The sequence below is a fragment of the Neofelis nebulosa genome, chromosome 9 (genome assembly GCF_028018385.1).
Source record: "Neofelis nebulosa isolate mNeoNeb1 chromosome 9, mNeoNeb1.pri, whole genome shotgun sequence".
Classification (NCBI taxonomy): Eukaryota; Metazoa; Chordata; class Mammalia; order Carnivora; family Felidae; genus Neofelis; species Neofelis nebulosa.
The window spans coordinates 111,022,422-111,278,669 of NC_080790.1; the positions used below are offsets into that span (position 1 = coordinate 111,022,422).

The 256,248-nt window shown below is 43.3% G+C and overlaps 4 protein-coding genes and 2 long non-coding RNA genes across 15 annotated transcripts; 1 reads left to right on the forward strand and 5 right to left on the reverse strand.

The window, feature by feature from the left end:
- Window positions 1-36,827: 36,827 nt before the first annotated feature.
- On the reverse strand, window positions 36,828-75,550 carry LOC131485473 (uncharacterized). 3 transcript variants are annotated; one of them, XR_009248866.1, is made up of 3 exons: window positions 75,433-75,550; window positions 37,795-38,129; window positions 36,828-37,196 (listed from the first exon to the last, which is right to left on the reverse strand). It is a non-coding gene; the product is annotated as an uncharacterized LOC131485473 (long non-coding RNA). The 3 variants fall into 3 exon arrangements; XR_009248865.1 differs by lacking the exon at window positions 75,433-75,550 and adding an exon at window positions 44,904-45,079; XR_009248867.1 differs by lacking the exon at window positions 75,433-75,550 and adding an exon at window positions 40,504-40,610.
- Window positions 60,725-62,670, reverse strand: LOC131485474 (uncharacterized). Its single transcript, XR_009248868.1, has 2 exons — window positions 62,369-62,670; window positions 60,725-60,938 (listed from the first exon to the last, which is right to left on the reverse strand). It is a non-coding gene; the product is annotated as an uncharacterized LOC131485474 (long non-coding RNA).
- Window positions 75,551-92,925: 17,375 nt separating the features above from the next.
- RNF24 (ring finger protein 24) lies at window positions 92,926-172,293 on the forward strand. Of its 5 annotated transcripts, XM_058684995.1 has the most exons (8): window positions 92,926-93,103; window positions 119,196-119,331; window positions 139,167-139,338; window positions 140,661-140,810; window positions 146,934-146,976; window positions 149,431-149,472; window positions 165,234-165,313; window positions 166,290-172,293. In XM_058684995.1, exons 4-8 carry the CDS (start codon window positions 140,668-140,670, stop codon window positions 166,426-166,428), a joined length of 447 nt encoding a protein of 148 aa, XP_058540978.1. In that variant the 5' UTR covers window positions 92,926-93,103; window positions 119,196-119,331; window positions 139,167-139,338; window positions 140,661-140,667; the 3' UTR covers window positions 166,429-172,293. The 5 variants fall into 5 exon arrangements, with proteins under 5 accessions (XP_058540978.1, XP_058540980.1, XP_058540977.1 ...); XM_058684997.1 differs by lacking the exon at window positions 119,196-119,331; XM_058684994.1 differs by lacking the exon at window positions 139,167-139,338 and having other exon boundaries at window positions 92,927-93,103.
- A 2,935-nt stretch (window positions 172,294-175,228) lies between these two features.
- Window positions 175,229-189,851, reverse strand: PANK2 (pantothenate kinase 2). The gene is made up of 5 exons (XM_058684992.1): window positions 189,595-189,851; window positions 183,615-183,791; window positions 181,438-181,561; window positions 179,472-179,597; window positions 175,229-175,794 (listed from the first exon to the last, which is right to left on the reverse strand). Exons 1-5 carry the CDS (start codon window positions 189,705-189,707, stop codon window positions 175,744-175,746), a joined length of 591 nt encoding a protein of 196 aa, XP_058540975.1. The 5' UTR covers window positions 189,708-189,851; the 3' UTR covers window positions 175,229-175,743.
- Window positions 189,852-201,304: 11,453 nt separating this feature from the next.
- On the reverse strand, window positions 201,305-206,725 carry LOC131485477 (pantothenate kinase 2, mitochondrial-like). Its single transcript, XM_058684999.1, has 2 exons — window positions 206,328-206,725; window positions 201,305-202,471 (listed from the first exon to the last, which is right to left on the reverse strand). The coding sequence occupies exons 1-2, from the start codon at window positions 206,593-206,595 to the stop codon at window positions 202,410-202,412; spliced, it is 330 nt and encodes a 109-aa protein (XP_058540982.1). The 5' UTR covers window positions 206,596-206,725; the 3' UTR covers window positions 201,305-202,409.
- A 25,821-nt stretch (window positions 206,726-232,546) lies between these two features.
- MAVS (mitochondrial antiviral signaling protein) lies at window positions 232,547-244,580 on the reverse strand. Of its 4 annotated transcripts, none has more exons than XM_058685000.1 (7): window positions 244,477-244,580; window positions 240,881-241,066; window positions 239,563-239,737; window positions 238,191-238,366; window positions 237,336-237,492; window positions 235,051-235,559; window positions 232,547-234,136 (listed from the first exon to the last, which is right to left on the reverse strand). In XM_058685000.1, exons 2-7 carry the CDS (start codon window positions 240,995-240,997, stop codon window positions 233,699-233,701), a joined length of 1,572 nt encoding a protein of 523 aa, XP_058540983.1. In that variant the 5' UTR covers window positions 240,998-241,066; window positions 244,477-244,580; the 3' UTR covers window positions 232,547-233,698. The 4 variants fall into 4 exon arrangements, with proteins under 4 accessions (XP_058540983.1, XP_058540986.1, XP_058540984.1 ...); XM_058685003.1 differs by having other exon boundaries at window positions 240,881-241,028; window positions 244,477-244,494; XM_058685001.1 differs by lacking the exon at window positions 244,477-244,580 and adding an exon at window positions 242,029-244,467 and having other exon boundaries at window positions 240,881-241,028.
- Window positions 244,581-256,248: the final 11,668 nt, after the last annotated feature.

A 256,248-nucleotide genomic window follows, 5' to 3' on the forward strand; every position in this document is an offset into this window, starting at 1 on the left:
ACATATCATTGTTTGGGCCTGAATCACATGCCCAGCCCTGGAGTCAGTCCCATCCTAACCACAGGGATGCGGAGTGAGGAAGGGTGATGTCAGGGCACTGTTTACAATTAGAAGGTGAATGGACCCAGAGCTGTGTGCCAGACACCCAGAGAGTTCACATTAAAAAAAAAAAAAAAAAATTGGCCATTGTTGGGAGCCTTCATCAAATTTCAGGGGTGGCCAGTACCTTTTGAACACCCTTCTGTGTTTAGGGAACTTTCCAGGAGCACGAACCCTGCCCCCCCTTCTCCAAAGCCAAAAATGCTCCTTCCCAGTCTTCTCTGCAGCTGGGGTGCTGGCACCAACCAGGCCCTGCAACCAGATGCACCACTGAAGATTTTTATGTGGAAGCGAGCATGTGGGAAGACAGGCGTCACCCAGAATCCGTTCAGAAAGATGGTAGTAAGGACGGCCCTGGAGGCATCTGGCTGTAAGGATGACTGTGACAGAGGTGCCAGAATACTTGCCTAAGGACATGTCAGTTGTCTCTCGCTGCATAACAAACCCCCCTCAAAACTCAGTGGCTCCAAACAACAATTTCTTATTTCTCACAACTCTTTGGGTGGACTGGGCTCAGCTAGACAGCTCTTCTGCCGCGTGCTTGACTGGGGCTGGAACAATCCAGACGGTTTCTCTCTCCATGGGACCTCTCCTGCAGAATAGCCTGGACTTCCTTACAACATGGCAGCCGGGCTTCTCTCTGGGGTGAAATGGAAGCTGCCAGGCATCTTGAGGCGTAGACCCAGAAGTGCCATTTCATTATTTCTACCACACCCTATTGGCTTAAGAAAGTCACCAAGCCAGCCCCTATTCAAGGGGAGGGTAAGCGGACTCCCCCTCTTGATAGGAAGAGTGCAGTGTGGTATTAGTTTGGAGGGCTGCTGCAGGAGAGTCCCACAAAGTAGATGGCTTAATCAACAGACATTCCTTGTCTCACAGTTTTTGGAGGCTGGAAGCCCAGGATCAAGGTGTCTACAGGTTCGCCTCCTTCTGCCAGGGAGAATCTGTTTCATTGCTGTCTCCGGGTTTCTGGTGCTTTGCTGGCAATCTTTGGTGTTCAGGGGCTTGTAGATCCATCACCCCAATCTCTGTCCTCATTCATCTTCTCACAAGTTCCCCCTGTGTGCATGCCCCTGTTCTGTGTCCAAATTCCCCTCCTTATAAGGACACCCGTGGATTAGGGCCCATCCTAATAATTTCACTTCTACCTGATTATCTCTGTAAAGACACTATCTCCAAATACGGTGATATTCTGAGGTACTGGGGATTAGAACTCCAACATATCCAATAAACGTATGGGGGAGACATAATTCAACCCATAGAAAATGAGCACGCAGGAGTGCAAGGAATCCTTGGTAGCCATCTTACAGATAATCTATTACAAAGCAGAAGCCTTAAGGAATACACACCTCTCTCTTATCTCCAAGAATGGATTTCTAGGGTACACAGTTTCAGATTAGGGCCTAGAACTTATTTTATTTTATCCTATCCTATCCTATCTTATCTTATTATTTCTTAGAGAAAGTAAGCCAGGGAGGGGCAGAGGGAGAGGAAAAGAGAATCTTTTTTTTTTTCAATATATGAAATTTATTGTCAAACTGGTTTCCATACAACACCCAGTGCTCATCCCAAAAGGTGCCCTCCTCAATACCCATCACCCACCCTCCCCTCCCTCTCACCCCCTATCAACCCTCAGTTTGTTCTCAGTTTTTAAGAGTCTCTTATGCTTTGGCTCTCTCCCACTCTAACCTCTTTTTTTTTTTTTTTTCCTTCCCTTCCCCCATGGGTTTCTGTTAAGTTTCTCAGGATTCACATAAGAGTGAAACCATATGGTATCTGTCTTTCTCTGTATGGTTTATTTCACTTAGCATCACACTCTCCAGTTCCATCCACGTTGCTACAAAAGGCCATATTTCATTCTTTCTCATTGCCACGTAGTAGTCCATTGTGTATATAAACCACAATTGGAAAAGAGAATCTTAAGCAGGCTCCATGCCCAGTGTGGAGCCCAACACGGGGCTCAATCCCACAACTGTGAGATCATGACCTGAGCTGAAATCAAGAGTCAGAAGCTTAACTGCTTAACTAGCTGAGCCGCCCAGACACCCCAGGGCCTGGAATTTTAAATACTTCTTACAAATCCTACCACCACCACCAGCTACCTTGGGTACAACCAATTTTTCTCTACCCACCCCCACCATGAGCCAAGCGGGTCTTTGGAGCCTGATTGGTGCAAAGTGGATTAGAGCTAAAATGGTTCCCTATTGCTTCCTCCTGGAACAATAGGTCAGGTTTAAGCACCTGACTAGCTGTGAGGCCTTGAGCAAGTTCGGCAAAAGCTCCCTTTTGTCGTTCTTAAAATGGGGGTGATGACAGGAGCCTGTGGCTCAGGGTTGTGACGAGGATTAAAAAGGAATAAGAGATATAAAAATCAATATCCAAGCCATCAGGCCCCCTCCAGATATCAGTAGTTATTAGCATCAGTCTCTGCCACATCCATACAACTGATTTAGATTCTGTTTTGTGTTGAAACATTAGTCAAGCACTGATCACAGTGAGACTTCACATGTGTGGAGCACTTTATAGTTTACAAAACACTTCCACACCCACCACCCCGGGGAGAGGTCAGAGTAACAAAGAAGGGCTTTAGGAAATTTACTAATTATAAGTAATGCTGGTTTCTGTAAGAAAGAGACCCAAGAACACAGTGGTTCAAACATAACAGAAATTCATATCTTACCTGGACAATAAAGAAGTATTCCTATTTCATAACAGCTTTCCTCCGCATGGTGATTCAGGGATCTGGGCTTATTCCAGCATGTGCCTCCAACAACCATCAAGGTCTTGTATTCATCAGCACAAAGCCAGCCGCAGAAGAAAACCTTAGCTTGAAATCTAACATTACTTCTACTCACATACCATTGATCAAAACCAGTCTCATGGTCATACCTAACTACAAGGGAGGCTGGGAGATATGTTCTAGCTGTGAATCCAGGAAGGGTAGAAAAGTGACTTTTGGTGACCAGCCAGCAGTCTCTGCTATGAGGAAGTTTTTAAAAGTTCTGGAAGGGATGGGACATGTAGCCCCAAGGAAGCATCATTCATTCCCAAGGAGGATATAGTCGGTTGACTTAATGGCCACAATTCTTCACTTCCCCGTGTAGTATTTTGCATCCATATTCTTGCCACAATTGAGACAGGTGGAGTGTATCTTCCCACCCACTGATGTTAGGCTTGAACGTGTGGCTTTCTCTAGCCAATGAAATGGAATAGAAGTGGTGGTGAGTCTGTTTTGAGCCTCAGATTTAAGAGTTCCTGCATGTTTCCATTTCCTTTTGTGCTTTCTCCACCTCCATTAGAAACGTTCCCCTGGATAGCTACTGCCTTTCAGCCTGAAGCTGCAGATGAACACACGAGGGGCAGACCAGAGCTCAGCCCAGAGCCAAGAGCCAAACTCACCCAGACCATATCTTGAAGCACCTATCTGATCCAAGCCTAGATCAGCTAACATGCAGCCAACCTGTAGATGCATGAGAGCAGCACAGCCAACCCAGCCAGCAAACATACACGTGAGAAATGAATACTGTTGTGTGTTTCGTGGTTGTTACACAGCACTGTTGTTGCCATAGCCAACTGATAAAGGCAAAGAGCAACCTCACTTACCCAGGCTTTTCATAAGTATGTCAATTCCATGTGACTGAAGAAAGAATTAGAAAACAAGAGACTATGTGGCTCAAAACCAGACCTGCATAGCCATACAGTACGTGAATATTGCATCTGATGTCAAGGCACACTGTATACTTCTGTCTGTCCTCTCCCCATATCCTGACTGGTGTCCTTAGGTTTCTCCACCAGGACAGGAGTACCTGATCTTCAGCCAACGTCTTTGGCTACTATATGGTTGTCCCAATGGAACGATGATGTATCAACGGAAAGACACTAACAGACCCAGGCAAAGAAGGCAAGTTCCATCATTGTGGGTAAGCCTACAACTTTGTACACCCAGGAGTGGGAGACAGTGCAGCAGGCTGTGATGGAGAGACTAGCACCCATGGCCTTCAGGTCCCCACTGAAGGAAACCAGCCGCTGCTGAGACCACCCCATCAAGATGAGGCTCCCAACAGGTCTGCTAAAGCAGGTCTTCTGAGACTGCAGACAAAGCAACTGTGAAAACACAAATTCTGATTCAGAAGGTCTGGGGTGAGGCCGGAGATTTAAGCTCCCAGTTGAATGCCACTGGTCCTCAGGCCAGACTTTGAGTAGCAAATCTCCACAGCGATGGTATCAGTCTCAACCTCACACTGGAATAACCTGGGGGGCTTTTAAAAGCACCGACACCTGGCTCCCATCCCCCCACAGGCAGGGGGCCTGTGGAGCACCTGGGAACTCTGGCTATTCCAATGTATAGCCACTGTTCTAAAAGCCCCCTTCACTGTTTTCAAGGGGTATGTGCCATCTTGCCCCCTCTCCACTTTTCTGGAGGCTCTGGCTCTCCGTTTGCCCACCCTTTTGCCAGGTAAGAGAATTCAATGTTTTTAACTAAAGTGATTCCCACGTTGTGGAAGAAGAAACAATTACAGGTGCCTGGGTGGTTCAGTCAGTTGAGTGTCTGACTCTTGATTTCTGTTCAGGTCATGATCTCACGGTTGTGAGATCAAGCCCCAAGTCAGGTCTGGCTCCGCACTGGCCGTGGAGCCTGCTTAAGATGCTTGCACATGCTCTCTTTGTCTCTCTCAACTCTGTGTGTGTGTGGAAGAAGAAGGAGGAGGAGGAGGAGGAGGAGGGGAAAAGAGGAGGAGGAGGAGGAGAAGAAGGGGAAGGGGAAGAGGAAGAGGAAGGAAGAGAAGGAGATGGAGAAGGAGGAGGAGGAGAAGAAGAAGAAGAAGAAGAAGAAGAAGAAGAAGAAGAAGAAGAAGAAGAAGAAGAAGAAGAAGAAGAAGAAGAAGAAGAAGAAGAAGAAGACATATACTGGGGTGGCCGGGTGGCTCAGTCGGTTAAGTGTCTGGTTCCGCCTCAGGTCATGATCTCATGGTTCGTGGGTTCAAGCCCTGTGTCAGGCTCTGTGCTGACAGCTCGGAGCCTGGAGCCTGCTTCAGATTCCGTGTCTCCCTCTTTCTCTGCCCCTCCCCTGCTCATGCTCTGTCTCTCTCTGTCTTTCAACGATACATAAATGTAAAAAAATAAAAAACACATATAAAAAGGCAAAATAGGAAGGCAAAAATGGAGTCCTTTAAATTGAACAAATGTGACCTTTTGAAAATCTCACTCTCCTGCCCTTCTTTTCCTCGTTCCCTCTTGCACAGCACAAACACCCCCAGGTCTCCCTTCCATCCACTGGAAAGCTGGCTAACAGGATGAGCAGGGCTTTAACTAATTCACAACCAAGGGAAAATGCACAGGAAATGTGTTGCTTTTTAACTAGGATAATTTAATAGCTGTTTTATATCAAAACAAGGATAGGAACGTGGAATTGAGCTTAAATTTTATGTGAATTTTTGAGGTGAAATCCCAGACTTCAGAATAATGCAGGGTTTGCCACTGACGGCCTCTGGATGGGGGGGTTAAGGGTGGGGGCCAACCTTTGGGGGGACTTAGAAGGGTTGCCAGATTTAACAAATTAAAATACAGGACACTCAGTTCAATCTGAACCTCAGACAAATAGACTGAGTGGCAGAGTTGGGCACCCCCAAGCCCAGGTCTGTCTGGCTCTTCATCATAACAGTAGATACACAGTCAGGCTATGAGGCAGACCCTGGTGAGCTCCAGATGACCTCAGGAATTCCGAGAATCCTCTCGAAGCATCAAGGGGCATCCGCCTAGACTCTTAGCTACTGTGGATTTTGTTTGTTCTTTGGTTTTTTTGTTTGGTAATCTTTGTGTGCTCGGGCCCTGGGCTCAGAGTTTAGTAGGAGTTGGGTCCCGGGTAAGCACCCTGAAAACAGCGTCATCTTCCTGGCCTTGGTGCCTCCATACCTCTGTTTAAATGCCCATCACAACCACCACCTGTCTCCCCACAGGTCGGGCCTGCCTCCTGCCCCTTTCCCCACTCATACCACTAACCCCGGGAAACATCCTTGATCAATCCTGAACAATGCCACTGCATAGGATGTGGGGAAATCAAGAAAAACAAACTAAAATGTGTGTCTCAAGTCCCATGAATTAGGAGGGAAGGGCCCAATCAGGAGAGGCAGAGCAGAGGGGATGCGGTGAAGAGTGATCCATGCCACAAGCCTTTTGCCTTCTCTGCTCCTATCTCCCTCGTGCAGAAATGGGCACGCTGAGCGAGCTGCCTTCTGACACTGTTATTCCCGGCACTGCCCTTCTTGCTTCTGAGACCTCCCCACTCCTGAGGAGTTGTGCACTGGGCACTCAGCTTCCGTGGGGAGATCTTGTCTGAGCCCTGTGTTTGTGCCAAGCACGCCAGGCCATGAACCCCAGCAGCAGAGGAGGTGACCTTGGCCCAGCTGATTGCCCCACAGCATCCCAGACATCAGACCATCAGACCAGGACCTCCTGGCACTGGTAAGGCAGACGGACCTGGTCATGGCTGAGTGTGTATGCCTGAGTGTGTCAGCACCCTGGTCCCCACCCCACCCTGGGGGGGCTGTGGACAACCTCACTGACCACAACGCACCATGTCAGCAATAAGTAAACAGGATGGATTGATTGCTGCCTCCATAAGCGGAGAGATGCCAGTCACCATCTAAACAGGAAAGAAAACAGCCTGTGGGGAGAGAAGCCTTCACTATTCTCTGTGATGTAGGAGAGAAGGGGGAGGAGACAAATAGAGAAAAACAGATGGACACAGGAGTGAAGGAGAAGAAACACTGACGGAGTCAGACCCAGGAAAACAGGCAGCACCAAATCCAAGGTTTGGGGGCTGCTGTGTTTATACCAGCTGCTCAGTGCCCTAAACCCCACCCTCCTCCCCGTGGAGGCCTCCCGGCTCCTCCTACAGGCCCTGCTCAGACTACAGCTTGTCCTAGAAATCCTCAAGGATAAACCACCCCCAGGGATCCCTCTCTTTTGCACAGAAAAGGTCCAAAGGGTGTCTCCAGCCAGACATATTCCCAGAGGCTCATCTCCTCTCCTTCTGGGTCACTGCTGAGTCTCATATTGTAGGATACACGATTTCTCCCATTTTCAAATAGAGACACTGAACCCTTTGTGGGTCCACCCAAGGCCACCCCCAAGTGAGGAACAAATTTAGCCGCCTGCATCTAGCCTTTCGACCCCCATCATCCTTCCTGGTCCCCTTATCGCTGACCTTTCTCGGCGTGCTCCACCCCCTGCCGTGTCTTGATGGGAGCACCCAGGGCGGGTGACTCAGGTAGGGGGTGGCTAGGGCTGCTCACTTCGTGGGAGGAGCCCTTACCCATGAAACAGACCATCCTCTGAGTCACTAGGAGATCCTGGAGGTTGGGAGAAGCTGACTCATCCTTGTCTCTATTTTGTCGGGGAAGGAAAAGGCCTCACACACGGGGGAATGGCCAGTTCATCGTTCTTTTCTCCCACATAATTGAAAACTGCAATGGAGCCATGTGGAAAGATGGAGCAGGCCCCAAAAAGTTCCTTGTGACAACTCTAGAAGACGTGACATGGGGAGAGAAAGGAGAGCCTGAGGTCCTTTTACACCACGGTGGGCAGGAAACTCAATACTCAAATTTAGATTTGAAAAAAAAAGCACCTTTGAAGGACATTGTTTGTCTTGCAAAATAATCATTCGTTGGAAAGCTCTGAGTGTCTTTAAACAGCATTCCATTCGGGGCAGTTCCCCTGGGGGGTTTTAGATCCATCAGGGAGCTCACAGCGCTAGGAACGGCCGCCCTTCTGACCTGCAGGTCACAGGTCGCCTCCAGCGCCCTCGGTTCCCCCACTCCAGTTCAGAGCTTCTCAGACTTCCAGAATCACCTGGTGAGCTTGTGAAAAACACAGGTGGGTGGGCCCCACCCTAGCGCTTCTGATTCAGTAGGTTTGGGGTGGCACCCCATCACCTGCATTTCAACAGGTTCCCAGGTGATTCTTGAGCAGCTGGTCCACAGAGCACACTTTGAGAATCACGACTGAGTGAGACCCACCTGCCTGTGCTCCCTGCCAGGAAAAGTCACCCGACCTCGTCACTGGTCTCCACCTGCTGTCAGGGCCGCAGGGCTCCACAGGGCACTCCACCTTGCCGCCCCAACGAACTTCCTGAGAAAGGGTGTGGTCTCTTCCCACCTCTGCCTGGATTTGTTCATACCTTCTCCCCTGTCCCCAAACTTCCCACGGCCCCTCGGCCCCTCGTGCGCCCAGCTCAGCCGGTGAGGAAGCAAAGGCCACTGCCTTCCCACCCCCAGATCTTCAGACCTGCCCGCCTGGGGCACACTCTCTCTCCCGTGCTCCTCAGAAATGGAGGACGTGCGGGCTCCCAACCTAAGGCCTCCCACACCACCCAGTGTCCCTCCTCCTTCGGTTCTCTCTTCGCTCCTACATCTTTCCTCACCCCCTCTCTTATGGGAAGAGTGGACCATTCCCATGAGCACACATTCCCCAGCATCTCTCATCTTTTGAAAAAAAAAAAAAAATGGGGGGGGGGGCGGTGGGGGGGGCAGGGCACTTGGGTGCCTCAGTTGGTTGAGCCTCGGACTCTTGGTTTCCACCAAGGTCATGATCTCACGGTTCTTGAGGTTTGTGAGATCGCACCCTGCATTGGGCTGCGTGCTGACAGGGCGGAGCCTGCTTGGGATACTCTCTCTCTCCCTCGGTCTCTGCCCCTCCCCTGCTCACGCTCAATCTCTCTTTTATAAAAATTTTTTTAAAAATGTTACTAAGTTTCCAAAAGGGGAGGGGGATGAGCTATCCTAGACCACGCCACACCCAGGTGTCCTCACCTCGGTCAGTCTCTCAGAAATATTCCAGACGGCTGACCCCTGCCTCCCGCTGGGAAGATCCTCTGCTCTGGGACCTGCCTTCCCCCCCCCCCTCCACCGCTTTCTCTCTCTCTCTCTCTCTGTCTCTCTCTCTCTCTCTCTCTCCCATGGCTTCAACATGGTGTCTGCTAAATCTGCATCTATAGCCCATGACCACTCTCCTGAGCTTGGATTTTATCCGACTGCCTATGAGCATCTCAAACACAGCATGCCCAAGACAAAACTCTTGATTTCCCCTGACCAGTTTGGAGGTAAAAAAAAATTTTTACCACTTTTTAAAGTTTATTTAGTTTTGAGAGAGAACGAGGGAGGGGCAGAGAAAGAGGGGGAGAGAGACTCCCAGCTCAGGCTTCTCACTGTCGGCACAGAGCCTGGCACGGGGCTCGATCCCACGAACTGTGAGATCATGACCTGAGCCAAAATCAAGGGTCAGACGCTTAAGTGACTGACTGAGCCACCCAGGCACCCCCCCAAATTTACCATTTTTAGGTTTGCAGTTTAGTGGCATTAAGGGCACTCGCGGTGTTGTGTAACCATCACAACACTGCCACCCACTACTCATTTCCAGAACTTTTCCATCATCCCTAACTGAAACTCTGTACCCATTAAATAATATTATTTAATATTGTTCCCCACCCTCAGCCCTTGGTAACCACCAAGGCTTCTGCTTTCTGTCTCTTTGAATTTGACTATGGTAGGTACCTCTTATGAGTGGAATCTTTATCTTTTTGTGTCTGCCTGCCTACTTTTTCCTCTCTCAATTTCTGCCATCCCCTAATTGCCCAAGAATACTCCCCAACAAATAAACTGGAGATTGGCCAGCTACTCTGAGAAGGTTCCTGAGGTATTCTTCAATTTTTTTTCAAGTATTTGTTTTGTTGTTTAAAACTTAAATACGTAAAATAAAACAGCTAAGAAAGACATAACACCATGCTCCTACTTCTCAAATTTATCATTGTTGACATTTTCTGTCAAACTGCTTTGTCAATTTTAAATACAAGAAATAAAGCGTTATGATTCAAATTGTAAACTCCTTTTAAGTCCCACCACCAGAGACAACAGTAGATAAATTAAATATACATTGTCTAGCCGATTTTTATAGTGCACACTGAACCTGTATTTCATCTAATCTGAGACACGTCAGTTGTAAGATGCACTATTATTTTAAGCCCCACTTAAAAAGAAAATCACCGCCCAGGTGCCTGGGTGGCTCAGTCAGTTAAGCGCTAGACTTCGGCTCAGGTCATGATCTCACCGCTCATGAGCTCAAGCCCCAGGTCAGGCTCTGTGCTGATGGTTCAGAGCCTGGAACCTGCTTCTGATTCTGTGTCTCTGTCTCTTTCTGTCCCTCCCCTGCTCGTTCTCTCTCTCTTTCTCTCTCTCTCTCTCTCTCTCTCTTTCAGAAATAAATAAACATTAAAAAGAAAAACACTATCAGTTTAACTATGGCATGACTTTCTAACCTTAGATTTTTATTTACTTATTAAAAGACCTCCTTTAGATCTATTTAGTCATATATTTTATCATACCATATTTCATCAAATCTAAAATGCCATCCATTTTAAGATGCAACCTGATTCAGGAACTTTTTTTAAGGCTTATCTGTTTTTGAGAGACGGAGTATGAGCAGGGGAGGACAGAAAGAGAGGGAGACACAGAATCTGAAGTAGCCTCCAGGCTCTGAGCTGTCCACATAGAGCCCAACGCGGGGCTCAAACTCACGAACTGTGAGATCATGACCTGAGCCAAAGTCAGACGCTCAACTGACTGAGCCACTCAGGCGCCCCCAGAGACTTTTTTTAAGTATCTTAGAGTCAGTGAATTATGGCTTATCACTCATGTGCATAATAAGAAGACATTTTGAAGAACATAAAATTGGTTAAGTATTCCTAAAACTTCACATCTAAAGTTCCACTCATCTGTGTCACTTTTAAAAAGGTTAGTAGACTTCTTTTAATGTTTATTTATTTTGGGGAGACAAGAGAGAGAGTGCAAGCAGGAGAAGGGCAGAGAGAGAGAGAGAGACAGAACCCAAAGCAGGCTCCAGGCTCCGAGCTGTCAGCACAGAGCCCGACACGAGGCTCGGATCCACGAAGCGCGGGATCATGACCTGGGCCAAAGTTGGACCCTCAACTGACCAAGCCACCCAGACACCCCAGGTTACTAGCCGTCTTAAGAGTTTTAGGTTCTTTGGTTTTTTAAGTTTCAATTCAAGTTAGTTAGCATACAGTGTAGTCTTGGCTTCAGGAGTAGAATCCAGTGATTCATCTCTTACTTACAACACCCAGTGCTCATCCCAAAAAGTGCCCTCCTTAACGCCCATCACCCATTTAGTCCATCCCCCCCACCCAAAACCCCTCCAGCAACCCTCAGTTTGTTCTCTGTATTTAAGGGTCTCTCATGGTTTGCCTCCCTCTCTGTTTTTATCTTATTTTTCCTTCCCTTCCCTTGTGTTCATCTGTTCTGTGTCTTAAAGTCCTCATATGAGTGAAGTCATATGATATTTGTCTTTCTCTGACTGACTTATTTCGTTTAGCATAATACCCTCTCGTTCCATCCATGTTGTTGCAAATGGCAAGATTCCATTCTTTTTCATCGCTGAGTAGTATTCCATTGTATGTCATGTACACACATATAATGGAATACTATTTGGTGATGAAAAAGAACGAAATATATATTATTAATATTAATATATGTTACACCTTATTTATTACATATTCATATATTTATGATATATATTAACATTAATATATATATTACATCTTCTTTATCCACTCATCAGTGTATGTGTGTATATATGTGTGTGTGTGTGTATACACACTACATCTTCTTTACCCATTCATCCATCAATGGACATTTGGGCTCTTTCCATACTTTGGCTATTGTCGATAGCGCTGTTATAAACATGGGGGTGCATGTGCCCCTTCGAATCAGCATATTTGTATCCTTTGGATAAATACCTAGTAGTGCAATTGCGGGGTCATAGGGTAGTTCTATTTTTAATTTTTTGAGGAACCTCCGCACCGTTTTCCAGAGTGACTGGATTTAAAGGAAAAATTGAGCAAAACATATAGAGTTTTCATGTACCCCCCTCACCCTCCCTCCCAATTTTCCCTATGTTGAACATCTTGTGTTATTGTGGTACATTTGTTTTCATTGATGAGCCGATTGTTTTTTTCTGATGATTCAATATTGATGTATTGCTATTAACTAAATCCAATCGTTTATATTGGATTATATAGGGTTCACTCTTGGTGTTGCACATTTTATGGTTTGGCAAATGTGTAAGGACATGTAGCCACCATTACAGTGTCATATAAAACAATGGTCTTACTGCCCTAAAAAATCCCCTGTGCTCCATCTTCACCTCTCTCTCCCCACCAAGCCCCTGGCAACCGCTTTTTACTGTCTCTATAGTTTTGCCTTCTCCAGAATATCATATAGTTGGAATCACACAGCATGTAGCCTTCAGATTGGCTTCTTTCACTTGACCTAAATGGTTAATTGGTCCTCAAACTGTCTGTAAACCTGGAGGGATGTCAGTGTGTGATCATAGTGCCAAATCACTATACCTTTTGGTGAGCTTATTCTACTCTTTAATAATTTGAAAATTACTTCCCATGCTAGAATAAAAATGCCCTGAGGTGTTTAGAGGTTATTTGTATCCTCATAGGAATAAGGACAGAACATTTGAGGAGGAGGAAAGTTCAGATGTATTCGTCGAATCCAATTCTTGGTAAAGTACGTGGAAAAGTCCTCTGCCAAAAGGAGAGAGAAGACTGGAAGGAACAGTTCTGGAAATTTGACATGACAACAACCAATGTTTTGGGTGTGTTGGGGACAGGGGGTTGAACACGCACACAAGCGTGTAATGAACAGCATTTACTTTCACGTCAAAGAAAGTGAGATTGTAAAATACCCTGAGGATTCCTTGACTTTTTTATTGTTGTTTTTTTTTTAAGGTATCAAGTACCTCCAGGAATGTTCACCCTTGTTAGTATCTGGTTCCATAAGTCTTGAAAAACATTTCCGTTGTGTTATCACCACCACAATTGATGTATAGAACAGTGCTATCACCCCAAAATAATCCCTCATGCCCCTTGGTTGTTAATCCCTCCCCCTTCTCCAGCCTCAGGAGACCATTGATCTGTTTTCTGTCCCTATCATTTTGCCTCTTCTGTAATAAATGGAATCATATGGTATGTAATCTTTTGTGTCTGGCTTCGTTCACTTAGCCTACTGCATTTGAAATTCATCAATGTTGTGTATATTAGTAGTTCATTCCTTTTCATTGCTGAATACTATCCCATTATATGGATATATACCAGATTTCATCTATTCACTAGTTGAAGGACATATGAGTTATTTCTTGTTGGGAGATTATGAATAAAACTGCTGTAAACATTTGCATCTAGATTTATGTGTGGACACTTGGATAAAAGCCTAGAAGTTGGATTGCCGGGTCATCTGGTAGGAGTGTAGTGACATCTCAATAGTAGTTTTAACTTACTTTTCCACAATGGCTAATGATGTTGAGCATCTTGTCATGTGTTTTTTTTGTCATTTGTATTTCTTTTGTAGAATGTCTGTTCAAATCCTTGCCTGTTTTTTATTGGCTTGCTTGTTTTATCATTGAATTGAGACTTCTTTTTATATTCCTGTTTTTAAATAGAAGAGCCTTGAAATGATTCTGTCATGTGTTTCCTTTAACCCATATTTTTCTCTCTGTGGTTTCCATCACATATTTCGAAATAAAGGTAGTCATAGTCTTTCTAATGCAGCAAATAGTCTGACCTCAAAATTACTTTTTCTCAACCTCCTAAAGCATTTCATAGCAGTGCTTTATTTTCCATTCAGTAGCTCCTGAGAATTGGGCAAGTGGCAAAGCCATGAAGAGGAAATGTGTCTGGTGCTGGGAAGTGAACAGAATGGAAAAATACACAGACACGTTTACATCTCTTTCTTTCTTTTTTTTTTTTTCTCTCTTCACCTATTTTTTTTGCTTCCTGGCCCTTTCATCTGAGTTCATTTTCCTTCTATCTAAAGCAGTTATTGAACAATCATTAGTAAAGTTCTGCTGGGGATAAACTCAGAATTTAGATTTTTACATTTTATGGAAATGCCTTTATTTCACCTTTCTTAAAAGATGTTTTAGCTGGGTATAGAATTATATGGATTTTTTTCCCCCCAATACAGTGAAAGTATCATTCCACTTTCTTCTCACTTCCACTGCCAGCTGACTAAATGTTATATCTTTTTTCTGCCCCCTCTGGCTGTTCTTAATATTTTTCTCTGTGTCCTTGGTCCTCTATATCTAGGTGCAGATTTTATTTTATGTAGACTGTCTGGAATTGAGCTTCTTGAATATGAGGGTTGGTATCTTTCAATAGTTTCAGAAAATTTTTCAGTTATTATCTCTTCAAATATTGCTTCTGTCCCTATCTCTCTTGCTTTTCAACTTCCGGAACTTGGATTAAATATATATTCAAACTTCTCACTGTGTGCTCTCAGTCTCTGGCCCTCTGTTTGTATTTTCCTTCTTTTTGTCTCTTGGGCTTATTATCTCACTGTTCAAATAAATGCCCACAACATGAATCAAGAGTAACGTATTGGGTAGACTGGTTGCCGATGGCTCCTGTACATCTATTCTAGATACCTGTTAGCTAATCCTCCATTGGCTCAGACAGCATCCATCCATTGTTTTATACAGCTGATATTAACATCTTTGGGGAAAGTACTATTCTCGGAAATTGCTTTATAATTTAAAATCAGGGTGACCCAGTTTGCTTGGGACAATCCCTGCTATCCTTACATAAGTATCCACACTTCTTCTTTCACTCTCATAAGTATTCTGTTTTGAGAATTAAACTATATGAACACCTTATTCACATAAAATACCCTGGCATCTTTGGGTTAGTGGCAACTACATATAGCATCACAGTGATTTGCTTATTTTGGAAATCTGTGCTTGTGATATTAATTTCTTTAGTGATTTTAGAATGGACGGTACAATTTTGAGGTTTTTTAAAGAATGCGTGATATTGTCATCATTCCCTGTTTGCCTAAAATAATAGTTCCATTTGTCTCTGACATCACTAGACATTAAACTGCTTCTGTTCAAAGTCAGCAAAAAGCTTCTGGGAAACTGATTTTCAAAGCTCCGACAATAGTCGCCACATGATACATCAGCCACACCCACCAGCCTCTAGTTGTCTTGAAATGTCTTTCGTGCAATTTGAGGGGGTTGGGAATTTCTCCTGCCTTGAGCCACCTTGCTTGGCAAGTGACAGGCAAGCTTTTTGGCCACAATGATGCTTTATCCACTCATGGAAATCTTTATTTTATTTCATAAAATCCCTGGTTGTTGTTTTATAAGAAAAAATAGAATTACATGGGGTACCTGGGTGGTTCAGTTGGTTGACTGTCCAACTTTGGCTCAGGTCATGATCTTATGGTTTGTGGGTTTGAGTCCCACATCAGGCTCTGTGCTGATAATGCAGAGCCTGCTTGGGATTCTGTCTTTCCCCCTCTCTGTGCCTCCCCCCGCTCACGTACTGTCTCTCAGAAAATAAATAAACTTAAAAAGTTTAAAAAAAAAAAGAGAGAGAGAGAAAAAAAATAGAATTTCAGAAATTCCTTCAACATCATATATAGGCATCCTTTGTCTTATTGCACTTCACAGACACAGGATTTTTTACAAATTGAAGGTTTGTGACAATCCTGCATCAGGCAAGTCTGTTGATGCCATTTTTCCAATAGCATTTGTTCATTTCATGTCTCTGTTACATTTTGGTAATTCCTGCAACATTTCAAACTTTCTTATTATTATATGTATAATGTAATATAATATGATATAATATGATCAGGGATCTTTGATGTTAACTATTGTAATTGTTTTGGAATGCCACAAACCATGTCCAGATAAGACAGCAAATTTAATAAATGTGAGTTCTGATTGCCCCACCCACCAGCCATTTCCCTATCTCCCTTCCTCTCCTCAGCCCCCCCTATTCCCTAAGACGCAACAGTATTGAAATTAGGCCAATTACTAACCCTACAGTGACCTCTAAGTGCTCAAGTGAAAGCAAGAATCACACATCTCTCACACATCAATCACTCCCAGAAATGATGAAGTTTAGTGAAGAAGGCATGCCCAGGGCCAAGATGGGCTGAAAGCTAGGCCTCTTGTGACCAAACAGTTAGCCAAGTTATGAGTACAAAGGAAAAGTTCTTGAAAAAAAACTGAAAGTGCTACTCCAGTGGACACACAAATGATACGAAAGTGAAACAGCCTTATTGTTGATATGGAGAAAGTTTGAGTGGTCTGGATAGAAGATCGGACTAGCCACAACATTCCCTTAAGCCAAAACCTAATCCAGAGCAAGGCCCTGATTCTCTTCAGTTCAATTCAATTCTGTGAAGGCTGAGAGAGGTGAGGAAGCTGCAGAAGAAAAGATGGACAACAGCGCAGGTTTGTGCATGAGGTTTAAGGAATGAAACAGCTCCATAAAACAAAAGCACAAGGTGATGTAGCAAATGCTGAAGTAGAAGCTGCAGCAAGCTATCCAGAAGACCTAGCTAAGAACGAAGGTGGCTACACTAAACACAAGATTTTCCATATAGATGAAACAGCCTTCTATTGGAAGAAGATGCCAGTCAGGGCTTACATAGCTAGAGAGGAGAAGTCAATGGCTGGCTTCAAAGCTTCAAAGGACAGGCTGACTCTCTCGTTAGGGGCTAATGCAGCTGGTGACTTGAAGTTGAAGCCAATGCTCATTACCATTCCAAAAATCCTAGGGCCCTGAAGAATTATGCTAAATCAACTCTGCTTGTGCTCTACAAAAGGGACATCAAAGCCTAGATGACAGCAAATCTGTTTATGACATGGTTTGCTGAATATTTTAAGCCCACTGTTGAGAACCACTGCTCAGAAAAAAAATTCCTTTCAAAATATAATTGGTCAGTTACAGTGCACTTGGTCACCTAAGAGCTCTGGTGGAGATATATGAGATCAGTGTAGTTTTCATGCCTGCTAACACAACATCCATTCTGCAGCCCATAGATCAGGGAGTAATTTTGACTTCTAAGTCTTATTACTTAAGAAATACATTTTGTAAGACTATAGCCACCATAGATAGTGATTCCTCTGAAGGATCTGGACAAAATAAATTGAAAATATTCTGGAAAGGATTTACCATTCTTGCTACCATTAAGAACATTCATGATTCAGGAAGAGGTCAAAATATCAACATCAATGGGAATTTGGAAGAAGTTGATTCCAACCCTTAAGGATGATTTTGAGGGATTCAATACTTCAATGGAGGAAGTTGCAAGACTAAAATTAGGAGTGGAGCCTGAAGATGTGACTGAATTGCTATAATCTCATGATAAGCCTTAAATGGATAAAGAGTTGTTTCTTCGGGATGAGTAAAGAAAGTGGTTCTTGAGTTGGAATCTACTCCTGGTGAAAATGCTGTGAAGATTGTTGAAATGACACCAAAGAACTTAGAATCTTACATACATTTAGTTGGTAATGCAGCAGCAGGATTTGAGAGGATTGACTCCAACTTTGAAAGCAGTTCTACTGTGTGCAAAGCTCTATCAAACAACATCACATGATGTTCATGAAAGGAGGAGTCAACGTAGCAAACTTCAATGTTTTATTTTATTTTATTTTATTTTTTTTTTTCAACGTTTATTTATTTTTTTTTGGGACAGAGAGAGACAGAGCATGAACGGGGGAGGGACAGAGAGAGAGGGAGACACAGAATCTGAAACAGGCTCCAGGCTCTGAGCCATCAGCCCAGAGCCTGACGCGGGGCTCGAACCCACGGACCGTGAGATCGTGACCTGGCTGAAGTCGGACGCCTAACCGACTGCACCACCCAGGCGCCCCTTCAATGTTTTATTTTAAGAAATTGCCTACACCTAACGTGGTGAGCATAGAGTAATGTATAAAATTGCCAAATCACTATGTTGTACACCTGAAATTAATACAACATTGTATATCAGCTATACTTCAATTTAAAAAAAGGAAAGAAATTGCCACACCCACCCCAACCTTCAGCAACCACCATTCTGATAAGCCAGCATCCATTAACATCAAAGCAAGACCCTCCACCAGCAAAGATTATAACTCACCAAAAGCTCAGATGATGGTTAGCATTTTTTAACAATAAAGTATTTTTTTAAATTAAGGTATGTACATTTTTTTAGACATAATGCTTTTTCACACTTAATAGTGAATTTGCCTGCCAGCAGCTCATGGCTACCCCTTCTACAGAGAATTGCCCTCAGTTGATGGGAGCCACCTGGAGATTTGGCCCCCTCCCCCAACTCTCAACAGCGGTCTGTAGTCAATGACTTTGGTGGGAGTACAAAACTTCAGCTCACTTGCCTCAAAGTGAGACAGTTCTGTGGCCATTTGTGTTCCAGAACTCCCCATGGATCGGGCTCAGATGGATTCCAGCTGAGATCACATCCTTGCTTAGCTCCTTCCTCTACCTTATCCAACTTCCCTCAGCATCCTTATTCTGAGAGCCCTGTCTCAATAAATCATGTACACAAGAGGGGCGCCTGGGTGGCTCAGTCGGTTAAGCGTCCGACTTCGGCTCAGGTCACGATCTCACAGTCTGTGAGTTCAAGCCCCGCGTCGGGCTCTGTGCTGACAGCTCAGAGCCTGGAGCCTGTTTCCGATTCTGTGTCTCCCTCTCTCTCTGCCCCTCCCCTATTCATGCTCTGTCTCTCTCTGTCTCAAAAATAAATAAACGTTAAAAAAAAAAATCATGTACACAAGAATCCCCAACCTAGGCTCTACTTCTAGGAAACATGACATATGATTGGCATATAACTATAAATGGTAATATTAGAAAACAAGAAAAGCAGAAAATTATTGTGCTTATCACCCAACATTAAACATGAGAGAAAAGACGTGGCTCCTGGGTGGTTCAGTGGGTTAAGCATCTGACTTCAGCTTAGATCATGATCTCACAGTTCATTAGTTTGAACCCCGCATCAGGCTCTGCACTGACAGCTCTTAGCCTGGAACCTGCTTCAGATTCTGTGTCTCCCTCTGTCTCTCTGCCCCTCCCCCATTCATTCTCTCTCTCTCTCTCTCTCTCTCTCTCTCTCAAAAATAAACATTATAGGAGTGCCTGGGTGGCTCAGTCAGTTGAGCGTCCGACTTCAGCTCAGGTCATGATCTCACGGTTCATGAGTTCGAGCCCCGCATTGGGCTCTGTGCTGACAGCTCAGAGCCTGGAGCCTGCTTCAGATTCTGTGTCTTGCTCTCTCTCTGCCCCTCCCCTGCTCATGCTCTGTCTCTGTCTCAAAAATAAATAAAACGTTAAAAAAAATTTTTTTTAAATAAACATTATAAAAAAAGTGAGAGAAAAGAATAATAAAATAAATCTGGAAAAAAGCAGATGGAATGAAATAATAAAATTTGGAAATTAAGTACATATATATTACATAATATATAAGAAGGCCCAACCCTAATAATACTAAAAATGAAAAAAGATGCATAATGGTAAAAAAAATACAGAAATTTAAACTATAAGCAACTATAAACTATGAACAGTTTTTGTCTACTAAACTTAAAAACTTAGATGAAATTCATATCTACTTAGAAAATATATCTATCCAAAGCTGACTCAAGAAGAAATAGAAAAGATAAGTACTTGCATTACCATTTGAGAAATTTAATCAAAAGTTTAAAAACCTATCCTTTAAAAGGGGGCTCTGGTGATTTTATAGGCAGTTTCTTAAAGCACTCAAGGAATAGATCATTCTAATCTCATGCAAACTGTTCCAGAAAATAAAAAAGAACATGTTCCAAATCATTTTATGAGGTTAGAAAAACCTTGATACCCAAACCAAACAAGAGCAAAGTAAAGAAATAACACAGACCCATATCACTTATAAGCATAGATATAAAAATTCAAAACAAAATTCTACAAACTGTCTGCTCTACTTTATTTAAAGCAACAACATATTATACCCTAGTTAATTTACTTCCAGAATACAGAAACAGTTCAACATTAAAATATATTATTCACCTCATTATTAAATTTTAAAAATACACATATTATTAAATTTTTTAAAAATTTAAAAAATCTCAAATGAAAAAACATTTTTTTCTTAAATATCACTCATTAAAAATTAAAATTCTTGGGGTACCTGGGTGGCTCAGTTGGTTAAGCATCCGACTTCAGCTCAGGTCATGATCTCATAGTTCATGAGTTTAAGCCCCGCATCAGGCTCTGTGCTGACAGCTCAGAGCCTGGAGCCTGCTTCAGATTCTGTGTCTCCCTCTCTCTGTGCCCTCCCCAATCATGCTCTGTTTCTCTCTCTCTCTCCCTCTCTCTCTCTCTCAAAAATAAATAAACATTATAAAAATTTGTTTTTACTTAAAATTCTTAAGTAACTAGAAAAGAATGGAACTTCTGAAACCTGGTAAATGATATCCACCAACATCCTTTTTAAAGAGACTCTTAAAAACTGAGAACAAACTGAGGGTTGATGGGGGTTGGAGGGAGGGGAAAGTGGGTAATGGGCATTGAGGAGGGCACCTGCTGGGATGAGCACTGGGTGTTGTATGGAAACCAATTTGACAATAATTTTCATATTTAAAAAAACAAATAAAAATTAAAAAAACAAAAAAATAAAAATAAAAAACATACTTAATAGAGAAACATTACATTTTTACTCTTAAAATTCTAGAATAAACAAAGAAACTCACTGTCATTGCTTCTATTTGCCTTGTATTGGAAGTCCTGGCCAGACTCCTTCCAAAACTTCAGGAAAACTAACTTCACATAGAAATAAGGAATAGAAAATTATCAAGGCCAAATCCTATATAATGTAATTATTTTTTAAAAAGGAGAATATGGGGCAAAATAACATCCCTACAGATAATGAACACGACTCAGAAAGATGTGCCCACAGTGTGCTGTTTCGAAGGGGCACATGCACCCCAATGTTTATAGCAGCACTATCAACAATAGCCAAAGTATGGAAAGAGCCCAAATGTCCATCGCTGGATGAATGGATAAAGAAGATGTGGTATAGGGGCGCCTGGGTGGCTCAGCCGGTTAAGCGTCCGGCTTCGGCTCAGGTCATGATCTCGCGGTCCGTGAGTTCGAGCCCCGCATCGGGCTCTGTGCTCAGAGCCTGGAGCCTGTTTCAGATTCTGTGTCTCCCTCTCTCTCTGACCCTCCCCTGTTCATGCTCTGTCTCTCTCTGTATCAAAAAATAAATAAACGTTAAAAAATAAAATAAAATAGGGGCGCCTGGGTGGCTCAGTTGGTTGAGCATCCGGCTTCGGCTCAGGTCATGATCTCTTAGTCTGTGAGTTCAAACCCCGCGTCCGGCTCTGTGCTGGCAGCTCAGAGCCTGGAGCCTGCTTCAGATTCTGTGTCCCCCTCTCTCTCTGCCCCTCCCCCACTCATGCTCTGTCTCTCTCTGTCTCAGAAATAAATAAACATAAAAAAATTAAAAATAAATAAATAAAAATGAAATAAAATAAATTTTAAAAAAAGATGTGGTATATACATATACAATGGAGTATTATTCGGCAATCAAAAAGAATGAAATCTTGCCATTTGCAACAACATGGATGGAACTGGAGGGTATTGTGCTGAGTGAAATGAGTCAGTCAGAGAAAGACAATAATCACATGACTTCACTCATATAAGGACTTTAAGAGACAAAACAGATGAGCATAAGGGAAGGGAAACAAAAATAATAGAAAAACAGGGAGGGGGACAAAAAAGAAGAGACTCTTAAATATGGAGAACAAACAGAGGGTTACTGGAGGGGTTGTGGGAGGGGGGATGGGCTAAATGGGTAAGGGGCATTAAGGAATATACTCCTGAAATTATTGATGCACTATATGTTAACTAATTTGGATGTAAATTTAAAAAAATAAAATTTAAAATAAATAAATAAATAAAATTTATTTATCAGCAAAAAACCCCCCAAAAAAATGATGTGCCCACAAAACAGATGTTAAAATGTAATCTTCTAGGGGCACCTGGGTAGCTCACTCAGTTGAGGTCCAACTTCGGCTCAGGTCATGATCTCACGGGTTCATGAGTTCAAGCCACACATAGAAAAAATTAAAAATAAGGTAGAGCACTCAGAGAATTTTGAGTAAAATAAAAAATCATCTCATAAATGAAGACTAAACTAGAATGAACACCAGGTAAGCTTCCTTTTAAGGTACAACCAGGGAATTGTATACATCACTTCCCACTCGCATTTCATAGACTTGGATACATAGCTATATCTAACTGCAGAGGAATCTGGGAAATGGGGTCCTACCTGGGCAACCGAATGCCTAGCAAAAACTCCCACTGCCATAGCATAAAGAGAAAATAGAATAGGGTACAATTTAGTACTATTTCTAACAGTCCACCACTTTTGCCATGCAAACCCTTCTACCCACACATAGAAAAACTCTTGCTCCTCTGCAAGGGAGATGACCCCCAAATCCTATCCAATGAATGACTCCAGCTCAAAAGTCAAGATCTATGTAAGATATCTTCATCAGGTCTGGATTAACTTCTCTGTGTTCAATGACCAATAAAATAAAAGATAAGTTTTCTGGCCCCTACCACATATGGGGATGTATATAATGCTGGAGTGCAAACAGGATAACAACAACGAAAGCTCTCATCTGAAAAATGGGAGGATGGGAAACCTGCCTAGCAGTCAATGATTCAAGCTATGATCAAGCCCCACCGGGAGGGCAGGAGTCATGGAACCCAATACCCTGACAATGGAGTGAGTTCCTTGGTTGGCCCATTTAGTTCTGCTTATTTCCTCTTTGGCCTTGACATTCCCCACCTGGATATTAATTCTTCTCAATTTAAAATGGACTTTGAAACATGGGCTCTTCGGGGTTCTGTAGAGCTTTCACAGCTGGCTTCTACTGGTTCAGGTCTGGGGTTGCTTTAAGGGTTTTAGACCAGGCTTGGAATTTCTTTAGCAATCCATCCCCTTCAAACCCCTGGAAGGCTTCAGGCGTATTTTATCCACACTCAATCTGATGTTTAAGTAATCTTACCCAAAGAACACCTTTTTGTTTTTCCTTTACCTTTTCTCATAACTTTTATTCATCGGCCTCTACACTATGACATCCTCCTGTACTCAGCTTAATGATAACTCCCTTAAGGGCATAAGAAATAATAGACTTAGATGTTCCAATGTACGTGTCTTTTCCAACACCACCAATTAATTCTCCAATTCTTAGAGGACACTGACCAGGTGTCCCACAATTCACCTCAATTCTGACACTGTCTACCTGGAGATACCATCAGCTCTCACATCTTCAGGACTCTGTCCTATCAGACTGACCCCCCATCCCACCGGCCACTTCAAATACCAATACCAACCAAAAGCCCAGGTTGTCCGCTGTACTTCTGACTGACCCATGGCTACAGATTGGAGGTTCCATGACCCCCTCCTTGAGTTTCATTAATCTGCTAGGGCAGCTCACAGAACTCAGAGAAACACTTTACTTACTAGATGACCAGTTTACGACAAAAGGAACAACCGGATGGAAGAGATGCGTAGGACAAGGTAGGGAGGAAAGGACATGGAGCTCCCAAGCCCTCTGTGAGCACGAATTTTCCCAACACCTCCATGTGTTCACCAACCCAGAAACTCTTCCATCCCTGTCCTTTTGGGTTTTTATAGAGGCTTTACTACACAGGCCTGATTGAATATTCATTGGCCATTGGTGATGAACTCAATCTCCAGCCCCTCTCCGCTCCCTGGAAGTATCAGGGGGCAGGAACTGACCATTTGAACCTTCTAATCTCATGGTTGGGTCCCTGGCAACCAGCTCCCGTCCTTGGGGCTTTCCAAAAGTCCCTCCTTAATATAAACTCAGGTGAGACTGAAAGGGATTTATTGTGAACCAAGATACCTTTATTGTTCTTATCACTTAAGAAATTCCAAGAATTTTAGGAGGTTTGTGCCAGAAACCAGGGACAAAGACCAAATATGTATTTCTTATGATAAATTACAATATCACAGTTGTAGTCTGTGAAAGTAACAGCTGGATTCTGATCTTGCTGTTGGACAGATGCCCACTGTACAGCCAAGAACCCTTCCTATAAATGCTTGAGAAAGCCTTGAGATCCCAGCCCATCTCCTGCTTAGGATATCTTTTAAAAGCCACTTCTTATAGATACCCAAGTATCTGGGATGGTTCACCTAGAAGGTCCTCATGCTGCGGTTGCCTCCTCATGCCAGGTAGCCCTTTGGGAAGGGATCTGAACAATCCTTTTGCTTCCTCTGTGTGTCCACATCCGGCACAAGAAGACTAGCCCCTTTGACTCACCGCCTCTGGGGCTATAGTTACTTCCCAGATGTGATCACATTTCCACTTAGATCCCAGACAGTCCGTTCTAGGCACAGTCCTTTGATAAATAAAATTTTTGGTTGGTTCCAAGGCCAGTCTCCTGTGCCCTGCAAGCTCCAGGGGCATATATTCAGCTTTGTGAGTGGTACCATTGAGGCACCTCTCATTTGACCCTAGTTAAGGGGGAAGCACCACTCTACCTCATCCCAAGGAAGACAGACCCCTGGCAAAAGTGCTTCCAAAGAAATTCAAATTTTCTACTCTCTCTGCCTCACCAACCTCTTTGATGGGCCAGCATTGGGAGGGTCATTTAAGGTTCCCAAAGTTGGTATTTGACACCTCTCCCCACATCCTGTATAGGTGGTCTAGCAGGACTTCCCTTGGTACTGAGGTTGGGATGGTGCCACTTATTCTCTCCACTGAAATCAAGACACAAAGAGCCCAATCCTGCCATATGCATTCACATCCTGCCATAATCAAGGGTGACAAACAACCCAGCAGAAATCTCCAAACCTCAGGGATATTTTTCAACTGGGAACATGAGGCTAAATTAAGCACTTCCTCTGTGGGAGGGAATGTTTGGGGGGGGTGGGGTTGTCATTTAATTCCAACTCTTTTTCATGAATGAAAAAATAAATAAATAAAAAGCATTCACCGGGAATATCCTCACAGCACGGAAATTCCACGGTCAACTCAGCTCCCAACACCACTTCCTGCTTCAGAAGGAAGATGGGTTCCGTTCCAGATATTCTGGGCCCAACCCTGGCTGGCTTCCCCGGATGGTGTGTTCATTTGGCAGTTGCCACATTCCTCCTCCACCCCCATGTCCCACCAGAGCTTGCCTCCACCCCCTAGCTGATTACTGAGGGACGGTGGAGAATGGGAGACCCTTTACAAAGGGCCCTGCCTCCTCCATCCCTCCGTCCCCCACTCTCAACTCCTCCCTCTTGCTCCAGGAGCATACCTTTATTGACCTCTCCCTGCCTTGTGTTCCCCTTAGCACTCCAGCCCCTGGAGCTCTTACTTCCACTCTTCTTGCTCCATGGAAACTGTTCTTCAATGATAACATCCTCAGAGCACCTTTATGCATCTTCATCTGACTTATCCTCTTGGGATCATTCCACTCGCTAGCCATTTCCTCCTTCCTTGGCAGCGTTCATGGTATCTTTGGCACTAGGTCCTGGCTTTCCTTTTTACCTTTCTGGCCACTCCTTTTCAGTCCCTTCTTCTAACTCTTAAATGGGGCAGTTCCTCTGCATTTGGCACTCAGCCTGCTTTTCACAAGACACACTCTCTTCCTGGGTGGGCTTCATTTGCCACGCATTTGCTAAAGCCCCACAGATCTGTACCTTCGGTCTAGACGAGTCCCCTGACCTTTCATATTAACTCCCAACTATCAGATGTCTCTGCCTGGATGAGCCTCAGGAACTTCAAACAAAACACACGCGAAGGGAAGCTCATTTCCCCTCCCACCCACCCATAAAATCCTATTTCTTTTTTTAAATTACCTGACTCATCGAACATACCATATCGGTCCAGCTGCTCAAGCCAGAAGTGGGGATGCTTTAACCAGTTTGACTTATCTCGCTGCTCATCCTCCCACATCCAGGCAAAGCCAAACCCTGCCGCACTTAACTCCCTAATGCCCTCACATCCATCTATTCAGGTTGACACTGTGATTATCCCCTGGATGACTGCAATACTCCCGGGTAGACCTGGCACCAGTTCTGTCCTTCTCCAACCCATTCTCCATTCTGTAGTTCATTCATTCAAACAACATTTTTGAATAGCTGGGCAGAGAAATTGCTCTAACATGAAAATCTAACCAGGGCGCCTTCCACCAATCCTGATGCCTCTGCCACTCTGAAATACCCTCCCTGACCACCCCCAGCCTCAGGGAGTCTCCCCTCCTCTACCACAGCCAGCACCAAGTCCTAGTGCCTCCCACAGCACCCACGGCCATCTGCCTAATTGTCTTGTTTCCTGACGAACACTTGGACTGCAGGCTTCCAGAGAACAGGACTGGGTCTTGGTCTGAGCTGTTCTACTCATGAAATGTTGAATGAAGAGTTGAGTAACAAAACAGGATATTATTTGATAATGTCAGGGAAGGCTTCGTGGAGGAGGTGGGGCTTGCAACAGACCCTGAATCTGCAGCTGATCTGGACAGGGGAAGCAATCCAGAGAAACATCCCGCGAAGGCAAATGACCTAGGGAGGGAGGGCTGACTGTCACTGAACCAGATTGTAGGGCATTCCACAAGAAAATGGCACCTGAAGTCTTTAGAATCTTTATACTTACATGATTTATTCAGATGTGTTTAGACGTGAAATGTATCACAATTTACGTTCAAATGCCTTGGGAAAAAACAAAAGTACATATGTATAGATTAAGCAAAGACAAAACAATATCACCACTTTTGAGCCTGGGTGGGGGGGTATGTTGTATAATGTATGGGTGTTTTTTGTACTGTTCTTTCCATTTCTTTCTGTGTGCTGAGAAGTTTTCATAATACAAAGTTGAGGAAATAAAAGCTTTCCTTTTATAATGGGGGTAGGAAAGGAAGCTGGCACTCAAGGAATAAACGCAGGGTGGGGGTTATAATTATTCTCATGGTTTCATTTTTCATTGTTGTATACATAATTCATGTTGGTTTTAGAAAGTTTCAAAAATGTAAATAAAAACAAAGACATAAATAGACATCACCCATAATCACAGATCCCAGGGAATAAAGATGCTGTAAATGTTTTACTATATTTCTGTCCGATCTTTTTATGTTTTTATTTACCTAGATTCCCCTTGTCCCTCATACCACGCCCCCCCCCCCCCATGCCTCTGGACAGACTTGGGGCCAAAATTACCAAGGTTTTGATGTCTTTGCTCCCAACCTAGAATTTTAAATCCCTGAAGTGCCAAAGCAAAGAGGTGGCTGGAGCTCAGACAGGTCGTCCCACTGTCCTGTCCAGCAACACCTGTTATGCTCCCAGTGGGCTCCAAAAAGGTAGCAGGTGAGAACCACATCAGGCCTGGGGCAGAAAGCTGACACTGAGGGAGAGACTGACACCTTCTGGGAGGGTGGTGGAGGGAGGGGTGATGGGGCCTCTGGCCTTGGTTACTATCTCTCTGTAATGGAACCCAAGCCCCAAGCTCACATATGTAAACATACCTCTAAGTCCACATATGCAAATAACATCCCCTGCACGCGCACGCGCGCACACACACACACACACACACACACACTTGCCATCTGCTCTGATACCTGCCAGGAACTACTGGGGAAATTAATTCATGCCTTGTCTTTGTTTTGCTTTTGTTTTTGTTTTCTTCTTTCGCTGAACGCAAGAAGCAGACACTTTTCTCTTTCCCCTCTCAGGAAGGGCAACTGGGAAGGAAAATAGTTGAAAGGTTTTTTTTTTCCCCCTGTGAAACATGTCCCTCTGTTGTCTTCACCAAGAATAGACAAGCTGATTCTTTGAGGCCAAGAAGAAAATGGCCCCACCACAGTGGTGGTCACCAGCACCTGAGATCCAGGGGCCTCCCCAGCATCTTGGGCTACAGAAGGCTCTCCTGGCTGACTTCAAACCAGCTTGCAGAGGACAGTCACAAAGCATGGTCATCTTGGTAGGCAGGGCCTCAGAGCCAGGTTTATTTTTATTTTCCCAAAGCAAGCCAAGTGGCATTTTCTTTTCACATCAGGGTGTTGTGCATTAATTCATACCTGTTGCACCAACAACTCTAGGCATTTGGGGTAAGCAGCATTTTGGAGCAGTTAAAGTCTAGCAGTTAAAGCCTTGACCTAATTCACAGGGGGGCTCTAGAGAGTAATTCACACGAGAATGTCCCACCTTGAGACAGGGGCCAGCCTGTTGCACCCCAACCATCAGTCATTGGCTGTGGCCTACTGGTGGGGGTGGGGGAGGCAGGTGTGCACCTAACCTCTCAGGCGTTTCTGGGCACACAGGTTCCGCAGAGGGCAATGCTGAAGAGAAGGGTCAGCTGGAGGCTGTTAGCAGCCAACACTCACTCACAGGAGCCAGGGCATTGGGGCATCTGAGGCTACAGGAGATCTAGGTGGGCGCCAGATCGTCCCCTTCTGCACCTTCTGTCCTAGCAACAGCCCCATGCTGTTCCCACAGCAGCTCCAAGTGGCTTTCACACTTGAGTGAGGATCCCCTGGGGGACCCCGGGGTCAGGCATGGGGCCCGAGAATGTGCATTTCTAACAAGTTCCCCGGCGACGCTCACATGGCTGGTCTGAAGTCTCTACTTTGAGAACCACAGCTCTAAACATTTGGGACAAGCAAGTCCCAGTGACTGAACGCTGAGTTATGACTGCAGATGGGCTTTCCTGATAAAACGGTCATTAACATCATGTGCTCGGCTCCCTGCACACCAATTTGGGGCAGGGTTTGGGGAAAGAACAAAGAGAAGGAGGGAGGAGCCAGAGCACAGAAGGCTTAGCCCCCACGCATGAGGCTGTTACCCTGGCTGGGAGCCTGAGCTTTCTGAATGAAGAATGGGGGCAGGAGAGCCCTGGCTCCCCTCCTGGAGGCCACAAGGACTTGGGCTCTGAGAGCCAGATTTGGGTCGGCTCTGCTCCCGGCCTTCACACCCAGCCAGCAGCTTCCGGGGAACGATGCTCACAATGGGTCAAACCCACTGGCAAAGCAGGGCAAGAAGGTCTCCCCGCAGCTCCCCGTGAGAAGCCAGGGCCCGAGAGCAGGAGGGACATGTCCACCGACCCAGATCACTAAAAACAAACCCAGGGTTGAACCCAGGCCTCCTGAGAGACTCTTACAAGCAGAGAGAGGCCTCCTGTGTGTACAACTCTGTCCCGATCCCCCTCCCACTCAATGGTAGGCCAGTGGAGGAGAGGCTCAGTGGCTCCTACCCCAGCCAGGACCCTTCCCTTCACAAGGTCTGGGAGACCCAGAACATTTCAGACACCAGAGGTGGGGGAGTCTTCCCACAGCCGTGCAATCCCATTTCTCCGGTGGCCACCGACCACCATACCGTTTAGCTCAGTTCCGACACTATCTACCCGAAAGTATCAGGCCCCACAGGTTAAAACTACCCCCAGCTTCGGAATGTAAAATCGTTGCAGCCAGTGTGGAAAACAGGATGAAGGCTCCCCCCAAAATTAAAAATGGAACTATCAATCGCTTCTCGGCCTTTTGGCTAAGATCAAGTGTAAAAATGGAACTATCATCTGATCTGGCAATCCCACTTCTGGAGATGTATGCAAAGGAAATGAAAATAGGATCTTGAGGAGATATCTGCACCCTGATTTCACTGCAGCATTATTCACAATAGCCAAGATAAGGAAACAGCAGAAGTGTCTTGTCAACAGATGAGTGGATAAAGAAGGTGTGGTGTGTGCGTAAAATGAAAGATTACTCAGCCATGAGAAAGATGGAAATTCTGCCATTTGCAGGGACTTGGATGAAACTTGAGGGCCTTCTGCTGAGTGACATAAGCCAGACAAAGAAAAGCAAATACTGTGTGATCTCACTTATGTTGCTGAGAAAGTAAATCTTAAATGTCCTCATCACAAAAAAAGAAAGAAATGATCATTACGTGGCAAGATGGAAGTGCTAGCCAACTGTGATAATAATCATTTTGCTACATGTAAGTATATCAGATCAACACCTCGTATGCCCCTTGAACTCGAACAATGTTATATGTCAATTACATCCCAATAAAGCTAGGGGAAATTAGACTGCTCCTCACTTCAAATGCCAATCCCAAGTCCAGACCACCCAGACTTCTCACTGACTGGCTGTAAAACCGGTTCCCACAACCCCCTCCTCGGCTCCAGTAATTGGTTGAATGGCTCACAAACTCGGGGAAATATTTACTCACACTTACATTACCAGGTTAATATAAAGGATACGGATTAGCAACCAGATGAAGAGGTTCATAGGAGTTGGGGAAGGGTCCCTCCCCCCTCCGACCAGAGGCTACATAGGGACGCCACCCTGAGTCACCTCATTGGCATTAACTCGCCTATGATCCAAAGGCCTTGTTAGGAATGACAAAAGACATTCCTATCACCTAAGAAATTGCAAGGGTTTTGAGGAGCTCTGGGCCAGAAACAGACAAAGACCAAATACACAGATTTCTTCCTATTGCACTCCACATAAACTGGCTTTAAGCAAAAAGGGAATTCAGTGGTTCACATAACTGAAAGGTTCCAGGGTAACTAGCTTCAGGAATGGCTTAATCAGGACTCAAACAATGTCTGCCTCTCAGCGCTGTCTTCTTCCTGGTTGGCCCCTCCAGACCTCTCGGCGGGTCCAACAAGAGAGAACCTCTTCCTGGTTAGAAGGTCCTGGGATCAGTTTGGTGAAGCCTGATTGGCTGATTGGTTTAGGTCAAAGGTAAACTAAGGGGCTGACAGGAGGAGAAGAGAGGCTCCCCAAAGGAAGGGAGAGTAGGGGCCGTAGAGCTGCAGACCCAGCAGCTAGACATTCAGCAGGTGTTGATGTCTACACGTCTGCACGCCTGGCTGTCCAGTCACCTGGTTGTCTAGTTATCTGAGTCTCTACTTGTCTGAGTACCTGGTCGCCTGATCAGAAGGGATCTCTCTGGGGGTAGGGTGCAATTGAGGGAACCAACTTGCCTCCATCAGGCCCTGAAACTGAAGAAGGAGAAGACACAACTTCTAGGTCCCTGGTTCCCAATTAGCTGAAGATGGGAGCTCTGGCGGACATCTTCGGGAAAACATGAGGGAAGGTTCCCACCTCTCCAAGAAGCCAGGGGGTAGACCCCGGCCTGAGTTCCTGGACATCCAGTCCCTGACCCCGCTATCCCTAGGGACTGGGAGCTACAAACATAGACTTGGGAGTGCAACAGAGAACAGAGATCCTTGTACCAGCCAGGGTCCCAGAAGGAAATGGATGCAAATTCAAATCACGGTAATTCTGGGAGAGTTTGATAAAGGGCCTATTTACAGAGGCTTGGGCAGGGTATCAGGACATCTCAGGGGAAAAAAATAGTAGTGACAACTCGACTCCATCACTGGCTGGGGCTGGCGAGCCAAGGGGAAGGAGCTGTTAGCCAGGAGAATCAGACCCTAGAGACAGGGAGGGCAATATGGAGGAAGCTGCCTGACAGGAGCTGTGACCTGGCACAGGGACCCAGACAGGGGGTGGGAGTTTCCAGGTGGGGGAAGCTGGTGGAATAAATGCCCCCCCCCCCGCCCATTCCTCGCTCCCTCCAGTTTCTGCCTCCTGCTCCCATTGGTGACACTCAACCAGAAGCAGTGTGCAGGCAGCCCACCGGGGCAGCCACCCAGCCCAGCCCCCTGGGACACAGAGCTGGGTGGACGAGCTGGGAGGGATGGGCCTAGGGAGAGCCTAGAGCACCCTGTGCACCAGGAATATGTCTGGGGGCTCCCCAGGGGCTGCTCAGACCTAAATCCAAAGGTCTGATGATTAGCCGCAGAAAAGGAAAGGGGCCTCAAGGGATCCACCCCACACCCCAGAGCAGACACAGCGAACACGGCAAGTCAGAGGCAGCAAAGGCCCCACAGGCTGCCATGACCCCAGGAACCTGGGGGCCAGCTAGCGAGAAAGGCCAGCTGCGCAGAGAACACCGGCTCGAAGCATCTCTGAGATGACAGATGTCCTAAGCTGGGGAAGGGGCCCATTTCGACCCTGTGCCCTTGCATCCTTCCCGAGCGCTCCAGGGTGCAAGGAAAGTTCTGACAAACTCAGTCACACTGAGAGATAAGGGTCGCAGTCAGAGCCGGCTTCAGGCGCCTGCCCCCTGTGCCGTCACGCAGCCCCCCCTCTCCCCCCACTTGGCTTACTGCTCTGTTGTCCCTGTCTGGAAACTCTTCCTGATTTTTGAACAGGAAAAACTGCATTTTCATGTTGCACAGGGCTCTGTAAATTGTGTAGCTGGTCCTGACTATAGTTTGCTAACTTTTGCAAAGCGTACCTCGAGGCGGCAATGCTCTGCCCCTGACTTCCTGCACACACAGTGCGACAGCGACAGCCACAAGGGGGGAGAGACTCGTGCTGGGGGCTGGGGAGTGTGCTTGTGGAGGCCCTTACACCAAGTCCTGTTGATGAAAGCCTCCACTTCCAGGGGCAGGACTAGCCCCACACAGAAAGTGAAGGCCAAGCACAAACCACCCCCAGGAGGCAGCCACAGAAACCAGGGGGGTCCTGGTGACGAGACCATTGGATAAGGCCTAGGTCCCTGGCCCCGACAGGCTGCAGGCTGAGGGGCTGTGTCACCTCCAGGTCCCCAGCCTAAGAAGGTCCAGGTTCAGAGAGCCCACACAGCACCAGCTGCCCCTGCCAAGGTGCCAGGGTTATCTGGCAGTGTCCGGCGTCCGGTGTCCTCTTACATCCTATGACACCAATTGGGGCATCTTAGGTATCTGCGAGGGGGGTGAGCCCCAGCCAGCCTGTGTGGCCCAAGGGCGGGAGGTCAGAAGCGGTAGAGCAGGGAGCCATCAGTGAGCCAGGCCCCTGCAGGTATCCCCCAACCTTTGTCCACTGCCCGATATTCTGATATTGCCACTCCTGGGCGGGGGGTGGGGGGGATGTCACAGAGACGGGCAAGAGAAGGGCAAGGGCGAGGTCACCCCAACAGCAACAGTCTGAGGACCTATTCTAAGGGGCACTAACCAGGCCCTTCAAGCAGTGCCATGAGATAGGTACTATTTATCCCCACTGTGCAGAGCTCTAGGCAGAGTGGATACCAGCAGCCCGAGGAAGCCCCCGGGGAAAGAGATGCGGGTACCAGCAGCTGGAAGTGAAAACATTGGGCAGGGGGGCTCCACAGCGTGCATGCGTATGGCATCAATGTGGGCCTGTGCACCCTGACTGCGTGTCCTGCTTGGCAATGCAGAAGGGGAAACGGGTTGCTGCGTACCAAGTACCCACTGTCTGCAAGACCCTAGGCTAAAATCCCTTTATCAACAAGCACTCTCTCCTAACACCCCAGGAGTCTTATTAATTGCCCCCATTTCACAGATGAGGAAGCAGAGCCTCAGAATGATGTTTTTTGCCCAAGTCACACCCCGACGGTAAATGCCAGAGCTGAAATTCAAATCCAGGTCAGTCTGACCCCAGGGAAGGTACAAACAGAAATTTGCAAACCCGAAAGATGCGGGAGAAAGGAGATACTGCTGGAGATGGCCTTTCTTGCCGCTGAAGATTCCTGAGCCAGTAACACAACGGAGTATGGGGTCTCAAGAGGTCCCTCAAGCTGTGGGGGGAGAACAGAGGGGTTTGGGGCCAGACTGGAGGCAGAAAGGGCCCTGAAAGTCTTTTGCATTTGTGGATGCTTTGCATAGCCCGTGCTTACCAGTGGTCCTGTGCTGTCCCCATGTGGTAGTCCAGCAGAATTGATTCCTTTGCCCTCCTAGCAAGTTCCAGGTGAGGTTGACGGTCTGGAGACCACAGTTTGAGAACCACAGCCTTAGTTGTTTCCAAGCGATCACCTGATCAAGCTTTCCTCCGGAGAGAAGGGGGCTAAAGAGGATCCTGACCTTTAACAGCCATGACCTCAGATGGAAGAGACCAGAAGCTGGTGGGAGGGCTTCTGAGGGTGCTGGGCTCAGAGAACAGTTAGGACTACTTCTGGAGGAGGCAGTAGCTTTGGGGCCCCTGTGAAATGGCTGCCTCCTTTCCCTGTGTGATATTTAATAACAGAAAAACATTTTGGTCACTGCTGTAAGTACTTTACATGCCCTAATTCACTTAATTTTCACAAATCCTCTCAGCCTCCTGTATGGGCTGACTTGTAGCCAAAAAATTCATATATGATGTCCTAACTGCCAGTACCTGAGAATGTGGCTGCATTTGGAGATATGTCTTTAAAGACATAATTAAGTTAAAATGAGGCCATTTGGGTAGGTCCTGATCCAATATGACTGGTGTTCTTAGAAGAGGAGGAAATTTGAACACAGTCGCATACGGAGGGAAAACCTTCTACAAGCCAAGCAGAGGCCTGGGAAGAAACCAAGCCCAGCAAAACCTTGATCCCAGACCCAGACCTGTGGGAAAGTAAATTTCTGTTGTTTAAGCCAACCAGCTTATGATACTTTGTTATGGAAGTTCTTGCAGACGAAATGCACTTTCATTTTACAGGTGAGGAAACCGAGGCACATGGAGGTTAATTGATGTGCCAACAATTACCTGAGTTCAAGTTATCTGGCTCCAAACCATGTTCTTTTTTTTCCTTGTCCTCATCCCCTCCCCCTCCCCGCCCAACCACAGATTGAGAATTTTTGCAACTCTCATTGGACTATTAAAATGGTCACCTAGGGCCGCCTGCGTGGCTCAGTCGGTTGAGCATCCGACTCTTTTGGTTTTGGATCAGATCGTGATCCCGGGGTCCGGGGATCGAGCCCCGTGTTGGGATCCACGCAGAGCATGGAGCCTGCTTAGGGTTCTCTCTCTCTCTCTCTCTCTCTCTCTCTCTCCCTCTGACCCTCTCTCCCCACTTGCATACATTCTCTTCCTCTCTCTAAAACATAACAAATTAGGGGCGCCTGGGTGGCGCAGTCGGTTAAGCGTCCGACTTCAGCCAGGTCACGATCTCGCGGTCCGTGAGTTCGAGCCCCGCGTCAGGCTCTGGGCTGATGGCTCGGAGCCTGGAGCCTGTTTCCGATTCTGTGTCTCCCTCTCTCTCTGCCCCTCCCCCGTTCATGCTCTGTCTCTCTCTGTCCCAAAAATAAATAAAAAACGTTGGAAAAAAAAATTTTTTTTTAAAAAAATAATAAAACATAACAAATTAAAAGAAAAAAAAAAAAAAGATGGTCACCTAAGACTCATCACCTTGACACGCTCCTCCCACTTCCGTCCTTTCCTCCCCACTGCAGTATATCCCAGTGATTTTTCTCTGGCTCAAATCAATGTTGTCCCGCCTCTGCCTAAAGCTCTCAATGGCTCCCCACTACCTTCGGGATGAAGTTTTTCAAAGCCAGTTGCACACATCATGACACACCATCCCGCAATACTTCAACATGTGTTGTCACCAACAACTGGCATACCAAGTGGGTCTAGATAATGACCACAACCACTGGCGGTCTGTCTTCTCTTGCTTTAGCTTATTAACTGGTTCTGCTCCCTCCTCGTGTTTTGAGCTTTGCTGCTTTGTGCTGCATTTGCTGAGTCCTACTGAGCTTCAATAATAGATTTTTCCAGCCAAAGTTAGAATTTTCAATAGTTGACATTTAGGAACAGGAGTATGGGATTGGAGCCCTCCTTAACGTGGCCTTGGGTCATGAACCTATCTTTGTGTCTCATGGCGTCATGTTTCAGCATAAGGCATGACTGGCGCTAGGCTCAGAGGAATGACTCTTTCTCCGTGACCGTTGGGTGTGTGACTGATGCCCTCATGTGGACGAGAGCAGTCATCATGCGGCCTGCTGAGGTTCCCACTTCCAAAAGCAGATGGCTCAGCTAAACCCTCTGAGGCGTCAAGGGAAAAGATACCATGGCCCTTCCATGACACAGACCGAAAGCTATTCCTTCAAAACACTTTACCTCCTTCTCCACCTAACATGGCTGTACCACCTCGGAACCCACCTAAAATGCCCTTCTTAATATGACTTCTTTCACTCACCATAATTATTTTGCAATTCATCTATATTGTTACAGGTGTCAATAATTTATTTTTATTCCTGAAGTGTTCCTTTGTATCCCATTCATCTGCTGATGGACGTTTGGTTTGTTTACAATTTTTATTATTTACAAATAATAAAATAATTTTATGTGTCCACTTGACTGGGCCATGGGGTACCCAGATATTCGGTCAAACATTATTATCTGTGGTAATATTATCTTTGGTCAAATGTTATCTATGAACATTCACATATAGATCTTTGTAGGAACATTATATTTCTGTTGGGTGAATGCAAATGGCTTGGTCATGTGATAGGTGTGTGTTTAGCTTTTTAAGGAATGCCAAACTCTTTTTCAAAATGGTTTTACCATTTCCATGCCCAACGGCACTGTGTGAGAGTTCCAGTTGACCTTTGCCCTCAACAACACTCGTTATGGTCTTTCTCTTTATTTCAGTTATTCTGGTAGGTGTATAGTAAGATTTCATTGTGGTTTAATTTACATTTCCTTAATGACGAGCTAGGTTGAATGAATGAGTGCAACTTTTTGTTCATTTATTTGCTATTTGTATCTCTTCTTTGATGAAGTATCAGTTCAAATCTTTGCCCATATTTTGTTGAGCTGTTGGTTTTCTTATCATTGAGTTTTAAGAGTTCCTTATATATTCTGCATATGAGTAATGTGCCTTGATGGTCTAAACCTACACGGGCCAGTATGGTAGACCCTAGCCACATGCAGCTATTGGGTACTTGAAATGTGGCTGGTCTGAATGGAGATTTGTTATAAGTATAAAATGCACCACAGATTTCAAAGATTTAGTGGCCCAACTTGTAAAATACCTCATTATTCGTCTGTATGTTGATTTCATGTCACGGTGATAAATGTTTTGAATAGCTTGGGTTAAATATATTATTACAAGTGATTTCACCTCTTCGTGTTTTTAATGTGGCTACTAGAAGACTTTGAATTACACAAATGACTCACATTATATTTGTGTTGTACAGCACTTTGAACCAATCATAACAATATCATTCTGTATCAGTCAGGGTTCTCCATAGAAACAGAACCAATAAGTTTGAGCAATTGATTGCAAGGAATTGGCTCATGTGATTATGGAAGAAGGTAAGTCCCAAGATCTGCAGTGAGTTGGCAAGCTGGAGACCCAGGAGAGCCGATGATTTTGTTCCAGTCCAAGTCCAAAGGCCTGATAACCAGGATTGCTGACAGTGTGGTTTCCATCCAAAAGCTGGCAGCCTCCAGACCCAACAAGAGCCGATGTTTCAGTTCAAACCTGAAAGCAAGAAAAAAGTCAATGTCCCAGTTTGAAAGCAGTCATCTAGGAAGAACTTTCTTTTATTTGGGCAAGAGTCAGCCTCTCTGTTCCATTCAGATCTTCAACTTATTGAGTGAAGCCTACATTAGGGAGGGCAATGTGCTCTGTTGAGTCAACATTTGGGATGAAATGTTAATCTCATCCCTAAAAAACCTCACAGAAGCACCTAGAATGTTTGACCAAATATCTGGGCACCCCATGGCCCAGTCAAGTGGGTACATAAAATTAACCATCATATGTTTCCTGTTTTTCTAGCTTCGAGGGAAGCTAGACCCAGTTATGGGTAAAGAGATGTGAAGGGAAATCTGCTCAGGGAGTCCCAGGAAAGCTTTTGCTTACACAAAAGGAGACATGATTAGTACTTATCCTTCTTTGTGTCTCCCTAGCTTACTTGTGGATGTGATGCCTGCATCTGGAGTAGCCATCTTGTGACCATGAGGTAATAAATGAGGGGAGAAACATCAATGTGCTAAGGATAATGAAGCAGAAATATGGGAAGAGCCTGGGTGCCTAACGGTATTTGGGGTCACTGGAACAATACCAGCAATTGGCTTACCTTTGGATTTCTTCTTAGGTGGCTAAAATTTGTTAAGTTCATGGTTTGTTGTTGTTGTTACTTGCAGCCAAATATATTCCTAACTGATGTTAGAAGAACAGTAGGTACTATTTTAGACATTGGGAATTAATAACGCCCTTGAGGTAGAAAGACACATTTAGGGGCGCCTGTGTGGTTTAGTTGGTTGAGCGTCTGACTTTGGCTCAGGTCATGATCTTGTGGTCCGTGAGTTCGAGCCCCGTGTTGGGCTCTGTGCTGACAGCTCGGAGCCTGGGGCCTGCTTCAGATTCTGTCTCCCTCTCTCTCTGCCCCTTCCCCACTCATGCTCTGTCTCTCTGTCAAAAATAAACATTAAAAAAATTTTTTATAAAAAGAAAGAAAGACACATTTTAAAGGGGGGGGGGAGAGTTAATACATAAACAAGATAATGTAAGACTGTGGTAATTACTATGAAAACAAATTAACAAATAAAGGGAAACTGGGTATAGCCAGGGAAGGCTCCTTTTGTGATATGATAGTTAAACTGAGCTATAAGGAACTAAAAAGGAGCTGACCACACACAGAAAGAAAGATACAGGCCACCTGGGTGGCTCAGGCAGTTAGTGAAGCAGCTGACTTTGGCTCAGGTCATGATCTCATGTTTTGTGAGTTCGAGCCCCACATCAGGCTCACTGCTGTCAGCACAGAGCTTGCTTTGGATCTTCTGTACCCTCCTCTCTGCTCCTCCTCTGCTCATGCTCTATCTCTCTCTCAAAAGTGAACATTTTAAAAAATTAAAGAAAGAAAGAAAAAAAGAAAAGGACTTTCCAGGCAGAGGGAATAGCAGGTGAAAACACCCTGAGATGGAAAAGAGCTTGGCTGGTGAAAGAACTGAAGGAAGACATGGAACCAGAGAAAGCAAAGAAGAGAGTATAAGGGTGAGGCTGGAGAAATAGATGAGCTCCAGGGCACACAGGGTTGGGGCGGGGGGAGCACAGAACACAGATGGGACTTGAGGTGCAATGAGAAAGTCTTGAAGGCTTTTTAGTGTCATAGCCAAATGGTGTTGAGTAAGAGAATTCTAGTTGCCATTTGCAATGTGGAAGCTTGAAGACCAGTAGGAAGAGGTTGAAGAAATAAAATAGCCACAAGATGAGAGTTAAGATGGCAGAGAAGCAGAGGGACCTGAATTTTCCTTGTCCCTCAAATACAGCTGTATTGAGGTCAGATCACTTAGAACACCCAGGAAATAGATCTGTGGAGCAGCAGAAGGATCTCCATAGTTGGAGGGAGACGGCTTGGCAGGATCAAGGTGCATGTATGTGAGTTGGGGGAGATAAAATGGTGGAGGTACGGAGGAGAGGGAACCCTTTCTGTGGGGAGACAAAAGGGAAAGAAAGAGAGAGGAATCGTGCAAGTGCAGCATTGAGTTAGCACAAGAGGAAAACCTCTCTGGACCACCGAGTGGAGAACGAGAAGTACTGAGTATCCCGGCTCATTTTTTGCAAACAACCTTTGAAGCTAAAACTCCCAGGTTTTGGAAGTGCATGACCTTCTCCAGAGTGGAGCCATGGTGTGCACTCCTGGGGAGGAGCGAGCTGTCCCCGAATTGCATAGTGTGGTGTAGCAGATCTCAGGGCAGCCCTGGTAGAGAACAGTCCCCATCCTAGAGTAGTTTAGGAAGAGGATGTATTGCCTCCTCAAGGACAAAAGACCCTGCGTGACAGCCAAAGGCCTTTCGTTAGCAGGGTGGAAAGGCTCCACCCTGGAGCAGGGGAGCAGAGTCATGCTATGCTGGGTCCTTTAAGACTTGGGGCTTTGAATCCCAGCCCAGCGCCAAGGGGAAGACTCAGAAGAACAGTGGCACAGGTCAAGCTGACTTCCCACACTATTCTGTGAGGGCTGCCTGAACAGCCTGGGCTGAGATCTCTGGTCCAGGGAGAAGGGATTGGAGTGACACCATTTTCCCCCCCAACACCAACATGGTGGGACTTCAGAGAGCAGCACAGTGGCCCCCAGTGGAGGCAGGACATGCTTACACCAAAACCCGCCCCTCTGTGCCTGGCAACTGATTATTTACTGGAGCAAGACTGACTGACCCAATGTAGCCTGCCTCTCCTCCAGACCAGCACAGCCACCACCCCAGGCACCAACAGACAACTCTTTTTCTTTTCTTTCCTTTTCTTTCTCTTTCTATTTTTCTTTCTTTATCTTTCTTTCTCTTTCTTTCTTTTTCTATTTTTCTTTCTTTATCTTTCTTTCTCTCTTTCTTTCTTTTTCTTTCTTTCTTTTTTCCACCCTCACTTTCTTTCTTCTGGAATCAGGCTCATAGTGCCTGATTTGTTTTTTTGTGTTTTTTTGTCATTTCTTATTATATATTCTTTTTATTTTTTGATCAGGCTTTTTTATTCTTTTTCCTTCTTTCCTCTTTTCTTCTGCTTTTTTTTTTCTTTCTTTTCCTTTCTCTTTTCTTGGAATCAGCCTTATAGTTTTTTGTTTCTCTATTTGGTTTTCTTTTCTCCCCTTTCCTTTTTTTCTCTTTATGGGATCAGGTTCCCCCCACCCACCCACCCACTGCTTTTTTCCCCCCAGGGTTACTTCAACAAACAAATCAAAGCACACCTAATTAAAGCTCCAAACACTCCACACTGCAAGTAAGGAGGAGCTCTGCAGAGGACTGACTAGTGGTTAGAGCAGCCAAAATGCAACAGCAGAGTGCACACATCATACAAGAAACACTTCCTGGAGTGCCAGGCCCCGGACGGTGTATGACTCCTTTTTAATACAGTAGTACTCTCAGGTGCAGGACACATAACACACTCTTAAAATATTTAAAAGACACAAACTTAGCCGAAATTACAAGATGGAGGAATTCTCTGCAAATGAAAGATCAAGAAGAAATCACAGCCAGAGACTTGCCCAAAACAGATAGAAACAATACATCTGAACAAGAATTTAGAACAACAGTCATAAGACTAATAGCTGGGCTTGAAAAAAGCATAGAAGACACCACAGAAACCCTTGCTGCAGAGATCAAAGACCTCAGAATTCTTCAAGATGAATTTCAAAAATGCTATAGCTGAGATGTAAAATAAACTAGATACAGTGACAGCAAGGATTGAAGAAGCAGAGGAGAGAATAGGTGAAATAGAAGATAAAATTATAGAAAATAAATGAAGCTGAAAAAAGGGGAAGAAAATTACTAGATCATGGGGGGAGAATTAGAGAACTAAGTGATTCCATGAAATGAAACAATATCCATATCATAGGAGTCCCAGATGAGGAGGAGCAAGAAAAAGGGGCAGAAGGTTACTTTGAACAAATTATTGCTGAAAACTTCCTTAACCTGGGAAAGGAAACAGACATCCAAGTTCAAGAGGCACAGAGAACTCCCTTCAAAATCAACAAAAACAGGTCAACACCATGACGTATCATAATGAAACTTGCAAAATACAAAGACAGAGAATTCTAAAAGCAGCTAGGGGCAAAAAGGTCCTTAACCTCCAAGGGTAGACACATAAAGGTAGTAGTAGACCTGTCCACTGAAACTTGGCAGGCCCGAAGGGAGTGGCAGGAAATATTTAATGTGCTGTATACGAAAAATATGCAGCCAAGAATCCTTCATCCAGCAAGGTTGTCATTCAGAACAGAAGGAGAGATAAAGACTTTCCAAGACAAACAAACAAACAAAAAAAAGGAGTTTGTGACCACTAAACCACCTACAAGAAATTCCAAGGGGGACTTTTTGAGTGGAAAGCAGCAAAGACTAAAAAGGACCAAAGAACATCACCATAAACATAGACTCTATAGATAACACGAAGACATTAAATTCATATCTTTCAATAATCACTCTGAATGCAAATGGACTAAATGCCCTAATCAAAAGACATGGAGTATCAGAATGACTAAAAAAACAAGATCCATCTATATGCTGCCTACAAGAGACTCATTTTAGGCCCAAGGACACCTGCAGATTGAAAGTGAGGGGATGGAGACCATTTATCATGCTAATGGCCACCAAAAGAAAGCCAGAGTAGCCATATTTATATCAGACAATCTAGATTTTAAAATAAAGTCTGTAAGAAGAGATGAAGAAGGTCATTATATCATAATTAAGGGTCTATCTACCAAGAAGATCTAACATTTATAAACATTTATGCCCTGAAAGTGAAAGAACCCGAATATATAAATCAATTAATCACAAACATAAAGAAACTCATTGATAATAATACCATAATAGTAGGGGACTTCAACATCCCACTTACAACAATGGACAGATCATCTAAGCAGGAAACCAACAAGGAAACAAAGGCTCTGAATGAAACATTGGACCACATAGACTTAACAGATATATTCAGAACATTCCATCCTAAAACAGCAAAATACACATTCTTCTCGAGTATACATAGAACATTCTCCTGAATAGATCATATATTGAGTCAGAAATCAGCTTTCAACAGGTACAAAAAGATTGAGATCATACCATGAATATTTTCAGGTCACAATGCTATGAAACTTGAAATCAACTGCAAGAAAAAATTTGGAAAATACGTGGAGGTTAAAGAACACCCTACTAAAGAATGAATGCCCTAACCATGAAATTAAAGAAGAAATTAAAAAATACATGGAAGCAAATGAAAATGAAAACACAACAGTCTAAACACTCTGGAAAACAACAAAGGCAGTCTTAAGAGGAAAATATACTGCAATTCAGGCCTATCTCAAGAAACAAGAAACGTCCCAAATCCACAACCTAACTTTACACCTTAAGGAGCTAGAAAAGGAAAAGCAAATAAAGCCCAAAGCCAGCAGAAGGAAAATAATAAGATTAGAGCAGATATAAATGATACAGAATAAAAAAAAATAGTAGAATGGATCAATGAAACTAAGAGCTGGTTTTTGAAAGAATAAACAAAATTGATAAACCCCTAGCCAGACTTCTCGAAAAGAAGAGAGAGGACCCAAATAGATAAAATCACAAATGAAAGAAGAGAGATCATGACCAACATCACAGAGATACAAACAATTATAAAAGAATACTATGAAAAATTATATGCCAACAAACTGGACAATATGGAAGAAATGGACAAATTCCTAGACCCTCACATAGTAGCAAAACTCAAACAGGAAGAAATAGAACATTTGAACAGGCCCATAACCAGAAAAGAAATTGGATATCAAAAATCTTCCAACAGGGGTGCCTGGGTGGCTCAGTCAGTTAAGCATCTGACTCTTCACGTTGGTTCAGGGCGTGATCTTGCAATCATGAGATCAAGCCCCACGTCAGGCTCTGTGCTGAGCATGAAGCCTGCTTGAGATTCTCTCTCTCCTCTCTCTGTCAAAATAGATAAATAAATGTTTAAAAAAAACCTTCCAACAAATAAGAGTCCTGGGCCAGATGACTTCCCAGGGGAATTCTACCAGACATTTAAAGAAGAGTTAATACCTATTCTCCTCAAACTGTTCCAAAAAATACCAATGGAAGGAAAACTTCCAAACTCATTCTGTGAAGCCAGAATTACTTTGATTCCAAAACCAGACAAAGACCCCACTAAAAAGGAGAATCACAGGCCAATATCCCTGATGAATTTGGATGTAAAAATTCTCAACAAGATTCTAGCAAATCAAATTCAACGGTATATCGAAAGAATTATACACCATGATCAAGTGGGATTTATTCCTGGGCTGTAGGGCTGGTTCAATATTAGCAAATCAATCAATGTGATACATCACATTAATAAAAGAAAGTATAAGAACCATATGATCCTTTCAACACATGCAGAAAAAGCATTTGACAAAATACAGCATCCTTTCTTGATAAGAAACCCTCAAGAAAATAGGGATAGAAGGAAGATACCTTGACATCATAAAAGCCATATATGAAAGACTCACCACTAATATCATCCTCGATGGGGAAAAACTGAGAGCTTTCCCCCTAAGACCAGGAACACGACAGGGATGTCCACTCTCACCACTGTTGTTCAATTTAGTGCTGGAAGTCCTAGCCTCAGCAATCAGACAACCAAAAGAAATAAAAAGCATCCAAATCGGCAAGGAAGAAGTCAAACTCTCACTCTTTGCAGATGACATGACACTCTACAGGGAAAACCCAAAAGGCTCCACAGAAAAACTGCTAGAGCTGATACATAAATTCAGCAAAGTCACTGGATATAAAATCAATGCACAGAAATCAGGTGCATTTCTATAGACCAATGATGAAGCAGCAGAAAGATATATCAAGGAATTGATCCCATTTACAATTGCACCAAAAACCATAAAATACCTAGGAATAAATCTAACCAAAGAGGTGAAAAATCTATATACTGAAAACCATAGAAATCTTATGAAAGAAATTGAATAAGACACAAAGAAATGGAAAAACATTCTATGCTCATGGATTGGAAGAACAAATATAGTTAAAATGTCAATACTACCCAAAGCAGTCTACACATTCAATGCAATCCCTATCAAAATAACACCATCATTCTTCACAGAGCTAAAACAAACAATCCTAAAATTTGTATGGAACCACAAAAGACCCTGAATAGCAAAGTAATGTTGAGAAAGCAAACCAAGGCTGGAGGGTATCGCAATCTCGGACTTTCACCTGTATTACAAAGCTGTAACCATCGATCAAGACAGTATGGTATTGGCACAAAAACAGACACATAGATCAATGGAATAGAATAGAGAACCATGAAATAGACCCACAAATATACGGCCAACTAATCTTTGACAAAGCAGGAAAGAGCATCCAATGGAAAAAAGTCTCTTTAGCAAATGGTGCTGGGAGAACTGGACAGCAACATGCAGAAAAGTGAATCTGGACCACTTTCTTGCACCGTACACAAAAATAAATTAAAAATAGATCAAAGGCCTAGATGTGAGACAGGAAACCATCAAAATCCTACAGGACAAAACAGACAGAAACTTCTTTGACCTCAGCCACGACAACTTCTTATTTGACGTGTCTCCAGAGGCAACAGAAATAAAAGCAAAAATGAACCATTGGGACCTCAAGATAAAAAGCTTCTGCACAGTGAAGAAAACAGTCAACAAACCTAAAATATGTCATTTGCAAATGACATATCAGATAAAGGGTTAGTATCCAAAATCTATAAAGAACTTACCAAACTCAACACCCAAAAAACAAATAACCCAGTGGCTGGCTGGGTGGCTCTGTTGGCTAAGAGTCCAACTGCAGCTCATGATCTCATGGTTCATGAGTTTGACCCCCACATTGGACTCTCTGTTGCCAGCATGAAGCCTGCTTCAGATCCTCTGTCTTCCTTTCTCTGCCTCTCCCCCACTTGTGCTCTCACTCTTCCTCCGTCTCTCTCTCTCTCTCTCTCTCTCTGTCTCTCTAAAAAAAAAAGATTCTCAATATCACTCATCATCAGGGAAATACAAATCAAAACCACAGTGATATACGACCTCACACCTGTCAGAATGGCTAAAATTAACAACTTAGGAAACGACAGGTGTTGGCAAGAATGTGGAGCAAGGGGAATCCTTTTGCACTGATGGTGTGAATGCAAACTGGTGCAGCCAGTCTGGAAACCAGTATGAGGTTCCTCAAAAAATTAAAAATAGAACTACTCTATGATCCAGCAATTGCACTACCAAGTATTTATCCAAAGGATACAGGTGTGCTGATTCGTAGGGGCACACGCACCCCAATATTTGTAGCAGTCCTATCAACAACGGCCAAATTATGGAAAGAGCCCAAATGCCCATCAACTTATGAATGGATAAAGAAGATGTGGTATATGCACACAATGGAATACTACTTGGTAATGAAAAAGAATGAAATCTTGCCATTTGCAACGACGTGGTTGGAACTAGAGTGTATTATGCTAAGCAAAACAAGTCAGTAGAGAAAGATATCATATGATTTCACTCATGTAGAATTTGAGAAACTCAATAGATGCACATAGAGGAAGGGAAGGAAAAATAAGGCAAAAACAGAGAGGGAGGCAAACCATAAGAGACTCTTAAATACAGACAACAAACTGAGGACGGTTGGAGGGGAGGTTGGTGGGGGGATGGGTTAAATGGATGATGGGCATTAAGGAGGGCACTTTTTGGGATGAGCACTGGGTGTCAAATGTAACAGATGAATCACTGGGTTCTACTCTTGAAGCCAGGACTACACTGTATGTTAACTAACTTGGATTTAAAAATTTTAATGTAATTAAAAAATAGTCACATACAAAGTCGCATAGTTAAGTCCGTATGTCAAGATGGACATATGATGGAAATTCATAGGCAAGAGATCCACATGGCTTGAGACAGCAAAGCTCTCTCAGATCTGTAATCACTCGAAATCCACCAGTGACCTCAGCTGACGGGAGCCGGTCGGTTCTCCCTACTTGACAGAAGAGGAATCTGTGATCCAAAGAGGTGTTACGTGGTCACAGAAGTCACTCACGGAATTAACCAGCGCTTTCGCCCAGTTTCCATGCCCGGCCCTCATGAATCCCAACGTTTTCTGAGTCGAATTACCATGCATTCCCCCATTAATCCCACCAACCCCTTTGCTTGTAAAACTACCCTCAATTATGCCAACTACAAGTGTTTACCCTGACCCCTCCCCCGCTCTCCACAGTCCCAGTGTTCCACTTCTGGAACCACAAATAAGCTGGGGGGAAAAAAACGATTCGGGAGTCACCAAAGTTCTCACCAGATCCACGAGGGGGCAAAAGAGAGCTAACGGGCGTGCTGCCATCCATTCTCTGGCTCCCAGCCCCGGGAGGAGGAAATGGAACGCGGAGCAGAGAGGAGGCCGCCTCTGAGCTGGGATGGGTAGGCAGGGGCCAAGGGAAGGGGGTGGGGACCGGGAGTTTGTCAACTGCCCCCCTCCTCTCCCCCTCTCCCCCCCGCCCACCCTCATATCCACGGTGGGAAGGGCCTCTGTCACCGCCACTGCTACAGGCAGTGTGTGGTTCCGGCTGGAGTGAAGCCTCAGCTGCAAGACTCACCTGGAGGCAGAGGGCGGGGCTGTTACGTGGCAGTCAGCCATTGGCTGCGGGCCGCCGGGGGTGGGGACACAGAGCCTAGTAAGCACTAGAAGAAGTCAGTGGTGACCCAGCAGCTGGCAACGTGCACTACAGCTGCGGGTGGCGCACTAGCCTGTAAAGGGACCTGGGGGAGGCACCAACAAGTGACTCCTTAAGTCCCCTGTCCAGTTTACTCCTGTCCCCTTCCAGCCTCTCTCGCTCTTTCCAGGGTAGGAATGGGGAGCCTATCCTGCAGACACAGACCCTGGGAGTTTTCATAACAGCTTGACAAAGTTCGTGAGAGTCTAATGGGTCCTGAGGCCCGGCCTCCTGCACTGGATCCTCTAGCCGGCTCCTCCTGGCCGAGCCCAGGGGAATCTCTTGCACAACATTTGCCTGTCTCCTATTTCTTGCCTGACTACAGAGGGATTAGGTCATACTTTTAGCTTTTGACCTATTTCTTTTTCTCCAGAGGACGAGGCTAACTTTTTCCTCTTTATGGCTTTGCAAAAAACCAAGGTCCCATCCTCACCACTTTATCACTTAAACTAAAAGGGACTTGTGACTTTTAACTAAAAGGACGCTTATTAAAGCAGGAACACTGCATACCAGCTAAGATACCCACCCAGCTCCTGGTGGCTTTGGGAGCACACTAAGCACCATGAAGTTTGAGAAAAATGAATGTCCAACATCTGAACCTCCTGCCTGTGACAAGCAATCCCCGCTGACTGAATCAGCACAGAAATTTAAATGAGATTTTTTTTCACTCCCATCTCCACAACCAGGGGCTTAGCCAATGCGACATTTCCACACAGGTCTTAAAGTCTGTAGCAAGTGATGCGAGGAAAGGGGAACTGTGGAGTCTTCCAGCAACATCTAGGGGCTAGGGATAGTGGGGGCCACGGTGTCCCACACCCACCCCCAGATGCTCTAACAGTGTGGTTTTGATGGTGGTGCTGGCTATCCAGTCACCGTTCCTTGTGCCTGTGTGATCTCTGGGTCCAGCTGCCCGGGTGTCCTGTGAGCTGATCAATACCCTTTCATTAGATTCCTCTGCTGCTCTAGTCATAGCCTGTTTCTGCTGCTTACAACTGTGACCTGACTGATGCAGGGTCTCTGAAGGGTTGGGCAAGGAAAGGTGATATGATCTTGATTTGATCTGCCTTGCACTTTGAAGAAATCCAAGCACAGCGAAGACAAATGGGAGTAAACCAGTTAGACACTTAGGGCTCCTCGGGCATGGGTGGTGCCAGTGGGAGAAGTTGGATGGAACTTTAGAGGCAAAATCACATTGACTTGGTGATGTAGTGGATGGCAGAGAAGTAGAAAGGAGGCATCGTGATGTCACCCAGGTTTCTGTCTTTTGTAAATGGGTGGTGTGGGAGATTGATCGCAAAAATGGCCCCGTTTCCCTCCCCTACCATCAATGTGACTTTGTAGTGCCTCCCATCAAGGGGCAAAGCCTATTTCCGAACACTTTCAAGAAAGGCTTAGCCTTGAGGCTTGTTTGGCCAGGAGGCCGGGGTGGAAGTGACAGTGTATCAGTTCCAAATCACAACTTCATGAGGACTTGTATGTTTTCACTTGCTTTCCTGGACCCCTGCAATTGTTATGTGAACAAGCCTGGACTGGCCTACTGGAGGGCCATGCCACACCAGCCAGCTCCCAGTCAACCCAGCAACTGCTCACTCATGCCCAGCTAAGATTAGCTGAGCCCAGCCAACCTATAGACCCATGAGAAATAATAAATAGTTAATGCTTTAAGCCACTAAGTTTTGGGATGGCTTGTTATGCAGCAAGAAATAACTGATTAGATAGATAGATAGATAGATAGATAGATAGATAGATAGATACTAGAGAGGGAGAGAGAGAGATCCATCCTGACTCAAGCCCATCACCCTCTGGCCTTTCAAGTATCTCTGGTTACCTGATCTTGGTGGTGATCTCCTCTACCCACAAGTTTGGACTTTCCTGTCCCAAGTCTGCCTTTACTATATTTGAATTTGCTCTGCTTTTTTATTTATTTTTTTTTTAATTTTTTTTTCAACGTTTTTAATTTATTTTTGGGACAGAGAGAAACAGAGCATGAACGGGGGAGGGGCAGAGAGAGAGGGAGACACAGAATTGGAAACAGGCTCCAGGCTCCGAGCCATTAGCCCAGAGCCTGACGCGGGGCTCAAACTCACGGACCGCAAGATCGTGACCTGGCTGAAGTCGGACGCTTAACCGACTGTGCCACCCAGGCGCCCCTGCTCTGCTTTTTTAATGTTCTTTCTTGGGCATCCCAGCCGCAGCTCAGGCCAGCCCCTGGGCTTCCTATGCCTCAGAAGTCTGCCTATATCCCAGAATCCCTGCACCCAGCATCAGTCCCTGTTGCTGGCCTTTGAGATTTGCTTTGCTTGAGTCCTCCAAGTAGGTAAGGGCTGGTCACAAAATGCTCTATGAGCCTGGGTTCTCAATCTCAGAAGAGATTCAAACCCTTAAGGAGACACTAGGCCCCAGCACAGAGCAGCTGGGGGACCCCATGCTCCTTTGTTCCTATTTTCAAGGCCTCATCTGTGCCCTTCTAGAGCTTCTGTGACTCGCTGATCCTTCCATGACCTCTTTGACAGGCTGCCCTCTGCTCCTCTCCACCCGGTACTCAATACTGGGCCCCCAGGGAGTGCCAGGCTCTGTGTAAGTCTCAGCCTGTGTGGGTCCCCAGAAACGACCTCGTCCCACCAAACTCAAAGGCCCCCAGGCAGCTGGTGGAGATGGGGAGCTGGGAACTGACCTAGGACCTCTGTTTTGCCTCCTGTGAGTAAAGATTTCCCAGAACACAGTAGAAAGGACAACTTATTGAGTAAAACCCCATCAACTGACATAATTTTCACATCTTCACTTTACATCTTTCCTTGGCAGACAAGAGGCATCTAGGCCTGGTGGAGACACAATTTTCTCTTTCTATCATGAACTTCTGCCATGTGAGGAGAGAGAGGAGGAAGTGAAGACTCTTCCCAAGACCTAGGGAGAACCTGCTTCACATCTTCTTTCCTGGGCACTAGGGAGAGGCTGTAGATAAAGCAGACGGGCCTGAAAGCGTGAAGAACACATACTTCAGCCTAGTTATCTGGGATGCCTGTCCTTCCGGGCAGAGAAACAGCTGTCGCCCTGCCCACATCCACCTCACCTACCCCAGATGCCCCCCACCATGGAGGCTGCTCATCCTGGGCTCTCTGTCAAACAATGTCAGAGCATGTTGGGGGATAAATCCATCAGTGATCCAGAATATGGGGGCCTGTGGCCTCTCTGTCTACTACAGCTGCCGGTGGGTGTGGGTTAGCAATGGCTACAGCCCCTGGGAGAGGATGTCCAAAGGGCTGTTCTGGGGAAGGCTTGCTGAGGGGCACAGAGCCTTGGGGAAAGAGGGGGCAGCAATGGCGGACTTTCCCCAGCCCCCTGCCTGTTCCAAGTGTGTGCTCATCTGACTCTCATAAGGCCCTGTGCCTGCAGTTCCAGGCAGGCACCTGCAGAAGCAGGGGGGGCCTCTGGGGCTCCCTCATCGATAGAATCTACAGTCTGGCAAAGAACATGCGGAGAGGAGGAGGCAAAAGAGTGAGGGTCACGCCAGACTCCGGGGGAGCTGAGGGAGGTCATTCCATGACTTGATACTCTTGGAATCTGTCCTGATCATACGAAAGTGGCCTTGGAGAGCAGCGAGGGCTAGGGAGCTGGCGGTCTCTTCGTGGATGCCCAAGCCCTTCCCTGAGGTCTTCCCTGATGAACATGCAGCAGAAAGGAGGGCAGAGCGGGAGAGCTGGTGAGCCTTCTTTCCTGTTCCTTCACCTGAGAACTCGTGGGACCCGTCCTCAGGATGTGCGGTTGCAGCCTGAGACTAGGAGGACACCAAGTCAGAGCTGGAGGGGGCTGAGGCTGGCCGCCAGGGGGCAGTGGTGAGCCCCACAGCCTTGCCAATCGGCACAGCAGCTCCTCCCAGAAAGCAAGCCAGCCATGGGGCGCCTGGGTGGCGTAGTCGGTTAAGCCTCCGACTTCAGCCAGGTCATGATTTCGCGGTCCGTGAGTTCGAGCCCCGCGTCAGGCTCTGGGCTGATGGCTCGGAGCCTGGAGCCTGTTTCCGATTCTGTGTCTCCCTCTCTCTCTGCCCCCCTCTCTCTCTGCCCCCCTCTCTCTCTGCCCCTCCCCCGTTCATGCTTTGTCTCTCTCTGTCCCAAAAATAAATAAAAAACGTTGAAAAAAAAAAAAATTTAAAGAAAGCAAGCCAGCCTCTGACTAGCTGACTAGCTGAGATGGTGCTTTAAAAATCCCAGCCAGGAGCGCCTGGGTGACTCAGTCAGTGAAGCCAACAGACTCTTGGTTTCGCTCAGGTCGTGATCTCACAGTTTGTGAGTTCAAGCCTCTCATGGGGCTCTGCTTGGGATTCTCTGTCCCTCTCTCTCTGCCCCTCCCCCACTCACATTCTCTCTCTCTCTCTCTCTCTCTCTCTCTCTCTCTCTCTCTCTCTCAAAATAAATAACCTAAAAAAATAAAAAATAAAATAAACAACCGGTGGCTGCTCCACTGACACCATGAGGGGTCCTCAAGCTGGGAGGGGTGAGATGCCCTCGGAGAAACCTTTGCCCCAATAAGCAGACCCCTAACCAATCAGGTTTCAGCGCCAAAAATGGGAGCTTATGCTGTAACAACCTAGCCTAATAACCTAGTGGGACCTCTAATCCTGGTCTCAGACTGCCCCCCACTGGTGAAGACGGTGCCAAAGCGAAGAAGGAAGTCCTTGCCCCTCCCAAAGCTGAAACCAAAGCAAAGGGTTTGAAGGCCCGAGAATGCAGCACTGTAAGGCATCCACAGGCACAAAAGATAATAAGATCTACATGTCACCCACCTTCCAAAAGCGCAAGACACCGTGTTGCCAAAGGCAGCTCAAACATGCTCGAAAAAACACCCCCAGGAGAAACGAACTTGACCAACATGCCATCATCAAGTTCCCCCTGACGACCGATGTGGACTTGTGTCCACACTTGTGTTCATTGTGGACATCAAGGCCAACAAACACCAGGTTAAACAGGCTGGGAAGAAGCTCTATGACATTGATATGGCCAAGGTCACTACCCTGATCAGGCCCAATGGAGAGAAGAAGGTGTATGTTCAACTGGCTCCTGACTATAATGCTTTGGATATTGCCAACAGAATTGGGATCATCTCAACTGAGTCCAGCTGGCTAAATTTAGAAGTCTAAATTTTTTTCACCATAAAAAAATAAATAAATAAATAAAAATAAAATCACACAAAGGTGTGTTCTTTGACCAGCAACAATGACAGGGAATTTGTAGTACCAAATACCTACATTAGAAAAGAGAAACAAGAAAAAGAAGAAGAAAAAAAAATCCAGCATAAAGAAGGAAATCATAAAGATAAAAGCAGATATCACTAAATCAGAACACAAGACAATGATAGATAAAAACAATAAAACAAAAAGTTGTTTCCTTGAAAAGATTGATAAGATAGATAAGCCTCTAACAAAACAGACAAAAGAAGGAAGAGGGAAAACACAAAATACCAATATTAGGAAAGAAACAAGGGCTGTCATTACAGACTCTGCAGACATTGAAAGGATAATAAGAAAACACCATGAAGACCACACACACAAATTTGACAACAGATGAAATGGGCAAAGTCCTTGAAAACCACAAACTACCACAATTCCCTCCCCCCATACAAAATGGATAATTTAAGCAGAACTTTAGCTAGTAAGGGCATTGGATTCATAATCTTAAAACTCCCAAGAAAGAAATATCCAGATGATTTCACAGGAGGAGTCTATCCAGTGTGTAAAGAAGAATTAACATCAGTTCTAGACAATCTCTTTCAGAAAATAGAAGTGGAAGGAACATTTCCCGATTCATTTTCTGGATCCAGTATTATCCTGATATCAAAAACAGACAAAGACAAGACAAAAAAAAAAGAAAACTATAGACCAATACCCTTCATGAATATAGATGCTATTGTCCTTAACCAAATATTAACAAATAGAATTCAACGATATCTTTTAAAAGGCATGTATATGTATATCATCACCAATTGTGGCTTAATCCATGTAGGAAAGCCTGATTTGGTATTTGAAAATCAATGTAATCCACCATATTAACAAGGAGGAAATCATATCAATTGATGTAGAAAGGCATTTGACAAAACCCAACATCTGTTCATGATTAAAAAAAACCTCTCAGAAAATTGGAAATAGAGAGAAATGTCCCCAACTTGATAAAGCACTTGATAAAGTTTTCTCTACAGAAAACTACAACATCATCTTTAATGGTGAAAGAGTGAATGCTTTTCCATTCTCACCAGTGCCATTCGACATAGCACTGGAAGATCTAACCCACACAAAAAGGCAAGGCAAGGAGATAAATATCACGCATGCAGATTCAAAAGAAAGAAAGAAAACTCCTCTGCAAATTACATGATTGCCTACCTAGAAAATTCCAAGGGATTTATAAAAAACAAAAACAGAAAACAAACAAACAAAAACTTCTGAAACTAATAAATAAGTTCAGCAAGGTTGCAGCATACAAGATCAACATAAAAAAATCAACTGTAGTTTTTTTCTATCTCATGCACTCAGAGAATGTATTTGAAAAAAACAAAACACTAGCAGGGGTCTGGTGGGAGTCCCCATGATAGAATCTATAGGCTGGCAAAGAACATGCAGAGGGGAAGAGGTAAAAGAGTGAGGGTTAATCCAGACCAAGGGAGCCTAAGGGAAATCATTCCATGACCTGATACTCTTGGAACCTGTCCTGAACATACAAAAGTGGCCTTAGAGAGCAGGGCAGCTGGAAAGCTGGGGGTTTTTGGGTCTGACACCAAAAACACAGGCAACAAAAGCAAAAATAAACAAGTGGGACTACATAAAACTAAAAAGCGTCTGCACAGCGAAGGAAACAATCAACAGCATGAAAATGCAACCTATAAAATGGGAGAAAATATTTGCAGACAGTGTATCTGATAAGAGGTTAATACCCCAAATATATAAAGAACTCATGCAACTCAATAGCAAAAACAAAAACAAATAATTTAATTTTAAAAATAGGCAAAAGACCTGAAGGGGCGCCTGGATGGCTCAGTCAGTTAGGTGTTCGACCCTTGATTTTGGCCCAGGTCATGATCTCATGGTTCACGGGATCGAGCCCCACACCGGGCTCTGTGTTGACAGCACGGAGCCTGCTTGGGATTCTCTCTCCCTCTCTCTCTCTGCTCCTTCCCCCCCCCCCCTTCAAAATAAATAAACAATTTTTTTTAATAGATAACGGGTGACTGGGTGGCTCAGTCAGTTAAGCATTAGACTCTGGGTTTTGGCTCGGGTCATGATCCCACAGTTTCATGAATTTGAGCCCCATGTCAGGCTCTGTATGCTGACCGCATAGAGCCTGCTTGGGATTCTCTGTCTTCTTCTCTCTCTGCCCCTCCTCTGTTCACGCTCTCTCTGTCTCCCTCAAAATAAAAACAGAAAACAAAAAAGAAAATAGCTTGGCAATTTCTTTTAAAAGCTAAGCATACACTTACCATACAACCCAGCAATTGTACTCCCGGACATTTATCCCAGAGAAATAGAATTATTTCCACACAAAAGCCTGTCAAGAGTTGCTCACTGCAGCTTTAAATAAAGTAGCAAAAACAGGAAACAATCAAAATGTCCTGCAAATGGATGGTTAAACAAACAGGTACATTCACACTATGCATTACTAGGCAAAAATGGAAACAAACAATTGGTATATGTGACAACCTGGATGGTTCTCTGGAACATGGTGTGGGGGGGGGGGAATATAAAAGGTCATATGCTACATGCTTCTACTTGTGTAACATTTCTCAGAATGACAAAAATATGGAGATAGAGGACACATCAGTGATTGCCAGGGATTAGGGACGGTAAGGAGAGGGGCAAATATGACTACAGAGGATTAGAGAGAGGGAGATCTTTGTGGTGATGAAATAGCTCTGTATCTTGACATGGGTGATGCTTACACAAATCCATACAAGTAACAAAATAACATAGAACTATACATACATTGTATCAATGCCAATTTTCCAGTTTCGATAATGTACTGTAGTTAGGTTAGATGTAACCATTGGGGGAAGCCAGATGAGGGGTACAGGGTACATGAGACCTTTTCGTACTATCTTTGTAACTCTCTGTGAATTTATAACAAATTCAAATTAAAGCTTTTTTTTTTTTTTAATCAATATATGCTAGTTCCCAGTGATGACAGCCTGGGTTAGACCGTGTTGGCTTTGAAGTTCTGGAATGGGAGAGAAACAAGCACATATTTTTGGTATGTGGGAGAGAGGGAGAGGAACCAGAATAGACAAATGAATTTCAGCTGTGTCTTACACTTCTTTCATCCTGGTGGCAGAAAGTGGCAGGCAGACTGTAAGACCTGGAAAGTGAAGGCTCCAAGGACTGCTTGCACTGTAGTTTCCTAAACCCTAGGGTTCCTTCCCCTCACTATGGAGTTACTCTCTACCCAGAAAGCAGCCAGCCTCTCAGAGCATGGCACCCCAGAAACTGATCTGTGCTGGTCCTTGGCAATCCTCCAGACCAACTTCTCCTTTGACCAATGAGGAGCTAAGGCTCAGAGAAGGGCAGCAGCCTTCCGAGTATCACACAGATAGATTATAGCATCACAGAGGGGACATGAATAACCCTGACATCTGAGTGAAGATTGGAGGAGTTGGGGATAGAATGGTACAAGAGTAGTAAGAGCTGGTGATGCGAGACCAGTTAAGAGCCATTGAAATAGTAAAGGAATAGTAAGAGCCAATGAAATAGAAGAGGACTTAGGACTTAGAGATAGATTGCATGGGGCAGGGTGGGAGAGCGGAGAGGCAGGAGAGTAAGGGAGGTATCTAGTCTGACCTCAGCCTTCTGGCTTATACACTAGATGGATGGGGCTGCCAGTTTAATAAGACATGGAGTGGGGTGTGGAATACTCCCAAGAACTAGATTTGGAGGACTAAGAGTCCTATCTCAAATCCACTCAGCCTGAGGTCCCTGGAAGATATCCAGAGAGAGTTGTTTAGGAAACACTGTGCTACTTGAGTTCAGAGCTCCAGGAAGGGGTCTGCATTGGTCATTGGAATCAACTTAAAATGAGGCAAGTACACAAAAGGAATGTCAAATTCTTTGAATCCGGGTGGGAATCAGCTGAATCCGGGTGGGAAAGGAATATGAAGGGAGGACTGGTTTACAAAATTCCAAAATAGACTGTCAAGTTGGAAAGAGGTAGCCCAATAATTGGGTAGAGGAGTTATTGAAGTGACATTGATTCCTGCTACCACATTAACAGATTAGAGATAGGAAACTGAGAATCAAGCTGCCCTCTAATAAATGTACAATCATTAAAAAGTATGTGGCTCAGTTCAGTGGCTCTCCACAGCCTCCCGCCTTCCCAGCCAGATTGCAACCCCCACCCCAGTGCCTCCTTTATAGAAATTCTGGAGCTGTAGCACCTCTTCTCACATCCAGCAGGGAACCATGATTCAGGGCTGGGCACACTGGCACGAGAACCCTTTGGTTCATCCAAGTCCACTGCCCTGGGTCTCAAGTCTACTTTTGCAGACCATTTGCATGTTAATTTGCACTGCTTTGCAAACCCTGGGTTCCTCTTTAAAGGGCTACTGCTTCTCTGTTCCATTCCACTCTCATCTCTTTACCCATACCCCTAAATACTGTGGGCTTTGGTAATGAAATAGAAGCCGTCTTATTTGTGGGGTCCCTAAGTTTCTGTATTCATTCAAAATCCACCATTGGGGCCCCAAAATCCGTTATGGAAACATAGGCTGCCCTCAAGGACTGGAGGCTATATCTTGGCTCTCCTATCTCCATCCTCTAATATAGCCCGTATGATGGGGAGGGGGGCACAACTTCACCCCACCTCCCAGCTCCCAGACAGGAACCTGAGTTGGTGGGATCAGTGGAAAAGGATTGGGGTTTAAGGACCTATACACTCAGCCAAAGACTCAACTCCTGGAGAGGAGCCCAGCAGTCAGAACTCTCTGCAACTCAGTTGAAGTGACCTATTCATAAAGCACATGGCCAGATAATAAAGGTCCTTAATAGTTGGAGGGTGAGTCCTGCTTCCTGTCCTGGAAAGCAGGAGAGGTATCGTGGGACTACAATCTGGAAACGGGCACTATGCCTGAGTTTTGTGGCACGGAGACTCCTCACACACTCCCTGCCCTGCCAAAGAGACTCCAGGATGAGAAAGACAAGCCCTTGGGTTTGGAAATCCCTCATCCACTTTGCTTGAACTTCACACGCCCGTTGAGAGGCTGCCTTGGGTGTCCTGGACTCTGGTCTCAGGGTATATAAAAGTGGAGACCAAGTGACTCCTCTGTCCCCTCCCATTGGGCCTAATTAACCCACACCAAACCTCACTGCACACCATGGTTGGCTTTTGGAGCAAGCCTATGTTCACTCAAGAACCCATACCCTCCAGCCAAGCCATACGGCCCCTCTGCATAGCCTCTTGCTGAGCACTGCAATCTTCTGCTGCTGCTACTGCTGTTACAGCTCCACTGGAAATGGAGCCCCCACACAGATGCCCCCAGGGATACTCAGGACTCAATGCACTGGAATCTCAAGATACCAAAGGTTTGCATGTGGTGCTCTGTGCAGAACAAAGGAGTCAGGGCTGCATTAACCCCTGACGTCACCAGCCTCCAAAATGGCTCCCGATGACCCTCCCTTCCTCCTATTCATGACATCATGCAGAACCCTCCAACACTGGACAGAGCTACCAAGCCATTGGTAGGATATACAGAAATGTCGGTATGTGCCTTCAAAAGCTAGGTCATAGAAGGCATTGCAGCTTCTGTCTCACTTTCTTGGACCTCTTGTTCTGGGGGAAGCTAGCTGCCATGTCCTAAGGACACTCAAGCAGCCCTATAGGGAGGCCCATGTGGAGAAGAACTGAAGCCTCTCACCAACAGTCTGCACTAACTTGCCAGGTGTCTGAGTCAGTCGTCTTAGGAACAGACCTTCCAGCTCCATCCAACCCTCCTGTTGATGGCCACCAAACTATCGCTTTATGAAAGACCTCTAGCCAGAACCACCCAGCTGAGCTGCTCCTGGATTCCTGACCCACAGAAACTGTGAAGATGAGACGTGGGTTTTGTTCTTTTAAACTGCTAAGTTATGGGGCGCCTGGGTGGCTCAGTCAGTTGAGCGTCCGACTTCAGCTCAGGGCATGATCTCGCACCTCGTGAGTTTGAGCCCCACATGGGGCTCTGTGCTGACAGCTCAGAGCCTGGAGCCTGCTTCGGATTCTGTGTCTCCCTCTCTCTCTCTGCTCCTCCCCTGCTAGCATACTGTCTCTGTCTCTCTCTTTCAAAAATAAAATATTTATTTTTCATAAATAAAAAAATTTTTTTTTAATTTTAACTGCTAAGTTTGGGCATAATTTAATACACAGCAGCAGATAACTAATATGGTATGTTTTCCTTTCTCCTGGGTAACTACCTATGAGAAGAATTGCTAGGTCCTATGATATATGTTTAACTTCGTAAAAAGCTGCCAGTTTTCCAAAGCAGTTATCCCATTTTATGTTCCAGCCTATACCATGTGCCAGTCCACTTGCTTTTCTCTAAGACCCATCTCACCAAACAAAACTAACATCGCCTTTGATTACAGGACAAAGCAAGGTGCAGGACCCCAGTTCCACCAAACTGCTGTACAATCCTCCCTAGCTCCTCTGCCTTATGAACCAGCCAGTGGGCCATTGCCAGGATTGGAATGAATCTCTGGTCCTTCCACAGGGTTGGAAACTCTCTCCCATCTGATCACATGCACGGCCTTGGAAATCATCCTGTCCTTTAGAGTTAACAAAGCCCTTTCCCTCATGTGCCCAGAGTTCCTCCAGGCCTCACCACCCCATGGACACAAATGAGGTTGCATTAACAGGAAAAATACACATCTCATGCGCTTTTACCCTCATCTGAAGACCACGGGTGTCTCAGGGCCCCTTAACTTGCCCCAGTTATTTCTGAAAGCCCCCAGGCCCTTCCAGATGAACTTAGCACCGTGACTCCTCCTAGAAAGCCAAGTCCTTAGAAGGCACTGGGGAGCAACATCTCACCAGTACCCCCGCCAGAGTGCCCTAAAGATCAGCACTGTGGTCCCTCCTAAATTCCAACCGTTCATCCCCTCGCACTCCTCAAGCTGCCAACCCCATACCATGATAGATCTGAATATCATGCAGAAATGTGAAGAGAACCCTTATGGTATGTTCTGTTGGTACCCTGACCAGATCCCCCTTCCCAGGCCACTGTGCTCATCCACCAACTGCTACAAGGCTGCTCCCTTCTCCCAAGAATTGCCCTTGGCTGATGGGTGACTCTAGAAAGTTTTACTCCCCATCCTCCCAGCATCTGATTGACATTTAGAGAAAAAAGCCTGCCCTGCTGACCTCAGTGGGGGGACAACTCTCTGGTCCATTCACACCCTAGAGCCCCCTGTGGGATGAGGGTGAGGCTAGATGCCAACTTAGACCCCATCCTTGCTGAGCATCTTCCCCTGCCCTGTCCTGCTTCCCCTCCCTCCTGTTTATACTTCTCCGAAAGCATGCCCTCAAAAAATCACTTGCTCAAGAGTTTCCATTTCATCTTCTTTTTTTTTAAATTTTTTTTTAATGTTTATTTATTTTTGAGACAGAGAGGCAGAGGGTCAGAGAGAGGGAGACACAGAATCTGAAACAGGCTCCAGGCTCTGACCTGTCAGCACAGAGCCCGACGCAGGGCTCGAACTCACGGACCGTGAGATCATGACCTGAGCCGAAGTCAGACGCTTAACCGACCGAGCCACCCAGGCGCCCCTCCATTTCATCTTCTTATGCCAGAGAAGAAAAGACATGTCCCAACTTTGTGTCCAGAAACGTGCTATAATCTCACTTAGGCCCCAGGATTTCCCAAAGGCCCTCATGAAACGAGATCTGGTGTCCGCCATTATCCCCTCTCTGTAAGCCAGAGAGCTGGGTGGGAGTATAGATACCACACCATCCCTCTCACTCCACTCCTGCTCATCCCCACCCATCCCTACCCACCAGCGGCCACATGAACCATTTCCTCCATACAAAGATGCCTTCCTGCTAGATCCCACCCTCTAGGACACCCACTATAATATGAATACATGGTATATGTATATATGGTATATTCATCTGACCTTCAAAACAATCCTGTTCAATCACTATTATTAACTCTCCTATTTTACCAGTGAGGAAGCCAGAAGCGATTTACTGCAAAGCTAATGAAGCTTAAGCTCACTCGCATGAGCCCCTTCCTGCAATTTTGTGATCCTAGTCTGGTATTCTTCTGTTGAAGGAGGGCTCCCAGCTTACATCAGATTTGGGCCCCTCGAAACCTAACTCTGCCCTTGGAGAAACTGAGGCTCTGCATGGTGAGGCACCTTGCTCCAGGACAGACTTGTTGAGTCATAGAAGCAGAACTTGGCCCAGGTTTGCTTCCAAGACTTTTCCTGTGCTCTATCCAATGATGCATCCCTGAGGCTCCTCCAGACCTGCGGCACAGAGACCAGCCCTTGGTCTTCCTTGTCCCCCCAGCATGCACTTCCCTGGCTGCCAGCTGCCACACCTCCTTCTGCTCTGACACATTATTGTGGGAGCCTGCCAGGCCAGAGTGTGCTTGGGCAGGGCTATATTTAAATATCAGGGTGGAAGTATGTCTACATGCATGCCCCCAATGGATATAGACACCCAGAGAGCCTTATCATATGCATATGCCTGAAATGTACTGTTTGTACATTACAGTACAGACCTGAAATAGACCCTCTGTTTGCCTATGTCTTCTCCATCAGCCAAGATGGCAGGCTGATAGGGTACTACAGAAGCTGGACTGTGTATCAGCTAGTTTTTGCTGTATAACAAACCACTCCAAAAACCAAGTGGCAAAACAACAACTATTTATTTAACTCACAGTTCTGTGGGTCAGTAATTTGGCCTGGGCTCTGCTGGGCAATTTTATCTTGGCTGGGCTCCCTTGTATACGTGCAGTCAGCTGCCAAGTTGGATAGGACCTGATATCAGTTGACATGAATCATCTCTGTTCCATATGGTCTCTCATCCTCCAGTGGCCAGTCCAAGATTGTTCACATGGTGGCTGGGCAGGATTCCAAGAAAGTGAGTGGAATTAAGGAAGGCTTCTTGAGGCTTAGGTTCAGGACTCACATACCATCAATTACACCATACTCTGTGGCCCAAAGCAAGTGACAGGCCAACTGTGGTGGTTACTTTTAGATTAATTATCTAATTTTAGATAATTCTATCTAGATCTAGATAGATAGATAGATAGATAGATAGATAGATAGATAGATAGATCCTTTTGGTTCTGCTTCTCTAGAGAGCCTTGACTAATACACCAGCCCAGATTCAGATTCAAGGGATGAATAGATTCCTGATGGGAGAAGCTGCAAAGCCACATTGCAAAGGGTGAGGGCACACACAGAGAGTGAGAGGGTATAGCAATCTTTGCTAATGATCTGTCACAGGCTAGGTTTAGGAACAGGATGGGATTTCATGGGGGTTCTGCTGGGCCACTCAGGTGGAAATTCCAGTCACCCCCACCCCCTCTTGGGTATCAAAGACTTCAGGAACAAAATTATTTCTAAGCATCCCTGAGCAAGGAGCAACTCCACATTTGGATTTCAGTTTGTCTCACCCTCAGACTAGGGGCTCCCTGAGGGCTGTGTTGCCTTCCACCATCCAACTCAGGACTCAATGAAGAGTTCAAGTGGAAGAAAACTGACCTACCCACCTCCCTCCCCAAACAGGATGCAACAGGTTCTGAGAACAGCCAATAACCTGGTTCCTCCATGTTTCCTCCAAGGAGGTTGGCACAATGACTGGGATATACTGAGCCCCCATAAGTGATCTTTGAATGAACAGATGACTGAGTGGTTGGCTCATGTGCAATTCTGAACACACACAGACTTTAGTGCTAAAGCCTGCGACATCTGCTCCCTGTTATGCAAACCTGCCCAGCCCACTTCACAGTCCCCTTGGGAGTCCTCCACAACTGACTCCATCCCATTCTGTCTCTGCCTCTGCTCAGCACATCCTGCCCCCACAGCTTGACCAGTTGGCCACCTCCCAACTCCTGCCCCCCCTCTGTTTTCTGCTTACCCTCCTCCTCGGCTCTGTAAGCCCCATATAGACACTTGGTAAGGAAGCCAAGTCTTGCCACATGTACGTGTCCTGCCACTCCCCCTTTCCCCAGATAAGGCTCTGGGTAGACTAAGGAAGTGGGGAATATTCAGCGTAGAGAATGCTGAAGACAGGCAGGCGGGGCAACTAGATCAGCCTGTAAGACACTAAGGGCAGGGCCTTTCAGGTCCAGAACACCCCTGATGGCAGGGGCTGGGCCCACATGCTCTGAGCTCCAGCCTCCCCACCCCACGTCCCCGCCCATTTGTCACAAAGCTGCCTGTGATTTGGGCTGTCACTTTGCTTCTCCATTTCCCCATCTGTCAAAAACAGAGGATAATTATCAATAGCGTGACAGACATCCTGCTCATCTCCTTGGGGCCTTACCGCTTCAGAAAGCTCCAGCTATCTTCCTCCTTCATGTCTACACCTGAGAGCTTTCTTTCCTGAGCAGCAGAAAGCCAGGTAGCAGGCTGTACGTGCCAGGGAGTTAGCATGCCTTGGAGAGACCTCCAACCAGGAAGGACTTGATAGATAAATAACCCAGCTCCTCGCCCCTCAGACAGGCGAACTCTGGGGCACATGTTCTACTCTGAGTCCAGAGTCCTCCAGAAGAACTAAGTTCCAGCTGGCCACAGTTGGAACTGGCTCCGTAATGTGCCCGGTATGAGCTGCTTCCCTCCCCTCTCTCACTTTCCCACTCCCCCACAGTACATTGAATTACTTCCACTTGAATCTTTGTCTCTTCCTTCTGGGGAGCCCAAACTAAGACATCATTCCAGCCCTGTCTATACCACAATTAGCCTGTGATCAAGATCATGGTGGGGGCTACCAGCAGGTGTCTGGACCCACAGCTGGTTAAGGGGCTTCCCAGCCCTACTCTGGACCCAAAAGCCAGAGAGGTCTTGCCCATGGTCATTCTGGAATGGCCACCGAGTCCAGAAACTGAGAATCGCAAATACTCAGTACCAATATTCTAGAATGAGCAGTCAGTGAGTCACTATCCGCTGGGCAGCCCTGACCCCTGGCTCACTAAGAGGCAGCATGACCTGCTCCTCCACCATCACCCTAAAGAGAAGTCTGGGGAGGAGTTGGGGGATGGGGTAGGGAAGTACACTGCCAGGATGACAGGTGTCTCTTTAGCTCCCTGAAGCAAGGGAGCCAGGGGCTCCAAGCTACTCAGGGGAATATTCAAGGTGTCAGAAAACCCCTCCAGGCCCGGCCTAGAACTTCATTCTACGTCCTGTCCATTCCGAATCTCTACCTCATCCCTTCTCTCCTCCGTGATGACCCTGGTTGGGCGGCTACCATCTCCTGCCTGGTGTCTTCAGCCACCTCCTTTCCCACTTCTCTATCTGCTCTCAGCCTCCTATCCACCCCCAGCCTTCTAAAGTAGAACTTTCTAAAACAGGCCAGCAAACTGCCATGGGCCAAAAGCTGGCTGTGTTTCGGTGTGGCCTGTGAGCTAAGAATGGTTTTTACGTTTCTACATTTTGTTTTTAAACAAAACAAAGAAAACTATGTGACAAAGACGTTTGCCAACCCCTGTTCTAAAGCATAAATGTCATCCGGCTTAAGGGAGTGGCCTCCCTGCTGACCTCCTCCCACACACTCACCCCTACACACCCTACACCTGCTGTCTGTGCCCAAAACACCCATCCTTCCTCCATCACGTGCCTGGTCAACTACCTACACTCAAATCTCATTCTAAGTGTCCCTTTGACTGGGCCTTGGCCTGTTGGCCTCAAGTCATGTCTTGACTTCCCCTGCTTAGCTCTATATGATGGGGGCTGGTCCGTGCAGGCTCCCGCATAGGTCAGATCACAACTAGGTTTGGTTAATGGGTGGGAGATGGGAAGGCCCGAAAAAGGCAGATGCAAGGATACTCCCTCCCCGTGTCTCCAACCATGGCTGGACCTCCTCTATGATTCCTGTTCCCTGTGGGTATACCCACCATGGTTCCCATTCCCCCTGGGTAATCTGAGCCCCAGTAACACCACCTCTACGCTGCCTCTACCCCCCTCCTCTTCCCCAGGGTGTAGCAGCTTCCGGCTGTTGCTAATCTCTGGGCTGTTCCTGGATGACTGCTCAGCTCTTCATTACCTATGTAACCAATCCCCTGCATTTAATGACCTCTATTAAACCCTGGTTTCTGTTTTCCTGGTTGGACTCTGACTCATACGCCATTCCTCCAGCCACCGCTGACCCCTAGACAGGCTCAGCCCCCTGCTACCACTCCAACGGCACCCTTTCCTCCTCACTCCAACAAGCAGATATTTGGATGCCTATGGTGTTGTAGGGCAAGGGGCAGCAAACCAGGGCCTGCTGACCAAATCCAGCCCACTGCCTGTTTTGTAAATACGTTTTCCTTGGAACAAAGCCACACCCACTCATTTACCTATTGTCCGGGGCCACTTTCAAATACTGGGTTGAAGGACTGCAACAGAGCTCACAGTGGCCCACAAAGCTGAAAATATTTACTATCTGGTCCTTTACGGGAAAAGTTTGCAAACTTGTTTCAGGTGGGTCCTCCTTACTCGACACACAATCTGGGGACCAACAGCCCAGCTTCGCCTAGGAGCTTGTTGGAACTGCAGAACCCCGGACTCCACCCCAGCCCCCCGCCCCCTGCTGAGTGATAATTTGCATTTTAATGAGATCCTCAGGTTGATGCCATGAGCACGTTGAAGTTTGAGAAGTGCCGCCTGGAGAACTCACCCCCTTCTCCCAGCTCTTCATGCCCATTAGGAATTATTGACTGTTTGGGGCACCTGGGTGGTTACATGTCTGACTTTGGCTCAGGCCATGATTTGTGAGCTCGAGCGCCGCATCAGGCTCTGTGCTGACAGCTCAGAGCCTGGAGCCTGCTTCAGATTCTGTGTCTCCGTCTCTCTCTCTGCCCCTCCCCACTCACAAATCTGCCTGTCTCTCAAAAATAAATATTTTTTAAAAAGGAATGATTGACTGTTTAACTGTTCATCTTCTCTACTAGAGGAAAGCACAGGGATTAGTCGGAAGTCTTCTGCTGGATCCCCAGTACCCGACAGGGCAGCTGGCCCAGAGATGATGGATGCATCGACTCACTGATAAATAGTTGAAGAGCACCATAGACGCTAACGGGGGAGGGGGGAGTTTGCAAAAAAAGAGTTACCATTTTTTACATATCAAGTTGGCAAAGATCAGGAAGTTTTAGCCATGGCATTGGGAGAATAAGGGAAACAGGCCTTCTCTAACCTCTGTGGGGAAGTCGGTTTGACAATATTCATCAAAATTCCAAACGCACGTAGACTCTGACCCTGCATCTCCACTCGCAGGCCTCTGTCTTCCAGATAGACTGCACCTGCAGGAAGCGACAGGCTACCAAGGTGTTCACTGCACTGCCATCCACAAGGGCAAAAGACTGGACACAACCGAGCGTCCACCAGCAAGAGGTTTGCTCAGTAAGTTATGGCACATAATGAAGGTGTGCAACTTCAAAAGAGAGAGAAAGAACCGGAGCCCCCTCCCCGGCATGTCGTTAATGGAAAAAGCAAAATGCAAAGCAGCACCGTATCAGGTACCAGGGCAGGGAGAGGGAAGAGAAGGTATGTAGTTACTTGTATATTCATCAAATATCTTTGGGAGGGAGGTACATAAAACCCAACCGCACTGGTTGACCACGGGAAGGGATCCCTGTGTTGCTGGAGGCAGAGATAGGAGATTTGTTGCTGTCTACCCTGTGGCAATTTTTTAATAAAAAAAAAAAAAAAGAAAGAAAGAAATCTAGGAGAAAAAAATCTAGCAGAAAAAAAAGAGAGAGAGAGAAGTGTCGAAAAAGATAGACATGATTTAGATACCCAGTCCAGAGCCTTGCTGCTCAAAATGTGGTCCACAGACCAGCAAGCGTCAGAATCACCTGAGAGCTAGTTAGAAATAAAAGATCCCAGGCCTGGTCCCAGATGGACTGAGTCAGAATCTGCATTTGAACAAGAGCCCTAGGGAATTGGAGCACATGGTGCGCTTTGATACACGCTGGTCCAGGCAGGGAACTCGCTCCCAGCTGCGCCACCTGGTTTGCACAGGCTGCCACTAATAAAACAGCTGCCTTTCCCCCCCTAACTGGGGCTCCATCCTAGTGAGGCACAAGGGGCCAGGCTGTTCCCATTAAGGGGGAGGTTTTCAGCAGCTCCTCTCAGGCCTTGGCTGGCCCTGGGCCCAGAGCCCTGGCAGGTCCCCAGCCAAGGAGACAGCTCACTTCCTCCTCCTGGAGCCACTGGGACTGCTCAGAACGGAAATATTTGAGAGTTATCCACTCCCCCCATTATACGCTCTTTCCAACATGAATAAAGACGCAACTGTCTGGCACAGGTTCTTCGTAACTGGTATTTATTTATCCATCCACCCGTGCCTCTAGGTCCCTGGTACACTGACCCAGCGGTGAAAGGAAGGCAGGGGAGGGAGCGGACGGAGCAGGCCCCCTCGGAGAAGGAGGGAGAAGGAAAAGCCAGGGGCTTGGTGGCTGCCTCTGCATCTCTGATCTGCCTGACCTGCTCCAAGCCACATCTGGAGGCCACATCTGGAAGAAGTGACGCCACTGGACTTTTCAGAGCCGCAGGGAGGAGGGCCAAGAGAGGAGTGGGGAGTGGTGTTGACGTAGGTCCAGACCACCCAGGAGTCTGCAGTTGGAAGGCCAGGCGGGGAGACTAAGCTCTCCCACCACACTCCCCCCACTGACTCCCGACTCTGAGCCCAGCATTTGAGGGAGCGCGGGGCTGGCTGCCGTGAGTGAATCGCCCTCCACCGCGTTGTCCTGAGCCTTCCCCTCCCCAAAGTGGAGGGACTCCGGAAAGCCGAGCCCTCTCTCTTTCTGGATCCTCCCACCCCTCCCACCTCCTAGGCAACCCTCCCCCTCAAACAGAACCCCAAGTCCTCATTTTCTCCCGTCATGCCCCCTCCTAGGTCGTTCATAGGTCCCTCGTAGCCACCATCCCTGAGTGGCGAATGTCTCTCAAAGGAAAAACAAAACCAAGCCATAAAACCGCTCCGATGTGCACAGCCCCAAGAAGTTCACAAAATGCCTCCACATACCGTGCCTCAGTCTGTCAGCTAACAGCCCTGCAAAATTCGAATTCCTACACAGGGGAACAGCAAGCCCCGGAAATGTCAGAGGACTTGACAAGATCGCCCAGCCTGTAGGCAGCAGGGACCACGGGGCTCAGCTGAACATGCCCGCTGCCATCTCCCAAGGCCTCGTGTGCCTTCCAGTGCGGGGGTGCTGCAGATCAGAGAGGTCTTTCTCCAGCAGCCACCTGCCGACATCCCAGCTCTGTCAACGGTTATGCTGCAAGAGTTTGGCGATGGATTAGCAACACCTGCCATGGTTGTAAACAGCGCCGTGGGCCTGCAGGGGCACTCTCCCATCTTTTCCCTGTGTTCCTCTTTGAGGAACGAAGCAAGGAGATCCCTCTTTGAGGAGGCGTGTGTGTGTGTGTGTGTGTGTGTGTGTGTGTGTGTGTGTGTGTGTGTGTCTGTGTGTGTCTGTGTGTGTGTGTGTGTCTGCATGCGCGCACGTGCATGCATACACTTGTGAGCTCTAAGGCATATTTCACATCTTGGGTTTGGTCTCCTTTTCTGCTGAGGGCTCCCTGAGGCCCAGGCTCTGTTTCACCCCAGGAAACATTCCCCAGGCAGGGATGGGGGCCCCTCATGCCCTGAAAGCTGCGCCTGCCTAGTGCTCTGTCTAGACTGTAAGGATCCAGCTCTGTGGGCTCGGGTCAAGCCCCTAAGTCCAGTAAGACCGGTATGCTGCAGCATGTCCCTACAGAGCTAAAACTGGAATCCCTTGCTGGGCCGGCTTGCCCTGCAGCTGCCCTCAGCAGCTCTCCCCACCCTTCCAGGGGGGCTCTCCCTGCCCTCTGGCTTTCCCTCATGAATTGGGCTGGTCATGGGATAAGCTCCCTCTGGCTGTCTGATCACCAGGACTTGATGAACCAGAGTGACTTAGGACACCATCCAGGTCTCTCTGACTCACCCCTGGGCTCTTTCCACAGAGCGTTTTTACCAGGCAGGGCGCTTGGTCTCAAACCACAGCAATGGCTCTGGACGGCCTCAGCAGAAGAGGGATTTATTAGAAGATTACAGGGTGACTTATGGGATTGATCAGAAGAACTGACCATTGCAAGCATGTGGCCAGGCGCTGCCGCTCCTGGCACCCTCTGTCTCTGACTGTGGCCGTGTTCTCAGTGCTCTCTGCTCTCTGTGGCCTCATCCCAGACTCAGAGCTCTGGGAAGCACTCCAGGGAGGCCGAGCTTGGTTCTGGACTCCCACCTTTGTCACTGGAGAAAGCAAGCCCATAGTGCCAGGTACCTCCAAGTATAAGGGGAGGTTTAGATACTGGGCAACCAAAGGAGGTGATAAGGACCCCCACATCACTCCGTCCTTTTAGGATCTGTTTACAAGGAGCTGGGTGTTCCAAGCAGACCTCAACTTCAGAGGTCATTTTCTTTTCATCGTGTCATTTTTTTAAAAACATTGAAAATGTTTAATTTGCACACATCTTAAAATGCATACATCTTAAGGATTCTGCTCGATAAAAATTTTAAAACTTGCCTACATACTGTGAAACTACCACCCGGAACAAAATATAGGACATTTCCATCACCCCAGAAAGGTCCTGTGTGCCCCTCCTGGTCAATCCCACCCCCCTCCCCAGAGGAAATGACCATTCTGATTTTAGCTTAGTTTAGCCTGCTCTTGAACTTCATACAAAAAGAATCATACAGTGTGTGCTCTTTTAAGTGTAAAGTTTCTTTTGCTTAGCATAATGCATTTGAGATTCAGCCAGGTTGCATGTGTTTTTTGTTTTTGGCTTTGGTGTGTTTTTTATGCTGAGTATTATTCCACTGTATGTACAGGCCATAATTTGCTTATCCATTCTCTTGTTGATAGACATTTGGATCGTTTCTAGGGTTTGGTCTTTAATAAATAAACCTGTAAACATTCATATACAAGAAAAATATACAAGTTTTTCTGTAGTCAAACATCATTGCCTCCCAGGGTTTTGATTTGCTGTCCTGCCCTGCTGGATTACTTCTCTGCCAAGTTAGCCACAGACCTCAGCTAGAAAGACAGATGAATGGAGTTTCCCCATAAAATCACAGTCCATATTCAAGATGGAATTTCTCATGCATGGCCCTAAATCTGCTCCTTCCACACTCTTCCCCATGTTACTGTATTTCCAGACTAGTTGCTCAGGCCAGAAACCTTGACTCCTCTCTTTGTTCACCCCCTTCAACCAAACCATCAGCAATCCCATCATCTGTGCCTTCAAAACACCTGACTACATATCTCCTCCATGCTGCCAGCCTGTCTGGACCACCATCACCTGTCACCTGGCTCTCTGCAGTATCCCTCTCCTCTGCTTCCACCCTTGTTTCTCTCTCCCACCCCCACTCCTCCCCACTCCCAGGTGATTCTCACCAGACTAACCCCACAGAGGCTAAGAAAGACCATGTTCTGCCTCTGCTTGAGACCCTCCAGTGGCCCCCCACCCCACTCAAAGCAAAAGCCACAGTCCTTACAATGTCTGCAAAGCCCTATGTGATCTCTCCCTGCTACTTCTCTCCTATCATCCCCTTTCCCTTTCTCCTCTTCAGTCATACTGTGTTTGTTCCTTTAATATACTAAGGGTGCTCCTGCCTCTGGACTTTTGCACTGGCTGTTCCCCTGAATGCAAAGCTCTTCCTCTTTTATGGTCCACGTGACTCCCTCCTTTACCTTCCTTCGGCCAGATCAACTTTATCGGCTCTATTTTTCTCTAGAACATTTACCATCGTCTGACACAGTCTGTTTACTGGTTGACATGTTTGTTGTCTGTCTGTCTGTCTGTCTGTCTGTCATCAGCACGTCAGCTCCACGAGGGTAGGGCTTTTTTAGTTTGCACTTGTGTCTCCAGTGCCCAACAGCATTGGCCTTGTCATAGGCACCAAACAGGAGACACGTAGAGACACAGGGTGTACATTAAAATGAGAATCAAGTGTGGCATCTTCTACCTTGAGCTCATTATTTGGCTGTTGGATTCTGGAAGAGACTAAGAGCATCATTAGGGCTCTCCCTGCTCCCCACCCCAGAGATTTAGCTCACTTTGGCCTGAGCCCCCTGTTTCATAGCCTGTGCAAATCAAGAGTACACTCAGAGATTGGATGAGGCTTTGGGAAATGGTGAGGTGGAGCCCAGCCTGAGGCAGGTAGGTAGAGTCTGGGCGGGCAGAAAGGACAGCATGGGCTGGCATGGGGCAGTGCCACTCAGGTGAGATACGCATAGGGGATTAGGATTTCAACATATGAATTTTAGAGGAACACAACCATTCAGTCCATAACACTGTCTGTGTGAGCTTGAACAACCACTTAACCTCTCTGAACTTCAGAGATGATAATAATAGCACCTGTTTCATAGGGGTGTTGTGATCATTAAATGAGATCATTCTTAGAAAACAATTACCAAAGCACCTGATCCATGGTAAATGTAAAATAAATATTTACTATTTTAATCACTAGGGTTCTGGTCATTCGGTCCAGGGATTATGCGTTCTATGTCCCTAGGGGTTGAGCAGACTGGAGCAGGGTGAGGTTAGAATTTTAAGAGAAATACACACTGAAAAAGGTTAGGCTGATCTGATTTTCAATGAACAGACTCATGTGAGCTCCTTGGGATTTGGGGGCCACATGAATAGCAGATAACTCCTTTTGACTCTTACCACTTCTGGCTGCCAGGACCTGTGATTTTTTTTTTTTTTTCCTGAGAGCTTTCTCTGATTGCTTGGCCTCATCCTGTCTATCTGTAACCAGAGAGTTAACATCTTACCACAATAGCCCTCAGTTAATGACTGGTGGGAGGTGGCATATAAATACCCCAGCTCCCTCACCCCTCAGATGCCAGAACTCACATATGCGCTCTGCACTGTCTCCCAGCCTTCCTCAGCAGGATTAAGATCCAGTCACCTACAATGACAACCTAGTTCAAAATCCACCTTGCACTGGCTTCGTTTTCTTCCCGGTCTCACTTCCTGAATTTCCTGTGGGTGGTCCTGGGATTATTCTGCAAATAAGCTACTTGTATGACTTGTGTAATCCTTGTCTTGGGGTCTGCTCCTGGGGGGGGGGGGTGCAGCCTAAGAGTCCATCTTTGGTGAGTCCAGGTCTGCCAAGCTAGTAGTCTTCTGTAAGGTCCACACCAAGTCTGATCTCTGCCCAGTAACTCAAGCTGCCTGAAAATAATAGAGCCTTTGGGCTGCCCAATCAGACCCATCTCCATCCCCAGGCATTCAAGCTAGAAGACATCCTAAAGACAAATTTTCTCCATTTAAATTGCTTCTCACATACTCATGTAGAGATTCCTGTGTGATGGCTGTCAAGCCATCTTGACCTGAGGGCAAGGATGACAGACACACAGGTTCTAGCTCAAGTGCCACCTCTGATCAAACAATAGAAGCTATCTGGAAGCTCTATCCAGCATTACAGTTTGCAGATATAACTAGAGATATCTGCCTTGAGCACTGAAACGGGTAAGCAGTGACCTTATATACACCACCCTGGCTCTAGAAGTAAATTATTTCCTTCATGGTGAAGTTGGATGAATTTTTCTTTAGCCTTCCTAGTCCACCAAGACTATCTCTGCCTCTTTTTTTTTTTAAATTAATGTTTATTTGGGGGGGGGGAGTGGAAAGCATGAGTGGGGGAGAGGCAGAGAGCGAGAAGGGCACAGAGAATCCAGAGCAGGCTCTGCACTGTCAGCCCAAAGCCTAACACGGGGCTCAAACCCATGAACTGTGAGATCATGAGCTAAGCTGAAGTCAGATACTCAACCGACTGAGCCACCCAGGCACCCCTCTGCCTCTTTTTTCTTATAATTAAAACTTATTTATTATTTTGAGAGAGAGAGAGAGAGAGAGGGAGGGAGATGGTGCACACACGGGGGAGGGGCAGAGAGAAAGAGAGAGAGAGGGGGAGAGAGAGAATACCAAGCAGGCTCAACACTGTCAGTGCAGAGCCTGGCATGGGGCTCAATCTCACAAACCGTGACCTGAGCTGAAATCAAGAGTTGGATGCTTAACAGACTAAGCCATCCAGGCACCCCTATCTCTGCCTCTTGATGATCTACTTCCTTCATCTGACTTGCCCCATTCCAGACAATAAGCCTGTATACTGAACATGGCAACCCATTTACTGGATGAGGAAACTGAGACGCTGAAACATTAAGTGACTCTCCCAGAATCACAGAATTTAAGGATGGAACAGAGGTTTTTATTTAGGTCTACCTGATACCAAAGGCCCCACGCTATATTCTTTCATAGAGAAGGCAGTAATAAAGGTCTTTAACCAAAGAGAACAGTCCGACATGTCTCTTTTAGTTTAGAGAAGTCTTCAGCCAACGGGTACCCCATCCTTTGTTGTCTTCACCGGCCAGGTGGAGTAGGAGGTTCTTTGGGGGCCAGCGAGGAGCCCTTCCCCAACTCCACAGCCGCCCTCAGTAATCTCTCTGCCAGGCTCTGGCTCTACCTTCTTGGGTCCAGACTCTCTCATCTCCACCTGGGAGAGCTCGTTTCTCACTTATTTGCTATCCTTGAGCAGCTGACTCTCAGAGAGGGCTGGAAGCCTCCTGGGAAAGCTGGAGGCAAAATTCTAACTGGAACAGGCATGACTGGAGCACTTCCAAACCTCTAAGTTATGGAAAAATCCGGCTGAGACCTTCCCAGGGTGGTGACTCAGCACTCCCACAGGCAGGGGGCTGCGAATGGGGCCTCGGGCCGCAGCCTAGGCCCAGAGCCTGCTGACCAGGCAGCCTGCCCACCCGGGTCTGGCTCACACCCTCTCCCAAGCTGCAGCTCAGGACTTCAAGTACGGTCCTGTTACTGCACATCTGGCCTCCTCCTACTGAAAGCTGACTCCCTGCTCTCGGAAGACTTAGGCCTGAGACACACAGACCCATGGTCTCTTCACTCACAAGCTTGGCCTTCAACTTGCCCTTCCCTGCCCTTGTAGAGGTACCTACCTGGGCAGCTTGTTGCTGGTGTCGTGGTTTGTGGAATAAGACAGCAGCAAGGGGCGAGCAAGCAAGGGAGGGAGTGTGACAAAGTCACTAAGAACTTCCTAAACGCTAGGACTCTTCTCCACTCCTCAGCTGAGACCAGGGGCCCTCAAGGATCATTCACACCTGACAGCTTACCTCCTCCAACTCTGGACAATGCAGGGGTTCAGTGGGCCAACTTCGAAGTCAACTAGACCTAGCTCTAAATTCCTCATTAACAGGTATCTTAGATCTCATTGTCTAGAATCAGAACCCAAGATGCGAATTCTTGGGCACATGATTTACTGAGCAAATGATCTCAAGAGCAAGGGAGGGAGGAAAGCAGGACAAGGTAGAAGAAGATGCTCAGCAAGAATGGGGTCTCAGCTGGTGTCTAACCTCTGTCTGATCCCACGGGGAGCTCTAGGGAGTAAGTTGTCCAGCACTGTCTCCCCTTGAGGTAAGCAGGCCAAACTTTTGTACCCCTGGGTCAATCAGTCATTGTCCATCCCTGAAGGATGGGGCAGTGGCAGTGGAAGAGGAGGATGTAAATTCCCAGAAGGTTCTGGAAAAAAGCAATCCCATCGGTCACACGCAATCCTCCAGAGATGGTCTCAGATGTAAGCTTTTAGCCACCTCACTGGCAGCAGCTGGAGCAGGAGTCATTGGTTGGGAAAAGAGAGCAAGTGGGGCATCAACACTGGCTGTAACACCGGGCAAGATTCAGTTGACTCCTCTGGGAAAGGAATGTAAAATCTACCACACATGTGGTAAGTGCTGGGAAGTAAGCACAATGCCCCCAGTACAAGGTAAGTCCTCAGTGACTAAAAGCTACCATTCCTATTGCTTGGTGAAGTCATGTTAGTAAGGAGGTTAATTTTGTGTGTCAACCTGGCTTAAATGGGACATCCAGATATTTCTGGACATTTCTGGATATCTGGATACTTCTGTGAGGGTTCTTTTAGACGACATTAACATTCAACTCAGTGGCCTTTAAGTAAAGCAGATTGTCTTCCATAATGTAGGTGGGCCTCATCTAATCAGTTGAAGGCCTGAATAGAGAAAAGGCCTGACCTTCCCTGAACAAGAGGAAATTCTGCCATCAGATGTCCTTTGGATTGGAACTGTAACATCATCTCTTCCCAAGGTCTCCAGCCTGGTGGCACACCATTCAGATTTTGGCCTTATCAGCCTCCATAATCACATGAACCAACCTCTCCCTTCCCCTCCCCCCTTCATTCCCTCTCCCTATGTATTTTGGATTGGTCCACTTCTCTGAAGAACCTAGACTACTACACATAGAAAGGAGAGCAGGAAGTGGGCATCTCAGGGCTCAACATCATTGTCCAAGGGCATGGCCCTATGTACCACCAAACCATGCTTGTAGGAAGCCCATGACACTCCAAATTCCTACATGTCTGAGGTCAAATTCTTGGGAATCAAGACAGAGCACCTCTCTCCCAGCCTTCCGGGCATCCACTAAGCTGGATCCCCCAAACAGACTCTTCAGGTGGGCACTCCACTTCTGAGGTGCCTCCCACCAGCCCTGCCTCCAGTTTTTCTGCACCCCATCCCTCCTTAACCTAAGGTGGTAGAGACATGAGCAGAGGAGTGAATCCCCAGAATGGGGAGAGAGAGACCCAGAAGGGGCAGCACTTGGCAGAGTTCTCTGCTCCCATTCACTCCTGGTGTTCTCACCAGGATGCTGAGGACCCAGGCCATCTCTAGGGGACAAGACGGGATATGAGAATGCCCAAAATATCCTCCCTTAATAAGCTTAGGCTCTATAATGTTCCCACCTGTCTTCATGCAGTGAGGGCCCCCAACCCTTCCACATGTCATCAGGACTGACAAATGCATCATTTTGCCCTACCCTTGGCCTCCACAGAAAAGTTACCACCTTGGACAAGGGAGCGATGGTGACCACCCCCCTCCCTGACAGGAGGACACCCTAGAGCCTTGGAGAGAGATGGCCTTACTGACACCTTGATTTCAGACTTCTAGCTTCCAGAACTGTGAGAGAATAAATTTCTGTTGTTTCAAGCCACCCAGTTTGTGGCACTTCATTATAGTGGCCCTAGGAATCTGATACGGTGAGTCTAGCTGATACCGTCCACAGTCGCCAAAGTGCCAACCTCTAATTTTCTGAGGGAAGTCTGGGGATTAGAGTCCAGAAATTGGTGGCCACACCCAGGGACTGCCCTCCTGTCAGAGCGGCCGGCTGCACTTCCCCAGGCCAATCTTCTACCTCGAAACCACCATTGCCCTAATATGGAAATAAAAGCTCAGGGAGGGTTGGTTACTTGCCCATGGTCATACAGCTGGCAAGTGGTGAGGCTAAGACTTGAACTCAGACGCATTCTAAAGCCTAGGTTTTTGTGACATGAGCCCCAGAGAGTATCCCCACCTGACACCATGTGGGCAGCCTCGTCCTCAGAGCTCCATCCCTGCTGGCTCATCTCACGGATGTTTCCCGCCCTGAGTCAGAGCAGCTGGAGACTTTATGAGCCCTCTAATGGGCTAACTACCTGATAACTTGATTATGCAAAAAGCCACATGTGAAACTCCTGCCCTCATAACCACATCATTTATAAGGAAATGAGTCTACCTTCTCCTGAGGCCTTTGGCTGCCTGCCCTTCAGGAAGGCTCAGTGGAGCTTTTCAGGCTAAAAGGAGGAACAAAGAGGGGTCCCTGTCCACCTCCTGCTCTGCTCCCGGTCCCAGAGAGCCTCAACTGCCCCAGGCCTCCTTCCAGTCTGGGCCTTTTTGCCATAGGGACCCAAGGGGGCAGGAGGCTGAAGAGACGATGAGCTGGGGCTGGAGGTGGTCACTGGGGGTGGTCAAGGGAAGCAAAAGGGGAAAGGAAGAGAAGGAAGTGGCAGAATAAAGACATGGACAGACAGACAAGAGGGAATGGAGTCACAGCAATCTGGCTGCAAGTGCTGCTACTCTATATGGACTCTCACATTGAATATTGGGATTCCCAAGCATGTTTACACACACACACACACACACACACACACACACGTAAATGCTACATTATTCCGCATACTTTTAAGCTTTGTATAAATTGCAACATCATGCATATTGTTATGTAGCATGCTTTTTTCACTCCTGATGATATTTGTAATTCTTGTTCATTTTACCTGCTGCCTTCCACTGTGCGAATGTATCCAACTTAGATGAGCATTTTGTTTATTTCTAATTCTTGCTATTTCAGAGTACGCTGCAATAGTCTTCTGCTCATATTCTCCTGCTCATGCAAACATTTCTCTAGGTCAATGGCTGAGAGTGGAATTGCCGGGTCATAGGATACGTGAGCCTTCTACTCTATATTACCTTGCTCTCCAAAGTCCTATACCAATTTGCACTCCCTTGAGCAGGGTGTGAGATCATCCGCTGTTGTTGCCTCACACAGATCCCCTTTGCTGGCTGGGACACCCCTGGCCCAGCTGTTGTGCATGTTGGCTGCTAATGGCTCCCAGATGCCTCCTTGCTGGAGAATTGCCCTTGGCCATGGGAGTCTCCCATCTTGTATATTCCAAGGCCAGAGTAAACCTCTATTCATCTTTGTTTATTGAATTGGGTCCAAGGAATAGGAATTAAAGGTGGAGGCAAAAGAAGGAAGCCACAGTTACTGTCTCCTCCAGGCTTGGTCCTCCTAAGCTCTAGGAAAAGGAAGACATGGAGAGAGGAAGAAGAGCAAGAAAAGAGGGAAAGGCTCCAAGGAAGAGGAGAGCAGGGAACATGTGCCTCAAAGCTGCTTCCCACGTCAGGTGGGAAGGAGGATGGCCACTGGGCAAGCCTCCCTCCACATGTGACAAAGATACTGAAAATCACACTGCATCCCTTATTTGGCCTCTGTCACCCACTCCCCTCTCCCTCCTCCATACCCTTGTCTTTCTTTTTCTTTCACACTGATTCTCTGAATCTGTTCATTCACCTCATTTGCTCACTGTTTGTATCTCCAGTGCAGCAAATACTGCCCAGTGCCTGGCAGTAGCTCAATGTTTATTACATGAATTCACAGATGAATCTCATTTGAAATTTACAGGGAACTTTTAATAGGGGACAAAATGCTTGATAGAGGTTGCAAATTTATCACTTTTCCCCAACCAGTTAGTACATTTAATGCTCATCACGCCCGGAACTTCCAAATATAAAAACAACAGTCCTATTTCCCAGAACAAACCTAGTTTCTCTTTCTTTTTCCCCTTCCTGGTCTCAGAACCCTGCTTCCTCTCTCTCTCTCTCCCTCTCTCTCTCTCTCTCTCCCCGCCCCCACCCCCACCCCCAATCCCGGACTCATTGAGAAGGCTCCGCCCACCCTGTGCTCTGCCTGGAGCTCCGGACCACACTCCCTTCCTCTGTTTTTACCTCAGGGTCACTTCCTCAGAAATAGCCCCACCCTACCCGTCTCCTCCTTACGGTTCCTCTTGTTCCTTCCAGAGGCCCCTGACACTGTTAGAGTCATCTAGCTCCCTCCAGCTCCATGCCCCGCCCCCCCCCACCCATGATCGTGTGCACACACACACGCTCACATGCATGCACACACACTATAAATATATACTGTATATAAAGCCACTGAAATATCTTCTTTGTATTCTCCAATTTAGGTAATAGCCTCTTTGCCACCTTCCCCTTCCTCACAGTGCTGACTTCCTCTGGGCAGGTATTGCCAACTCACTGCCCCTTTATTCTAGACCCTTGACCGTGGCACTATGGTAGGCAGAATAATGGCCCTCCAAGATATTCCTGTCCTAATTCTCAGAACCTGTGAATATGGTGCTTTATATGGCATAAGGGTCTTTGTGGTGTGACTAAATCAAGGATTTTGAGATGAGGCGATTATCCTGGATTATCCAGTTTAGTCCAGACACGAGGATCGTCATAAAGTAAAGAGGGAAACAGGAGAGTCAGAGAGGGAGATGTGATGATAGAAGCAGAGGAGAGAAAGAGAAAGAAAATTTCAGCTATTACACTGCTGACTTTGAAGATGGAGGAGGGGGCCACAAGCCAAGGAATGCAGAAAGCCTCAAGGCGTCTTTGAAAAAGTCAAGGAAACAGATCCTTTCCTAGACAGAACCTCCAGAAGGAACCCAGAGCTGCCAAAAATCAAGAGCTGCCTTGATTTAGGTGCAGTGAAACCCATTTGGGACTTCTGACCTCCAGAAGTGCAAGATAACAAATGTGTACCATTTTAAGCTACTTTGCTACCGCAACAATAGGAAACTAGTGCAGGTACAGATTTGTACAGCTGCAGCAGTTGTACAGTGCACTGCCTAAATAGCTGTTCATGGTAGCCTAGTTTGGTGCTGCCCCTGCATAATGCCTTTGCTGGCCGCAGTCAGTGTGTGACTGAAGGATAATGGTGCCCTTTAGCAATTACCTTAATTTAGGTTCCCTCGGAAGCCGGAAGCCGACTCTCAGACAAAAAACTGGATGCAAGAAATTTGAGAGGTGATGTTAGGAAACATTGGTAGGGGAATGAGGAAGTAAGACAGGGAGGGGAAGACAGTCAGTAAAGGTACCTTATCAACAAGTTACCAGTACAGGCAACTACAGTTCAATCCCACGAGGAATTTTGGGAGCCAATGGAGAACATGCCGCAGTTTTACCTCTCCCAGACCCCAGGAGGGAAAGGGAGCTGGGATGTTTATACACCTGCTCTCATCAGTCACTGGTTGAGGGCTGTGGAAGGGGTGATGGGAGAGTGATTTCATCTCTGGGCGGCATACCCAAAACCACCTTCATGCTTTGAAGAAAGCACTCCAGCAAAGAGTCCCAAACAGGGAGATAGGTACCTGTCCAGCCAGCAGTGCATTGCCCCTCAAAAATGAGGGACACCCACATCCTTGGCTTCCATACCCTCCGGGACCAAAGTGGAAAGAATAGAGGCTCTGGTTTCTAATCCAGGCACCTCTGTGGGATTCTGTAGACTGTCTCTCACTTTGGGTTTGTCTGGTATTTTATTATGATTAGATCGAGGTAACAAGCAATACTGTGCCTTTCTCAGTGCATCATGTCAGGAGTATGCAATGTCAGTATGGCTATTACTAGTGATCTTAACCTTGATCCCTTGATTATAGTGGTGTCTGCAGGGTTTCCCCACTTTGATATTCTTATAATTAATAACTATAATAATTATAAGAAGTATGCTGAGGAGATACTTTGAGATTTTGTTGCCTGCTAAATTTTCACCTACTAATTTTAGCAACCATCACTGGATCTTGCCTGCAAATATTATTACTGTAGGGTTTACCTAATGGGGGTTTTCGATTTCCAGCATTCTTAGACCCAGTTTTAAATTCTTTTGCACCTCAGTCTCCTCATCTGTAAATGGGGATAATACTTTTTCCTGCTAGAGACAAAGAACAACATTACATAAAAATAAAAGGATCCATCCACTAGGAAAGCACAAGGATCCTAAATGTGTACATGCCGAAAAGAGTCTCCAAATATATGATACGAAAAACTGATAGAGTTGAAAGAAGAAATAGACAAATCCACAATTACAAGTGGAGACTTCAACCCCATTCTCAGCAAGTGATAAAACTATTAGAAAATCACTAAAGATAGAGAAAAACTCAACATCATCAACTAGGATACTGGCATCTGAAGAATACTGCACCCACCAATAGCAGAATACACATTTTTTTCAAGAATTCATAGGATACAAACCTCAACCAATTTAAAATAATTGAAACCGTATCGACAAAGTATGACCTCTGACCACAGTGGAAGCAGGGTAAAAAATCAATAATGGATGGACAACATGCAAAGCTCCAAAATTTAGAAGCTAAACACACATCTAAATAATCTATGGGTCAAAGAGGACTCAAGAGAAATATTTTTTTTAAAGGCTGAACTAAATTAAAATGAAATAACAACATATCAGAATGTGTGGGATGTGACTAAAGCCATGCTGCATGGGACATTTAAAGCACCAAATGGTGGGGTGCCTGGGTGGCTCTGCCAGTTAAGCATCTGACTCTTGGTTTCAGTTCAGGTCATGACTTCATGGTTTCATGAGTTAGAGCCCTGTGTTGGGCTCTGGGCAGCACTTCTCTCTCCCTCTCTTTGCCCCTCCCCCATTTGCACTGTCTGTCTCTCTCAAATTAAAAAAAAAAAAAATTTATAATAAAGCACTATAGGGTGCCTGGGTGGCTCAGTCAGTTAAGCGTCCGACTTCAGCTCAGGTCATGATCTCACAGCTCGAGGGTTCAAGCCCCAGGTCAGGCTCTGTGCTGACAACTCAGAGCCTGGAGCTGCTTCGGATTCTGTGTCTCCCCCTCTCTCTGCTCCTCCCCTGTTCTCTCTCTCTCTCTCTCTCTCTCTCAAAAATAAGTAAACAACTTTTTAAAAATTAAAAAAAATAAAGCACTAAATGCTTACATTAGAAAAGAGGAAAAGCCTCTAAACAATAATCTAAGTTCCTACCTCAAGAAACTAGGCAAAATGACAGCAAAATAAACCCAAATCAGTCTGAATAAATGAGGAACAAAAAAAATCAATGAAGCTAAAAATAGGATAATAGAGAAATTATTGAAACAAGAAGCTAGTTCTTTGAAAAATTTAATAAAGTTTATAAACTTTTAGCAAAACTGATGAAGATCAAAAAAAGAAGACAAATATTACCATATCAGAAATAAAATAGGATATCACTTCATTCCTGAAACTATTAGGAGGATAATAAGGGAATGCTATAAAAAAATTTTATGCTCATTTAAAAGAATTTTATGCAATTTAAAAGAAATAGACCAATCAACCTACCTAACTACCAAATTTCTACCAAGATGGAATAGATAATCTGGGTAATCCTATAACCATTAAATAAATTAAAATTTTTTAAAATGTTCATTTATTTTAGAGAGAGACAGACTGCAAGCAGGGAAGAGGCAGAGAGAGCATGAGAGACACAGAATCTGAAGCAGAGTCCAGGCTCCAAGCTGTCAGCACAGAGCCCAACACAGGGCTCAAACCCACAAACCGCAAGCAAGATTGTAACCTGAGCTGAAGTCAGACGCTTAACCGACTGAGCCACCCAGGTGCCCCACATTAAATAAAATTAATCCATAACTTAAAAACTCCTGCAAAAGAAATATCCAGGTCCCTATGGGAATTCTAACAAACATTTAAAGAAGAATTAACACCAATTTATACAATGACTTCTGGAAAAGACATTTCCAGAATTTTCCAGAATTCTAACAAACATTTAAAGAAGTAATACCAATTTATACAATGTCTTCTGGAAAAGACATTTTCCAACTCATTTTACGAGGCCAATGTTATTCTGATACCAAAACTGGACAAAGACTGGAAGAAGCAGCAGAAGGGGAAGCGGGAGAAGAGAAGGAGGAGAAAGTGAGAGTTATAAGATGAATAAGCTCTGGTGATCTAATGTACATCAGGGTGACTATAGTTAAAATACTGTATTATATATTTGGAAGCTGCTAAGAGAGTAGATTTTAAAAGTTCTCACCATACATACAAAATATAACTATATGAGGTTATGGAAGTGTTAATTAATCTCATTCAGGTAATCATTTCACAATATATACATATATAAAATCACTATGTTTTATACTTTAAACGTATACAATGTTATATGTCAATTACATCTCAAAGAACCTGGGGAAATTAATATAAAATTTATATGGAAAGGCACAGGACCTGGAACAGATAAAACAAATGTGTAAAAGAAGAAATATCAAGAGGAATTAGTATACCAAATTTAAAGAGTTATTATATAGCTATAGTAATTAAGATTTTATCAGGGTGCCTGGGTGGCTCCGTTGGTTAAGCATCTGACTCTTGATCTCAGGGTCTCGAGTTCAAGCCCTGAGTTGGGCTCCTGCTCTGTGTGAAGCCTACTTAAAAAAAAAAAAACAAAAAAACAAAAAAAACCCCACAAGTTTAATAACAAAAACAACAACAACAACAACAAAGACTTCGTGGTATTGGCATAGGGATAGATGTATAGGTCAGTGGAACAGAAGAGAGAACACAGAAGTAGAGTCACACAAATATGCCCAATTCCCCTTTTACAAAGATGCAAAACCAATTCAACAGAGGAAGGGTAGCCTTTTCAACAAATGGTGCTAGAACAATTTGACATCCAAAGGCAAACAACAATAACAAAAAAAGAAAGAAAGAAAGAAAGAAAGAGAAAAGAAAGGAAAAAAAGAAAAGAAAGGAAAAAAAACCCCTTTAACATAATATCATACCTTGTACAAAAATTAACTCAAAATGAATCATAGACTTAAATGTAAAATTTTAGAAAAAACCTTAGGAGAAAATTTTTAGGATCTAAGGCCAGATAAAGGGTTCATAATTTGACACCAAAAGTATAATCCATAAAAGGAATATTTGATAAATTGGGCTTCATCAAAATTAAAAACTCTGTGAAGGAACCTTTAAGGGGATGAAAATAAAAGCCACAGCCTGGGAGAAAATATTTTTAAGCTACATATCCAACAAAAGACTAGTGTCTAGAATATATAAAGAACTCTGAAAATTCAACAGTAAAAAATCAAAAACAAACAAACCCCCCACAAATAATCCAGTTAGAAAACGAGCAAAAGATTGGCCAAGCGGTTCACCAAAGAAGTTCTACAGATGGTTAATAAGCACATGAAAAAAATGTTCAACATCATTAGCCACTGGGGAAATGAAAAAAACATGTTCAACATCATTAGCCACAATGAGATATCACTACACACCTACCAGAATGGCTAAAATAAAAAGCTGTGGCACACAAAATGCAGGTAAGAATGCAGAGAATTTGGATTACTGATACATTGCTGGCGGGAATAGCAAATGGTACAGCCACTCTAGAAAACAATTTGACAGTTTCTTATAAAATTCCATATGACTCAGCAATGACACTCCTGGGCATTTATCCCAGAAAACTTATGTTCACACAAAAACCTGTACATAAAGGTTCATCACTATTGTATTGTTTTTACTATTCATAATAGCTCAAAATGGAACCAATTGAGAGTCTTTCAATCGGTGAATGGTTCCATAAACTGTGGAATACTAGTCAGCAATAAAAAGGCATGAACTACTGATACATACAACTTGGATGAATCTCCAGGGAATTATATGTAAATAAAGCCAATCCCCAAAGGTTACATGCTGTATAATTTCATTTATACAACATTCTTGAGATGACAAAATTATACAGATGGAGAATCTATTAGCAGTTTTCAGGATTTAGGGACAGCATGGGGTGGAGTAGGGTAGCAAGGATATGGGTATGATTATAAAAGGGCAGCATAAGGGATCCTTGTAGTGGCTAAACTGCTCTATAGCTCAACTATGGTGGTGATTACATGAATCTACGTTTGTGATAAATTTCATAAAATGGAATACACACATACACACACACATGCACATGTGCCTATAAAACTAGAGAAAATTGAGTAAGATTGGTATATTGTAGCAATGTCAATTTCTTGGCTCTGCTCTTGAGCTATAATTATGCGAGATTTTACCATTGGAGGAAACTGAATGAGGGGTACAATGATCTTTCTGATTACTTACAATTTCATGGGAATCTACAATTATCTCAAAATAAAAAGCTAATTTAAAAAACAGTCCACTAGAAAGAAACCTAGAGGAATATACGTATATGGTATAACATATTTAAGAAAATACAATGATTTGAAAGAAAGCACTCACCCATACCTACACTAGAATAAATCCCCAAACTGAGTGATACGGAGAATTACATGATGGTGGATACCTGAGAAAGTTAGCTCTACATCTTGCCTTTTTTCCTCAATGAAACCCATATAGGCTTAGAAAATCCAAGTGTAGAGATAACCCTGGATAGAGCTCAGGATGGCAATAAGACCTCCCAGAGGAGATAGTTGTGTGCATGCAGCAGGTTGAGTCAACCTTGTCAGGGCTTCCAAGAGTCCGGAAAGTGTGGAAAGAACAGGATGAGTTGTGTCTATCTGTGAATAGCCCAGAAAATCTGAAGAGTCCTGGATAATCCACCAAGTGCTCTTAGCCCATCACAAAACGTTAGAATACCCCATTAATCAAGAAGGGCACAGGAGTTGGCTGAGAGACAGCCAGCCCCCAAGGAGTCAAGCAGTCAAGAATGAGGGTTGGGCCAGCAAGGATTTGTGTGAACTGACCACCAAAGACAACATCAAGAGAGCACATCTCATGTGATACTGACGTGGACAGTGATGATGCAGACCGGAAGCCACCTGCTGACGCTTTGGATTTCTGAAAGCCTCCTGGAAACGGGCAACAACTGATTGATATTAAGGTGACACCAATACACAATGAAGTGCACAATAGAAACTGAGTTCAATTTAGGTTGTGAAAATTGAAAGGTATTTCTTACACGTCTGCATTTTTCTGCTGAGTTGCACATCCATTACACCAACAATTTGCTAAGAGAGCCAAGAGTTCTAATAATACAAGCCTGTTTTACCAACTGTCTAGAGAAAAAGCTCTACTGTTCACATCGGGGACTCTAATAGAGGAGGGGGAAGATGCATGGGTGTGATTCAGCAGTGGGGATGTAGCCCTGTTTTGGGGTGGTCTCCATCCATCCTAAGAGGGGGCAGTTTTACCTCTCAGAGTTCCCCTCCTACTCTCAAGGCAAAACAGTTCTCATCCTTAGAATTCATCCAGTGGGACCGGGGGGTTCGTTGTCCTGGCTGTCTTCTCACACCCTAATCACAGAAGTCCTCAATGCTCCTCTCTGAAGCTGGTTTCATTCTCTCACTGGTGGGGCAGGGCATAGCTGATGGTGTCAATGCCCCACACATCTCTTATGGCACTCACTACTGCACACCAAATGCTGCTTAATGTGAACACCTGTAACTTTCTGCCTGAGGGCTTTTTTTCTGGTGGCAAGAACATTCTTGATCCACATACCAGGAAAGCCAGAATGCTGGGGAGTTAAGGCCCCCAGAAGCAACCCTCAACCAATGGTGAAAGAAGAGTTGGTAGATAAATATCCTAGCTTCTTCACTCATTAGGCTGGACAGCTCTGGGTTGTGAGTTCTGCAATAGATCCCAGAGTCCCAAGAGAGTGGAGTTTTTGAAAAAAACAGTGATATTCTCCGTGAAAAAAACACACCCTATACTGGCTCCCTTCCCTTCCCTGTCTTCATTCCCCTAAGCAGCGCTTCCAGAGATCATCTCCTACATCAATTATTAACATTTGAATTCTTGTCTCTGAATCTGCTTCAGGGAACACTGAAAACAAGATTAGTGGTAATTGATGGCTAGTGTGTCAAACCATCTGCACTGTGTAAAATGAAAGGAGCCAGACTCAAAAGGCTTTATACTGTATGATTCCATTCATATGATAAATTATATGATACAACTATAAGGATGGAGAATAGATTGGTGGTTTCCAGGGGTTAAGGGGAGGAGAGATGGTTGACTACAAAAGAGTACCATGAGAGCATTTTTTTAGGGTGATGGAACTGTTTCTGTAGCATGACTGTGGACGTGGTTAAATGATCTATGCATTTTTCAAAACTCATAGAATGATATATCATGAATAAATTTCACAGAGGCACAAATAGCCTTAAAGACACATGGAATTCTTGCCCATTCAAGACATGCCCATTCTTGACATTTACAGAAGATGATCTAGAAGTCCAGGAAGGGAAAGAGACTTTCCCAGCACAGCCACTTCAAGCCAAAGCCAGGACTGGATACCAAGTCTCAACAGTATTAGGCTAGAAATCTTTCCAACAATAAGTGGGGTCTCTGTCATTTAGCCAATTTACCTCAGAAGTCTGTACCTCAAAGAAAAACTGGTTATAAAGTGCTATGGTGTCGATCTTAGTAATGACATCTTGGTAACGACAATCCTTAACATCTCTGTTTCTTGCATCTCTCTGCTCCAATCCTCCTAGGTTCATACTATATCGGCCTCACAGGGATTCCCCACAGTGTTGGATCTCCTTCTTCCTGTATTCTGTGTCATTCTCTATGGTGTAGTCTCATTTTGGTAAAGCACATACTTCAGTTACTTCCAACTAATGAAAGCATGAGATTGTGCATATCTGAAAGTCTTTATTCTACTTAGTTCTTGATTGATAGTTTCACGGGGTATAGAATTCTACATTGGAAACAAATTTCCTTTAGAATTATAAAGATATTACTTTAGTATTCTACCTGCCAGTGTTTCTGGAACAGTTCCAGTGAAGAGAAGTCTGAAGCCATTCTGATTCTTGAGACTTGGTATATGACTCGTTTTTTCTTTATTCAAGCTTGTGTAATTTTCTTTGTCCTCAGGGTTCTGAAGTTTCATAAGTATGTGTGTTGGTTGGGCCTATTTTATATGTTGATCTAGGCATGTGATGGGCCCTTTCAACCTGGAAATTTGTTTTTTTCAGTTTGAGAGATTTTTCTTGATTTATCTCATTATTAATTTCCTCTCCTCTCCTTCTAGAATACATGTTATTCAGATTTTAAACCTTCTGGACTATTCCTTCTGCATTCCTCTTTTCTTTCCTATTTTTCATTGTTTTGTCTTTTGGATCTATTTCTGGGAGATAACCCAGACTTTATTTCCTAAACCCTCTATCGAGTTTCATTTCTGCCATCAGGGTTGTTTGTTTGTTTTTAAAAGCTTATTTTTGTTTCCTGTCTTCTAAAATAGCATCTTATTCTTGTTTCGTGGATGTAATATCTCTTATCCTTGAGAATAAGTCTTGGTTTCTTCCAAGTTGTTTTTTTCTATTTCTTTTAGTTGTTAGTTTGCTTGCTTATTTTTATTTGTTTTTATTATTATTTGTTTCTTCTCTTGCATGTTAGCAGTTTTCCTCAGGTATCTAGTAATCTGTAGCAGATGTTATTGGTGGCCTACCCATACCCTCAGCTGCTGCGAGTGTTGGTTATTAATGGATCAGAGTTGCCCCTTTCTCTAGAGAACTGACCTCAGACAGGAGCTTCCTTGTTTGGGAGATTATGGCCTCCTCCCTGGCAGCCCACAATCAATGATTGATTAATGTGTGGGCACAAAACAGCCCTCTTGCTTCAAGGCAAAATCAATCCTGTCATGCAATTCACACTCCAGGGCTCCCTGTAGGATCAGACTGAGGCTAGACTCCAGCTGAGACCACATCCTTGCTCAGCTCCTTCCGGAGGAGGTGAGATATGAGGAGTAGAGAAGGTGTCTGCTGAGAGCTCACCCTCAATAAATCGTGTGCACCTGAATCTTCATTTAAGCCTCTTTTCTAGGGAATCTAAGGTGATCTTTTGCTGTCTGCTTTTGATTAAGAGCAAAGCCCTGAAAAACTTATTGAAAGTGTGGGAGTCAGACGTGTCAACTCAGAGATTCACTGTAGGGAGACATGGGTTGTCATTTATTGAAAATTCTAATGTCAGTATCTTTAGTTCTTTCCTTTTGGACTGGTCAGAATTCCAGAGACAAGGGATGGAGTGTGGCTGCCAGGGATTTGATAAGTGAGCAGAAAAGAAAGCTGAGGATCTGTCTGCAGTGAGTAAATATTCGTTTAATGGCCCTGCTCTTCACCTGAAACCTTTTGTTCTCAGCTGTTCCTGATGTACCCAATCCAGAAACCTTGTTTTACCCTCTCTGGAGACTACATTTCCAGCGCTCTGCCTGTTGGGAGAGGGGCTCTGCAGCATGGAGAGTGGTAGAAGAGAACTAGGATTTTAACTGTTTCCCAATCACCTTTCACCCGATTCTTCTGATATTGGCTTGCTCAGTTCCAGAGGTATCTAGGACTGCCAACTCCTTTATTTGTTTGCTTGGTTTTGGTTGTTTTTGTTCTGTTTTGTTTTAGGATTTTGCCATGAAAATAGGGCTGTTCTTTGCTTTTCCTGGGCTTTTAGCTTTTTGGGGGGAGGGGGGTGCTGCTAAGTCAGTTACCACTCATCCATCTGTTTTCCAGCTTACAAAATTGTTTTTGCCAGTCTCCCTTTCTATTTTCTCTGTCCTCTGAGTTTGCATCTTTTTATTTATTTATTTTTATTTTTTAAATGTTTATTCATTTTGGAGAGAGAAAGAGAGACACACAGAGCTTGAGCAGAGGAAGGGCAGAGAGAGGCAGGTAAAGAATCAGAAGCAGGCTTTGGTCTCTGAGCAGTCAGCACAGAGCCCAACGTGGGGTTCGGACCCACGAGCTGCAAGATCATGACCTGAGCTGAAGTTGGATGCTTAACCGTCTGAGCCACCCAGGTGCCCCAGGTTGTGTCTTTTTAAAAAATCCATTGAGGGGGCACTTGGGTGGCTCAGATAAGCATTCCGACTTCAGCTCAGGTCATGATCTCACAGTTCATGAGTTATGATCATGTGGGTTGGAAGGGCAGAAAGCCAAGATAAACTAGGGAAAGCTGCTTAGAGGAGGTGCTACAGTAGCAGGAGAAGCAAAACATAGGTTCATTTTTCTAGGGAGAGAGTGCATCCCTTCTAGCTCTGCTTCTATGACTCTGTGATGCCAGCAGTCCTTCCAGAAAGACTGCCTGTCTCTCTTTCCTGTCTCTTGCTTTGGGATGAGGTGATGATGGCAGAGAGCTATTTGGGTAGATCAGATAGTTTCAAATGGGGGAAGAACCACTACAGTTCCTTTTTCCTAGAACAGTTTGTGGGCAAAGATATCACCCCACTTCACTTCCTCTTTCAAGATCAGACCTAAGAACAAAGAGAAAAGGTAGTGACACAGTTGGGTGGGAAAACTGAAGAGGGGTGGGAATTGTGGTGATGGTGGTATTCTAATGTGATGGTAGTGGTAGAGGCAGGAGGAGCTGAGCTAGGTAGCATGCCTTGCTGCACAGTCGTAATTTGAATGTTCCATGGTGGTCATCTATAAGCAAAAGGGAGATGGATGTCAGTAGGTAAATACTCCAGTCTCATCAACATTTGGAAGGACAGTGTTGAGACTGTTCCACAAGGTTTCTCTGAGTTGCCAGCAGAATGGAGCCCAAGTCACCCAGAGCAGTAACTGGCTCATCAACACACCTTCGTATTGGCTTTTCTCCCTTCCCTATTCTGCTTTCCCATTTTCCCCCTTCTGTTTCCTGAGATTACCTCCTAAGTAAATTACCTGAATTCCAGTCCTTGTCTTGGGTCTATTTGGGGGAGAACCCACACTAAGACAGGTGTACTCCAATCCAGTAACTAGTCTGAGCAGGCTGCACCAGCCCTGAGGAATTGTGCCTCCACTTTCTCCATCTACAGCTGGTCTCAGCTAGCTCCCACATGGAATCCTGAGCACATTTATGTTTTGAGGGCTCTGAGTTCTATTTGGGTTATTGGGCCTGTGGGTGCCAGAAAGGCGGAATGGATTGCTGGTGGCTAAGGAAACAGAATCCCTGACTCCTGTTTCTGAGAGTGGACATGGCCTTACCCAAAGCTACCATGCACATGGAAGCCTACACTTCCTCCCCCACTTGCACTGTTTTCGTTGTATACATACATCCTTCGTCAAGAAGCAATTCAGGACGCTATGGGCAGGGTCACACCCCACCTAGAGGTCCACATGGGCTATCAGGAGGGTTCTTGTAGGAGGAAGCCCAGCAGGAGACTTTGGAATTCTCGAATGAAGGGACTCAGGGAACACAGAAGTATGCCTCAAGCTCTCACAGAAATGGTGGGGACTCCTCTGCTGACCTAGTCCAAAGGGTCAAAGCATTGAATGGTCAACCCTTGGAAGGGTTATTCAGAGCTCTAGATAATTAAGCAGCCAAATCATTGGCCAATATGAGGAATGTGTTTCTGGAATAGTGCCCACCACTCAAGAGATGGATAGGCCTCACCAGGAGGAGAGGATGGGTAGAGGGGCTGGGCTGAGAACAACCCACATGATCTCTTCGATTTCTAGCTTCTCTTTGAAAGACTGATTTTGCCTTTATTGATCACACAGTCATTCAACAAACTTGTATTGAGCACCAGATCCAAGATGACTGGTAGCCCTTGCTCCCACAACAGTTATCATTCAGAAAGTTACTGTTCCAAAATTGGTTACTAACATTTGACTTAAAATTAGATGCCATTTATTTTCCAGAAGATAGAGGAGTCTTGAAGGACTTTTGACCATGTGGGTAAGGGCAATTTCCTGAGTAATGGGTTGGGTGGGGGTGAGGAAAATGCTTTAAAAGAAGTATAAGGTAGGAAGAGGACTGGGGGGAGGGGGAAGAGAACATAGAAGGAGGGACATCCTCTGAAGCCCTAAACAGTGAAGCCTTCCCCACCCCTCCATCAAGGAACAAAGGACCGTGTTAGCTGAGAAAGCTACTACTTCAAGTCCTGGATGCCTGCTGTTTTGGGGTATGCACCTAAACTGCCCAGGCCTCTCTTAATGTACCCACAGTCACCCCCACATGCATTTTGTCTAGGTGGGGGTGGCTGGGTATAGTGAGAGGGAAGTACAACCCTCTGTATCAGTAGGCAGATAGGATCATGGATCAGCTTGTGAATCTCCAGCTGGAGACACAAGGAGATCAAAAAAATCTGACTTCTCCAAGAGAAACAAGGAACAATCTATTATACTCTCTCTCTCCTGAGTTTCACAAGGACAAAGGACATGAAGCTAACGCCACTCCACCCTCAACCCTATAGCCTTCTTGGACTGGAGAATTTCTAACCAAGCTTTTTAAACAAACAAATAAGACAGGTTTTCAAACACATATCAGTGGCAGCAGGGAAAGGAAGCCACAAGAAGGGAGGAGAAAGAAAAGAGAGCTTAGCTCTTCTCACACCTGTGGAACCTTCCTGGCCTACCAGGGAACATCACCTGCCCCAACAACCATTGTTGGTGATTGTTTGCCAATCACCTGCTAAGTCTTGAGAAGACATTGTTCCCATCATTAAAGGGTTCACATTCTGGTTGGGGAGGAAAATACTAGCAAATGAGTATGAATCCTAAGTGTGCCTGGGGCTGGGATGGACTTGGGTACAGGACCCAGAAAGTTTCCAAAAGAAAGTCTGTCAACAAGGTAGGGATAGGAAGACTTCATTAAAAAGTAACTATGGGGCACCTGGGTGGCTCAGTCAGTTGAGCATCCAACTCTTGATTTCGGCTCAATCATGATCTCACGGTTCGTGAGTTCGAGCCCCATGTTGGGCTCTGTGCTGACAGCACTGAGTCTGCTTGGGATTCTTTCTCTCCCCCTCTTTCTGTCCCTCCCCCGCTCATGCATGCGCTCACTCTCTCTCTCTCACTCTCAAAATAAACTTAAAAATACATATTTTAAAAAGCAACTCTTAAGCGTTCCTAGATAAGCTTGCTTTCCTAGCAGAGAACAGCAAGAATACAGGCACTGAGGGTGCTGCTCTGGAAATGCCTGGAAAATAAGGATCAAAGTACTAAGTGGGATACTTTAGAAAAAGAGCAATATGGACAGATTTGCATATAATGAGAATTGATTTACATGGGAATCAATAGGCCAGGAGAGAGATGAGGAGGCCCAGTTTAATCAGTGACAGGTATCAGGGCACCTGGGTGGCTCAGTTGGTTGAGCCACGGACTTCAACTCAGGTCCTGATCTCACAGTTCATGGGTTCGAGCGCCACATCGGGCTCTGTGCTGACAGCTCAGAGTCTGGAGCCTGCTTCAGATTCTGTGTCTCCCTCTCTCTGCCCCTCCCCAGCTCGCACTCTATCTCTGTATCTCTCTCTCTCTCAAAGATAAGTAAACAGTAAAAATATAAAAATTTAAATTTAAAAAGTGACAGGTATCAGCAAACCACAGTTGAGAAGGCCATCCTGGTAACAGCTTTCATTGAGATCTAGAAGGGAAGGTAGAAGGAAAAGCCCCCTGAGGTTCTTTCAGGGCAGGGAGGGATAAGTGTTGACAGGCAGCTTTAGAGGAAGAATGGGTCTCCCACATCCTTCCTTTTTCTACACTCTATGCAGCACATGCCTCCAACCATCTCTCACCTTGGAGGCCTGTAACTACTGAGTAACTTCTTGACATGTTCACTGATGTTTTTGTCTTTACTTCCCCCTTGCCGGAGGCTTATGGTTTGCCAAAGCAGAAGGAACTTGTCTACAGGCACTTTCCACGATGACTTTTTGCTTCCCCAAATTAAGCCACTGAGTTGTTTATGGCTTAATTGAGGAAAACCTGGAAGGTAAGAGAAGGAGAGCCTCAGAAGGGGACAGGGGGACTGAGCTGTACCCTCACACTCAGCTGAGGAACCTCAGAGGGGAAGGGTGTGAGGCCTCCCGCAGGCTCCCAGCATCGACAAAGATTTCTGTGGCCCAGGAGTGGCAAAGCTAAAGGGCTAAGAACAGAAGGGTGTCTCCACAAAATATACTGCCTACGAAAGATGAGAGGCCTGCACAGATCCGTGGAGCTGCAAAACTTGAAGCTTTGATATTACAGAAAAGGCTGAGCCCACTCCAAAACCAAGGTCAATTTCTTGACTGCCCTGTGGAATGACAGCTGGGGGCTGAGGGGACCCCAAACAAACAATGTAATGCACTCTTTCTTGCACACAGTTCACTCTGTTCAGATTCTGGGTCTCATCTCCCACTGTGGTTCCAGCATTCAGCTGACAGGACCTGCTGCAAGAGAAACGGAGGGTGGGGGCGGTGTGCGCTGTCTTTCCATCAAACTAATGGGCATTCCTGTGCCCCCGGAGACTGGCAGACTGGATGGTAGGCAGGAGGTAGCGTTCCAAGCCCTCTCTTGAAAAAAATGTTTATAGAACATGCAAAAATACTAAACAGATGAGAGAGTAGATAGATCTGTCCGCGACAAACCGGCCCGTGGAGTATCCGCCCCCACCCTCCAGTGGGCGGGGCGGGACCAGGCCAGGCCACCAAGCGTTGCGCGTGCGCACTGCAGACTCTGAAGCCACAGCGCCCTCAGTGAGGTGGGCGGGAGCTGCCCGGGCATCCGGGTCCCTCACCCCGCCCCCGCTGCATGAATGAGAGGCGCGGTGCCCGCCCCTCCCCCGCCGGGCCCGCCCCTCGTCGGGGGCCGCCGAGCGCAGTCTACCGCCGCCACCTCAGCCGCGCTCTGTCCGGACGGACGCTCGCAGCCAGCAGTCTGCCGCCCGTCGCCCGCCTCCCGGCGCTGACCGTTCCGCACATCCGCCGCCGCAGCCGGCGCACCCGAGTAAGTGAGGGAGCGAGGGCGGAGCGCCGGGGGCCGTCGCCCCCGGGCCGGGGCTTAGGGGACCGGGCGGCTCCGGGTTCGGGATGCTGAGGAGACCGCGGGCCCGCGCCAGCCTCCCCCGTTCACTCTCCGGGCGTTTCGACGAGGAGCGGTGGCACAGCGGCCCAGGCCGGGAGGGACGCGGAGGGGGTCCACCGGGGCCGGGGGTGCGTCCCGCACAAAGGGCGGCGCGAGGCTGTCTGTCACCCGGAGGTCACAGAGGGAAGGTTCGCGGCTCCCCGCACGCCCCGCTAGCCCTTGCCCGGCGTCGGTCCCCGGGCTTGGGTGGCGGCTTGGATAAGCGGGGAGGCGAGGACGAGGATGGTGAGGACGGCTGTCTCTGCTCTGGCTATGGGAACGCGCTTTAGGGGGCGCGGCGTGGCAGTGTTTTCCTGGTCCCCACCTGCCCCTCCCCTTTCTTTGTGGCGTTGGTCTCGTGCCCGTTTGTCACTGTGCGTATGGCTGTGGGCTGGGGTGAGACCTCTTGCCTCAGCTTACCCATTAATTAAAGTCAGGTGGTGGCCCCCTGTCTGTGGGTGGGGGCGTGTGTGCTTCCATAGGCCGGAGACCCTCCTTTGTTTCTGGAGACCTAATTGTGTGTGTGTGTGTGTGTGTGTGTCCCTCCTCCGTGTCCCCTATGAAATGAGAGAATCAAAGATCATTAAAAAGGGTCTGAAGAAAAAGAGACACTACTTTATCAAACCTCCACCCAATTCTGCCTCTGGTGTTCTTTAAACAATATTGTATGTTTCTTACTGCAAAACCAGCGTGTTTTAATTGAAAGTGAATGTTTTTATATGTTGGTTGGAAATTAATATTCTCCTCTCTGTATACCTACAACACTTTGCTTTTTGGGTTTAATGGAAATATGCTCATATATGTGTGTATGGGAATACTCCAGGACGTATAGGACACCGCCTTTGGGGTTTCGTTCATTGGTAATGTCAAGGTACTCACTCCTATACACGTCCACAGAAATACTTCGGTATATCTAGGACACTGTTTTCTCAGCTCCTCAGTACAAGCAGATTTTGTTTCTCCCTGCCTCCCTGTGTTAAGAAGATGGTCTCTTCACCTCCTTGCTGCCCTTTTTTTTTTTTTTTCCCTAAATGCTTTGGCAAAGGGTTTTATTGCATATTCTCCTGGCATGCGCCCTTGCTTTGATCTGAATTTTCCTGTGTTCTGTTGTCTGGTTGTGTGGCCCAGCTCAATGGCTCCTCTTACAGGACTAGGGGAAAACAGAACACCTTTTATCCTTGTCCTCATCCCCAGAGAGAGAGGGAAGCTCTGCGGTTCTCACAGACTTGGGTTCCGTGGGCCGGACCGCCTCACTTTGTTGTCTTGGTGGAGTTAGGAAGAGTTACAGTTGATGCAGACCGATGAAAAGGAGGCATTAAGAGTACCAGTTATTCCTTGTGGTTTCGGTTGGACCTTTTTCTCTTTTTAAACCAGATCTTGTAAGTTTTAGAAGATTGTTGGTTGCATTTTCAGTTTCTTTTTTACTCTTACAATTTTGCAGAGTGATAGGAAATTAGCTACACTTGTTGATAAGAAATATATTTCCAAAATATATTTTTATGATGATCTTTTGATTGAACATAGTGGTGGTAAAAAAAAAAATAAGAGGATCTTATTGGGTGATGTGAATAATTGAATTGGTTCAGTTTTAAGGTTCTCTTTAAGCTTATTTTTTAATCACGTGTATTTTAATTCCTGGTGTTTTTCAGTGCAAAATGAAATCCAAACTTAAGCAGTCTTCCATAGCATGTGTTTGTTTATGAATATTTCCTCTATTAAAAACATTTGCTTTTAATTTGAAGGGGAAATTTTCCATTGGTTGGATAAGGATATTTTATTCTTGGTAAAAGTCTATGTTAGCATAGTCAAATTCTTTTTTTGTAGAAGTTAAAGTTAGTAAAGGTTGGCTTTTCAGTTTGGAGAAGTTTTGATTTTATGGTAGAATTTAAATAAAATTTCAATGTCATTGAACTTAAAAGAAGTTAACTTACAAATAAAGGCTTCATTAATTTCATAAACTAGTGTCACTAATATTGAAGCAACCCCGATAATTTATAACTGCCGGCATGAAATTTTTTTTTTAGGAATTCCCTTAAAACAAACCACAAGGGGAAGACTTAGATAAACAGAGTAGTATAACCGGAATTATCACTGAAATAGGCTTGCATAGTACCGCAGTATTGTGGAACTTTAATTTTGCAAGAGTGACTTAGCTATTATTTGTATCAAGAAAGGAACTGAAAAACATCTTGGCCATTTTATTCAGCCATGTTGTTAATCAAAGTCTTTACCGACCCATAGATTAGCATTTGTGTAGTATGATGTTTGAAGGAAAATTCTAAAGTAATGTCTTTGTCATGAAAATAGATTAAATTATGTTAAATGTTGTTTTACTAGTAAATGTATTCTTTGTTAGCAATACTAATATTGTTATGTCAGTGATGGTAATAGCATGTATGGTGATACTTTTTTACTCCAAACTGGGATATGTTGTCCCCCCAACAATGTCTGATAACAGAAAGTAGAATTTTGTTTTCTTTTGAGCATTTTCTATCAATAATTGTTTTGTTTCAAATGGTAGCTCATTTAAAAATCAGTAATAAAGTTATGTTATTATAATGTATTAGTTCAAACTATATGAAATTGCCATTTTTTAGATTAGGGAGTAGTGAAAAACCAGCAATTTCAGAATGTTGAACCACCTTCAACTCTCAACACTTCCTTCGGATATTTACCTTTGTATTTGATTTTTAATGTTTAAACTTCTTGATTATCTGTCATTGGACATTATCTGCGGAGTTCTATTTTGGAAGTTGAGGACTTGGTTGTCCTACATAACCATCCTTCCATCCCCCCACTCCTACCTATACTTCCCAGTCAAGTCAGTATTCAGTATTTATATGACTGACAGTGTACCTGTTATTCACAGATGAGCCCTGTAGGGTACTAACAATTACATTTGCTGTCTTGTATGACTTTGTTTCTCTAAATTAAATAATTGCCTCTTTTGTTTGTTTTTCATTTGCTTAGTTTTCTTTGTCCCAGTCACTGACTCATTCTCAAATTCTGACAAAACTAATAATCTTTCAGTATTTCCAGGTAATCTGTTGTATTTCTTTTTCCTAGCTGTCACCTAGGACTTCCGTTTGTCATCACTTTGGGAATTCCTTTTGCCCTCCTACTGTGTTGGATCCTTTATTTCCTGGATCCTATCTCTTCCTTATTCTTTAGCACCTTCCTGAGAAAGGGGACATACAAACTGAATTTCTTCCTGAATTCAGAAGATGCGTATCTGGAAATGTCTTCATTTTACCCCCACACTTGAATAGTGGTTTAGCTGAATATTGAATTCTACATAGCCACCCTCTTCTGAAGGCATTGTTCTGTTGGCTTCTGGTATTTCTGTTAAGAAGTCCAACCCAAGTCTAATCCCCATTCTCTTTTTTCTCCCACTTTGGAAGATTTTAGGATGTTTCTGTTTTAGGATCTCAGTTAACACAGAGGAAGTTTCTTCAAGCCATGAAATGGAATCACCTCTGGAATCTACAATAAGACTATCCAGTTCATTTTTTTAAATCCACCTTAGGAAGTGACAGAACCATTCATGACCAAAAAGAAACAATCTTTAACCTTCATAATTAAATATGTCATGACTAAATACAACAAATATATTACTTACAAGAATTTCTATTCTGAGAAGATGGAGACAAATGGAGCTACGTAGATAGACAACAGTTTAATTGGACATTGTCAGTGACTCTGATATAGCTCATGGATACATATTTTTTATTTTATTTTTTAGCCTTGAATTGTTTTCTTTTTACAGTTGCCTTATCCCTCATCTAGCTTTTCCTTGAGTACACATTAAGTAGTTGAATATTAGAGAACTTCAGATTCATGACCAGAAAACTGAAGTATGCTCTCAGCCCAGGAAGGCTATCAGATTCCTAATGTTTTTGCCTCTAACCATTTAATCATTTCTTCCCACTCTTTAACTCATGAGCAGCCCACCCTTCCTCATGCAGATAAGCAGGCTTCATATTTCATTGAGGTTTAGAAGTTATAAGACAGATACCACTCAGCTTCCCTTCACTGAATCTAGAAATCCACCTTCTTTAGGGCCCATGTTTTCTTCCTATCAGAGGCTAACTTCCCTCCCTTCTGTATTCCCCCTCATACCTACTCAAGGACTTCACTTCTGAATATATGCCTGTCTTTTGCATCATCAGCAACTCTCCACGGCCACTATCCATGTCAGCATGCACACATGCTCTGACATTGCCCATCTTTAAAAGTAATTTTAAAATTACAACAGAATTAAAAACTTCCCTCTGACCTCCCATCCATCCTCTTCATTTACCGTCATGGTTAAATGTCTCAAAAGAGAACTGTACATTTCCTCCCTACCTCTTTGTAAAATGTGTCACTCTCTGAAATTCTGTTGTTAACTGGTGTGTGTGTGTGTGTGTGTGTGTGTGTGTGTGTGTGTGTGTCTTACCCCCTTGGAACATCAGGTCCAAGAAGGCAATGACTTCCATCTGCCCTGTTTACCACCATGTCCCTTAGAATAGCAACTGGCACAAGTACCTACTCAATGTATGGGCAAAAAAGGGTAAAACTGACATTTTTAACCTGGTAGACTAGCTCTTGCTTTTAAAAAAATTTTTTCTGACAAAAAAATCAGTGTTTATTTTTTTAATTACCACCTTATGCTACACTTAGAGTTGAAAACATTACAAAGACTATATTAATTGAATTTTTCTCTATATTACATTTCATTCTTTCATAAGTATAACTTAATACTGTCATTTTTTGCACCCAGATGCTTGGAGTTGAATTCCAGCTCTTTCAGTTTAGCCATGTGATCTTGGACAGGTTTCCTGATGACTGTGTTTCCTCACCTGCAAGATGGAAATAATAATAGTACCCACCTCATAGGTTTGTTGTGTGGGTCAAATGAAATAATATGTAAAATGCTAAAGTCAGTACTTGGCATGGGGGTAAACACAGTGAAAATTACAATTGCAGTTATTTGTATAGCCTTCTTCAGTTTCTAATATTTGATCTAATATTTTTGTTCAGAGTACTTACATCACATAAGGTATATTGGCTATAAATGTGACTCACCTGTTTTTGTCCTTTTTCTGATTGCTTGCATCTCTATTCCTCATATTACCCCATGTGATAGATTAGTAAAATGATCTACAATTGATAGGTGAACACCCTATAGCAAGTTCTGCACTTCCCAACAGTTGGTCACTTAATAAATCATTTTGAACACTTGATAAAATATTTTTTTTATTTCAAGCCAAATCCTGTTCTTTGGCTTGCCTGGAAGTGAGGCCCTTTCTTCATGTTATTCCACATTAAGTTTTCTAATATTTCTAGAAATGGAACTTTTAAAACACCCAATACATCATTAACAGATATTTTTTCAGAAGTAGCTGTAAGACACTGTTGTTTTCACTTAACTTGGTGGCTGGGAAGATAAGTATATGTAGCAATACAAAGTCCACTTTTAGGGACTTTGAAGGATACAGACAGGCTCTGTAGAAGTTCAGAGTAGAGTGAGTCAGGTCCTGCAAGCCTTAAGGGATTTTTACAACTTTTCTGCATGTTAAATTGTCTGTTTAGCCTATTTCCTTATTATTTGACTTGATCTTTACTTTGAAAGTTTACCTGATAATCATGGGAATAGTTTAGATTTTAAGGTAGATAATGTACAAGCTAAAATTGAAAGCAACTTCTAACTTGAGAAATTATTTCTTGAAGTAATTGATTTAGCAGTTATTCTGCCTCTTTCTTTTCTTATCTAGGTAGGCAGTGGGGATTCCTCCAATTATCTGAGCATTTCGGAGAGCAGAGTGTAGTGCTTGGTAAATTTAGGGTTCAAAAAGAATGCCAGATGGTTTGAAAGGAATTGTGAGCACTCCAACTAGTGCCGTCCATTGAAAGCCAGCTGGCTGAGTTTCCCCTGCTCTGGAGGTAGGAACCAGACACTTTGTTCCATGCCAGCTGGCCCAGGAGTAGCTGGCCAGCGGCCTTACTTTTGGTTGGTCATTCCTGGGAAAACCAGCCTGGGCCTTCCATCTGCCCTAAGGACGGTCTGACACCAGAGAGTTGCTCTCTGCCTCCATGGTACTCCAGAGAGTTGGAGCAAGCCTGTGTGGCAAGGAAAGAAAGCCACTTTTTAGATGCCATTACAAGTGAATCTCACATTAAATTGTGAATTTGCTCTGAAAAAGTGTAATGCAACTTGAATTTTTATGCATTTAGTGCTATTAGGTGTATTAGAGTTGCTTACTACTAAAGTAACCATAATGAATGTTTTTACATTGTAAATAACTTCCAGTTTACCTACCTACTTTCCAAGTTCCTTTTTTTATTTATTGTCTTTTTTTTTTTAAGTTTATTTATTTTGTGAGAGCATGCACCCAGGAAGGGCAGAGAGAGGGAGAGGGAGAGAGAGAGAGAGAGGGAGAGAGAATCCCAAGTGGGTTCTGCACTGACAGCCCCTGCTGAGGGGCTCGAACTCACGAACCTGATTAAGAGTCAGACACTTAACTGACTGAACCACGCAGGCACCCCATTTATTGACTTTTCTTAAAGTGAGGTTTTCCTGTTCTTAATCTTCTAAAGTTTTGGTCATTCAGATTAGTAAATTTTCACCTTGTCAAAGAACTTGCCCCTATATAAACCATAGGTTTCTGTAGAAGGTTAATTATGTGTGTTGCCTGAAAATCTGTGTCTCATTTTGTCTGTTATTTATGTTTTCACAACTAGGCAGGTGTTTATATCAGATACAGTTCTTCCATTAGCAAACTTAATGTCAGAATAATTTAGGTGTTCCCTTCGGCAGCGCATATACTAAAATTGGAATGTCAGAATAATTTGAGAACAAAAGAAGTACAAATATGGCATTACAAGTATGAGCATTCAGTTCATTTGATGACAGTGTTTATTGAATTCTAAAAATTAATAATTTTGCCACAGTCTATCAGTATGCTTTATGTTACCTTTAAAAAATTTTTTTTTTTAATTTGGAGATTGAATGGTGCTGCGTCATCTATATTTGTTAAGTTCATCTAGGCAAACCAAAAAGTTATGAACTATTTGTATCTCTTTATTATTTTCTCCCAACTCTGAGCATGAAAAATTATGCTCAATGATATAAACTTCAAATAGAATGTAGGTGTCCTATCCAAATAGGCTCTTCATCTTGAACTGAAAGAAAAAGTTTGGCAGATAATGAAACACCAAAGTATGAGCTAATGTAGTTTATAGGAAGTGGGTGGGAAGGAAAATCAGAGGTGTAGGCTTTCATTCTTTTCCTTTAGCAGGAAAGAAATTGCAAAACTTCTTTGGAAATATGCTGGAAAGTCTCATGCTTGGCTATAATTAAAGTTTTTACTTAAAGTTATTAATTGTCCTTGAAAACAGGCCAGGATGAACTATTATGGCAGTAAGAGTGATTTTTTTTTAATCATAGAACAGTAGATTAATAGCCAGGGGCAATATTATACCCAGAAAATCATCCTTCACATTAGCTAACCTTTACTAAATACCTTTTTTGTCAGTAGCTTTACATGTATTGCTTATTTTCTCCTCACAGCAACCCTCAAAGGATTTTTCATAGATGATAAGAGGTCTAAGAAGTAACCTGTTCAGGTTCACAAGGTCAGAAGCCAAGTTTAGAACCCAGGTTTTCGTCCTCCAACCCACCACATGTCACAGTTGATAATGTCAACTTTCACAAGAATACAGCTCTTTCCTATTCAGATGCTATCCTGCACTGGTACTTTGAGAAGATTGTTGATAAAGGGAATTCAGAGACTGTTGCAGAAAATAGCAAGCAAATAAGGAGAGATTTGAAGAGCCTGTACATTTTTTTAAAATCTCTTCTGATGCTCTTGAAGTAATTAACCATTGCAGAACTACACAGTAAACAAAAAATGAAGCAAATAAAAATAACTAGAAAGGACTATATAGTTTCCTAGTGTTGTCATAACAAATTATGACAAAGTGGATGGCTTCCAGGTTTCTCCAGTTCTGGAGATCAGAAGTCTGAAATCAAAATGTCAGCAAGGCTGCCTGCCACACTCCTTCCAAAGACTCTAGGAAAGAAACCTTCCTTGCTTTTTCCAGCTTTTGGTGGTTCCACCCATTCCTTGATTTGTGATTACATAATTCTAATCTCTGCTTCTCTCTTCATATGGCCTTCTCTTCTTTCTATTCTAAAGACGTGGTCCTTGGGCTTGGGGCCACCCGGACAATCCAAAATGATCTTATCTCCAGATTCTTAATTATATCTGCAAAGACCCTTTTTGCAAATATGGTCATATTCCTCAGGTAAAGATGTGGACATATCTTTTGGGAGGCCACCATTCAACCTGTTGTAGGGGTAAGAACTTCTTTAGTGATAATTTTCATTTTTCACTGCTGTGTTACTCAGAATCCCAGATTAGATAAGTATTTGGTAAACCATGATACAAAATGGGGAAAAGTCTTGAAAGTATAGGATAGAAGACAAGTTCAGAGGGAGGTTTAGGGAATCGGAAGGTTTCATGGAGGTTGTATTGCTTATGACAGACCATGAAGAATAAATGGTCGAGATAACCTGAAATGTGCAGATGGTGGAAATATCCAGAACAAAGATAGGGAGGCATATTCAGGGAACCATAACTAATGCATTTGACTAAAGTGTGGTACTTAGAGAAATAGTGGTGAATGGGGTTGAAAAGTCTGAGCCAATTCATGGGAGGCCTTTAGTGTTGAGTTGATGAATTTGTACTTTGTTTAGAGTTGCATATCCATGAGAACACTGTATTACAAAGGTTTCTAACAGGAGCCTTCAGAGCTATGATAAAATCTTTGGAAAAAAATCTACATTTTTTTCTATAAAAAGATTTTCAGAGGGATTCATAACCCTAAAAAAAATGTTAAGGACCACTGCTCCATTAGAAATGAAATGTTTTATGCTTTGAAGATGTTGCTGGAAGATTATTGATTTTTCTGTTTGGTTTACTTTGAACTACTTGGAAGATAAGAAAATGGAGCTCCAAGGAGCCTTAGTCAGCACTCTGTGTGGAATACACTATGAACATTGCATACTAAAAAGTTAAAATACTATTTCAGGAGGGATGTGAAGTAGGTGCAGGGTTCTTAGAAAAGCGATCAAATGATTACATAAAAAGAAAAAAATTCATAGCATTCAGTTCAAAATGCAGCTGTGATTTCTGTTTTCTGTGTCTCAATTTTTGTTATTTCAGTTCACTACCACCACCCATTTAGAACTCCAGAATTATATAAAAGCATGACACAATTCTGAGGAGAGAAAGCCAACAGCTGTGTTCTTAAAAGTTGGTTTTTTTAATGTAGTCTGTGAAACTGCTTGTTCTCTGCTGTGGATTTTCAGTGGAATAACCTACTTCAGGAATAAAATGATATATTCCGTAGCTGTTTGAATGTCTTTGTTTATTTGGGCTGCTATAACAAAATACCCTAGCCTGGGTGTCTTATAAATAACAGAAATTTCTCACAGTCCTGAAGGCTGGAAAGTCCAAGATCAAGGCGCCTACAGATTTGGTGTCTAGTGAGAACCCACTTCCTAGTGCATAGATTGTACATTTTGCTTTTTTGCTGTGTCATCATGTGGTGGATAAGGGCAAGGGAGCTATCTGGTCTGGGCCTCTTATAAGGGCACTAATCCCAGGGTGTCTGGGTGGCTCAGTGTACAACTCAGATCTTGATCTCACAGTTTGTGAGTTTGAGCCCCACATAGGCTTCAGATCCTCTATCCCCCTCTCCCTGTGCTCCTCCTCTGCCTGCACAGGAACACGCTCTCTTGAGAGAGAGAGAGAGAGAGAGAGAGAGAGAGAGAGAGAGAGAGAGAGGCAGAGTGTGAGTGGGGGAGGGGCAGAGAGAGAGAGACACAGAATCTGAAGCAGGCTCCAGGCTCTGAGCTGTCAGCACAGCTGACATGATGTGGGGCTTGAACCCACAAACCAGGAGATCATGACCTGAGCTGAAGTTGGACGCTTAACCTACTGAGCCACCCAGGCACCCCAATAAATAAACATTAAAAAAAAATAAGGGCACTAATGCCATTCATGAGGGCTTCACCCTCATAATGTAATCACCTTCAGATACCAGTCGCATTGTGGATTAGGTTTCAATATATGAATTGAGGGTTGGGGGATACAAACATTCAGTCTGTAGCACTGACCATATGGTACAGAGAGAAAATTGATGTTTCTCCTTATAACTCGATTTCTAAATAATCAACTGCCATTGATTTTTTTTTATTGATCCGTTTATTTTCTACCCAAGATTAATATGACTTAAAAGATTTACCTGTACTGTTTTTCTTTTTTTTTTTTTCAATGTATGAAGTTTATTGTCAAATTGGTTTCCATACAACACCCACCTGTACTGTTTTTCATACTTCTCTGGTAGTGAGGTTCTTCTTTTTCATTTTTTTATTATAAAAAAATTGTAAGTATATTCAAAAGTAAATAGTACAACATACCTCCATATGTCCATCACAAGATGTTCAGCTGTTACCAGCGTTTTGCCACATTTGTTTCATTTATCCTTTTTTCTTTCACCTTCATTTGCTGAGGTATTTTTTTTTAATTTTTAATATTTAATTTTTTTATTTTAGAAGAGAGAATGTGAGCAAGGGAGAGGGGCAGAGGGAGAGAGAGAGAGAGAGAGAGAGAGAGAGAGAGAGAATGAGAATCTTAAGCAGACTCCATGCTCAGCACAGAGCCCAGTGCGGGCTCAGTCCCAAAACCCTGGGATCATGACCTGAGCCAAAATCAAGAGTCAGACATTCAACCAACTGAGCCACCCAGGCGCCCCTGTTTGCTGAGGTATTTTAAAGCAAATCTCCAGCATTTCAGTGTATGTACCCTGACATATTTCTAAATGTATTTCTAAAAAAAAGTAGACATTGTCTTATAGACCCCAAATGCCATTCTCACACCTAATAAAATTAACATTTACTTCTTGGTGTCATCTATTAGATAGACCCTATTCAGGTTTGCCTGATTATCTCAAGAATATGTTTTTTAGAGATGTCTTGTTCATACCAGGATTCAAAGTCCCTGGACCACTTTTGGTCATTTTGTCTCTCGTGTCTAATTTGATCTAGGGCACATCCTCTTCCCACCCTCTCTCCCCACCTTTTTTGTTATGTCATGGACTAGTTAGTTGCAGGAACCAGGTCATTTGTCCTGTGGAATATCTCACATTTGGGATTTGTCTGTTGGCTTCTTCATGGTGTGAGTTTATTAATCTATTCCTAGTATTTCCTACAAATGGAAGTTAGCTCTAGAGGCTTGACTAAAATCAGACTTCAGTGCTTTGGCAAGAATGCTTAGGAGGTGCTTAATATTATACCACATCCAGAGGCCTGCTGTTGTGCCTGGCTACCCTGCTTGTAGTAATGATAAAAGACTCCACTGATGGTCATGTCAGTATCATATTTCATCCATTGCAGCAGAATGGTGATTTTCTTATTCTGTTATCTGATCCACATTTAGTAACAGGAATTCTGTAAAGAAGACTATCTCATCAAGTAGGGCTATTTAGGGTTACCCTGAAATATGCTTTGTATAAGAGGCTGTCAAGTATATTTTTTAATATTTTTTTAATGTTTATTTTTGAGACAGAGAGACAGAGCATGACCCGGGGGAGGGGTAGAGAGTGAGAGGGAGACACAGAATCCAAAGCAGGCTCCAGGCTCAGTTAGCACAGAGCCCGATGCGGGACTCAACCCACGAGCTGTGAGATCATGACCTGAGCTGAAGTCGGACGCTTAACCGGCTGAACCACCCAGACGCCCCTGTCAAGTATTTTTATAGTAATTGTGTTCTTGATAAAAGATAATGAGTTTGAATCAGAATAAAAAGAATTGAGTTAATCTTTTGTTTTAATGAGTGTCACAGTGAAATTCTGAGTACTATAGCAAAATGTGAACGATTGCTTTTCTTTTACAATTGAGAATGTGGACTCCAGTTGCTCTGAAAGTTCAAGGTGTATATATGAAAGCCTGTTATAGACTAGAATCAAGCAGTGAAGAGGAAAGAGTACTAGATTAGGATTAAAAAATCAGGGGATTTCCAGAGTCAATTTGGCCCAGCCCCTGAATATCTATCCATTCATTCTTCCCGGGCTGAGCATTTTGTGTGTGTGTCCTTAAAATATTGTCAGTGTTTTTGTGAAATTGTGTGTAAAGAAATCAGAGTTGTATGTTGTAGAACTAATGTTTGAATATCTTTAAAGACAGGGAGAATTCTTTATTGGATATCATTCTTTTTATTTAAATTGTACTTTATGTGTCTCTTGATCACCATTTCTCCTAATACTTCTTGTTTAACTTCATGTCTTCATATTCTTATCCAGTAAAACTACTAAATAAAGTCATGCTGAAAAAAAAACCCTTACTTATTTGTCATGCTTCATTTACCTTAATCCAGATTGTTTTTATTCATCTTTTGAATTTGTGTGTTGTGGGAAAAGTAACCTTGATACCAAATGGAAATTAAAGAGGCCAGTGTTCTTAGCTTAGTGACCATCTCTAGAGAGTCTGTAATGTTACTTGAGAAAGCCGTTAAAAGTTTGTGCTAATATGATTTTTCATAGGCATACCCTTGCTTACTATTATTTTTAAATAATAATACCGTGTGTCTTTTCTGAAAGATAAAGAATGCTGTTATAAAGGGATCTTTCAAGAGACCATCAATAAGATCTATACTTATTTTTAGTCAGTTGAGCTAAGTATAAAAACTAACTATTCCTCATCAGGACTCTGAAATGGTTTTAGTATTGAAAATTATATTTTCCTAGGTTTCAGCACCAAAAAAACCCAACAAGAAACAAAAACAAACAAAAACCTATTACCTTTTCTTACTTTAGAATTAACACAGATGCTTGTGGAACACCTACTCTCTTTAAGTCATTGCACTTACTGAGTAGTAGAGTTGATTTCACTATTAGGATGAAGATTGTTGTTGTTGTTGTTGTTGTTGTTGTTGTTGTTTTTAAGAGCCCTCTAGGAAATTGTATTTCAGCTGTTGCCTCCTCACCTTCATTTAATGCAGCAGGAAGCCCCTGGGCCTGGGCCCCAAGATGCAGCCTTTGTCTTGTTTCCTTGTTTGTTAAGTGCTGTATGGGCTAGAAAGTGGTGGAGTACTGGAATTGTGGGGTTGAAACTCTCCTCTTTGGAGGCCACAAAGCTTGTGTATTCTCACACGTGGCTTTTGTCTTCTTAGGAATATCTCAATTATTTCATCCAGTATGCTGCTTGGATTTACTGTCTTGCCTTTATTCATATCAATAAATTCTTATTGAGTATCTTTTTTTTTTTTTAATGTTTATTTATTTTTGAGAGAGAGACAGACAGACCTTGAGCAGGGGAGGGACAGAGGGAGGGGGAGACATAGAGTCTCCAAAGCAGTCTCCAGGCTCTGAGCTGTCAGCACAGAGCCTAATGCGGGGCCTGAATCCACGAACTGGAAGATCATGACCTGAGCCAAGTTGGATACTTAACTGACTGAGCCACCCAGGCACCCCCTTACTGAGTATCTTTTAAGAGCCAGGTATTGTTCAGTCTGAATTTATAGAAATCTCACATGTTGTGGTAAATAACTGTTATTAAATAGCTCCAGTACGTTTAATGAAGTTAAGGTATAGTTCAATTCTGAATTTATTAGATCTGAGGTTGTAGTTCTAATATTCTTTTTCTGACATTTTAAATATAATCTGACTTAAAAGTTCCTATAAAGCAAATGAAAACTGGCTCCTCATAAGGAATTTCAATACTTTCTGCAGGCTAAGATAAATAAGAACAAATGTAGTGAAATCAGTGGAACTCACATTTAGATTTTATTCAGACTAACTTTCCAACTCTTATAAACCTAGCATACATTTTTGCAGTTATTTACAGGTTTAATTTCCTAAAGGCAAAAAAGGCATGTGGTATTTAAGTTCTGGCCCTACTATTTGTTAACTGTGTGCTTCAATGAAGGTAATTCTAATGGAATGTTTCATAGTTTTTGAATTTATAATTGAGTTACTTCAGAGATATTGTGAGTATGTTCTATCTCATTTAATAAAGTGCTCTCCTAATGATTTTTGCTGTTAGGCAATTTGATGGAACATGGAAAGAGTTGAACACAAAATGGAACACAAGAACAAACAATCCTCGCTACATGTCAGTGATCTCCTTTTCATAAGGATGAGACCGTGATGCTGCCATTTTCACCTGGCTACTGAGCTGTGGCTGGTTCCATTCCAATAGCAGTCAGATGATATTAAAAAAAATTGTTACCACTTAACTGCTCTGCATACTTTCTTAACTTTTTAGGAGATTCTGGATACATCATTTCTAATGTTTGTCTTAAGTCTGTTCTCTTCCTTCTCCCCTTTTTTTTAAACAGCTTTTCCGAGACATAATTTATAGCCCATACATTGAAAGTGTACAATGCAGTGAGTGGTTCTTGGTATATTCAGAGTTAGGCATCCATCACCACAGTCACTTTTAGAATATTCTCATTGTTAATATTAACAATATTCTCATTGTTATTGGATTATCTCAAAAAGAAATCCGTATCCTAGCCATCACTCTTCCATCCTGCCCCTTCTGCTCGCCCGTTCTCCACCCTAAGCAATCACTAATCTACTGTTTGTATCTCTATAGATTTTACCTATTCTGGGCTTTCATATAAAAAGAATCAGACAATATGTGGTCCTTTGTGATTGGCTTCTTTTACCTAGCATGATATTTTCAAGGTCTATCTATGTTCTCTTTTATAACAAAAAGAGATACTAAGATTCCTAGAGCTGGGAGTGCCTGGGTGGCTCAGTCAGTTAGTATCTAGCTTCAGCTCAGGTCATGATCTCACAGTTTGTGAGTTCAAGCTCTGCATCGGGTTCTGTGCTGTCAGTGCAGAGCCCACTTCAGATCCTCTGTCCCCTCTCTCTGCCCATCCCTCCAGTCACAAAAATGAGTAAACATGTTTAAAAAGATTCATAGAGGTACACTAACCTATCCTGTAGGGAGAAGAGATGAAATGATTTTCTTTTAAGTAAAGTTGACTGGTATCTCAGGACTGGTTATCAATCACAGATGATGAGAAAAGTTCTACAAATAGTTACTGTAACTGCCAACCCAAGAATGGTGTTCTAACATAGACTGTGGAAAAGATTCATTCATGTCTCAGCATTCTTTTTAGCTTCATTTGTGTGTGTGAATAATGTCATAATTATAGGTACATCATTCAATATGGATAATAAGATATAACTCTGTGGGACTGTTGTAACAAACTGTTGCACACTCTCATTTTTATTTGCTATTTTCCTTTTGTAACTAATTTTCCTGTTGAATATTCTGCATACCTCATACATTATCATATAATGTCTGTGTTTACCTGCTACCTGTTACGTGCTAATGTCTGTGGTTACATACTGCATTTTTTATTTTTATGTGAGCTTGGTGAGCTAAAGCCTAGATATTTTATTTGGGGATAACCAATGAGATGGATAGATAGATAGATAGATAGATAGATAGATAGATAGATAGATATTAGTATAAATGTTGGAGATAGGATACACAGAAATACAATCTTCAGAGCATCTTCCCCCTCAAATTTGTGGATGTAGTTAAAAAAAAAGAACAAAAAACAAAGGCCAGCCTTTTGACTTTGAAAAACCTGACCTCTCTGTGCCTCAGGTTCTTCCTCTATAAATTGGAGCAATTGGACTATGATACTTAATTAGTGCTGATGGTCTTTAACTCTGTGATTCTGTGAAGGTAATTGGTAAATGTACTACTGATGGGCCCAGACTACTTCCTACATTACATCAAGAGGTTAGGGTGTTGTAATGTCAGATTTCCTGTGTTCTAATTAGTTATCTAATGTGGTGTCATGACAGAAGGCTAAATATCAATTTAGCGAAAATCAAATTTTCCTGAAATAGAATTTGGAGCCATGGTCTGATATTCCAAATGGACTATTAATATAAAATAATTTAAAATAATACTCACCCAGAACATCTATATATGAGATAAATATTCAGCTATGAGTAGCAGAAAACCCAAAACAAAAAGTGGCTTAAAACAAGATTAAATTTTATTTCTCACTCATGTAATAGTTGGCACAAGTCTGGGATGGAGCTCCATGACATCAGGGACTGCTTACCAATTGTCCCTTTTTCCTTCTTAGCACTCTACCCTCGCTCTTGGGTGTAAACCATATTCTTATTGAGCAAGATGGTGATATCCACATTACAGGAAGCAGAATGGAGAGAGGGATGAAGCAGAAAGTAGAAGGTACCTTCACTGCTCTGTTAAGCATAATTATGAGATATTTCCATGTGAATCATCACATGTGAATCCGTGAGACATATGGCCATGCATAGCTGCAAGGAAAGGTGGGAAGTATAGCCATATGCCTCACTAAAAGTTCTACCTATAGTGGAAGAAAGGAAGAAAAGATACTGGGGGTGGGGAGTCCACTACAATCTGGTTGATGATAAATGAAAGGGAAAACTAAGGAGCATTTGCCATTGTATCTCTTCCATTAAAGAAGGAGTGTTTTCTATTTCTAGTAGGTGATACTGGTTCTCAAAATGGAAATGTCATTTTATAGGTGAAGAGCTGACAATGTAATGGGAACATCTCTTAAGAATATGTGATTCTCGGGGCGCCTGGGTGGCGCAGTCGGTTAGGCGTCCGACTTCAGCCAGGTCACGATCTCGCGGTCCGTGAGTTCGAGCCCCGCGTCAGGCTCTGGGCTGATGGCTCGGAGCCTGGAGCCTGTTTCTGATTCTGTGTCCCCCTCTCTCTCTGCCCCTCCCCCGTTCATGCTCTGTCTCTCTCTGTCCCAAAAATAAATAAAAGGGGCGCCTGGGTGGCGCAGTCGGTTAAGCGTCCGACTTCAGCCAGGTCACGATCTCGCGGTCTGTGAGTTCGAGCCCCGCGTCGGGCTCTGGGCTGATGGCTCGGAGCCTGGAGCCTATTTCCGATTCTGTGTCTCCCTCTTTCTCTGCCCCTCCCCCGTTCATGCTCTGTCTCTCTCTGTCCCAAAAATAAATTAAAAACGTTGAAAAAAAAAATTTAAAAAAAAAAAAAAACAAAAATAAATAAAAAATGTTGAAAAAAAAAAATTAAAAAAAAAAAAAAAAGAATATGTGATTCTCTTTTCTGTAACTGGGTTAATGCATAAGATCTTCCAAGAGAGAATTGCTAGGTCAATTTCCTGGTTTGAATTCATGAGTTGATATTAAGATTTATGAACCAGGCTCTTGTGAGTTTAGTTAGTGTGAATTTTTCCCACTGAGCCCAGTAGCCCCCAAGAGAACTGATCAAGCAGAGAATAGACCTAACCCTAGATGTACAATGACTTTAGAGAGAACATATGCCTTGTAAGGCTTCATTTGACCTGAGCCACCCATCTTATTCTTGATCTTGAAAAGGGAGAAAAATTACAAACTTATAAATAGTCTCTAATATATCCATCTACAAAATCAAAATAATAGTGTTTTGCATGATGAAGATTAGTAGTGGTCTTGTAAAAATTTTTTTATATAGGAAAGAGCCTCTAAGGGCTAATGATATTGCAAGTCTTGACTCTTAAAAACCCATTTAGAGAAGAATTATTCACTGTTTTGGAATGATTATGACCTTTTCAGAATTTTTGAAAATACAAAATCAGCAAAACCAGACTCACCCCCAGAATATTGAAATAACATGTTTCATCTGTGCCATTATCTCAGCTGTTCCATAGTCTGCCTAAAATCCTCTTAAGGATGATGTCTTCCCATATCTTTCTTAAAAGAACAAAGCGATCCCAGTAGACAAAGGAGAGCCTTTGAGGCTATGCATAGGACTATAATATCTATAAACCTGAGGCAATACAAGGTAAACTATCTATAAACTTAAGGTAATCATCACCAGTGTCAAAGTACCAGACAGCCTGTACACTTCGCTGGCTTCATAACTATTTGAGGTTTGCTAAGTTAGTCATGAACATCTTAGATGGTGTTTTATGGCTATAGAATTCTCCTATAAAATTAAGATCTAAAAACTGATAGGCTTTTGATTTACACAGATCAGCCATCTATAACTGTTGTTGAAGAAATGTAGCTAAACTAATTCCCATTTCCCAGAATTCCCTATTCCTAGTCACATCAGAAAGAAGTCCACTTGTGGCCCAGGCTCAGAGATTTGGATTGGAAAAGAATGGCCCAGGAAAACGTGGCCTAGACTCATATTATCCCTGACACGAGAAAATTCAGACGCTAATTCCAATGCTAACCTTGCAACAAAGAACTAGAAAAGACCCTGATAATGTTGATGAACACTCACTATATACCAGGTACACCCTCCAGAGACAGATGTGGTAACTATCCCCACTTAACATATGAGGGAATTGAGACTTGCCCACAGCCATAGTGAGGGAAATGACTAAGGTTGAATCTGCACTTAATGCCTCTGCTATGGCATCTTCCATAGAGCTCACTTACTGCGGTGGAGCCCTCTGATTTACCCTCATTTCCTGGCTGATGAATTTCTAAACCACAGAGACATTGTTTTCTCTCATTTTAAGGCTGTACAATAACAGAATCTTCAATCAACAGAATCTTTTTCATTTGTTAACTTGTTCTTGTTTTACTACTCTAGAAGTGCTTGTGGTTTACTTAACTTCCTTGTTTAGGTTTTAGTACGTATAGTTTATGCCATGTAATCTTCCTTCTTCGGGGATTCTAAGCTGTACAAATGAATTCTAAAAAGCCATTACCTTTTTGGTAATTGAGAATTCACCAATAAAGTTCTGGAATTAATGTGCTCAACCCAGAACTTTCAAGAATAGGAGGTAACCTATAAAAGTTTATAGAGGACCTTCTTGGCACTTCGCCCAAAGTAACTTGAACAGGGTCTGTCTGTGCACCTTCCCAGTGGTTCAGGTTTGATTTAGAGTTAGCCACAACTCAGCCACTTTTATGATACAATTTACAAAAGGTGATCCATATGTAAAGGAAATGTAGTGCCTTCTAATAACCTTTCGTATACTTGAATATAATTATTAAGTTACCTTATCTATAGACTGAACAAACTCAAGTCCTTTAATTAAAAATAATAATAATAATAACCTTTCATGACGGCTCCATTAAACAGAGTTGCATTGATTTCTGTCTGGTAACCTGTGTTTTTCCAGGGAGTTACAAGTGATTGTTCGTGTATTTTCTGTGGACAAACGTCTTAAATACAACTGACCTCTCCAGATTATCACAGCTGACTTTTTCCTTTATTTAAAGAGTGGCTCTTTTTCTGTCTTTCAGGCCACTCTGGCTCTTTGTTCAGGATGTGTTCTTGGTTATCACGTATACCCAGCAACTCCCAAGTGATGTTTTCAATAGTCAGTGCTGTTTCCAGAAATGCCATGACATTTTCAGAATCAGAATAAAATAAACTTTAATTAATTTTAATTTAAAAGACACAGTTCTTTGTCACAGATTGGAGAAAAATAAAGGGACACAATTAAATGGGATGTGAGATCTTGGAGTAGATCCTAGAAAAGAAAAAAAATCAATAGAAAAACTGGTGAAATTTGAAGTCGGCAGTACAGTAGTGTTACACCAGTCTTGATTTCCTGTCCTGGTGGTTGTGTAAGATTTTAACGTTAGGGGAAGCTAGGTGAAAGGTTTATGGTAACTTGTGCAGCTTCTCTGAAAATCTAAAATTATTTCAAAATTAAAAGTTTAAATATACATGTATATTCACAGCTCCAAATTGTTTGGTAATTATATTGTTGGCCTTTCTTGAGTCTCTCTCTAAGGCAACAACAATGAACCAGGATGCATCAGCATACTCACTGCTCACAGGAATCCCAGAAATCATTTGCACATCCATTGAAACACTAACAGTAGGATGCAACAGTAGGATGCAGTAGGATCTTATGGGAAGAAGAAAGGATTTGGATTCAGATGTGAGTTTCAGTCCCTCTTCCACCATTCACTACTGTTTTCAGTAGGGCAGCTACCTTGACCTTTGTTAGTCTCAATTCCTTCATCTGAATACAAAGTATAATACCCATCCCACAGTGATTTTAAGAATTAAATGAGATTTATATATGTGAATGCTAGTTATAAACTCTAAAACACTATGCAAAATGTTCACTTTGGTTCATATCCTAAAGAATTGTTTGAAGAAAAAAGATTCTCCAGTTTCAGAGATTTTTAAGGTTATTTTTTTTCCCTAGATTAATTGTATTGTAGCATTGAGTGCAATCAGAATCCATAGGTGATATATTTATAATTGTGTTTACATTATTTTGAGTCTTTTATCATTAACAGTCAGTTTGAACTTGAACCAATATGACTAAGAACCACAAAGCAGTAAGCTGAATATTGTATAGTATACTTAACATAGAGATTTTACATGAACATTATTTTTACTTATTTAAGCCAATGTCTAGCCCTTTTGCTTTAGAAGTCATAACACTAAGAAGAGAATTTCAAATATGAAAGCTCCAAATTTGTTGGTTTTCCTGAAATTTAAAGTGAAAGTCATCAGTGGAAGCTGTGGATCTACTTTCAAAAAAGACCCTAGAAAGGTACAATGTCCAGTCTACCAATTATATGAGGCTTATATACAAACTTGTAGTTTGTTTCCAAAAGTAAGTTATTCTATAACAAATTGGGAAAAAAAAAAAAAAAAAAGCTCAGCCAATATATTTAAGTAGTGCTGAGGTGTCTGTGGCGAAATTTAATTTTTTTAAATTTTACATCTAAGGGTTATAAAGTTGATTCTAAATCCATATTTCAGGTGGTTTAATGCTCTGATTCAGTACCTGGTGAAGGACTGCTGTTTGGTTTCAATCAGATGTTAATTATTCTTCTTGCTTTGTCTTGATTTTTAGCTGTTTCATTAAAGCAGCCTCATGTAGATCAATCAGGCTCTTTTTCAAAAATCCCAATCTGAAACCAAGACCAGGGGTGCCTGGATGGCTTAGTAGATTAAACATCCAACTTCCACTCAAGTCATGATCTCACAGTGTAAATTCTAGCCCCTCACTGGGCTCTGTGCTGACAGCTCAGAGTTTGGAGCCTGCTTTGGATTCTGTGTCTCCCTCTCTCTCTGCCCCTCCCTCGCTTGTGCTCTGTCTCTCTCTCTCCCTCTCAAAAATGAGTAAACATTAAAAAAAAATTTTTTTAATTTAAAGCCAAGACCAAAAGGCCAAAGAAATAGAAGATCTCGTGAAGTCAGAGCTGCTCATCAGTAGTCCTCAATTGCTTATCTTTTTTTTTTGGAGTATCTAGTTTTAGTGAACCACAAATTAAACAAAATGTCTCTCAAGACAGGGCAGAAACACATAATTTTAAACTTTGTATTAGTATCAATATATTGGTACATTCTAAAAATGCTGATCTGCAGCAGATTCTTTTTTTTTTCAATTGCTTATCTTTGAAGAAGAGAAATATTAAAAAGATTGTTACCGAGTTGGTAAAATGAAAAAATAAAATCTGTTATCCTCAAGCAATGCATTTTCCAATTTAGTAAAAAAGTAGTTTATTAAGAATAGATGGAAACTTCCTTAATATATGGTATGTATATGTGTGCCTGTGTCTGTGTCTCAGTGCTATACACATCCTATTTATTTATTTTATTTATTTATTTTTTAATGCTTATTTATTTTTGAGACAATGCGAGAGACAGAGTGCAAGCAGCGGAGGGGCAGAGCAGACAGAGGGAGACACAGAATCCGAAGCAGGCTCCAGGCTCTGAGCTGTCAGCCCAGAGCCAGACGCGGGGCTCAAACTCACGAACTGTGAGATCATGACCTGAGCCAAGGTCGGATGCTCAACCTACTGAGACACTCAGGCACCCCTACACATCTTATTTATTGATAAAACAACAATCTCATAAGATTATGAGGAAAACAATTTCCATTGTATTTTTAACATTGTTCTAATGTTAGATTAGATGTTCATTGTTAGATTAATGTTCGTTGTTAGATAATTGAGAGAAGAAACAGTGTATATAATTTGTAAAAGAGGAATTAAAATCATTAGATAATTATCCTAAGCAAATGTTGATTTAAGATGGATAGCCACAGGATATTTATGAAATATCTAATAATCCTTATGGAAAATTTTCCTCACCAAATCTGTCCCAAAAAGGCCAGGATTTTCAACCAAGTCTTTTAAATAATAATCAAATTTGAAAAATCCTTACAAATCTTTACAAACAACACAGGGAACCTTTTTCTATTTACATTTACAGTTAAATTTCTGTTGTAGCCTCCTTAGTAAGTAATGTATGCACATATTATAAGATATAAAAGGTATTCTATTTATTTATTTTTTAATGTTTATTTAGTTTTGAGAAAGAGAGAGAGAGCATAGGCAGGGGAGGGGCAGAGAGAGTCCAACGTGGAGCTCGAACCCGTGAACCACAAGATCATGACCTGAGCCGAAGTTGGAGGCTTAACCAACTGAACCACCCAGGTTCAGTATTTTAAACAGATATTTGATGAAAAGTCAGTCTTCCTCCAGCCCTGTCAGAAACAGTCACTGGTACCAGTTTTTTATATATCCTTTAAGAGATGTTTTAGGCATATGCAAAGCTAGTTTCTCTCTTAATCTTTTTACATTTATGGTAATGTGCCACATACACAGTTCTGTACCTTGTTTTTATTTTGTTTACTTAGTAATATTATCATGCAAACTGTGCCAAATCAGCACAAAATACATTTTTAATCACCCAGTGCTCATCATTATAGGTGCACTCTTTAATCCCCATCACGTATTTTACCCATTTCCCCCCCCCCCCCCCGCCCACCTCTCCTCTGGTAGCCATCAGTTTGTTCTCTATAGTTAAGAGTCTGTTTCTAGGTTTGTCTCTCTCTTTTTCCCCATTGCTCGTTTGTTTCTTAACTTCCACATATGAGTGAAATCATATGGTATTTATCTTTCTCTGACTGACTTATTTTGTTTAGCATTACATTCTTTAGCTCCATCCATCCATGTTGTTGCAAATGGCAAGATTTCATTCTTTTTATGGCTGAGTAGTATTCCACTGTATATATATATACACCACATTTTCTTTATCCATTCATCAATCAGTGAACTCTTGGACTGTTTCCATATTTTGGCTGTTGTAAATAATGGGGCAGGGGCACCTGGGTGGCTCAGTCGGTTGGGCGTCCAACTTCAGCTCACGTCATGATCTTACAGTCTGTGAGTTTGAGCCCCGCGTCAGGCTCTGTGCTAACAGCTCAGAGCCTGGAGCCTGCTTTGGATTCTGTGTCTCCTTCTCTCTCAGCTCCTCCCCTGCTCATGCTCTGTCTCTCTCTGTCTCAAAAATAAATAAAAACATTAAAAAAAATTTTTTTAATAAAAAAATAAAAAATAATGGGGCAATAAATATGGGGGTGCATGTATCCCTTTGAATTAGTGTTTTTGTATCCTTTGGGTAATACCCAGTAGTGCAATCGCTGGATCGTAGGGTAGTTCTATTTTTAACTTATTGAGTAACCTCCATACTGTTTTCCAGAGTGGCTGCCCAGTTTTCATTCCCACCAGCAGTGCAAGAGGATTCCTTTTTCTCCACATCCTCCCAACACCTTTGTTTTCTTGTGTTGATTTTAGTCATTCTGACCAGTGTGAGGTGATATCTCATTGTAGTTTTGATTTGCATTTCCCTGATGATAAGTGATGGTAAAGCATCTTTTCATATGTCTGTTGGCCTCTGTATGTCTTTTGGTTAATTTTTCGTTTCGTTTTTTATGTCTTTTTTGGAGAAATATCTTCATGTCTTCTGCCCATTTCCTAATTAGATTATTTTTCAGTGTTGAGTTTTATAAGTTCTTTATGTATTTTTGATACTAGCCCTTTATTGAATATATCATTTGCAAATATCATCTCCCATTCTCTAGGTTGCCTTTTAGTTTTGTTGATTATTTCCTTTGATGTGCAGAAGCTTTTTAATTTGATGTAGTCCCAATAGCTTATTTTTGCTTTTGTTTCCTTTGCCTCAGGAGACATATCTATAAAAAAGTTGCTACAGCCAATGTCAAAGAGGTTACTGCCTGTGTTCGCTTCTAGGATTTTTATGGTTTCAGATCTTACAGTTAGGTCTTTAATCCATTTTTAACTTATTTTTGTGTATGGTATAAGAAAGTGGTCCAGTTTCATTCTTTTACAAGTTGTTGTTCAGTTTTCCAAATGCCATTTGCTGAGGAGACTTTTTTCCATTGGATACTTTTTCCTGCTTTGTCAAAGATTAATTGACCATAGAATTGTGGCTTTATTTCTGGGTTTTCCATTCTGTTCCATTGACCATGTGTCTGTTTTTGTGCCAGTACTATACAGTTTCGATTTCTACAGCTTTGTAATATAACTTGAAGTCTGAAATTGTGATGCCTCCAGCTCTGCTTTTCTTTTCCTAGGTTGTTTTGGCTATTTGGGGTCTTTTGTAGTTCCATACAAATTTTAGGATTGTTTGTTCTAGTTCTGTGTGAAAAATGCTGTTGATATTTTGATAGGGATTGCATTAAATGTGTAGGTTGCTTTGGATAGTATGGACATTTTATCAGTATTTTTTCTTCCAATCCATGAGCATGGAATGTCTTTCCATTTCTTTATGTTGTCTTCACTTTCTTTCATCAGTGTTTTATAGTTTTCAGAGTACAGGTCTTTCACCTCTTTGGTTAGGTTTATTCCTAGGTATCTTATTTACAACATTTTTTAACAACTGCAAAATTAGTTTATGGTGATAAACTATAACCAGTTACATATTTAGGTTGCTTCCAACCTTTTGCTATTACAAGCAGGACTGCAAAGAAGAGCCTGGTATATATGTGTTTTTGAGTAGACATGTAAGCACATTTGAAAGTTAAATTCCTAAATGTGGAATTGCTGGGTCAATGGGTAAATCCATGCATAATTTTGTCAAGTTGTTCTCATGGAGGCTGACAGTTTTACTAATTGACAATGTCACTAATGTGTGAGTGCTTACTAATGGGTAATATCAACTACTGGATAATATCAACTTTATAATATATTAGATTCCTATATGAATTTAGACTGCTCTCCAGCTTTCTTGTATCCACCAGGGTAGGCTAGGTTAAACCGCCATAACAACCTCAAACTCTTAGTGGTTTATAATAAGAAATTTCTTTCCTTTTGGTACATGTCCATCAAGGGTCGCTGGAGGCTCAGCACCATGACTTTCACTCAGTAACTTAGGCCAACAGGGTTGCCACCATCTTGAACATTGCTCTTTGTCCTGGCTAAAGGGAAGAGGGCCCTGAAGAATCTCACACCATCAGTATAGTCATACATGTGCCCAGAAGATGGAAAACGAGATATTTGGCAAACTGCAGCTATGATTAATTATCACATCTCTGTTCTGTCCTGTAATCTGTCAGTTCATGTGGTAGTAACACAAGTTTTTCTTTTTTGGAATATGTCTGCTATTTTCCCATTTTCATTTTTCCTGTTGAACTGGAACTAGCTTCTCTAACTACCCTCCAGCCTCCAGAAAAAAAGCCAAATTATGGCAGTATTTTTCATTTTGTCTGCATTAAATCTATAGATTTAAAGAAAATTGATAATCTTTATAATATTGAGTTTCCACAACCAAGAAGCAGATATATATTTTCAGTTATTTACATCTTCTTTTGTATCTTTCATATTTTCTTAATATAGATTGTGTATATTTATTAGTAAGTATTCTTTTTTATTTTACTGTCATCTGCAAATAATCATTTAAATTCCTTCTGTATAATCAAGTTGGTTTTCTTGAAGGAATAGAAAAGATAACCATTTCTCAAATAACATATCCATAACATAATCAAAAAAATTTTTTTAAAGTTCATACTGAAGATTTTTCTTTTCATGATCCATCTTTTTAATAATTCTAGTAAATAAGTAGATTAGCATTACACCAACAATAATACATTTACTCCAGCAACTAGAAGCACTTACCAGTTTTTAAGAATTATATTTGTTTTGTGCTCTGCAGGTGTCTATTATGCCCACCTGTACAAGAACCCAGGAGATGATGAGCCATTAATGTAGAATAAGATCTGGCTCTAAAGAAAGAGGCTCACTGGCCCATTCATCAAACTTGAGAGATGTTGAAAATTAAACATCCCCAGGTAATTAGAGTATGGTTTTGAGTGACACAGGCATTGCTCTCCTGTTACATTTTTATTTCTTTTGTTGTGAGAAAAAACATTTGTGGGGGGAATCAGCTTATTTCTAAAAGTAAGCAGGTATATTACATTTAGGGTTTGTTTTCATGCTAAGAATGAGAACTGCTCATTACGTCTCATTTCTTTGTACTGCCTTTGTAATTATGATGTAAAGTTCAACCTGAGAGTATTTTCCTTCTTTACAACTTCTCATTTTGTACTCCTATCTCAGCATTATTCTGCTCTTTTTCCTACAATCCATACTCTTTTAAGAGTTCCGTCCTTAATCACAAGACCGAATCACAAGACTGAATTAAATAGAAGTTGGTCATTAAGTGCTGATAAGCGGATTATTTGTGAAATTATATTGTATGTATGGTTGTGCTTAGGACAGAGGTCAGAAAGGAATACAAGACATCAAATTTGAATACCTCACCATCATCAAAGTGAAGTCTCATAAAAATCCGATGGAATGATTTAAACTGAAAATAGAGACTTTACACAAAAATGGAGAGAAAGTCTTTATGGAGCCAACGCAGAATAATTACTGGGAATATGACAGAGTAAAAAGAGACCCACCAAAATAACAAACATCTGAAATATAAAATGTATAAGAAGACAGAGTTCAGTTGTGGCGAGCAAAGGTAGCACCATAGCCTTGATTTTAGAACTTGGGCACTACCAACAAAGAGAAAAGCTGTGTACAAAACCAGAGAAAACAATGGTAATAGAAGAAGCAGGGGGAAAAAAAAAAAAAACTGAAATGTAGAAGGAATGGAATTGTCAATAATAGGACTGAAAAGAGTAAAAGACACAAAGACTATTAAAAAGAACTAGTTAGAATTAAAAAAAAAAAACACCTTGAAGCACCGTGGTAAAAATATTTTTTTAAAAAATGTACATCCCTTAAGGGGAAAAAAATCTTATCAGGATAGTGGAGTGGTCAGGGCACCTAGTGGCTCAGTGGATTGAGCGGGTTGAGCATCTGATTCAGCTCAGGTCTTGATCTCACAGTTGGTGAGTTCGAGCCCTGCATCGGGCTCTGTGCTGACGGCTCAGAGCCTGAAGCCTACTTCGGATTCTGTGTCTCCCTCTCTCTGCCCTCCCCCGCTTGCACTCTGTCTCTCTCTTTCTCTCTCTCTCTCAAAAATAAATATTAAAAAAATTTTTTTAAAGAATAGTGGAGTGGTCAATAAAATTCAGGCCAAATGGAAAGATTCAGGTTAAAATTCATGGAATAGACAAATAGGTTATAACAAATCCTGTATACCTAGTTTTTTGCTCCTGCAACTCTCCTCCAAATAATGGGGGGGGGAGGGAGTGTTACAAATAGGAAGAAGTTTCAGTAAAGGAAAAACTGAAGTTATTGTAGAGAAAAACCAACCTTTGCCTCCAGGTTGAGAGTTTGACATGTACTTATTTTCCAGATTTGACACTTAAAGACAGTATACTCACATACCTACTTACCAGTTTAACACTAGAAATAACTATCCTCTGGAGGATGAAAGATAAAAATGACCTTAGACTTGTAACTCAGATAACACAAGATGCATTTAGAGAAATATTTACAGAATACCAACCAATTATCTTGTCTAGTTGTCTGCCTTTTGAAGATGAAAGATTTTTGAGCCCTGATATCTTAGAATCTCCAATAGCCCAGTACCAGAGGAGATTACAAAAGACTGGGAATGCAGAGGAAATTTCTGAAAGTGATAGACTGGAGCACTTTGAAGGAAGTGAGTTGGTGGTACCATCTAAGAGGAGCAGCTTAGGTACTCAGGCACAAAGCACCTCAGGGCATGACCTCTACCTGAGGTTCTGCATTCTGGGGTTTGGGCCTCTGCACATACGGAAATGCAACCCTAACCTATACTCAAGGATAACCAGGGCCTAGGAAAATCTTGTTGACCAAAGCTCAGAAGACTATCAATTTACAGACTTATCATGAGAAATAGAATTTTCAGGTGAACCAGGGGCACCTGGGTGGCTCAGTTGGTTAAGCATCCAACTCTTGGTTTCAGCTCAGGTCATGATCTCACAGTTTGAGCCTCATATCCAGCTCTGTGCTGACAGCGTCGAGTGCTTGGGATTCTCTCTCTCCCCTGCTCTCTCTGACCCTCCCTCTCTTGTTCTTTCTGTCTCTCTTAATAAATGAATAAACTTAAACAGTTTTTTGTTAAAAAAAAAAAAAGGAATTTTCAGGTGAACTCAAGTGTTGACTAGGCAGGAGTAAAACTTTTGTAGTTTCTCTTATGTAAGTCACATGGGGGAAACGGAATTAAAATTACTGTATAACTTTGGTACATTAGAATAGATTTAGAATCAAGGAGTGTAAGTGATCTTAAGCAGTGTTTCTCTGCTAAACTTGGAAGTATTCTAACGTGGTATAGGGATGCTTTCTGGGGGACCTAAATGCTTGACATTCACTGGTGCACTGTAGATATGGCAGGAAATGTATGCTTAATTCTGTACATATACTTTATGCTTCTATACAAATGGACTTCTAATACTTGCTCCCTTTAAATCTTTTAATACCAGGGAAGCCTGGGTGGCTCATTCGGTTAAGCGTCTGACTTCGGCTGAGGTCATGATCTCACCATTTGTGAGTTCGAGCTCTGCGCAGAGCTCTGTACTGACAGCTCAGAGGGAGCCTGCTTCAGATTCTGTCTCCCCCTCTCTCTCTGCCCCTCCCCCACTTGCACCCTGTGCTCCTCTCTCTCTCAAAAATAAACATCAAATCTTTTAATACCATTGGCTCTACCAGCTTTTATAGACATAGACAAATACTAGTCAGATACATCACTGGATTTTTTCTTTTACTTTAAATACAAAAAATTAAAAAGATGCAGAAAATTCCATAATGAAGACTCTGTCCTCCTAGATACCTCATCCCCTCACCAAAAGCAGCTCATGTTATCAATTTCTTAGGCATCTTTCCAGAGATGCACACATTCAAATTCCTGTATTCTTTAGTAGTGAAATATACCAAATCCAACTCATAATAGATGTGTTGTGGTTTTATTGGCCTCTGACAAAGTAGAGAACAGTCAGCTTGGACTGAGCTGCAGAGGCTCCACATCTGCTCCTGACTATTAATAGAGACATAGAACCTGCCATCTAATTCTTTTAGGCTCAAGTTATTGCAGTAGAGCCAGGTCCTGGCCAGCCTAGTAAGGCCACACTGTGGCTCATCAGCTGAACCTCAGTCACAGGTCTGAGAGAATAATCTCTTCTGCAGTTGTTTTCCTATGCTCTAGCTAAACAAACAAGGATGTATCTTGGTTTTCTTATGTTTGTAATTCATTCCTGAGACCATCTTTGGTTATGCTTAGAAGACAAAAAGATTGCATCTTCTAAAGCACATACTGTTTGGGCACTGTCCCATTTGGGCAGGGTCTTGAGAGACAACTTGTAAATTTTCTATTTTATTGTCAGAACAATGAGCCAGAGATCACCTAGTTCAAAGTAAAGTTATATTTGGTGAGAATATATTTATAACAATTATTTTAAATGGTGATATATAAGTAAAAAGCCTGATTGAAAGTCACTATGTTCATTTGCCTTGGTGTATGTTTTGTAGCTAGTTGTTCTTGGGGTCTCACTGCTCAGAGCTGTGAGTGCTTTATTAAGATTTATTTTTATGTAGGCATTTAGTCACACCTACCCTAAAAAATTTTTCCATGTTAGGCTCCAAAGTAAATATACAAAAAGCAGTAGCTTTTCTCTATGCCAGGAATAACCAGCTTAGAAAACATAATGGAAGAAAAGATCCCATTCATAATAACAGCAAAAGTACATGTAATAACTAGGAATAAACTAAAGGAAAGTATAAAACCTGTATGAATATAGCTATAAAGTCTACTGAAAGGCATAAAATGAAACTAGAATAAATGAAAAATAAGTTCCCTGAAGTAAGCTATAAATTTAATATACTTTCAGTCAACTTCCCAACAGGATATCTTTTGTTTATCTGAAAAAAAAAAAAAAGGTATAAGAAAGCCTTGAGGAGTACCTGGGTGGCCCAGTCGTTGAGCATCTAACTCTTGGTATCAGCTCGGGTCGTGATCCTAGGGTCATGGGATAGGGCCCCATGTTGGGCTCCGTACTCTGAGTATGGAACCTGCTTAGGATTCTCTGTCTTCCTCAGCCCCTCTCCCATATGCATGCACGTGCTCTCTCAAATAATAATAATAATAATAATAATAATAATAATACATAAAGGCTTACTGAAAATATTAAAAAAGAAGAGTAATAATGGAAATATTGCCCTATCATGTACTAATTATTGGTATGATAAAGCTATATTAAAACAAAACATTGCATGCTGGTGCAGGCCATTATCACAGATAGAAAAAAGTGAAGGGACTGCAGAATCCAGGAACAGACCCAGACATATGTAAAAAGTGACTCTGAAAAAGGTAGAATTTTAAGACAGTGGAGAAAGAGCTTTACAAATGCCTTTGCAATAGATGACTAACCATTTGGAAAAACAATTTTAGGCCTTTTTTCCATGCAATAGTTTCTAGATGGGTTAAATACCATGTAGGTATTAAGAAAGAATATAGGTGAGAATTTCTATTATCTGATGTGGGAAAATCAAAGATAGAAATCATAAGGGAAAGGCAACAAACTTGGTGGCAATAGGGCCAGGCAGAAAATTGAATCACTCAAGTACACTTGGGTAGAAAACAAAATCATACAGTCCTTGATTCATTTCTTTCTTTCTTTCTTTCTTTCTTTCTTTCTTTCTTTCTTTCTTTCTTTCTTTCTTTCTTTCTTTCTTTTGATAGAGGTAGAAATATTTATCTACTTTGAGAAAAGTAACAGGATAATTACAAGTGACCTACTGACATTTGGTTCAGAGTTAGGGAGTATTAGGGGATAGTGGAAATTGTGATAAATGAGAGCATAGTGACTTAGCCCAGGGGTGCACTTTACCCTACTATGTAAGAATGTCCCCTCCTCACCTCCCAGTTGCACAGCAACATAGCAGCTTGGAGGCCCGAAGACCACTGAGCAATTGTTGCCCTGCAAGAATGAAGCCCAAAATTATTAGATCTTCTGATCTTTTTCCATGTAAAGCTGGACATTGCAAATTGTGTATATATATATATATATATATATATATATATATATACACACATATATATACATATATATACATATATATGTATATATATGTGTGTGTATATATATATATACATATACACACACATATATATACATATATACATATATATATATATGGAGCAGAGAGAGGGAGAGAGAGAATCCCAAGGAGGCTTCACACTGTCAGCACAGAGTCCCAGTTTGGGACGCCAATTCACTAATTGTGAGATCGTGACCTGAACCAAAATCAGGAATCAGATGTTTAATCTACAGAGCCACCCAGGTGCCCCACAAATTGTATATCTCCCAAATTTAAACTGTTATTCTCAATTTTTAAAACTTTGTATATGCCAAACAAAACATATTCACAAGCCCAGATTTAGCTCATAAGCCTCAAGTTTGTGAACTCCACTGTATAGTTTTAGTTTTGGTTTCGTGATTATGCTTACCTGCTTAAAGATGTTGGGATGCTCTCTACCTTTTTTGTTTTTTCTTTGTTTCTGTACTCTGGGTCAGTTTTTTTGGTAGTGGAATTATCTGTACAAGTTTAGATGGAGTTCCACCTCCATTGCCATCAGTGTCTGGACCTTTTTATGAAGACACAGTTGTATATTTTCAAGATTTCTTCTTGAGCCAGTTTGGTTCCTATTCCTATAAAATTCTATATATTCCTATAAAATCATACATTTATAAATGAATTCTCTTATAAGAGATTTTTTAAAATGTCAGCATAACACTAGTTTTTATCTTTTTCACATTCTTAATATTTTATTGGTTAGTTGGTTGATTTCAGTTCCCCTGTGGAATTTTTTGTTTGTTTTAACCCATCTATTTCTGTTTGACCTTTATTAATACATTTTTCTAGTTTATTCTGTTTGATTTACTCTTTTTCTAGCTTCTAAAGTGAATTCTTTTGCTCATTTATTTTCATAAAGATTGGTAATACAAGATTGAAGATTATGAATTTTTCTCTTAGTACAAGGCTTTTTCCTCCAATGTGATTAATTTCTAAATGGTCTATAATTTATTTTGATTACCTCTTGGACCCAAGTCATTTCAAAGATTATTTTTTGAATTCCCAAGTAGTTAGTTTTCTTTTGTTTATCTTTTTACTGTTGAGTTAATTTTATTGTATTGTGGGCACAGAATGTGGTCTTTTAAATGTTCCTTATAATAAACAGTTTATCTAAATGTAGATGTTCCAGAGTCATTTGAAAAGAATGTGTTTTCTCTGTAAGATACAAAGTTCTAAATGTATATGTATTATTTGTTAATGGTATTGTTTATATTCTCTCTCTCTCTCTCTCTCTTTAGGCTGCACCATGGTTATATTTTTACCAAATTCTTAGTGTGTTTCTAATAACCTTTGCTTCTGTATTTGGATGCTGTGTTAAGTAAAGGTTTATGTCTATATGTCTTATTTGGTTATATATACCTCTCATTTTTTAATCATAAAGCATCATTGTTCCATGTAACCTGTTTCTGCCTTCATTTCTACTTGTTCGAAATTGGCACTTATACAATATTTACCTGAGATATTTTTGCTCATTTTTCCTATCACCATCCTCATTTAGAAAATTCTTAGAGGGGCGCCTGGGTGGCGCAGTCGGTTAAGCGTCCGACTTCAGCCAGGTCACGATCTCGTGGTCCGTGAGTTCGAGCCCCGCATCAGGCTCTGGGCTGATGGCTCGGAGCCTGGAGCCTGTTTCCGATTCTGTGTCTCCCTCTCTCTCTGCCCCTCCCCCGTTCATGCTCTGTCTCTCTCTGTCCCAAAAATAAATTTAAAACGTTGAAAAAAAAAATTAAAAAAAAAAAATTCTTAGAATTGTCAAGTATTTTCTTATAAACAGCATATAACTGATTATTGTTTTTATGTAGTCTTAGAGTCTCTTTTTTATTAAGGGGATTTAAACCATTTATTTTCCTCATAATTAACTTTAGATCTTGTTCCTACCATTTTATTTTATATTTCCTTCATTTGCTTTCTTATGACTACTCCCCCACACATACAACTTTTGTTCCTTCTCAGATTTTACTAAAATGATCCAGTTTTCTTTGCTTCATAGTCTTCCCTCCTAGTCATGAAAGCTATACATCCCATTTGTGGCTCACTACATTTTAACACATGTATTTTTGTGTTTGATTTTTTTTGTTGTTATTTTTTGTAGATGCTTTTTATCAAGTCAAGGAAGTTCCCTTCTAATCCTGTATTTCTGGGGGTTTTTATATTGAATTGATGTTGAATTTTGTCAGATGCTTTTTTTTTTTGCGTTAATTATTATGGTTATATGATTTTTTGTATCCTTTAGCTGTTTAATATAGTGATTGCATTGATTTTTTTAAAAAAATATTAAGCCAGCTTTACATCCTTGGAATAAGCTCCACTTGGTCCTGATATAAAATTCTTTTTATATATTACTGAATTCTAGTTGCTAAATTCTGTTGAGAATTTTTATGTTTATGTTCATGAGATACTGTCCTTATCTGCTTTGGCAACCAGGGTAATACTAGCTTCAAAAAATTAATTAGAAAGTATTTCCTCCTGTTTTCTGCAAGAGATCTTCAATAATTGGTTTTAATTCTTCTTTAAACATTTGGTAGAATTCTCGGGTAAAATCATATGGGCCTGGAGCTTTCTTTTTTGTGTATTTTTAAATGACACACTCAACTGTTAAAAGTTACAAAGCTATTCAAATTACTTTATATTAGAGTTATGGTAGTTTGTGTTTTTTGAGGAATTGGTCTTTTTTATTTAGGTTGTTAAATTTATGTGTGTATGCCCTAATCCTTTTGATGGCTGCAGGATCTGTAGTGATACCTCCTGTTTAATTTTTAATATTGGTAATTTGTGCCTTTTTTTTTTTTAAATCCTTGCTACAGGTTTGTCAGTTTTATTGATCGTTTCAAAGAACAGTCTTGGCTTTTTGTTTCATTGGTTTTCTAGGTCATTTTCCTTTTTTTAATTCATTGATTTCTGCTCTTTATTTCCTTCTTTCTGTTTAAGTTGGGTTTATTTTGCTCGTTTTCTAGAGTCTTGATGTGGAGTTTAGATTGATTTGAAATTCTCCTATTCTAATGTTATACATTTTAGTGGTATGAATTTCCCTCTAGGTACTGCTTGATCTGTGTCCCACCAATGTTGATGTATTGTATTTCCATTTTCAGTCAACTTTACTGTATTTTTTTGTAAGTATCCTTTGAGACCTCTTTTGACCCACGGATTTTAGAAGTGTGTTGTACCCAAATGTTCATAGCAGATTTTTTTGTAATAGCCAAAACTGGAAACAACCCAGATGTCCTTCAGCAGATGAATGACTAAACAAACTGTGGTACATACATAACTGTGGAATAAAAAGGAACAAACTATACATGCAATAACCTACCTGAATCTCCAGAGAATTAGGCTGAGTGGAAAAAGCTAAAAGCTAACTCTAAAAAGTTCCATAATTATTCCATTTATGTATCAATTTGGAAATGACAGCATCTTAGACATGGAGGACATACTGGTCACTGCCAGAGGTTAGGTCCTGAGAGTGAAGGGCAGTAGTGTGTTGTCGTGAAAGAATCCTTCTGGTGTTCGAACTGTTCAGTATTCTTCTCTGTGGCGGTAGATACACACATATGCATGCATGCAGGAACAAGCATAAGGAAAACTGAGGAAATCTGAGTAAGCTTGGTTATATCAATGGCTATCCCGTTTGTGATGTTATCGTTATAAATATAACTAATATATAGTTATGATTTTTTAATGTTTATTTTTGAGCGAGAAAGAGAGAGAGACCGAGCGCAAGCAGGGGAGTGGCAGACAGAGGGAGACACAGAATCCGAAGCAGGCTCCAGGCTCTGAGTTGTCAGCACAGAGCACAATGGGGGCTTAAACTGACGAACTGCAAGATCATGATCTGAGCTGAAGTCAAGCACCTAACTGACTGAGCCACCCAGGCGCCCTGTATAGTTATGATTTATACTGTTCAATGTTAGCACTGTGGGACACTTGGCAAAATATACAAAGGATCTATTATTTCTTACAACTACATGTGAATCTATAATTATGTCAATAAATTCTCAATTAGGGAAAAATATTTTAAAATTCAAAAAAGGAATTAAAATAGTACATTAGAAAATATCCACTCAATACAAAAAAGGTCAGAAAAAAGACATGAGATATATGGAAAACAAATAGCAAAATGGCACATAAACCCAAGCATAGCAATAATAACATTGAATGTGACTAGATTACTTCAACTAAAAGGCAGACATTGGCTGACTGGATTAAAAAAAGGTCCAACAGTATTCTGTCACAAGAGACACACCAAATTCAAAGACAGAAAATGATGGGAAAAGAGAAATCTTGCAAAGAATATGCATAAGAGAGCTAGAGTGGCTATGCCAACAACAGACAAGATAGACTTTTAAAAAAATTATGAGACAAAGACATTTCATAATAAAATGATCAATTTATCAGGAAGATATAACAGTTAAAAACAAATACCCACCTAACAGCTGAGCCCCAAAATACACAAAGCAAAACTGATAAAATTAAAGGGGAAAATAGGAAATTCAACAATAAGAATTGAAAATTTTAAGACCTCACTCTCAATAATGGGTAGAACAGTTACACCAAAAATCACCAAAGATCTATGAAAGTTGAACCAACACTATCAACCAACTTGACTTAACAGGCATTTATAGAATACCTAATGACAGCAGAATACCAATTGTTCTTCAGCACACATGGAATAACCTCCAAAATAGACCATATGCTACCAGGTGTTGGTTAAAATTTTCTTAAAGGGTCACATAGTATTTTAGACTTATTACCTGAATTGTCTTTGTCACAGCCTCAACTCTGCTGTTTTAACTCAAAAGCAGCCATGGACAAAACATCAATGAATAAGCATGACTATGTTCCACTAAACTTTAGTGGAAACTTTATGCTAGGTCATAAAACAAGTCTCTATAAATTTAAAAGGAGTGAAACCTGACAAGATGTGTTCTCTGATCATGATGGAATTAAATTAGATATCACCAAAAGAAGGAAATTTGGGAAACCCACAAATATTTGGAATTAAATACTATATTTCTACATGGCCCATGGGTAAAGAAAACACAAAATTAGAACACATTTGAACTGGATGAAAATGAAAATACAATAACCAAAATAATGGATTGATTACCTAAAGCAATCTATAGAGTCAGTGTAATTTCTATAAAAATTTCAATCATTTTTTTTGCATAAATGGAAAAGCCAGTCCACAAATTCTTATGGAATTGTAAGGGGCCCCCAAAACCAAAACAGTTTTGGGGCGCCTGGGTGGCTCAGTCGGTTAAGCGGCCGACTTCGGCCCAGGTCATGATCTCGCAGTCCATGAGTTTGAGCCCCGCGTCGGGCTCTGTGCTGACAGCTCAGAGCCTGGAGCCTGTTTCGGATTCTGTGTCTCCCTCACTCTGACCCTCCCCCGTTCATGCTTTGTCTCTCTCTGTCTCAAAAATAAATAAACGCTAAAAAAAAAAAATTTTTTTTTAATAAAAAAATTAAAAAACCAAAACAGTTTTGACAAAGAACAGAGTTGGAAAACTTAACACTTCCAGTTCAAAACTTACTATGAAGCTACAGTAATCACAGCAATGTGGTACTGGTATAAACCAATGGAATAGATTTGAGAGTCCAGAAATGAATCCCAACCAGCTATGGCCAGTTGATTTTTGACAAGAGTGTGAAGACCAGTATGGAAAGAACAGTCTAATAAATGATGCTAGGGTAACTGGATATTCACATGCGAAAGAATACAGTTGGATCCCTTTCTCATATCCTACATAAAAATTAACTCAAAATGGACCAGTGACCTAAATATAAGAACTGAAACTAGAAAACTCTTAGAAGAAAATCATAGAGGTAAACTTACATGATCTTAGATTTAGCAATAGATTCCTAGGTATGACACCAAAAGCATGAGCCACAAAAGAAAAAAGATGAATTTGACTTCACCAAAATTTAATCTTTTTGTACATTTAAGGAAATTATCAAAACATAAAAGACAAACTACATAATAGGAGAAAATAATTATAAATTATGTGTCTATTAAGGGTTTAGTATCCAGAATACAGAAAGAACTCTTATTAGCTTAGCAACAAAAAGCCCATTTTAAAAAATGTGCAAAGGACTTAAACAGACTTTTCTCCAAAGAATATAGACAAGTGAAATAAGCATACAAAATGATGTTTAACGTTACTACTCATTAGGGAAATGTACATCAAAATCACAGTGAAATGCCACTTTTATGCCCATGAGAGTGGATATTTTAAAAAATAAAAATCACAGAAAATAAGAAATATTATTGAGAATATGAAGAAAGTTGAATTATGAAGAAAGTACATTGCTGCTGGGAATGTAAAGTGGTATAGCCATTGTGGAAAACAGTTTGATGGTTCCTCAAAAAGTTAAATGTAGAAATATATATGACCCACTAATACCACTTCTAGGAATATATATAAAAGAACTAAAACAGGTGCTAAAGCAAATCCTTATATACAAAGGTTGACAGCAGCACAGTAACCAAAAGGTGGAAAGAACCCAAACGTCCATCAACGGATGAATGGATAAACAAGTTGTAATATATACATACAATGGAATATTGTTCACCCATAAAAAGGAATGAAGTACTGATGCATGCTACAATATGGGTAAAAACCTCAAAAACATGCGAAGAAAGAAATCAGATACTAAGGTCATTTATTGAATGATGCTATATATATGAAATATCCAGAATTGGTAAATCCATAGAAAGAGAAAATAGCCTGGTGATTGCCAAGGCTGGGAGTAGAGAAGGTGTAGGGAATGATTGTTTCATGGATACAGGGTGTCTCTGAATTTAGAGTAATGAAATGTTTTAGACTTAGAGGTGATGGTTGCACAACATTGTGAAGACACTAAATAACACTGGTATTGCTCACTTTAAAATGGTTAATTTTATGTTATGTGAATTTCACCTCAAAAATTTTTAAGCATATGCACGGTATGCCTCTTAAGAAGTTGTGACAAAGGGCACCTGGGTAGCTCAGTTGGTTAAGCGTCTGACTTCAGCTCAGGTCATGATTTCATGGTTCGTGAGTTCGAGGCCCGTATCAGGCTCTGTGCTGACAGCTCAGAGCCTGGAGCCTGCTTCAGATTCTGTGTCTCCCTCTCTTTCTGCCCCGACCCCAATCACGCTCTCTCTCTTTCTCTCAAAAAAAAAAAAAAAAAAAAAAAAAGTGACAAAGTAAAATTTTGAAAGTTATATTCAAAGGTATCACTTTTGTAATAATCATTTGCTACTTGTTTTTTTATAAATTCTATAAATTATTTTTTTAATTATTGCTCAAAAAAATAGATCTTTGATAATTATAAAAAATTAAAGGGACCTAGTTAAAGCAGAGGTTAGAGAGAGAATTTATAGCTGTAAATGCCTGTATTAGAAAAGAGTTAAGATGGGGCACCTGGGTGGCTCAGTCAGTTGAGCATCTGACTTCATCTCAGCTCAGATCATGGTCTCATGGTTCGCGGGATTGAGCCCCATGTTGGGCTCTGTAGGCTGACAGCGCAGAGCCTGCTTGGGATTCTCTCTCTCCTTCTCTTTCTGCCCCTCCTGCTCATGCATGCACTCACTGTCTCTCCAAATAAGTAAATAATTTTTTTTTTTAAGTGAAAGAGTAAAGAATACGAACCCATGACCTAAGCTTCCACTATAAGGAAGTAGAAAAAGAACAGACTAAACCCAAACCAAGTAGAAGGCAGGATGTAATAAAGATCAGAGTAGAAATCCATGAAATACAAAACAAGGAAATGCAGAGGAAAATCAGTAAAATTAAAAGTTGGTTCTTTGAAAAGATTAACAAAATTGAGAACTTTAGCTAAAGCAAGAATTGGTAATTTTTTTTATAAGGGACCAGAGAGTGAATATTTGGGGCTTTGAGGGCCACAGGTGGTCTTTTTCATATATTCTTGTTTGTTTGAGTTTTTAGCACACCTTTTAAAATGTGAAAAATATTCCTAGCTTATAGACTATGTGAAAATAAGCCATGTGCCTTAGTTTACCAACCTCTGAGCTAAACTGATCAAGTAAAAAGGAAGATACAACTTACTAAAATCCCGAATGAAAGAGGGATTTCATGAAACACACTACCAAATCTTAGAAAAATTAAAAGAATTATAAAGGGATACCATGAACGATGAATGTTAAAATGCAGATGAAATGGGCATATTCTTAGATCCAAATCACTGAACTGACTCAAGAAATAAAAAATCTAAATAGACCTAGAACAGTAAACAAATTGAATAACTTATGAAGTCTTCCCACAAAGAAAAACCCAAACCCAGATAGGCTCACTGAATTTTACTAAACATTTAAAGAAGAAATAATACCAATTTTTCATGAACTCTTTCAGAAAATAGAGGAACTGGGGCACTTCACAACTCATTTTGAGACTAGTATGTTATCTTACCATGATACCTTGGTATCCTGGGTATTGGCCTGATACCAAAGCCAAAAAAAAAAAAAAAAAAATCACAAGAAAGGAAAACTACAGGGGCACCTGTAGGTGGCTCCATTGGTTAAAGGTCCAACTCTTGGTTTTGGCTCAGTTCATGATCTTACAGTTCGTGAGTTAGAGCCCCACATCAGGCTCTGTGCTGACAGCATGGAGCCTGCCTAAAATTCTCTCTCTCTCCCTTTCTCTGCTCCTCCCCTGCTCACTCACTCACTCTCTCTCTCAAAATAAATAAACTTTATAAAAAAAAAAAAAACTATAGACCAATATCTTTTATGACTGTAGCTTCATAAATCCTCCACAAAGCTGATTCCCAGAATATATAAAAATGATTGTGACTGAGATTTACACCAGAAATGCAAGATTAATTTAACATCAGAAAACAATTAATATAATAGACTGTTATGATTAAATACTCTCAGCAAATTAGGAATAAAAGAAATTTGCATATAAAATTTCTACATAAAATCCTAACATCATAATTAATAATAAAATACTAAATGCTTTTCCTCTAAGAATGGAAACAAAGGATGTCTGCATTCACTACTTCTTTTCAACAGTGTTCTGGAGGTTCTAGCCAATTAATGCAGGAAAGAAAAATGAAATACAATCAGATTAGAAAAGAAGATATAAAGCTGTCTTTATTCACAGATGAAATGATCATCCTGCATTTAGGGAATGCAAAGGAATAAAAAAAAACTAATAAATGAGTTCAGTAAGGTCACAGGATATAAGATCATTATAGAGAAAATCAGTTTATTTCTATATATAAACATTGGACAACCCAAAACAAATTAAAAAAAAAACAATTCCATCCACAGTAGCATTAAAAAGGATAAAACACTTAGGAATAAATTTGACAAAAGAAGTGCAAGACTAATACACTGAAAACTACAAAACATATCTGAAAGAAATGAAAAACCATCTAAATGAGAGAAATTCCATGTTCATGCATTTGAAGACAATATTATTGACATGGCAGTTCTTCCCAAATTTATAGATTTAAAGCAATCTCCTTCAAAATCTCAGCTGGCTTTTTTGCAGAAATTAACAAGCTGATCCTAAGTTTTATTTGTAATAACAAAGAACCAAAATAGTCAAAACAATATTGAAAAACATCAAAGTTGGAGAGGACTTAACACTTTTTTATTTCAAAACTTACCACAAAGTTATGGTAGTTCAAGACTGTGTGAAATTGGAATAAAGAAAGACATACAGATCAATGAAGTAATTCAGAGCCCAGAAATAAATCTTTACATATTTATGGTCAACTGATTTTCTGTTAAGGTCCCAAGGCAATTCAATGGGGCAGGCGATATCTTTTCAAGAAATAGTACTGGGGCAGAAGTGCACAAGAATGTTTAGGCAGTCCTGGGTGTCGACCATGTTATGTGTGCATTAGCCATACATGTTGCCCACCAACAGTTGTATAGGACCATAGACTCGAAGGTTTTTTCATGATTCTATGAAAATAAAAGGTGAAAACCACCTTTTATTAGAGAACAACATCAGTAAAAGAAAGAATTCTGTGCATATCCACATCCTTTGTATTCCCTCCTAGCTTAATGAGGGAGCCCACTGGACTAAGCTGTAGCTAGCACTTCTGTTCTCTTAGCTACTAGAGACTTGTCCATATCAGCAGATGCCTCACCATAGAAGGGGCTTGACTGCTTCATTCATGAGCACCTCAGAGTTCTTATTTTCTTGTAGAATTTGATTGGGACAAAACATGGCAAGTGAATTGTATGTTTCTTCTGTTGAAGACCTAAAAAACAATAGGAAAAAAGAAAGTGCTCCACTGAAGAAGGACTTAAAAAATGGAAAGGAACACCTATATAAAGGACATAGTGAAAATTTCTTCCATGAAATCAGTAATACAACTAAAAAAGATAACCAGGAATTCTGTTATATTAATCGGCAATGATAGAAATCAGATCAGTGGGAGTGGTGATTAACTGCAAAGGGGTACAAGGGAACTTTCTGGGTAAATGGAAGTGTTCTGTATCTTGATTAGGGTTGTAGTAACATGGGTGTATTCGTTTGTCCAGACTCTTTGACCGGTACATACAACATGGGTGCATTTTTTTAATGTAAATTAAAAATCTCATGTTTCAAAAAAAAAAAAAAAAGATTTTAAAAACCCAAAATAATTGTTCTTAAGTTTTTCTTGGGCTTTTGTATTATAAGAAACAAGTATAGGATTTTTTTTAATGGTTTGTGAACCATAAATTATAAAATACAGCAGTCTGATTATTGGTGTCTATCTGAGCATTTTTGAAGCTAAAGTAGAATACTAACTACTGGGAAGATGATGATGTGATATTGTCCAGGGAACAGGAACTGGCCTAGGAAGTATGTGGCTACCAAACACACTTCAAGAACACTACTGTAGCCTGTCTAGCTGTGGTGCATTGTGTTCAACTCAGGTCCCCTGTGGAACCATATCTCTTGTATTTTGGTGGGAAATCCCATTGCTCATAAAATACTCAGATCTTCTGTGTTTTTCTTTTTCTTTCTTTTTATAAATAACCTAATTAGATAGATGGTTTGAAATTTAGGCTGAAACTACAGATTTCAGCAACTATGAATTTCATAAGGAGGAAAAAGGTTTTCACGTGAATTAAGTCAGAAATGGCAAGTAAAATCCAGTAGCATATTGTATGTTGTTTCTCCTCACAAGGAGCAGTTCCTAAGTAACTTTTACATTTGTGATACCTCAATAGCAAAGTATGCTTATTACTAGGATGATGAATAGTGGCTCTCTTTTTAAAGATGACATTTTAAAGGGTTATTAATACTCATACTGAAAAGATATTATGATGAAAATATTCTAAAACTAATGTGTCACTACACCAGGATTAACATCTTGGAATAATACACCCTCTACTTAGCTATTGGGCCAACATATCAATTGTAGCTAAGCAATTTCATTCATCAAAGGAAAAGGAGAAAATTCCTAAAATGTGTTCAGCATCAGCATATCCCCTGCCAACCTCACCCCTCTGGTAATAGGTTGTAAGGCCTTGCTAAGAAGGGAGAACTCCTAGGAAAGTCTCAGCAGCCAGCCAGCTCTCAGGAGCACCGAGGTAGATGTCTTTCCCCTCTAATGGCAGCGCTACCTCTCAGTCTGCATATCTGTGTACCTGTTCAAAATTCCTCAAGACTTTGTTGGTGGTGCCACCCAGTGCAAGGACTCCTGCAGGGCAGTGTTCTCAACACCACTGACACATGCCCTGCTGGCCTATATTGATGGCTGCCTTTAGAAAGGATAAGTTTCCAGTTCCTACCACTGGGGACTGGATTGGCAGGCCACTTGACACAAAGCTTGACAGTGTGTGCAGAGGAGCTCCCTGAGAAAGGAGTGCTTGGTTTGGTGAAATCCTCTCCAGAGACTTGATCTTTGTCAGAGCTTCTTTTATGTTCTTTTATTTAATGTCACCCCTCCTCCAGTCCCTGCCAAATGCACGCACATGCCCACACACACACACACACACACACACACACACACTAAAACTTTAGTATTTGGTCATGACTCTTAGAGTTCTCAGACACTTCAGTATCTGTGGTCTCATTTTATCCTTCCAGGAATCCAATGAAGTTGGTAGCATAGGCATTACTCCATTTGAAGATGAGATAATTAAGGTATAGATGGGCCAAATGCTGACATCTAGCTAGTGTTACCCTGGGAGCAACATCCGAAGTTGCTGACTATTAACCTGTCCTTTTTTCTACCACACCACTTTCTTTTTGCCTATTTCCTCTCTGTTAGCCCTTCTAGCATGGATGTTTAATCTCTTGTTTCCTAAAGTGAGAGTTCTTTTACCAAGCCCAATTTGTCTGGTGAGGGATATTTCTAAGGGATTGAAGGACATCATCAAAGTCTTGACTGTAGCAAGGGTCATCAGGTGAGGCCCTGTCAGCAATGTGGAGATTAAGGGTGAAGTTTTGTGCAGCTGTACTTTTCTTACAACTCTATAATGTATGTGCTAGATATATTTAGTAAAGTTGTCCTTAATTCTTTCCTTCCCTTCCAAGATGATCTGAGTATAGGAAAAAGGAAATTATGTATCTGAGTAAAAAAGCACTTGCAGAAAATGGCTGAAAGTTCAAAACTAAATATTAACCATTATTTATGTTTGGAAGTTCTCAGAGAAGAGTTTCCATGGGATGAAGTTGTTCTTTGTGCTGTTGACTTCCTGGTATACGTTATTAGAAGCTGGAAATTAAAGTAATAATAAGACATTAGATTTTAGATACAGCCAGTCAATATCTCAGTAGTGTCTGCAATTTAAGTATACTCTTCTGGGAACCAAGAAAGACATTAAAAATCAGTAAACATATTTTTAATTTACCTTATATAAATAAAAGTTGAAATGCTTTGTTTGGTAGGTTTTTGTTTACTTTTGTTTTGATTTTGGCAGTAGTGATTGTTATAATTCAGTTATCAATATGTGGTCTTGATAATCAAGCCTGGCAGTTGGTCTTCATTTTGACCATTTTGCAATGGATCCAAATGACAAGAAAAGTTCTAGTGAGAAGGTGTGATGAGCCACTTTATTACTGTAGCTCATCATCTAATGAAGGGGGCAGCCTCCATTCTTGGGTTTTGAACTATGTGGTGAGATCGGTATTACCAAACAAACGGACAGAAATATCCCCCTTTTTAAGGTTTAAACAATATTTGCTGTTTTCTGATTATAAGAACAACACAAGAAAAAGATTGTAGAACATATAGGGTGAGGGCGCACTGGCTTTGGAGGTGGAGAAGCCCTGGCTCCTGTACATACTTGGTCAGTCATGACTATGTGACCAAAACTCTCTAATCTTTGGTTTCCTCATCTATAAAATGGGAGATATTATGGTACCTACCTACATAGAAGTTTTATGTGGAGATAAAATAAAGTCATTAAAATGCTCAGAACAGGGCCTGACTTAATAAAGGGAGTTAAAAAAAGAAGAAAATCAAAATGGGGGCGACTGGGTGGCTCAGTTGGGTAAGCATCCAGCTTCGGCTCAGGTCGTGATCTCGCGGTTTGTGGGTTTGAGCCCCGCGTCAGGCTCTGTGCTGACAGGTCAGAGCCTGGAGCCCGCTTCAGATTCTGTGTCTCCCTTTCTCTCTGTCCCTCCCCTATTCACACTCTGTCTCTCTCTCTCTCTCTCTCTCTCTCTCTCTCTCTCTCTCTCGCTCTCTCTCTCTCTCTCTCTCTTAAAAATAAATGAAACATTAAAAAATTAAAAAAAAATAAACCACAAGCCACCGTTAACATTTTGACATGTTAGCTCTCAGGCTTTTTTCTGCCATACACGCACACATACATATCAGTGTGTACTACCCATATAGGTGTACATATATATCCTTTTTTTTAACCTTTTCCAAAATTGGGATCATTTTTAAAAATATTTTTTAATGTTTGTTTATTTTTGAGAGAGAGAGACAAAGTTGCAAGCAGGGGAGGGGAAAGGGGATCCCAGGTGCCCCATGGGATCATGTTTAATATACAATCTATATCCTGCTTAATTTTTCCCACATATCCTTATATTTCCCTTGACATTAAAATTTACCGAAACAGATTTTTATGACCTCATAATACTGTAACATGACTTAACAAAATTATTTCATCATTACCTCCTTGTGAGATATCTAAGTTATTGCCAATATTTTACCATTATTAATGTTCCTTACTTTAAAGGTTACAAAGTTTTTAAGATCTTAAGACTTGTTCTGTTTTTGTTTTGGCGGGGTGGGGCACAGTTTGCACTTTAAGGTTGAACTTTTTCATATGTCTATTGATTCCTGGCATTACTTCAGTGAAGTACCTTTTCATGAATGAATGTAACTTGTAAAGGTGTTTTAGGTAGGATCTCAAGTTTCTAGAGTAGTGTCAAGTACATAGTAAGTACTGAATAAATATTTGTGGCATACCCACAACTATATGGTCAACTAATCCTTGACAAAGCAGGAAAGAATATCCAATGGAAAAAAGTCTGTTCAACAAATGGTGTTGGGGAATCTGGACAGCAACATAGAGAAGAATGAAACTGGACCACTTTCTTACACTATACACAAAAATAAATTCAAAATGGATGAAGACTTAAATGTGAGACAGGAAACCATCAAAATCCTAGAGGAGAACACGGGCATTAACCTCTTTGACCTTGTCTAGAGCAACTTCTTACTAGACTTGTCACCGAAGGCAAGGGAAACAAAAGCAAGCATGAACTATTGGGACCTCATCAAGATAAAAAAAAGCTGCACAGTGAGGGAAGCAATCAACAAGACCAAAAAACAGCCTGTGGAATGGAAGAGGATATTTGCAAGTGGCATATCTGGTAATGGTTAGTATCCAAAATCTATAAAGAACTTACCAAACTCAATACCCAAAAAACAAATAACCCAGTTAAGAAATGGGCAGAAGACATGAATAGACGCTTTTCCAAAGAAGATATCCAGATGGCTGAGACACATGAAAACATGCCCAATAACACTCATCATCAGGGAAATATAAATCAAAACCATCATGAGGTACCACCTCACACATGTCAGAATAGCTAAAATTAACAACACAAAAAATAACAGGTGTTGGTGAGGATGCAGAGAAAGGGGAACTCTCCTGCACTGTTGGTGGGAATGCAAACTGGTGCAGCCATTCTGGAGAACACTATGGGGGTTCCTCAAGAAGCTAAAAGTAGAACTCCCCTACTATCCAGCAATTGCACTATTAGGTATTTACCCAAAGGATACAAAAATACAGATTCAAAGGGGTACATACACCCTAATGTTTATAGCAACATTATCAACAATAACCAAACTATGGAGAGAGCCCAAATGTCCATCGACTGATGAATGGATAAAGAAGAATGGATATATACATACGTGTGGTATGTATATATATACTCAGCCATCAAAAAGAATGAAATCTTACCATTTGCAATGATGTGTATTATGCTAAATGAAGTAAGTCAGAGAAAGAGAAATAACATGTTTCACTCATGTGGAATTTAAGAAACAAAACAGATGAACATATGGGAAGGAGCGGAGGAAGAGAAGAGAAACAAACCACAAGAGACTCTTAATGATAAAGAACAAACTATGGGTTGACAGAGGGAGGGAGGTGGGAGATGGGCTAGTTGGGTGATGTATGTAAGTGATGAATCCCTGAATTCTACTCCTGAAACCAGTATTGCACTGTATATTAACTAAAATTTAAATTTAAAAGAAAGGGGGAAAAAAAAACCCACAACTAGACAAGAAATTCAAAACCTTTTTAAGAGGATACTAAGAAAGTTTTCAGCCTAAAATATTTCATTGTAGTCCTTAAAACAATATTATGATGTGTTAAAGGAAGGGAAAATAACCTTATTTATAACTTTAAATTGTCACAATTTAAAATTTATCAATATTGGAAATTTAAAGTGCTATCCTCTGGTGATCACCTTTCAAATAAACTGATGATCTTTAAAAAACAAATTTTTAAAAATAAAATATATTTATAGCATGATAAATGAATGGCAAGAGTATTAACTCTTTGTCTATCATATTTATTTCAAATGGGGTCAAGTCTTAAGAAAATTATTGCCTCTATATACATTCAAAGATAATGCTATCTTGGTTCTTAGTCTTTATAACCTAATTTTTTTCCTTTTCTTCCCCCCCACAGTTCATCCATGAGCTCGGATTTCCCACATTACAACTTCAGGATGCCTAATATTGGATTCCAGAATCTGCCTCTCAACATATATATTGTGGTTTTTGGCACTGCTATATTTGTCTTCATTCTTAGTTTACTCTTCTGTTGCTACTTGATTAGGTAATCAGTTTTCATTCTGTGTTACTTCAGAATATATTAATCAATTATAAATCAGCTTTTTGCCCTTAGGTTAAAAAATTGTATATGTGCAATAATTAGCAAATTTTCTAAAATTAAGGTTGCTAAACATTTTAACCTTCTGTGAGTTAGTTACTAATGAATAAAACACCTTTATACAGTCTTCAATCCTATTTGTTGATGGATGTGTTTTACTCTATAGAAGAAAATTGTCCCCATTTATTTTTCTAACATATTAGCACCTGGTCCAGATACACTTATTATCTGTTCCCAAGATTTAATCTACATTCACAAAGATTTCAAGATATCTTTTCAAGGATGGTGTTGCATCATTGTTAGCTAAAGTCATTAGGGATTAGAAAACAATGTCCAAGACAAGGTCCAAGCCTTTAAACAGGTTCTTGTGGTCTCTTAAGATTTTAAGTTCCTTTGGTCAAGTGTTCAGGTGATTGATTATCTGCATAAAACACTAAATATTCCAAAAGCTCTGCAGCACATGTATGGAGAAGTGACAAAGGATAACACCTCACATGAAGGAGTAATGGATTTGGCCAGTAAAGATTCACAGTTGACTTACTCATAATTGTTTAAACAAATGTCTTATTCTTTTTAAGTTTTCAAAGCTGAAACTTAAAGACTGTAAAAATTAATATACTGTATTGTTCAAAGAGCTTTATGAGTAAAAGAGTAGAAAGTTGGATTTTATTAAACACCTACACCTCTAACAATTTTTAGTGCTTGTACAGAATGTGATTATGGTTACGATACGTACCCTCATCAGATGTCTTTAAGCAATAATTAATTGTTGCCACCAGTGACTACTCACTGATGGTCAAATTTGAATGAATTTAGTGTATTGTTTCCAATATTCTGATAAATCAGTCTACATTCCTACAGAAATTGAATCTTTTTTGAAGTTCTCACAAAATGTAATCACTTCTTACCTCTCATAGATATGCTGGCTACTTAGGATTTTTAGGTCTTTCTCAGAGTAATAAATAAACACTTAACTAATATAATTATAGCATTTAGGAAAAATGTTATTTGCAGAAATTTCTTTTTTCTAATATTTTTTTAATAATAGTTTGATAAATGTTATGTAAATATTTGGCTTTTTTTTTTTGAATGAAGGAATTAGCCATAGCAAAAACAGGACCTCATAACCTTAAAATATGATTATCTTTGGGGAGGATGGCAGAGGACTGCTGATTTTTTGTTGTTGTTATTTCTTTTCTCAGATCTACTAAATTTTTTGGTTTCGCTATAAATAGTGGTTTTAACTAAGAAACTTGTGAATTTAATATTTGAAACCAAATTATATTTTAAAAGATAAAATAATATAATAATATAACAAATTTTTTTTTTAATTTTAACATTTATTTATTTTTGAGACAGAGAGAGACAGAGCATGAACAGGGGAAGGTCAGAGAGAGGGAGACACAGAATCTGAAACAGGCTCCAGGCTCTGAGCTGTCAGCACAGAGCCTGACGCGGGGCTCGAACTCACGGACCGTGAGATCATGACCTGAGCCGAAGTCGGATGCTTAACCAACCGAGCCACCCAGGCGCCCCACAAAAGATTTCTTAAAGATTCATTAATGAAGGAGTTTTATATATGTAAAATATTCTAAAATATTCAAGCTAGCTCATAGTATAGTTTTTATTACCATGTCTAAGAATTAAGCCTTTAACCTTGTTTTAAGAAAAACACTAATATACCAATTGTGATTCTGGGTAAGTTTTTTGAGAAATCAATTGTGAAACACCATTTTACTTCATTGTATTCCTTTGAATAATCAAGCAAATAGGTAGAGAAAGGGAAAAAAATGATAACGGTTGTCTTCATATATTACCATTGTACTTCATTTTATCCTTTCTGTATCTTTTTTATTATTTATCTAACAAAGCAAATAAGTGGGGATCTGCTATACTAAAATAAAATTATCTTGTCTAATTAGAGAAACCAATCTTTTAGAAATGTTCAAACATTTCTAAACTTCATTTACAAGTCAGTGGTACCATTTTGAAAATTAAATCATGATGTAAGGAGCTTTTCCTTTCTGATGAACCTAGTGTTAGTTTTAACCTTTCATATATTAAATTTGGATTTAACAAGTCATTTGCAGTTAATCTGGAGATTTATGGATTCAGCTCCTTTAAAATGATCAAAGCTGGGGCGTCTTAAGTGGCTCAGTCAGTTGAGCATCCGACTTCAGCTTAGGTCATGATCCCACAGTTTCTGGGTTTGAGTCCCACATTGGTCTCAGTGCTGATAACCCAGAGCCTGCTTTGGATTCTGTGGCTCCCTCTCTGTCTGCCCCTCCCCCATTCATTCTCATTCTCAGGCCATTCATATTCTCTCTCTCTCTCAAAAATAAACACTTAAAAATAAGAAAAAATTGAAAACTAAAGTTATAGGGGGGATTTTGAGTTATCTAACAAAAATTTTAAGGTCTTAAACCAAGGTAATGACAGTAGAGCTACATAGGGTGTTATGGATGGTTGTGAGTAATATTTGGGTGGTGAAAATGAACAGAATTTGGTGACCAGATATTAATGATGGACAAGAAAAGATGTGCTCAGAATTGTTCCTGGACTTCTGGTTTAGGCAGCTGGGAAGATAGCAGTCCCTTTATAGAGCTAGAAAACAGGCAAGTTTGGGGTGGAAAGATGATAGATTCCATTTTAGACATGGGATGACAGTTTTTTTGTGTAACAGTCAAAATATTTAGTACACAGTTGGATATATAGGTCTAAAGCTTATAAGAAATCTGTCTAGAAAAAGGGAGTCATGTAATAATAGGTAGAAGCTGAGGCCAGGAGGGTCCCCTAGAAAGAATGTGTATAGAGAAATAAAATGGATCCAGGACAAAATCCTAGGAAAACACTGATATTTAAGAGGATCCCATAGAAGAGACTAGAAGGGGATAGAAGAAGATAGGAAGAAAAATCATAGGACAGGAACCCCACAAGTAGCATTTCAGTGGATTAAGTCAGTTATGTCAAAAGTTCCCATTACATTTGACAATTAAGCTTGCGTCTATAATTTTAGTTAGAAAAGTTTCAGTAGCATGGATACAGGGGTGATGAAAGGTGGACTGTAATGGGGCAAGGCCTGACCAGCAGGTGAAAATGAATACAAGAAATATGACCTCCTCTTTGAAGAATCTTGGCTGAGAAAAGACTAGGTTGGGGTAGGGTAGGTGTGCAGTTTGCTATAGAATCAAGGAAGTATTTTGGTGTTTGTCTTAAGAGATTCAGGCATATTAAAAAATACAGTATAATATAAATAGTATTAAGGAGAGTGAGCTAGTTGTGAAGGATTTGTGAGAAGGAATGAACCATGGAGGTGAGAGGAGACACACTTAAAAGTTATAGTGGTATTAGTTCTTTTTTTTTTTTTTTTAAGTTTATTTAAGTAATCTCTACATCCAATGTGGGGCTAGAACTCACGACCCTGAGATCAAGAGTTGCATAACTCTTCCAAGTGAGCCAGCCAAGCATCCCTATACTGCTATTAGTTTTAAGTAGGAGAATACCTTTTTAAGACAGAGATGAAAGTAACTGGAGAACAATATACACGTACAGATCTTCCTCAACTTACAGTGGGGTTACATCTCAGTAAACCCAATGTAAGTTGAGAATATCATAATCAAAAATGCATTTAATACACCTAACCCACTAGGGGCACCTGGGTGGCTCAGTTAAGCATGCAACTTTAGCCGGCTCAGGTCATGATCTCATCCCATGATTTGTGGATTCGAGCCCCATGTCCAGCTCTGCATTGACGGCTCAGAGCCTGGAGCCTGCTTTGGATTCTGTGTCTCCCTCTCTCTCTGCCCCTGCCCTGCTCGCGCTCTCTCTGACTCAAAAATAAATAAACATTAAATCCAGTTCTGAAGGCTAGAAGTTTGAAATCAAGGTGTCAGCAGGTCCATGCTTCCTCCGAAGGCTCTAAGAGAGGATCTTTCCTTGCCTCTGCTAGTTCCTGGTAGTTACCAGAAATCCTTGATGTTCTTTGGCTTGTAGCTGTATCATTTCAGTCTGTCTCTATCTTTACCTGGCCTTCTTCCCTGTGTTTCTGTATGTTCTCTCTTCTCTTCTAAGGACACCAGTTGTATTGGATTTAGGGTCTACCCTAATCCCAATATGACTTCATTTTAACTAAATAATCTACAAAGACTCTATTTCCAAATAGGGCTACATTCTGAGGTTCCAGCAGACATGAATTTTTTACACTGTTCAACCTAGTATACAAGAACAGGCAAATAGACCAGTGGAACAGAATAGAAACTCTAGAAACAGACCCACATATTGGGTCTGTCTTCCAACAGATATGCCACTGAAATGCAAAAGGGAAAATAGGGACTTTTCAATAAATGAGTCAAATGAAAATCTGCATGTGGATAAAAAGAATCTTAACCCCTACTCACATCATATATATAAAGACTAATTTCAGATGGATTGTAAGTAATTTCAAATGGATACCTAAATGTGATAGGTAAAATAACACATTGTTTTCACAGTACACACAAGAGAATATCTTCATGATCTAGGGGTAGACAGAGATTTCTTTAACTGGACACAAAAAGAACTGACATTATTGGGAAGAGTTTGTAAATTAGACTTAATTTAAATTAAAAGCTTCTGTTCATCAAAAGATACACCCATCAAGAGAGTGAAAATGCAAGCCACAGAGTAGGAGATAATTGCAGTACATAGACCCAACAGAGTATATCTAATATATGTATGTATACATATATATATTAGATATATTAGATATCTAATTATAATATATGTAAAGAAAAATTGATAAGAAAAAGGTAACTCATTTTTTTAAAGACCCAAATAGGTATTTTTTAAAGGAAGATATACAAATGGACAATAAGCATATAAAAGGGTTCTTAACATCATTTGGGAAATGCAAATTAAAACTGAAATGAGATACCACTGAATAGGCCTATCAGATTGGCTAAATTTTTTTTTAATGTTTATTTTTAAGAGGGAGACAGAGCACAAATGGGGAAGAGGCAGAGAGAGAGAGGGAGGCACAGAATCTGAAACAGGCTCCAGGCTTTGAGCTGTCAGCACAGAGCCCAACACAGGGCTCGAACCCACGAACCATGAGATCAAGACCTGACCAAAGTCTGATGCTTAACCGACAGAGCCCTGGGCTTTAGTCCAGCTAAAAAATTTTTTAATCAACCCTACCAAGTAGTGGCAAAAATGTAAAAACAGCTAGAGCTCTCATGCATTACATCTAGGAGTAGAAATTGGTATAAGCATTTTGACTAGCAATTCTACTCCTACGTATATACTCAACAGAATTGAGTCTATATGTCTGCTAAAAGACATGTAGAAGAATTTGTATAGCAGCTTTATAATAGCCCCAAACTGGAAATAACCTAAATATTCATCAACAGTGGAATGGATAGTCTTATATTCACACAGTGGAGCACTATATGTCAGTCAGAAAGATTTACTGCAATATGGATGAATTTCACAAGTATTTGTTAGCTGAAAGCCAACATAAAAAGTGTACCAAATGATCCATTTATGTGAAGCTCAAAACAAGCACAGTTAATCTGTAATGGTAGAAATCAAGATAGTGGGTACCTCTTAGGAGTAGATACTGATTGGGACGAGTCATTTCAGGGGTCCTGGAAATGTTCTATATCTTGATCTGGGTGATAGTTACAGCAGTGTATAAATATATATATTTTAACATATTTAACTGTATTCTTAAAGTTTTTGTACATTATTAGATGGATGTTATACTTAATTTTTTTAATTAAGAAAAATGTAATATATTAAATATTACTGAAACCAGTGGACTATCACCAATATAAATTGAGTCTTGTTCATTAAAATATTTGTTGTGTTAAGATTTTGTTTTAATGAGATTTCACTTGAGTTAATATTTTGATAATATTTTATGGTTATTGTCATAACATGGTAACAGGTCATGTGGGTATTTTTCAGGATAAAGGTTTTGGATTTTAAACAATAAATGATATAAATTAATATCAAAAATCTGTTTAAGATTTTTATCAAATTGTTACATTGGAAACCTCGATATCACATTACTCATATTCTGTCTTTTAGGCTAAGACATCAAGCACACAAAGAATTTTATGCCTACAAACAGGTGAGAAATTTACTTCAGATTGGCTTTGATCTTTATGTTTTTTGTTTTGTTTTTTTGGTTGTTTTTTGTTTGTTTTGTTTTGTTGCCAGAAAATGAGAATTTAGATTTCCACTCATATTTTAATCTGGGGCTGAATTTACTTGCGTTCATTTTAGCATTTCACTTGCCAGTTTGTAATACAAAATAGGTCAACTTCTTTAAGTATTTTCTTTAAGTATTATTTGAAGTTATAGAAAGTTCAGATGATATAATAATATAACAGGGAGGTTTAGCCAACATTTTGCTAAAGGGAGATGCTGTGATTTATAATCCTTAAAGCTATGGTTAATCTAGTGGCATTCAGAGATTCCATGAAATGAATTTTTTTTTTTTTTCACCTCTTCCAGTAGAAGACACCAGCTCCTCAGAGGGGACCAGTTGTATTATAGTGATCTCATCTCCTCCCCCTTTCTATTAATGTCACACCACCAGAAATCCAAATACTTGGGTCATTATTGTTAACCCCTAGCCCTTTGTACTATCATCCTTTTACTGATTTGTTTTTTAAGGTAATAAACTTAGCTTTTCTTGACAGCCAAGTAAAATTTGTTTTTTCTTCCATGTGTCATCCATTAACATTTTACTCCAAACAGTGGGTCTAGGTGTTCCTTAATTTTGTTTTGGTCAAAAGTATGAAATTATTCTTGTTGTCCTTAGTTTTTTGCTTTCGGTTGTTTAGATTTTGTTTGCTTTTTTTTTTTTTTTTTTTTAGTTTTTTGGGTTTTGTTGTTGGTTTTTTTTGAAGGGTTGTGGGGCAAGCTTTAGCTTATTTGGGCCAACCTTTTTTTTTTTTTTTTTTTTTTTAATTTTTTTTTTTAACGTTTATTTATTTTTGAGACAGAGAGAGACAGAGCATGAACGGGGGAGGGTCAGAGAGAAGGAGACACAGAATCTGAAACAGGCTCCAGGCTCTAAGCTGTCAGCACAGAGCCCGACGTGGGGCTCGAACTCACGGACTGTGAGATCATGACCTGAGCCAAAGCCGGCCGCTCAACCGACTGAGGCACCCAGGCGCCCCTGGGCCTTTAACCTTTAACTGACATTGACACTACAGGACCATGTCACTGTTTTAGGATTACGTATCTTTTTTTATACATCTTTTGTTCGTGTCTTTTTGAAATCTGAGCTCCTTGTCAAGTTCCTTAGATGTATACACTGATGTTCATAGGTAACCCCACGCTCTTTCCCATAGGTCTCATGTGGGATTTATACACAGAGTTGAATGTTTTAGTTTTTCTAAATGAATGAATCCTGTTGTCTCAACATTATCGTAAACTTGACAGCCTATAAGATTTGTATGTAAGCTAAGTAGAAAGTAAAATTGGCCTTGATAGTTATTCAAGAGGTGAAATTGACTGATAGAATTAATACAGTAAGAAGAAAGAAAGTAAAATGGTCTTTAAAATCTACTGAGTTGGAAATTTAGTACATCCCTGTGTAGCCGGATGGTAGCTTTTGATTTCTGATAATGTAATATGCCCTGAAAACCATTTTTGGTTCAGGAATATAAGATACTCAAAATTGGGAGATTTTCTCCAAATTTCACTTGCCTGTTTTTTCACTTTAAGATGGCATGTAGTTCTAATAAGCTGTTTATTCTCAGAAACTTTCTTTTTAAATAATAATCCATCCTCGTATCACTTGGCATTTTTTTTTAACTGGTATCCAGTCACCACAGAGTCAGGTTAGGGACTGGATGAATTTTAAGTTCATTTACATAACTCTGGGTAGAGCTAAAATTTCCTGGGGATAGTAATGCAAAATAATAAGCAAAACTTCTAAAATTAAGATTGACCTTATTTTTTAATCTTTTATATATTAGTAATCGTTCACTTCCCATCAGCCAATACTGTGTTTTACTGAACCATGAGAGTCGACCTCATTTATTTTCCTCCTAGGTTAGCACTTAGTCCAGATGAGAATGTATTAATGTCTTTTCCTAAAAGTTAATCTATACCCAAAGGGATTTAAAATTGCTTTTTGGGAGAACATTGCATCATTGCTCAAGTTGAAAAAATGTTGCTGGGGCACCTGGCTGGCTCAGTTGGTTAAGCATCTGACTTCAGCTCAGGTCATGATCTCACGGTTCATGAGTTTGAGCCCTGTGTTGGGCTCTGTGCTGACAGCTCAGAGCCTGGAGCCCATTTCAGATTCTGTGTCTCCCTCACTAGCTGCCCCTCCCCCGCTTGTGGTCTATCTCTCTCTCCTTCAAAAATAAACATTAAAAAAAATTTTTTTTCAAAGAAAGAATGTTGCTAAAAAAATGTTCTGTCTCAAGCTATAAAAGAGATTTTCTCTAATATTGAATAAGAGGGGAAATGAGTAACATATACAATAGAAAAATATGTGTGAGTATAATGAGATATTTTTTAATTACACATTTAAATGACTATGACATACTTTTATGTCTTACAGGTTATATTAAAAGAGAAAGTAAAAGAACTGAATTTACATGAGGTAAGTTGCCTATAAATATTTAATCTTTTTTTCAAGTTTATTAATTTATTTTGAGAGATAGAGAGAGAGAACGACTGGGGAAGGGGCAGAGAGGGAGGGAGAGAGAGAATCCCAAGCAGGCTCCATGCTGTTAGTGCTGAGCTAGACGTGGGGCTTGATCCCACAAACCATGAGATCATGGCCTGAACTGAAATCAAGAGTCGATCACCAACTGAGCCAGGCCCCCTGTTAAGCGTTTTAATCTTTTCTTGAGCTATTATCTAATAGAAGTGATATGCTTAAATATCTTTATTTTAAGAAGTTAAAAAAATTAGGCTTATTTTTATCAGCCCTTAATAGGATAATTGAAAGTGAGGTCACATAAAAATCAATTGTGAGAAGACATAAGAGAGTAATGTAACTCGGGTGCCTAGGTGGCTCAGTCAGTTAAGTGTCCGACTTCAGCTCAGGTCATGATCTCCCCATTCGTGGGTTCACACCCTGCATCAGGCTCTGTGCTGACAGCTCAGAGCCTGGAGCCTGCATTGGATTCTGTGTCTCCCTCTCTCTCTGCCCCTCCCTGCTCACACTCTATCCCTCAAAAATGAATAAATGTTAAAAGCAATTTTTTTAAAAAAGAGTAATAGAACTCATATTTTTAATAGAAATGGTGCTGATGTAAGATTTCATAGTAATAGGGATGCTGCATGTTGTCCCTGATATGAGTAGTAGATAGATACAAATTTGTTTTTCTACTCAAGATGAGTTTGCACTACTTTCACTCTTAAAAATATTCCTAGTAGTTCCTTCATATCAATGGCACAAAAGAGACAATGATTACTTCTTGGGGGTGGGGATTTGGGGAGATGAGGCAAGGGGATAGAATAGAGAAGAACATAAGGGAAGATATGATTCCTTGGGATTGTCTAGTGATGAGGTTGCATGGTTGGCTCCCAGGTGTTCACAATTTTACTGTGCTTTGTAACGTAAATCAAAAGTATGTGTGTATCCTGCTGTACACTTTCATACACATTGTCTATGAGAATTTTTTTTAACGTTCATTTATTTTGAGAGGGACAGCACGAGCAGGGGAGGGGCAGAGAGAGAGGGAGAGAGAATCCCAAGCAGGCTCTGCACCGTCAGCACAGAGCCCGATGTGGGGCTCAATCTCAGGGACTGTGAGATCATGACCTGAGCTGAAATCAAGAGTCGGATGCTTAACCGACTGAACCACAAAGGCACCCCAGAATTCTTTTTCATTTTACTCTTTGTGTCATCTCTGACTACAATCGTTCAGTAGAACCCAGTGATTTTATTTTTAATTTTAGGACCCTTTTCTCTTCCTTTCTGAGTTCTTTAATTTATTTGTAAAGCAAGGAGTTGGAAAGCTGCAAATTATAATATCTGTGTTTTATATAATCTCATTGTGGGGCAGCTACATTGCCAGTCTCTTCAAAAAGAGTTAATTTGTGAAATTATTTCAATAATAATAAAACAATGATTTCTGTTATCGTCAAACACTTTGAAAATTTCTACTGCACCTTTGCTATTTCTGCATATTTTTTTTCCTTTTTTTTTTTTTATTTATTTAAATTCAAGTTAGTTAACATATAGTGTAGCATTGGTTTCAGGAGTAGAACCCAATGATTCATCACTTACATATAACACCCAGTGCTTATTCCATCAAGTGCCCTCCTTAGTACCCACCACCCATTTAGCCCATCATCCCGCCCCTCTTCCCTCCAGCAACCCTCAGTTTGTTTTCTGTATTTAAGAGTCTACTGTGGTTTGCCTCCCTCTCTGTTTTTTGGGGGGTTTTTTTGTTTTTTTTTTTTTTTAATGTTTTTATTTATTTTTGAGACAGAGAGAGACAGAGCATGAGCAGGGGAGGAGCAGAGAGAGAGGGAGACACAGAATCCGAAGCAGGCTCCAGGCTCAGAGCTGTCAGCACAGAGCCCGACGCAGGGCTCGAACTTACAGACTGTGAGATCATGACCTGAGCCAAAGTCGGACACCCAACCGACTGAGCCACCCAGGTGCCCCTCCCTCTCTGTTTTATCTTATTTTTCCTTGCCTTCCCCTATGTGCATCTGCTTTGTGTCTCAAGTTCCACATGAGTGAAATCATATGATATTGGTCTTTCCTAAATGACTTAATTCATTTAGCATAATACCCTCCAGTTCCATCCACATTGTTGGAGATGGTAAGATTTCATTCTTTTCAATTGCCAAGTAATATTCCATTATACATGTATGTGTGTGTATGTATACACACACACACACCAGTTGGGGTACATGTGCCCCTTCGAATCAGCATTTTTATATCCTTTGGATAAATACCTAGTAGTACAATTGCTGGATCATAGTTCTATTTTTAGCTTCTTGAGGAACCTCCCTACTGTTCTCCAGAGTGGCTGTGCCAGTTTGCATTCCCACCAACAGTACAAGAGAGTTCCTTTCTCTGCATCCTCGCCAACACCTTTTGTTTCCTGAGTTGTTAACTTTAGCCATTCTGGCAGGTGTGAGGTGGTATCTCATTGTGGCTTTGATTTGTATTTCCCTGATGATGAGTGATGTTGAGCATCTTTTCGTGTGTCTGTCAGCCATCTAGATGTCTTCTTTGGAAAAGTATCTATTCATGCCTTCTGCCCATCTCTTCACTGGATTACTTGTTTTTTGAGTATTGAGTTTGGTAAGTTCTTTATAGATTTTGGATACTAACCCTTTATCCAATATGTCATTTGCAGGTATCTTCTCCCATTCCACTGGAATGGAATCACCTTTTAGTTTTGTTGACTGATTCCTTTGCTGTGCAGAGCTTTTTATCTTGATGAGGTCCCAATAGTTCATCTGCATTTTTTTAACAAAGAGTTGCTGTGTTACAGCATTTTAGATCTAACCTTGGAATAAACCCAAGCATCAATTTCTGTTTGATTTTTCAATTTTCCCAAAATTAAAGTAATAGAGGATGATCTCTTTTCTATTTGGGGTCTCTTTGATGACCATAAATGGAAAAATTAAATTCTGACATACATTACCCATATTGAATAACCAGGTTCCTCAGGAACGAAGTCTTCCTTATTGGTTTTGACCCATTAGTTTATAATGGATCTTTTATCTTGAATGAGTACACTGTGTTGGTTGCATCATTATGTATCAGAGTTAGTATTTCACTTGCACTCACCAATTCCAATTTTGCTAAATTGGACTAAGCTGCTGATCCCCTCTCCCTGTTATTTGAAACTGTAGCTAGGAAAACCTAACCTTGCTCTATATATAGCTTGTTTCCAGAGGCAATCATGTATTTTTTGCAGTTCATTTGGTTTTTTCCAGTTGCATTTCTTGGTGATGAAACTATTTTGTCAGACTTTTATGTGTGTGTGCATTCCTGTAGCCTAATTATACAGTGATGACATAGCTTTGTCCCATGTAAGCACATGGAATTTTGATATGGATACTGTTATTAGTGAATAATTAGAATCGTGAAAAATCAAAGACAAGCTAAATGTCCTTCAGTGGTGTAGTGAATAAATAAAACATGATATACTACCAAAGATTATCTACCAAGAGAGGGGGGGAAGGAAGAGAAACCTGATCTAGTGATTCATACAGTGAGGTACTATAAAAGCAGACAAAATTAAGGACTGAGCTCTATCTGTAAATATGTCAATTGGGATAGATCTCTAATGGGATTTGAAAACAAGTTATAAAGTGATATAAATGTTTATATCACATATGTAAACTAAAATAAACACCATATTGTTCATGGATTTATGTGCATACTGCAAGGTGTTTTACTGGGTTTGAGAAGGACACATGATCACGTGGGACATGGAGAGAAGAGAAAAAAGATTAGGGGAAGTTGGTCAAAGGGATGTTAGTTTAAAAAAAAATTTTTTTTTAGTGTTTGTTTATTTTGAGGGAGAGAGAGACAGAGTGCGAGCAGGGGAGGGTCAGAGAGAGAGGGAGACACAGAATCCGAAAAAGGTTCCAGGCTCCAAGCTGTCAGCACAGAGCCTGACGCAGGGCTCTAACCCACGAACCGCGAGATCATGACCTGAGCCAAAGTCGGACGCTTGACCGACTGAGCCACCCAGGCGCCCCAAAGTGATGTTAGTTTTATCTGTAATGGTCTTAAAGAAGGAAAATAATACATTACTTTTACAGTAATTTTAGAGTTATCGAATACGTAAAACATGTCAGACACTTACTAAACTACAGAGACACAAAGGAGCGTAAAATACTAATTTCTGCCCTTAGGCAGTTAACAATCTGGTAGAGAAGACTGTAAACAAGCAAGTCACACTGGGGTGTGCAAAAGGGTGCTGTGTGTTATCTGGGACATATACTGAGAAGTTCTTAAGGGGTCTGATACTGCATAATCACATGGCTACTTCTTGGCTTTTGCTCCCCTAAGGGAGCCTTCCTGGGACCTTACCAACTCAGATGCCCAGACACCACCCCTGCCCCCTCCAGCTTATTAGTTAGCTCTACATCTATGACTGTATCATTTTTGTTTAATTTTTTCTACCAGTATAGTGGTCAAGCAACACTTACACTGAGTGAAGCTAAGGAGGTACTATATACATATTCAAAACATAATATATTATCCTTCTACAAAGAAAAATATCCTCTTAATACCCATAGTCTTCCCTGTTCTTATTTCTCCATCTTTTAATAGAGAAACAGATACAGAGAAGGAGATCTCTAAGAGAAACAACAGAACAGTCATGTAAGTGGAGTCCTAAATGACCTCTAATGTCAAGAAAAACATTTTCTTGACATCTAGTGTCGAGAAAAACAGAAAGGTGCTATGGAATCTGTGACATACTGGGGAATGCAGGTCCTGTTAAAGGAGTTGCTAGCACTCAGCTCTAGCTAATTGTTGTCATGGCCAGTTGTTGCCAGATCTGGGTTTCTTCAAGAAAAGCTGGAGAATCTTGGCATTAGTTTACGATCTGCTCCCTATTTGCATTTAGTCTTTGTTCACCACAGTGTCCCCAACTCTAGTTTTTGTTGAGTAGTTGCTTTCTCCATTAAATCTCCTTTGTCAGAAATCAAATGGCCATATTTTGTGACTGTCTTTCTCAGTTCTCCATTCTGTTCCATTGATTTATGCACCCATTCCCTCACCAACACCACAGCTTTATAATAAGTCAAAATAAGACAATAGGATTCCTCCAACTTTATTCTTCTTTTCCAAAACTGTTTTAGCTAGTCTAGTTCCTTGCTCTTCCATTTAAATTGTGGCATCAGCTAGTCTATGTCTACGAAAAAGAAGAAAAAGTCCTCCTGGGATTTTGATTAGGATTGCATCGAATCTGTAAGTCAGGGGAAAATTGGCATCTTTACCATGTTGAGTCTTATGATCTAAAAACACATTATGTCTTTCCATGTATGTATATACTGCTTTATATAAAGCTCTGTTTTTAGTGCTTATTATACATTTAGGGTTTTTATGTCTTCTTGGTGAATTGATCCCTCTGTCAAGACATAATATCCCTCTTCATCTCTGGCAGTTTTCTTTGCTTTGGAATCTTTGTGTGATATTAGTACAGCACCTCTAGCTTTCTTTTGATTAATGTTTCCATGGCCTGTATTTTTTCATCCTTTTATTTTCAGTCTACCCATAGAATTATATTTGAAGTGAGTTTTCTTATAGATAGCATAAAGTTGGGTCATGATGGGTTTTTTTTAATCCACTCTGCCAATCTTTGTTTTAATTGGTGTGTTTAGACCATTTACATTCAAGGCAGTTATTGATGTTTGTAATTGGGTCTACCATTTTATTACCTGTCTTCTGTTTTTCCCTCTTTCATTCTTGTTTTCCTTTTACTGCCACCTTTGGATTATTTGAAGACTTTTAGTAATCCATTTTTAGTATCTTTTGTGATTTTGGCTTTATCTTTTTTGTGTAATATTTTAGAGAATTACAAAATAAATACACCTGGAACTATTTTTTTTAGCACTTCAGTTGGAATGTAGAAACGTTCCACCATGTAGATAGACCCTTTTACCTTTTTCCACTTATGCAGTTGCTATCATATTACATCTATATACATTGAAAATCCATCTGACAGTGTTATATTTTTTACTTATAACTGTCAAATATATTTTAAAGGATTCTGGAAAGGAAAAATAGTCATAAATATTCAGATATTTACCATTTCTGTTGCTCTTCATTCCTAATATTCCAAGTTTCCTTCTTTTATTAATGTGTGTGTGTGTATATATATATATATATATATATATATATATATATATATACACAGTCCATGTGTGTGCATATGCTGAGGGGAGGGGCAGAGAGAAAGGAGAGAGAGAATCCCAATCAGGTTCCATCCCATCGGTACAGAGCCTGAACCCATGAACTGTGAGACTGTGACCTGAGCCAAAATCAAGAGTTGGACGCTTAACTGATTGAGCCACCCAGATGCCCCTTCAAGTTTCCTTCTTCTTCTTCTTTTTTTTTAATGTTTATTTAATTTTGAGAGAGAAAGAGAGAGAAAGAGCAGGGGAGCGGCAGAGAGAGAGAGAATCCCAAGCACTCTCCATGCTGTCAGCACAGAACCTGATGCAGGACTCAAGCTCATAAACTGTGAGATCACGACCTGAGCCGAAATCAAGAGTCGGACACTTAACCAACTGAGCCAGCCAGGTGCCCCTTCAAGTTTCCTTTTTTTTTTTTTTCTGGGTCATACTTTCTTTTTCTTTTTTTTTCTTTTTTTTTTTTTTTGCACTGTTTTTTTTTTTTTAAATTTTTAAAAATTTACATCCAAATTAGTTAGCAGATAGTACAACAATGATTTCAGGAGTAGATGCCTTAGTGCTCCTTACCCATTTAGCCCATCCCCCCTCCCACAACCCTTCCAGTAACCCTCAGTTTGTTCTCCATATTTATGAGTCTCTTCTGTTTTGTCCCCCTCCCGGTTTTTATATTATTTTTGTTTCCCTTCCCTTATGTTCATCTGTTTTGTCTCTTTTTTTTTTTTTTTTTAATTTTTTTTTTCAACGTTTTTTATTTATTTTTGGGACAGAGAGAGACAGAGCATGAACGGGGGAGGGGCAGAGAGAGGGAGACACAGAATCGGAAACAGGCTCCAGGCTCCGAGCTGTCAGCACAGAGCCCGACGCGGGGCTCAAACTCACGGACCGCGAGATCATGACCTGGCTGAAGTCGGCCGCTTAACCGACTGCGCCACCCAGGCGCCCCCATCTGTTTTGTCTCTTAAAGTCCTCATATGAGTGAAGTCATTTGATTTTTGTCTTTCTCTGACTAATTTCACTTAGCATAATACCCTCCAGTTCCATCCACGTCATTGCAAATGGTAAGATTTCATTCTTTTTGATTGCCGAGTAATACTCCATTGTATATATATACCACATTGTCTTTATCCCTTCATCCATTGATGGACATTTGGGCTCTTTCCGTACTTTGGCTATTGTTGATAGTGCTGCTATAAACATGGGGGTGCATGTGTCCCTTTGAAACAGCATACCTGTATCCTGTGGATAAACGCCTAATAGTGCAATTGCTGGGTCATAGGGTAGTTCTATTTTTAATTTTTTGAGGAACCTCCATACTGTTTTCCAGAGTGGCTGCACCAGCTTGCATTACCATCAGGTTTCCTTCTTAATGTCATTTTCCTTCTATCTGATGAACTTCCTCTAGCATTTCTTTTCGAGCAAATCTGCTGGTTCTGAATTCTACTAGTTTGCCTTCATCTGAGAATGTCTTTATTTCATTTTCATTCCTGAAGGAAGGGCGTAGAACTCTAGGTTGACACTTCTTTTCTTTCAGCACTTTTAAAATGTGCCACTTCCAATGAGAAAGAATGAAATATGGCCCTTTGTAGCAACATGGATGGAACTGGAGAGTGTTATGCTAAGTGAAATAAGCCATACAGAGAAAGACAGATACCATATGGTTTCATTCTTATGTGGATCCTGAGAAACTTAACAGAAACCCATGGGGGAGGGGAAGGAAAAAAAAAAAAAAGAGGTTCGAGTGGAAGAGAGCCAAAGCATAAGAGACTCTTAAAAACTGAGAACAAACTGAGGGTTGATGGGGGGTGGGGGGGGGGGGGTGGGTGATGGGTATTGAGGAGGGTACCTTTTGGGATGAGCACTGGGTGTTGTATGGAAACCAGTTTGACAATAAACTTCATATATTGAAAAAATAAATAAATAAAAATAAAATGTGCCACTTCTTCTGGCCTTCACCATTACCGATGAGAAATTCAGTCATTCAAGTCATTGATCCTCTATCAGTGTCTTTTTTCTCCAACTGCTTTCAAAGGTTTTTTTGTCCTTAGTTTTCAATAACTTAATTATGATATATCTGAGCATAGATTTCTTTGGATTTATCCTGTTTGTGGTTTACTCAGCTTCATAAATATGTAGGTTTGACTTTAACCAAGGTTGATTTTCAGCCATTATTCAGATTTTGTTGTTGCATTGCATTTTTTGGGGGGTTGGGGGAAGAGAGAGAGGGAGAGAGCTCATGCATGAGTGAGGAAAGAACAGAGAGAGATAGAGAGAGAGAAAGGGAGAATCTTAAGCAGGCTCCACGCCCAGCATGGGGCCTGAAGAGGGGCATGACCTCACGACCATGAGATCATGACCTGGAGCTGAAATCAAGAGTCAGATGCTTAACTGACTGAACCATCCATGTGCCCCCACATTGCACTCTTTCTGTCCTGCCACCCCACCAGAGAAGGCCTCATCTACCTGCTGTGCTTATATGGATCAATCAGAATATGCACAGTTTTGTAGAACCCTGAGTCCACATCCACAATACAGTGGTAGAGCCATCCATGTAGCTTCCAAGTTTGAATAAATTCAGGCCCAACCCCCATTCCATCAGGTATCGCCTGTACATACAAAAGGGAAAGGACACCCTGCTTCCCTCTGCATCTCGGCACCAGCTGGGAACCTAGCTGCACAAGGACTAGAAAGAGCCATCGGTTTTCTCAGGTCAGGCAGAGGAGTAATGTGGCAGGTACACTGTAGCCCTGCTCTGCCCTGCTTTCCATAAGAAGAGACTACAGAAAGGTTGGACCCATTGGAGTTGCCCCCTATGTAAAGTAAAAAATATCTTTTCCTTCTTCTCCTCACCTCCCCATAGGCTCATCCCCTTCCCTTTGCTCCAGTGAGGAGGTGGCTCTGGCAGTGCAAGTTTTACCACATCCTTGTCTTATATAGAAAGAGATTTAAACCCATTCAGTCTTTCTAGGACTATTGATCCATCTTCTTACATATCACATTCTCGAATTTTACTTTTAAAAATATACAAATATTTGGAGCCCAACTGAGGTTTGTCCAAGGTTTGTTAAAATTGCAAAAATAGTTAAAAACAAACAACAACAAAAATCCAAAGCGTGTCTAAAGAACTGAAAGTATGTAGGACCCTAGAGATTGAGTGGGTATAGTCCCTCCCTTCCGTTAAAGAACACTGGCCCCATAGGAGAGAAGGTCACAAATCAATGAGGCATGTACAGCAGTGGGCCAAGGATATGAACATATGAGGGCCATGGAAGGGACTGTCCACTGTACTTCATTTGGAACCAGAAAGCTGGACCTTTCCTGAATGGCAGAACCATCTGTAGGTTGCTTTCATAGTTCCCAAAGATTCCAACCTTAAATGACACCTCTGAACTAGAAATGCTGCCTCTGGAATCACTGTACAAGGTGGCAAGATTACCAACATGTCTGTTACTTCATATAATTATCTTAAGAGCAAGGTAACTCACATTTTTAAAAACTCAGATAAGATAGGTATTATTCCTTATTTTGCATTTGTAGAAATTGAGATTTAAGAAAGTTGAGTAGAATGGGTATATTATCCAGCTTCTGAGCATAGGGAGAGTGTGACCCTAGCCTTTCCCATGGTGATAACCTCCCCCAACCAGAAAATGCCCTCACACAGAAGCTCCTCCATTCCCTCTCCAGAAGAGGAGAAGAGGAAACGCAAGAAGAAGCATCTAGTGCAGAGCCCCAGTTCCTACTTCATGAATGTGAAATGCCCAGGTTGCTGTAAAATCACCACCACCTTTACCATGCACAAATAGTAATTTTGTGCGTTAGCTACTTCACTCTCCTCTGCCAACCTACACAAAGAAAAGTAAGACTTAACAGAAGGATGCTCCTTCAGATAAAAGCAGCACTAAAAGCACCCTGAATCAAGACGAGTGGGAAACCATCCCAATAAACACATTTTGGATACAAAAAAAAAAAAAAAATAGTGTGGCCCTAGGTGTTGAGTCTGGAGTCATCACATGCTGTCCCAACTGCCCCCACAGACTTGAAGCTTCTGCTGTTCCCCAACCTGCAAAAAAATTACTTTGGAGCTACTTGACTCAGCTTCCTTCTGCTTTCTGCAGGTGCCATCAGTTAAGAACTTTTCTACTTTTAACGTGTAAAACAAGCAAACTCAAGTATTTATAGACTAACCAGTCAGTAAATGTGTCTTCCTATCCCAGCTTCTGGCAGGGCTAACATTATCATAATCCATTCTTTGACTTCAAAAAATGAAGAGTGATGAGGAACTCTTCCTGTCTCCTTCTATCAGGCCCTAATGTAAAGACCAAACAAAGATGTCACACACACACAAAAAAAAAGAGAGAGAGAGAGAGAGAGAGAACTCCAAACCAGTATCTCTTATGAACATAGGAGAAAAAATCCTCAACAAAATACTAGCAAACTAAATCCACCACCATATAAAAAGAATTATATGCCATAATCAAATGGAATTTATCCCAAGGAATACAAGGTTGGTTTAACAAAGAAAAATCCATCAATGTAATACACCCTATTAACAGAATAAAGGGAGAAGGAAAAAAAAAAAAAACCACATGGTCACTTCAGTAGATGCAGAGAAAGCCCTTAACAAAATTGAAAACTCTTTCATGATAAAAACACTCATCAAACTAGGAATAGAAGGGAACTTCCTCAACTTGATCTATGGAAAACACAGAGCTAACATCATACTTAATGGTAAAAAACTGAAAGCTTTTTCCCCTAAGATCAGAACAAGACAAGGATGTCTGCTCTTGCCATTTTTATTCAGCATTGTACTGCAATTGTACTGCATTGTGCTGCAGGGTCTAGCCAGAACAGTCAGGCAAGAAAAAGTAATAAAAGGCATCCAGATTGGAAAGGAAAAAGGAAAACTATTACTTTCAGATGACATGAATTTATAAAAACAGAAAACCCTACAGAATCCACCAAAAATCATGAGAGCTAATAAATGAGTGCAACAAATAAGATCAACATACAAAAACCAGCTGTATTTCTATGCACTGGCAATGAATAATCCAAAAGTGAAATTAAGAAAACTATTCCATTTACATCAGCATCAAAAAGAGCAGGTAGGAATTAATTTAACAAAAGCTCAGACTTGTACACTGAAAAGTACAAAATACCATTGAAGGATATTAAAGAAGACCTATGTAAGTGGAAAAACCTACCATGTTTGTGGTTTGGAAGACCTACTATTGATAAAATGGCAATATTCCCCCAAATATTTACAGAATCGACACAATCCCGATCAAAATCACAGCTGCCTTTTTTTTTTTTTTTGGTGAAAATTGACAAGCAGATCCTAAAATGCACATGAAAATGCAAGAGACCCAGAATAGCTGAAAACAGTCTTGCAAAAGGACAGAGTTGGAGGAGTCACATCTCCCAATTTTAGAACTTAACACAAAGCCTCAGTTTGAAGACAGTGTGATCCTACCAGTTGGAGAGATGTGCAGATCACTGGAATAGAATTGAGAGTTCAGAAACAAACCTATATGGGGCACCTAGGTGGCTCAGTTGGTTAAGCATCCAACTTTTTGTTTTAGCTTAGCTCATGATTTCACGGTTTATGGGTTCAAGCCCCACATCGGGGCTCTGAGCTGGACAGCATGGAGCCTGCTTGGGATTCTCTCTCTCCCTCTCTCCCCTCCCCAACTCACACACGCATGCACACACTCTTTCTCTCTCTCAAACTTAAAAAAAAAAAATTTGTTTGTTTGTTTGTTTATTTATTTGAGAGAGAGAAAGAGCAGGGGAGGGGCAGAGAGAGAGGGAGACACAGAATCTGAAGCAGGCTCCAGGCTCCAAGGTGGCAGCAGAGAGCCTGACACGGGGCTCGAACTCATGAACCATGAGATCATGACCTGAGCCGAAGTCGGACGCTTAACTGAGCCACCCAGGCACCCCCAAAAAAGTTATTTTAAGAAAAAAAGACAAATGTATACAATTATGGTCAATTGATTTTCAACAAGTGCATCAAGACAATTCAATAAGAAAAGAACAGTTGATTCAACAAATGGTGCTGGGATAACCAAATTGTATAAAATAATGAAGTTAGGGCTCTGCTTCACACCATATATAAAAATTAAAAATGGACCAAAGACCCAGATGTAACAACTAAAATTACAAAACTCTTAGAAATAAACATAGATCTAAATTTCCGTGGCTTTGGGTTAAACGATGGTTTCTTAGATATGACACCTAAAGCACAAGCAACCAAAAGAAAAAGATAAATTGAACTTCATCAAAATTTAAAAACCCTTATTATCAAGAAAGTAAAAAGATAACCCACAGGGAGAAAATACTTGGAGATCTTCCATCTGATAAGAGTAGGAAGTATCCACAACTTAGAAATAACAGTTACAATTCAATAAAAAGCCTACAAAATAAAAAGAACTGCAAATATTTTATATCAGCCTTTCTATCCTAACAAGGTCTTTTGTAGAACAAAAGTTTTTTAATTTGATAAAGTCCATTTTATTTACTTTTTTCCTTCAATTGCTTATGCTTTAGGGGTGATATCATGCTTTTGGTGATAGCCAGCTATGGATGTCCAATTGCTCCGACACCATTTGTTGAAAAGGTTGTCCTGCCATTGAAATGCTTTTTTGCACCTTTGTCAAAATCAGTTGGCTATCTGATAAGGAATTGTATCTAGAATATATAAAGAACTCTTACAACCCGTAAAAAGAAAAATAACCCAACTAAAAACGTGGACAAAGAATTTTGAACAGACATTTCTCCAAAGAAGATATACAACAGGCCGATAAGCACATCATTAGTCATTAGGAAAGTACAAATCAAAACCACAATGAGATTACCGCTTCATACCATCTAAGATGGTTATAATCAAAAAGACAATAAAAATTACCTGATGATATGGAGAAATTGGAACCCTCATATACTGCTGGTGGGAATGTGAAATGATGTAGCCATGCTGGGAAACAAACAATTTAGTAATTCCTCAAAAAGTTAAATACAGAATTACCATATGACCTAGCAATTACTCCTAGATATATACCCAGAGAATTGAAAACTCGTGTTACTTGTTTAGAGTAGAGCAACATTATTCATAATAGCTAAAAGGTAGAAACAATCCAAGTAACCATCAACTAATGAATGGATAAACAAATATAGTATATCCATACTACTATTTAACCATAAAAGTAAATATTGATTCATGATACAACATGAATAAACCTTGAAGGCATTTTGCTAAATGAAAGAAGGCAGACAAAAAAAGACCACTTTATTGTATGATACCATTTCATGATTCCATTCCATTCTGGAAATGACCGGAATAGACAAATCCATCAAGACAGAAAGTTGTGATTGCCAGGGACTGCGAGAAGGGGGAATGGGGAGTGACTGTTTATGGGTGTGGGCTTTGGGAGCATGGAATGAAATGTTCTGGAATTAGATAGTGGTGATGGTTGCACAACTCTGTGAATATACTAAAAAATGCTGAATTGTATACTTTAAAGGGATGAATATTATGTGAAATATACCTCCATTTTTAAAAAGGTATGGGAAGTTACAATGGAGAAGCAGTTTGTTGTTGAAATACTGTAAAGTGCAAAATAGGACCTGTAAAGTTGTAAAATTAGTTTGGCCCTTCATGGAACTTCTGAAAAGTCAGATCGGAGGCTTTTCTCTTCATGACTGCCCTTGCTTTTGGTCACCTTTGGCACTTAACATGTCAGAATTTAACCTTTTTTTCCTTACAGGTGACTATGGTTTTAGAATTTGTTTAACAACATAATAGCACATTATAACCATTAATTGTAACTCCATTTTAAAAAGGCTACACATCTAATTTTGGATCCTAGAAAAATAAGCAAATTAAAATTGAGTGGCTTGTCCAACTTCTTGCCCTTTGGTAGGATCAGTGCTGAATCTCCACAGGGCAGAGCCAGCAGTCCTGACCCTGTTTCCCTCCCTGTGCTGGGAGGAAAGCTGGGCCTTCCCAGAATGCCTACCAGATGGGAACATCATTTCTCCTTTTAAGCAGAAGCCCAAAAAATCACCCCCAAGGCCGGAACTGCTAGTTTCTCACCTTTACCCACACAGCTCGTTCTCAGCCTTCCTGCAGAAGTCAAAAATGGGCTTAAAAACAGTGTTCCCGTCATGAAATTTAAACATAAATAAAAACAACTGGTATTGGTAGACTGCCTTACTGCCTCCTCAGCCCTGTCCCCAGTCTGAACTGATGACAGTGGGGCAGGTAGTGTCCCCACTCTACAGATGAAGGAACAGAGCTTGAGAGGCCACATGAGAACAGAGGTCCCACAGCTAGTGGGTGTCTGAGCCAAGGCCAGCTGTCTGTCCTTCCTCCTCCCCTGCTCTCCTGCTGTCTCCATGGTAAGGCTGAATCTTGATAAGACAGTTACCATTCTCCTCCTGTGAAGATCCTATCTGCTGTGTACAAGGCTCCTGAGAGCTCCCCAGAGAAGGGTGTTGGAAAACTGAGATTCACAGCACTGGCCACAGGGCACCAAGAGCCACCTGGCCTATCACATAACGTAAGACACTGGGCTACACATCATAGGTTAAGAAACAGGCAACAGGGAGGCCGTGTCAGCTGGATGGACAAGAAATGGTGACGGTTGAATCAGGATCCCTGGAGATGGACAGGGAAACAAGCAGGGAGGAGCTCAACCTTTGGGCAGGAGACAAGTAGGACAGCAGCACATCAGTGCAACAGACCTGGGTCCTCAGCCAGGTCTGGCCACTCACCAGGGTGGCTCCAGGCCTCTGTTTTCTTGCCTGTGAAGTGGGTATATGCAACAATACTTGATGTCTCTGGACGCTGCTGTGTGCCCAAGGAGTAGTGGTTGGAAGTGAAGTGAAGGCCTCTTTCCAGGCAGTGGAGCCTAGCCACCTGTCAGAGAGTGAGCCTGGCCCCGTCTGTGTATTTTCGTAAGTTTAACTATTAGAGACTCTTGAATAACTTTATATATGACAAAGACGTTGACAAGGCAGCCCATAAGTGAGGGACCCCAGGGACTGTGAGTAGCACGTCACCACAGGCTGTGCCATGTAGTTTATAGTGTCTACATTGTGAAAACCAAAGGAGGGCTCCAGGGCCTGGCCCGGGGCATGAGCACTCCCCTCAGGGGCCGTGCTGCTGAGCGGGCAGAGCATTCCCTGGCGAAGCCAGCCCCTCACCCACCCAGGACAACCGCTTTATGTTTAGCCTGTCTACTGAGAATAAGCCAAGTCAGACTCTTCTGACTACTGAAGTAAAGGAAGCTGCTTCTTGCTTTCTGTCTTCTCCTGTCTGCCCTCCATCTTGAAGATGTATGACAGGAAGAGCAGGAGACTCTTCAGAAGACCTCGCCCATTCAAGCCTGCTTCTTTCACTTAAGGAGTTGTGGGACCTTGTAAATCCCTTCAAATGGCTGGCTTCGGGGGGCCTGCACTTTACTTTTGGGCCTGGGAGAGTATTTAGCACTCTGCTTCATGTGTGCAATTGTCTTTCAGCTCTGTGCTGTGTGTCTAGAAGACTTCAAGCCTCGAGATGAGTTGGGCATTTGTCCATGTAAGCATGCCTTTCACAGAAAGTGAGTATTGGTATGGAATTATTTTTTTTAATGTTTGTTTTTTGAGAGAGAGCAAGTGAGCAAGGGGGGAGGGGCAGAGGGAGAGAGAGGGAGACACAGAATCCGAAACAGGCTCCAGGCTCTGAGCTGTCAGCACAGAGCCCGACGCGGGGCTCGAACTCACCCAGTGGCAAGATCATGAGCCAAAGTTGGACGCTTAACTGACTGAGCCACGCAGGTGCCCCTGGTGTGGAATTATTTAAAGGGACCTGAATTTGAGGCACATTGAGCCACTTACTTGTGGGTTTAGAGCAGTGCCAGACAAGCCGGACAGCTTCATGATTAGTCTGCAATGCAGCAAGCTCAGCGCACCCTATGGAGTGAGGTGTGTGCGTGCACGTGTGTGTGTGTACACACGTGACATCAGGAGGGACTGGGGTGGTGGAACATGACTGCCAGGCAGGACTTTGGGCAGAGGGCCAAATAAGCCCACACCTCCTTAGAGCTGAGGCTACGAACAGCTGCTTTAAATGGAATTTTCCAACGAGAGTTTCTATTCCTAAAAACTTAAAACCAGTTATTTTAAATCAAAATAAATAAAGTATGAATGTAAGTGGGAGTGTGAAGCCATCTCCTATGCCAACATACTAATATTCCCTCTTCTCTCACAATTTTTTGTTTTCATTTCTATTAAAAACTTTTATTTCTCCTACTTCCCACCACCCTCCTCAGTGTACTTCATCCTTTAAGAAGTCATGGATCATTCGAGGGTATAGCATGCTGTGGCTGATTCGTATCACCTTTTAGAAGATTAGAGGCTTTGATTTCTCCAGAGGGTTACAGGCATTCTCCACCCGCTGGTGGAGCTGCTTGGGATCTGAGTGTTCACATCAGCCCCTGGCTAGAGGGGCAGATGTGTTTAACCCATGAGGCATCTGGCAGGGGGCGCCATAAGCCTGGGACTGACATCTTCCTCCTGTGTTGTCTCATCCTGCAGGTGCCTTATTAAGTGGCTCGAGGTTCGTAAAGTATGTCCACTGTGCAACATGCCAGTTCTGCAGCTGGCCCAGCTGCACAGTAAGCAGGACCGTGGACCCCCGCAGGGGCCCCTGCCCGGGGCAGAGAACATCGTATAGCTCCCCCAAGGACCAAACTGCTGTGGGATCCGACATCCATATGGAGCCAGGAGGAACACAAGCGGTCTCTGCGTTGGCTGCTCTACCTGGGGCACCAGCTGCCACTTCCTTTGCCTCATGAAGAACTCGGGCCAGCTACACTGGGAAGCCAGACTGCTGGGTCTTGTGACAACCAAAGCACGCTGACACTACCCCATGCCAAGAGAAGAGGAGTGGATGATGGATAAGCCTTCCGGTTACGTTCAAGAAATTTCACGAGGGTCTCTTGCTGACGCCATTACTCTGTCTCCCAGATACTTTTCTCCATGTCAAGGTGAATCTTTATCAAGCAGAAGGGAAGATAGGACTGTTAGAGAAGGGAACTGAGGGCAGGTGTTTAAAGCCCCCCCCCCACCCCCCCACCCCCCCACCCCCACCCTGCAGACAGATGAGCTTCTATGCAGACCGTGCATGCTTTTGCAGTAGCAGACCCTCCTGGCAGTCCCTGAGCCAAGTAAAACCAGCGGTTACCTCAGTTGAAGCCCGACTGGTTGCCAGTGATTGGTGAGGCAGTGCCAACGAGGCTTTTCACATTATGTTCCTTTGATAAGGTCATCTTGGAACCCAGGGGCTTTGGTTACCACAGAGCAGCAGTGCCCCCTTGCCACTCCTTCTCCCTCAAGTTCATGACACTTGCTTATCAAATCATCTAAATACATTAGATGCACTTGGAAAGGCTTGGTCAGAAGTCATTTCCTCTTATTCTTGCCCGCCCCCCCAAACTCCCCAGTGAAGCCCAGCCAGGCCGCCCATCTGGAGCCCCAGCAGGGGATGTGCTGTCCGTGTGTGACCCAGGGAGCCTCAGGGTGCTGCCCACCCCTACAGTGGGGTTCCAGTGCAGCTGCTGGTCTTAGCCCACTGCCTCAGTAAGGAGCTGCTGTGAGCCTCTCAGATGGCTCCCAAGGGGAGCTTCTTCCTGAGAATGGCCAGTCTTCCGGGCCCTGCTGAGATGAGAGGATGCTGACTCCCTTGCCTCTCTCCACTCCTTCCGTTTCCTTCCCTCTCCTGCCCTGTGTTTCTACTTAAGAGAAAATGCCTGTCATTGGCTTTTTAACAATTTGAAGCATCCCAAATAAGATCTTTCTGTAATTCTGAAGCGAGGGATCCACTTGAAATTGTAAATAGTTTCAGGAAGCTCCCGTAGGGCTGTTCACCCATTGGTGTGTGCCTCAGTATTCAGACTTGCGATAAGTAATTTAAAGTGTCTTTATAGGAGAGAAATGCATGCTGCTCTTTGGCTCTTTCTGTCCAATTTTTCTAGAAATGACTGAAGAGTCCATTCGGATTCATGAATACTGTATAAATTTGCCATCTGAAGTGGCTTTGGGTCAGATAGAAAGTTCTTTTCCACGGCACTGCTTTCCACCTCCTTCTGTTATAGGGTGGACTCTTCGTCAACAGCTTTGCCTCTGCTCCATTCCCCAGGTGTGAGTGAGGACAGTTTCTCATTGGAAATGTGGTCTGCATGGTATGGAGAGAGAATGGGGGAAGCTTTACTACTCTGTTCGTGGCATGTCTCCAGGGATTTTTTTCTGGATTCGTCTCTACCATCTTAGAATGGGAGACAGAACCTGTCCTTGGCTCAGATGGCTGGGGTCAGATGAGGAAAATTCCCATTAGCCTAGGAAAGTGCTGGACAAAATCCAGTTTGGAAAATTACAAATCCAGTTGGTCAGAATTGGCTGTTTCCTCCTTGTGACCTATTCATGTCACGCCAACTGGCTGCTTCAACAGGGCAAGGAAGTGTGGGGTATTTTTATATGAAAGCCTTAGCCTGTTGGGCATCCTTGAAAAGATTTTCATGCGCTCCTACTTTCACCATTTCTGCATTGTGTTGGTAGCACAATGGAGTTGAATGCTGCAAAGCACCCAGTTTACAGTGAAATGTTTCCAGTGACCAGTGTCAAAAGTAGGTCTGCTTCTAGACTAGCCTCAGTTGTGGCCAACACCCACCATTCCCCATGGGATGGCTTGGGACAGATCTCACCTTGTTACGAGGTTCCAACAGGAAAGAGAATTTTTCCCCTGAAGGGAGGAATTCGTATGCTCTAAAAACTGCAAATGATTTCAGCTCACAGCTTTGGCAAGATTATAACTCATCAGTTGCAGCTTTTTTCTGCCCCTGTATGTGTGGGTAGATCAGTTCATTTCCCTGTCACAGGAAGGGCAAGTTGATATGGTTGGTGCATATTTCCAGCCATTAGAGGAAAGCGCCAGAATGCCGTGCACTCTCCATTGGGCACCAACCCCCACGAGGTGCCACTAACGTGACCTCCACACCTGTGAATGCGGAGGGCTTTTTAAATGCCACCCTTTCACCAGGGTGGGGCTGGATATGGAGTGGTGAATATTCACTCTGCTCACCATCTCCTTTCTTGGCTCGGTGTCCCACTGCAGCTCAGCCAGTGTCACCCAGAGTAGTAGTTCCTGCCACTCTTAGCAAGACAACCTGAATGCACCTGCTCCCCACACCTGGGTCCTCCTCCTCCAGGACTCTGTGCTGCACTGTCATTATTGCCAATGGCCAGGGCTTAATTTACATCTTCAATTCTGATTAAAACACAGTTGTCTGTGGACAAAGTTAAATCTTCATCTGAACTTTTTAAAGAATGAGTTAAGGATCCCCTAATACTCTTGGCACAGGCTCACACCTTACACTGAGGCCACCCTGGCCACATCTATCTATCTTTTGTTGGGAAGTTGTTGGTGATCTTTTGTTAATCTGTAGACACGTGGGGACTTTGGTCTGCTCTTGGGCCACTGGGGGTTGACATGGCAGGTTTTGGTTTTTTTTTTTTTACTTGGTCTTGCTGTGTCTAAGCAGCTCAAAGATCGGATGTTACTTGTATGCTGTGGGTTAAAAGAATGTAACTCAGCCCCAACTGAACTCCATGGGTGGCTGCATCATTATCTAGTTGTTGCTAGGAGTACAGCTGAATTCAGGTGGCTTTAGAAACAGGGAACAAAACCAGCCTGACTTGATTCCTGATTAAGTAGGCATAAGACATTGTCATCTGCCGCTTCTCTCTGCCACAGTGTGATGTGGTTGGGCCTGTCCCTGGCAGGTGAGGTCCTCGTAGCCTGTGCCCACCAAGGCAGGGAGCTGGACTAGACAGAAATGGCCAGATGCGAGTAGATGGCCCAAGGGGAAGTCTAAGCTGAGGAATACAGGGAACATTCCATCATCGCCAGATAGCCTGTTCTTAACACATCTTGACAAAATTAAGATCCTTTGCCCCAGTGCCAAGTCCCTTGGACCCATTAGAGGACCAATTTGTACCTTTCCACAGCCCCACTCCAAAGCCTGCCACCTCTGTGGCCTGGTCTTGCTCTGCTAAGCTATTCTGAACTGTAGTAGTAGTTTTTCTGAAAGGCTTTCTGAGAATTATGGAATGAACACAGGGAGGCTCTGGACAGAAAAAGTGCTGAGTGAGTTTAATCATCCCTTGCCATTCACCAGCCATGTGTCTTTATGCAAGCTGATTTCCTTCTCTGCCCTCTAAGAATTGTAGTGACATTTTTGCTGGCTCTCATGAGGACCATACAATGTCCAAAGCCTGGTGGGCAGTAGGCCTGGGGTTGTGGAAGTTCCTTATTATAGGCAGGATCATGCCAGTCACATAGGGCTCCTCTGTAGCTCAGGTAGCAACAAAACCTCAGCAAGAGCCTCCTGAGATACAGGAGCTCCCTTGGGGGAAGGCCTGCGTTTACCTGGGTCCCTTCCTTTTCCTCTCCTGATCTTGCCAGTCACCTCCATCTGTCTTTGCCCATGGTGCTCCTTGGCAGCTATTCCATAAATTTTTGAATAGGTAATCCCTTCATATAATTCACAAATCATGAGTCTTTCTTGCATCCCTGACCTAGCGAGCCCAACTTATTGCCCCTTGAACACCCGCTGTGTTCCACTATGTTCCATGTAGATCCTTCCAGTGACCATTTACGCATAAACAGGGATTACACGCGTGTATGTATAACTCTTCTCTTTTACTCATGTGATACCAGACCAGTATATCCAAGGAGCATTCCTATTCATGGGGGAAGAGCCATCTCAGAAGTCCGAATACCTGTAAAAGGTGAGCCCATAATTGGAGGATGTCTTTGCAATCACATTTCCTTTTGAATAAGGCATTTTTTATTGATTGCAGCATACTAAAATTCTAGTTTTCCATACAAAGCAGAAATAGCAATCCCTCCCTGACCCTTACCACACACACAGATAATATGAGAGCACCACCAGTTTCCAGACTGCACAAGGACAGTCTGGTCTGTGACAGGACACCCAACAGCAGGCTCTGCTGTGTTGCTGAGAACAGCAATGCAGGCCTCTCGTCCAGGTCCAACAGCCTTTACACCCCCCTGGTCCCCATCCAACCCCATCCGATGGGGTGACGTCTGGCTACAACTGTCATTTCTTAGGCGAGTTCTTGTGTTTCTGAGGCAGGAGTCTGATAAGCAGCAGCAACTGAAGCCTGAGGCATCCTTCTGTTTGGGGGACAGATGTCTCAGATGACGCTAAGCAGGTAGGTGGCCAGTCTCCTCAAGACTAACCATAGATACACTTCAGTGTCCGTCTTCAAGGTCCTGGCTCTGCTCCCTTTCCCTCCCCACTCTTTATGCACACATTAAAAAGAAAATGCTTGCCACAGAATTTTTTCCATTCGACAACAGAAATCTTTTAAGAAAAAAATGTCTTACAAAGCTGCTTCTTCCAGGCAGCCCTAGGGTGAGGGGCATGGACTCCTACATTGGTTCTCACCCCCCTCCCTGGCTTCCTGCCTCCCAGAGCAGCAGCCCAGTGCTTTCCTTGGATTAAAAGTGCAATTTAGGCCCCTAACCTGAAACTTGAAAGGAATTGTATGTGAAATGCCACCCTTCTGTCACCTGACTAGCTGGCCCTGGGTTAGAATGTCTTTCACATCAGCTATTATGAGTTTCTTAAGTAAAAGAGATGAATGTGTCTAAATTCACAATGTCTAAATTCTGGTGAAATCTGCAGTTGTTAACCAGAGTGGTTCTTTAGTAGATAATATTAATGAAAGATCCCCCATGCCATGGACTGTGCTTCCACTTGAGTGGGAATATCACAAGAAAAATAGAGGGGCTTGTTCAATAAGTTTGTCTTTGTCCGGTTCAGCTTTAGAGCCCAACTTTGCAAAATGCTAATAGTTTGGTTCCATTTTCAGACCGAGCATTGCACCCTTGCTTACCAATCCAGTGCTCACTTCTGTGGCTCTCAGGTCAGGGAGAACACCCTCCCTGCTCCAGGGACATGGACCTAGAATGTGGTCCCCGCCAATGTCAAGGGACCGGTCTGTACTTGGTGAAGCTCCTCTCAGCTCCCTGTACCTGCATCTAGGGCCAGCTGCACACGGTCCCTCCCAGGCGGTGCTACAGCCAGGTGGGTAGATGGGGCCGGTGGTGCCGGTGTTAGGGAAGCTCCTCCTGGAGACAGCCTGGTCTTCCAAGAGTGTTCCTCATAACTGTCGTCTCTGGGTTTGACATCATTGCCAGGAAGGAGGGGGGTAGTTTAGTCCTGTAGTTTAGCCCACTGGGGTTTACTCACTAGATATTGTATAACTCCCTCAAAAAAAAAAAAAAAAAAAAGTTTATGAAACTCTGACCCTCAGGTTTCATAGACGTGTTTGTACACTAAGAATTCTGCAGCAGAATATTTTTAAACATCCGCAGTTTTTTGTAAGCTATATTTTTGTATATTTAATTGCTATTTTAAAATTTTAATGCATTTTTGGCTAATTACTCCTGTTTTAAAAACAAAACATGCATGTAATTGACTTAAATGTAAATAAAAAGCAGGTTTTGAAAATACTTTGTGCCGAGCATGTACCCTTCAACCCAGAGGAGCCTGAGATCACCTACACCCCTCTTGAGCCTGTGTAGCAACGGAAAGTCAAGGCAAGTGGCTCTGATCAAAATGAGCTGGTCCCCAGCAACATGTGATTGTGATGAAGGAGCTTCGGGCCTGCACCCCCATGGGGTAGGGAGCAGGTCAGAGGTGAGGAGCAGAGCACCAGGCCACAGCGAGGAAGGAGGTGGCCAAGACCCCACCTGCCCCCCTGGCCTCAGCCCTGCAGATGCCACGGGACACACCAGCTGTCTCACAAATGCAGGAGTCAGCGCCCAGGGGGATTGAGGTGGTGGAACTAGCCCACCCCGCCCCCCACCTCTCTAGCTGCATCTCCGGCTTGGAAATACCAACTATTCTGTCAGGAGGGAAAAAACACACCTAGACTCCGAAGTCCCCCCGTGGTGACTGCTGTTTCTCCTCACCGCCACTCACGAGAAGCCCTGCAGGTCAGCATTGGCTCCGCAGCTTGGGGGAAACTGGCCCCCTCAAGGCCATCTGTGACCCTGCGACAAATCTGGACCACTTCTTAAACCTCCTCTGAATGCAGGTGACTGGAGAGCTCCTCTCCCTCAGCCCCTTCTCAGACCATGCTCTGCAGCCTTTTCCTTCTCTGCCCATCTAGTTATTCTCCCTCTAACCTTCATATTCACTAAATTCCCACCTAGATAGACATCATTTGCAGGTCTTTAATCTCCAACCCAAATATTCAGCTGCCTTTTTGGTATCAAGACCTGGCAATCCAAAACCAAGCCTTCCCAACAAGCCTGGGTGCCTCACTGGGACTCCCTCAACACTATCCAGTCACCGCATCCCAGCCTTCGTCTACTGCTCCAATCTTGGCTTAGGCCACCTTCCTTTCCCACCTGGGTCCTAACCACAGCCACCCCACACGTACACATACTGCCTCCAGTGGAGGGCGGGGGGCCCTCGCCAACTCACGGAGGGCAGACTGGAAGGGACGCTGCTGAGACGGCAGTAGCTTACACCAGGGACTGGCAGTGGTGCCAGGCGGTGGGAGTTTACATGCATCTCACAAGCCAGAGGTAGCAAAGTGGCAGTAAACTGGGATCAGGCTCAGAAGAGAATGTGAGCAACTCCCGTGCAGAGATGGCCTTGGGGACACACAGTGCTAAGAGGGGAAGGCAGTCCTTGCCGGGGGGCTACAACTCAAAGGCAAGGGCTGTGAGGGGCCGCTACCTTGGAAATCAATGTCCAGGGCTGATGACTGCTTAGGGAAGTCCAGAATTGCACCCAGGGGGCTGGCAAGATCTGTCCTCAGAGGAGAAGTGGCTGGCACGGGCAGAGGTGGCCTGGGAGGCAGAAGGAAAAGCAAGAGGGGTCTGCTGTGTTAGAACGGAAGAAGAGGACGTGAAATGTCCGTTAGACTTAGTAACGACCCACTGGTGACTGATCAGGCACCCTCCCAGGCAGTGACACTTTGGCTGGACACAAAGTGCAGAGAAGTCACAGAGGCAGCCTTTCAAGAGCAGGAAGTGGCAAGGATGCAGAACACGGAAGGTGAATGCTATGCAGGAGGCGGCTCTGCCCAGGTCTGTGTGACCTCAGGCAGGTCTGTTCCCATTAAACTGCAGGGAGAACAAAGGCTGTATGAGGCCAGCCATGTAAGCACTGGTCACAGCCTCATGAGCACAGTACGTGTGGGGAGAGCAGGGGACCCCAGCACAGGCGCCTGGGTCTCCACCAGGGAAGCAGGCTCCCTCCCTCCCCCACCTCCTCTGGAGAAGAGCAAGCGGGGAGGAGGGTCTGGGGCACAGGGGCTCCCAGGAGCACAACTGCGTATCAGCAGGTGGGTAGGGACATGGTCTTTGATGGCTGTAGGGAAGGTGGGGCCACCAAGCGCAGATGAGATTAGAGGGGACTCGGGCCGAGGCCCGCAAAGGCCAACAGCAGCAAAAGAGAGGCTGACTGGCTCCCGGGAGCCACAAGTCCCATTCCCACAGCTTTCCTCCAGTTCTGCTGGCCTGCACCAGGCTGACAATACCCACAACCCGCTGGTGCCCAGCTGCATTGAGGGGCGCCCTTAAGAAATGGCCACTCCCTGCCCCGCAGGCAGCTGCCCTTGGTCCCAGAGCTGGCACGTGCCTCTGCTGCCCCCACGCGGCCAACACAAAAGGGTGCCAAGGGATCCGGCCGCCCCTCCTCCCTTGGTGACCCAGCCCTGCAGTCTTCCAACCTAGGTCCCTGCCAGGCGCAAGGAGGCTGCAGGGCCTTGAGGTTACCTTCTAGTTCAAAGGCTGCTTTATACAGACCTTTCATGGCCTTCAACAGCAATGCAGGCACAAAAATACACAAGATAAGACTCCAAACAATATTCTATCTCCAAGGGGAAGGGTTATTTAAATTATTCTGCACAGCAGAAAGAAAACGCTCTAAGTCAATCTCTACCGAGACTCCATCTTAAATCTCTATCTACCAAGACTCCTCAAGCTGCCTTTTGAGCCTCGCACATGCAGCCCTCATACTCAGTCCTATCCCAAGCTCAGAGCCAGCCTTGCCAGCTTCCAGCAAGTAAAAACCTTGAGTGGGAGAGGAAGGCAAAAGTTCCCTACCCTGCCCCCAGGAGTTAATCAATGGACTTCAATTCCTCACTTTCTACCAGCCGGAAACAATCAGATTCTCCCCGATTCCCTGAAAATGTCGATTCGAGAAATCTGGTTTTAGTCTTCCAGGTGCACTTTTTCTACTAGCTTAACTCCGCTTAACTCCCTACCTCCCACCCCCCCCACGCCGCCCCAAGGGCATTCTTCCCAGGGTGGACTAAGTCCCATCTTTCCAGATACACCTTCCCAGGATCTGCAGTGTAGAGTAACCTGGAACTGCCCTTCCCCAAAGTTGCTCAATTGCCAAAATTACAAGTACAGAATTACTCTTAAGTTTGCAGAACCTTAAATAAAACATGTTTTTCAGTATGTTCACACAGAGGCTAAATGAACACCAGAGTTAATTCACAGATAATGATCTCCAAGGCTATACTGACTACATTGTGATGAGATTACAACATATAGTACTTGCCTTACATTTAGCAAGTTCAACAAGACACAAAACCAGCCAGCTGAACACTGAACAGCTCTCCCCTGAAGTGGCTCCCAGTAAGTGACACGGGGAATTTCAAAAACACATGGCAGGCTTAACAAAGCTATACTGAAGAGCAACTTAACTACAGCAAATCCTCACTGCCGTGGACATGTCCACTTTTTTTTATATGTATCTTTCCTTAGTGGTTACTAGTTTCGACTAAATTTTTAAGGATTTATCTTGATGACTTAGAAAAATACACTCATCCTTCCTTGCTTTGATTTGGGTAGTACACCATCATAAAATTGAGTCTCTTAAAAAACAAAAGTTCACAGATCCCATTGTGCAATGTTCCAGGAACCCTCCCCAGGTGATCAGGGGATCTTCAACAGCTCAAGGAGTGCTCCAACGGCTCCAAAATAACCCTGAAAAAAAAGTACACCACAAATGAGAGCAATTTTCCTTAGACTTATTTAAATTACCATAAATATGATTACTAGTGTTAAAGCCAACAGTGCCCTTAATTCCCGATACTGAGCACCTATTTTGCTGAGCTCCAAGGAGCTCCCAGGCTGAGGAGGAGGGCTGGATGTATAAAACACCCGGGCATGCCAGCATGTGAGACCAAAACCCACGGTGAGGGCTGCAGGAGCTATGAAGCCCATGGCAGCTCAGTTCCCTCTGGAAAGAGCCCGTACCTGGGCTGCCTCCTGCAGAAGGAGGATGTGAGAAGCAGCAGAGGCCCGGAGCATTTCCAGACAACTAAGGAATGAAGGGAAGACGGGACCTGAAGATTGATGGGGCAGGAAAAGCTGGGGGGGTAGGGGTGGGGGTGGCAGGGGCAGGTTACGGAGGGGGAGGGCCTGACTGGGCTGGGGATGGAAAGGAGAGCAAGAAGAGATTGGGACTGACTCAAGACCTGCCTGAAGAAGGGGAAGAGGGCAGCAGGGAGGCTTAGGTGTCCCCCATACATCTGGTGACAGCCACGAGGGTATAGGAGCAAGAGATGTGGCGAGCAAGAACGGCTTCCATACAGCACGTGCAAGGCCGGAGTGCCCCAGGCAGCCAAGCAGCCGCACCCAGGAAGTAACTGGATGTCTGCATTTGGAGCAAGGCAGTGGTCGGGGCAGCACTGGCAGAGGCGGGCAGCAGAGGAGTGGACAACCGTGCCCTAATGGGACATGAAGAGGGGGACACAGACAGAAAAGCACATGTGAAAGAGCAACAGAAGAGCCTGGAGAGAGAGCAGAGGCATGAGAGCGAGAAGCAGCAGCTGAAGGAGGACAATGCAAGCCCATCTCCAGAAGTAAGTAGCCAAGGTCAAATACAACCAAGAACCAAGACATGAAAACCCAAAAACAGACAAGAAAAAGAAAAGGACTGTAACAGAAAAATGAGACAAAATCCACACTGGTAAAAAGACAGTGCCTGCGGGCCTCAGAGAACAGTCCTACCCGGATACAGGATCCGTCAAGGTCTCCAAGGGATAAGGATGCCACAGCAAAGTCCTTTAAGAGTCTCATGCTCTACTGACTGAGCTAGCCGGGCAGTTAGCAAAGTCCTTTAAGAAAGACAAAAACGACTGAAAAAGGAAAGTGGGAAGATCCTGAAAGACATGCTGATGGATTGCAAAGAACGTGCTAACAGTCTCTAAATATCATAAATAACTGAAGTCCACTCCGTTTTCCAAGGAAAGCTTCTCCAAGAAACGTGGCCACACAAGAGAGAAGCTGAAGCCTCTCCTCTCACTCTGTTTCTTGGTTTTAAAAACAGCCAGCTATGGGGCGCCTGGGTGGCGCAGTCGGTTAAGCGTCCGACTTCAGCCAGGTCACGATCTCGCGGTCCGTGAGTTCGAGCCCCGCGTCAGGCTCTGGGCTGATGGCTCGGAGCCTGGAGCCTGTTTCCGATTCTGTGTCTCCCTCTCTCTCTGCCCCTCCCCCGTTCATGCTCTGTCTCTCTCTGTCCCAAAAATAAATAAAAAACGTTGAAAAAAAAAAAATAAAAACAGCCAGCTACACGATGAGCATCCTGAGAGGACACCCACAAGTGCACCAGCTGGCGGAGGGTGGGCTCAGGTGGGCTCACCAGCAGGCACTCGTTTTAGTAGCTGGCTACGCACTCTGTTTCCCGTGGCCTTCTGGATCTTTTATTTTGCAACAAAAGAAGAGATGAAGTTAACCAATGTAATGCGCTCCACTGAAGACCCAAAACCCACCACCGAGCAGAAGGTGTAAGTCGTTACAAGCTACAAAATGCTAAGATGAGAACAGCAAAGGCAGACAGAGGGCAGAGAGGAATCTATACAAAACTTTCACTTCCCGACTTCACAGGGGAAGAGGCTTCATATGTCAGAGCCTAACATATCAAATTTCCACAAGTGCGGCGATCAACACTGGAGTCAGAAGCCTAGATGCAACTGGAAAAGAGACAGCGGGGCCAGCAAGCATAACCAGAGAGGAACATGAAGTCAGCAGGCAGTAAGAATGACAAAACGTAAAACCAAGACTCCACAAAGTGTTCAAATTATAACTGTTACGGTGTGAAGATTAAAAAAAAGAAAAGTTAACCTAAGAAATGAATCTCCACATTCTGCCTAGGAAAGTTTCAAGAGGTAGAAATGGAGCAGGAGGAAAGTTCTACTGCAATGTAACATTAAAGAGAGTTTCTTTTTATTCTAACATAAAGCAAAATAGAACAGGTCAAAAATCACAAAAAGCAAGATATATATAAAAGATGTAAGAAACTGAAAGATAATTTGGTACCGATTTATTAATAACATTAAAAGCAAAAAATGTTTAAGCGTACAAATTGATGGGCAGTAAATAAGCCAGAGAGATCTCATGCACAGCAGGACAAGCAAAGCCAGTAATAATGCAGCACCATCATATCAGGCCAGGTGGCCGCACCAGCGACCACCTCCCAGCACATAAATGTATCAAAGTGACCAGCTGTAAACCTTAAACTTACAAAATGTTACATGTCAAATTTATTCAATTAAATTTTTTTTAATAAAATAAACAATTAGATGACTAACCTTTAAGCTTTGATAAGGGGAATCTGTGCACCTTGAATTTTAACAATGAACTTAATAAGGGCACTTAAACAGGAAAAACTCAGAGCAACTTTAAAGGAAAAAGCAATCCCTGTAGCACTTCAAATCTTATTCTGCCGATTCCTATAAATACTATTAAGTAAATATACACAAACAATTCTGAAAAATGTTTGTGATAGCACTAAGATCCAGCAACACTGGAAATAAATAGTTCAAATGCCCCACAAGCAAGGGGACAGAAGAGAGGTTCCCCTCCATAGCTATGGTCCTATTTTTTTCCCCAAACTGGAAAAATAGAAAGGCACTTTCCCATACAGAATTTCAAGTGGAGCAATTCAATGATTTTCTTCCATTCTGTCATTTCTAGCCTGTCTAGGTATGAAGTTCTTATGTGGTTCTAATCTTGGAATGTATTTCTGTTTTCAGAACACACATCTTATATAAGTGGCCCATGAACTGTATCAATACACAAAAGCCAACATCAAAATGAAAAAAGCAGAACCCCAAGTGCATTTACAAAATGTAATGGGAAAAACATAATGGATGGTTTGGAAAAAAGTAACACTAGAAATAGAGGTGAATGTTTATCAAGGTTTTTTTTCTTTAGAATTGCTAACGTTCAGGGGTGCCTGGGTAGCTCAGTTGGTTAAGTGTCCTACTCTTGATTTCAGCTCAGGTCATGATCCCACAGTTCATGAGACTGAGCCCCTCTGTGCTATCAGCACAGAACCGGTTTGGGATTCCCTCTCCCCGTCTCTGTCCCTCCCCGACTTGTGTGTGCTCGTGCTCTCTCTCTCAAAATAAAGAAATAATTTTTTTTTAATCTTAAAAAAATTGCTGACATTCACAGTTAACCAAAAATTTCCCTTGCATTAAATCAGGTAAGAAATTGCTTTTGAACATTACAAAGTTAAACCCTATATCATACGTCTACAAAAAATTAAGTAAGAACTGCAGTGCAGTCCATTTCACATCTACTTCGAGTTCCAAGCGGTGGGAACTGCATGCCCTTTACACTCGTAACACATCGCGAGAAATAAGTCCGCTTACCTCGTGTTCCGAAAAAAGTGCTTTCAACTGCCCCTTGGACCAATAATCCAAAGCATATGCCAAAAGTCGCATGGCGATCGTATTAATTCTCAAGAAATTTCCAACAAATACCACCTGGTTAATGTTCTGAGCACATTAAAAAAAGGTAATTAGTTTTCATCTTAATTTCTGTTCTCTCGTAAAAGCTACCCCAAACAGAGCACCACGTGCATAGTTTTTAGCAGCAACTTGACTGCTGAGCAAAAAATTTAAAAAGTATTTACATTTAATCTAGTTGGTCCAAGGCTACTTAAATTTGAACCCAGACAACTCTGGACCCACCTCAAGCCATGCCAGAAAATGTCACAAGAGAATACAAATTAGGAAAAACATTTGTATTAAGTATGACAAACAATAACTTCTGGTAAAAGTTTTATACAGAAAAGTTAAAAAAAAAAAAAAAAAGGAAAGAAAAAAAAGTAAGACCCCCAATTCAAATGAAGGAAAGCGACACAAATAAGCAAATTATACAAGAAATATAAGGGGCAAAAATTCAACCTCACCAGTAATCCGAGAGAGTAATATTTTAAACCTACTAAAAGCTAGCAGCAGAACAACTAACTGGAATTCTACCCCAGTGTGAGTAAAGTTGTGGTAACACCAACCCATTCGTTCACTGCCTAAACAGATCTAAGTTAATGCGGCCCTGGTGCAAAGCATCTTGGCAATTCCTACCAAAACGCATAAGTACAGTCATATTCTCTACATAAGAGACCTCGCTCCTGAGTAAGTCCCTCATCGAGAGTAAAATTCAACCAGGGCACCTGGGTGGCACAGTCAGTCGAGCGTCGGACTTCGGCTCAGGTCATGATCTCTCGGTCCGTTAGTTCGAGCCCCACGTCAGGCTCCGTGCTGACAGCTCGGAGCCTGCTTCAGATTCTATGTCTCCTTCTCTCTCTGACCCTCCCCCGTTCATGCTCTGTCTCAAAAATAAATAAACATTAAAAAAAAAAAAAAGGGTAAATTGAAAAGAAAAGCTTCACGCTTAAAAATGCCTTACTGCAGAACGATCGCTGGCAAGCAACCCACACCCAGCTCTACGGGAGTGACTTATGACACAGAAACAAACCAAGAACACAGCTGTGTAATTTTAAATACTTGAGTAAAAAATGTCAATTGGCACGTACACCGACACCAACTAATATATCTTATAAAAGCACAGGAAAAGGAACAAGCGATAAAGAAAACAGTAACTAACATATTCAAATGAAGAATGTTTTTAATTACTTGATGCTGATACAGTAGCTTTTTAATTAAAAATGAGACAATCCCCTTTTGTGCCTTTCGAAGTTTCTTTTTTAAGGCGCATGCCTACACGATCCACTGAGCAGAGTAAATGTAAGTAAAACCGCGTGAGCAGGGACAAGTGGCGGAGCCGCAGCATCGGGACCCCGGGGAAGGCCGCTCTCGGTTCTTTCATAGCCCTGTACAATGCTGCTTGACCCGAATGCTACAAGGCAGCACTGTAAAGAAGCTGAAAGCACAAAGACAGCTCGTGGCGGCGCACGGGGCGAGCGCTCCTCGGCTGCCCGCTCTCTTCTCCCGGCCTCGGCGACTCCTCCGGATGCCTTCCCGGGGACTCCAGGCTCGATGGGGCTGCTGTCCACCCTGCCTACAACCCACCCCCACCCCCGCCCCCTGCTGCCCCATCACCAGGACTTCTCACTGCCTTCCTACCTTCCTACTTTCCCCTCAAAAGACGTGATTTTACTTTTACATAGTGGCAATATTTATCTTCACTGAGGAAAAAACATCAGTTAAGAGCAGTCTACACTGGAAGAGCTTTAACATGGCCAATGAAACTCCACCCCATACAACTATACTCAGGTACTGTGCAGACAAGACAGACGTTGTACACAGGGCTGAGGCCCACTTAGTAAGTTCTGTATTCTCCTCAGAGCATCTAAAGAAATCCAGGTCCCCTTACTTCATTAAGGGCACACATTCTTGCTATTGAGCCAATGTTGTTGGTGATGGTGATCAACGTTGCTCTGGCGAGGTCCTCTTTACTGACAGCCTCTCGCTTCTCCTTGCTTATCATGTTTCCAAAGCTGTGAAAGAAGAAAAAAAACATGCGGCCACTGAACCAAAAGGCAACACAGCCCAACGGAACTTAAATGTTACTCTACTAAGATAAATGTGACTTTTAGGGCGACACTGTTCAAATCTTCAAACCATTTATTACAAAATAACAGAGCATCTGTTCAAAGAGAAATGCAACTTGGAAGAAACCGCTCAAGCATTCTGAGTAAGTAAATGCCTTTCCCCACAGCTCCCAGTGACATCTAGCACTGATAACAGATCTTTGTACGTCCAGTTAGGACCTCATCAGATCCACTCTAAGGCGCCACTGTGCCTTCCACAGCCAGAGGACAGCTCCAGGGAGACACCTCTATTGGCAATTCGGTCCCAGCTGCGCAGCCATACCGATCAGCTGAATGGTCACGTTCGCAGCTCGGAAACTGCTTTATCAGAGTAAAGCAAAGTGGCGTCCCAGAGTCAACTACGGAAGAGTGTCAGATTTCCCTAGAAGACCAAGTACTTCAAAGTACTTGTAGAGCAGCACTGCTACATTAATAACCGATCAAAACACAAACCCAATCAGAAAAGGAAGTGATTAACAGTGCACAAAAGCTGCAAACTCAAACATAAAATGTGCAGCATTTACAAAGTCCCTGAAATTAGCACATAAGCACATATATATGTGGTCCTTTACTATCATTTTAAAAAATCACGTGTGGGCGCCTGGGTGGCTCAGTCGGTTAAGTGCGGTTCGTGAGTTCAAGCCCCACGTTGGGCTCTATGCTGACAGCTCAGAGCCTAGAGCCTGCTTCGGATCCTGTGTCTCCTTCTCTCTCTGCCCCTCCCCCACTCACACTCTCACTCTCTCTCAAAATACAATAAACATTAAAAAAAAATTTTAATGTGTCCCAATACAAAAAAACAAGTGTTCTAAATAGCTGAAAACAAAATTTTTACAGAATTCCATTTACCATGGCATCAAAGAGAATAAAATGCTTCGAAATCTATTTAACAAAAGAAGTGTAACAACCGTACACTGAAAACTACAAATATAACTTTGGCGAAAGAAAGCAAAATTCTAGGGGACACCTGGGTGGCTCAGTCAGTTAGGCATCTAACTCTTGATTTCAGCTCAGGTCATGATCTCACACTTTGTGAGATCAAGCCTTGCATCTGGCTCTGCACTCACAGTGGGATTCTCTCTCCCCCTCTCTCTGCCCCTCCCCTCAAAACAAAATAAACATTAAAACGAAAAAAAAAAAAAAAGAAAGTAAAATTCTAAATAAATGGAAAGACATTTTATCTTGGATCAGAAGACTTGATAATGTTAAGATGGCAATACCCTCCAACATGACCAACAAATTCAACAGGATCTCTATCAAAATCCTAAATGCCTTTTTTGCAGCCACTGACAAGGTGATGGTAAAATTCACATGGAGGGGCTCCTGGGTGGTTTAGTTGGTTGAGCATCCAACTTCAGCTCACGTCATGATCTTGCAGTTCACCAGTTCAAACCCCACATCCGGCTCTGTGCTGACAACTCAGAGCCTAGAGCCTGCTTCGGATTCTGTGTCTCCCTCTCTCTCTCTCTCTGCCCCTCCCCTGCTCATGCTCTCTCTCTTTCTCTAAATAAAAACATTAAAATTTTTTTTAATTCACATGGAAATTCAAACTACTGATTCATGCTACCACATGGATGAACCCTGAAAACATGCTAAGTGAAAAGAAGCCAGTCACAAAAATCTCATAATAGGACACCATTTATATGAAGTGTCCAGAACAAGCAAATCTACAGACAGAAAATATATGAGTGTTTACCAAGGACTGAGGTAGAGGAAATGGGAAGTGACAGCTAATGGATAGAAGGTTTCTTTCTGGGATGATGAAAATGTACTGAAATTAGACTATGGTGATGACTGCAAAATTCTGTAAATATACTTGAAACCACTAAATTTTACACTTTAAACAGGTGACATTACAGTATGTAAATTATAGCTGGATAAAACCGTTTAAAAGGAAAAAGATACATCCAATATTTAATATCTTATTCCTGTCTTTCTCAGAACACACACGCCCCCTTACCTGGATGCCACAGCCCAGCCCGGCAGTCCAAACCTCTCATAGTCCCCTCCATAAATGTCTCGAACTAGTTTATCCACTTTGGTGCTATCTCCACGAGATGCCATTTCCAGAGCCTCTTCAAAAGTGCTGCAGCCGGTGAGAAGACAGCAGAGACCAAAAAAAGTTCCTCCTCCAAGACTGATTAAAAACAAACAACACAGTATTAGAACATTTTAAAAATAAGAACGGGAAGGTAATTATTTATGAACTGAAAATTGTATCCGTACATCAACTCACTCTTGCCCTAACCCAATCCTGCAGATGCCACTGGCAGACAAGACTGCAGAAAGATAAACTCAGGGCGCCTGATACATACCTTGAAGGTACATACTCACGTGAGCCAAAAACAGTGAGGCAAAACACTGGGCTCACCTCCCTGCCTGCACCCCCAGTACAGTATGGGCATCTGCTGAGTGTCAGGAGCTTTGGGCGCAGATCTGCCCGCCACACACCCAGGCCACGCTAACACCTCCTCCCTTTGTCTCTCTAAGCCCCCTGTCATCCTGGCTCATCAGTCCCCCACCCCGCAAAAAACTCCTGCATTAACGGTTTTCTCCCCCCAAATTACTCCTCTCATTCTTTAATTCACACCTGTTAAAAAACCTTGTTTATCCCAAACCCCAGCTCCTTGTTTTGCATCTAACGATCTCTAATCCTTAAACCACAGCATATTCACTCTTGCCTGCCACTCACTTCTCCACCCCTTTCGGCTTACCCTCCTCCAATCATGTTTCTGTTGCTCAGTACCTCACCTTCTAGATCTCAGATCATCCCGTGGGTGTGTGAGTGTGAGTGTGTGCATGTTCACATGTATGTATAAAATCCAGGCCAAGTTTCAAAGCTGGGATCTTGCCTTGTCTTCTTATAGATGCTAACTAGTAGCTTTGGTAACTTTATGGTATATGCACATCATATACTATCTGAGGGCAGGGACTGTGGGCTTCAACGAATCTGCCAATGAAATATTTTACCGAACTATGATAATGAAATATTGAACAATACAGATTAAAGTCAAGAAATCAGAATTTTCAAAGAGAAATGATATTTGTTTGCATAATTCCAGAAAAAAACCACTTTTCATTTTTTTTTTTTTTTACTTTTCACATAATTTTAACACATTCTTAAAGGTGTACTTATATGCAATACCTGAAAACTCAGTTTTAGCTCATCACAATATCAAGAACAATGACCTTTATATAAAAGACCTACCTGGTACCCGTGACCCGCTTGTAATTATCTTTGGAATATACTGCTAAAATGCTAACCCCAGAGCCAATGTTCACCAGAAGCAGAGGGTATGGATTTTTCAAATCAAATGGTAACTTCTGACATTTCTCAGCATCAGCAGGGTTTTCAAAGTAATAGCACTGTGACCGTCCATTGAATCCAACTGAGTCAATGTATAAAATTCCTTTTATTAAACAATCTAGTTCATCAAGTTTGCAAAGCTGAAGGTCACCTATCTGTAATGAAATAAAAATACATTCAGACTTTCTAACAAGCCAAAAATAAAAACTCTGCTTAATAAGGCACCCCTCTACATTAAACAAACCATAGAAGTGCTCACAGATGTGTACTATTCGTATATATGATTTATAGAACAAAGCTGGAGACAAAAAACATAGGGACGATCTGATTAGACAGACCCAAATACACTCCACCTACAAACCACTGCAGCAGCTAGAGAAATGTGCCCAAAACCCAAGCAGAAAACAAGATATCTACTCACAGGGACCATGAGTCAGGAGCACAGGTGAGATCACCGCCCTATTAGAAAGCCAACTCCAAGAAATTCAAGTGACTCAAACACCTGGTGACACAAGGCAGGAGCCACAAGGACTCAGACATCTACCCTCTGAACAACCATCTTCGAAGCTGTAGAACAGTATCAAACTAGGCCTCACTTTGTTATTAATAAACAGACGTCAAAGGGCTGCAAAGTATATAATTAGAAGGTAATAAGGTTTTTCACTATCTAAAACCAATTACAGGGCACCTGGGTGGCTCAGTCGGACACGTGTCTGACTTCAGCTCAGGTCATGATCTCACAGTTCCTGAGTTCAAGCCCCTCATCAGGCTCTGGGCTGACAGCTGAGAGCCTGGAGCCTGCTTTGGATTCTCCCTCTCTCTGCCTCTCCCCACTCACACTCTGTCTCTCTCTCAAAAATAAACTTTTTTTTTTAATTTTTAAATAAATAAAAAATAAACCAACTATAGTCCCTGGAGGATGAGAAGATTTTAGCAGTATCAAAATTCCCAAGTGTTACCAATGTAATCCACTTAAATAACAGAACGATTATTATTCATATTAGAAAGCAATGTACAGGATCAATTAAGAACGAAAAGGATCTTCAGTAATTAAGAACTGAGGTGGGAAGAACTCCAAGACATGCTGTCAGTCAAAAAAGCAAGTTGAGAAACACTTCATAATACGTGACCCTAACTAACTTGCCTATGTGTAAAGCCAAGTTTACATGCACCTGTGTGTGTCATACAGTCATGCAGAGAACACTAAAAAGATACATAAACTTCTAACAGTGGTGACTCTGGAGAGATGGCATAAAGAAACATCTCCGCTTGGGGCACCTGCGTGGTTCAGTCAGTTAAGCATCTGACTTTCACTCAGGTCATGATCTCCAGGTTCATGAGTTCGAGCTCTGTGTCAGGCTCTGTGCTGACAGCTCAGAGCCTGGAGCCTGCTTCTGATTCTGTATCTCCCTCTCTCTCTGCCCCTCCCCTGCTTGATATCTCTCTCTCTCTCTCTCTCTCTCTCTCTCTCTCTCAAAAATAAACATTAAAAAAAACTCCCCACTTTACTTCCTGAACTTCTAACCCACGTGAATGTTTGCAAGCACGTACACTCCACATATTTGAGTGACAAAGGTAAAAACTGCCTCCTAACCCCCTTACAGCACCTACTTCTGTTTACAAGTGGGTCCAGCCCTGCAAGTTCTCCCCATTTAAGTCAACTCTCACTTGATTACATTTCTACTCAATTTATTCTGATCCACAGCAAAGAGGGAAATTAACAGGTAACTTCATCTTAATCCTTAATCCCTAAGTAAGAATATTAAATTACTCCTCTGACCAAACCCAAGCCCTTGAAGTATTCATCACTGTCCCTATGGCCCCTGCTCATGCCCTCTCTACTCAGATGAATTCAAAACCAACTTCCTGCATGTGAATCTGAATTTCCTCTTCTGTATCTCCTTTTCTGTATTTTCATTTCATTTCATCATTTTACACTGGTGGCCTAGTGGAGCCCAAACAGTTGGTCTCCTTTTTCCTTCTACAGTTTTTTTTTTCCTTTTCCTTTCTAGAATTCCTGTCATCCTGAGTGTCCTGCTAATTCCTAATGAATCCCAGCCCCTAAGTGATAGTTAGACGAATAAATGCATAGCTAATTTCACTAATGCAAGGTATTCATAACATAATGTGTTACACCAACAAGCAAACCCAGTATGTTAAGAAATTTGATTCACATTAAAAGTCAACAAAGTAGGGACACCTAGGTGGCTCAGTCAGTTAAGCGTCCAACTCTTGATTTCAGCTCAGGTCATGATTTCAGTCATGAGATTGGTTGTGAGATAGAGGCCCATATCGGGCTCCACAATGAGCGTGGAGCCTGCTTAAGATTCTCTCCCTCTGCCCCTCTCCCCGGGTGCACTCTCTCTCTCTCAAATTTAAAAAAAAAAAAAAAAGGCAACAAAATAAACTCAGTATTTTAAAAAAACATTCCACTGTGGTTTATTAAATACTAGTTACTCTTAATGCACAAAGAGCATTTGATAGGCATTTCATTTTCCTATAATTTTCAAGGACAGCACTGCTGCATTCAAATGAGAAACCCGAAAGCCTAAGAACTGATTTCTAAGGTCTAAAATTCACTTTGCACCGTCCCCTTGAATTACCATACAATGCTGAACCTCTGGAAACAGCCTGAATGGTTTTCAAATATGTTCCAAAGGGCATCTATACAGGGTCCTGCAAAAAGTTTTCTCCTTTACCCATCAGTTATGATCCAGAGTCCACTATGAGGTTTCCACAAAGGAAGGGAACCGTCTCTACTCCAACTAAACTTCCTCTTTCCTCACTGCTGGAAGAGAAACCACTAAAAACCAACCACCAAAAGAAATTCAGGCAAAGAATATTAAAACTTGATAAAAATTCATGTCAATTCTATATTAGGATTATGGTCAGTAACAGGAGGAAGTCAGGAGAAAGAAGACAAAGAAAGAGGATGTCACAAACCACACATTGACACATGGAGAAAAAAAGAAAGGTAAAACAACAAAGGCAAAGGCAGAATCTCTAGAATAACATTCTCATTAGTGGCATTAAAAACACAATCACTGGGAATGCCTGGGTGGCTCAGTTAAGTGTCTTTCAGCTCAGGTCATGATGTCATAGTCCATGAGTTCGAGCCCCTCATCAGGCTCTGTGCTGACAGCTCAGAACCTAGAGCCTGCTTTGGATTTTGTGTCTCCCTCTCTCTGCCCCTCCCCTGCTCACCCCTGTCTCTTTCTCTCTCTCAAAAAGTAAATAAACACACAAAAAATTTTTTTTAAAAAACCATAGACACTGAAGATATTTTCAATCTATTCTGACCCTGAAAGTCAGAGTTTTGGCCAATTCACTTGTCTACTCTCCCACCTAACCCCACAACCACATCCACCCTCAATGGACCTAGCCTCAAGGCCTTGCACACAGTGTTACTAAATGAAAACAAAGTCAGGCACCCACTGGCACTCCCCCAGCATCCAGACATGATTCAGAGACACATATAACAAGAGTGCAGAACAGTACACATCAGAAGGCATTTGGGGAGAGAAGGCTCTGCTGTTAACCATTTCAGACTAGCCCTGAGACCAAGAGGCCACTGCTTTGGACCAGCGTTCCTTGTTTTTTTAATAGTAACCTTGCCAGGAAACAACTGAGGGGGACAAGAGAAATTATGTGGTAGACAAAATTGGAAACAATTTTTTTTTGAGAGAGAGAGAGAGAGAGGGCACAAGTGAGTAAGGGGAAGAGAGAGAGAGAGAAACAGGGCTCACCCAAAGCAGGGCTCATGTTCACTCGATGCAGGGCACAAACTCACCAGAAGTAAGACTCAAGCTCACCCAATGTGGGACTTGAACTCATGAACCGTAAGATCATGACCTTAGCCCAAATCAGATGCTTAACGACTCAGTCACCCAGGCGCCCCTGGAAAAAATTTTATGACATGACATTTTTTTTTTAATTTTTTTGTTTTTTTTAAAGGAGGCTCCATGCCCAATGTGGGGCTTGAACTCACGACCCTGAAATCAAGAGTCACATATTACACCAACTGAGCCAGCCAGGTGCCCCAAAATTATTTTTCCAATCTCATTGCTCAAGATTTTTAACATTTTTTATTTTAGAAAAAGAGAGTGTGAGTGACCGGGGGAGAAGGGCAGAAGGCAAGAGGGGGAGGGGGAGAGAGATAGAGAGAACGAGAATCCCAAACAGGCTCCACACTCAGCACAGAGCCTGACACAGGACTTGATCCCACGATGCTGGGATTGTGATCTGAGCCTAAATCAATGGTGAAAAGCTCAACCAACTGAGCCACTCAGGTGCCCCAAGATTTTTTTTAATAGTAATTTCTATACCCAACATGGGGCTCAAACTCATGACCCCAAGATCAAGAGTCACTCTTCCAAATGAGCCAGCCAGACGCCCCTCATAGTTTCAGACCTAATGACCTGTTCCTCGTAGGTAGTTCCTCAGACTGCTTATCACAGCTTTATTATAATCTCTAGATGGCAACTCCAGACTACGACTCAATTTACATCTCTCTAATCTTAATCGGGTGAAAACTCAAGTTCCATTAGAAATGGAAATGATTCCACCACTTGCTACTGGTAATATTTTTAACGATCAGATTACCATATGTATGTAAGCTAAAAAAAATACATACTGTGAGAAAATCCTGCTCAAATTTGTACGCTCCACCTCCAGTGGCACAAAAGACAGTGTGAAGACTCGAGAAGTTTTTATCTCTGCCCATCTGAATAAAAGCAGGCATGTCATGAGTGGGAAAGCGTATAAAGTGCAGATTGCCCTTGCGTCCACACAGAGTCAGGTCCTTCAGCTCCAGGTGCACATCCCGAATACCTGTGGACCCATAAGCCACATTGGAGGTCAGGTACTTCCGAATGCTTTTAAGACTTTCCACCTCTTCTTCTTCTTCTTCAGCAGTGATGTCTTTGGGTTCAAAATAAACCAGCTTAACCAGGGTTCCACCAATATCCAAGCCAAACCATGGAAAAACTAAATGGGAAAACAAAAAAAAAGTCAGAACAACTTTTTTTTTTCTGAAAACTAAACACATACGTACTAGATTAGCAATTTATTCATACCCTGAGGTTTCCAAGGACTAGAGAAACAAAAAGAGCATTGGGAAAAGAAACAGGATTCTGTCTGATCTGAAAAATATCTTTAAAAAAAAAAGTCAATGACACAAAAACAGACACTCAGATCAGTGGAACAGAACAGAGAACCCAAAAATGGACCCACAAACGTATGGCCAACTAATCTCTGACAAAGCAGGAAAGAGTATCCAACGGAATAAAGACAGTCTCTTCAGCAAATACTGCTGGGAAAACTGGACAGCAACATGCAGAAAAATGAGCCTGGACCATTTTCTTACACCATACACAAAAATAAACTCAAAATGGATGAAAGACCTAAATGTAAGACAGGAAGCCATCAAAATCCTCGAGGAGAAAACAGGCAAAAACCTCTTTGACCTTGGCCACAGCAACTTTCTTACTCAACACGTCTCTGGAGGCAAGGGAAACAAAAGCAAAAATGCACTATTGGGACCTCATCAAAATAAAAAGCTTCTGCACAATGGGCACCTGGGTGGCTCAGTCGGTTGAGCATCCGACTTCGGCTCAGGTCATGATCTCATGGTCTGCAAGTTCGAGCCCCATGTCGGGCTCTGTGCTGACAGCTCAGAGCCTGGAGCCTGTTTCTGATTCTGTGTCTCCCTCTCTCTCTCTGCCCCTCCCCTGCTCATGCTCTCTCAAAATGCTTGAAAATAAAAATAAACATTAAAAAAAAATTTTTTTTTTTTTTAAAAAGCTTCTACACAGGGAAGGAAACAATCAGCAAAACTAAAAGGCAACCAACAGAATGGGAGAAGATATTTGCAAACAACATATCAGATAAAGGGTTAATATCCAAAATCTATAAAGAATTTATCACACAAACTCAACACCCAAAAAACAAATAATCCAGTGAAGAAATGGGCAAAAGACATGAATAGACACTTCTCCAAGTGTCCAAGACATCCAGATGGCCAACAGACACATGAAAACATGCTCACAACATCACTCATCATCAGGGAAATAACAAATCAAAACCACAATGAGATACCACCTTACACCTGTCAGAATGGCTAACATTAACAACTCAGGCAACAACAGATGTTGGCGAGGATGCGGAGAGAGAGGATCTCTTTTGCACTGCTGATGGGAATGCAAACTGGTGCAGCCACTGTGGAAAACAGTATGGAGGTTCCTCAAAAAATTAAAAATAGAACTACCCTATGACCCAGCAATTGCACTACTAGGCATTTATCCAAGGGATACAGGTGTGCTGTTTCAAAGGGGCACATGCACCCCAATGTTTATAGCAGCACTATCAACAATAGCCAAAGTATGGTAAGAGCCCAAATGTCCATCGATGGATGAATGGATAAAGAAGATGTGGTGTGTGTGTGTGTGTGTGTGTGTACACATACATGTATATGTATACACACACACACACACACAATCTTCTTTATCTTTTATGTATATAAATGTGTATATATATGTATATATATACATATCTTTATCTTTTATGTGTGTGTGTATATATACATACACACACACACACACACACACAATGGAGTATTACTCAGCAATCAAAAAGAATGAAATCCTGCCATTTGCAACTATGTGGATGGAACTAGAGTGTATTACGCTAAGTGAAATTAATCAGTCAGAGAAAGACAAGTATCATATGGCTTCACTCATACAAAGAATTTAAGATACAAAACTGATGAACATAAGGGAAGGGAAGCAAAAATAATATAAAAACAGGGAAGGGGACAAAACATTAAGAGACTCTTAAATATGGAGAACAGAGGGTTACTGAAGGGTATGGGGGGGGGGGGAGTGGGCAAAATGAGTAAGGGGCATTAAGGAATCTACTCCTGAAAACATTGTTGCACTGTATGCTAACTTGGATGTAAATTTAAAAAAATAAAAATAAAAAACATATTTTTAAAAATGTATTATTTCAAAAAAAGTCACAAAGATCAGGAAGAAAAACATCAAAATATTGAGTCAACCCAGCCCTCTTGCACAAATAAGCCCAAACTACACAATGAAATATTAAAAAACAACAAAATGACTACCCATGAATCTCAACTTTGAAAAAAAGAAAAAAAAAGATTGAGAATGAAAATCTACATCCTTCCTCTTGGCTCAAAGAAGAAATGTTGAAACTTTTCAGAGCTCTGGTTTAGTATGCAAACTAGAAATAGAGGAAATTCCCAACCTTATGTAACATGTAAGCTCCAGTGGTCAATTTCTCAAAACCTGATGTCCCTAAAATAAAAGGTTTCAAAGGACTTTATGGTAACATATTTTAGAGTTAATATCTGTTCCCAAAAAAATCCTTCCCAAAAAATAGCTTCAGGAGATCAGATCAAAATGGACTGTACAGACTGCCTTGCCCTCCTAGCTTAGATCGCAGAAATGACTAAAGATACAGATTTATTGATGTATTATTTTCCAAAATAATTCCGGGAAACAAGAAACGATAGGATCAGCAAAACTAAGTTGATAAGGGCAGTAACTGTCCAGAACCCTAAAAAGAAGAATGCTATATATAAAAAAAAAAAAAAAAAAAAAAACAAAACTGGGAATAAACAAACAAACAGTGCCTGGGTGGCTTCGTTAGCTGGGCATCCAACCCATGATCCCAGGGATTAAGCCCCTCTTTGGGTCTGCACTGAGGAGGGAGCCTGCTTGAGATTCTCTCTCTCTTTCCCTCTGCCCCTCTCCCCCACTCAAGCTCTCAATTTCTCTCTAAAATAAATAAATAAATAAATAAATGAAATAAAAATTGGGAGCAGCTATGAAGGCTGAGAGAGTACACGGGTGCTCCATCAAGCCGTACATAGGAGTGGCTGCCATGGAGAAACAGGGACAGGCTCTGGTGGTCATGGGTGATCTGGTGGGGAATGCATCTGGTGCAACTGAACAGACCAACCACTTCCCTCTACTGAGAACCACTCCCCACACCTCCACCCCTCCAGAGGCAAAGTCTTCATTAAACACAAGCACTTCAGCCAAAGACTCAGAATGGCACCCACCCAAGTAGCTACTATCACCCCAGAAGAAATGAGGAGACATGTATCTGGACATACATCCCTACAATCCACCTTCAGAAACTGGTAAAGAGATACTGCATCCACTGACAGAAAAGCAATCCTCAAAATAGAGATGATCACTTCACAAATTAGAATCACCAAAAGGGATATCTACACCACAAAAACGAGAAACTAAACATCTTTAGAAAGAGTTTCAGAAACAAACAGGAGACTTAAAAAGAATCATAATTATCCTCAGGGGTAAAATGAGAAGAAACCAAGAAATGATTGCCATCTGTGGTTGTAACTGCACGAATCCACACATAAAATTATATAGAACTAAATACGTACACACAGAAGAGTTTTTGTATAACTGGTTAGGCCTAAGTCAAGTCTGTGAACTTTATCAGTGTTAATTTCTTAGTTGGGGGTTGTGAAGCTTTGGAAACCAAAAAAAGAGGGAAGGGGACAAACTAGTATACACTTGACAGAGATCAGTCTCAAAAACAGGCTGAGTAAAAGAAGCCTCACACAAAGGCTACATGCTATATGATTCCACACATATGAAACTCCAGGAAATGCAAAGCAATCATTTCTGCATTTGATAGGAAGCAGATTGTAGGCTGGGGGAGGAAGTGGAGGGAAGGACTATAGGAGCAGAAGAAAACTTTCTGTATTAACCCAAACCTTTTTTTAAAATATAGATGTAACTTACTGTCAAGTTAGCTAGCTAACATACAGTGTATACGGTGTGCTCTTGGCTTCGGGAGTAGATTCCCATGATTTATCACTTACATACAACACCCAGTGCTCATACCAACAAGTGTCCTCCTCAATGCCCATCACCCATTTTCCCCACCCCCCAGCCTCCCCACACCCTTCCAGCCTCAGTTTGTTTTCTGTATTTAAAAGTCTCTTATGGTTTGCCTCCCTCTGTTTGTAACTATTCATGTATTTTTTTCTTTCCCTTCCCCCATGGCCTTCTGTTAAGTTTCTGAACTTCCACGAATGAGTGAAAACATGATATTTGTCTTTCTCTGACTGACTTATTTCACTTAGCAAAATGTCCTCCAGTTCCATCCACATTGTTGCAAATGGCAAGGTTTCATTCCTTTTCACTGTGGAGTAGTATTCCATTGCGGGGGGGGGGGGGGGGGCACATCTTCTTTATTTGGTAGTAACCCAAATCTTGATTGTTGGAGGTGAAGGGAGAGCTCCATGGGTGTGTCTATATATCTGTCAAAATGCATGGAACTATACACTTTAAATAGATGCAGTTGCTTGTATGAAAATTGTTCCTCAATAAAGAGTTTTATAAAATAAGAAAAAGGAAAAAATCTATTTCCAAAATAAAGCTCAAAAGATGTATTTAACAGCAAAACAGGCAAAGAAAAAAATGGAAAACAAAACTAAGAAATTCTCCCCAAATCCTCTCAGGTATGAAGGAAAAGTAGATATATATAGAAATACAGAACCATAACTTCTGTGAGTCCCAGAAACTTCCTGGGGAAGGCAGAGGAGGAAAAGACATAAATCATCAGGTTCACTAAGTGTCAAGCAGAACCAATTAGTGGCAAACAGACAGACAGACTTAGACACATCCTATTGAAATGTCAAGAAATCCTAAACACTTCCAAAGACAAAAGCATATTCCTACAAAGATACATAAATCACATAAAGGTGGAAATGGATTTTTCATCAGCGACATAGATGCTAGAAGATAATGGAGCACTAGCTTCAAAGTTATAAGGAAAAAGACTTTGAAACATATCCAGCCAAATCAGCTTTCAAGGAGGAGTGCAAAAGAAATTTTCACGCATGAAAGAGCTCAATGTTTACTACTCAAACACCTTCTCTGAAAAGAAAAAAAAAAAAAAAAAAGACCTTCTCTGAAATAATTAGTAAATGCCTTCCAATATAATTTTAAAAGCATCCAAATATGAGCTTTAAGAAACAATGATCAGCAAAGGAAACAATACATGTGACTTTCTGAAAAATCAGCAATCTGGAACTAAAATATATGATTTCAACATAGGAAGCTGAAAAGGGAAGTGAGAGACAAGTGAAGCAAACAGTAGCTCTGTCTTGATAGGGAAAAGAAGATACAAATTCTGATTAATTCTAAATAAGGAGAAAAAAGTGATAGTTTAAATACATCAAAAATGTACAGGTAACTCTAGAAGAAAAGAAAATGAACATATGATCTCCAAACAACTATGGAAACAAATCAGTTCAAAAACAAAGAAAAAAAATATGGCAAACACAAAACAAAAAAAGACAGGAATGAACACAAATACATCAGTAATCACTAATAGGTCAAATTACCCTTCTACAGAAGAAATTTGATTATATGCTTATATATTATATATACATTTAAGATAATACAAGTAGACTGAGGTAAATATATGGCAAAACACACACGAGAGAGTCCTATCATAAAGAGTTGGATGCTTTAAGATGAAAACAGCATTCAGTCAAAAATACTCAAATCAAAATCTTAAGCACCTCACTGGAGACTGATATACCAGATAGAACAGGTGACATATTTAGGAACCATGATAAGTTAAAGTCAAACCTTATGTATCAAGACCAGCACCGCACTTAACAGGGACTACTTTGCTCACATGAGAGGTGCCCCTCCAAACAGCTATCTACCAAGGAAATAGGACTCACAACTCCCATCTTACACTCACTTGCCATTTATACATTCACTGACCAATTTGGTGGGTAGAATCACTGGCACCATTTATTTAACAGACTTGAAATATATATATACTTGAATCTGGGTAAGCAAAATGAATTCCTGAATAATGCTACTCCACGTATTAAGCAAATGTTAACAGAAATTAAGTACAATACTAGCAGACTAAATAAAATTCAAAACAAAAAGGATTAAAAGGGAATAAAAAGAAACTGTATCATGAGCATAAAAGAAGTAGAACTGATGTGATCCTAACAAATGCTTCAAAAATATTAAAAACAAGGAGAAACTGACAAATCTACACAACAATGTGAGAATGACACAGGTATCAGAAATTTGTACTCTCTCACACACACACACAAAATAAAGGTATAGAGGATTTGAATATAAAGCTAGTAAGGTGAATCTACGAAACATAAATAACCCTATCAAAAAAAACACAAATACACCTTCCTTTCAAATACCTATAAACCATACAAATTAACTGCACAAGCTTAAAGAACCTCAAACTCCAAAGAACAAAAACAAACCACATTCACTTTCCACAATAACTCAACATTATGAATTAATCCAACAAACAGAAAGAAATAAATCTCTCCACCTGAAAATTTTTAAACCCACTTCTTTTAACTCTGAAATAAAAGAAGAAATCAAAACAAAATTTATTTTTGGATGAATGACAATAAGAACATTATGTATCAAAATCAGTAAGACACACCCTCCATGGTACCCGAAGGGAAATTTCTGGCCTTAAAAGTTTATCAAATGGATGCAAAAAAGAAAACCTGAATAAAAAGGGAAATGTCACACACAATTTGAAATGCTAGAAAAAGAATAAATTAGATCCAAAATAAGCAGAAGGGAATTATTAAGAACAAAAGCAAGATGTAGGGGTGCCTGCGTGGCTCAGTTGGTTGGATGTCCAACTTCTGTGCTGACAGCTCAGAGCCTAGAGCCTGCTTCAGATTCTATGTCTCCCTCTCTCTCTGCCCCTTCCCCACTCACACTCTCTCAGAAATAAACATTAAAAAAAGAAAAAAATGTTTTAAAGAGATGTAAATGAAATTAGAAAAACATGATCATCATGAACAACACCACAGGAGAGCTGACCAATAACATCAAGCTTTGAAAAAGCCATTAATACAGACAAATTTCTGGTAAGTATATCCAAGAAAAAGAAAGAAGATATAGCTTTTCTTTAAAAAAAAAAAAAAGAAAAATCAAAGATAAGAGTATGTAACCAGAGACTACATGAGTGTACAATTTCATATTAAGTTTAAAATGTACACCAGAAAATTAGCAAGAAAAAATAGAGTACAAAAAGTGGCTCAAGGGGCGCCTGGGTGGCGCAGTCGGTTAAGCGTCCGACTTCAGCCAGGTTACGATCTCGCGGTCCGTGAGTTCGAGCCCCGCGTCAGGCTCTGGGCTGATGGCTCGGAGCCTGGAGCCTGTTTCCGATTCTGTGTCTCCCTCTCTCTCTGCCCCTCCCCCGTTCATGCTCTGTCTCTCTCTGTCCCAAAAATAAATAAAAAATGTTGGAAAAAAAAAAAATTAAAAAAAAAAAAAGTGGCTCAAAATAAGATCAAAAACACAAATCAAAAGCACTGAAAAATTTTAAAAAGATGTGAAAGATCTTTCACCCAAACAAGAACAAAAAATTACCAGGCCTTAATGGTTTCCAGGCAAACCTTTAAGAGCTTCTAGGTTACAGAAAAATCTAAAAAGATTCCTAAGTCATTCTAACCTCATATCAAAACTAGAAGAGAGGGGCACCTGGGTGACTCAGTCAGTTGAGCATCCCACTCTTGATTTTGGCTCATGTCATGATCTCACAGTTCGTGGGATTGAGCCCCATGTTGGACTCTGCAATGAGTGTGGAGCCTGCTTAAGATTTTCTTTCTCTCTCTCCCCCCCCCACTCCCCACATTCTCTCTGGAAAAAAATAAACTAGAAAAGAAACATCTCACAACAAAATGCATTAAATTACTAAACAATGTCCAGTTGTGCAGTAAGAGTAATTAACCATAGTCAACAGATATTCTTCTCAGGAATGCAAAAAGATGGTTTTCACGTTAGATTCCAAAAAATAACAACAATACTTAGTGACAAATCTTAGTACTAAATATGTACAATAGCTATTAAAATAGTGTACTGAAAATCAGAGCAGCGGAAAGATTCCTGTTCCAGGAAAAAACACTGAGTATTATTAAAATGTCAATTCTCCAAGTTAACCTAACAATGTCAATGCAATTCTAATGAGAACACTATGGCTGACTCCCCAGCAGCCATTCCACCTCAGTCCCAGGCAGGGACAGTCCTGAATTTTTTTTACACCTACAAAAATTCCATTCCCAATGACAGGCCTGACCCAAACTGGCACAGGTCATGAAAAGTCTGTCCCTGGCACCTATAAGAAAAGTTTCTTCACTCAAGAAAGCAATAGTGCTAAATAGGATTGAAGCAAGGAGATTAGATTCCTATTTTCCGACCTGTAGTGCCATTTTTTTTTAAATGTGTATTTTGAGAGAGAGCAAGAACGAGAGTGGGCATATGCTCAGGCAAGCAAGCAGGGGAGGGGCAGAGAAAGAAAAGAAAGAGAATTCCAAGCAGGCCCCGCACTGTCAGCGCAGAGCCCAACTCGAGCTCATGAACGGTGAGATCATGATCTGAGCCAAAATCAAGAGCCATAGGCTTAACCAACTGAGCCACCCAGGCACCCTGTGCCATTCTTTTAACCATCAACTTTAGGAAGCCACCAACCTGTAATTACCACAGACACAGCACTCCACCAACAAACATATCACATCAATAGGATTAGAATCTTGGAGTCTGGGTGGCTCAGTGGTTATGAGTCAGACTCTTGATTTCAGCTTACGTCATGATCTCACAGTTCATGGGTTCGAGCCTGGCATAAGGCTCTGTGCTGGGAGCGTGGAGCGCCTGCTTGGGATTCTCTCTCTCCCTCTCTCTGCCCCTCCCCTGCTCTCCCTCTCTCTCTCAAAATAAATAAACATTTTTTTTTTTAATAGGACTGGAATATGAAGGTCTGGACAAACCTAAGACCAATGGAAGATTTTATAATGCTTAAAGCTTAAATGCTTAAAATGAGTAAAGCTTAAGCTTTACTCCCATTTCCTTAGATTAAAAAATTTAAACATTAACATATAGCTATTATGTGTTAAATGATTATTAACAGTCAAGCACTCTATTAGGCACTTGACTGCATAAATTTATTTAATGTTTGCAACAATCATATAAGGCAAGTACTATAATCATCCCACTTTACAGATTAAGAAACTGAAGTGCACAAGAGTCCAAGGTCACAATCAAGAAAAGGCAGAGGTAGGGACTCAAACCCAGATTTCCTAAATCCTTTCACAAGCATTTTCAACAAGTGTCTATACAAACCTAAGAGCACAAAACACACACCCTTGAGTTAATAAGAAAATAAAATTAGGAGTTTAATAAAAATCACATACTTTAAAAAATTAGGAGGATCAACAATATATAAAGAAAAATAAGGAGTCTTGGGCAGAGCTCAGTTCATATGCTTGTTACAGACTTTAACGGTTTCTGGATTTTTCTCTGTACTACTCATCAAACGATTTACGTACCCAAGAACTGAGAAACACTGAGAAGCACAGGAGGTTCATTAGACACATGTTCTCTGATAATGGCTGAGAGAATTATGCCAGGCCATATAATTGTTATTTCAAAACATTCAACTGCCCAAAGGGATTAGATTCCCATCACTGACTGCAGACTGCCTCATATACTATAACAGAATGAATACTGGAATAAGCTTTCTAATCCTTGTTCAAAACACTGTTTCTGGTGGGAAAAGGAACTTCTGCTATACCATCACAGTCTTCATATCTCACCAACAGAATACTTATTCATCACTTCCAATTACTGAATTATTCCATTAATTTTCACAGATATTTCAGTCTGTCTGCAACCCTTCACATATATCCTGGTATTAAGGCCTCCAAGGCACTCAGTCTAGACAATCTACACTTGACTTAGAATTTAAACTCTGCCTCACAGGTTATTTATGTAAAACCATCTGTAGCACCACGTCTGTCTCATAATAGGTCTCAACAACTGAAAGGCTTTCAAATGGGAAATAAATGGTGTATAAGAATGTGCTGCTTTCCAATACTATGAACCACATCTTTACCAGACCGATGTGGTTAAGATATTGCAAACCCAAATCTCTGGGCCGATCTAGGCAGCAATCTTTGGCACCAATTAAAAGGCCTACTTTAATAATATTCTTGGGGTGTCTGGGTGGCTCAGTCGGTTGAACGTCCGACTTCGGCTCAGGTCATGATCTCGCAGTCCGTGAGTTCGAGCCCCGCATCAGGCTCTGTGCTGACAGCTCAGAGCCTGGAGCCTGTTTCAGATTCTGTGTCTCCCTCCCTCTCTGACCCTCCCCCGTTCATGCTCTGTCTCTGTCTCAAAAATAAATGTAAAAAAAAAATTTTTTTTAATAAAAAATATTATTCTCAAAATAGTTTTAACTTGGGGACTAGATTCCTATATAATATTATATATTATCAAACCAGTAGACTCAATAATAAATTCTACATTTTGGAAATATAAACCCACAAAACCTAATAAACTACTAGAAAACTAAAGATGGCTTCCACTTTTAGAAAGCAAACTTTAAGCTGTTATTTACAAGAGAAGTTTTCACATGCTGGTCAGTCTCACTGACATACACTGAGAAAGAACATAATAAACTAAGAACCGTGCCTGAAGATAAAAATATCCCAAGGTATGAACCTGAAAAAACATTCACCAGGTTATAAATTTAAGCCTAAGAAACATCACTGTTCTTCTAAATGACCAAAATAACTATTCTTTTCTGCTTGATAAGGTCCTAACAGCCTACAGTCTATTGTCTTGTTCCTTCTCTCTCCTTTTAACATGTGTTTAAGCAAAAGATTTTTTTTAGTATTTTGAGAGGGGGGGAGGGGGGGAGGGAGGGGGAGGGAGGGAGAGGGAGAGGGAGAGGGAGAGGGAGAGGGAGAGAGAGAAATCATTTGCGCACATGCAGGGGAGGGGGAGGGAGGGACAGAGGATCCCAAGCAGGCTCAGCACTGATGGGGGGCTCAAACTCAGGAACCATGAGATCATGATCTGAACCAAAGTTGGACACTTAACCAACTGAGCCACCTAGGAGCCCCTAAAAGATTTTTTAAGTTTACTTATTTCTTTTGAAAGAAAGAGATCACTAGCGAGGGAGGGGCACTATGAGTGCAGAGCCCAATGCAGGGCTCAAACTCACGAACCAAACCGTGAGATCATGACCTGAGCTGAAATCAAGAGTCAGGCAATTGGGGCTCCTGGGTGGCTCAGTTGGTTAAACGTCCAACTTCAGCTCAAACCATGATCTCACAGTTCGTGGGTTTGAGCCCCACATTAGACTCTGTGCTGACAGCTCACAGCCTGGAGCCTGCTTCACATTCTGTCTCTCCATCTCTCTCTGCCCCTTCCCCACTCACACTCTATCTCTGTCTCTCTCTCTCTCAAAAATAAATAAAAACAATTAAAAAAAAAAAAAAAAAAAGAGTCGGGTGATTGACTGAGCCACGCAGGTGCCCCAAAAGATTTTTAATAGCATACATCACTTCTCCTTTATGGTACCCCCTAGATAAAAAAGGGTAGGGATGCTAACACTGTTAGAACAATCATATTACCTAAATACACATGGCCCCTAAAATAACATACTGTACCATTTTACACAGCTGCATACTTTGGATTATTTTTAGGCCCTGCTTAATGCTTCACATTCTTTGAACAACCAAAGTGAAGGACCATGTTTACTTTGATTTCATTTAGATTTAAAGTTGATAAAAAGGTTAAAAAGCATCCTCTCCCATTCTGTACCTCAAACATAGGCTACGAAGCAACAGAAATCTTTTTACTGAGCTCCTAATGGGCAGTCTTCCCTAATTTCCTAACTGAAGATGAAACACTGCACCTAATAAGGGGCAGTCTCCCAGGGCCCCAGCACCAATTCCTTTCTGCCAACACTGATGCTCCCCAAAAGCCAAGGAAAAGCAACCATTTGCTAGGCTGGCATTATCAAGCTACAAAAACTTTTTTTTTTTTTTTAAGAGTTTTAAGTTTATTTTTTTAGTAATCTCAACACCCAATGTGGGTCTCAAACTCACAACCCCAAGATAAGAGTCGCATGTTCTACCAACTGAGTCAGCCAGGCACCCCTAAAAGCTTTTTCTAGATCAATGGAAATTAAGGATATTCCACGACTAACAGGAGTCGAAAATCAACGTGTCCCAAAGATCTCCCTGGAGTGCTACAACATGCTTCATGCTTTGAAGTCACCTTCAAAAATCCAGCTCATCCACCAGCCACATGGGATACTCCCATCCCAGGTTCCACACCTTTAACACATCTGCTGCACATCTGGGACCCTTGATTAAAATGCATGTTCTCTTGTGACATGCCTGTATACATTTGTCAAAGTATACATTTTGCTGTATGTAATTATGCCTCAGTAAAATTTTTTTAAAAATTAACAGATGCATTAAAAAAGCAGGGGGGGGCGCGCCTGGGTGGCTCAGTTGGTTAAGCAATCAACTTTGGCTGAGGTCTTGATCTCACGGTGAGTTAGAGCTTCGCACTGGGATCTCTGCTGTCAGCATGGAGCCTGCTTCAGATCCTCTGTCCCCTTCTCTCTGCCCCTCCCCCACTCATGCTCTGTCTTAAATAGAAATAAACATTAAAAAAATTAACAGGTGCATGTTCTTAGACTTGTTTGCAGACCTGAATGGGTTTTTGGTTTTTTTTTTTAGGCTTCTAAGTAATTCCATGTAAGAACCACTGCTCTGGGTTACGCTGCATGTACCTTCCCCTACTCAAAAATAGGGAAAGTCAAGAACACTGGGTCTGAAAGTCAGACACCTAATCACACAGATCCATTATTAACTCACTACATGCCCTTGGACAAAGGAAAAATTTCACTGACAGTTTCCTCTTCTGGAAACTAGGGATAAAAAATACCTACCACATAGGGTAACTGTGAGACTTCAATGATAGGTTTTTAACATATTTGACACAGTGTCTAACACAAGTAAGCAGTACATTACCATCATTAGCATCTTTGTTTTTTTTTTTTTTTTGACGTTTATTTATTTTTGAAAGACAGACCAGGAGCGGGAGAGGGGCAGAGAGAGAGAGAGAGGGAGACACAGAATCCGAAGCAGGCTCCAGGCTCCGAGCTGTCAGCACAGAGCCTGACACGGGGCTCAAACCCACAAACCGTGAGATCATGACCTGAGCCGAAGTCGGACACTTAACTGACTGAGCCGCCCAGTCACCCCTGGTTTCCATCACTTTAAATCAATCTTTACTTGGTATTTCTCTGTCCTGTGAGACATACTCTACCTAATCTAAAACTTTTAAAGAACTTCTTACACACAGACATGCCTAGCCTCATCCCTAATGGGATGGGAACAGGTTTGAGAATTACACTGTTTTGGGGAACGTGTGGCAGAACATGACTATGACCAGGGCCCACAAGAATTCCTAAGATAAACTGAATAGCTCCTTCTAGTTTCAAATGACATCTAGTCTCCTACCTTTAGACAAGTAGTTTAAGGACATCAGAATGAAGCTCTCTAACCTCCAAAGAAAGATGGCACCACCCTATACCCAACTTTACCAAAAATAAATACGGAGATTTATTTAGTCTTTACTGAATTCTCTCAGAGGTGAAACCATTCTTGGAGGGTTCAGAAATCAAGAGGCTGCCTCTCCATCTAACAGGTGCACCCCTGGACAGTAACAGAAAAAACAAATGGAAGAAAGAAATAACCTTTTTGGCAGGTCTCATTACCTGAGAGATGGCTTTTCATGATTTATCAGAGAAAGCAATAAAGGCAACCATGACAAACATCAGACATAAAAACAAAAAAAAAAAAATGTAAATAAATAAATAAATCCGACATGAATCAAAAGATATCTCAGGGACGCCTGGGTGGCTCAGTCGGTTAAGCATCTAATTCTTTTTTTTTTTTTTTTAATTTTTTTGTTTGTTTGTTTATTTTTGAAAGAGAGAGAGAGAGTGAGTGGTAGAAATGCAGAGAGAGAGGAAGACACAGAATAGGAAGCATGCTCCAGGCTCGGAGTTGTTAGCACCACATTCCACACGTGCTCAAACCCACAGGCCATGAGATCATGACCTGAGCCAAAGTCAGACATTTAACCGACTGAACCACCCAGGTGCCCCTAGCATCCAATTCTTGATTTCAGCTCAGTTCATGATCTCCACGGTCTTAGCATGGAGCCTGCTTGAGATTCTCTCTCCTGCTTGCAGGTGCACTCTCTCTCTAAAAACAAAAAAATAAAAATAAAAAGACATCTCAAAACCACCTTACATACCACCCCCACCCCCCAATACAATCTAAACCAGAGTTTTCCACAGGTGTCTCTGAGCAGCTGTATCTAAATGATATGAGGAATTTGTTAAAATGCAGCTTCTTAGAACCCTCCCCAGATTCTGATTCAAAAAGATGGAGTTGGACCCAAGGAATCTGCATTTTTAACTCCCAAGGTCATTTTTATGCTCAAAATTTGGAAGTACTTCCACAGTAGCTAGAAATTTTCACCCCAAGTAAGTCTTGAACACAAAAGATAGTGATTATGCTTAGCTTTAGAGCAATGAAGAAAACAGCTAATAGAATATACACAATTCAATAAAGCACAGTGGTTGAGAGGATGTATGGAGCTGGACTTCCTGAATTTACATTTCTATCCCACTACTCACAAGTCATTTGACAGGGGGCAAATGTACCCCCGTTTTCTCATCTGTAAAATGGAATAAACAAGTTATGAGTACTAATGAGTTATTAAAGCTCTCAGTAGAGTGCCTGACCTCCGCAAACACCCAAAACACAATCCTTATTTAGAAAGTGGGTGATGGGCATTGAGGAGGGCATCTGTTGGGATGAGCCCTGGGTGTTGTACGGAAACCAATGTGACAATAAATTATATTTAATATAAAAAAAAGTACTTATTTAGAATTCTTATGGTCAATGGCTAAAAGACAGCTGGCTAGAGGGCTGTGAATCTCTGAAATTTACAACCATCTCTGATGATGTAGTACAAAACCATTAACGTTTTGCATTGCTTAAAAATCAGGTGCTTCTCGGGGCGCCTGGGTGGCTCAGTCGGTTAAGCGGCCGACTTCGGCTCAGGTCACGATCTTGCCGTCCGTGAGTTCGAGCCCCGCGTCGGGCTCTGGGCTGATGGCTCAGAGCCTGGAGCCTGCTTCCGATTCTGTGTCTCCCTCTCTCTCTGACCCTCCCCCGTTCATGCTCTGTCTCTCTCTGTCTCAAAAATAAATAAACTTAAAAAAAAAAAATTAAAAAAAAAAAATCAGGTGCTTCTCAAATAAAACACAAACCAGGTAACTGGTTCTAAACATGGTATCGATTGAGAGCAGTTAATCTGTTTTCCAAATTTCTTTCAAGACAGGAAAAGACAAAGTAATTCAGACTCCCAAATTTTTCACAGCAAAACAGGGCTACATTTAACATTTAATCATCCAAATCATGTAAAAGTACAGCAACCTGGTGGCTGGCTGAGGTACAAGACCATCCAATAAAGACCTCCCTCTCGTAACCTGCATTTAAAACAGACTGATTTCCTGAAAGAGGAATTTGGCAACAAGACAAAAATCTAACCATATGTAAAACGTCACTAAATGATAAAGCTTATATTAGAGTATTAAGACAGTGGATACTTTCAACAGTAGCAATAGCTACTAGACTGAGGATGCTAACTGAAGACCTTTAAAGGGGTGAAAATGTATGGACTAGAACACAACGCAGGAAAAGAAGCCTGATAAGAAAATGGAGAAACCGATTCTCCAGAAAGAGCATGTGCAACTGCCAAGGCGAGATTCCCTCAAAATAAAAAGCCTTAATGCCCAGAATGCTACAGACCTGAATAGTGAGTATCAGCAAATAGATGCAAAGAAAACAGAGATATCTGGGTGAGAGATGACCCGAATTCTCACGGGAAGAAAAGCAGCCAAAGCTTAAGTGCACAGAACACGGAATCCAGTTTTAGGCCTGCAGCAACTCAAGGGCTAGTTAACCATTTTTAGGAAGGCCGAAATCTCCAGTTTAAAGGGATTTAACGTCTTGGACACCGCTCTTTGGGACCCACGGAAAACAGGCACGGGGGATTCAAAGGATTTAGGGGGAAAGGAGGCGGTGGAAATGACTCAAAAGAAGCCTTCTCGACGATAAAATCATGTGACTCTCGGGCAAAGAATGCCCAAGGAGCTAAGGAGAGGAAGAAAGGGTCCTGAGTAAAGACGCTCCACTTCCACCACCGTCAAGGGCGGACCACTGCGCCCGAGGTCTGGGCGGGGGCCGGACCCTAATGCCCCAAACTTGGACCTGAGGCCTCCAGCCGGGAGTCAGCCCGTGCACCAACCTAGGACCACCGTGCGGGGGCACTGTCCCCACACGAGCGCGCGGGAAAAACGGCGGCCGCGCCGGAAGGGGGCAGGGCGAGCCGCGAGGACGACCCCCCGGGCACTTACGCTGCCGCTTCTTCCTGAGGCTTTCCACGCGCTGGCGGGAGGCCGAGGGAGCGCCGCTGTAGGAGCCGGGCCGGTTTCGCCTAATGCCCTCTGCCGAAGCCGAGGCAGAGGACCCGACCGGGGGCTCCGACGCGCTACTCGCCCGGCGCCGCAGCAGCTCCCGCCGCCGCCCATCAGGCCCTTCGGGCGCCGGCTCCCCCGCCGAGGCGGAGGTGTCGGCCGCTCTGCCGTGGCGCTCCATGGGCACGCCGAGCCGGCCCGCTCCCATCCGCAGCAGCCGCCGCTGCCGCCCAAGCCAGCCCCCCAGCGCCGAAACCCTCGTCGCCTCCTCCGCGGCAGTCCAGCCCAAGCAGAGGCGCCCCCTCCACCGTCCGCCTCTTCCGTTGCGCCAACGCGCAGCAAGCCAATCCAAATAGGGTGGGGGCGGCCCGAAGGCCTCGCGTCCAATCGCCTCCCTCACTCGAGGCGGATCGACCGCGCGTCCGTCCAATGAAAGGCTCCCAGGACGGGGCGGGGCGGAGAGTGGCGGGGGAGGGGATCGAAGCTTAGCCGCGAAGAAGGCGGTGTTGCCGAGGGGAGAGTGATGGCGGCGCCGCCCAATGGACGTGTGGGTGGAGGGGCCGGCTCACCCGCCCGCACTGGCGGACAGGTCAGGGGGGCCCTGCCCCTGAGTCCCGCCTCGCTGCTGCATCCCTCTCCCCCTGCCCGCGCCCTCCGCCAGCCCAGCAGTGTGCCCCCCAGCGTCTGGCCGCTAGTCATTGGCAGACCGAAGGGCTTGAACCGCGGCTGATTTAGCCTTTGTCCCTTGGCCTGGTTCCGCCACTGCCGTCGAGACCACCAGCCCCTCCGCGCTCTTTTTTACCCTCTCCCCCAGCACTGCCACTGGCGTGGTTGGGCTAAGCCCCCTCCATTCCGCCTGCGTTGGAGAAACGTACCCGGTACCAGAAGGAAAGAAAGGTCTGGGGCTGGTCTCCATGGCAACTGGAAGAAAGAGGTGGGTTATAAATCCTACGCCACCCTTCAGTGCTGAAGGAGGGGGTGTGGGAGCCGGGGAGTAGGGTTTGCGTTTTGAAGGACAGTGTGTATTCCTTTTCCGTGCGGTGCACTAGGGGGACATAGAAGGATTTGGTGGCTGCCTTGGAACCTGGGTTGTAAGGGGTGTGTGTGTGCGCGCACGCGAGCGTTAATCATCTTATTCCCTTTTGGGGGGCGAGACCACAGTCACCTCCAGCCCTGAGATACTGACCATTCACACCTATCTAAGGCCCTGCCACCCATCCCTTCTCCAAAGGTTATCCAAGCCTGGAATGACCCCACCTTGCTCTGTACCCTCAAGGCACTCCCTCAGTCCGTCAAGTTTAACAGGACTATTAGTTTTTCTTGCTAATTATTCCTAAGTGCCTCACCCGGGACACTGTAATGTCCCTTGGGTGATAGACCTCATTTTTTTTTTTACCTTTGCCGTAATAACTGCTAGTAGCCCACAGAACGAGAAAGGTAAGCTTCTCTCTTGCTTGTTGAGTAGAATTAGCCAGGCTCACTCCAAACTAGTTCCCCCTCATTGTAGGAATAACCTTGGAAACCCTGTATCCAAACTCTGGAAATCCCAGCTCCTGCAAGAACCCATCCCAGATGGATCCTACAAGAACTAAGAACACCTGTAGCTAGACTTCAAAATCCCAGTCCCCAGTATTGCTTATCTTTCTGCCTACACCTCACCAATCTGGTCCTCCTTGACCTGAGGGAGCTTTCCTCCAAGCCTGTTGAGCTGTGATAGATCATCCTGAAGAATCAAGAATCATCACCTAAGGCTGCCAAGATGAACCCCAATATCAAAATGACACCGAAAATAGGTGTAGGGGTTTTTTGGGGGGGGTTGTGTGTGTGTGTGTTTTGCAGTGCATGTAATGCCCTTACATGTCATTTCATCTAGCAACACTTGGATAATGAGGCAAATTAACCAGAGGCACACAGCTTAAATGATAGAGCCTGGATTCCTGAGAAGTTCAGCTACCCTCTGCGTTACAGTTACCAAAAGGCACAGATTCAGTAAAATTCCAATAAATTAGTGGAAGGCTTTTTGTCATCTTAAATAAATATGTTTCTTCATTCCCTGGTGTAAGCTTACAGTGTGTGGCTATCATTAAAGTTTATCCAAAATAACAGGTGAAGCATATACTAATGACAATTAGGCAAGATGTTTATAATCCTAAAAGTAAAAATGCAAATAAACTGAACAAAAGAAACCAGACACTAAAGAATGCATACCATATGATTTACATGAAGTTCAACGTTAATAAATGATGTAAGAAGTCAGGATAATGGTGTTTGAGGGTGGGGGGGAAGGGAAGAGAGTAGGCATGAGAGGGCAACAGATTAGACTTCTGTAAGGCTGGTAAGGTTCAATTTCTTTGGTCTAGGTGATGGCTACGTGGGTGTGTTCACTTTGCAATATTTCATCAAGATGTTCACTTGTGCACTTTTCTCTATGTGTGTTATACTTAAATATGGCATTTATTTTTTTAAAAAATTGAAGATTTGTCCTGGACCAAGGAAGCCCATGATTAAGCTTACATTTTTTTTCCCCCCAAAAAAAGTCAAATGAAAGTAACAAGAGGTTTCCTTTTTGGGGCACCTGGGTGGCTGAGTCGGTTAAGCGTCCAACTTTAGCTCAGGCCATGATCTCACCGTCTGTGGGTTCGAGCACCAAGTCAGGCTCTATGCTGACAGCTGAGAGCCTGGAGCCTGCTTTGGATTCTGTGTCTCCCCCTCTGTCTCTGCCCCTCCCATGCTCACACTCTGTCTCTCAAAAAATAAAATTAAAAAACGTTTAAAATTAAAAAAAAAAAAAGGTTTCCTTTCTCTGTGGTTATTATAACACACAGCATCATTTAGAGGGACAGAATCATTAAGTTTTTTACCATTTGTCTCAGTTACTTTACCCTTGGGGAGAAACCAGTTTTCTGGTATATACATCAGAATAAGCACAGAGGTCATAGTAAGCATAGTGCTTCAGAGGAACTAATCAAATTCTAAAGTAGTGATTTGCCATTGATAGAGCCATTAATGATAGAGCCATTTCAGTGACAAAACATCATATAGAATACACATCTACCATATTAGGTGCCTACTGCTAGGTCAGAAATAACCCCAAAACTTAGTGGCTGAGAATAGTAATGAATATATGTTATCTCAGTTTTTGTAGGTCAAGCATTTGGGAGTGATTTACCTGGGTGGTTCTGGCTCCGGGCCTTTCATGAAGTTGCAGTCAGTTGAGGGCATATGGGCTGGAGGGTGCCCTTCCAAGATGGGTTATTTACATGACTGGCAAGCTGGTACTGGCTGTTGGCAAGAGGCCTCAGCTCCCACAACATGGGCCTCTTCATAGGGTTGCTTGAATGTCCTCACAACATGACAGCTGGCTTCTCCCAAAGCTAGTGATTCAAAGAAAAACATGCAGAAGTCACAATATCTTTTAAGATCTAGCCTGGGAAGTCATACTTCCATCGTTTTTGCAACACCCTATTGCAATATCCGATATCCTGTTATTACACAGATCAGCCCTCTTGAAAGTGGGTTCATACTACACAAGGACACCAATACCAGGAAGAAGAGAGTCACTGGAGGCCATCTTAGGGCCCACAGTCTGCCCTCTGGATCCCAGGGGATGCGAGAAGCTTCACATTCTCATCTCTTACTGCTTCCTAAGAGCCAGGGGACAGACCCCTCTCTGAGTTTCCCTTGAGGTCTCTTGCAGCTAAAGTAGAGCAACTGGGGAGTAAAAAAAACCAGAAGTATGATCACCAGAGCGCCAAGCCACAGAGGTTTATGGATCAAGTTCTCTCTCCTTTCATTGGGCTGTATTAGTGCCAGGAAAATGAAAAGCATAGAATCAGGCCCCTGTCAAGCCCAAGGTCTTTTTTTCCAGAGTATAATGGTGAAAATTTGGGAAAACCTTGGCTATTATCTCTCCCAAAGGACAAAAATATGAAGAACATGAAGTTGTTAAGCCCCTAGACATTCTTCCAAGGCCTGGCCCCTGGCTCAGAATGCGCTATTGAAGAGGGATAGAGATGTGTGTTATATGTGCATTTGCACATTCACACACACACAATAGCTAGCATGTGGCATTCTAGTGGTCTCACCAGAGCTCACAGGCAATATGAATATTACCTGCTTTCAGAAATAAAGCTCAACTTGTCTCAGGAGAATAAAGATAGAAAATTGAAGATGAAATGTAATGAGTTTAGAACAACTCAGTTTCCTAGACATGGAAGATTCTATCCTTTCCCAAGTATTGAAAGGATTGAAAACTTTTTCTGTTTTCAACCTCAAGGCCTATCTTATCTCTCTTTAAAAATCTTTTTTTATTATTTATTTTTGAGAGAGATAGAGCATGAGCGGGGGGGGGGGGGGCAGAGAGAGAGGGAGACACAGAATCCAAAGCAGGATCCAGGCTCCAAGCGGTCAGCACAGAGCCCGACATGGGGCTCGAACTCACAAACTTCGAGATCATGACCTGAGCTGAAGTCAGAAGCTTAACCAACTGAGCCATCCAGGTACCCCAAGGCCTATCTTATCTTCAACTAAATATCCCTGATTTGGATACTATTACCAGATAACAACTAATGGCTTAGCACTGTGCCCAAGTAAGTTTGGGAAATATAAGATAAACTTAAGTCATTTTCTTAAAGCTTTAATATTCTAAAGGGCATGATAAATCTCCAAGAGGAGGCTAAGGTATGTAGCTCTCTTCCAAATGTAATTGACCATGGAACCCTTTTTTCACAGAATTTTTTCCTTAGACACACTGGGAAATTACTTTATAGATATAAAAGTCACATCTCTGTTGTATTGTATTGTATTGTGTTGTGTTTTGAAAGGGAGAGAGAGAAAGTGTGAGCAGAGGAGGGGCAGAGAGAGAGGAGAGAACGAGAATCCCAAGCAGGCTCTGCACTGCCAGCAAAGGAGCCTGATTTAGGGTTTGAACTCACGAGATCATGATCTGAGCTGAAGTTGGGACAGTTAACCAACTGAGCCACCCAGGTGCCCCCACATCTCTGTTATATTAAAGGCAATGGAGATCTAGTTCTTTCCGTTTTAAGAGTTTGACAGCTGTTACTATCTTTGTTCCCAAATAAACCTACAGTAGGTCCCCCCCCCCTTATCTATAGCTTCACTTTCTAGAGCTTCAGTTACTCGCAGTCAGCCACGGTCTTGAAGTAGATGATCCTTCTTCTGAAATACTGTCAGAAGGTCAATAGTAGCGAACTGCTATGTCACAATACCTACGTCATTCACCACAGTTCGTCGCATCACGTTGGTATCGTATTATTTCACATCATCACAGGAAGAAGGGGGAGTACGGTACAGTAAGATATTTTGAGGGGTACCTAGATGGTTCAGTTGGTGGAACGGTGACTCTTGATTTTGGCTCAGGTCATGATTCCAGGGTTGTGGGATTAAGACCCACATCGGGCTCCAGTGCTGAGCATGGAGCCTAAGACGCTCTCTCTCTCTCCCTGTGCCCCTCTCCCGCACTCGCTCTCTATAAGTTAATTAATTAATTTAAAAAAGAATATTTTGAGAGAAAGACCACATTCATATAACTTTTATCACAATAGACTATTGGGGCGCCTGGGTGGCTCAGTAGGTTGAGAGACCAACTTTGGCTCAGGTCATGATCTCACGGTTTGTGAGTTCGAACCCTGTGTCGGGCTCTGTGCTGACAGCTCAGAACCTGGAGCCTGCTTCAGATTCTGTGTCTCCCTGTTGCTCTCTGCCCCTCCCCCATGCATGCTCTGTCTCTCTCTGTCTCAGAAATAAATAGACATTAAAAAAAATTTTTTTAAATAGACTATTACAATTGCTCTATTTTGTTTTTATTGTTATTAATCTCTTACGGTGCCTAATTTAAAAATGAAACTTTGGGGTGCCTGGGTGGCTCAGTCGGTTAAGCGTCCGACTTCAGCTCAGGTCACGATCTCGCGGTCCGTGAGTTCGAGCCCCGCGTCGGGCTCTGGGCTGATGGCTCAGAGCCTGGAGCCTGTTTCAGATTCTGTGTCTCCCTCTCTCTGCCTCTCCCCCGTTCATGCTCTGTCTCTCTCTGTCTCAAAAATAAATAAACGTTAAAAAAAAATTTTTTTTTAAATGAAACTTTGTCATAGGTGTGTATGTACAGGAAAAACATTGTATATATAGGATTTGGCCACACTTTTAAAAGTAAAAATAAATGGGTAAAATTAATTTTATTAGTATATTTTATTTAACCCAATATATCTAAAACATTCTTTTCTCATGTGGCCACATGTGGCCCTACATATAAAAAATCAGTAGGGGCACCTGGCTGGCTTAGTTGGAAGAACAGGCAATGCTTGATCTCTAGGTCATGAGTTCGAGCCCCACATTGGGTATAGTGATTACTAAAAAAATAAACTGTCTTTTTAAGGATCTTTTTTTAATGTTTATTTATTTTTGAAAGAGAGAGAGAGAGAGTGAGCATGAGCGGGGAAGGGGCAGAGAGAGAGGGAGACACAGAATCTGAAGCAGGCTCCAGGCTCTGAGCTGTCAGCACAGAGCCCGACGCGGGGCTCAAACCCACAAACTGCGAGATCATGACTGGAACTGAAGTCAGACACTTAACAGACTGAGCCACCCAGATGCCCCCCAAAAATACTAAACTAAAAAAAAAAAGTGGTCAATTGCCACAAATGTCTAGTGGCTATCAAATTAGACCCATTAAAAGCCCTACTCAGTAACAGTTCAGTTGCCTCCTAAACATTTGTTCTGCTTCTGGTTTACTTTCCAGGCCCACTGCTCCCAGGTTAATTGTACTAAACCACTGTTCTCATATAATCTCCTTTCTGTTTAAAAGGGTTTGATAGAGGCGCCTGGGTGGCTCAGTCGGTTGGGCGTCCGACTTTGGCTCAGGTCATGATCTCTCAGTCTGTGAGTTCGAGCCCCGCATCGGGCTCTGTGCTGACAGCTCAGAGCCTGGAGCCTGTTTCAGATTCTGTGTCTCCCTTTCTCTCTGACCCTCCCCCGTTCATGCTCTGTCTCTCTCTGTCTCAAAAATAAATAAAATGTAAAAAAAAAAAAAAAAATTTTTTTTTAAATAAAAAAAAATAAATGAAAGGGTTTGATAGCTTCTTGGCCTACAGAACAAAGTCCACGACACTGAATATCTGAGACTCCTGGGTGGCTCAGTTGGTTAAGCGTCTGACCTCAGTTCAGGTCATGATTTCGCAGCTTATGGGTTCAAATCCCTGCTTGGGATTCTCTCTCTACCCCTCCCCCACTCACACTTTTTCTCTATCAAAATAAACAAATAAACTTAAAAAAAAAAATCCAAGAAGCCCCACATTTAGCATCTTTCCACTTTTCCTCATTACTTCCCATATGCTTATGTAGCATGTTCTAGCAAAACGAATCTCCTAGTTCTCCGGACAGACTTGACTCTTACCCAGCTATAAGCCTCATCCTTCATCCCTACACAAACTTCCTTCCCGCAACATTTCTGCTTATCAAAATCCAACCCAACTTCCACGGTTTAGCCCAAAAGATAACCTCCTCCTTAAAGTCTTCACCAACGACCACAGTTAGGTAGGAACCTTCCAATCTTTTATAATATGTCACCTTTAATGACATGTATCACATACTTCTTTCACATCCTTGGTGTACATGTTTTATAATAACTAAATTACGAAAGCTCTTAGAATAAGAGTTTGCATCTTCATATTCCCCACAGTGCCTTTCACAGTGTAATACACACACACACACACACACACACACACACACACATACACACAATGTGTTAACAAATGATTACAGTGGCAATAACAATTTCAGGATCCTTTAAAATACTAAAATCTTTGCAGTAGATAATGTTTGGTACCTGCCACCTCACAACCACTCCTTCTTCTCCCAGAAATCCCCCTACCCACCTATAGATTAGGCCCCAACGGCTCTGTTCATACTGCATAACACCACCAGCTTGGAATGGGGAGTCACTTCTCCAAGTGTGATGCCACATCCCCCATGCAGGCAAAAGAACCGAGAAAGCTGGTCTGCAGAGAGACCCAAGAATGAACAGATGCGCTGAGCGAAACAGGAAAACGAGAGTGCTTTTCCAGTTCTTCCAGGCCTGCCCATTTCCATCCTTTCCTGGGCTGATTACTTTCCTGTCTTTGGGTCCCTTCCTGTAACATTAAAATACATTTCTTGGTGTCCCTGGGGGGGGGCTCAGTCAGTTAAGCGTCCAACTCTTTTTCTTTTTTTAATGTTCATTTATTTTTGAAAGAGAGAGACGGAGTGTGAAGCAGGCTCCAGGCTCGAAGCTGTCAGCATAGAGCCCAATGTGGGGCTTGAACTCACAGACCACGAGATCATGACCTGAGCTGAAGTCAGACGCTTAACTGAATGAGCCACCCAGACACCCCAGCATCTGACACTTGATTCTAGCTCAGGTCATGATCTTGTGGTTTGTGAGTTCGAGCCCCATAGTGGGCTCTGTGCTGATGTTACAGAGCCTGGTTGGGATTCTCTCTCTCCCCCTCTCTCTGCCCCTCCCCCACTCACACTGTCTCTATCAAAATAAATAAACATTCAAATTTTAAAAAACCTTTTATGGGGCGCCTGGATGGCTCAGTCTGTTAAGTGTCTGACTTCAGTTCTGGTCATGATTTCGTGGTTCATGGGTTTGAGCCCTGCTTTGGGCTCTGTGCTGACAGCTCAGAGTCTGGAGCCTGCTTTGGATTCTGTGTCTCCCTCTCTCTCTGCCCCTCCCCCCCTCAAAAATGAATAAACATTTAAAAAATGTTTTTGAAAACACTCCTTTTTTTCTTAATCTAGCTGACATTGTCTTCTCTTACTTGGAACCAGAGTCTTAAAACAATAATGATGGAAACCAAGCCCTGATTATCAAGGTCTCTCATCCTGTCCTCTCCCATGATCCAATATCCTGAATTATAACTTTCCTACCAAAGGGCTTAGAGCCCATTTCTCAAGGATCATTAGATTTCAGGCAACTGGAGAGACAAATGCACACAGGAAGAATCATCTACCTCGTTGTGGCAGATGGAGGCTACCATAGAACTTTATTGTGCTGTCCTTTCAGAATCCCTGTCACTGGTGAAATTCACTGAAAGAGAACACCAGTATATATTAAAGTGTGAAATTAGGCATTTCAGTGAAATACTGTTTGTATGACTCACCAATACCCTCATACATCAACTTCAATTTTTTTTAATGTTTATTTATTTTTGAGACAGAGGGAGACAGAGCACGAGTGGGGGAGGGGCAGAGAGAGAGGGAGACACAGAATCCAAAGCAGGCTCCAGGCTCTGAGCTGTCAGCGCAGAGCCCGATGCGGGGTCGAACCCATGAACTGTGAGATCACGACCTGAGCCGAAGTCGGACGCTTAACCGACTGAGCTGCCCAGGAGCCCCTTTAGAACATCAGCTTAAATGAATGGCTTATAAAATGTCATCAAGAGGTCACTATGGGTCCTGTACCAATGAATAGAAGAGGATGCCTCGTTATTAGTTGTTAATGTTTGCAGGTTGGGGGGAGGGGGGGTGATACTCAAATTCTTCAAAGGTACTTTGTTACTTTTAGGTAGGCCAAAAATCTCCAGGTCAGTCTTCTTAGTCCAATTAATTATCACAGCAAGAGCAATTTTCCTTGGCTCTTCCTACCTCAGGGCCTTTGTATCTGCCATTCCTACTGCCTGGAGAGCTTCTCCCGCTCCAGCCCACCACCCATCTTCATGCTTCCCTCCTCTGGCCCTCTTCATGCATAGGCCTCAGCTTAATGTCCTCTCCCTCCAAGAGCCCCCCTCTACCCCACCTTCTCTAAATACATGTGCCTTCTCCTTCCTGCTCGTCCCCATTTCTATTTTGTATTTCCTTCGTCTCTACTCCAGTTACATTTTAATCAACTTTTATTGATGCACAATTTACTATATATAATATAATGCATCTATTTTAAGCACACAGTTTGGTGAGTTTTGGTAAATGTGGGCACCATCACCACATCCAAGGCTCCCCCATCACCCCAAAGGTTCCCTTGTGCCCCTTCCCTAGCATTCCCCACCCCTGGGTCCCAAGCAACCACTGACCTGATTTCTCTCTCTACAGTCTTTTTCAGGGTTTTATATACATGGAATCGTTTAGTACATATTCTTTTGAATCTGGCGTCTTTCAGCGTGACATTTTTGAGATTCATCCAGGCTGTTGGTGTCTCAGGAGTTTGTTCTTTTTTACTCCTGCTCCATGATATGGAAATACCTTATTTTGTTTATGCATTCACCAGCTGGTGGACATTTGGGTCACTTACACTTGTTGGCTATCTTGAATAAAACTGCTCTGAAATGTGTGTTCATGTCTCTCTGGGGACATATGATCTCATCTGTAGGAATGGGTCAAATGGTAAATGTTTGCTGAACTTTGTAAGAAAATTTCCTTCATTTCTTCTTTGCCATAGTTCCCTTCAAGGGACTCAAACCCTTCTTATTATTTTTTTAATGTTTATTTTATTTTTGAGAGAGAGAGAGACAGAGTGTGAGCAGGGGAGAGACAGAGGGAGAGGGAGACACAGAATCCAGAGCAGGCTCCAGACTCTGAACTGCCAGCACAGAGCCCAACGCGGGGCTCGAACTCACAAAAACCACAAGATCATGACCTGAACCAAAGTCCAAAACCTTTTTTATTGTATACTTGTTTGTTTTCTCCTCTCACACCCATCTCTCCACTAGACTGCAATTGCATGATGCAGGGACCCTGGGTCATTGGTTTGTCACTGTGCCCAAAGGGCCTAGCACAGGGCTCTTCATGAATATTTTTGATTGAGTATATGTCTGAATAAAATAGAAATCATATTGTTCTCTGCCTGAAATGTCTTCAAATCAAAGGGCTCCCAATGAATGAAACCTTAACTATAAGCCTGAAGGAATCTAAAACACCCTATCAGTACGGAATGACAAGGTATGCATAGTGACCTAACTCTCTTGGAGACTGCAGAGATTGGAGCAGCTGGGGTTCTGGGAAGCCAATGAATCAACCTGACAGACCCAAAGAGCCACCGAGCTCCTGTCATGTGCACAACTATCATGTGGCACTGGGGCTGGCCCTAAGTGTGGCCAGAGAAGGCAGCTGCCTGTTCGGTTCAAGGTAAGGACACTTCCCTCCCCGTAGGAAGAGGAATGCATTATCTGATTGGTAAATTTGAAACAAGGAACCGAGCATGCTTGGCTGGGCCCTAACTCCCACCCCTGCGGGTGTCAGGGGGCTTGTGGGGCGTGTGCTTTCTGGTCTGCCATCTGCCACCGCGTAAGGGCCTACCCTTGTGGGGACTGGGGGGAGGCCTGCAGTATCCAGAACCACCATGAACAGGTAGACAAGACCGTCAAATTCAAGGCTTAAAGCGTTTAGCTATAAGACCTAAAACCATATTCTCCAACCAGCTTCAAAAGTTTAAAAACTTCTGAAGTTTTTTTTGATCACTGACTCCTAGCTGTCTCTCAGAGAAGCACAGATAGGTATGGTCCTTTGGGCCCGTAAACTTCAACGCTCTCTGTTCTTTCTACTGTTTCTGGGGCTTACCCAGAGGTAAAAACAGCTGGGTTGTAAACACCTTGAGAGAAGGAGCCATGACTTTATCATTTTTCTATAGTCTCCCCTACCCAATAGATATGTAGCTGGCAAACAGCAGGCCATCAAATGTAAAAGAACTCCTGATAAGGTCACTGAAGTAGGCTGTAAAACGGCACCAGGCTGCTCTAAAGCACCTGATGCCAGTTAACTGCCCAGGAGCCAGCTTGATAAGCTGCAGATTAGTCATGGTGGAAGAATTCCTCAAAACAAACAGGCTTCTGAGACAGTAGTTCCCAGTCCGGACTACACCCAAGAATCACCTGGGGAACTTTGCCGGGGGGGAAGAAAGCCAGTCCACATCCCGGACAAATGAAGTTAGTTGGCCTCTCTGGGGGTGGGACTCAGGCATCAGTAGTTTTTCATTCCCTGGCTGAGTTTTCTAGGCTGGCCTTGCTTTGGCATAATTAGTAGTTTGTAGGAAATGCAGAATCTCTGGCCGCACTCCAGACCCACCTAAAATCTGCAATTTTAGCAAAAGCCCCAGGTGATTCATGTATGTATTAAAGTTTGGGAAGCACGAGTTTAGAATACAGGCTTTGGAGTGAGTCAGACCTTGTTTTTGTTTTGTTTTGTTTGAGAGAGAAGGCATGAGAGAACAAGGGGCAGAGAGAGAGAGAGAGAGAGAGAGAGAGAGAGAGAGAGAGAGAAGCAGGGCTTGAGCTCAACCAATGTGGGACTCGAACTCGTGAACCATGAAATCACGACCTGAACCACAGATAGACGCTTCACGACTGAGCCACCCAGGCACCCCAGCCAGACCTTGGTTCTAATTCTACAGGCACCAGCTGAGGGATTTGGGGCAAGCTGCTTAACCTAGCTAACCTCAGTTGAATAACCAATGGCAGGTCCACACAATGGAACACTATGCAGCCATCAAAAGGAATTTTAACATCTTGAGATGCAATGGAGTGATTCCCACAGTATACACTGAAAAAAATATATATTGTCTATTTTAACAGAAAGATTTAAAACAAGCGTAATGGGCTTTGGGTTAAAGTTAAACAAGATATGTGGAGCAGTTAGAATTGTTTCTGGCACGTAGTAAGTGCTTAACAAATTATCAGCTATTATTATTCCTTTGTTGATGCAGTTACTAGCTGGTAGCTCAAAGAGATGATGGGGGTGCCATGGCTCTGTAGTTTCAGCAAGACACCTAGGGAAGTCTCATGCTATCAGGACACAAAAGAAAGATGTGGGCTTAACTTCTGATTATGAAAAATAAAAAATGTACAAAACTCAAGTACCATGAGCCATCACATTATTTAAATCTCCCTGATTGTCAATCTTGCTCTTATAATGGTTGTGGCAAATTCATTTTTCCAAACAAGGTCAACATATTGCACTTCATTGCTTTGTCTCTTAAATCTTTTTTAACCTATAAGTTCTTTCTCCATTTATTTTTCTTGCCATTTGTTTATTGAAGAAGCCAGGTTGTTTGTCCTGAAGAACGCCTACATTCCAGATTTTGATGATTCCATCCTTGTAGGTTAAAGGCTTGATGAGATTCAGGTTTGCATTATTTAAAATAACTCCTCATAGGTGGTGCTATTTACTTCCTATTCATTTAATCAGGAGAACAGGAAAATCCTATTTCTTAACATTAACTAATTATTTGCATTAAGACTCTTAAGATTGGTCATTTGGTCAGGGATCATCAGATTGATCCATCCATTATAAAGTTCTCCATCAGCTTTTTACCGACTGGTTTTAGCAACTATTGATGATACCGCCTAATGGTGATAGTCACTATTTTATTAGAGGCTGCAAAATTGTGATATTCTAATTCTTTTCTCTCTTCTGCACTTAATTAACTGGAATTCTCTTATAAAGAACCTTCAAGTCTTTGGTATCCTAAAGTACAACTTGTATAGAAAAGGCAAGATTGATTTTTTTTAATTAAATTTTTTTTTTTAATTTTAAGTAGGCTCCACACCCAACATGGGACTCAAACTCATGACCCTCAGATCAAGAGTCATACCCTGTACCGACTGAGCCAGCCAGGCACACCCCACCCCATTCTTTTTTTAAGGCAGGATTGATTTTTTTTCTCTTTATTGACCAGTTTTCAGAAAGAATTGGTCTTCTAGCATCTTTTTTTCTTTGTAGTATTATTATGAACTCAGGCATTTTTAAAACATTTGATGAATTTCAATCCATTGGAGTCACTCTTCTTTTTGATGTTCAAATTGTCCCACATTTGGCCAATGGAAGCCCCTCAGATTCATTCTGTAGTCATTTAAACATGACTCTAGTAGGTTTTTTGTTTGTTTTTTTAAGTTTATTTATTTTGAGACAGAGAGAGAGAGAGAGAAAGTGAGATAGAGGGAGAGAGGAGGGTCAGAGAGCAGGGAGAGAGAAAATCCCAAGCAGGTGCCATGCTGTCAGCATAGAGCCTTATGCAGGGCTCAATCTCACAAACCATTAGATCATGACCTGAGCTGAAATCAAGAGTAGAATGCACAACCGCCCGAGCCACCCAGGTGCCCCTGCTCTAGTAGTCTTAAATAACTTCTTTGTTCTCTGCTATGACAGGAGATTCCAGCCTCGGCCCTGTAAATTTCCTGCCCAGATCTTGAATCAGACATTTCTCCAAGGAGTAATTATTTCTATCAGTGGGAAATGTTGTTTAGAGGCCACAATTTGGACACTAGGCATGCACATTGCTACTGGGTTGTTCGTTGTTTCTAGTCCCTTTTGGCAGATAGAGCTAGAAAATGTATTTTTAAAGAGAAAAGTATATCATAAATCTATACTAATATTTTTCCATTCATTTTTAAGGTTATCGAGTTCTTAATTTCTTCAGTTTTATCTTACCCTGAAAATCTAAATTCTTAACAACATTCACTACTTATTTGCTTTATCATTAGAGATAATAATTTCAGGATAAAAATATCAACATTATTACCAAAAATGTGATTACTAAATACTATTTAAGATTTCTTTGCAGGGGGCGCCTGTGTGGCTCAGTCGGTTGAGCATCCGACTTTGGCTCAGGTCATGATCTCACAGCTCGTGAGTTCGAGCCCCACATCGGGCCCTGTGCTGACAGCTCAGAGCCTGGAGCCTGCTTCGGATTCTGTGTCTCCCTCTCTCTCTGCCCCTAACCCACTCGCATCCTGTCTCTGTCTCTCTCAAAAAAAAAAAAATAAACATTAAAAAAATTTTTTTGAAAAAAAAAAAAAAAAAAAAAGATTTCTTTGCAGTTCTTTTTGTCCTTAGAATATATTGCACTGGGGATGAAACATCAAATTGTTGTGCTTTAAAGTTGAAATAATTCCTCTCTGTATGGTTCGGCATCAATTCCATGCACAATTGGGTTATTTTTTTCCCCATTTTGATTCAATTTTTAGAAATACAAAAAAATTTAAATTTAACTTTGTTATATAATTATGTAAAATAGTAACATAGTTCCAAAGTCTAATCTACAAAACAAGGTACATCCAGAAAAGTCTAGCTTCTATCCTTGAACCTTCTTCTCTGTTCCTGCCCTTTCTGTATAAGTAACCTTTTTTTTAAGTTTATTTATTTATTTTGAGAGAGAGAGAGAGAGAGAAAATGAGCAGGGGAGGGGCAGAGAGAGAGGGTGACAAATGATCCAAAGCAGGCTTTATGCCAACAGCAGAGAGCCTGGTATAGGCTCAAACTCATGAACCACAAGATCATGACCTGAGCCAAAGCCAGACACTTAACTGACTGAGCCATCCAGGCACCTCAGGTAACCAGTTTTTCAATTAGTTTTTGTTTACCCTTTCATGAAAATAGACAAGAGATTCCAGTCCAAATTCTTTTTGTTTGGGTAATACTCATGGCTAAGATTTATTATAGGGAAAGGATGCAAAGCAAAATCAGCAAAGGGAAAACTGTGTGGAGAAGAGTCCAGAGGAAACCAGACCCAAGATTTTTTTTTAATAAAATTTTTTAAACGTTTATTTATTATTGAGAGACAAAGAGACACAGAGTGGGAGCAGGGGAGGGGGCAGAGAGAGGGCGAGACACAGAATCCGAAGCAGGCTCCAGGCTCTGAGCTGTCAGCAGAGAGCCCGACGCGGGGCTCAAACCCACAAACTGTGAGATCATGACCTGAGCGGAAGTTGGTTGCCTAACCAACTGAGCCACCCAGGAGCCCCCAGACCCAAGATTTTAAAGTCCTCTCCCAGTAGAGTCACATGGGGCATCAAGCCTCAACTCTTAACTAAAAACTTTGTTTTTTTCTTAAATAAGAGATTATACTTTTTTTTTTTTTCACTTTTCTTGAGGTGAGGAGAGGCAAAGAGAGAATATTAAGCAGGCTCCACATGCAGCACAGAGCCCAGTTCAAGACTAGAGCTCACGACTGTGAGATCATGATCTGAGCCAAAATCAAGAGTCAGATGCTCAACCAAATGAGCCACCCAGGTGCCCCATTTTTTTAAAAATATTTATTTATTTATTTATTTGGGGAGGGGCAGAGAGGAAGGGAATCCCAAGAAGGCTCTGCACAGTCAGTATAGAGCCCCATGTGGGGCTCCATCTCATGAACCATGAGATCATGACCTGAGCTGAAACCAAGAGTCAGATGCTTAGCCGACTGAGCCACCCAGGTGCCACCCCCTCCCTTTTTTTTTTTTTTTTTTAAGTAGGCTCCATGCCCAACATGGGGCTTGAACTCACGACCCTGAGATCAAGAGTCAGATGCTCTACCGACTAAGCCAGCCAGGCATCCCTCCACTATTTTTTTTCGTTTAACTAAACATGTAGTTCACGCCACAGCAGCATATGGATACTTCTTATCCTTACGTACAGCTGCAGAGCACTGATACCATGGTTCGTTCAGCCAATGTCCCATTAACGGACACCTAGGTTACTTCCAGTCCTTTGTCATTTACAAAGTGTACCACAATAATTAGCCTTGTACATACATCTTTGTTTATTTTTGCCAGTGTATCTTTGGCTTAGATTTCTAGAAATGGGATTGCTGGGTCTAAGAATAATATTAATATTTATGCTGGGTCTAAGAATTAAGCATAAATATTAATATTTATGCTCTGCTGCTGGTCAGAGCTAACTTCCCATCCTATAGTACATTAATGCGCATTAATGCACATTAATGCGCATTAATGTACATTAATGTACATTCTACATTAATGCTCCCAGTGTCCGCCACGTGTTGGCAAATTGCCCCTTGAGTGCGACTACAAAATTTATGAGATGTCACTTCCAATGTTAAGTTCTGAAAGACGGTGACTTGTTTTGTTCTCACTCTTCTCTAGCTCTTTTCTCCCGCTTGCCGGAATGAAGCAAGCTACTGCGTTGGGAGCTGCTTTATGGAGAGGCCTGTGCAGCAGGGAGTGGAGGGCAGCCTCGGGGCTAACAGCCAGCAAGGAAGTGAGGCCCACAGAGCAACAATTCAGCAAGGAACTGAATCCTACAGCAGCCACATGAGTGAGTTTGCAAGTGAATCCTCTCCAGGTTGAGCCCTAAGATGGCTGCAGCCCCCAGCCAACACCTCAATGGCAGCTTCCTGTGAGACCCTCAGCCAGATGACCCACAGGGCCTGCACCTGAAATCTTAACCCGCAGAAACCACGAAATAACTAAATTTTTTAAAGCTACTTTTAAGTTTTAAGCTACTCAATTTTGGCATCGTTTCTTATACCGAGCATTCATTAGCAGATACACCTCTACTGGAACTGCGTTGTACATACTCTTAATGCTGGATGACTGTAGGGAGAGTAGAGTCGTGATTTAGTGAGTAACAGTGAGGTCATCTGATGACAGCAGTTGACCAATGGTCTTGAGTAGCACTGTGTGGGTCTTTGGCTCTGGCTTTGCCCTGTTCTCCATTTCATCAGCGATTTGCTTCATCCCGCACACGGAGAGGAAAAAAAAAATCCACAACCTGAGGAACCTCAACCAACTGAAACAAGGACCAAACCGTTTGGATTGTTGTATGAACTAAATTCAATTCAACAAAGACCTAGTAAGCTTGGCAATGATACTTTGTGGGGTGCTACGAGGAACTACAGAAGAAGCTAGAGGCTAGAACACCCCGCACCCCTACTGCTCTGAACAGAACCTCAGAGAGTCCTCACTTTCAAACCAAGGATGGGATTAAGTTAGGATTACCAAATGGCACAGCACACAGACAAAGAACGATGTCTCTCGAACTTGTAGGGGAGTGAAGGACATTTTCAATTACTGTTCCTTGTCTTTACTCAAAGCCTCCTTAGAAATGCAGTGACTCAGGGCGCCTGGGTGGCTCAGTCGGTTAAGCGTCCGACTTCAGCTCAGGTCACGATCTCGCGGTCCGCAAGTTCGAGCCCCGCATCAGGCTCTGGGCTGATGGCTCAGAGCCTGGAGCCTGCTTCCAATTCTGTGTCTTCCAATTCTGTGTCTCCCTCTCTCTTGGCCCCTCCCCCGTTCATGCTGTGTGTCTCTCTGTCTCAAAAATAAATAAACGTTTAAAAAAAAGTAAAAAAAAAAAAAAAAGAAAGAAATGCAGTGACTCCATGAGTCACACCCGCCTTTAATAAGATCTCCAGACTAGTTGTGTCTACACGGAAGTTTGAGAAACTCTGGCCTACGTAACTCTGTTTGGCTGGGAGCTTTGATGTTTTGCAGCAAGCACATTTTCACGTATTACCTGTGTAATCAAAAGATGTTTTAAAGAGACTAGATTATAAAGAAGGTGAAAATTCAGGGAGGAGACTGACCCCTGCTGGACTGGATGGGAAGGAGTCCGCAGAGCCAGTCCAGGAGGTAACAGGCTGCCACATCCCCTGAGAGCCGAGGTGCCGCTCTCTGGGTGGAAAACTGAGAACGAGGGCAGGAGGGAAGAGGGGGAGAGGTCCTGGACAAGCGCCCCAGCTTGAAAGTTCTGTTTCTGCTCACTGCCGTAAGCTTGCTACAAGCAGACATCTGGCCCCAGTAGACCCTCATAACTGCAAGTTGAATGCAGAAAATGTCCAAGGATCTGAAGTTCTAGCAGTGATGACAGCCGAACGACTGCAAACGAGTGTCCGTGGACTCACAACTCTAAGGACGTCGTGACAGCCAGTAGGAGAAGTCATTCTTTCCACAATTACCAGCTTCTCTCTTTCCCCATTCCTTTGGATCAGCCTCCTGCAAGAAGCCGATTTCCAGCTGCATGTGATAATGAGAGGATTTTTCTTTCTTCTTATGTTAAATACAAGTGAATTGATTAAATAGAAGACAGTGTCTGATTGCTAGGAAATCAGTGATTCAGATGGCATGGAATGGCACCTGGGGATGGGGGAAGAGAAAACAGGAGGGGGAGGAAGCCCATACAGCCATCCGTGCCAAGGACAGTCAAGGGCGGACGGGGCTGAGGCTTGGAGGAGGAAGGATTTGACATTACTTGGTCCAGCCTCAACGTCTGTGGGTGCAGAATGATAAGGGATGACAGGAGTTGGCTGTGGACCCAGAACTATAAGCCAGAGCTTCCTCGCCTTCTCCGCTGTTCACACCCCACCGGCTTTCTCTGCCTACTTCCACCTTCCTGCCGCAGACCCCTACCTCCTTGCTGAGTGCACTTTCCACTAGGTATATTTTACTTCAATAGAAAGCTGTGTTTGGTGGGAGCAGGCATTTTGGGTGCTGTTGTTGTTGTTGTTTTTAAGTAGACTTCACACCCCGCGTGGAACCTGATGTGGGGCTTGTACTCATAACCATGAGATCAAGACCTGAGCTTGAGATCAAGAGTCAGAGGCTTAACTGACTGAGCTCCCGGGAGTCCCTGTTTTTATTTTGTTTTGTTTTGTTTTATAGATACAGCATTGAGTATATAGAAAAAAAGATATTCGATACGGGCTTTTAATTTTTTTTTTCCAACGTTTTTTATTTATTTTTGGGACAGAGAGAGACAGAGCATGAACGGGGGAGGGGCAGAGAGAGAGAGGGAGACACAGAATCGGAAACAGGCTCCAGGCTCCGAGCCATCAGCCCAGAGCCTGACGCGGGGCTCGAACTCACGGACCGCGAGATCGTGACCTGGCTGAAGTCGGACGCTTAACCGACTGCGCCACCCAGGCGCCCCTCGATACGGGCTTTTAAAACACAGGCAAGTAGGGGAGACTGGTGGCTCGGTCAGTTAAGTGTCCGACTCGTATTTCAGCTCAGGTCATGAACTCACGGTTCGTGAGTTCAAACCCCGCGTCGGGCTCTGCGCTGACGATGCGGAACCTTCTTCGGATTCTCTCTCTGCCTGTCTCTCTGCCCCTCATCTCTCTCTCTCTCTCTCTCAAGGTAAATAAACTTAATAAAATAAAATACAGGCAAGGAAATGGGAATTAAATGCAGGGTTTGAGGCAAGCCATGGGAACTTAGGAAGCCTAGTAAATGAGAGGGGTCTAACCAAAGAAGGCTTCCAATAGCAGCTATCCCAAAGAGGGATAGGGAGCTGAAGGAAATGTGCATGTGCCCACTCTCCTCCTGTTCCAGCAGCAGAGGCCCCTCTCAGACCCCATACTCTTCCCTGAGAGACTGAATATGCAAACAGACAGTGGCCAACACATATACGACGCTAGCATTCTTACCCCAAACGTCTGCAGTAACCAGCCTGGGAAGCCAAACCATAACGTCTGCAGCGGTGGGCTCAGAACAATCAGGACTCCGTGTCTGCCAGCTTCTTCCCGGTCCCGATTTCTGCAACTCAGGACCAACCAGAGAAAGCCAAATATGCTCCCTAGCCAATCACCGAGGCGCCCCTTCTAGTTAGCCAGCCTCCAGCATCCGGGGCAAACAACCTCCAATCATAACACACCTGGAGCTCCCTTTCTTTTCCACCAAAACACTTTCCGCCTCCCTGCCTTGGAGTCCCTTCCTGCCAAATGCAAGTGATAGTGGCCGACTCTTTTGCAAGCTTTGAATGCACAGCCTCTGTGTGTTCTCGTGTGGGTGATCTTGGTTTATTTTTGTATCTCCAGCAGGGAGTCTGGACACGAGCCGAACATATTCAGGAATCATGCTGTACTTCTACATCAGGAGGTAGGGCTGCCCCCTAGAATGTCCCTCCCTGTCCCTCCCAAAGGGAGCCATGGATCATTTTTGCTAATCTCTGTACTTTTTATGGAAACAGAATCCGACAGCGATGACCTTTGTGTGTGACCTTTCTGACTTCTTTTGCTCAACAGCGGGTCTGTGAGATTTATCCGTGTTGCTGTGTAGAGCAATAGGTTCATTTGTACTCATTTCTATATGCTGGCATTCTACTTTGTGACTTTACCACAGCTTATCTTATCCACTCTACCTTGGAGAGACATTGGGACTCATACCAGTTTGGGGCTAGTATGAACAGTGCAGTTAGAAACATTCTTGCACAGAAGAAGAAGAAGAAGAAGGAGGAGGAGGAGGAGGAGGAGGAGGAGGAGGAGGAGGAGAAGAAGAAGAAGAAGAAGAAGAAGAAGAAGAAGAAGAAGAAGAAGAAGAAGAAGAAGAAGGAGGAGGAGGAGGAGGAGGAGGAGGAGGAGGGGGAGGAGGGGAGGGGGAGGAGGAGGAGGGGAGGGGGAGGAGGAGGAGAGGAGGGGGAGGAGGAGGAGAGGAGGAGGGGGGGAGGAGGAGGGGAGGGGGAGGAGGAGGAGGAGGAGGGGAGGGGGAGGAGGAGGAAGAGGAGAAAAAGAAAGGAAGGAGGGGAGGAAGAAAGAAAGAAAAGAAAAAAAAGACACATTCTTGCACACATTCTGGTAGACATAAGCTCTTGTTTCTGTTGTGTTCATGCCCAGGAGCGGAATTGCTACCTCCTAAGTTATGCATATGGTCACTGTCAGTAGGCTACTGCCAGTTTGCCAACAGTTTTACCAATTTATATACCCCCCAAATGTCTGTGAAAGTTTCAGTTGCTCTGTGTTTTCATCAGTACTTGATCTTGTTTTGCTTGTTTTTAATGTTGATTCATTTTTGAGAGACAGAGCACACACGTGCGCGTGGGAGAGGGGCAGGGAGCGAGGAGGACAAAGGATCTGAAGCAAGCTCTGTGATGACAGCAGAGAGCCTGACACACAGCTCCAACTCACCGTGAGATCACGACCTGAGCCAAGGTCAGACACTTCACCGAACTGAGCCACCCAGGTGCCCCAGCACTTGATCTTGTCAGACACTTTCACTATAGCCTTTTTGCTTAGGCGTCTTTGTAAATTTACACTTCATTTTCTCCTTATTCCCTATAGTTTCTAAGTGTTACTGTTTTCCTGGGTTTAGTTATTGCAATTATTTTTTTTAATGTTTATTTACTTATTTTTGAGAGAGAGGAAGAGAGAGTGTGTGAGTGCGTGCACGTGTGTTCAAGAGGGGGAGGAGCAGGGAGGGGAGAGAGAATCACAAACAGGCTCTGTACTGTCAGTGCAGAGCCCCACGCTGGATTCGATCTTGCGAACAGTGAGATCATGACCTGAGCCGAAACCAAGAGTTGGACATTTAACTGACTGAGCCATCCAGGCAACCCTAGTTATTGTAATTATTAATAGTGTATAACTGATCAAAACAACACTTGTCCTTTCTCCCTACCCCCACCTTTGCTTCAAGCATCCCCCTTTAGACCGCTCACTATTGGACTGGAAACAATAGGTGGTGGAAGGGGGCCCTTAGGGTGGGGTTTTGCTTTGTTATTCTGTGTCTCCAAGGCATTTCCCAATACTCTGCACACAGGAGGTGCAAAATATTGTATAAATACATGAAAGTATGATATGAAAGCCCATTCGTCTCCACCACATTTTGTGAGCCATTCCCAACCACTGGAGAGTAAGCAAGGGTCTTTTTAAAAAAAAAATTTTTTTAACGTTTATTATTGAAGGACAGAGAGAGACTGAGTGTGAGCAGGGGAGGGGCCGAGAGAGAGGGAGACACAGAATCTGAAGCAGGCTCTAGGCTCTGAGCTGTCAGCACAGAGCCCGACATGGGGCTCAAACTGAGAGATCATGACCTGAGCCGAAGTCAGACGCTTAACCAACTGAGCCACCCAGGCGCCCCAAGGGTCTTAACTCATATTAGGCCTTAGACCTGGCACTGGAGAATCCTTTAATAAACGATGTATGCTACACCAAACTGGCCTCTGGAGACCTGGCATTTTAGTCTCGAGCCGACTGCTTTGCCTCACACAGCCTTAGGCCATTAAGCCTGAGCACACATACAACGATTATAGTCCAATTGTTACAATATCTCCAAAACTATTAATTATAATACTGCACATTATTACACTATTACACCATGGGGCAGATCTTGGCACCCTGGGCAGGAATGTGTTGGTGTGAAATCTCACTTCAAATGGGGTCCCGGCTCCAAGGCATCCAATCAGCTGTGGGTCATGAGCGTAGAACATGTCTAGCTCTGGGGGCTCAGGGGTCAGAGTTTTCCCTTGTACTGTCTCCTCTGGTCCTTCCTCCCTCCCAGTCTTGCAGACTAGCTATACATTGGGTCATAATGGTACCTCCTTTATAGGGTTGTTTGGGGATTAAATGAGTTAATATATTTAAAGTGCTTAGCCCAGCGCCTGGCACGCAGCAAAGTACGGGGTAAGCAGTGGCCCTTTTTATTATTGCTGTTGTTATTAACAGCAGCTGCAGGAGTGAAGGATACTGGGTGACCATGCCCAACACCAGGTGTAAACTTCACGGCCCTAGGCTACAAGGAAAAGACCAGAAAGGTGAGCACAGGGAGAGCGTGTGATTTTCATCTATAGAATCCCTTCCACCACTGATCAGACTAGGAATGCCAACACTACTTTTCCTGTGGGGAGGTAGGGGGCAATTCTCGGCCATCGGTTTGGTGACGGTCCTTCAATGGAAAGCAAGTGACCTCAAGGCCTGACCGACTCCATTCCTGGGAGACTCCTATTAGAGCAGGAAACATGCTGTGGAATTTGAACCGGCCCAGTTGGGTAATTTCTGCCTGCTGGAAGGGCTCTGTCAGAACCTGGAGGAGGCCCCTGGTGCAATGGGCAAGCTGCCACGGGACACCCCCAACTGTTGCCTCTCTGGGACAGAAGCAGTAGCCAGACACCTCCAAGGAGCTTGTCAGTGGAAGAACCCCCTTTGGTCCCCTCCCACTAGGACAGGAACCCAGTGCTGCTCACTCCTTGAACTAGTTCAAATGGGATGCCACCCATGGCCAAGAAACCAACAGGGGAATGCCTAATGCTGCCTTGGGAGAAAATAGAGGGCATTTACCACAAAATTCTCCCAACCCACATGTGCCCCTTGGCTTTCTGAACCCCTCACTCTGAGTTACAAAGGGAGCCTGTACAGAAAAGGGGGAATCGGGCAGGGATGAACAACGATGGCATGAGTCCGTAATTATTAAAGCCGGGTGGGGGCGCCTGGGTGGCTCAGTCGGTTAAGGGTCCGACTTCAGCTCAGGTCACGATCTCGCGGTCCGTGAGTCTGAGCCCCGAGTCGGGCTCTGGGCTGATGGCTCAGAGCCTGGAGCCTGCTTCCAATTCTGTGTCTCCCTCTCTCTCTGCCCCTCCCCCGTTCATGCTCTGTCTCTCTCTGTCTCAAAAATAAATAAACATTAAAAAAAAAAAATTAAAAAAAAAAAAGCTGGGTGGTAGGCACATGGCAGGTTCTCCTTCTGTTTTCTCTTATATATATTTCTTATATACATTTCTTATATTCTATTTCTGTGTGTTTGAAAGCTTTCCGTCAGAAATAATGTTTCTTAAAAGAAGCTATGAATGATCTAATGCCTGGCAGGGCAAAGGGCATCTTCTTGATCTCTGACCAGAAATTCCCCCTAAACCCAATTAAATCTGAGCATATCCAGCAAGGAAAAGGGGGAAGGTACGGCCTTGGTCTGGCTTCAGTAGATTATCAAGCAAGGTCTATATTTCCCAAGGAGAAAAAAGCCATGGTGGCTCAGACGTTCTGAGGGAAATGTTTTAGCAGGAGAGACAAGGTAGAGAGGGATTGTATTTTGACAGGTGGTGAGTCCCTAACGGATCAGGATGGCACTGAGCCTCTGGCCCCACCCCGGCCTTCACCCTGAGGTGAAGTGTGCTTTACCAAGTCTCCCAGTATAGGTGCCAAGTTTCCCAGTCTACTGAGGGTAGAGGTTCTCTGTCCTCCCCTGGGGTTCTGGCCTCCATGTGGTCCAGGCCATGGTGGTGGGAGTTACCTGTGTCATTCTCCTCCTACACACCCTCCTGCAGCTGAAAGCCTCACTTCAAACCCCAGGATTCCTGAAATCTGACATATCTTACCAACTATCCCAAGTCCTCTCCTGGCCACAGGCCTCACTGCACTGGCCAATTCCCAACCCTGCTTCAAGTTGGCATTTTAGAGGCCTTCAGTTGACAACGGCCAAAGTAGGGATGCTGTTTCACGTAGGCCAGGATTAGGGCTTCTGGGCAGCATCATTTGAAAACTACCTGGTAGGGGGCACCTGGGTGGCTCAGTCAGTTCAACATCCGACTCTTTGATTTTGGCTCAGGTCATTTTCCCATGGTCATGGGATTGAGCCCCATGTCAGGCTCTGTGCTTGAGATTCTATCTGTCTCTCTCTCTCTCTCTCTCTCTCTCTCTGCCCCTCCCCCCTACTCATGTGCTCTCCATCTTTCAAAAAAATCTTTAAAAATCTGAAAAATGCCTGGTAGGTCCCTGAATGATTCCTATACACCTTACACAAAGGTCTCTCCCACATGGCTGGTCACTGTGCTTGAAATTCCACCAGCTAAGTAACGTCCTTTGGGACTACACATTACTTTCTTGAGATACTCTTTTCCAAAGCTATCCTGGGAGGGTAACACATTAAAACTAGTACCAGGGGTTAGGGTCTGGCTGGCTCAGTCAGTAGAGCATATGACTCTTAATCTTGGGGTTGTGAGTTGGAGCCCCACATTGGGTATAGAGATTACTTTAAATGAATGAATGAATGAATGAATGAATGAATGAAAATTTAAAAAATAATAAAACTAGTACCTGTCCATGAATTTTTTACTGACCTGGGTATCTGAGAATGAGGGAGGGCTAAAAGAGGGCTGGTTAAGAGCAAAGGTGATGGGGAGTGGTGCGGACAACTTGGGTAAGGACCTCTCCTGATTTTAGGGTGTAGGCTATTGGGTTTGGATTGAGGGTTGAAAAGAAATTCAGAGGGAGGAGAGGTCATTCAAGGTGGAGGTCACTGAAGCCCCCTAGGGCAGTGCAAAGAAAGGCCTTAGCAGCCAAAGCAGGGTACAGGACTTACCAGCTGACATTTGGGGGAGTACACAGCTACTACCCCCAGTGTCCCCCCAGAGTGCTAGTCTGTCTCGTGCAGAGAACAGGAATGGAAGTGGCTTCTGGGTCTCCTATGCCTGCTTCTTGTCCAGAGATGACTGCCTGAAAAGAACCCATGAGGATATTCCCCAACCCATCTGGTTGCTGGGGGGCCCCAGGCCTCACCCTGCACTGCTTTGCCACTAGACATGCCTCCCTCCCCGCTCCCCAAGGCACAAGATGAATAAGAAACAAATATAAAGGGAGTGAGGGGAGGTAGCAGGGTCTGGATCTGCCTCGTAAGGTGTAGCCAATCACTCCAACCCCTCCACATTTACAGCACCATGTATCCAACACTTAATAAATGCCAGGAACCATTCTAAGATTCATATAGATAAACTCATTTAATCCTCATCACACTAGGAGATATTTATACACATATAAAATTTTACTATTCATCCTCATTTTACAGCTGAGGAAACTGAGGCACAGAGAGGTTAATAGAGAGCACAGTGACAGAGCACAGAGTGAGTGAAAGTTCGAGTGGGGTACAGGCCCAGGCCACCCCAAACTACAGAGTTGCACCCTTACCCACTGGGTATTCTGCCTCTTATACCCTCATGTCTACCAGGCTTGGCAGGGGAGAGGTAGGGGCAGCTATCAGCAGTCACCTACTCTGGGGAAGGCAGGCACTTGACAAACACTTGTGTGCTTCAATCTCAGAAGAGCCCAGTGGAAATGAGCCATGATACTCACTGGCCATGTGGGGAAGCAAGACCAGAGAAGTCTGATCATCTTGTCAAGGCCACACAGCCCAGGAAGGGGTGGAACTGAAATCCAAACCTTGGCCTGAGCTTACCCTGGCAGGTCTCTCCTTCCCAAACCCCCCTCCCCACCACCACCAAGCTAAAGACCACAGAGACCAGAGGGAGGGAAAGGGAAAATGGGGGTGAGGAGACTGGAGAGGGGCTTCAGAGACAGTCCTCAGGCCTAGCAGCTGCCTTAGGTTCCCTAGGGGTCCAGGGGAACCTCTGGACTTCCCTCGCTTCTTGAGGGACCTCAAGCAGCCAGGTCCCTGGAAATGGATCACCCTTACGTTCCTGGGGCTTTTAGGGTCTGGAGCAAGGTCCTGTGGGATCCCCCACCCTGCACATCTGCTGGCCACCAGGCACCAGGGCAGGATGGGGGGTGGTGGGGGGTTCTGACCCCCTGCATGATCTAGCAGCACCACCTCATCTGTGGACTTGAGCAGACAGGGTCTGGATGGGGGTACCTCACCTCCTCCAGAGAATAAAGGCCACAGCCCAGATTGTGGGGTGTGTGAGGTCTGGAGTACATGGGGAAGGCATGGGCTGGGACAGAAATCTGGTCTGCACTCAATTCCCTCCCCCCCCCACCCACCCACCCCGGCTCTCCTCAGGCCCAGGCTCCACGAGCCCCATGAAAGGGACAAGACGGGGAGATAGCACAGTCCGTGCTTGGGCTAGATGTCCTGCAGGGAAGGGAGCAGACTCAGGACAGGGAGGCCCTAGGGGCTTCACAGGCGCCGCCTATACAGCACAGCCAAGAGCATGGCGAAGAGAGCCCCAGCTGCAGCTGCCCCAAGCCATGGAGCATAGAATCTGGCCGGGACAAACTTGTCCTTGACTGAGGGCTGTGGGGCAGCAGGAGGCCCGGGACTACCCTCTACCAGGTCAATGCTGGGATCCTGGGCCACTTGGATCCTAATGGAATCCACTGACTGGTACTCATTCTCCTCTGGGGCATTGTCAGGCCCTGCGCCCAAGGACTTGCTGCAGCTGAGGGCCAGGTCCGCAGAGCAGCCTGAGAACGGCTCACTGTCCATGTGGGAGACCAGCCGGCCAGGCTTGCTCAGCTCCAACTCGGAGCCCCAGGTGGCAGAGTTGTGGTCTGGCTTGGGCAAGCTGTCTCTGGTGGAGGTGCCTGTGGGCTCTGGAGCCACTGGAGGAGTCTCCTGAGAAAGAAAGGAAGGGCTGGAAGGGACTGGGGATGGCCGGACACCCAAATGGGTGGCCCCATTCCCAGCCAATACATGAACCAGCATCTCAACCCTCCAATTCCCAGCCCACAGTATGGGAGGAAGCCACCCTCTCTTGGAGACTCAACCCAATGATGGTGCAGGAGGGCACTGAGAGAGGAGGTGTCCAAGCCTCTGCAGTGGTATCAGTGATAACTTTCTCCAAGGTACCCCTCTCCCTACTCACTGGCCTGCTTGTGAGCTCACCCCCGCCCTCCTAGAGCCCTTGGCAGTTGTGGCCCCATCCTACTTCAACATTCTGCCAGGGCTGAGGCCATGGAGCAGCCACAGGGTCAGAGGCCTGGCCATGTGCCTAACAGGTCCCTTGGACTTGGTTCTTCCAGGCAGACAACAGGAGCAGGACTAGATGTGCTGGCCCAGAAGGGGCAGCTGTGAGGGGCCGTTGGGTCAGTGTGGCTGTCTCAGGCTGAGACTGCTATCTACAAAGCCCTGATAATGGAGAAGCAGACTGGATATCCTGGGGGTGAAGAGCAAGACATTGAGGCAGACAGGCCATCCAGCTCTATCCCTCACAGTTCCCTCATCTGCAAAATGGTGCTGCTAGGCCTAATATACGGCTTTGAGCTCTAAACGGGTTGATGCACATGACCAGTGGGGATGGCCGCCACACCCACCCCTCCTAGGAATCCACACTCAAGAGCTCTAATGATTATTAGTACTCTAAAGGATTTGGTGTGGGGTCCAGAAGAGGCTGGATCTCAGCTATCCCTCTACCCTTGAAAAGAAGCCCTGGCACAGCCCAGGCTGGAGACAGAATGGAGACTGGAAAGGGTCCAAGGATAGGGCTCGGGGGGAAAGCCTGGATCACTGGTAGAAGGGCAAAGACTCACCCCTGAGGATATGCTGCTCCTGACGGGGGGCACTGTGTTGGCAGGCACCTTGCTGGGCGCTGTGCTTGTGGACATCCTGTGGTCAGGCACCAAGCCAGTAGGCACCTTGGGTGCCACTGTGCCAGCACGTGTGGAGTTGATAGGCAGTTTGGATGGTGGTAGACTAGTGAGCACATTAGTAGACATTGTACCAGAGGGTTTCGAGCTGGCAGGCAACTTGGAAGGCATCGTTCTATCAAATGCTGAGTTGGTAGGCACTTTGGAGGGTGCCATGCTGGTGGTCAATGAGCTGGCCAACACCCCGGCCCCAGGGCAGATGGTAGCCTCACCATGGTCACCAGCACCCCCTGAAGAGGCCAAGCCAGGTGAAGAGGAGGAGATGCCAGTAGGCGGAGCTGATACTGAGGGTCCTGGCAAGCGGCTTGCCCTGGGGATGGAACGGGTCAGTGGCTGGAAGGAGACAGATGGAGACACAGGCCCACGGGGTGATGTGAGGCTGGAGGCCATGCCTGCAGGTGGTAAAATAAAAGGGAAAACACAAACCCACAGGACTGTTACCCTAAAAGCACAGTCACCTGGGATCAGAGAGCTGAACAAGGGTCTCAGTTCCCCAGCTCAAGTCCCTACTGCACCCAGGCCCCCCAACATCCTCCCATGGAGTCTCCACAGTCCCTTTGGTCATTGCTCCCAGGCCCCGAGGTCCAACAGCTACAGGAGTATCCTCAGCCCTATCTAGCCTTAGTCCTTGACCTAAAGTCAAGTCTGTTCTCTCATAAGAATGAAATGGTTCCTCCCCTTTACAGCATCTAGGAGCTTGAAGATCATTAATTATCCTCTCCTCTTTCTTCTCCTGCCTGGGACACCCCCCTTTCCTCCTGTGTCTGCTCATTAGCTTGGTGGAATTCTGGATGCTCCTCCCTCTGCCACCTTCCCCTCCCCCACCAGTAGGAGCCACCCTGGATCACAGCAAAGGGCAGCACGATGGCTCAGCAGGTGGTAACAGTCCATATAGGCATTTATATCCAGATCCCCCGTGGTACTCTGAGAATACACGTGCCAGACCCTATGGCTGACAAAGGCCAGAAGTAATTCTGATGTACCACCCCACCCCCACCAAAATCTGACACCACAGAACCTCGTGGGACCTGTATCCACGCATGTATTGAAATCTAAGTGCCCTCTGCCTCCCTGGTCCACAGCAGCATTTCCTGAAAGGTGTCCCATGGCAAGCTGACATTGCAAAGTATAAATGGGTGCTTGGGGAAGAGTTCTGGGGTGAAAGGAGTGGAGGGCACTAAGATGGCTTCTTGGAGCCTTTAACTGTTCAGGTGCCTTGTGGCTGTCCCAGGGGCACCAAAGGCTGGTCAGGCTATAGTTTTACATGGCATACAGTTTAGGAAACAACAGAGCAGAGAGATGCCATCCTGGGAAGTCAGAGTGGACAGCTCTATATTCCCGAGGGTGGGAACTGAGATCTGGTTTTGGGGCCCAGGCCCTTAACTGATGAAAATCATACTTCCTCTGGGGCTGAGAAGTTTTAGTGATTCATTGGGAGCTAGAGCCCCACTAGGGGTAGGGAAGCACCTAAGGGCTCTAAGGGCCCCTGCCAATAAGTAGCCCAGCTCTTCCACACTGTCCTCCAGGTCCTGGTGAACCCCACAGGGTCCCCTCAGCAGAATCCACAAATGGCCCTAATGCTCTTCCCCTGCCTGTATCCACATCCTCTGCAATGTGACTGTCAGTCCTCTCATCTAGAGACAGAGTCTGTTCCCTACTCCTTGACTCTGGGCTGGCCCCGGGACTTGTTTGGGCCACAGAACGAGGCAGGAGGGAAGACTGCCAGTTTTGAGCCTTTGCCCCAGGAGTCTGCTCTCTCAGAATTCTGCTCAGCTGCCAGGAAACAGACTTGTCTGGTGAAAGATGAGGACTCACTGAAGAGAACCAAGGTGCTCCCCCCTCCCCCGCCAACAGGCGTAAGTAAGCAGTGCGTACACGGGTGTGTACGCAAGAGGGAATCCAGCCAAGATCCCAACAACTACCCTGAGCCAGCCCAAATTGCTGACCCACAGAATCACGAGCTAAATAGTCCTATTTTAGGCTACTAAATGTTGGAATGGGTTGTTACATAGAAAATACTAATACACCCTCAAGGAATTGGGTTGCTCCTGAAGTAAACTCCCTTTACTCCCACCCTCGCCTCCTGTCCAAGGAAGCCAGAGGGGCAACTCTAGTCTTTACCCTCTGGGAGGTCCGAGAGGTCCTATGGCTCCAGGTCACATACGTACCTGCTATGTGGGCACTGCCTGGTTCTGTGTCCTGCTCCTGACTCCCACTGGAGGTCAGAGGGCTGAGGGCTGCCATGTCAGAGGAGGGCTCCAGGGGGCCAGCTGGCCTCCTCAGGACAGTCCCAGAACTGGGTGTCTGTGGGACTTTCTTTGAACTCTGCAAGAGGGAAAATGGAAATGAGGCAGCTGCTTCTCCCAGGAGCAGGCATCTCCCACCGGCCTCAGCCTGTGCCATGGAGCACAGAAACCAGGGAAGCCCCTCGCCCCGGCTTTGATCATTGCCAGACCCTCTGTCCACGGGAACGTACCTTACAGAGAACACACACCATCCCATGGGGAGTCTCTATTCATCTGCCTGGCCCTATCAAATGTCTCCCTCTCTGAGGCTACTGCACAGACCCCTTTCTTGGGCTTCCAGTCCATGATCTGGTGTCTCCTGAACACCCTGCTGCCTGCCCATCACATCTCAATAGAATCAGTAATTTTTGCCCTGAACTTGACTTTACTGGCAATAATTACTCCATCTACCCTCTACCCCATCACCTCCTCCTTCCCCAGTACTCCTCCAGTGGTCATTCTCCAGTCCTTTGACCCAGCTCAACATCTCACATGGACCACTTCAAAGACCTCCAAACTATGACCTCACAGCTGGTTGATAAGAGGGTTGGGGGTTGCCATAGGGTGAAGCCCTAGTCAGCAGTCTGAGAGCTGGTTTGGGGCATATCTCCATTGGGGGAGCCCTTAGGTTCTGAGCAGAGGTTAGGCATGACTTGTGGTGGGGGCAGAAGAGAGCTTCTAGAGGCTGGGCAGACAGGAACACAAAAGCAGGGGTCCAGACTAGGCGTGAGAACACACCTCTCCTAGGGACTCTGGCGGCCGAGTGTCCTGGACAGGCATGGGGAAACTTGGCTCCTCCTCTCTGTAGCCGTTGTGGGGGGTGCTGGGGGCCACGGCAGGTGTGGAGGGCCCTGGAACCTCAGCAGGAGCTAACTGTGGCTCCAGTGGGGCTGGGGGGCAGTTCTTCGGGACCCCTGGAAGACAAAGATACAGTGATGTCAAGGAGGAGTCAGAGGAACTCCTAGTGACAGGAGAGGCCTGGATGCTCCTGGACCCCCAGAGCCATGACTATAGGCCCCCCACAGCTCCAAAAGGGATGTACTCCTTAGAAGAGACAAGATTCACTGAGTGGGAGGCAGGAAGGAGAGAGGAGGTAGGGAGGACAAAGACAAGAAGAGGTAGAAGGAGTGGAAGGGTAGAAGAGAAGGGAATGGGGGTGGGGAGCATGCGGGGCACCTCACAGGCCTCTCACAACCCAGACTGGGTCAGCAGTCACCACTTCTCTGTCCCTCAGCACTCTGGAACCCAGTGGCTTTCTTCTCCTCCTTGTAGGCGGTTGTCACCCCTAACTAACCCCTGACCTGATGCTGTTTCCTCAGAAAGAAGGGAGGAAAAAAAGAAAGCAAATGGCGGGGGGAGGGGGGGAGTAGGGCTGTTCTAAGGCTTTAAATCTGAGCAGTGTCTCAGGAGTCGTCTCTAGTCTAAAACATACATAGGGCTGGCTTGAGTTTTCTTCCTGTCTTGTCCCCTCAGACCTGACCTGACCAGATCCCTCCAGGCACTCAACCTGGCAGGGAGCATTGAAAGGGAGCTGAGGAGTAACTGGGCAGCTGGAGTGGGGGACCTAGAAGGCTCCAGGGGATGCTAGGGGGAGAGGAAGAGATGAGGGAAAGGAAGAAGGAACCCATGAGGGAGAAAGAGGAGACATGAAGCGGAGGAAGAGAAGAGAGGAATGGAGAGAGGGAAGCTGAACTGAGGGAGAAGACAGGAAGTGGGAAAGGAATGGGAGGCAAATGTCACAGCCACACAAATTAGAAGGCCCACTTGCTGAGCACACGGGAGGCACCCAGTCCCAGCTAAGCACTCAATACGCCACCCACTGTCCCATGGTATCCACCACAGCCCTATGACGTAGATGTCTGGCCATTAACCCCATTTTACAGAGAATGGCCTGTAGGCTGAGGCTTAGGGAAATTAAGGCACTTCACCAAAGGGACATGACTAACAAGAGGCTAAGCTGGGATTGACACCCAGGTTTGTCCACTGCCCAGGAGTGATGGGAGGGAAGGGGACAGTGGAAGGCAGGAGGTACAGGGGTGAGGGGACAGACAGAGTAGAGGCCAGGGGAACGACAGGGATTCCATGAGGAGGGCCAGGGCAAGAAGCTCACCGGGCAGGTTGCTCTGGTAGACAGAGGCCACTTCGTCAGCAAGACCAGCCAGCTCACAGATCCTCAGGGCCTTGATGAAGGATTCCACCCAGCCAGTCCGCCGCCGAAGGCTGTTGAAGAGCTCCCAGAGGGTGCCCTGGTTCCCCCAGAGCTGGTAGTAGGCCCGCAGTCGGTCCTGGAACACAGCCAGATGCCCTGTTCAAGCCAGGTGGCCCTGGACCCTTCCCCACTCGGGGACAGCTGCAGAGAGAGACACCAAGTAGCCACAAGAGTGTGGCAGCCATGCGAAACCAGGTCAGAGCCCAGGACAAGGCCAGTGTCTGGGCCCAAGTGTAAAGCCAGCTTCCAGGAAGTAGGCTTTTAGTGTGTGCCACGCTCTGAGCTCAGGGCTGTGTGTGAATTATCTTAATGCCATTACCCCTACTCTACTGGTGAGGAACCTGGCAGTTCCTCAGTTTATGCAGCCCCCAAAGCAAAAAGAAAGGGTTTGGATTAGCAGAGGAGGAAAAGGGTGCATAGGGAACAGGAGATGAAAGGAGGCAAAAGGAGAAGAGAGGCAGCTGACCTAAGAATCAGGAAGATGGGGAATCTCGGGGCGGCAAAGGTTTTAAATCTCACATACAGACTGAATTCCCACATTCAGACAAGCAACCAGACAGCAGAAACGAAAAGCCACAGAAAACATTTACTGCAGAACTGGTCACAAGACATCCCCACAAGCCCCCGAATGCAAGGCAGGAGGGCAGGGGCAGACCTTGTCAGCCACAGGCCTTCTCCACCGCCACGGCCACCTCACCACTGCCACCTCAGCCGCGTTGAGGCAGCAGAGGGCCCGGGCCATCTGGGAGCAGCTGAAACTGGGAGGCGGCTGGCCCCGCTTCACTTGGGGCCACAGCCAGTTCTAACAGATGAGGGTGGTCTGGCTCCCATGAACTCTCAAAACTGAGACCTGGACTCCCTGCCAGAACAGAGCTCCATGACAAGGAGAACGGAGTCAACACTGAGGAGGAGTAATGACAAGACAGACCGAAGAAAAGGAAGGTTCCCGCGGAAGCAGAACGGGGATTGAAGCCCAGAAATCTCAGGCAGCTGGCACCATATATTTTAGCACTACACCAAATGGACACGAGAGGGCGCTCAGCCATGTTGGAAAGGCCATCCTGACCCACACTTGATTCAGCAAGTTAGAGAAGCGTCAAGGTCAGGAAGCAGGATGCAGACAATAACCAAGAAGGAAGGAGTTGGCCCTGGCTTTGGGTGAAGCTCTGAACCCCCAGCCTGCCCCAAGTCAGTGGCTGGCTGTCATGCCCCAGCTCACCTGGTCACTTATTGTGAGGCAGGACAGATAAGGCAGAATCTCCAGAACATGAATATGACCAAAATTGCTGTAATGGTAGCGGATATACTCGTAAGTCTTGTCCTCAGCAAACGTCATCGCTGTCCAGGTTCTGAAGTGACAGAGGGCACTGGCCCAAAAAAGGATGGGCTGAGAGGGGAAAAAAGACTGGAAGAAAACACACCACATATGGCAACAGAGTTGGGAGTGGGATCGGACAAAAGGCAAGTACTTCTTTCTTTCTCAACTCTTTGGAATGTTTTGCTTCTTTCTTTAAAATTTTTTTTTTCAACATTTTTTATTTATTTTTGGGACAGAGAGAGACAGAGCATGAACGGGGGAGGGGCAGAGAGAGAGGGAGACACAGAATCGGAAACAGGCTCCAGGCTCCGAGCCATCAGCCCAGAGCCTGACGCGGGGCTCGAACTCACGGACCGCGAGATCGTGACCTGGCTGAAGTCGGACGCTTAACCGACTGCGCCACCCAGGCGCCCCTTGCTTCTTTCTTTAATCATCCAATTCTATTACTGCCCAAGTCCAGAGGCCCTCAAAAAATAAAAAATGAATTGATGAACAAAAGAAATAAGATCCAGAAGATGTAGGTCCCATTTCTGTCTTGTAGGTTGGTTGGTATTGCAGAGAGTTCTGACTCCTTGCCATTGTCCAAAGGTCTGTATGTGCCCCTCGTTGCTGAAAGCAAGAAGTCCTACTTCTTTGGGGCGTACTAGGGGGGGAAAAAGCCCAAAAGGATAATAATAAGATCATCCTACTTTAAAGGTGAAGAAAATGAAGTACCAAGAATAAGGGCTTGCTAGTTAGTGGAAAATTATCAGGCTCCAGGATCAGTTTCTTTCCAGAACATGATTGCAGGCCCACCATTAAAGCTTGCCACATACATGTTCTTAGGGTAGGAGGCTGAGTTCCAATCACTATGTGTGATCTGGGGCAAATTACCAGTCTTTTCCAGGCTTGTCTTCACCCCTAAAATGGCTCAGAGAGCTTATTTTGACAACACAATAGTTCAACCTAGTAAACTTGACGTTTACAAGCGCCTCAATTACAAGCAATTGCCTTAAGTAGCACTTACCACAATTTGCAATTATAGATGGCGCTGTCTGCAAATTTCTTACCTGCTTCCCCCCTCAGGGAGAGCTGTAGGGAGTAAGAGGGATAAGATCTCTGCCATCATCCAATTTATATTCTATTGAGGTGGGACAGATGACAAATCAGTAAGTATATATATAAATAAATATTCCAAACAATAATCAAGGTTATAAAGAAAATAAAGCAGGATAAGAAGACAGAACTCCTGTAGAAGGGCATGCTGCCTAGGCAGAGTTGGTCAGGAAGTCTTTCTGGATTAATGACATTTGAGATGAGCCATTCTGGACTGTGAGATCAGTGTTTTGGGCAGAGGGCACAGCAAATTAGAAGTCCTCAGGTGGAAACAAGCTTGGCATGTTTAAAGAACAGAAATCAGTTCCCGGTGGTCCAGGTTTAAAAAACTAGGGGAGGGGCTGAGATCAAGGTCAAGGAGGTTGGGAGTGGTGGCTTATGGGGGCGTTGCAGGAAAAGACTTTGAGTTTTGGGTTTACTTTTTTCTCTCTAGAGTGAAATGGGGAGCCATAGGAGGCTTCTGAGCAAGGAAGGGAGAGGATTTGACTTATGTTAAAGACCTCCCTGGTAGTTGTGAGGAGCTAGACTGTGGAGGGACCAGGATGGAAGCAAGAAGACAAATCAGGAGGCTAAAGCAGGGAGCCACGTGAAGGGTATGGCCAGAATGCCAACCATGGAGGTGGTGAGAGGTGGCTGGATTCCTAGTGTGTTGTGCATGTGGGAAGTGAAGAAGGGAGAAGAATCAAGGTGATTCCTCAGGCACTAGGTGCATGGATGGTGCCATTTTCCAAGCCAGAAAATCTGGTGGGCAAGTTGTGGCACAGAGAGGACTCCAAAGATCCATTCTGAAAAAGCTTAAGAGGCTACTAGATGTCCAAGTGGATTTTCTGGGAAGGAAGGGATCAGAAAAGGGAGGGCCAGGTGGTGCCAGTCTTGGGTGGGACTCTAGGAGGCAGTGCTGCAGAGCACAGCTGAGCTGCCAGTCCCTCACCACATGGGAAATGGGGCGACAGTCCTGTCTACCGGCCTCAGAGCCTCATGTTGCCTGCCTCCCTTCGTCAGCCACCAGGTGCTACATTCCTGGTGGGGCAAGTGTTAATGACAGAGGTCAAGAGGATCAAGGAGGTGGTGGGGTGGGAGTCCTCTGAGCCTTCAGGAGATGAGCAAAGAACAACTCTATGGTGACTAAATGACCCTTTTCTCCTTCTTTCCCATGGCATCCAGGGAGGTACCAGGATAGAATCAGGTAACACATTCTTCTGCACCTGAGCCTCAGCCCTTAGTAACACAGTCAGGGGAGTATGGAAATATAACATGCTCCAACCAAAAAGAAAGGAAGACCACATTTGTTCACGTACTGATGGTCCACTTAGGCAGGCACCTCCTGGGTTTCTTTCATTTAGGAGAGGAGAAATGATGCCAGGTTGCACAAGCAGACCCGTGATCCTGACAGGATTTGAACCCAGGACTTGTTGCCTCCTTGCAGCTCACCATGCATCTTGCAGAACATGGGGGCAGCTGCAGCAAGTGAGACTCACAGTACTAGAGGGACCAAGGCCACTGTCTGGGTGAGGGGGGGTCGCTGGGTGAGGGTGCCCCTGGGAGACTGCAACATTTAGTCCTTGTCTTGTGCGAAATGGACATCGTTCCGACAAGGCTGAGAGCATTCTAACCTGCCCTCTACAGCAGTCACGGTTCTCAGGTAACTGACTATCCTTCTAGAAGTTATTGAGGCTCCACAGCGTGCAGGAGAACGTGGTTGTTTGTTGTGTTGTTGTGGGGGGTTGTTTTGTTTTGTTTTTTCAATGTTTTCCTAGCACCTCCTTGTGGTCTCAGAGAAGAAGGGCGGACCAACGTTGCAAGGAGAATTTCCTACCCGACAGCCTCGGAGGCTCTGAGTGCGTCCCGGAAAGAAATAATCTTCGGGCCCAGAGGGGCGAGGCCTCACTGCTTTGGCTAGGATTCCTGGATGGGACCAGGCCCGCGGAGGATGAGAGGCTGTTCTGAGCAGGTATCATCACCGAGAACGGTAAAGATCTCGGGGAGGGCGGCGGCCCTGGCCCCTAGGCGCGGCCGCGGCTCCGGGAGGTTGGCCCATCCAGGCTAGGCCTCGTCCCAGGGTCACCCTCGGCCTGCCGGTGCGGCTGGAGGACCTCAGCTGCCTGTGCCTGCCTCCTTCCGGCCCAACCTCCCCTCCAGTGCCAGCAGACGCCCGGAGCCACCCCGGGTGCTGGCTGAGGCTCGTGGAGCCCTCGCTGCCGCGAACCGCGTGTGCCCTTAGGACCAGCCCTTCCCCGGACCCGCGCGGCCAGTCCTGTCCCCGGAACCCCGTGCGCCCCAGACCCCGTACGCCCGGGCGCACTTCGAGTCCCACTCGGCTTCTGCCGCCGCTGGCCACCTTCCGGGGAGGCGTCCGCGCGTCCTGAGCCGACGGGACCGAGCGCCCGGGGAGGCTACCTTACCTCGGGTTGCCACCACACGCCGACAGGCCGACCTCCCGGGACAGTCCGGAACCCTCCCCTACAGGGGAGGGGGAGGGTGGGGGAGGGTGGGGAGGGGCGGGACCGCGCGGCCATTGGCCAACGGCGGGGCGGGGCTTCGCGGCCACCCCGAGCCCCCGGGCGGCGGGGGTGGGTGCTTGGCCTTGGCTTGGGGGCCTGGACTTGCCGGACAGGTGCACCGGACCGACCTAGGTTCCTGCTGGGGCGCAAAAGATAAAATTTTTTTCTTTCTGTGTTTGTCTCGGGCAACTTCTAGGAGAAATCCAGAGTCTGGCTAGAATCCAAGTGGATGGCTGAGCTCGGAGTCAGTGGTCCCCGTTCTTCCTACTCCTCCTGCCCAGTAATTTGAGGAGTGAAGGTCTTTATGTCGTTTGCACCTGGGCGCCCAGGGCCTGGCACACAGTTAGTGCTCAATAAATATCGGATGACACCAAAGTTCGCACAGGCGCGACGCCAATGCTGGGCCTGAGGAAGCAGGATCACGGTGGACGGAGGCTGGGTAGGTGGGAGCAGGGCAGGGGCGCCACTGTTGGCTTGCCCAGCCTTCTGGGTGTGGTTCTTGACTGCTGTGTGGGAAAGGCCTCTGCCCAAGGGTCTAGGGCAGGTACCTCCCCACAGTGCTCGCCAACTGCCTGACCCTTCCTCTGCTTCCGGTAGAGGCCAGCAATTATTGAGCCCCCACTGTGCTCCAGGTACAGGCTTGAAGCCTTATACCTTAAGAGTCCACTAAATACTCTCACAATAACCGGGCAGAGATTTATTTTTCCTGTTTTAAAGAGCGATTAAAAGATTTCAGAAAATGTTTGGCAGTTCTTACTAAAGTGAAACATGCCAACCCTATCACCCAGCCACCACTCCCGGCTGTGTGTCCATCTAAAACCATGCACAATATAGGACACCTGGGTGGCTCAGTAGGTTGAGCATCCGACTTGGCTCCAGTCATGATAATGATCTCATAGTTTGTGGGTTTGAGCCCCCCACCCGGCTCTGTGTTGACAGCTCAGAGCCTGGAGCCTGCTTCAGATTCTGTGTCTCCCTCTCTCTCTGCCCTTCCCTTGTTCATACTCTGTCCCTCTCTCTCTCAAAAATAAACATAAAAAGGGGCGCCTGGGTGGCGCAGTCGGTTAAGCGTCCGACTTCAGCCAGGTCACGATCTCGCGGTCCGTGAGTTCGAGCCCCGCGTCAGGCTCTGGGCTGATGGCTCGGAGCCTGGAGCCTGTTTCCGATTCTGTGTCTCCCTCTCTCTCTGCCCCTCCCCCGTTCGTGCTCTGTCTCTCTCTGTCCCAAAAATAAATTAAAAAACGTTGGAAAAAAATAAAAATAAAAAAAAAAAATAAACATAAAAAAATAAAAAAATTTAAAAACATGCACAATAGCTAATGTTCCTAGTGGTTTTGTTCACAATAGGCAAACTCTGAAAACAACCCAAAGGTCCATCAGCAGGAGAATGAGGAAACAAACTGTGGTGTGCTCACATTATGGAAGAGTATACAGCAGTGAAAAAGAGCAATCGGTTAATACACATAACATGGATGAATCTCACCAGGATAAATGGGCACCATGGCTAACTAAGCACAAAGAGTACATGCTATCTGTTCCTCCAGTTGCAAGGTAAAGCAAGGTTCAAAAACAGGCAAATCTCATCTACATAAATAGAAATCATTCACTGGTTACTTCTGTGGTGGGGTACATGGGAACCCTTGCAGGGGATGGAAACTTCTGTATCTTGATGTGAGTGGTGGGTACATGGGTTTGTGCATATACAAAACTTCATCAGCTGTACACTTAGGATTGTTACGCTTTATACTACAACTTGAAAATGAAAGAATGACAACTGAGGAGTTAAGAGGTTTGGCCGAGATCACACGGAAATGCCTGCGTACATACCTGTCTCCAAAGCCAGTCCTCCCAAACTAGATCACGGGAAAATGCCTGAACACTTTCAGATGAGATTTTATTACTTTATTGGGATATTTCACAACATTCAGCATTTACAAAAATGTTGTTAATGTCACATCTGAACTCAACTAACTGTAATAAAGCCAGCTCTGCTTTGTTTAGCCAAGGCAGAATGAATGTCGATTGGTTCAAGAATTACACCTGCCTGCTACCGACTCCAAATCCATGATCTCATATCTAATTCTTGCAGGAACAACATTGGAAGTGTGGTGACTGGCTTCCAAATGCAGTTGCATCCCTGTCTCTACATTTGTCTGGACATCCCAGGACATTAAAAAAAAAAAAAAATACAGCTTCCTCAAAAACACAATGAGGTATTATCTTAGTCCTTTGGGCTGCTATAACAAAAATACCATACACCGGATGGCTCACAACAAACATTTATGTCTCAGTTCTGGAGGCTGGGAAGTACAAGATCAAGGTGCCAGCACATTTAGTGTCTGATAAGGGCACATTTGCTGCTTCACAGACAATCTTCTTGTTGTGTCCTCACATGTTGGAAGGGGAAAGGGAGCTCTCTGGGGTCCCTTTTAAAAGAGCACTAATTCGGGGCGCCTGGGTGGCGCAGTCGGTTAAGCGTCCGACTTCAGCCAGGTCACGATCTCGCGGTCCGTGAGTTCGAGCCCCGCGTCAGGCTCTGGGCTGATGGCTCGGAGCCTGGAGCCTGTTTCCGATTCTGTGTCTCCCTCTCTCTCTGCCCCTCCCCCGTTCATGCCCTGTCTCTCTCTGTCCCAAAAATAAATAAAAAACGTTGAAAAAAAAAATTTAAAAGAGCACTAATTCTATTCATGAGTGCTTCACCCTTATGGCCCAAATCACCTCCCAAAGATACCACCTCCAAATACCATCACACTGGAGATTAGGTTTCAAAATATGAATGGGAAGAAACATAAACCTTTGGTTTATAGCAGATATAAATGTTTAGGATGGCTATCATAAGACAAACAAACAGAAAATGACAAGTGTTGGCAAAGATATGGAGAAATTGGAACCCTTGTACATTACTGGTGGGAATGTGAAATGGTGCAGCTGCTGTGGAAAACAGTATGGCAGCTCCTCGAAAATTCAAAAATAGAATTCCGACATGATCCAGCAAGTCTACTTCTGGATACATACCAAAGAAATGAACGCATATGTGTATACACACATCCATAACCAAAAGGTAGAAGCAACCCAAATGTCTACTGATGGATGAATGGATAAACAAAACGTGGTATGTACCTATAACAGAATAGTACTCATCCTTAAAACGGAAGGAAATGCTAACACATACTATAACATGGATGAACTTCGAAAACATTATGCTAAGTTAAATAAGCCAGTCACGAAATGACAAATATTGTATGATTCCACACACGTGAGGTATCTAGGATAGTCAAACTCATAGTGCCAGAAAGTAGAGTAGTCGTTTCTAGGAGCTTGGGGCAATGGAGAATGAAGTGTTAGTGTTCAATGGGTAGAGAGTTTCAGTTGGGGAAGATGAAAAAGTTCTGGAGATGGATGGTAGCGATGGATACACAACAATGTGAATGTACTTACTGCCAATGAATTGTACACTTAAAAATGGTTAAAATGGTAAATTTTATGTTATGTATATGTTACCCCAATGAAAATCCTGGTCTAGGTAGTCTTCTTCCACCTTTTATCTGGGTCCCACATCATCTCATCTATGATATGCTTGCCAAAATTCATAATCCGAAGCCAATCACAAAGAAATGTCACACAAACCCCAAATGAGGGATATTCAACATTTGTCCAGTTCAATACGCTAGCCATTTTGCACAGTAGCCATTTCCTACAAATTAAATAAAATGTAAAACTCAGTTCCTCAGCCCCACTAGCCACACTTCAAATGCTATTTTTGTATGGCTAATAGCTGTCATGTTGTACAGCACAGATACTGTGCGTTTCTATCACTAGTGATCTACACAATAACTCTCCAAAAATGTCAAGGCCATGGAAAGACAGGGAGAGACTGAGGAACTATTCCTGATTAAACAAGAATAAAGAGACGTAACAACTGAAAGCAATGTGGGATCCTGAATCAGACCCCAAAACAGAAAAAAAAGGGGCACCTGGGTAGCCAAAGCGTCTGACTTTGGCTCAGATCATCTCACAGTGTGTGGGTTCGAGCCCCACGTCGGGCTCTGTGCTGATAGCTCAGAGCCTAGAGCCTACTTCAGATTCTGTGTATCCCTGTCTCTGCCCCTCCCCTGCTTGTGCTCTGTCTCAAAAATAAATAAATAAACATTAAAAAAAAAGAAAAAAGGACATTGGTGGGATAACTGAGGAAATTTTACTAAGGCTTGGATTAGTTAGTAATATTCTATCTGTATTAAATTTCTGGTTTTGATCATCGTACTGTGGCTATGTAAGATGTAAATATTTTATTATTTTTGCAACTGTTTTGTAAGTCTGAAATTATTTCAAAATGAAAAAATTTTAAATGAAATAAAATTTAAAATCATTTAGACCCTATCTGGCTATTTATATCAATTACCTCTTACTGTTGACTACATTCTGCCCTATTTCATGAGTAGAGTTATTTTTTTTTTCAACTTTTTTTTTTTTTTTTTTTTTTTTTTTTGGATAGAGAGAGACAGAGCATGAACGGGGGAGGGGCAGAGAGAGAGAGGGAGACACAGAATCGGAAACAGGCTCCAGGCTCCGAGCCATCAGCCCAGAGCCTGACGCGGGGCTCGAACTCACGGACCGCGAGATCGTGACCTGGCTGAAGTCGGACGCTTAACCGACTGCGCCACCCAGGCGCCCCTAGAGTTATTTTTTTTAAGTTTTTATTTAAATTCCAGTTCATTAACATACAGTGTTATATTAGCTTCAGGTGTACAATGTAGTGATTCAACACTTCTATACATTACTCAGTACTCATCAAAATAAGTGTGCTCTTAATCCCCATTACCTATATCACCCGTCCCCCCCTCCCTCTGGTAACCAGCAATTTGTTCTCTATAGTTAAAAGTCTGTTTCTAGGTTCCTCTCTCTCTCTCTCTCTCTCTCTCTCTTTCTCCATGAGTAGTTTATTGATCACTGTCTATTTATTCGTGGAAGGGCAAGAGAGTGATCTATATCCCAGGTACCACCCCCCTCCAGTGAGGGCCTTTGGAGTACTCCTCCCCTTTAAAGCTCATAACCTAACAGGTGGCCCAAGTCCCCAGGCCAGTGCTCCAAGGAGGGCTGTGACTCACATGTGATGATTCAGCAACCACCAGCTGACGTTTCCCCCCAGAGAGCACAGTCAGACCCAGAGAATAGTGACCGAGGGCCCCCAAAACAGAAATGTTCTCATGTCTGAGTCCCTTCAGGGAACTCTCCAAGACTGAAAAATAAAGTATAAACCCTGCCTTTATAACCTTGTTTCAGATAAGTTTTTAAACTGTTATTATTTAAACTATTTTATTTTTCATACTGCCAATTTCATTACCAAAAAATTAATTTATTTTCAGTAAAGCTGAAGGAAAATTATATGCTTGTATACACGATATGGGGAAAACCAGAAATGCCTGATGAAGAAAACCAAAATCTGTACTCATAAGGCTACTACTCAAGAAAAATTGCTAGCGACACTCCGGTGTCTTTTCTTCTAGTATTTTCTTTTCTAAAATAATGGGCCTCTGAGTCCTCTGGCTTCCAGAGGAAGCCTTGACCAACCACATGAGATCTCTGGACATAACAGGGTCTGGTAGGAGCTCACCTTACCTCTCAGTGGTCTCAGAAGAGGGCTTGGTCCATGTCAGCTTGTGAGTCAGTCCCTCCTGCAGGGGGCTCCTCCAGGCCTTAGCCCCCATGGTCAGCACGGCCTCCTCACCATCCTCAGGGCATTGTGTTGCTGGTCACCTGCCACTCAGGGACTGCTGTCTCACCCTTCCTTCTGAGAACCACTGACGTAAGTTGCTTGGCAACAGACATTTACTGAAATTTGTGGGAAAACAAGCAAATGAATACATGGGCAGGACACAGTTTCCAAGTTGCCAGAGTTCCTAAAATTCACAGGCCTCCCGCAATACAGAAGCTTCCCCCTGATCACATCCCTCCATGGCTCCAGCTTCCTGCCACACAGCTGGTGCCTTGCTTGCTTTCAGCCCTTTTTGTGGTCTCTTGTCATAGGGTCCCTCCCCTAGGATCTGGAACTCAGTGCAGAAAACAGAAACCACTGTAGTTATTTTGTGCATGAAGGGTTTTTTGTTTGTTTGTTTGTTTTTGAGAGAGAGAGAGCAGAGAAGGGACAGAGAGAGAGGGAGACACAGAATCTAAAACAGGCTCCAGGCTCTAAGCTGGCAGCACAGAGCCCGACACGAGGCTTGAACCCATGAACCATGAGATCATGACCTGAGCCAAAATCAGATGCTTAACTGACTGAGCCACCCAGGTGCCCCAAGGGTTTTGTTTCTTGAAACATAATTTACCTTCTGTGAAATGTATCAATCTTAAATGTGCCACTTGATTAATTTTTATCTAAGTAAATACCTGTGTAACCAGCATCTGGATCAAAATCTACAATATTTCCATTTCTCCAGACAGTTCCCTTGTACTCCTTTTTCAATCTTAACTCCAGTCCATTATTCTGATTCCATCACCGTAGTTATTTTGCCTGTTCCTGAATTTAATACAAATGAAATCAAATAATACATGCTGTTTGGTGTCTGGCATCTTTCACCCATCTTTTTTTTTTTTTTTTTTTTTTTTTTTTTTAGTAATCTTTACCCCCAACAAGGTGCTCCAACTTATGACCCAGAGATCAAGCGTTGTATGCTCCACTGACCCAGCCAGGCACTCCCCTACCCAACACGTTTTTTTGTTGTTTGTTTTGTTAATTTTTTTAATGTTTATTTGTTTTTGAGAGAGAGAGAGAGAGAGAGAGACAGAGCATGAGTGGAGGAGGGGCAGAGAGCAAGGGACAGAGTCTGAAGCAGGCTCCAGGCTCTGAGCCATCAGCACAGAGCCCGATGCAGGGCTCAAACCCCATGAACGGTGAGATCATGACCTGAGCCGAAGTCAGACGCTTAACTGACTGAGCCACCCAGGCACCCCCCTACCCAACATGTTTTTGATGTCAGTCTATGTTGTTGCATGTATCAGGAATTTGTTCTTTTTGTTGCTGAGTAGTATTCTATTATATGAATATACCACAATGTGTTCATTCTCTTTTCTATGGAATATTTGGGCTTCTCTGGGTCTGGGCTAATAGCACTACTATGAACATTCATGTATGAATCTTTTTGTGAAGTTATGCACTCATTTAAAAATTGCTGGGCAATAGGGGGCGCCTGGGTGGCGCAGTCGGTTGGGCGTCCGACTTCAGCCAGGTCACGATCTCGCGGTCCGTGAGTTCGAGCCCCGCGTCAGGCTCTGGGCTGACAGCTCGGAGCCTGGAGCCTGTTTCCGATTCTGTGTCTCCCTCTCTCTCTGCCCCTCCCCCGTTCATGCTCTGTCTCTCTCTGTCCCAAAAATAAATAAAAAACGTTGAAAAAATTTATAAAAAAAAATTGCTGGGCAATAGGGTATATTTAGCTTAATTAGAAGCTTCCAAGCAATTCTCCAAAGTGGTTCATCACTTTACACCCCCACCAGCCATCTATTGATGGTTTCAGATGCGATAATCCAGTGCTCTTTACCAACCCTTAACAAGGCCAGTTTCTTTCCCGCACCAACCACCCCCCCCACCCACCCCCACCCCCGCCCCGCACCACCCCACAGGAAGGAATATAATACAGAGAATTACTTTGTTTCAAAATTGGTGGTTGGGGGGCAGGGGTGGAGGACTGCAGGCAGCAGGAGGCTCCCAAAGGAGTACCCGAGCTCAAGACCACATTACCATAACCATAGTTGGAAGTGAGAAGGCCCCAGCTCCACACAGCTCCGTCTCAATGTCAAGTGGATGCAGGAATGCCAAGTCTGGCTTTAGGCCTTCACATATTTGTGTCCTTGCTATGGTTAGAGAGATAGCCTTTATCCCCCAAATCTCTGATGGGGCATCTCATTGTCAGATCTCATTTTATATGAACTCCAGCTGCAAAGGAATCTGGAAGGTGTTTTTCCCCACCTTTCAGCCTCTGTGAAACACAGGAAAGCGCCCTATATGAGGAGGCAGAGGGAGCCTTGTTTCAGTTGGCTTTTACTAAGTGAAAAAGCTATCCCAGGGGTGCCCGGCTGGCTCGGTCTGTGGATCGTGTGACTCTTGATCTCAGGGTTGTGAGTTCCAGCTCCATGTTGGGTGTAGAGATTAAAATAAAGATTAAAAATAAAATCTTAAAAAAAAAAAAAAAAAGCTATCCCAAATGTAACTGAGCCACCATTTACCTAGCTCACAATTCTGCAGGTTGGTGATCTGGGACCGGGCTTAACTAGGTAGCTCTCATCTTCTTTGAGCTCCCTCATGCCAGTTACCAATTCTGATGGGAACTGACTGGCCTGAGATGGGCTCAGCTGGGATGGATCATCTCTGTTCTATGTGGTCTGTCATTCCCCAGCAGGCCCGCCTAGACTTGTTTTTTTCATCATGGCCGGACAGGTCTCCAAGAGAGAGTTCAAAATGCTCTTTAGGCCTGGGCTTCAATATGGCATATCACTTCTGCCATTCTGCTGGACAAAGCAAGTCACTAAGGCTGTTAAGGTTAAAGGTGAGTGGAAACAGATTCCGCCTCTTCCAGAAGGTGATGTAAAGCCACAGTGCAAGGGTGTGAATAAAGAGTAGAATGAGAAGTCAGGGCAATCTGCCATACTAGCCCACAGCACACACCATACCCCCAACTCCTGGAACTAGTCAGCAAATGCTAAGTACCCTTTTCCTTTTCTGTGCAAAGCAGTGAGATTCCCTCTATCTCACCTTTTCTGTTCCTTCCTTTTGCTTTTTCCTGGGTTCCTTTATTTTCCAGATCTTCAAATTAATTTTTAATGTAACCAATAATGCCTTTATTTCCTGAGAATTCATTCTTATTGTCTGATGTTCCATCTTTGCCTTATGGATGTAATATGTTCCTGAATCTAATTACTGAGGGTAGCAATTAGAGAGTCTTGAAAAATACTTTTTTTTTTTTTTTCAGGGCGCCAGAGTGGCTCAGTTGGTTAAGCATCCAACTTCAGCTCAGGTCATGATCTCGAGGTTCCTGAGTTCCAGCCCTGTCAGGCTGTGTGTTGACAGCTCAGAGCGTGGAGCCTGCTTCAGATTCTGTGTCTCTCTCCCTCTCTGCCCCTCCCCCGGTAGTGCAGGCTGCTCTCTCTCTCAGCAATGATAAATGAATAAACTTTATTTAAAAAAATTTTTTTTCCTGATATTCCCTGTATGGTTTTCCTCTGAAGCCTTTTTTTTTTTTTTTTTTTTTTTCTATTAGCTTAGTTTCTCTTTTGTGTTGCAGTCTCTCCCCTCTCTGGTGAACTTTGTTTGCATTAAGAATGAGGCAATAAAAAGCACTGGGGAAGTTCACTGCACATCCACTGGTTGGCTTCCTTTTGGGGCAGCCAGATGCAGACTGGCCTGTAGAGGAGGCCCTATAGGCCAGAACACGAGGAGCTCATGTATGGGGCTATTCTGTTTCTTTAGAGCATGGGCACTTAACCTGGCTCAGGCCAATGACCCCTTGGATTGTCTGGTAAAGTTCAGAGGACAGAATAGTGTTTTTAAAGGAATTAAAGATACACAGGATTACCCCCCCCCCAAAAAAAATCCCAATTATATTGAAATACAATCATTAAACTATTAAACAAATGTTTAAGTAGCATTATGCATAAATGATAATCTGAGGTATCTTTATTGTGATATGAAAACACCCATAATTTCTTTTAGTGACCAAGTCTTAGATTCTGCTAATGTCATCGTCGCTGGTGGCCAACATTTAAAAAGGAAGGAAACTACAAAAGGCAACTTTGTAATTGAGGGTGATGGATCTGTTCATTATCTTGACTGTGATAATGGTTTCATAGGTACATACCTATGTCAAATCTCATCAAATTGTACACTTTAAAATATGTGTAGTGGTTGGGAAATAAAGAATCCTGCCAACAGCAAGACCCCTGGACACCCACACAGAGGAGAGAAAATACCATTACTGAAAAGGCAGTGAGCTCACACACATGCAGGTATATCACGAGACACTACAAAGCCTAGGGAGCAGTTCACACATTTTATACTTAAATTCTACACACTTAAATGTTCTCTCCTCCCCTCAGGAGACAAATGAATAAACTGGAAGTTTCCTGTCCCCCTCATAAGAGACTCCTGAATTGCTCTTAGAGCTCCACGAACAGAGTTGTAAGACCAGAAGGACTGCATTGTAAAATCCAGCTCAGGTTATCGAATTCCTGACCAAATGGTCAGGCCTCTGATATTTTTCAAGGTGACATCCTAAGGTGAGGGGAGAAGCAGCTACCTCCCTGTTATTAAACAAAAAAACTGTATTTATTTATCCTTACGGCAGCTCATTGTATGCCATTTGTACCTGATACAACTGCAAACATCTTCAAAAAAAGAGGGGGGATATTAATTTCAGTTAGTGATTAGTGAAAAAGATGTAATTTTTCCCCCACCCAAGTCTGTATCATCCCCTGAATTCTATCTATGGATCCTTTGCAGACGGGTTTCCAGGGCCTGTGGTTTCCAGGCCCCATTAATTGCCTCAATGGTGCCCTGACAGTAACAATGTTTCTCCTGACTCAGTGTCTACCCTGTGGCCACCACTGCCTTGGGGTGTCATGTTTCTGTGGTCTCCTTTCATCTAAAGCAGTTCCTCAGCCTTTCGCTGCCTTGATGGTTTTCAAGAGCACAGGCCACAATTTCCTTCCCTTTGGGTTTGGCTAAAGTTTCCTCCTGATCAGATTCAGGTTAAGCATTCTTGACACTCAGATGTGTTGTGTCCTTCCTGCAATCAGGGAGGCACAGCATGATCCCATCATGGGGCATGTTCACTTTGATCACTTGATAAAGGGGGCACCTCCAGGTCTCTCCACTGTAATTTACTATTACCCATTTTTAATTAGTAAGTAATCCATAGAAAGGCTCTTCGAGGCTACATAAAAATCTTGCCCTCACCAACTTTTCACTCACTAGTTGTGGTGTCTCGTAGGCACCTTTGTGTGGATCCACTCTAACCCTAATTACATCTAACCCTAGGCATTTTATGTTGGTCTTTATCCTGAATGGGTCATGTCTTCCACTGTGTTTACTAACTCCTCGTCCAAAGACATAGGAAACTTACCGATTTTGCTCATCAGTTTTGTCACCTTAGAACCTCTCCGAGTCAGGAGAGGCTCCTCTCTTGGCCAGAACTGACTTCATTTTCATCACATGAGTACTATAGGAACACATGAGCCAGAAACCTGTCAAAGGGTTTTAATGTCTTTTACTCTTGATCAAGTGTCCACACCAAGCAATGCCCAGAGAGTAAACACTGTGCTGCCAGCTCTAGCTTCAGGCAGAGTCTTTGCTGGGCCAAAGACTTCTGGACCCTCAAGCTGCCATGGCCTGCATAATCAGGGTGGACATAGAAGGTGTTGCTCTGACTACTGCTAGGCTTCATAAACTCAGGTGATTATTTCAGAGAGAGGAGGAGTTCTAACCACTTTTTTACTCACCATTCCTAGGGGCAGAAATCACAGGTCTATGCTAACACCCAATCATAATACTAACCAAAGAGAAAGATCATTCCTTTTCATTAACAGCAGTGTAGAAGGCAAGCCAGCAGAAGTTCTGAACACAGGGGGGCCCGTAGCAGGAAACTTGCGAATTTTACACCATTGGTTTCTTTGCTGTAACAAGTAGCT

Excerpts from the sequence above, each read along its gene's own strand:
- RNF24 (XM_058684995.1), top strand. The coding sequence starts at position 140,668 with ATGAGCTCGGATTTCCCACATTACAACTTCAGGATGCCTAATATTGGA. Across the intron at positions 149,473-165,233 it reads AAGAACTGAATTTACATGAG|CTCTGTGCTGTGTGTCTAGA; the intron begins GTAAGTTGCCTA and ends ATTGTCTTTCAG. Across the intron at positions 165,314-166,289 it reads AAGCATGCCTTTCACAGAAA|GTGCCTTATTAAGTGGCTCG; the intron begins GTGAGTATTGGT and ends CTCATCCTGCAG.
- PANK2 (XM_058684992.1), bottom strand. The coding sequence starts at position 189,707 with ATGACATGCCTGCTTTTATTCAGATGGGCAGAGATAAAAACTTCTCGA. Across the intron at positions 183,792-189,594 it reads TTGAGCAGGATTTTCTCACA|TCTTGGAGGAGGAACTTTTT; the intron begins GTATGTATTTTT and ends GTTTTTAATCAG. Across the intron at positions 175,795-179,471 it reads CACTTTTTTCGGAACACGAG|GGTTATTTTGGAGCCGTTGG; the intron begins GTAAGCGGACTT and ends CTTTTTTTTCAG.
- LOC131485477 (XM_058684999.1), bottom strand. The coding sequence starts at position 206,595 with ATGGGAGCGGGCCGGCTCGGCGTGCCCATGGAGCGCCACGGCAGAGCG. Across the intron at positions 202,472-206,327 it reads CCTCAGGAAGAAGCGGCAGC|AGCATGAGTGGGGGAGGGGC; the intron begins GTAAGTGCCCGG and ends TATTTAAGACAG.
- MAVS (XM_058685001.1), bottom strand. The coding sequence starts at position 242,087 with ATGATGGCAGAGATCTTATCCCTCTTACTCCCTACAGCTCTCCCTGAG. Across the intron at positions 237,493-238,190 it reads CGCCAGAGTCCCTAGGAGAG|AGTTCAAAGAAAGTCCCACA; the intron begins GTGTGTTCTCAC and ends TCCCTCTTGCAG. Across the intron at positions 234,137-235,050 it reads GGAGCAGCATATCCTCAGGG|GAGACTCCTCCAGTGGCTCC; the intron begins GTGAGTCTTTGC and ends TTTCTTTCTCAG.